A 277400-nucleotide genomic window follows, 5' to 3' on the forward strand; every position below is an offset into this window, starting at 1 on the left:
GACAAAGACTGCAATTAGTTATTTTCGGGGCAGACTTGGTAGCGGCACAATGATTCAAAACACACGGAAATTTCAAGTATCCTAGCAAGGTAAAAGGACGTGGCGCAAAGCAACAATCTTTATAATTAATAAATTCTCTCTGAAATTTTATTAGGTAAAATTTTTTTATAAATTCTTGGCAAATTTCAAAATATTTTCATAAACAATAGGTTAAAAAACATTTTTTTTAATATATAGTCTTATAATAAAAAATGATTTTATCACTCGGTCATCTTTAATATTATTATAAAACTGAAATCAATCACTCCCGAGTCTTCGACTCGGAGCAATCGATATCTTCATGTTTTATAACAATTTTTTATAATTTGTTTAATTTCAAAAAGTTTTGAATTTTAAACTTTTGAAGAATTTTAATTCCTATGGAAAAATAATTAAATATTTATTAAAAAAGAAGTTATTATGTTTTCGAAAAATTTGTAAATAAATGTAACAGAACATTTTTTTGACTAAAACTTTTTCCTGTTAATTTTCTAAAAAAAATTTAATTCAGACGCATTGTACTAAAAAATCTTGAAAAAGTCGATTAGTCGCATTTTTTCACAAAAAAGTCGAAAAAAAGTCACATTTCCTTAGAAAAGTCGAAAAAGTCGCACAATCCGAGCCCTGCGTCCGTCTTTTCCGCCTGGGTTAATCTCTAAATTTCTAATATACATTTAATTGAAGATTTCCGAATAATCAAAATTTCGAAAATTGAAATTCTAACACAATTGGATTTAGAAACTCTCAAAAAAACGGTTTCAAAAATTATAAAAAATAATTATTTAAGAGGAATTTCAGTTAAAAATTCTAAAGATAATACATGAATTAAAATGTTGAAAAATAATTTCGAGTAGTTACAGTAATAATATTCTTGAAATATAAATAATGATTAATCACTTGATAATTTTTATTTAAAAACATTAGGATTAATGTCTGCACTCTCTAAATCTAAATTAGTGCGGATTCGTTTACTAATTTGAATTAGTAACATATTAATAATAGGTACTAATAATTAGTAAAAAAAAACTACTACTAAATAAAATTTAAATACTTCTTGTTTGTTTTGAATAAGAATAAAATTTTCAAAAATCCTATTTAAAATCTTTCTGAAATTTAATAACTTCTAAAAATAACAACATTAATTCTCTTAAAATTCAATTATTTTCTACAATTTTTAATCAAACTTCTTCTCGAAAACAATTATTTTTAATAATTTTCCCAAAGTTCTTAGAAAATTTATTTAAATACAAAAATTCGGTTTTTATAATGATTCAAACTGTCCAGGTTTTTTTAAGTTATTAATTAATTTTCAAGAAATTATATAATAAAAAAATTCTTAAAATTAATTTTTCAAAAATATTTTAAAAATAATTTATGAAAGACAATAGTTTTTTAATTATATACAATTGAAAAATTTCCAAGCAATTGAAATTTGGTAAATTCTATTCCAAAAAATAATTGAATTTTTAAAGAATTTTAATTATTAATATAAATGTGATATCTCCAAAAATTTAATAAATCTAAAAAAGTAAAAATATTTCTTAATAGAATTTTTCTATAATTTACAAAAAAATAATTTTTCCAAGAATTTGATAAAAAAATTTTAAAATTACTGTTATATGTTGTTAAAATGTTAAAAATAATTGTAAAAAATTTTATTATTATTTTTTGTAAGTAGATATTTGAATTTTTTGAAATTTATATAATTTTTAGAAGCTAAGTTTTCATTAATAACCATTTTTAAATTCACACTTGAAGATTTTTTATTAAAATTTTTAAAAAATCAATTATTTTCAAAATTTGCAATTAAAATTCTTTAAAAGTTGATTTTCAAAAGACTTTATAAAACATTTTGAAAAAATCAATTATTTTCAATTAAATTTTACAAAATTTCAATTATTAAAACTCTTTTTTATTGTAAATTTTGAAATTTTATTTAGTATTTATAAAAATAGTTGTATTGTTTCGAAGAAATTATTAAAATGTTAGGAAATAATTTAATTTTATGAAAATATTTAATTTCTTCCGAGGAAATTCAATTAAAAATGTTTTGAAAGTAATTGAATTCCTGCAAAAATTTTACTATTTATAAAAATAATTGAATTCTTGCGAAGATTTTCAATTTATAAAACTATGTAATTGAATTGTTTTCGAAGAATTTATTAAGATTTTAGAAATTGTGAGGAATTCAAATAAAATTGAATTCAATTTCAATTATTCACAAATTTGCAAATGAAATTCTTTATAAAATTTGATTTTTAAAAATATTTATAAAACACTTTGAAAAAGATAAATTATTTTTAATTTTCGGAAATTTATTAGAAAAATTATTAAACAATAATTTTTGAAACATTTTTCTGTAGTTATTTTTTAAACTATTGAAAAATCGAAAGAAATTGCATTTTATACTAAAAATTATTGCAATATTTGGAAGAAAAGTCGAAAAAGTCGTAATTTTTGAAAAGAAGTCCAATGAAATCGCATTTTTTTGAATCTAGACGAAAAACATATAATATCCGAGGCCTGTAAATATGAAAACCACAAAAATAAACAGAATGTCACATTATTCAGGACATTTATTTAGAATGATAACACCCTTCTATAATTAAAATTGCAATGCTCTAACTATTCTGTTCGAAAGATAATGAATTTTAACTGTTTTGACAGTTTGACCTTTCGCCCCAGTCTCCCCTATTATAAAAATATTTGAATTATTGTAAAGAAATTTATAAAAAAATTTTAAATAATATATTGAATTTCTGTGAAATTTTTATTTTTGAAAATAATTAAATATTTGAGTAGGATTATATCACATTTTTTTTTTAATAATTAAATTCTTTTGGAAAATTTTACTAAAATAATGGTGGATATTGAAAATCATTGAATTAAGATAAAATTGAATTCTTCATATGAATTTTAAAGAACATTTTTTTTTTAAATTGATTTTTTCGAGGAATGAAATTAAATTTTCAAGAATAATTATACTTTGCGAAAAATTATATTAAAGTTTTCCAAAAGAAATAATTTCTCAAAATGTGGATCATTGAATTTCTGTGGAGATTTTATTATTTATGAATTAAATAATTGAATCGTTTTAAACAATATGATTATTATTTTGGGGAATATTTTTTTGATTTGGGGCCTTTCAAGTATTACGCAAACATATTTTAGGTTTTTAGACCCACTCCTTTTCCAATCGTAAGATTTTTTACATAAATTAGCGCCATTTTTCTAGTGAAATTAATCAATAGCTAGACCCCCCTTCCCCTTAAATGGGTGAGGGGGGTCTGCCAGATCTTACGAACAAAAAAAAATGACGCTAATGTATGTAAAATATCTTACAAAGGGGGGGGAAGGGGGGTAAGTAACACGTAAGTACCCGGAAACAAAGACAACCTAATTGTTTACAGTGATCTTTGTGACACGAGTGGAGGTTGCCGTGACCATGGCGCCCTCGACCTCCACTGGGGTCACAAAAATCACCGTAAACAAATAGCTGCCTTTGTTCCTTTTTTGCTTAATATACTAAAAGTTGCTGAAATCTAAAAAAAGTTCCTAAATATTAGCATAACGCAAAAAAAGTAGTAAATAGTAGATATTAGTAGATGAGTGCGAAGCCTGCAAAATTTAAAAGTTATAAACCGAAGAAGGTAACAAATTATCAGAAAAGAAAAAAAACGAGAAACTTTATGCGCGCATCATTCGCACAGATGAAAAAGTATACCAACCTTTCGTTGAAGCAGTTGCTTTTCAACAATTGTCTTTTGATTCCTCGACTGCAGAGTATCTTCTTAATACAAAAAATTCACTCGCAGGATTAAAAGCACAATAATTTCAGTTTTTCTCAATATTAACGGTAGTAACGCAATCCGAAGAAGCTCCCGTTGGAATAATGAAATCAGCGGTGGACTAGACGGCGAACGCAAACGGCTCCCACTCTCACGTATGATAGTATGTGTGTGGTCTAGGAAGGTGTAAGTTGCCGTGAGAGTGGGGGCCGCTCGCGTTCATCAACTGACAACAAAACTTTTTCTGAAAACGCGTCGCGAGAACGTGATGAATGAGATAGAAAAAATACAAATATTTCTCTGTACTTTTCTATCTCATGTATGGCAGGACGTTTTTTCGTGGCACTTCTTACATTTTACACTATCTATATACATAAGAGCGTAACGAAAAAGCGTCCCGCTTATACGCATCTTAGATCGTAGTGTGGATTTCCCATTAGGGCACTTCAGCCACTTGTGTGCATTTTTTGTGGCGCGTGCCGCCCATGTTACAACAGGTCTATCCTCCCCCTCCATATCGTTAGTGTTTTCGGCATCTTCTAACGCTTCTAATACAATCTTCGCTGTTTAGTCGTTCAGTTGATCATTTGTAGTCGTTCGCAGTGCTGCGAAATTTAGTACGGATAAACAGCGCTTTAAAAGGTGAAATATTTTAACATTTTATTACTTTTTTCTTTTCTTTTGCATTTTACTACCTTTTTTAATAAACTTTTCTTGCGATATAGTTGCAATATTTTTTATTAATGAAGTTTATTGAAAATTTATTTTCGTTGATCAACATTGTGGACTTAAACTTTCACATGTAAAAATACATTGTGTCACGTTTAGTACAGACCCCCCCCAATTAAAAAAATTAAATTAAACTAATTTCAGAAGAATTTGAATTAGTGAAATTTTTCAAAAATTTAAGTTGTTTAAAGTGTCTAATTAAATTCATTCAAAATTGAAATTTTGTAAAATATTAAATTGTAAACAAAGTTTTTAAAAGTCATAAAATTCTTCGCAAAAATTAATTATATTCAAAATTTTTTTTAAATTGTCAAAATTTCAATTATCTTTATAAATAATAAAATTCTTCAAAATGCTATTGCTTTCAAAAATTTTATTAAAATTCTTGGCAAAATTTCAATTATTTTCAAAAGTTTATTGAAAATTTATTTTCGTTGATCAACATTGTGGACTTAAACTTTCACATGTAAAAATACATTGTGTCACGTTTAGTACAGCCCCCCCCCCCCAATTAAAAAAATTAAATTAAACTAATTTCAGAAGAATTTGAGTTAGTGAAATTTTTCATAAATTTAAGTTGTTTAAAGTGTCTAATTAAATTCATTCAAAATTGAAATTTTGTAAAATATTAAATTGTAAACAAAGTTTTAAAAGTCATAAAATTCTTCGCAAAAATTAATTATATTCAAAATTTTTTTTAAATTGTCAAAATTTCAATTATCTTTATAAATAATAAATTCTTCAAAATGCTATTGCTTTCAAAAATTTTATTAAAATTCTTGGCAAAATTTCAATTATTTTCAAAAAGTTTCCTTATTTAAATGATATTCAATATCTACTATTTTAATAAAATTTTTCCAAAAGAATGTAATTGTTTAAAAAAGTTTTAATTATTTTCATAAAATAATAAATATTTCACAGTAATTCAATTATTTATAAATTTCTTCGCAATAATTCAAATTTTTTATTTTCATGAATAATACAATTTTTACTGAATTCAATAAAATTGAATGCTGGATGTTATAAGACTTTGACGTCAAAGTGTGTAATTTCAATGCACTTTGAAGTGCATAAAATATAAAATGCATAAGAATTACACACTTTGACGTCAAAGTGCATGAGAATAATGCACTCAAAGTGTGTTCAGAACTGGGAAAAATTTATGCACTTGAAGTGCATTCCAGTAACACACTTCTTTTTACAGTGCCCTTAATTATTTTCGTAAATAATAAAATTATTTTTAGGAATTCAGTTATTTTCATAAATAATAAAACTCATCAAGGAATTTCAATTAATTTTAATACAATTTTAATCGAATTCTTTGAAAAATGTAATTCTTTATGAGAATTTAATTTTAAGAAATATTTAATAAGTCTATTATTATTATTTTTGTTTTTAAACAATTGAATTCTAATAAAAATTGATGAAATAATAATTGAATATTAAAAGTAATATAGCGTGAATTTTTACAAATAATTGGACTTTGAAATTAATTTTTTTGAAGAAGAAAATAAAAACTTTAAATAGGTAATATAAAAAAGAATTCAATTAACATTGAATTCTTTTTTATATTACCTATTTAAAGTTTTTATTTTCTAATTAATATTGAAGAATTTATAGGAATAATTGAAATGTCGTAAAATTGAATAAAGTCCGGGGGGAGATGTTCATAGTTTTTTAAAGCACGGTAAAAATTACAAAAAAGCGATTTTTGTGTAAACTTTTATTAATAATTAATCATTCAAATCTCAACTTTAAAGTAACGAAAAATATAGTATATTTCGTAACGAGTGTGAGCAGTTGTCAATTTTTGAAGGAGCACTTTTTTTGGAACAAACTGTAGGCGAAGCTTCGCCTACAGTTTGTTCCAAAAAAAGTGCTCCTTCAAAAATTGGCAACTGCTAGCACTAGTTACGAACGATATTTTTCATAACAAGGTGCAAAAAAGTGCCCTTTTTTGCACCGCGTTATGAAAAAATATTTTCATCTCTCCCGGAATGTTTGAGAGAGATGGTCAATGCTTATAATTTTTGGCTTTTAGCTTAAACTTAATTTTTAATCGTTCACATTACTTTTCTTTTATTCTTATTATTTTAATAATTAGGTTTTTTAACAGATTCAAACTGGCAGCGCTGTTTTTGGGTGCTCTGAAATCCATCATGAGCTCGACGGATCCAAATGTGAGTATAAAAATAATACACAAATAAACATGTTTTATATAAATAATATTTTAATGTTTACAGAATATTTAAAATTAAATTTTTTTTAATTAGAATTATAATAAAATTAGTTTGTAAACTAATAATTTAAAAAAAATTTTTCTTTCTTTGAAAAATATCCAAACAATTGAAATTTTATAAAATTGAATATTGCAAACAAATAAATTTAAAATTCTCAAAGAACTTTTACAAAAATAGTTTTAAGTAATGGATGTAAAGAAGAATTTTAGTTTAAAAAAATTAAATTTTGGAAAAATTACAAATTATTGTAACTGTGAGTGATTTTTTAATGTTATATAGTTATTAAAAAGTTTAATTTATAGTTTGAAATGAAATTTTTTCTTATTTGACTCTGACTGTATATTTTTTAATATTAATAATTGGTCCGTAATTTTTCATTTTTAGCCTATAAAGTCCGTATTTTTAAATAATTTCACTGGTTTGAACCCTGTTTATGTATTTATTTTTGTAGTTAATCAAAATTATTGTAGGGTCAAAAAATAAATCAAAAATTTGTTTTTTATAGGTGTCACCAAAATCTACCACCAGTTCATTGCCGCCAGAAAGTCAACGAACCGATGAAGTAAGAATTTGATCATTTTAAACGCTTTTTTTCTCAAAAACACTCTGCGTAATGTTTTTCTCGGAAACTTCTAGACCGATTCTAAATTTTTTTTTACAAAAATCTTCGTTATACGTGTGGCTATCGTCGGAACTAGAATTACAGGCTTCACAGTGCCTCTAAAAAGTATTTTAGGGGAAATAGGGGACTAAAAATGAGAAAATAGGAGACTTTTAGGGGACCATAAAAATTGGTTAAATAAAGATAAAATTATTATTTATTTATACAGGGTTGCCACAAAAATTTAACTTTTTTCTCTGACTTTTCCTTGATTTCCAAACAAAACTTCCACTTTTTCCCTGACTCTAAAGAATATTTTGATTCACTCTAAAAATTATTAGATACTCAAAAAGTGTTCTATTAAATTTATTTACAAATTTCTTCAAAAGTAAAAATATTCGAAAACATCAATATTTTTATTTAAAATAAATATTTATTCATTTTTTTTCATTGGAATTAAGATGTTCAAAGATTTCAAATTCAAACCTTTTCAAATTGAACAACTCATCAGAATATTATTATAAAACATAAAGATGACCGACAGACAAAATCATTATTTTATTATTATAAAAATATTGTTACTGCATTTCTTCAAAATTATTTCTATCATTTCAATTAACATTTTCTAGAATTTATAACAAAAATTCTACTTTAAATCAATAACATCAATTATTATTATTATTCAATTAAACTTTTTCAAAAAAAAATTAATTCTACAGAACTGTTAAATAAAATTAACAACTTTTGAAAATAATTGAAAACTTTTTGAACAATTTTATTAAATTTTTTAAAAATAAACGAATTCCTGTGGAATTTTTTATTTTCTTGAAAGATAATTGAATGTTCGTTTAAAATTTTATCAAAATTTTTGTTTCATAATTGAATTCTTTCAGAAAAATTTAATTAAAATAGTGTAGAATATTGAAAATCATAGAATTAAGAAAATTTTTTGAATATAATTGAAATTTTGACAAGAATTTTATTTCATTTTTTTTAAATAATTGAATTTTATTACTGTTGAAAATAATTGAATTCTTGTGATGATTACTATTATTAAGGAAAATAATTCAAATTTTGCCTTTAATTTTATTAAAAAATTTCAAAATAAATAAATTTTATTAAATTTTTAAAATAATTGAACTTTTATACTGAATATCGTAATTTATGAAAGTAATTTAATTTTGCAATAAATTCTATAAAAATTTCTGAATATGATTGAATTTTGATGAAGAATTTCGCTATTTAAAAAGATTATTCAAATGTTGACGAGAATTTTCAAAAAATTGCGTTAAAATTTTAAAAATAGAAACTAATTTTGAATTAATTTTGAAAATAATTTAAATTTTGTCAAAAGTTTTATTAAAATTTTTGAAAATAATTGAAATTATACAATGAGATTTATTATTTATAAAAATAATTGAATTTTACAATGAATTTTATAAATATTCCTGAATATAATTGAATTCTTGAGAAGAATTTCCCTATCTATTTATAAAGAAAATTTAATTCTTGATAAGAATTTTTAAAAAAAAATTTAAATAATTTAATTTCTGCAAAGTATTTTATTACTTTTCAAAAGAATTGAATTCTTGTGATGAATTTTGATATTTATCAAAATAATTAATTGAATTTTGGAAAAGAATTTTATTAAAATCCCTTAAAATAATTGATTTTACGCGCAGAATTTATGCGATTTTGTTTTCTTTCAAGCTAATTGAATTCTTTTGCAAAATGACTTAAAAATTTTAGAAAATAATTGATTTTCCGCGAAGAATTAAATGTTATTTATGAAAATATTTGAATTATTTTCCATTTTTCAAGGAATTTATTTCAAATTGTATTAAAAATATTTGAAATTCTACGATGAAAATAATTAAATTCGTAAATGAAATTTTATTATTTATAAAAATAATTAAATCCTTTCGTATAATTATATCAAAAAGTTTTTTCTAGAATTAAATCTGTTTATAATTTTATGAATGTAGTAAATAGTGAAAATTATTGAATTGAAAAAATCTTTGGTTAAAAGTAATTGAAATTTCGCAAAGATTTTTATAAATTGAAAGTAATTAAATTTTTGGCGAAAATATTTGCTATTTGTGAAGGTAATTGAATTTTTTACGAGATATTCGTGATAATTTTTAAAAATAATAGAATTTCTTCGAAGAATTTGATTAATTTTGAAAATAATTGAATGCTTGGGATGAATATTGTAACTTATGAAAATAATTGAATTCTGTAAAGAATTTTATTAAAATTCCTAATAATTATTAAATTTCTGTGAAGAATTTTGTTATTTATCAAGATAATTGCATTAAAACTTTTGTAATAATTAAATAATATTAAAAAATTCATTCTTGGCAGAAATAGAAAATTGTTTTGAAGGTTTTGTATTAGAATTTTTTTATTACAATAAGGAGTAAAACGGTAAATATCAATTTACTTTTAACTAGTCGTTCAAACATAAATTTAAAATATTTATTCTTACAGAAATTTTTTTTTCTTAATTTAAATTTTTATAAAATTTTGTTTTCAGTTTAATTATTAAACTAAGAGTTTTTTAAACACATGAATACGAGTACGTTTAGGGGCCAAAATTAAAAAAGGGGACTTTTAGGGAAATGGGAGACAGACTGTGAAGACTGGAATTATTTTAAAATATTAATTTTTACAATTTTTTTAATCCGAAAATCAATATAATTCATAGGAATCGTAAAAAAATTCTAGAAAATAGCTTTATTTGAACTTTTTTGTCGATTCTAATGCAATATACAATATCCTCTCCTTACAAAAGAAACCGTGTAGCCGTAAACGATAATTCAATAGAGGAAGATGTAAAAATTGTTTATAATAATTTTTTATACTTTAAAGGATTTTTTAACTGTTAAGTAGAAGCTGATTTATAAACAAAAAATTACAGGTAAAAAGAATACGTCACGGACGAGGACGGAGTGGCGGCAATAGTAAAATAGCGAGAGCGGCAGCATTTAAAGTAAGATTTAGATCAAACATTGCGAAAAACATTATAGTTCAGTCAAAGTAGTCAAAAAAGATGGCGTATCTTATTTTAGGACCGCAATTTTTTGGCTTAAACCCTTTATTTTAGTGTCAAAATAAAGTGCCTACATTTGGTACCTCGAACTCCGTCGGTAAGGAAAAAAAATTTTTCAAAATAGGTGCAAAAATCAATTACTTGAAAATAACCGCTTTCCCGTTTTTTTCGTTATTTTGGCCAAAATTCGCTATTTTTAATTTCTTTAAAACTACTTCTAAAATAATGATTTTTTTAAACGACCGACAGAGGACTTAAAGCTGACTAAATTCCTGACAGTTAACGACAAAGAAAAATAATATAGCTGTAATAGTTTTAGATATTCAATCTCTAAAAGTTGACCCTTTTTGAGGATTTTGCAAAAATTCTTGTCTTTCCCGACGGAGTTATATATACCAAATTTTGGCGCTTTATTTAGACCCCAAAATAAAGGGTTAAAAAAATCCCGGTCCTGAGATAAAATGTCTAAAAATGATAATTTGACTGGTTTATTAAGTAACAGGACGACAAAAGGCTTCGATATGAGTGAAAATGCCATTTCAGATAGTATGGACGACAGGAAGTGAGTCGAGAATGATAGAGGGTGCACACCAATGTTTATAGCTATAGGTATATTGCAGCATGCTTTAGTATAGCGAAAACCATAAACATCGCATCGGTGCATACTCTCTCTTATTCTGGATTCAGCTGGAGACTACAAGATATCAATCTTACGTAGTGTTGCTGCGATACGAGACCAGGCGAGAATTCTATCAATCTCGTCTGGTCTCGTAATTATAAGGCGATTTCTCGTCTCGCCTCGAACGTCAAGAATCCTACTCTCTAAATTTGAATTAGTAGTTTTCTACTAATGAAATAGTGCGGATTCGTTTACCAATTGAATTAGTAACTGTTTTGACTAATTTTTAGTAGTTTTTTACTAATTATTAGTAGAAAATTTACTAATTTGAAATAGTAAAAAATACGTTCTACTAATTGAATTAGTGATTTTCTACTAGCAATTAGTAAAAAACTACTAAAAATTAGTAAAAAATGTTACTAATTCAAATTAGTAAACGAATCCGCACTAATTCAGATTTAGAGAGTAGGGGAGACCGGGGCGTAATGGCTAAGGGGCGTAATGAATAATTGTAATTTGTTTAAAAACCGTAAATTGTAATAATTTCGCACAATAGACAAGTTATTGTACTTGGTATACTGCAAGTTTGTCGGAAGTTTCATTAATATTTATTCATTATTGTAAGAAATATAGTAGAAAAACTATTTTTGACATACGAATGTAACTTTTCAAAATTTTCGTTTTTTCGTTCTATTTTTTTCAAAAATAGCTTTAAAAAAAAAACTGAAATGAGGTTTCGATCTTGACACGTTTGTTTTTAAGGGACAATTCGAGATTTTTGATTCACACTTCCGGTATTGTTAAAAAAAGCCAAATATTTGCCGAATACCTCCGGGGCGTAATGGCTAGTTTTTCCCGGGGCGTGTTGGCTAATGCAATATGCTATGTATAAAAAGCAACCTACTATATCGGCGAAGTGTAGGTTTGTTTTCGCGGTTACTTGTCACTTAGTTTAAGTATGTTTAGGTGTTTTTAACAAAATTTTTAAGTTTTGGTCTAAAATTTACAAATAGTAGATTTCAAGCTATGATTTTAATGAGAAATTACAAAAAAAATTGAGAGAGTGCAAATATCACAGAATATTATTGAAAAAGCGATAGGAGAAGTATTGCTGAATAAAAATAGCATTCACGGAATACCCAGGAACCTTAATTTACAATATACAATAAGATTGGAAACTGTAGATAATAATTAGCAATCATTATTCATTACGCCCCGGGAGTTATCCATTACGCCCCGGCTCGGGGCGTATTTTGGAGCTCTGCATTGCTCCAGAAAAACTGTTGTAGAACAAAAAGTAAGAGTCATATCGGGACGTTTGTAGTCTTAAAAGAAAGCTGAGATACCAGAGTAACTTTTCCGGAAGATAAACATTCAATTAGAACAAAAATGTCCGAGTAAAACAGCAAAGAGTGAAAAGTTAGCCATTACGCCCCGGTCTCCCCTATGCATTATCATCTTGTCTTGTCTCGTACGTTAAAAATGCATGGAAATCACGTTTTCTCGTCTTAGTGACTACTCTCTCGTCTCGTATCGACTAAACGATATTTAAAAAACAATGTCTCGTCTTATTTCGTATAATTATTTTCTCGTTTCGTCTCGTCTCTCGACATTATCGCGGCAACACTAGTCTTATAATTTTGTCCAACTAAATTTAAATATTCTTTCAGATCGTGAATGATGGAAACGATCCAAATAAAAAAGAAGGAACAAGGAGAGAAGATAGGAATAGGAAAGGAGATAAGAATAAGGAACAGAAAAGGGATAGTCGATCGAGGAGCAGAGGAAGCACAAAAGAAAGGGAAGGAAATGGAAATGGAAAGGGAAGAAATGGAAGGAAGAATGAAGAGGAAAGAAAGGAGACAGGTGACGGAGAGTGGCGAAGAAAAGGAAGAAAAAAAGGAAAAAAATTGAATTTTAATAGAGGTAATTCAAATAATAATAATAAATAATAAAATTAAAATTTTGTAAAATTGAATTGTAAACAAATGAATTTGAAAATTCTAAAAGATCTTTTTCAAAAATTATTAAAAAATAATGCATATATAGTAGAACTTTAGTCAAAAACATGAAAAAAAATTTAGTTTTGGAAATCTTACAAATTATTGCAGAAATCCAATTATATTTTAAAGTTAAAATATTCTTGGCAAAAATTAAATGTTGTTCAAAAATAATAAAATTCTTCTTTGACATTCAATTATTGTTATAAATAATAAAGCTCATTGCAGAATTTCAATTACTTTTAATAGAATTTTAATCGAATTTATCGAAAAATGTAATTTTTGTTAAAAATTTTATTACAATTTGTCGAAAGAATTCAATTATTTAAAAATTTGTTGATAAAATTCTTTACGGGAATTGAATTTTAAGAAACATTAAAATATTCAATAAACTATTTATTTTTGTATTTAAATAATTGAATTCTAGTAGAATTTTTAACCAAAAATTGATATAAAAGTGAATTTTAGTTAAAATTTTAGATATTAATTGAATATTGAAAGCATTACCTTGAATTTTTAGAAATAATTGAATTTTGAAATTAATTTTTTTGAAAAATTTTAATAGAATTTTTTATATCTTTTAAATTTTTATTTTTTCTAATATATATATAAATGACGAATTGACGAATAATTGAAATTTCGCAAAGTTAAATATTGTAAACAAATGGATTTGAAAACTATCAAAGAACCTTTCGAAAAATTAATAAAAATAATCAATTTGAATAAGAATTTTAGTTAAAAATTGTGGCAAATAAAAATTGAATTGACAATTATTTTATCACTCGATCATCTGTAATTATTATAAATTATAAATAAATCGATCATTATCGATATCTGCATGTTTTGTAGTCCGTAAAGTCAGTATTTATAAATACTTTTACTGGTTCGAGCCCTGGAATTCTAAGTTAAATTCAAAAAGTTTGGATAATAATTCTCAAAAATAAATTCTAGGGGTGTTAAACATCATTTCTACAAATTATAAGATTTTTTTAATAACTTGAAAAATAAATGTGACAAATCGAATTTATAAAAATTATTTTTTTTATTTCCAAAAAAAGCTTTCAATTTTGTTAAAAAAGAAATGATGCAAATTAAAATTTAACAAAGAACAGAAATTTACACAAAAGATTAACTTAAGCGTGTGAGAGACAGAAAAATAAGAAAATACAGAATTGTTGTAGTTTATATAGTTAATAATGAAAATATTGTTTAATTACTTTTAACAAATAAAAATATACTCTGTTTCAGGAAATGGACGTCCGTACATAGGGAAAAAGGTCATAATGATTAATCCTAGAGGAACATTCAATTTATAATTTTTTTTTTTTAAACATAATTTTGTAATTTTATTTGAATAAATTGAATTAATTTCAACTCTTATGTGAATAATTTCCTTAAAGAACCAGAGAAATTCGCGTTACAATTTATATTTTCTTTTTTTAGAAATGAAAATTTCGATATTTCCTTAAATCCATTATTTTTAATAATTAATTAAATATATATTGACAAATTTAATTTATTTTACAAAATTTTAAATTATTAAAAATTTTCAAAAATTGAAGTTCTTTAAAATTTCAAAAATTAAATTAATTCAAAATTGAAATTTTATAAAATTTGAAAATTGAAATTAAATCAAGATTTAAGTTATTTAAAAAGAAATTATCGTCTGAAATTAAAAAATTAAAGTATTTATATTATAATTTGTGATAATTTCATAGTTTATGTTTAAGATTCAGAATTTTTTTATGAATTCTAAAAATTTAACTTTTTTCAGTACTTTTAATAAAAAACTAGAGTGTCTACTGGTCCTTGAAGTTCTGAAATTCCTGGAAATGTCCTGAATTTTGAAAAAATGTCCTAAAACGTCCTTAATAACTCCTTTTTTAAAGACATATTTAATCATTAAAAGTTTTGTTATTTATGAAAATAATTGAATTCTGGAAACGAATTTTATTAAAAATATTTTTAAAGAATTGAATTCCTATGAAGAACTTTATTTCTGAAAATAATTGAATTCCAGAGAAAAATATTATTATTTATGAAAATAATTAATTTCTTTGTAAAGAATTTTATTCCAATTTTTTTAAATAATTAAATTTTTCAGAATTCATTAAAAAATTGACAATAATTGAAATCTGACAAAGAATTTTAAAAAAATTTTTTTAAATAATTGAATTCCTGTGAAAATGTTTATTTTTGAAAAAAATTGAATTCTTGGGAAGACTTTTATTAAAATTTCTTAAATAATTGAATTGTGTCAAAGAGTTTTACAAACATTTTGTGACAATTGTATTTCTAGAAAAAATGTGGTAGTTTACGAAAATAATAAATTGTATTCTATGACCGATTTTATTATAATTTTTTAAATTTATAAAGTATTTTATTAAAATTTTTGAAAATAATTGAATTCTCAAGAAAGAAAATAATTGATTTCTAGCGAAGAATTTTATTCAAATTATTTTAAATAATTGAATTTCCATAAACAATTTATTTGTAAAAATAATTTTAGGAAATTAGAAAAGTTTTATTAAAATTACAATGTAATAAACTATATCTTGTAAAGAATTTTGTCAACATTTCTTTAAATATTAGAATTTGTAAAAGAATTTTATTTAAATTTTTCAAAGTAATTGAATTTCTCCGAGCTATTTTTTTCAATTCTCTTTATATATTTCAATTCTTCCGAGAAACTTTATTAAAAAATTTGAAATAATTGAATTGATGCGAAAATTTTATTAAAATAGTAGATATAAAAAAAATTAAAATTAGGAAAATTTTTGAAAATAATTGTGATTCTGACAAGAATTTAATTAAATTTTTTAAAAATAATTGAATTTTTAAAAAGAATTTTATTATTTATAAAGATAATTGAAATCTTGACGAGAATTTTTAAAAATTTTCGAACATAATTGAATTTATGCTAACAATAATTGCTATCCATATAATAGCAATTAAGGTTAGCTAAGGTAGCTAAAAATTAGCTGAAATAGCTAACTATTTTTCTCCGTGTAGTATTAGAATTCTTGTCAATTTCATAATTCATAAGGCAAACAAAAAAGACACCAAAATTCAGAATTTTTCTATAAATTCTAAAAATTAAATTTTTTTCAGTACTTTCAATAAAAATCCCTAACTTTTCCCTGACTTCTGTTACACATATAAATGTCCTGAAAAAATAAGAAATCTGTCCTGAAATGTACTGAAAATGTCCTGGAATTTTAAGTCATATTTTCAGTAGACATCCTGAAAACCCTAAATTCCCTGTTATTAGAACATATGATTATTGTACTCATACTAGTATTAAAACTACATTCCAATTCATTTTTAATTTTAATAAAAATAGTTTTTAATTAAAAGTTAGCTATTTAGTAATTTTTAAATTTAAAAAAAATGTATTAACATATTTGTTATTAGGAGATAAAACTCAAAAATGAATTTCTACACGTTTAGAGCAAAATTAAAAAATTGTGTTAGTCCGCCTTCTTGAATTAGTAATATTTTAGTTCAAAAAATATCAACAAATTTGTTATCAGTAGGAGAAAAAACTCTTAAAGGTAATTTCTACAAGTTTAGAGCGAATTCAAAAAATTGTATTAGTCCGCCATCTTCAATTAGTAATTTTTTTTATTATTCTTAAAAAGATAAACAATTTAAAAAATATCATGTATTATTTTATTGAATAATTATTAAATAAAAGTTTTAAGTTTTAATTAATTTTTAATTTAAGTAATTTTTGTATTAAATTAAAAAATGTCTTGCCATAAATTAATAAATAAAATTTTGAAACTTACCTTTTGAATGCAATATTAAAAATTTGTCTTTATCACTTTTCAGAATGATTGAAAATTGTAATTTAGAAATCTTTCAGCCCGACATCTATTGAGAGAAAAAACGTTAATATTTGCAATATGGTAACACTTTCTTTTTTTTCATGTTATCAAGCGAGCTCTTATGGTAAATGATCATTTAACTTTCCCATTTATCTACAAAGAGAATTACTCGTTCTCTTTGTATCACATTCGGAAGCAAACTTTTCACTTTTATATTTATTTTTACAATAAGTGTCTTATTAATTGGTAATTTTTTTGCTTTTAATTTATTCTGTAGTTTACTGGCTTTTTATTTTAAATACTTTTAGGTTTCAAGTAAGTGTATTTACATAATTATTTTACAAAACACCGTGTCAATGTAAATAATCACCGACGATATTTTTAACTCTAAATTTTAACTTCAACTTTAAAAATTATTTTCACATTGAAAATCAATGTTTATTATTAAAGTGCCTATATCAATTTCTTCATTGGAATGTCCTCTTTCAATTCCTCTAATAAAATTTGTGGTTTTATTTGGTTTTTTATATATTATTTACAAAACACTGCAAAATCACCAAAATGTCGGTGCTTTCTCGGTGTTCTCAATTCGCAAGGGAGTCAGCCATCAAATTACGCCCCATCTGCTTTGATAGCCGCGCTCCATTTCATTAATATCTTGATGAAACCGTTCTCTTTGTTCCTCGCTATATTCTCCTAAATTTTTCGGAAAGTATAACTTAGATGTGAATTTAGGAAATAGATCATCAAACTAATCAAGCATCTCAATTTTTGAAAGCTTTTAATCATACCATTTGCTATTAGTTCTCAATTCTCGCTCTTATGATTGCCAAGAAAGTTTTCAATAAATCCCTTAAAACTAAGCCACGCATATTTCTTCATTTTATTCATTACTGTGATGAATTTCTCATTTTTAACAGTTTGCGAAGTTGTGGCCCAGCAAAAATCCCCTACCTTACTTTCGCATCAGAGATCTCTGGAAATTTTTGTTTCTGGTACTTGAAACATTTCCCTTCTTTATCTACAGACTTTACAAACTGTTTCGTTACCCCTAGTTTAATATGTAAAGGTGGTAGAATTAACTTTGTGCAACACCTGTAAGGAAAGTAATACTTTGCATGCCTGTAAAGTAGGCGCAAAACAGTACTTTGCTGCACTAGTGCGGCAAAGAGCTTACTTTGCTGCACTAGTGCGGCAAAGTGGTTATTTTGCTGCAAAGTGCTTACTTTGCTGCACTAGTGCGGCAAAGTTCTTAAACTTTTGGGTTTTTTTGGTGATATACATAGGTATTTGTTTTCTATTTGTAGAATACCTGTTTTTTACAGTAATATACGCGTAAAAAACCACGAATATTAAGTGCGGTAACATACGTTCCAAACCCTGCTAAACAGTACGTATGTTGGCGTCAACTAGCGTTTCCAAACAGCTTTTTTTATCAAAACCAAAAGGTGTTGCACAAAGTACTGTGTGCAACACGTACGAAAGAAGATTTTCCAACTTCGTGCAAATTGCTGCCCTCGCTTCGCTCGGGACAGCAAACTTTGCACTCGTCGGAAAACAGCTTCTTTCTGTACTTGTTGCACAATATACTATTGTGGATTTAACTAGAGGATTCTTTATGATATTTTTGGAACCTGGTGGAAATGATGTTTTTTTGGGCCATTCTTTTTGTATGTAATGATTTTTTCGATCTCTACTGTCCCACAAACATAAAAAACAAGGTGTTATCGTAAAACCTGCTTGTTGTCCCAACATGATACTTATAATTTTAAAATCTTCACAAATTCGCAACCGTCGCGTCGCCTCTATTGTCCATATGTCCTTCACTCTGTCTTTATTTTTTTGAAATATTTAAATGTTAACAATTTTTAAATAAGTATGCGATCTGTAAGGAAATCATTTAGGCTGATGATTTGATTTGTAATAATGACAGTTTCCTTACTTATAGAATTATCAACCCGTGTTTTAATATGAATTTAAACCTATCTGTATTACAATTGAAACTAACATATATAAGGTGTTTCCATAGAGGTACACCCCTTATTAAGTATACAATCTTTTAAATAATCGTTGCTTTTGGTGAAATTTAACACGATTTTCATAATGTTGCAAAAAGTTAATAATTTTAATCGTTAAAGGATACCCAAGTAAAAAAGTCCTCAGAATGTCAACAAACCTTGAGCGGACCCGGTAAAAAGAGGTTGGTTGAAAGAAATTAAAATTTGTAATCATTTGAATTCCACTTATGACATAAATTTTGCTGATACTTTAATTAATTTTATTAAAAAGAAAATAAAATGCATTAAAATTACAGCATATGTCGCCTCAATTCACAATGCTTTTAATTCCAAACCAATGTCATTTTTTGAAATTTTGTATTAATTTTTTATTCTATTTTAATCAACCTCTTCTTACCCGGGACTCCTACCTGCAGAAAGTTTGGTAGTTTTTAAAAATATTAAAAGCTGCTATTCAATAATGTTTGAATATCTTAATCCACCAGATATTCGACAGACTTTCTAGAGAGATAGAAGTCCGTTGAAAATCTGCAGAAAGTTTACAGACATTCTGGGTGTTATCGGCGTGCTCACGAATTAAGATCCAGATCACTCTCTGGTGCTCACTTTAATTTTTCAATGTGATAATTATGTGTTTCTATTTTTCAGTAATATGTTGTAATTGGTTACTTTGGTAAGCTCTTAACTTTCATTTCTTGTTCAAAAATTGTGAAAATGTATGAAATATCTAGATATCTTCTAGAAATATTTTGTCAAAATCCAACCTACAGTTTGGAAATGTTTTTAGTCAGAGTACACTCTGGTTTATCTGATAACAATTTTCTGGGGAATTTGAAAAAAAAATTTCCAAACTGTAGGTTGGGTTTCGACAAAATATTTCCAGAACCTACAGGATATTTCGTACATTTTCACAATTCACAATTTTTGAGTTTTGTTTGTTTACTATATCACCCAGTTCGTGAACGAAGGGATTAGAGAAAAAAAAATTTTTAGAAAATAGTTTACACAAATATTAATATTTTTTAAAGTTTCAAAGTTGCTAAAAAGTTCATAAAACCATGTACTATCTGATGCAATATACATTATTTTAATAAAGTTTTAATGAAAAGTCGCAAAATAATTATGAAAATCAGTCTTTTTTGCAGTCAAAAAGGTATGTAACGCCTTAAGAGCTTACCGAAGTAATTTGTAATTGTGTAATGGTGGCGATAGACTATTTAAAAGCGACTAAAACGTAGAAAAATTTCTGAGTGTACAATTTAGCATACAATCTTTAAATTTTAAATGTACTTATTTAACACTTATTGTAATCAATGGTTTTTGTGCTGTTAATTATAAACAATAAAAGAAGTACATATTTCAAATATTTGTATTTTATTTCAACTTGATATTTTTAATTTCTCCTTCTTCACTTATTAAATCTTCTCTTTTCAACACAAATTATTATTATTATTATTATTATTAGAGCATACCTAATAATTAATTAAATAAAAATTTGTATAATCTTACATAACCAGAAAATTTCGCCGTAATATTTATAAAAATGCTAAAAATTTTCAAAGTTGTATATCCCCTTTGTTTATGAATATTTTTTCAAAAAATTTTTACTATATTTTTAGTTGTAAAAATTGTAAATATAATTATTGAGTATTAAACTTTCCTTTGCGATTTTTTTTGGTGGACAGAAAAGTTTACAGATTTTAAAAATGAATCTGGATCAAAATAAATTTTTTTTTCTTAATTCACTTACATGATTTTTCTAAATAAATATGGTACTTTTTCCTGCTTTTAAGAATTTTTCGGAACAGATGGAAAAAATTCTTTTCCAAACATAATGGAATTGTTGTGATTTTTAGGTAAATTTCAGAAAAGATAGAGAATTTTCCTAAAAAGGTAATCAGTTTTTTGCGACAGTTCTGATAATTATTTTAAGTTTAAAGAAATGTTTAAAGAATTAGTGCTAAGTTTATTACATTCTCAAAAAAAAAAAAAAGTATGGAATTTTTTAACTATATTTTTAAAAACTGAAAAGTAATTTATTAGATTCAAATAATTAATTACTTATATCAATTATTATCAATGTTAAAGATTTTTTATATTATTTTATATATTATAATTCAGTATATTATGATTATTTACTTACAGTCAATATTTATTAGTAATAATATTTATGAAATTTTTAGTAAAAAATTAAAACTACAAAATCAGTAAACAATACTTTATTAAAAAAAATTATTAAATTTAAAATAAATAATTTTTGTAAAGAATATACCTAAAAGTCTTAATAAAATTTATTATAGAGACCGTAAAACATTTTCATTTTAAGGCAAAAAAATAAAATGCGTAAAATATTGTTTCGTTTTGAAAGGTTTGTCACATCTGGTTTGTCTTAGGATGACCTGCTAAGGGTTTCTTCGTTACAAGAAAGTCTATTTTATGACTTTTTCAATACATTTTTTTTCTTATAGTTTTATTTAACTGACAAATTTTTCGGATTGAAATGTTCCCTCGAAATATTTGGAAATTTTTTCTTTTTTCAAAGAAATTACCCAAGGAAGGCATTTTGTGCGTCAGTTGCTCTTAAGCATTTGCCGGAGTAAGCACAAAACGCGAATGAGAAATTAATGTTGTTTAAATAAATATTACAAAGTGAAAGTGAAAAATTAAATTCAAGGATTAATTAAGTCTTATTCAAGGAGCATATAAAAGGTAAGTAATATTTACATATTTATTAATATGATTATAAAAATATTTTAAAAGTTATTGTCTTTAGGTTTAAGGTTTCAGATTAGTGCTCTTTACATTTGAATTAGTTAAAAATATTTCATTATTAATAAAATCATGACTGATTTTTTGCTTTATCAATTAATAAAAAAATTATTATTATTGAAAATTTACTAATTTTTACGAAATAAAAACTATATTATATTACGTTAATTGAGTTAGTTAACAGAAATTTTAATTTAAAATAAATATCTAATTTTGCTAAAAATTTATGAAAAAGCATACTACTTCTTTTCATGAACAGAGGGGGCCCCCTTAGTCCATTCTAGAATTTCAATGTTAATTTCTCGACCACTTTTCTCTTAAAATATTAATAAATAAAGCTATTTTTTTGTGAATAACTAAAACATAATGAGGAAAGGCACTGCGGTGCTAATGTTTTGATAATTAAAAAATTTATTATTATAAAACACTTTTTAATTTTTAAGAAAATGTGAGGTTAAGAATGAGCGGTACAACTGATAATTTAAAAGTGATTTATAATAATTAATTTTTTAATTATGAAAAATGATGTACTACAGTGCCCTTTCTCATTATATTTTAGTTATTCACAAAAAAGTAGCTTAATTTATTTAATATTTTAAGAGAAAAGTGGTAGAAAAATTAACATTCAAGTTCTAACAGTCACATACCAGTTAAACAAAAAATATGTTTAAAAATCTTATTTGTGATTTAAACTTAAAAGTTAATAATAAATATTATACCTTAAAATCAATCTTTAATTATCTTTGATAAATTAAATATTTTATTTCTTTAATTGAATTAAACAATATGTTTCAATTAGACTTAAATATTTTTGAACAAAATTTGTTTGAATCAAATAAATTGTTTTAAAGAAAAATTACTTGGTTCAAGTATTTATATTTATTCTATACAATGCGCTATACCTTCGCTCAGTGTCCCAGCTGCACGGTAGGGAAAACATACTTTCTTTCACGGGAGTATTTTGATAACTAAGACTTGTTTATACCATTCCTCTCGGGGTTTATGACTAAATGCCATAAAATTATAAATGTGCAAGGAAAGAAAGAATCGTTTCTCTCTTTGTGTACCTACATTATTAAAAAGTGTTTAGATAAATATTTCAAATTCATTTCAATGTTATTTGCTTTTTGAGCTCTAAATGAAATTATTTTCATTTAGAAAATAATTTTATTTTTTATTATTATTTTTTTTTATTTTTATTTATTATTTTTTAAATATTAAAAATTAAAATTTCTCTCCGTGTAAGTGGTATCTTATGTGGCGATTTTAATTTACTATTGAAATCTGTTTCTGTTCAGAACACAAACACACACTTGATATTTGTGTTCATGTGTTTTGGAAAGAGTCCTTCCGAAAAATAAAATATTTTCATAGAAAAAATCTCAAAATTTACTTTTGGCCGTCTCTCACGGAATGTACAGGAAAAATACTTATAATTTTTTACTTTTAGCTTCAACTTTAATTTTTAATTGTTCACATTACTTTTCTCTTTTTCCCATGCAAAAAAATGTAGAAGGATTACACTTAAATTTTTATTATTTTTCAACAATTTGTTGTTTACATTTATTGTTAGTCACAAAAGGTTGATTGATTTCTTTCGAATAATTATTATATTAACCCCTTCGCTGTGAAGAGAAAAATCTATAAAGTGGGTCCAAAATGTTAAGAAATTTTTTGGCAACCAAAATTTGTGAGATTCAGTACACTTAAGTTTTGGGGGTCGCTGATGACGAATCTGAAGTCACATTTTCAAAATTCAAAATGGCGGACGAATTTTTTTGAATTCATCGGATTCGCTTGAAACTTGTTACTCGGGGGTTTACAGGGTCGCTGATAACGAATCTGAAGTTCATTTTTAAAAATTCAAAATGGCGGATCCAATATGGCGAACATATATTTTTTAATTTCTCGGATTAGCTTGAAACTCGTTACTGTAACTAACACGCGTAATAAATAAACGAAAGGTAAACACTTAGAAGTCGGATTAATACCTATTGTTTCTCGAATCAATTTGAGTAAATTAAATCTAATGAATATTATAAATGTAGGAGTGTCCAAAATTTTAATAAGACGAATATACGATAATAAGACGATTTTATTATAGAAAAGTTGATTAATGTAAAATATCAAAACAAAAGACGATATATGCCTTGTGCAAATTACATTCTAGGAATAGGGAGTGTTCAGAAATCATGTCTTTATTTTGGAAAATCTTTGCTTTTATACAAAAAGAAAGACTTAACTTATAGGTATTCATTTATTTATTATGTTTTTTTAAAAAAATCCTTATTTTTTTCGTTTTTTTAAGAGCGATTTGAAGCGAATCCGATAAATTTAAAAAATACGATCGCCATATTGGATCCGTTATTTCAAATTTTTAAAAATCTAACCTCATATTCGTAATTAGCGACCTCGGGTCGCTAATTACAAATATGACGTCAGATTTTTAAGAATACAAAATGGCGTTGATAATATGATAAAAATCAAATTTAAATTGTTTTATACGTTAATGTTTACATTGATTTTATATACGTTCTTAAATAAAGGTTACAAAATTTACTGAAGATTTTTATAGTCTTGTTTTGACAATTTTATTCATTTATACTTATTTTGATACTGAATAATTCAAAAAAGTAATAATTTTTTACAAATTGTAATTAATTTGTACACTTAAAAGTATTATATGTTTAAATTCATCAATATACAATAAATTTTTTAACCAATTAAAAAAATATTATTGCTTTAAACAATTTTTTAACATCATCGTATAATTTACATTTTTTAAAATAATTCTGCATAGTGTAAGGATTTTTAGCACAGATTGGTAGTCTTATAGTGATTACAATTTCGCGGTAAAAGTATGAGCTTTTCATCTTTGCCGCGAGATGGCTTAAAGCTTTTTCACCTATAAGTAAGAACGATTCGTTTTCTATTATAAGAGCTTATTACATTTGTGAATTAATAATGTAAAAGATTTTGATATACTAAAAATATTAATTATACTTAAAAAACACAAGAAATCTCTCCGAGTAACAAGTTTCAAGCACATCTAATCAATTTTTTAGAAAAGCGCCTTACACATTATATCGTTCATTAAAAATGTTGAGAAACTAATTACAGATTCGTAATCAGCGACCCCAAAAACCCCCGAGTAACGATTTTTAGACAAATTGAATCGATTAAAAAAAAAGCGTCCGCCATATTAGATCCGCCATTTTGAATTTTGAAAAACCAACATTGGATTCGTAATCAGCGACCCCAAAAACCCTTAAGTATACAATTTCATCAAAATCTATCAAAGCGTTTGTCCACATTAACAATTTGTTGTGAACTTAATTATTTGTTAATATAAATTGTTTATAACATTCGAATATTTACCAGCACAAATTTTTTACAATTTACAGAGTACTCTAGGTGTGTTTCTAAAATGTTTTTAGCATGTGCCATTCGATTATAGAGGCTGGAGATAACTTTTTCTTAAAAATAGATGCTTTTGTTAAACTTTGCAATAAAATAATAAGGCATAATAAAATGAAGGCTCTAGACTATTATGAACAGTAAATTGCAGTTTGGCCCCACTGTGCTCTGGCTGCCATAGTTTTGCCGACCATCGGCCCGACCAACAGAAATTAGGGTTTTGTAAACTTTGGCACCCATAGTCGGCCCAACCTTGGGTGGATACAGTAGCCTAAGTCGGCCCGACTTTGGCTGCCGACCTGTGCCCGACCTGCCAACTCTGGCGGCCGACCAAAATTCGCACCTGGGTATTTAAAAAAAAATTTTTTTTAATTCTTTGTCAGATTTCAATTATTTTCAATTTTTTAATGAAATTTCTAGATAAAATTTAATTATTTTTAAAAAGTTTTAAAAATTCTGAAAAATTCAATTATTTAAAAAAATGTGAATAAAATTCTAAGCAAGAATTCAATTATTTTCATAAATAACAAGAGTTATCGAAGAATTTCAATTATTTTTATAAAATGATAGAAAATTGCATTTATTCTTTCAATTTTTTTTTAAATTCGCCGAAAGAATTCAATTATTACTAAAAATTTTGATAAATCTTCATAAAAATTCAATTTTAAAAAATATGCAATTAATGAATAAGTTATTGATTTTGGTATTTAAATAATTGAATTCTCGGGAAATTTTCTAATAAAAATTGATTAAAAAATGAATTTCACTTAAAAGTTTAAATTATAATTGAAAAATTAAAAAGATTATAGCGTGAATTTTTAGAAATACATCATTAGATTTTGAAAAGGGTTAAAATTAAAATCTTTGAAAATTTTGTCTGGAAATCAGGGAAAAACAAAATAAAAATTTTCTGGCAACCCTTCTGTGAAAAATTTTGTTATTTTTGAAAATAATTGAATTCTTCATAAGAACTGTAAAATCTTATAATGCGTCTTTTTTTTAATATATATAATTATAATTTTATCCTTTGTAATAAGTTACTTCAACTAAATAAATTTAAAACATTAGCTATTAAAATTAAATTTTTAAAATACTACAAATGATCACTTTAAAATGTTTATGTCTGCTTATAAGTATTTCCTGAAATAGTTTGTTAAAATTATTGATGTTGACAAGAATACTTTAAAGTAAGTTTTCTCATACTAAGAGTTAAGGCCAGAGTTAAAATCTAAAAACATTTTATTCAAAAATTGTTTTATGTATAACTACATTGACAAAAATATATTGTTGCAGTCTGACAATGCCACTATTTAAAGTAACAAATTTTGGAGGCAAGAAAAGGAACTTAGCTGTTGGATCCAGTCTTGAAGAATTAATGTCAAATGCCTGTCAAAAATTAAAACTTCCTTCAGATGTTACATATAAGGTAAATATATAGATTATTAAAGTTTTAAATTACTCATAAGCACAATTGTAGAAAGAATATGTTGTACATTCTGAATATTACTTTGTATATTTTACAGATTGTTCTTGAGGATGATGGAACTGATATTGATGATTATGACATGCTTATCATGCTAAAAGAGGCTTACACAAATGCTGCTTTACAATTAATGATCTTACCAGAGGATATGGATTGGGAACCTGTAGCCAAAAGACCTGCGATTGGGAATTCACCTTGTACAGGTAAAGAAAAATAATAAATTCAACTAGCATGAAAACATTGTGAACATTTGATACTATTTTATTTCTTAATAAAATGTTTTCACAACTGTAAACTTTTTGATAAGATGTGTTTAAACTAGGAAGCATCAAGTTTTCAATAGAATGTTTTTTAATACCATTGTATAAATTTGCAGAAAACCAAACCAGCAGCATTTTAACTTCATCTGTAAGTTCGAAAGTCAGTACCATTGTTCCTTTGGGGTCAGTGTCTATGCCAATTATTTGGGAAAAATTGGTTCCTGAAGGATTTGAAGACTCTTCTAAAAATAGTCCGGCCTTGGACAATCAGTTTGTTAGAAATCTGGCAGATTACATGAAAAATAGCCTCAAAGATACTGCATTAAAAACTGCCGAACATGTAGCTAGACAGACCGTGAATAAATTCCCCAAGGCCTTTGCCTGTAAAACCTGGGATGACAAGTCCACTGACAACAGTTGCACATATTCTGATGGAATTAATATTCTGAAAATGAGAATTTATGATCGGGTGCGGTATATTATGGCAGATAAAGATATAAAAAAAAGAAAAAGAATTTCACATCAGGAAAGTGAAGAAGCTGAAGATGTTCGATTGGAAAATAGTAAAATTAAATCTGAATCATCAAAAAGGTTCAAATTAGAACAAAATGAATATGGATGCGTTGCGTATCAACCTTCTTTGCCATATGGAGAATCAGAAGAAAGTCAGATGGAAAAAAAAGAAGTTTTATTAAAAGACTTTAGAGAAGGACACCTAAGTGAAGAACAAAGGAAAGATTTATTAAATAAAACATACTCATATCAACGTATAATCATCAATAAAAGAAGCAATCAGGATTCACAGCTGTCTGAAATTCTTTTATTACATTGGCCACACTTAATGACACTGTCTTATTTTCTTGAACATTCTTCTGTTCTTCTTGGAAAAAATGTTCTTAATATTTGGAACGGAAATATTGAGAAAAAGGGAACCATAATATATGATTATTTTTATTACTACAGTCGAAAATTTAAAAATATAAATAATCGTCCAAAAAAATCCAAAGATATAGAAGAAGAAATAAAGAAAGCAAGCGAAGCTTGTAAAAATTTAAATAGCAAGTTACCTAAAACGATTGCTATTTTTCTTATGCTTTCCTATCACTTTGGAGAAAAAAAGCTCTTAACTCTTGTCGTAAGTTTAATTTAAATATACAAAAATAGAAACTAAGACATAAAAATTGACCGATATTAATGAAATTTATTTTTTTCAGGACCTTAACTCTACAAATGAAGTTTTCGAAGACGATTCTTCAAGACCGATGTTGTTCGTAACAGGAATGTCAGAATACGACGAGTCTTGCAAGTGCAAGATTGTAATTGAAAAGCAAACTGTTTTAGAGGTCGATGGAATTTTAAGAGGAATATTGATTTTCTTATTAACCCATTATGTATATGGGTATAATTACGATCCAGAAAAATCATCTTCTTTGGAATTCATTCAACGGTAAATTTCATATTTTATCATGTTACTAAAACTAGGCCCTCCGTCGACTGCTTTGCGGTCGATTACGTTTATTTAGTTTATTGTTAATGTTTATTTATTTTATTTATATTAATGAACTGACTCGCAAAGTTTAGTTTTAATTGTGTAAAGATTTAAATGTCCTACTTCAATAAATTTTTAGCATGAAATTTCCACGCTAAAAAAATGTAATTTAAATGTGTTTAGTAAAGTTTCAAACTACATTTCTAGGAAAGTTTGATAATAAACATTTATTGCAGTAGGACATTTAAATCTTTTTACAATTTTTCCCTAACTTTGCAAGTAAATTCTTTAAATTTGAAAGTAAATCTTATTTTTTATATTTAATAAATAATTTAAAATTAGAAAGAAATAAATTAAATTTTTAATAATATAAATATTTTTTTGTTTTTGATGAAAAATCAGAAATAAGTTTTAAAGTATTTTTTTCAGGGACCGTCTCGAAAGTTTAATTTCGTTTTAGTGTTTGAGTTGACACGAAACTAAATTAACAAAGTGACTTTAGTTTCAAGTCGACACGAAACTAAATTAACAAACTGAGTTTAGTTTCGTGTTGACACGAAACTAAATTAACAAAATGAATTTAGTTTCGTGTCGACACGAAACAAAAGATTGAAAAACATAATTATTTAGTGTCAATCGCAGAAAAATTATTTCCCCTGACTTACGTAACTAGAGCAACGTAAGTAATTAATGTAAGTTACGTAACCAGAGTAAATTACGTAACTACAGTAACTTACGTAAATGATCAAACTTACGTAAGTTACGTAACTAGAATAAATTACACAATTAAATAAACTTACGTAATTTACGTAATTTACGTAAATGTGATTATTTACGTAATTTAAGTAAATTTGATTATTTATGTAAGTTATTGTACGTACGTAACTTACGTAAGTTTTTTAATTGCGTAAGTTATTCTAGTTACGTAACTTAAGTAAATGTTATTAATTGTGCAAGTTATTCTACTTACGTAAGTTTAATCATTTACGTAAGTTATTCTAGTTACGTAATTTACTCTGGTTACGAAAGTTACTGTAGTTACGTAATTTACTCTGGTTACGTAGCTTACATTAATTACTTACGTTGCCCTAGTTACGTAAGTCAGGGGAAACAATTTTCCTGTGATTGACACTAAATAATTATGTTTTTCAATCTTTTGTTTTGAGTCGACACGAAACTAAACTCAGTTTATTAATTTAGTTTCGTGTCGACTTGAAACTAAAGTCACTTTGTTAATTTAGTTTCGTGTCAACTCAAACACTGAAACGAAAGTAATTTTCTATTTAGTTTCGCTTCCGAAGCGGTCCCTGATGTTTTTAATAAAAAAATGGAATTTTTGTCCTACCTACACGAAAAGTATGTCATTTCAAGCACTTAAGGTGGGCGCAAAGTAACTGATTCTCGCCCGGGGTCGGGGTAGCGGGCGCAAAAGTTCATTTACGCCCGCTGACGTCACACAAGCGGGCGCAAAAGTACTTTTGCGCCCGCTTCATCTAGCCCGAGCGGGCGCAAAAGTACTTTTACGCCCGCTTCGCTCGTGCCCTCAATGCCATACTTTTCATGCAGTTAGGACAAAAAATTATGTTCGCAACATGGGCGCAAAGGTGATTACGACTTTGGCGAGAATTCGGGACCTCGGGGACACTTTCGCACCCTCGGCTTCGCCTCGGGCGCAAAAATGTCCCCTCGGTCCCTTCATCCCGCCATCGTCGCAATCACCTGTTTTGCGCCCTTGATACGATAATAACTATTTTGTTTGTTTTGTCAGTAAATAAAATAAAGTAATAATTTTTTAGAAATGTTATTATTATTTTTTAATTTATGTGCAAAGTAATAGAACTAATTTTAATATACGTCAAAAAATTCTATTATAAAAGTGTTAATAATAAATTATCTATTTTTTATTTTGCAGTATGCTGCTGGATGTAAATCCTCTTAAAGGACACAAAAGAGGTCGTCAACGAAAAGGAGCACAACTTCGAGAAGACACCAAAGTAACAAGATTAATAAATAATATTATAAAAAATGAACTTTAGTTATTAATGTGAAAATCTTATATAATTATTTTTAAATTACATAAAGTAATATTTTATTTTCTGTTATTATGTGTAGTTTTTAGTATGTGTACTATTGTAGTACCTCTTAAGTTCTGACATGTATCGTATTAGTTTTGACTTAAAAAAGTAAAAAATATAAGTACTTATAAAATTGTTACCATTAATCTGCTATCTCATTACCGTAAAGGTACCCTTCCAAAACATAAAATATATCATCACTTTTTTAATACAATTTTTATTAAAAGATTTATAATTTAAGCGAATTTTAAATATATCTAGATAAAAAGAAGAAGAATTCTTTTCTTACCCGAATTTTAATTTCTCCCAAATGTTATTTAACAGAAACTGTATTGAAGCCATTTATGTATTAACACCTAAAAAAATGTTCTCGTTAAATGTTTTAATATCATGTAATAATTTTCAAGTTTTTTTATACGAACATTATTTCTGCTCTTAATCTGATAAATATAAATAAATTCTCAACAGTTAAATTACAAGAGACTTACTACCTCAAGTCAATAGTGGATGAGTCTTTCTTATTGGTGGGGCTAGTTTCCGATTTCACAGTTCCGTGTGTGGTTCATAAGGTAGCATTTGTATCAACAGATTGACAGTCGTACTCATCACGAATTGACCCTCCGGAGTGATTTAGTTTATTGTCAATAAACTGCGATGTAAAAACTTTTGCGAAAAATAATTTTTTTAAAAAAAAAAGTTTTCGTGTGAGTGCATATCAAGAAAATTTTCTATTATATTTCCTATGAGACAAGGGATTATGATTAGGTAAGTATCGATTAAATCCTTTATATATCATTAATTATGACAGGTTCATTACTTCAGCGCATATTTAACAATTTTTTGTGTTTTTGTCATATTTCAAAGTGTATGAAAATTTATTCATTTAATGATTTCCATTTTTTCTTGTAGTTTGATACTATTACGCAACACTTTCAACTTTATTCTATTTTTCCAAAAAAATAGAAGCAAATTTTTTTTTGTAAATTAGAAAATCTTTACAAGTTAAAAACTATTCGGTTTACACATAACTTATTAAAAGTTCAAAAGAATGTTTTTTTTCAAGTGACTTTTTATGGAATCTACTTTAAAATTTCTGCACTTTGCTACCCTTTTTTAAATAAGATATCACGAATAAAAGAATAGGAAGCAGAAAATTAAAAATATAACATTATAATATCAAAAATATAATTAATTTTTAAATTTTCGTCTGTCAATTTGGATTCGGCTATTTAAAATTTTTAATTTTAGACTTCAAAATCATGATACAAGTTTCAAGTAAATTTTGAAATTTTTACTTTAGATTCATTTTCAGTGATTCCAAAAACTTTTTTTAAAAAAACTTCATAACCCAATAAGATTGATTTTAATTTTTTTTTGTCCGACATATTATGTCTGCCATTTTGAATTATTGAAATGGGACTTCAGGTTCGTTATCACCACCCGAAAATACTTAAATTCTTAAATACTAATTGTAAGTGTGATAAAAATTGAATCAGTGGAAATAATTCGGGCTTTAATGGGTTAACAAGTTAAGGGCGGATTATTCTTCCTCTTTGTTGCTTTCATTTAAATCTGAGCATCCTTCTATTGAGAGTATAGTTTCCATTCTTGAATGCAATTAATAAATTAATTAATTGAAGTATAGAAACTGTAAGTAAATTAATAAATCCGTTTGGCTTTAAAAATTCTTTAAATTGCAGGCCATATAATGTTCCAAAATAGAACATTTTATGCTTTTTTGAAGCTTCTATACAATGAATTAAAAGTATTTAAACTTAAATGTTAATTTAATACCAAAAGTCCACAAAAAGTAATTTTTTTAAAATTTCATTTTTAAAAAATCTTTATAACTTCTATATTCTATACCTTATAGAGATGGAAAATAGAACATTTTATGGGTTTGTGAAGCATTTATATAATTTATTAAAAGTATTTAAACAGTAATGTTAATTTAATACCGAAAAACCACAAAAAGTAACTTTTATCAAAATTTTATTTTTTTAAAAAGTTCGTAACTTCTAATTTCTAGGCCACATAAAGTTCCCAAATAGGTCATTTTATGCACTTTTATAGCATCTGAGCAATAAATTAAAAGTATTTAAACTTAAATGTTAATTTAATACCAAAAAGCCATAAAAAGAAACTTTTTTTAAATTTCATTTTTTAAAAATATTTATAATTTTTTAATTTTAGGCCTTATAAACTTGGAAAAGAGTTCATTTTTTGCATTTTTGAAGCATCTATACAATAGATTAAAAGTATGTAAACTTAAATGTTAATTTAATACCAAAAAGCCATAAAAAGTAACTTTCTTAAAAATTTAATTTTTTTTAAAAAACTTCACAACATATAAAGTTTAAAAATATATCATTTTATGCATTTTCGAAGCATCTGTATAATTAATTAAAAGTATTTAAACTTAAATGTTAATTTAATACCAAAAAGCGACAAAAAGTAAGTTTTTTCAAAATTTAATTTTTTAAAAACTTTCATAACTTCTAAATAAAAAAAAAAAAAAAGCCTTATAAACTTAAAAAAAGAGTTCACTTTATGCGTTTTTAAAGCATCTGCATAATGAATTAAAAGTATTTAAACTTAAATGATAATTTAATTCCAAAAAGCCATAAAAAGTAACTTTTTTCAAAATTTCATTTTTTGAAATGTTTATAACTCTGGCTAACATGGCTGAAAGATGTGCAATAATAAGTTAAAAGATGCGTCTCAAAAAGCTCTACAAAATTAAGAAAAATCATATATCGGTATCAGAAGTTTTTTGAAAATTTTTGCAAAAAACTAATTTTAAAAAATTTTAAAACGCGAAAAAATATAATTAAACCTAATAAACAAAATTCAAAGACTGCTAATTTTTTATCCACTATAATCAGATCTACAATTAAAAAAAATTCATCCCTTTATTTTTATAGAACTCGAGATATTTTTGAAAATGTAATGTTGACAAACTCACATAAGGAATGACACTTAAATGTGATTTTTAGATTGCAAAGCAGTTAAAAGTTACTTTTTTAAATTTTTTTCGTGGTGTATTATGATTTTAGGTACTCAAAGAATATCAAAAAATTGTCTACTCCTTATAACGAGGTCAATTTTGATTAACTTAAATTTTACTAATGTTTATTTTAATAATTCATCTTCTTTCCATTTTTTTTTATATTCATTGCCAAATGTCTAAAACGGTCCTTTTAAGACTCTGAACAATCAATTGTATGGCTTATTAAAAAATTTTAACTTTCATAAACAATAAAATTTCGAAAATGGTGAAAAATAATTTTCTTAAATTTTAATAACAATAAACTTAGATGGTAAATACTAGAAGAAAAATTGTCATACCTTAACAACTTAAATATCGACAGAGTGATATTTCGCCGCTCCCTCCCCTTGAAAGTTTTATAAAAAAATTTTATTATGTTATTAAATATTTAATAATAAAAAATCCACACCGAAAAAAATGTTATCAATTTTAGACAATTTTCTTTCTTTTGCAGCACTAAAGTTTTCCTTTCTAATTGAGAGGATTTTCCCCTTTTTATATTTTTTATTAAATGTCACTTTTTAAACAGTTTTAAGCTGCGTTCAAAAAAACAAAAAATAACTTAAAAATCTCATTTCTAGTATAAATATTGTTTCAATTTTAGAGAAATAATTTCATTCAAAGAAGAAAGATTAATAATAATTAATTGAAATTATAAGTAGTTATATAATAAATAAATAACAATTAACTAATTATTTTGTGATCAAAAGACCTAAATTTGTAACAATTAGTAGCAAAAAAAAAAAAAAAATTCCGAAGCGCCATAATGCTTCAAGGAGGATGTATCTGCTTTAAAAAAAACATTTGCGTAACTCTTTTGGTTGTGGAAGAATTCATAAAAACACATTAAAGAATCTTACATACTCACGCGAATTTCGTTGTTAACACTTTTAGTTAGGGCCAATTTATTGTGTAACCGTAAATGTCACGTAAACTATTTTCAGCGAAATCAAGCAGGTATATATAGTAAGTGAAATATTAATGTAAATATTCAACTAAATCATGTATTGCTTAAGAAATATGAATTAAAGTTGCATGGGAGTAGTTTAGGAAAATCTAATTCAATAACTAAAGAATAAGTATGAAGATAATTACCAAAATTACGGAAACGGGTATAATTGACTATTATTATCGGATTATCGTACAATGGGGCTGTCGACCCTGTATGATCTCTCGGAAGTGTAAGGCGGAAATCACCGCTTTGTTCTTAATTCTAACAATTGGAAGAGTGGAGTTCTAGGAGTCACTCATGAAATACTTGCCATTTTTCAAATGATTCTAAAATATCATGTGTCGTTCATATGATTATACGTTGTTTTACGAAAAAATTACACTAACCTTTTTTCACCATCAAATGCTTCGTTCCTGTTAGATTATCTAACCTTTAGTGCGATGTCTCCAACTTTCAGTGAAATTCGCGCCTCATTAAATTGCATTACATTAACAAAAATTCTTAGTTTCTTTTAAATGGAAGAATTTTTTATAATCTTCATATGGTTAAAGAAGTAATTTAATTGCTTATAAAATAATAAAATAATATTAGTTCAAGGAAAATATTTCTAGTACGTTTTAGTTTAATTGTTGAGATGATTACTGCATTCATATAAGTCAAAAAGGAGTGTAGAGATTAAAATCTGAAATTGTTTTTCAAAATAAAATAGTATGACGACTCGGATGTTCCAGTAGGGCTGAATGATAAAATATGAATCAATAAAGGAAACAAATATAACGAAATGGATCAACATTACATTAAATATTGAAGACTTTAAAGGAACATCTTCCATTCTCTCCTTCCTCATTTTCTCCAAACTACTAACTTCTCCCAACCCAATTTCTCCCTCAACATAAACCCCGAACAGTTATAATCTACCCCCATAGGTAGATCTGCGGAAATTTTTGGGTAGAGATTGCCGAAAATTTTTTATAAAATTTTGTAGTGAATCTAATTTTTTGTTTTGATTTTCATTTGTAATGTTTTTTAACTTTTTGGTTTTTACTTCTGCTAGACTCATTCGAGAAATGAATAGAATATACCTGACATGGATTATCAGAAAGTTGGCAGTTAAGTTTTTAACATTCGTGTCATTAAAGTCTCCAGTTAATACTTCGACTTTTCCACTATGGTTCAACATTTGAATTGAAAAAATTGGCAGTAGATAAAAAGGCAGCACATGCTAGATACAGAGAGATGAAAATGATGTTAATTACTTATTGTTCTCTAAGTTAAGATCTAATTGTAAAATTTTATCAACGATTTTTTATAATAACTATATTCTAAACTCTGAAAACTCAATTCTTAAAAACTCTAAATACTTTTGGAATGTTATTAATTCAACTCGTCAAAACAGATTTATACCTAATTCTATGTTCTATGATCTCTCGAAGGCCTTTGATAGAGTCGATCATTATCGACTATAAGAATATAATATTCTTTTAAGTAAACTGAGAAGCATGGGTGTTCCTAGAAATTTGTTAATATTATTTAAAAATTATCTTCTTCACAGACCTTTAGTTGTTAAAATTAACCACGAATTTTCTGATACGTTTTCTGGTACATCCGGTGTACCGCAAGGGTGAAATCTGGGCCCCATGTTTCTTCTCATGTATATGAATGACCTACAATCAGTTTTTCGATTTTCACTTTTTATTTTGTTTGCCAACGATATTAAATGCTACAAAGTAATTGTACCTACGAATCCTTGTCGCGATTCCTCAAAATTAAAATCGGATCTGACTCGACTTGATGCGGGTGGTGTAGGGAAACCATATTAACGCTAATAAATCATCGGTTATTTCTTTTTCAAAACGAAGAACATTGGTTTATTGTTATACCACTGGTCGGGTTGAGTTAGCTAGAGTTAAGAGTATTCGCGATCTAAGTATTCTTTCATGCAACAATCTTTCTTTTAACGATCATATCTCACCCTGTAAAAAAAAGGATTGGGAGGTACGGGATTCCGTATTGCGAGTGCCAACCTGTCAATGCGGTATTCGCGAATTACCGCATTGGGTGTCGTGGTGAATACGGAAATCAAGGGGTCTCAATGCGGTGCAAGTTTTAAGCTTTTAAAAAAACGAAAATACGTGACAGGAGGAAATAATTAGTGTCAGTGGAAAAATATGCGAGTTAAAGGAATGAGAAAATAATAATAGTGAGTGTAAAAATGAAACTTTAAGAAAAAAAGGTAAGTTGAACTGTCAAATATGAGTCCAATGCGGCGTAGGCTGCTTTCAATGCGGTACACAATCGGTACATAGTGCAAGTCGCCAGTAGAGGGCAGAAGCAAGCAGAGCGAATCGAGCGAACACAGTGGCCCAGCTGACATATGATTTGAATTACATTACTTTCCAATTTTTTATTTGATAACCACGTTTCTGCATGAATCTAAACAATATTTTCGATTATTGTAATTTAGAAGATGCTTACCAATTGTACGTTGGCAGATTTAGTGAAAAGTGTCTGTGTACGGAGACAAATGTGTTAGAAAATGTTTGTTTACCTATTTCACGCCATTCAAACCAGTCAAAGTTGCTTTTGCTGTGGCGCATTGAAATCAGCCTATGCCGCATTGGGCCCATATTTTACAGTTCATCTAAACTTTTTCTTTTAAAGTTTAAATTTTACACTCACTATTAGTATTTTCTTATTCCTTTAACTCGCATTTTTCTCCACTGCCTTTCATTATTTACTCCTGTCAAGTATTTTCGTTTTTTTAAAGCTTAAAACTTGCACCGCATTGGGACTCCTTGATTTCCGCATTCACCACGACACCCAATGCGGTATTTCGCGAATACCGCATTGGCAGGTTGGCACTCGCAATACGGAATCCCGTACCTCCCAATACTTTTTTTTTACAGGACAGTGGTAGTTTCTCGAGCACTCAGGATGCTGGGTTCTGTTATGAGAAGTGTCTCGGATTTTCGTAGCATAGTCGCAATTAAGCTGTTATATTTTACACTAGCAAGATCCATTTTGGAATATGCCTCTGTAGACTGGGTACCACTCTATATTTTTAATATAATTAAAGTAGAGCGTATTTCGAACAAATTTCTAAGATTTGCTACTCAGTAACTTAATTTATCATTTGACTGAAACACTCCCATGATTACGGTAACTTACGAACCACTCTGCATATCCCATTGCTTACATCTAGGTTCTGATACATTGATATGATTTTTTTTTATAAATTGCTGAATGGCTTCAAATATTGTTCTTCTTTGACAACTCTCAATTAGTTTGCGTGTTCCACCTACAGGGATCACAGTGGCATTTCCACTAGAAAATAGGTAAAAAAGGGGATTTTTCAAAAGAAAAAAGGGGATTTTGAAAAACACGATAAAAATTATTTTGTTACAACATCAGGGTTCATTTTTTTAAACTTTTATTTTTTCTTCTATTTACAGCTTTTTGGATTAAATCTGACTTCTTTTGCTCCTTTTTTCTTAAATAATTTAAAAAAAATAGCCAAAAAAAAGATTCCCTGACTTTTTACTTTCCTTATTTCTTTTTCGACTACAATATAGTTAATAAAATATAAGAAAAAAGTAATCTCATACTTAGAGGAAAAATCCTCTTCTAATATCCTCTTAATGTTTTCCTCTCAAAACAAAACTATTCGACTTGAATGTATATTATTTTTATTATTAATTAATTCATTGTTTTATTATTGACATTTGTCAAAAACATTGAATATTTAAAGGAAATAAATGAAGGAATAAATATATTGAATAATGTAAGTAATTAACTTTTAGTTATTAAATATAATTATTTAATTAAAAACATTAAATTTAGTGCATAAAATTAACTTTTCTTCATCAGTTCATAACTACAATTTGCAAATAATATCCGAGAGAAAAATCCTCTAAAGTGAAGAGTATTAATTTTGATACCATATATAAGAGGAAAATATTAGAGGTGTGCAAAAAGCCCGAAACCCGACCGGGTAATTTCGGGCTTTTTACTTTTCGGGTCGGGTCGGGTGCGGGCCGAGCTCGGGCCGGGTCGAGCTTGTTTACATACCCGAAATCTTTCGGGTACCCGACTGAATTCGGGTTCTCAAAATTTTCGGATACTCGACTACATTCGGGTTCTCGAAGTTTTCGGGTACCCGATTACATTCCGGTTCTCGAAATCGCTTAAGCATGCGTCAGCCAAGATCAAATCAAGATTATTCATTTTTGTATTGAACACAAAAATAGGATGCCAAACTTGATCGCATAGTTCTTTAAGAATTTAATTATAGTTAATGGTAACCCGAAATTTTTGGATACCCGACTACATTCGGGTTCTCGAAATTTTTGGGTGCCCGATACATCGAGAAAGCTCGAGCTCGGCCAGACCCGACTCAAAAAAAATTCGGCCCGACCCGACCCGACGTTTCGGGCTTTTTGCACACCTCTAGAAAATATGCATTCAGTTTAGAGGATTCCGCATTAAATCAAGATTACTTCTTTTAGGGTAAGGGATAAATTAATATCGAATTTGAGTAACAAATTGTAATAAAAACCAATTTAGTCTTGTTAGATTATAAAATTTTTAAATTCACAAAAAATTTTAACTTTCTTATTAAATTTATAAAAATGTCCCTGATTTTCCTGAACGTTGAAAACCCTGTAAAATCTTTTAAAAAAATTATTAAATAATAATTTTTACTTTTCAAAAAAAAATTTACTGAAAAAAGGGGAATAGGGGAGAAAATATTTGAATTAAGGGGATTTTATTTTTTTTAAAGGGGAAAAAATAGGGGAAAAGAGGAAAAAAGGGGAATAGGGGAAAAAGGGGACGAACTGTGATCCCTGCACCTAGATCCAACTAGAAATAATCATTCGTTTTTTGTAACTTTTTATAGAACTATAACTTTGGCAATTTTTTAATACTTAAAAAAGATTTTCTTTGTGCCAACACAACAAAATCCATCGGATTGACTTAAAACTCGTTATTCGGAGGTTTTTGGGATCGCTAATTACGAATTTAATGTCAGATTTCAGAAATTAAAAATGTCGGATCGAATATGGTGGACGAGTTTTGTAAAAATTCACTTGAAACTCGTTACTCGGGGGTTTTTGAGGTTTTTGAGGCATCATTTTGCTGGAGAATAGCGTGCTTTTTAAATGAGTCTTTCAGGCAATAGTGTATTTGACTATTCTTGACCCACTATCTTACTAAAATTAAATCTAACATTAATTTAAAAATCCAAAATGTCGACCCAATATGCCGGAAGATTTAAAATTGATGCCTTACTTGGGGGTTTTTAATATCTTAGAATCCAAATTAAATGTTAGTTTTAAAAATTCAAAATGATGGATTCAATATGGCGATCAAAAAAATGTGAATTATTCGGGACGCATGATTATTCCCCAAATGTCATTTTTCCGAACTGCACTTTTGCGAATAGCCATTTTTGCGAAAAGCCAATTTTGCGAAATGTCACTGTTGCGAATTGTCATTTTTGCGAATTGTCATTTTTGCGAATGGCCATTTTTACGAATTGTCAATTTTCCGAAAAGTCATTTTTGCGAATCGCCATTTTTACGATTTGTCAATTTTTCGAAAACTCATTTTTGCGAATTGTCATTTTTACGAAAAGACATTTTTGCGAAAAGCCAATTTTGCGAAATGTCACTGTTGCGAATTGTCATTTTTGCGAATGGCCATTTTTACGAATTGTCAAATTTCCGAAAAGTCATTTTTGCGAAAAATACAGTGGAAAATTGTAGGTATCTATAAATTCACTAAAGTCATTTTATAAAGACATTAATTTAAATTTAAAACATTAATTCATTTTTTTATTTTTTTTTTTTTTAGTCATTTTATGAATGACTTTTTTTGTCATTTTTCAAAAAAATGACAATTCGCAAAAGTGATATTTCGCAAAATTGTCTTTTCGCAAAAATGAGTATTCGCAAAAGTGCAGTTCGGTAAAATGACATTTCGGAAAAATGACATTTGGGGAATAATCATGCGCCCCAATTATTCATTGTTAAATTCAGATTCAGTGATTCTAAAAATTTTAATTAGAACTAAATTAAATTTTTATAAACCGTTTAATGACCAAAAACAATTTTTTCTTCACCAAATTGATACGGAGTTAAATTCTCGAAATCCAAAAAATTCTCTTTTGCTCTACAATGTAATTTTTATTTCATGAGTAAAATAAATTTTGATAAACATCAAAATTTCTATTTTAAAAAATTCTATTCAGATAAATTGTAAAATAGAAAATTTAATAGTTTTGATAAAAAGAATACATCTTCAATTTCATGAATCATAAACAATTTTTTCTTAATTAGATCACATTGCGAAAATTTTCTTTTACCAAAATGAAATTAATCTATTATCTATCGTACTTTTTACATTTTTCATTAACATAATTAAAAAATAAACTTTTATTCTCCTATGGGAAATAAATTTAGATGTTTTAATTTCTTAAATTCAATTCTTTTCCAGTTCTCTTACAATAAGAATAAAAAAATTAGTAAAATTAACCAAATCCAATGGACATCTCGTTATTGTTGTAATAAAGAGATTATAAACTACTGAACAAAATAAAAATCCAATAAAAATTTTTATTTAATAGAATTAAAAAATTCGCAAATTTCTCCAAATTGTCGAGTACTTTAAAGTTACCATGCTTCTTGGAATAGAAATTAAAAAATTAAATTTTATTGATCAATACTTATTGATTATGATTGAAAATATTTATTATTAACTGCAACTTATACTATTTTAGACAATAGGTAAGAGTATAGTTTAATTAGCGTTGTGAAATTTTTATTTACCATAAAATATTCATCAGTTAATACTTACCGACCTTAGACTTGTATACGTGTCAGTTTGTTAATCACGAGTCGGATCACGGAAGTGAAGCGTGATAAATAACAACATCCAGAAGTCCTTAAAAATAATATTGCGTATAATTGTCTGCTTATCAATTCCATCGATACCATTAAATGCAAATGAGAAATGCTCTTAAGTCCCAGAAGAAAACATCTTTAGACATTTCATTTTAGCTTCACAATTATATATATATATATGTATGTGATGTATGTTTTCAATTAATATAATTTTGCAAACATGACTAATGGGGTGTTTTTAGGGTCGCTAATTACGAATATGATGTCAGTTTTTCAAAATTTCCAAAATTCAAAATGGCGGATACAATATGGCGGACGAAATTAAAAAAAGTTGACCTAAGCTTTTAAAAAAGACTACTTAGGGGTTTTGTGGGTCGCTGATTACGAATCCAATGTCAGTTTTTCCAATTTTTTTAAATTTCAAAATGACGGATCCAATATGGCGACCGATTTTTTAAAAAGTTGATTTTATTTGCTTGAAATTTATTTTTAAAAACTGACAGCGGATTTGTATTCAGCAACCCAAAAAAAATCCTTAAGTTTCAAGCAAATCCTATCAATTAAAAAAATCGTCCGTCATATTGGATCCGCCATTTTGAATTTTGAAAATTTTGCAAAACTAACATTGGATTCGTAATAAGCCAGATTTATAAAGATAAAGTTTAATCGCAATAATCTCAAGCAAATTTATAAAAAAACAAATTATTTTTAGACATAACTTCGCCTAAAGTGTAATTGTCTTTTTTGGACTAAATTTTGTTTGGAAAACTTTTTTAGAAAAATGTTTCTGATTTCAAGTTTAAGTTTTTGTATAAATATTAGGCACTTTAAATATGTTTAAAGAATGCTGAGCATTTTTCTATGTTTTTTTATTTGTGTCGAAGAAATACTTTAAAAGAAATGAAATGTTTTATTTTATAAGAAAATTTTAAAAGGTAGTAAATATTTTAAAAAGTGAGAAAAATTTTCATTTTACAAAAACTTTTTTAAAAAAATATTTTCTTTTTAAATATCGTACAATTTATAACATCATAAATACATAAAATAAACTTAAAGAAATAAATAAAATATCAATATATTAGAGATTCACAGAAAAAATTTCCAATCTTTAAATATATAAAAGACCCTTGTCCCACGTTTCGGCCTACCCCAAGTAGCCAGTAGTGTAAAGTACTTAAAAACTCATTAAGAGTACCGCAACAAAGGATTACCTCAGAGATATATTACAACTATGTCTTTAACTTCCGAACACTAAATTTGTAGGTATTACAATTTTATTTTGCATATTCCAAATTTTTTCCAAATTTATAAATTAAATTATTCAAAACTTCAATACTGTTTCTTAAACAAAAATTTAAAAACTTATTTTTATTTTTTTTTCCACATGAATTAAAATTTCAAATATAATTTCAATAAAAAACCTTTTGAAATTTAATTATTTCTGAAAATTGCAACTGTAATTCTTCCAAAATTCAATTATTTTTTTTAGAATATTTGATTAAAATTATTCAAAACTTTAAGAATTTTTAAAGAAAAATTAGGTAACTAATAATTTTTTTTAAATAAAAATTTAAATATTTTTATACTTTTTCTTCCCTTACATTTTCAGAGAATTTAATTTAAAAATTTTCAAAAATTTAATTAATTTCTAAAATTCCTCTTATAACGCTTTAAATATTCAATTTTTTTCTAAAATTTCAAGTGAAAATTTGTTTTAAATCAATTCCTATCAGAATTCACCCACGAAGATTTATTAATTATTTAAATAAAATAATTTTTGTAAATTCATAAAGTAATGTATTTTTGAAAAAAAATTAATTAATTAAAAACAAATAAATAAATACATTTTTTTAATTACGAATGAAGATTATACAATTATATTTTTATAGATCATTTTTGAAGATGAATAAATAAAATTCTTTAAAATATAAAATTTTACAAAATTATTCCATTGTTTCAATTTTTTTAAAATTAAATATTCAAGTATTTGAATATTCATATTCAAGTATTTCTTCAAAAAACTTTTAATTACTATTTTTCAAAAGCCTAATTTTTTCAGAATTTCCAAATTAAATCTTTCAAATTCCAATCATTTTTGTAAAATAAATATTTAAATAGGTACTTATTTGTTCTTTATTTGCTTAAAATTTTAAAATACTTTCAGTGTGTAAAACCATTGGAAAAATTTTTTATGAAAATTTGAACTGCAAGTCTTGCAAAAATCAATTATTTTTTAGAATTTTTGAATAATATTTTTCAAAACTGTTATTTTTAAGGAAGCTAAGAAATTAATTTTTTATATTTAAATATTTTTATACTTTTACAGTAAATAGAATTTCAAAGATCCTTCTTTTAACAATTCTAATTAATTTCTAAAGTTTCAATTAAAATTCTTTTTTAAATCTATTTTTATATCAGAATTCAAATACGAGAATTCAATTATTTACCTACATACAAAAATAAGTAATTCAAAAAAAATTAATTTTTTTTTAAAGTTGCAACTGTACCTCTTTATTGAGTTTTTGAAATTTGGGTTAAATTTTCTTACTTTATTTTCATTTCTAATGTCTTCGTTTTTTTACTAAATAATTGAATGAACAAGAAAAATGAATTTCATCAAATTTTTTTCGCTTCTAAACCTTAAAGGGATGTCCAAAGTCAATAAATATGCTGCAACTTAATATTTTGAAGAATTACTTTTGCGCAACTCTAATTTTGACTTTTTAATGCGAAAAAAGTAATTTTAACAGAAAAAACGATTAATTTTAAATAATAACTTTAAATAATTTTAAATAATTTAAAAAATTTTGCCCAATTTTGAACTTTTAATACGAAAAAAGTAATTTAAAAAAAACGATTAGGTAATTTCAAATAATAACTTTAAAAACTTTTAAATAATTTTAAAAATTAAATAATTTAAAAAATCGAAATAGAAAAGCATCATTTTGAGAAAAATTAGCCAGGTAGTTGTTCCAAAATTTGCTAGTTGATCCACAATACTAATGAGTTTTCTAACATGCTTTCTCTATTTTCTTTCAATTTATACCCAATCCCTGAACTTTTGCAGCCTCTTTCCACTACTCTGGAAACATTTTTCTCAAACTTGGAGTTTTCTTAAAAATCTAAGTGGGGATAAACCCTTCAAAATAAGGCCATTAGTTAAAGTGACTTCATTAAGTACTCATCCTAGACATTATACTAAGTGTTCATCTTTTAAATCACCCAGTTCTCATTCTCGAAATTACCAAAAGTGTCATTTTCAAAATTATTAAATTTTAAAAGTGAATCAATAGTTCAAAGTTTCAAAAACAGTTTTACATTCACTATAAATTTAAAAATTAGATTGGGAAAATAGTTGTTTTGCACCATTCGTGAACAATATTGTCGACGGAAAATTGGACATTATTTTAAAAGTAAGTAATTTTAATTTGATTAAATTATTTTTCTGAACTGTAACTTAATATGTAACTTAATATAAAGCCACTTAACATAAGTTTCACCAAATATAGACATTATTTATATAATAAAAATTATTTGTCATAAATTTCATTGCACACAAAATCCATTTGACATAAATATTAATTGCCATATAAAACTAATTTAACACAAATTTCATGTTACATAAAAATCAATTTTACATAAATTTATTTTGACATAAATTTCAATTTCACGTAAAATTCGTTTGACATAAAATTCATTTAACTTAAATTTCATTTGACATAAAATTCATTTGGTATGAAAGTCGTTTGACATAAATTTCATTTGACATAAAAGTCTATAACATAATTCTCATTTGGCTTAAAATTCACTTGACACAAATATTTCATTTGCAATAAAAGTTATTTAACATAATTCTCATTTGACATAAAATTCATTTGACATAAATTTCGTTTGACGGAAAAGTGATTTATCATGATTCTCACTTGACATAAATTTCATTTGACGTTAAAGTCATTAAACATAATTGTCATTAGACATAAAATTCAATTGTCAAATGCAATGTCATATTCAAAATTGTCTAATCACAATGTCTTTTTTAATATCTAATTAATTACTTTTAAAATTCGCGTCGATATCTTTGTGTCAAATGTAATTTATGTATACCTTAATTACATTTGACATAAAAATATTGTTGCTTGACTTTTAAGTCAAATGAAATTTATGTCAAATTAGAATTATGTTAAATGTCTTTTATAGCAAGTGAACTTTATGACAATGAAATTTATGTGAAATAAATTTATGTCAAATGAAATTTATGTCAAATGACATTTATGATAAATGAATTTTAGATCAAAATAAAATTTATATCTCAAATAAATTTTCTATCAAATAAAGCTTATGTTAAAGTGATTTTTATATGAAATAAAGTTCATGTTATAAGTGTATTTTTACGTTAAAAGGAAATTATGCAAAATGTGTTTTATGTCAAATAAAATTTATCTTAAAGTATTTTTATTAAATTAAAGTATTTTAAAAAGGAATTCCGCAATTTTGAATTCGCTATTTTGAATTTTTTGAATCTAACTTTAGATTCGTAATAAGCGACCAAAAAAAAACCCGACAATTATTTAGAATTGAGCAATTTTGAAAGAGTTTGTCGCATATCTTACGTAAAATTAGGAAATTTGTTTGGTTATCGAGCGCTATATTTTAAATTCAAAATCGAAAAAATAATTATTAGCAATGGATATTTTTTCAGTACAATTATCGGGATCACGTTTTCGATACTTTTTGTTGTTTTTAAAAACGTTATGACAGAAAAAAATTCTTAGTAAAAAATTACTTTGAAAAAACTTGACTATTTTTTAAAAAAAGAAGGGTTCAATGTCATTTTTTGAAAATTTTGACCACGCCATTCGTAAGAGCCAGCCAAAAAATAGTAGGTTATGGATGTTTGATAACTTTTATGGGGCTTCGTTCTATACATATTGTAAGAGATTAAAATTTACGTTGAAAAACAGCAAATCTCGTTGTTAAAGGGTTAAATTAAATAAATATTTCAAATAGTTTAAAGTAGGGCGCGTGAATGACTTAAAACTAATTTGATAGAATTTGCAATGAAAAATAGTGAAAATAACTGAATTTTCTTGAAATTTGTTAATTAAGAGATATTCTTAATGACGAATCGAAAGTTAGATTTAAGAAATTCAAAAAGTCAGATTTAAAATGGTGTCCAAAAGTTTAAAATTTATTGTTCCTTGAAAATTTTTAACGACATGTTTAAGCTGACATTTTAAGTATATTAAATCCAACTTTTAATTCATTATTAGCATTCTCAAAAACCCTCAAGTATAACAAGTTCGAAACAAATTCAGTTATATGGAAATCGATTTTTACCTTGAACTTTCTATGCCACCTATTTTTACTATTTGAAATATCGATTTCTTGAAAAAAATATAAGATGAAGCAAAAAATTTGTACCATGTTGCTTGTTTATTTTACAATGCCTCAAAAAGTGTTAAAAATACTAATGGGACTGCCTGAATGAAAAAATGTTTTTTGGCATATTCTTGTTCAGTAGCGCCTAATAAGCTTTATAAACAAACAAATTTTTTAATAAACACGACATTTAACATTAAACATTTAACATTTAACATTTTTTAACCCAAAATATTTTTGCTTTTTGAAATAGGAACCTTGTTAATAATAGTGGTCCTATACTTGTTTCGGGCTCGCTGATTACGAATCTAAAGTCAGAATTCGAAAATCCAAAATGGCGGATCCAATATGGCGGACGAGATTTGCAATTCAAGAAATTTAATTACCCCCTCTTCCTGGCCGCCTAGCTGAATGAATTTCATATAGTTTATCGAAGACTTTCAAATGTCACGACAGTTCCACAAAAGTCACGCCTACAGCAAACAATAATTCTGCAAAAACACATATATGATAAAAAATGATAACTTAATCGCACTAAATTCTATAAAACAAGTATTTAATATTTACTCAATAATAATAATAATAATCACCAAAACGAAAATCACTTTCTCACTGATTCACAAAATCACCGAATTTTTAAATTTGTTCACTAATGCTAATTACAATTTTTTCTCAAAAATTATTTACTGTAAATTTTATTTTTATATTCTCATTTTTAAAAAAAAGTCCACAGTAATAACCTCGGTAATAAGAATTATTACTTCTTGAAGTATGATAACTTAAAAAAATAAACTTCTTAAAATCAATTGTATTAATAAATTTGTAAGTGGGATAGATTTCGACATCGCAGAAACAATTGTCCAGATGTTTGCGTGCTTATGACCGTTTCTAGAGAACGAATTATTTCAAAACATATGTTCAAAACGATGAGCTTTCATGAAATTTTCAATTCTTAATTGCAGTCATTTAAAGTCGAGATATGGATTTCTAAAAATATCCATTTGTTTTTTTATCACTTTTTCGAAAAATCCAAAAATACACAATTTTTTCGCAAAACTTTTTTCTGTATAATTAAATTTCTTAGAATTTAACTTTTTATATATCAAAATAAATTGAGAATCTTTTTCATATTTTACATGAAACTTAAAAACTTTTTCTTTTTTTAAAACATTTTTTTTAAATATCAAATTATAACGAATTGATACCAAAAATGTGGATAAAAAAAATTGATTCAAATTTTTGGCATCAATCAGGTATCAAATTGATACTTTCAAGTAAACTGTGAAATAATTATTCTTCAAGATGGAAAACACGAAGAGATATCAATTTTAGAACCCATTTTGGGTATCATAACTTCGATGATGAAATTTTAATTCCATGCCTTCAATTAACTAAATTTCAATCTAAATTGCAAATCTTTTGTACCGAATATATTTTTTTTCGAAAATTCAGACTTCGCACTCGATAATTAATTTTAAAAAAGTAGCAAAAAGTAGTTTTGAAACCAAAAAAAAGTAGTAAAAAAGTAACTATCGAAAAATTAAACTTGACGACCAAAAAAACTCGTTTTAGACACTTCACAAAACTGCCAAAAATTCCATTCTATATTTTATTTTCCTGTCTATTTCCTAATTTCATCAAAAATATTTTCTTCTTTCTTAACCTGTTAATAAATTGAATTTCTGCAACGAATTTTATTATTCATAAAAGAATTTAAATATTTATAAAAATAATTTAATTCTTGCGAAGAATTTTATAAAAATTTTTAAATAATTGATTTCTTTCGAATAATTTTATGCGCAAATTCTAATTTTAAATAATTGAATTCCTGGGAAATTTTTATTATTCATGAAAAGAATTGAATTCTTACGAAGATTTTTACAAAAAAAAATTTTAAATAAATGAATTCTGTTTGGAAATTTTATGAAAATAGTAGATATTGAAAATCATTGAATTGGGAAAAGTTTTTAAAAATAATTAAATTTTGCAAAGTCTATTAATATTTTTGACAATAATTTAATGTCTGTGTGTCATTTCAATAAATTTTTTTGAAAATAATTGAATTCCTAAAAAGCATTTTATTATTTATGAAAGTAATTTACTTTTTGCGAATGATTTTATTAGATTTTTTTAAAATAAGTGAATTTCCAAGAATAAATTTATTATTACTTTTAAAAATAATTGAATTCTTGTGATGAATATTGTAATTTATAAAAATAATTGAATTTTTCAAAGAATTTTATTAAAATCCCTCAAAATAAAATTGAATTTTCGGGAATATTTTTTTAATATTTATCGACCCAATTGAATTCTTTCAAAGAATTATTTATGTAAATTATTGATTTCTTTCGAACAATTTTATTAAAATATTTGAAAATAATTGAATTCCTGTGAAAAATTCTAATATTTTTGTAAATAATTGAATTCTTCCAAAGAATTTTGAAAAAAAATTTTAAATATAATTGATTTTTTCTATGAACTGAAATTAAATTTTTAAGAATACCTACTTAATTACATTTTTTGAGCAATTCTTCTAAAATTCTATTAAAAATAATTGAAAGCCTGCGATGAATTTTATTATTTATGAAAATAATTGACTTTTTGCGAACGATAATATTAGAATTTTTTAAAATAATTGAATTTCCAAGAAGAAATTTATTACTTTAAAAAATAATTGAATTCTTCTGATGAATATTGTTATTCATAAAATAATTGAGCAAAAAAAATTTATTAAAATACCTCAAAATAATTGAATTTTCGGGAATAATTTTGTTATTTATCGATAAAATGGAATTCTTTCAAAAAATTATTTATATGTTAATAATTGAATTCTTGAGATGAATTTTATTAAAATCTAAAAGAATAATTGATTTTATTTTTTAAATTCAATTAATATTGTATTTTCAATAATTGACTTCTTTCGAACGCTTTCATTAAAATATTTGAAAATAATTGAATTCCTTTGAAAAATTCTAATATTTTTGGAAATTATTTGATTTTTTCGAGGAATTGAAATCAAATTTTTAAAAATAATTACATTTTTTAAGCAATTCCTGTAAAATTTTGTATTAAAAATAATTAAAATCCTGCGATGAATTTTATTATTTATGAAAATAATTGAATAGTTTCAAAGAATTTTATTAAAATTTTCAAAAATAATTGTATTCTTTATAAGAATTTTGTAAATATTGTTTTAAAATTAATTTTTTTTAAATATAATAAATATTATGCAATTTTTATTTTAAGTAATTGAATTTTTGTGGAAAACTTTATTTGTGAAAATAATTGAATTTTTCAATTAATTAATATAAAAAAGTATTAAAAATAATTGAAATTCTTCCATGAATTTTATTATTTATTGAGAATATTTCCATGAATTTTATTATTTATTGAGAATATTTTCATGAATTTTATTATTTATTGAGAATATTTGAATTCTTGTATAGAATTTTATCAAAATTTTTTTTAAAAAATTGAATTTCCCTGAAAAATGTTATTATTATAGTGAAAGTAATTGAATTATTGCGGAGAATTGTATAAAAATTTTGTTAAATAATTGATTTTTTTGAGATTTTTTTGAAAATGCTATTCTAAATTAATTGAATTCCTGTGGAAATATTATTTATGAAAATAATTGAATGGATGAATTTCATCAATTCTTTTTTAAGTAATTGAATTCTTTTGCGAAATTTGATGAAAATACTAGATATTGAAAATAGAATTTCGAATATTTTTTAAAAATAACAGGTAATTGAATCGTTTTAACAATTTGATTATAATTTTTGAGAATAGTTTTTTGATTTCTATTAGCGAATTCAAATCAGTGGAAATTCTAAAAAAAACTAAAATATTAGCTTTTAGTGGCTGAAATCTAAAAAAAGTACCCAAATAGTAGCATAACGTAAAAAAGGTAGTAAACAGTATAGGTTTTAGTAGAGGAGTGAAAGCCTTCGAAATAGGAGAGTCGTTTCCTTGGCACATCTTTAAATATCTAATTTTAAAAAATAAAAGTCAAGGTGAAAATTTTTCTATAAACAAATATGATTCTTTAGTGTATAAAGAAATAAAGAAAATATCTCATCACATCTCTGTATACAAAAAGAGTAAGAAAACAAACTAAAATATTTTCATAGAGACAAAAAAAATTTAATAAAAATAAATGACGTGAAAAAAAAAAATTAATTCCCTTTATCATCAGGTAGCATTTATAGAGCAGCTTAAATGAAAAACAAATAAGAGCAACTATATATGATACACATGTATATCATATTTGGGAATCGCATGTGTGCGCTGGCACAATGGTTTATGACAAGTTGCGCAACACTAAACGCATGAATGATACGACAATTATTTGTGAATTTGACGTTAAGATGAAATGGTTTCTTAGGAAATTAAAAGAAGGTTGTGTTAATGACAGTAGCAAAGATTATTATGATTTGTAATTAGTTCTATATACATATAACTTGTCACACAAGTCAAAATAGTTTCGTATGTGCTTTAGCTATAGCATACTCAAAAAAAAAAAAAAAAAAAAAAAAAAAAAAAAAAAAAAATGGCAGACAGAGAGAGAAAGAGTTTTTCAATATTCAACATAAGGAAAAGTGGTAGGAGTTGTATGCCGTCACCCCGTATATAAGCTTCGTGATTTGTTGAGACTGTCTTTGTTTGGTCCTTATACGGGCATCACTTTTTTCAAGACTTTGTCAAAGCGCAAACGTGTAAGTGAAATCTTTCATTTTTGTTTACTAATCGAAATCATTTTTTGGATTAAAAACAACCATACAGTTGTGCTTCTGGAATTTTTTTTTATCCACTAAAATGTTGTAGAACCTGATTCGAAATTCGTACTTTTGAAAAGCTTTTTTATTTTGAAAATACTTTAAAAATACTTTGAAAATATTTGGAACGATTTTTACAAATGCTGTCGCAAGGTTTCTGAAGTTAGCGTCGAAACATTTTTTTCACGAAAAGAATTTAAGTTTTAAGAAGTACCCTTAAAAATCACTTCCTCTCTAGGTGCGAATAAAAGAAGTTTTTACATTTTGATCTTTAAAAATTCGGATTGTTCTTGACGCTTAGCGTCGACGCTAACTTCAGCAACTTTGCTGCCTGTATCAAATGATTAAAATACAATTTTTAGATTCTAAATAAAAATTTTTAATTTCTATTTATCTTTCTAGATGTGTATAAATATTTCCAAAAATTAGAATTTAAAGAAGCAGTGTCAAAAATTTTTAAAATCGGTTTGGCATTATATACCTGATTAAATATTTCAAAAAAAATTAGGATACAAAGCGAAAAGTGTCGAAATTTTTAAAAATCGCTTTGTACCTATAATTTTATCAAGATAAGAACCCCCTCGATTTTTAACACCCAATGGATAAAAGTACCTTTCTTGAAATCCTTATTAAAAATTTGCAAACTTCAATAGGTAAATAATATTTTCCTTAACTTCAATCGGTAAATGTTTTCCTTCTGCTAAATTAAAAATAGTTACCATTCATCACTTATTTTTCGAATTTAGAAATTTTACACATTTTGTAACAAGTAAAAATTTGTAAAATTTGCCAAAACAAAAGAAGTGTAAAATGAAAAAAAATGTATACTTGATGTATTTTTGAACTTTTGATAAATTTTTTTTTTTTACTTTATTCACCCAGAATCAAGATATATCCGCTTCAAACCGCCTATAATTTGATCTCACTTAGCCAGGGTTGAATGAGCCTGTCAACAATTCGTTTGACGAATACACAAGACATCTTTCTCTGGGAAGAATGAGGCACTGAAAGGTTAAAATTCAATTTAAAACGCTAGAAAAGTTTGATTGAACGAAACGAGAACAGAAAAGAATATTTATCGATGAAAAAAAAAAAAAAATTAGAAATGCTACAAAAGTGTTTCGTTTTTCAAAATGTGCGGTGCAACATTTTTTTTAGAGGCAAACGGTGATTTTTTACTATAAACTTTAAATGTAGTAGAAAAATAAAAAAATTTGTGCAAAAATCTACATCTTTATATTTTTAGTTACAGTTTTTCACAAACTACGATCCACAATTTTTTTTCAAATTTTTACATTGCGACCAAAGTCGCAATTTTTAACGTTATAGACTCGATGCTATTTACCAAGGATCACAGTTTGTCCCCTCTTTTACTTAACCCCCTTTTTTCCTCTTTTCTCCTTTTTTATCCGCTAAAATTATTACAATTCCCTAAAATACCTCAATTTTTACTTTTCGCAAACTTTGGAATTTGTTGAAATTTCAATTTTGAATGAATTTACTTAGAAATTTTAAAGATAACTTAGATTTTTGAAAAATTCTAATAATTCAAATTCTTCCGAAATTAAAGTTAAATTTTTTAATATATATTTAACTAGTTTTATTAAAAATAATGGATTTCTTGAAGAATTTCAGTTAAAAACACTTTAAAAAATTGAATTTTAAAAAAGTTACAAATAATTTCAGAAATTCAATTAAGGTATAAAAATTTATAAAAATTCTTGTCAAAATTTCAATTATCTTTATATAAATAACAAAATTCTTTTTCGAAATTCAACTATTTTTAAAAATTTTAATATATTTCTTGGCAAAAGAATTATTTTTTAAAATTCTCCCGAATTCAATGATTTTCAATATCTAATATTTTAATAAAATTTTCCAAAAGAACTTCTCGCAGAATTTCAATTGTTTTCTATAAAATTTTAATCAAATTTCTCGAAAAATGTAATTATTCTTAAAATTTCTATTAAAATTCGTCAAAAGAATTCAATTATTTAAAAATGTGTTGACAAAATTCTTTATGAAAATTAAATTTTAAGAAATAATCAATTATTCTATCAATTATTTATTTTTGTATTTAAATAATTGAATTCTTGTAGAATTGATTTAAAAATTACTTTTAGTTAAAATTTTAGATAGTAAATAAATATTGAAAACATTACATGGCATGAATTTTTAGAAATACTTGAATTTAAAAAAGTTTCAAATTCAAATCTTTGAAAATTTAAACTATTCATACTTTTAACTAACAATTCTGTAGAATTCATTTTTTAACAAAATTATTTAAAGTTTTTATTTTCTAATATATATTTAATTGAAAAATTCCCGAATAATTGAAATTTCGTAAAATTGAATTGGAAACAAATGGATTAGAAAGTTCTAAAAGAGCAATATTTCAAAAATTTTTATTAAAATTAATTGATTTAAAGAAGAATTTTAATTAAAAATTCCAGAAAATAATAATTGAATTAAAATGATAAAAGTAATTTTAAATTAGTTACAGTAACAATATTCTTAATAATATAAAATAATGATTTTCTCACTCGGTCATCTTTAATTATTATTATAAGTTGTTGAATTTATTCAAAAAGGTTTGAATTTAAAGTTTTTGATAATTCATTTAATTTTCTTAGATAGCAAAGTACAACAATTTTTGTTCCAAAGTTTCTAGACATATAAAGTTCTATCTTCTAATTAACAAGTTTGAAATTTTTTTTTCTTCGCTAGAAATTAAATTTAAAGAACAACAGTGTGTGCCAAAAGTTTGAAAATACTTCAAAGTTATATTTTTTTGTTTATAATTTTATAATCTTCAACAATTCGATGTAGTCTCTTTTGGGATTTGTACCTTTTTTAGACCTGCTGCAACTTTTTTAACTGTTGTTTGCGAGTTATTTTATTTCATTTTTAAATAAATCAGAATTACTCATATATTTTAATAACTTACTTAAACTAATAATTAAGAAAATTGAATTTGGAAAATTCTTTTAGGAAAAATTTAGCTTTAGTAAAATCTTTTTGCGATGTCTGCTTGCATCAAAAATTAAACTTATTTCTTTTTTAATGCTGAATTATTAAAAAAAATTTTTTTTTAATTGAAATTTTTTGTTTTTAAAAACATTGCGAATTTTAACCTAATAAAAGATAAAATTTTAAGAAGTATGCCCTTATTTAAATGGAAATTTTATATGAAATAAGGTGATTATTATCAAAAATTAAAATTGAATTAAGATTTATCTTCAAACTATAATAAATTAGTTTTTTTGTTAACTAGGGTTATTGCATCAGTTTGTAAACACTAGATCTCTGATTGATTCGGCCTTAATTAGGGTACAACGCATTTTTAATGACCTTCCTCAATAAAATAAAAATAAAACTTAATTTTATTTTATTAATATTCCGTAATATATTTCAAGCTATATTAATAACAATGGTATATTATAAAACATATTTTATAGAGTGAACCAAACTATTTTTCATTGAAAGAATAATTTTTTTGGATAAAAAGATGTAAAAACCGTATCATTCGAGCAAAATTTTGAAGATCAAACAATTTTGGGAACGTACAATATCTTTCCTTATACATAAGGTTATCAACTCTAAATGAGAAATTTATTATTTTAAGAATTCCTAAAGAAACATGCAAATAAATTGAATCATCTCTTATTTGTTTTTATTATTTTTCATTTTATATTCATTTTATATAACCTACAGTATAATTTTTTTTAAATTTATTATAAGGAAATACATTTCTGATAACAAAAATTCCGTTAAACTTTTTTTTTTAATTTATTGAGAAATTATAAAGGCATTGCTTTACCCAAAATTTTCTAGCTCGATATTTTACTTTTCCTTACGTTTCCTAAACTAAGAAATCACTGAAAAGTGCCATTTTTTAAAAAATTAACATAAAAAAATCAAAATTTTAAAAAAAGTTACTTTTTCGATTTTTTGGTAATAAATTAACATTTAATTGTTTTCCTTTTTTTAAGTTTGTAGTGTTTTTTTAAACGCTTCTTTAAACTTGTTGTTAAATATTTTTTGGACAAGATTGCCAAAGTTATTAACATTTTAAAAAATTAAACATTTTGGAAAAATAACTTTTTGATTTTTTTGGTAACAAATTGGCATTTAATTGTTTTTCATTTTTTTTAACTTTATACTGCTTTCTGAGAAGCTTCTTTTGACTCCTTATTGAACATTTTTTGTCAATGTTAGCCAAAGTTGTTAACATAAAAAAAAAAAAAAAAATTTTGAAAAAAGATTAATTTTCGGCTTTTTGGTAATATAAATTTATCAGAGATGAATATTATTAAAAAAATGAATTAGTAATTAGGAAAAGTAACTCTCTAACATTAAATATTATTAGAAATTTTTTTCATTATCTAACTAAACAATTTGGCTTAATTTATTATTTGATTTTTAATGTATTATAGCAACATGTACAATTGACTGTAAATATAAATAAATAAATTATATAATATATAATAAACTGTAATATATACAATAAACTGTAATTATAATTAAATAAATCGATTTTCTAAAATTATGTTTGATTTTATTATTGCGTAAACAATTAATAACATTTTTTTGTATATTAAATTGTTTAGTCAAAAGGGAAAAAAATTAAAAATTCAGTTTTATAATTCTTTAGAGAAATATTTATCTTTATAAATAAATATTTATTTATTTCAAAGATTAAATCTTATTAATTTGTTATTTTTTTTTTAATTTTCTTCGGTTTCAGTAGAACTTTCATTTTAATTTATTATTATTAAAAATTTTAGTACATAAAGTTTCTAGAAATCATAATATACAATGGAAAATATTTTCTTTTACCCCTGTAAGAATTGGGCGAAATAAAAACGAGCTTAGTTTTATTTTTTTAATTTTTTTTTTTAAAGTGTAAGAGAAAGTTTAAAATTAAGATTGTAAAAAGAAATTTTTCCTGTTTGATTTCACACAACAAAAATTAAAATTATCAAGTGACGTGAACTTTGCCCGGCTACATGCTAATGTGACTAACAGATCAATTTACATTTACCCCAAATTCAAATTTTTTTGGGGGTAAAAGTAAACAATTTCTGTTATATATAGCATTAAAAACTACATAGTTATAAATAATAAAAATAAATTTTTCTATACCATTTTTACGCAAATATGAGTCGAAATGTATACTAAAAATGATACCCAAAACTCTATCTTTAAAATCTCGTCAAATATTTAATTTACGATTTTTTTATGCATCAAGAAATAAATTTACCGAGATTGTCAGTTATTGAGAAACAAGAAACGAGATAATACTCACTCAGCTACCTCTTTTAAGTGATGTAATGTTAAAATTGTAATTGTATTTTTGCTTTCGAACATTTAAATTAAGCACGAACACCTACACTGTTTGCATTTACCCCAAATAACTTTAGATAATTAACAACGAAATCATTATTTTTAATGATTCTACAAAAAATCTTGGAAAATTTTAAACGATATTTCAGTTTTCAAAATTGTATTTTCTTATCATAAATTTTAAAAACTATATTGCAAACTGTATATAATACGAAAAGTAATAATAACAAATAAAAGACGTTTTAATTTATTTCCATGTTCCTTTAATAGCTCTTAACATAATAAATTTTTTGGCACAGATGACAAATTGAAATTTAAAAAAAATTAAGACCCCTAAATATTATCGTCTTTATTCAAAATTAATTTAAATTAAATTATATTCTATTTTAATTTTTTATTAATTATTTCAAGAAAATTAAATTTTCGAGTTATTTAATTAAAAAATTTTTAAACAATAGAAATTATTGTAAAATTTTATTAAAAATAATTGTTTTTTTTTGTTATTTTATTAAAATTTTAAGAAATATAATTTTGAAAAATTTTAATTGCAAATTTTAAAAATAATTGAATTCTCAAAAAAAAAAAATCAAAATGAAAATTAGTTTCAGAAAAAAGTACAGTAAGAAATAAATTAATTTATTAAGAATTTATTAAGAAATAAATAAAATGTTTTTCAAATTTTGAAGAAATCAATTTCAATTCAAATTCCTCAAAAAACATTAACTTTAATAATTATAAATAATTATTAATTATTTAATTACTTTAATAAATATTATTAAAATATTTTTTACTTATTTTTGTTTTTTAATTATTTTACACGTTTATATGACATTTAATTTGGTTTTTTTAAATTATTCAAGATATTTTTTTAAAAATTCAGTTACTTTCGACAAACAATATTAGAATTATTTAAAAAATGTTAATTCAAATTTAATAAAAATACGCCATAGTCTTTTTATTAAAGTTGTTGAAAAATAATGTATTCATATTTGTAATTAAAAGTCTTCAAAAATTTGATTTTTTCAAAATTGATATATTGAAAAAAAAAATAAAAAAATTCAATTATTTTCTAAAAATTATACTATATTTCAATTATTTGGAAATTTTAAAAAAATTATAATTATATAATTGGTATAATTAGTATAATAACTGTCGTAACTTACTTAAAGATTTTTGGGGTCGCGTCGCTGATTACGAATTGGAAGTCAGATTTTAAAAATTCAAAATGGCGGATCCAATATGGCGGACGAAAATATTAAAAATCAGCAACCCCGAAAACCAATTAATTGAAGTAAAAATATTTTTTAAAAAAATTGAACTTTAAATAAAACGCACGTGTAAATAGAACGCACGTGTACAATTAGTTACGTACTGTAATAGGAAAGTAATGATTCATTCGGGTAATTATTCTTAATTTTAATTCATTAAAAATATTATCTTATGAAAAAAGAGATAAATAGCGAAGAGATTTTAAACACAAGCTTTAAAAGATTAGTATTACTAACAGGTTTTTGTTACATTGTAATTTGTCAGTTTTCTCAAAAATTATTATAGTTTTGAATAATTTTAATTGAAAATTCTAAAAAATAATTTCATTTTCCAAGCAATTGCAGTTGTAATTTTTAGAAATGATTGAATTTCAAAAGATTTTACATTGAAATTATTTACAATTTTAATGCCCGTGGAGAAATAAATAACGATAATTATTAAATTATTTAAATTAACAAAAAATATATTTATTTAACAAAAATTAATTACGGTTTTGAATAATTTAATTTAGAAATTCCCCCAAAAAAATTAGGTTTCTGAGAAATTGTAATTAAAATTTGTTGACAATATAGTTGAATTTCAAATTAATTCAAATTAATTTTTAAAGGAAAATTAATGTACATAATAAAATAAATATCAAACTATCTCTGAGTCATACTTTTAAATTTCTAGGATTTTGATTATAGTCACAATTTAGAAAACCATGGCAAACAAAAAAAATATTTTAAACCCACAAAATTTTTATATTTTGACTATGTTCAAAAACTAGCCTTTGGCCGCATGGTTTTGCTACATTTTGAAAATGGTCAAAATATAAAAATTTTTTAGGTTTTACTCGGGTTTTAAACTATTTCCGCCGTCGACAATGGACGTAACTATAAAATTAAAGAAATTTCGTGTTTAAAAATATTCTTGTTTTTCTCTATACAGGGTGGCCACATGTCAATAAAATCAGTAAAGTCAATGAAATGTCAAGAAAAATTTCTTTTGTTAGGAAATTTACGAAAATTGATACTTTTTCCGACTTATTTTCAAAAATTGCGACTTTTTCTACTTTTCTTCCAAACATTGCCAATTTCTATTTTTATAAGGTGAAAATAAAAAAAAAAATAAAATTTTATTTATTTTATTTTATTATATTATATTATTATTATTATTTTTTTATTTATTTTATTTTTTTTTTTATTTATTTTTTTTTTATTTTATTTTTTATTTTTTTTTTTTATTTTTTAATTTTATTTTTTTTATTTTTTAAATAAAATTTTTTATTTATAAGCAAATCTTTCAAAAATTATTTTTGAATCCTTTTTTTATCATAATTTAATTTTTCAAATATATCTATAATAAAAATTGTTTTGAATAGTTGAAATTTTTGTAAAATTTAATTGAAAATTGAAAATAATCTATTCATTTCAAGTATTTTGTTAAAATTTTCAAAAATCAACTTTTGAAGAATTTTAATTGTAAATTTTGAAAATAATTGATTTTTAAAAATTTTAATGAAAAATCTGTAAAGATTTAAAAATGAAAATTAGCTTCTAATTTTTTAAAATTCAATAATATTTCAGTATTTTCAATTTCCATAAATTCAAATGCATACAAAAATAATAACATTTTAGAATTATTTTGAACATTTTGGGGAAAAAAATATCTTTTTAAATTTTTAATTAAAATTCATCAAAAAAATTTATTAGTTTTTCAAATTATACAAAAATTCTTTTAAGAAATTCAATTATTTTCGAAAAATTACGTTAAAATATTTTTAAAAACTAATTATTAGAATTTTATTTAAAATAATAAAAATAATGGATTTTTATCAAACACTATATAATATCACATTAAAATTATAAATTCAAACAAAATTTTTTAAGTGATTCAATTATCTTCGAACAATGTAAAAGGAAATTTCTTCAAAAATTTGATTATTTTTAGTTGGAAATTGTAGAAAATAAATGAATTTAGAAAGAATTGAAATTTTTAGAAATTATTAAAATTCATCAATTTTTTTACGTAAACATTAATATTTTCCTGTAAAAAAAATTTTTTCATGGAAAGTAATTTTAATGTCAGTAAATTGTCAGGGAAATGTCAGGGATATTGATAAACTGAAACTTGTGACCACCTTGCTATAGCTTTTTAGATTTTGGTTATGGTAAAAAAATGTAAATTTTGTGGGTTTAAAATACTAATTACTAATTACTAATAAAATAATTATTAATAATTAATAATTATAGTTATAAATATTTACTTTCATGTTAGGTCAAAATATCTCAAATTTTCGGTAACTAAAACTCAATTAATAAAATTGGACTATTTTGGTAGTTATTTATTTATACTAATATAATTAGTCATATTTCTACTAATTGAATTAGTTGTTTTTTTACTAATTGCTGAAGCAAAAAGTCAGCCATGATTTTCCTAATAATTAGTTATTTTTAACTAATTTTTTATTTAGAGAGAAAGAAGTGTAGAAATAAAAGTAAAATTACAGTAGTATATAAATTTAGTCAGACGGAAGGATATGCTAAGCGGTGCGGTGTATAGTAGCGAGGAATACAAGGTATTAAAATTTCACATGCCATATGTTAGGTGTAGGGAAAAATTTGCGGTAAAGCTAATATGAAAGATAATATTTTACATTTCTTCAATTTAATTAAAATAAATCTAATAAAGAAGGAGTACGTAACATATACTAATAATTATTATTGTAAACATTTCTTTTAACCCTTTAACGCCCCCGGAGTTACGAGTTTCATGCAAATCTGATCAATTTTTTAAAAATCATTCGCCATATTGGATCCGCCATTTTCAATTTTGACAATTTTGCGAAACTGACATCGGATTCGTAATCAGCGACCCCAGAAACCCCCGAGTAACGAGTTTCATGCAAATTCGCTAAATTTAAAAAAATTATCCGTCATATTGCATCCGACATTTTGAATTTTGACAATTTGGCAAAACTGACATCGGATTCGTAATCAGTGACCCCAAAAAACCCCCAACTACAGTGGTTGATAAAATTTTTGTTATTTGAAAATAGTCAGGCATTAAAGAGCATAGTATAAATGAGGATTAACGTAAAATCAACCGATTCCGTAGATTTGCCCATAACTGTAGATAAAACATGAATTATGTTCTTTTTGAAAATTTAATTATTGTTCAATATTAATATTAACTATATTAATTTGAATGTTCTTTCATTCTTTCATTCACTTTTTCTGTCCCTCACACTCTGAAGTTGTCTTTTGTTTTTTGTTAACTTTAAATAGATTGTATATTTTATTATTATGTTATAATTATTTTTATTTTATAATTAATTCAAAAATGTAATGACAAATAGAAATCATCAGAATTTTTTTTACTTCTGTTCATTAAAACACTAAAATTTTCTTAAATATTATGTTTTGTTAAATTGAACTTATGCAAATTTTTGTTCTTTACTTCTAAACAAAATTAGAAAATTGTTGAACAACTGTGATTAAGAAACAGAAAATTAATTTATTTTGCATTATTTTTCTTTATGAATCACAATTATTTTAAACAAAATTATTATTTTGTTTTAGAAAAAGAAGAAAAATATTTGCACAATTTCTATTTTAATCTTATTTTTGAAACAGGATTTACCACAGGAATTAAGACATTCAAAAATTTCAAATTCTAACCTTTTTTAAATGAAACAACTTATAAATGTTTTCTAATAATTAAAGATGATCGAGAGATAAAATCATTATTTTATATTATAAGAATATTGTTACTGGTAACTTCATCAAAATTATTTTCATCATTTTCATTCGATTATTATTTTCTAAAATTTTAAATTATTTTTTATGAAAATAAATATTGAATTCCTTAAAAAAATTTATTATTTATGAAAATAATTGAATTGCAGTCAAATTTTTATTATTTATGAAAATAATTAAATGTTTGCATTATAAAATCTGATAAAATTTTATTAAACTTTTTTTTAAATAATTGAATTCTTTTTTAGAAATTTTATTAAAATAGTAGATATTGAAAATCATTAAAATTAGAAAATATTTTGAAAATAAATGAAATTAGGACAAGAATTTTTTTTAACATTTATGAAAATAATTGAAATTTGGAGAAGAATTTTGTTATTTATAAAGAGGGACGCATGATTCTTCCCCAAATGTCATTTTTCCGAAATGTCATTTTACCGAACTGCACTTTTGCGAATAGTCATTTTTGCGAGAAGCAAATTTTGCGAAATGTCACTTTTGCGAAAAGCTATTTTTGCGAATTGTCATTTTTGCGAATGGCCATTTTTACGAATTGTCAATTTTCTGAAAAGCCATTTTTGCGAATCGTCATTTTTACGATTTGGCAATTTTTCGAAAACTCATTTTTGCGAATTGTCATTTTTACGAAAAGACATTTTTGTGAAATGTCATTTTTGCGAAAAGTCATTTTTACGAATTGCCATTTTTGCGAATGGTCATTTTAAGGAAATGACATTTTTGCGAATTGTCACTTTTGCGAATCGCCATTTTTACGAACAGCCATTTTTACGAATTGTCATTTTTGCGAATAGTCATTTTTGCGAAAAGTCATTTTTACGAATTGTCATTTTTGCGAATTGTCGTTTTTGCAAATCGACATTTTTACGAATTGTCAATTTGCCGAAAAGTCATTTTTGCGAATCGCCATTTTTACGAATTGTCAATTTTCCGAAAAGTCATTTTTGCGAAAAATACAATAGTGAATTTATAGACCTACAAGTTTTCTATTGTATTTTTCGCAAAAATGACAATTTGCAAAAATGACTTTTCGGAAATTTGACAATTCGTAAAAATGTCGATTCGCAAAAATGGCTTTTCGGAAAATTGACAATTCGCAAAAATAGCTTTTCGAAAAAATGACAATTCGCAAAAGTGGCATTTCGCAAAATTGGCTTTTCGCAAAAATGAGTATTCGCATAAATGCAGTTCGGTAAAATGACATTTCGGAAAAATGACATTTGGGGAATAATCATGCGCCCCTTATAAAGATAATAGGGATTTTTACCAGAATTTTTTTCAAATTTTGAACATAGTTGAATTTTATTTTTCTTCAAATAATTGAATTTCTGCAATTATTTGAAAATTCTATTATTTTATTTAAAAATTTTTTAAAAATTAAATTTTATTTTTTAAAAATTCTATTATATTATTTAAAAATTTAGAAAAAAATTTTTTTTTTAAATCAGATTTTTTATTTTATAAATATATTTTAATGAAATTTTTTAAAAATAATTGCACTTTTCGCGGAATTCATTTAAAATTGTATGAAAAAATAATTGAACTTCTATAATGATTTTTATTATTTATAGAAATAATTGAATTTTTTCATCAATTTTAATTGAAAAAAAATTAAATTCTTAAGAGAAAAATGTTATTATTTTAGAAAATTAATTGAATTCTTGCCAAAAAACTGATTAAAATCTTTGAAATAATTGAATTCCTCACAAGAATTTTCTTACTTATGAAAATAATTGATTTTTTATGAATAATTTTGTTAACATTTTCAAAAATAATTGAATATTCCTGAAAAATTATATTATTTATAAAAATAATTGAAATACCCTAAAAAATTTTATTATTTCTAAAAATAGTTGAATTCTTATTACAAGAATTTTGATTTAAATCTTTGAAATAATTTAAATGTTTGCAAAGAATTTTATTATTTTTCGAAATACTTGAATTCGTCAGAAGAATTTTATTATTTATGAAAATAATTGAATTTTTGTGAAGAATTTTGTTAAAATTTTAAAAAAATAATTGAGTTCTCCTGAAAAATTGAATTATTTATAAAAAAAATAGAATTTTTTACAAGAATTTTGATTAAAATCTTTGAAATAATTGAAATTTTGTAATGAATTTTATTATTTTTGGAAATAATTGAATTCTTACGAAAAATTTTAATATTTTTTTTATATTAATTGAATGTTTGAGTGGAATTTTTTAACATTTTATTTTTTTGAATAATAGAATTTATTGTTTTGCGACATTTTAGTAAAATAGTAATTAAAATTTGAATTCTTTTTGGAAAATTTTATTAAAATAGTAGATATTGAAAATCATTGAAATTAGAAAATTTTGTTGAAAATTATTAAAATTAGGACAATAATTTTTTTGACGTTTATGAAAATAATTGAACTTTGGAGAAGAATTTTGTTATTTATAAAGATAATTGCGAATTTTACGAGAAATTTTTTCAAATTTTGAACATAGTTGAATTTTGTAAGAAGAATTGTATTTTTTTTTAAATAATTGAATTTCTGCAATTATTTGTAATTTCTTCAAAATTGAATTTTTTTGTTCTGTTTTCAACTTGAATTTAAATTAGAAAATTTTTAAATTCTATTATTTTGAATTTAATTTTGAATTTTATTTTGAATTTAATTCCCAAAAAGTTTACTTTCTTAATAAATTCATTAATTAAGAAATTAACTTTGGTTGTACATAAATCAACAACAAGAAGAAATCAGTCAACTAATTGGAATTAATTTAATAGAACTTCATTTTTTCTTGCACACGCGCTTCTGCGTGTATATGTAAAATACATAATGAAAATATAAATATTGTCACTCCCATAAATTAATAATATACTTTTATTGAAAACGAAAATACTTGTTTTAATAGAAATTAATAATGTGTATTATTTAATTAGGATGATGCAATGCGGAATAAGGTTGTTGTAATGCGGAATAATAAAAATCCTTGTGCGTAGTTGTTCTTTGTGATAAATTGGCTGCGTATGAATATATGTATTATTTTTAATAATTTAATATAACACTGCGAAATCGCAAATCTATAGAATACTTCTGAAAATTTGCTACAGTCCAGAATTTATGTTTTTATCATTCGAAATTAGTTTGGTTTCATCCGAAACTAATCCGAACTGTGAATGTAATTTTTGAATTCCAAATTTTTATATAGTCCAAGTTTACGGCCATAGGTTTTCATTATCGGGAAAAATTAACTCGATTAGTGTAAATTAGGGTCAATCCATCATCGACTAATTTTTAAAAAATGGTATTCGAAAAACAGTTTTTTATCCATAACTTTTAAAAATTGTCAGAACATCTATAAATGTTTTTCTTTGATTTTATAGTTTTTTCAGACGCTTCTTTTCATCCTTTATTGATTATTTTTCATTCATGCTAGCACTGTAAAAAAAGGTACTAATTTAGTACCAATTTTGTGTACTAAATCGTAATTTGGTTCTACTTTAGTACCGAAATCAGCTCTAATTTAGAACCTTTTTTTTATAGTGAGCCTGAGATATTAACATTTTAAAATCTCTAATTTTTAAAAATTGAGAATTTTTTTAAATCTGTTCTTCTCTCTTCTGTCATGTCTCTTCTATAACATTTTAAAAACTACTCAATTTTAAAGTACCTAATGGCTTATTTTTTTCAGTATCTGTTTAGAAATCAAAATTTATTTCGCATTGAATATAGACAGATCTAATTTGTTTAAAAATCTTGAAGTATTTCATATTCCAGCAGAGAAAAACCATTCCCTAGATTTTGCAGTTTGTTGATTTTTTAAATGAACGATTTTCTCCAGATTTGAAAAAACAGACATTAATTGCATTTTACAAAAAAAAGTACTTAAATTTTTTTTATTTATTAAAGAAAGAGTAAAAAATTATGGCAACAAGTACATTAAATATTTGCTCAGTGTAGGCAAATCATAATTTCGAACTGTTTTCTTATTCAGATGCGGTTGATAGCGGAATATAAGTTTTTATAATTTTTTGAAGAATAATTATAATTTTTACATAAAAAATTTGGGTTTATTTCGGAGTTATTTCATTTTAAGATCCTTGACAGCACTAAATACAAATTTTTCTAGACTCAAAACGTATTTTATTTCGAATTGTAGTTCCGTTGCTGTTTATTTCGTATGTTTAGATTTTTTAACGTACCAATAATTTCTTTATAGTTTTCCCACTTTGAAAACTTATACCAGTTTAATTCAGTTTATAAGTGGGATGGAATTCAGATCATCTTGGAAGAAATTGAAAACAAAATAATTAATCTAAACTGAAAGACCTAATACACTATTAATTGTAAGTTAACATCATTCTGCAATCGATTAATTGCTTTTCGTTTTTATTAACTTGAACAACAACAACTGAAATTTGAACTTCTAATCGATTCATTCAATTTATTTTAATATGAAATTATTTTTTTTCATTTACTTATTTATTCACATTTAAAGTTATAAAAAGGGTAAAAACAAAATGTAATAAAAGAGGGTGATTCTTCTAAAAGTAAATATTTGTGATGTTTCGATTAATTTTATAAAATCTACTCTCTAAGAAATATTAACAATTTTCAATGGAGTTAAACAAAATGTATGAAATAAAGTAGTTTCAATAGAAAAAACGATGTAATTTCAAAAAAAAATTATTTTAAATATAATAATGAAATTTTTAGCCAAGATTATTATAAAGCATCATTAAGAATAAACAGTTGCTCGTACGGTGGCGATGATTATAATTTTCATAAATTATAATTTCATAATACAGTATAATTTACTTCATCCCTTTAATTTATTTAAAAGTTTTCTTACCATAAAGTTAATATAATTTGTAAAAAAAAGTAATCTTAAATTTAATTTTAAATATATATATATAAACAAAAAATTAGTATTCATAAAATTTTCAAAAAAAAAGTAAAAATCCTAGCAGAAATTAGTGTTTTCTAATGAAAAAACTAATGAAAAAACCAAACAAAATTTAATTGAAATTTACGTTTTAATAGAATTAAATTAAAGAATTTTTTCACGCCTTATTCGAATCCGTTTCTAGATTTTCTCTAACACGTCAAAATTCAAAATGGCGGATCCAAAATGGCAAAAGAAAAAAATTAAAAATCAATAGCTTTTACTCGAAATTTGTTACTCGGGAGTTTTTCGAGGTCACTGATTACGAATCTGAAGTTGATTTTAAAAAAATTCAAAATGGCGGATCCAATGTGGTGGACGGAAATTAAAATAATAATAAAAAATAATTTAACAATAAATAAAATATAAGTAGATGAATATTTATCTTACTGAAAATTAATAATTAAAACAAACGAAGACTTTAATTTTATGTCCTGACGATGGAGTAGATAGAGTCTGAAGTCAGAAAATTATAATGGAACTTAATGTTGATAAAATAAAATAAAAATAATTTAAAAACTTAAAAATTATTTAAAGGAAGATTAATAATTAATAATAAAAGAAAGGAATTGGTAAAAATTGAAAATTAAAATTAATGAAAATCAATATATATAAGAAAAATACATTTATGAAAAATAAATAAAAAAGGTAGTAATAAATAAATAATGTATTATTTAATACATTATTTAGTAATAAGATAAAATATAACATACCATAAATAAATAATCCGTATTTGCATAAAAACAATAAATAAATAACACATAAATAATAAATAAATAAATAAATAACGGTTCACAATACAATAATAATAAAAAATAAAAATAATTTGTCAAATTAAGTAAAATCGTATTTCAAACTGCAAAGTCAAATTTAAAACTGAGCTCCAAACAAGAAAGAAGTTTAAATAAAATGACTGACTTGGATAATTTTGACAAATCACACGAAATGATTTTAAATTTTATTTCCAGTAATTTAACGTAATAAATACTTATTGTGTTTCATTCTCTGTTGATATTTAATTTATTGTTATTATTTGTTTTTGCTTTTCTCTCTTTAATTAAAGTTCATTGTAAGGACTCGATAGAGTTTGGAGCTCAGTTTTAAATTTCACTTTGCAGTTTACAGTACGTTTTTATGTAATTTGACAAATTATTTTTATTTTTTTTTTATTGTGAATTATTGTATTGTGGACGGTTATTTATTTATTATTTATGTGTCATTTATTATTTTTATACTAATACCTACGGATTATTTATTTATAGTAGGTATGTTATTTTATCTTATTACTGTATTATTTATCTATTGCTAACTTTTTTATTAATTTTTCATTAATTTTTTTTTATATATTGATTCTTACTAATTTTAATTTTAAATTTTTTACTAATTCTTTTCTTTTATTATTATTAATCTTTTAAAAAAAAATTTTTTTTAATTTTTTTTAATTATTCTAATTTTTATTTTATTTTATGTATATTGAGTTCCATTATAATTTTCTAACTCCAGACTTTACTCCATCGTCAAGGCACAAAATTTTCTTCGTTTATTTTAATTATTAATTTTTGGTAAGACCATCAATTTTTTTGGAAGATTCATCAATTTTTATTTTATTAATTGTTAAATTATTTTTTATTATTATATTTTTGTTATATTTTTTGGATAGACTCCCTGAAGAGGAAATCATTTAGATTTCGAAACGTGGGAGTAAATAAATATTTTTATTCATTGTCCAAATGTTTTCATTTTATTTAGGCTTATTTTGAAAAAGATCTCGGACGTTAAAGATTATTTAACAAATTAATTTTTTTCTAAAAAATAATTTAAATCTTTTGAGAAATATTATTAAAATAGTAGATATTGAAAATACTTGAATTTCAGAGAAGAATTTCACTATTTGTGAAAATAATTAAATTCTTGCAAAAAGATTTTCCAAAAATTTTTTAAAAATTTTGAATTGTTCTACGAAGAATTTTATTATAATTTTTAAGAATAATTTTTTTATTTCAACTATTAGCAGATTTAAAGAATTGTGCAAATTTAAAGAAAAAAAAAAGAAATAAGTAGCTTTTACTTTTAGTGTCTTTTTAAAAAATGTATCCAAATAGTAGCTAATCGTAAAAAAGTATTAAATAGTAGATTTTAGTAGATGAGTGCGAAGCCCTTATAAAATTATAATTATAATTATCATTTGAAAATTATTACATTCTATAACATCAAATTTGGATAAAGTGTATTAATGTTTTTTCCAATATGACATTTAGCGCACTGCGAGGCGCACTGTTATTTCTCACGCGCGTCGAGCAGTCTATTCCGTCCAAGATTTTTTCAGTGGTGTAACCATAACAATTTTCTTCTCATCATTAATTTAAGATGTTTGCTATATATAAATCTGACCTTCTGCTAACTCATCCGTCTCATTGCCTTCCTTTCTAATTGCCCATAGTGACCTACGAACTTACATTTCCTTCCTAAATGGGATCTTTTTTTCTTTTTTTCACACGCTTTAAATTCGTGATATAATAACATATATGTATCGTTTATACGTCATTGATGTCAATTATAAGGGCATTCGATACCATATCCGAATGATGGATCACAGATTTGGAAATGTGTGTTCATGACCCTAAACCCTTATTAAACGATTTCAAATTATTTTGCTGGACATTTGCGGTGATAATAATTATATGATGCTATTTTATAATTTTTCTATCACGTAAAAATAATAATTGCAATTAATTATTAACTATAATTATTAAATATATAAGAATCTCAGTCAATTTATACTATTAATGTTAATTTGTCAAATAAAAGTGGTTTTTAACGATTTTATTATGAATTAAAAACATATTAATCCTGTAGAAAAGTTAATATTGTAATTTTCAATTAGCTTTCTTAATTTTTTTTTGCGTTTTGAATTTAAAATATAGTTTACAAATTTTATAAATTCAATTTGATTTTCACTTCAAATGTTGATTTTTACCACTTCTACTAAGTCATTTTTATTTTTTTATTTTTACTACTAAGTCGGTGTCAGAAAATTCAAAATGGCGGATACAATATGGCGGACACTTTAAATTAAAAAATTAATAGATTTTAATGAAACACAGTATTTAATAAGGCATTTTGGGTCGCTGATTACAAATGTAGAGTTAATTTTCAAAAACATGAAGTATCAGATTTAATATGGCAAACATTCAATTTAAAAAAATTGATGTATAAAAAAATTTATAAATTATAAAATTATTTTTATAAAAGAATTTATGAAAAATTTGCTAAAGCTGACTAAGTAAATGGGCAAAGGAAAAATTTCGTTTTTCAAATAAAATTTGAGTTTTTGGCAAAGTATTATCAAATTTTAAATTATGTAAATTTTAGGTAAATTTGATTTTTTGGAAAAATCTTATCAAAATTTTAAATTATGGGAGAAAGCTTACGAAGCATGGGCAAAGAAAAAATTTATTTTTTTAAGTAAAATTTTATTTTTTGTCAAAATCTTATTCGCGGTGTTCCATTTATTATTTAGCAAATTAAAAAAATTTCATATTTGCAAATATAAACATCAATTTTTAAATAATTTCAGATTCAAAATTTAAAAAATTCATTTACTAATGTAGATATAGTTAATTATTATTGTTTATTATTTTCAAAAAATCCAATCCAAAAAATGCATAACGAAAAATCCAAGAAAAAAAGTCCAAAGTACATAAAATCGAAAATAAAAATGTCCAAAGTCAAAAAATCCAAAATAAATGAAAACGTTCAAAATAAATAATGAAACATGTGAAAAAGCTAAGTTTTTACTTTTTACGCTACTAAATCAGAATTTAAAATGTTAATGTTAAAATCGCAGAATTTTAATTATTTACATAAATAATAAAATTCTTCACAAAAATTCAATTATTTTTATAATTAAAAAAATTGTTTACAAAAATTAAATTATTGTAATAAAAAAAAAAATTTCTAGAAAAATTTCAATTATTTTATAAAATTTTTAAAACAATTATTCCAAGAAATACAATTATTTTCAACAATTTTGATAAAATCTTTTACAAAAATTCAATTATTTTTTTCAATATAATTTCAATTAAATTACTCGATTAATTTAATTATTTTTAGAAATTTTAAATGTTAACTTTTATACCTACTTTTGATTCACAGTCATCGAAATGAGCAATTCAAAAAAAGAACAATTTCATTTAAGGCAATTATTTAAATTTTTACATCTCAATTTTTTTTATTGGATTTTTAATTTTTTGGACTTTCTGACCAGGACAAAAAATCCAAAAAATATGTCCAAAGTGGAACTATTTTTTTTCTACTTTTTCGGATTTTATTTACTTTAGATTTTTTGGTTTGGACTTCTTATCCGGATACCTTTTCAAAAATGTTAATAACATTTTTCGCAAGAATTAAATTATTTTCAAAAAAAATTTTAATAAAATTCTTAATAAGAATTAAGTTATTTTCAAAAATTTTAATAAAACATTTTTTGGAGGAATTCAATTATTTTTATAAACAGTAAAATTCATTGCGAGAATTCAATTATTTTCAAAACAATTGTAATAAAATTTCACGAAAAGATTCAATTAAAAAATTCAATTTAAAAAAAATTTTTAATAACATTTTTTGGAAGAATTTGATTCTTTTTATGAATCATAATATTTTTCGCGAGAATTCAATTATTTTCAATACAATTTTAATTAAATTTTCTCGAAAGAATTCAATTATTTAAAAAAAGTGTTGATAAAATTCTTCAAATGACTTTAATTATTTACAAATTTTTAGATAAAAACTTTGCAAGAATTTAGTAATTTTCAATACATTAATTTTAAAATTCAAAACATTTAAAAAGAAAATTGATTAAAATAGTTAAGAAGCAAACAAGAACAGATTCAAACACATCAATATTAATTTATTTCTTTAAACTTGTTTGTGAATTTTAATTTCATTTATCATATTTTAGAAAAAATTATATAACCAAAATATGAAGAAATTTTTTTCACTAGTCTACAGATTTCTGAAGATAAGTCAGAAAAATTTGTAGAAGAAAATTATTATCTCGGAATTGCATTGAAATCTTCAGGAATTACATTTCCATCTTTACAAAATGGATTTATAATAGTTTACTTACTGAAATTTTTATCTATTATCAAAGTTTAATTTTTTTTCTGCATTTATTTTTATAATTAAAATAAATTAAATAAAAATTTCTCTCTTGAAATTTTTGTTTAATTATTAGAAATTCGTGTTAAATTATTTAATCTCATTAAAGTTCTTTTTCAGAAATTATATTACACACATTGATTTCGATATAAATTTCTTTTAATAAATAAATCTCTTAACAACCGCAAATTCTTCAGTACAGCATGAATATCAATTATCAAGAAATATAAATTTTTTACATTTGTTTTTTCTTTAAAAATTTTAATTAATTAATTAAAGGAAGGGAATTTATCATTCGGTATTAATATTAAAGGTGGAAGAAGTAAAATTGAAATTAAAAAAGAATGTTTAATTTATTTTAATTTTTTAATTTTAATTTTTAACTTTTAATTTTTAAATGAATTAAATTTAATTTTAACCTGTGTGGAAGCGTAAATGCTTTTTTTCATAAGAAAGAAAAGTTGTAAATAAACAATAAAAAATTTCAAGAATTTGAATATTGGTACACACACATATATAAATGAATCATATGCTATATATCTTATATTTTAATAAGAAAATATTGAAATGGTGAAAACTGGAAAGCGATAAAAAGTTGACTTGTTAATATATAAACTGGGTGCGCTTATTAAAAGACATTGCTTTATTTATTATCGCTTCTGTATTGTATTACTGAGAGTACAGTGAGATGAACTTCTCGTTTGTTTAGTGGGAGGTGGCAGGTAGTTTTTAGTGCTTCAGAGATCTGACATTCATTTCAACTCTACGTGTCGTTTCTCTCGGGTAAAGTTTAACACTTATTTATTCAATTATTTTCAAAAATTCCCTCATTTCACATTTCAAAAATTAGTTCAATTTTTTTTTTATAAATTATACTGTAATAATTTTTAATGAAATGAAAATTAAAAATTAGACCCGAAAAAAATAAGTGACAAGATTTTTGAATTTGTAAGGGAATTTTAAAAAAAGGAAGATATTCCTAAATTTAAAATTTCACTAAAGAAAAAAGTTAATAAAATTGGAAAAAATTTTTTGCAAGTTAAAATTTTATAAAGAAAGTGAAAAAAGTTAACGGAGAAAGAAAGTGGAGAAAAAAGAAAATTAAGTGGAATAATAATAATAAAAATAAAATTAAACCCCTACTAATAAATAGTAAATAAAAATGAGTGATTGTACATAACGTAACTAAAAGTAATCTAAAGTAAACTAAAAAAATAATTTAAAAAATACAAAAAAAAGTTCGTAAAATTTTGAGAAAAATAAAACCAATTTTAAATATTTTCAAAATAAATAAATGCAATGCTTAATAAAATTTACGTGTCAAACTTATAACGAATTAGTGAAAAAGAGCTGGAAACATAAAAATTTAATTTTGCCATACGGTGAGTAATAAAATTTATAAATTATTACTTAACTCTTTTAACTTGCCTATTAAATGTTATATAATGTTTTTAGAAATGTATCACTTACACTTAACAATAAATAACAAATATTTGCTTTTTATTTAAAACCGTTTGTTTTTAATTATTTTTTAATAAAAGGCATAATTTAGGCCTTTTATAACAGAATAAAAAAGTAAAAATAAAATAAGGAAGTAAATAAAAATAACAATAACAATAAAAATAAAAATATCAAAAAAAAAAAAAATTTTTAATTAAAAAAATAAAAATCTATCTAAAAAATTAAAAATAATTAAAAAATATAAATTTTTTATATTTAATACATAATTTTGAAATTGAATATTTACAGAAGATGTGAAAGTAAACAAATTGCAAAAAAAAATGTATAAAAAAAAGAATTTTCAACTTATACGATTCATTAATAATTTACAACTTTTAACGTTAAAATGAAAGTTGTATTTTAGCATTAATTTTCGTTTTATGTATTAAACATTAGTGATACGAAGATCTTGAATGAGAACTCGAATTAAAAATGCACGTTTTAAAGAACATTAGAATAGTAGAATTTTTAAAAAGCGATAAGGTTTTTTTTTTCCTAAATTTGTCCGAAAAAAAATTTAAAAGCATTTAGTTGTGTGAATTTTTTGGAGAAGTTTCTACAATTTTTGATAAACTAAACTGTTTATTCCTGACAAAAAATATCTACCTAATCGTTTTTATTTTAGAATTTAATTAAGGAATACATTTTATCAAAATATAATTAAAATTATCTCATAATTTTATTTTTGAAAATTTTTCATTATACGGTGTATAATTTTTACAAAATAATGAATTTATCAGTTTCGACTAATTCAACAGCGATGATTCGTCCAGAAAATAAAATAGTTACCACTTCGATTTTTAATTCTCGCAGTAAAAAATATTAAACAAATTCTAAGAAGCAAAGTACTAGTTATATTTTCTTACTAATTTTTTCGCAAAACCTTTTTTTTAAAAAATATGAAAAAAGTTATAGCAATAATTATGACGGTAGCGAAAACGTACTAAATGTTGTAATTTTTCAAATGTGAATATCATTGGCTAACGTGTCCAAAAAATGTTCAATAAGGGGTCAAAAAAAGCGTCTCAAAATATACTATAAATTGAAGAAAAAAGAAAAACAATTAGATGTTAATTTATTACCTAAAAAACAGAAAAAGTTATTTTTCCAAAATTTCTAATTTTTTAAAATTGTAATAACTTTGGCTAACATTGCTAAAAAATGTTCAATAAGTGGTCAAAAGAAGCAAATCAAAAAGCAGTACAAACTTAAGAAACATTAAACACAATTAGATGTCAATTTATTACCAAAAAAACACCAAAAGTTATTCTTCAAAAATATCTAATTTTTTAAAATGTTAATAGCTTTGTCTAACATTACTGAAAACTATTCAATAAGAAGTCAAAAGAAGCTTCTCAAAAAACACTATTAATTGAAAGAAAAAGAATAACAATCAGATGTCAATTTATTACCTAAAAAACAGGAAAAGTTATTTTTACAAAACTTCTAATTTTTTTGAATTTTAATAACTTTGTCCAATATTCACGAAAAGTGTTTAATAAGAGATCAAAAGAAGCGACTCAAAAAGCACTACAAATTGAAGAAAAATAAAAACAATTCAATGACAATTCATTACCAAAAAAACCTCAAAAAGTATTTTTCTTTCGAAATTTCAATTTTTTAAAATGTTAATAACTTTGTCTAATATTACCGAAAAGAATTCAATAAAGGGTCAAAAAGAAGGTCTTATAAAGTAGTACAAACTTAAAGAAAAATGAAAACAATTAGATGTCAATTTATTACCCAAAAAACACAAAAAGTTATTTTTTTTAAATGTCCAATTTTTAAAAATCTCAATAACTTTGGCTAACATTGACGAAAACTGTTTAATAAGGGATCAAAATAAGCGTCTTAAAAAGCACTACGAACGTAAGGAAAAAGAAAAACAATTAGATGTTAATTTGTTACAAAAAAACACAAGCAGTTATTTTTTCAAAATTTCTAATTTTTTAAAATGTTAATAATTTTGGCTAACATTGCCGAAAAATGTTCAATAGTGGGTCAAAAGAAGCATCTCCAAAAACACTACAAACTTAAAGAAAAAGGAAAACAATTAGATGTAAATTTATCACCCGAAAAACAGAAAAAGTTATTTTTCTAAAATTTCTAATTTTTAGAAATTTTAATAACTTTGGCTAACATTGCCGAAAAATGTTCAATAAGAAGTAAATAGAAGTGTCTCCAAAAACACTATAAATTGAGAGAAAAAGAAAAACAATCAGATCTCAATTTATTACCAAAAAAACACAAAAAGTTATTTTTCCAAAATTTCTAATTTGTAAAAATTTCAATAACTGGCGAACATTGCCGAAAAATGTTCAATAAGAGGTCAAAAGAAGCGTCTCTAAAAATACTACTAATTAGAGGAAAAGGAAAAACAATTAAATGTTAATTTATTACCAAAAAATCGAAAAAGTAACTTTTTTAAAATTTTGATTTTTTAAAATGTTAATAACTTTGGCTATTACCGAAAAGTGTTCAATAAGGGGTCACAAGAAAGATCTCAAAAAACAGTATAAACTTAAAGAAAATTTATATAAAATATACAAAGTATGCAAAGCCAGGTGAGCAAAAAAACATTTATGTTCAAGGAACGTTCTTAAAACGTTATGTGTTTGACAAATTAACATTTTCAAAACGTTCCATGCTCTAATGTTTTTAGAACATGAAAAATAAGCTACAGCTTATTTGGTAGACATGAAATGTTTTAAAACGTTTTTAGGAACGTTTCTCGAACGTAAATATTTTTTTGCCCATTAGGACGGTTTTATTTTATTCAACAAATTACCATAACAAAAAAGTAAAAATACTTTTTATTTAAAAAATTGTTTCTCGAGGAAACAAGGGGAGTAGGATTTTTGATTTTCAAACTTTTCGTAGCATTTGTAAGCCAAAATACAATTTTTGTTTTAGAAAATCGGCTAATTAGTTATTGTAAAATTAATAATTATTAAAAGAAAATAAAAAACCTACCGCAGTTAGCTGGGGAATTATATGAAGAAGTAGTGGGCAAAGTTTCAAAACAATTGGTCCAGTAGATTTTGTTAGTTATTATGTTGCGCACAGACTTCCAAACAATTAACTTTCTGTTTCAGCAAGACGCTTTAAATTTTTACACACTAAAAATTTCAAAATAAAACGCGATAAGTCTTTTATACTCACACACAGTCGTCGATGCCAGGTACATATTGCTTCGTCGTTAGAGGTGCTTTATTTTTTTTAAGCTTTTGGCTTCTTTAACCTCTAATAATAATAAATTATTTTTAAAAAATTGAAATTAAAAAAAAAATATTTACTCAATAATAAATTATATTTTTCTGTCGTTAAAACATTGTAAGATTGAGAATTTTTAAAATAGTCCTGTACTTTTTGTTCAAACTGCCACAATTCTTCATTTCACACTTCTATGTTTATAATTTTATAGTGACTGATACAACTGCTGAATATTATACTAATTAAAATAATTAATAGATTCGTACTACAAACACAAAGTCTTTGATTCATTAAGCTAGGAAATGACAGAAACAAAAGAAAGAGGGAGATGAAGTGCTACATTAAAACAAATTTTTGATACAATGGGTTTTGTCCTAGTCAAAAGTGCCACACTTAGTTCATTGGCCGTTTTCGGCTTTTGAACTTATAACAGATTTATAAGACATCCTACGAAAATCATAGTCATATCCGGAAATTAGGAAATATGACAACCGGTTTTAAAGAATTTTTGACGGAGAATCCGAATATGACTATATACAAATATCCTATTGGTTTTAGTATTTTAGGTTTTTGTGACCTAAAATCTTTCGGTTTTTTCGTAATTTAGACGAATTTGATCCTTTTGCTATGTTTCGTCCATTTTACAAAAGCTTTTGATCTTTTTGCTATGTTTCGTCCATTTTATAAAAGTTTTTGATCTTTTTTATCTTTCTGCTATGTTTCGTCCATTTTATAAAAGCTTTTCAAGAAAAACTTATTCGAAAATATTTATTTACCACATCACTTAAAGTCTAATTTTCTACTTTTGTCGCAGTTGAAGTTCTCGTCGAGTGATGCGCAACTCTCCCTTAATTAAGATGAATCTAAAATTGTATATAAAAGAATGGAGGGTTCAACGTGAAAAACATTTTGATGCAGAGAATCAAATTTATGTTTTTTATTAATGAATTACATCATTGTTATTATCTCTTATTATTTAATTTTTTTTATAAAATGATTTGTTTTTCCTTTTCTCTTTTGGCTATTGGTCACTGCGGGTATACACAGACTGAATCAATTACGGACTTAACCGGATTAATTCCGAATGATAAAAACCACATTTGTTCAGATTAATTCCAAATTACATAAATTTTCGCTAAATTTACAGATTTTTATTAATATTTCTGGACTCACTATACTACTCTTTAAAAAAACAAATTTGGCATAAACTATAATTAGACAAATCGATATTTTGAATTTTAAAAATCTTGACAATGTATCATTATGAAAAACAGATTCTTTACGATATCAAAATTATTTTCCAACAAGCAACTAAAACATTGTGTATAAAAATAAAAATAATATGGGACAACGTCAATTTAATAATTTTTCACCAACAAGGTACGAAACAACACTGTCTGATTATAATACAAAGAAATTTTCATAATTTGAATTTATTAATCAAATTTTCTTACCATATTTTAAAGTTCCTCTATTGGAAAATAAATTTCCGTAATTTATTTTCTTAATTAAAATTATAATTAACAAAATTAATTATATAAATTTGTGTTTCATTTATCTTTTAAATAAATTGGACATTTTGCATATTGTCTATTTGTCATTCAAAATTTTGTTTAAAAAAAAATTATATTTTACTATGTATATTAGGAAAAAAGAAAATAAAGTGAATAATAATCACCGTTTTTAAATAATAATTTTGAAAAAAATTCTCTGCTATCTTTTTGGAAAAAAAGGAAATTATTTTCACCATTTCTATTTCTATTAGAAAATTGAAATTTCCTTAAATTGTTCAAACGAAAATATTGTAATTAAAAATTAGGAATTATGCAAATTATTTTATCTTTTTTTCTATACAAAATTATCTTATTGAAAATCGTCTGTAAGTAATAGAAACAATGGGACTTTTTTTCTCTAATAGAAACTTAAAATTTAGTTAAGAAATAGACTAATTCTGTATAATTACAATTTTTCAACAAAAATAGGATTTCTTTACCTTCATTTTCCTTTTTGTGCTCTTTTCTTTGCCCACTTTTTCCCTCTCAACGTTTCTTTTTTTCCTGTCATCAGTATGTTACAACTAACCTCAAAAAAATGTTACAACTTGCCCCAAGATGAACATTTTTAATTTAATTATGTTTTTTAATAATATGTATCATTAGCAGTAAAATCTAATACGGTTTAGTTGATATATAGATATATTTAGAAGCTTTAGACACAAAAAGTAAAGAAGATAATAATATTATGCACAATAAAAACAAATTTCACAAAATTGATTTTTCAACGATTACCTGCTGTCAGAATTGATGTATCTCCTGAAAATCTTTCAATGCGACCTTCTATATTGTCTAAACAATCAGCCAATGGAAAAGCAGAATTCCGTTGGAATTATTGACACGAACTATAAAGAATATAGAAAGTGGGCAACGCGTAAAATTAGTGCCTTCCCCTGTTACAACTAACCCCTAGCTTCCCTAACAGGGGAAAAATAATTTTTTATAAATAAAAACAGAAACTTGCCTAATTTCGATTTCACAAACAAAATTTTTTTTTAAAACAGGTTTTACCCTGTTATTATTCAATATAATTTATAACACGGCCCCACGTACAAAAGGAAAAAAAAAATTTTATCCCGAGAACCAGAATAGTCATTTCTTATGTATTTTGGATCCTTAAAGTTGGTTCGTTTTTTCTAACCTCAAAAACATACATTTTAGGTACTTTTTAAGCTGTAATGAAACAATTGCAACTATTTTTCAAATTGCAACTGTAGATTTTGTTTCAATCAGTGAAATTAAATATCATATTTGACAAAATTCTTCAAAATCAAAATTTTTGATCCAAAATGGCGAATATTTTAAAAATTGAATTGATTTACTTGAAACTTGGTACTCGGGGGTTTTCATGGTTGCTGATTACAAATCAGAAATCTAGTGTTAGTTTTTAAAATGACGCCATTTGATCTGCCATTTTGAATGGTATCTACTATATATTACAAAATTTTTGTTTATTTATTTATTTTTACCAAAAAAAAAAAAAAATTGTTTCTTACCAAAGCCAAGGCTATATTTAATTTTCCATAAAAGAATAAATAAATGAAGTAATAATAAAATTATATTCTATAAAATCAGTTCAAATTAAGGGCTTAATTCTTAGAGGAGATTGCTACTGAACACTAACTACCTTATAGAAAAATACATCTTAAACAAGCCCAATCAACTTTGATGTTAAGGGGGACAGTATAAGAATTATCAAACAGTACTCTTAATGTCATTTCTTAACAATAATTTAGACGATGATCATTCTTTGACCCTATGGGAAGTTGTCAGTGAATAGTAGCTATTGATGAAAATTGTAACATTCATGTGCTCTGAATGTGCCTTTTTAAATTACCTTTTAAATAAAAGCGACTCCCATATCATTATATTTTATTTTTATATCTTGATCTATATAAGTAGCAACAATTGTTATTCTTAAAATAGATTTTAAAAAATATTCACATTCATCCTTGTAACTTATATTAGGAGCTTTGTTTCCAAATGTCGAAAATGTGCCAAAAAAAAGTTGAAAATTAAATTTTTTTTAAAAATCCCCAATCGGGGTCTGAAATAAGTTAAAAACCAAAATGGCGGATCCAATATGGCAGATATTTTCAAAAAAATGCATTTTTTTCATTTTATCTTTATTTACTACAAATTTACATTAATATTTTTTAAAAATTGAAATCGAAAACTTTTTTTTAATTATTTCGGGAAATTTTTGGGAATTATTCAAAAATTGCAAAATTCAATATCAAATAACCATGTCAATTTGGAAAAAAATTATAAATGTAAAATTCGTTCAAATAAACAATTCTCCTAAGTGATGACTCTACATATATGTTTTTGTTGTAATTATTTCATAGCAGATTTATTTGGAATGCGAAAGATTATTGTGTCCTTGTAAGACTCACGATAACTATGAATCGCATCACTTCCAACATTGCACTAAAAAATATATATAATTTACAACTAATACTTTTCTCACTTAAAATGTAGTTTCTTTACATTAACATTCAATTGTCCATTAAAATAAATATTTAGAACATTTTTTTTTATTTTTACTTAAAAAAAATTTTTTTTTTTACTTTTAAATAAATTTCAAAATAAATTGTTAGGAAATTCTATGAATAATTTTCTTTGACAATATGTTTTTCTCGTTTTTCTTTTCTGTCAACTAAATATTATTTTTCATATTTCTCATAACTTAATTCATATATATGTATTGATTTTTTGTTTCCACTTTATTGTTATAAACTCGTTCTTGTATTTAATAATATGACACTTGAGAAGTAAGCGGACAAAACCTGATAAATACATTTTTCAAAAAATTTTTTTGATTTCTCTATAATGTTATACAATATTTTATAAAAAAAAAATATTAAAACAATTTTTAAAATTCTTATTTTAATGAATTTATCTCACGTTTTTTTTTGTTTATATTCATCGTTTACAATGAAAATTGAAAAAGGAACATATATAATAAGCACGAGATATTATGTAAGGATAGTAGATCACTTGTAAATTTAAAAAATTGAAAATTCTTGTTTAAGCGATAATAACAATAATACCAGGAGATGAACTGATTTTTCTCATATTAGAACAAAATATAGTAATAGAAAATTATTCATAGTGCCATAAAATTTTTTACTTCCAAACTAATTTTGCATGCAATTCAGTAAACCAATCTTCAGTCAAAATTAATAAACAAAATATTCTTTTTTCTATTTATTACAGTTATAATTGGCCATATTTTGAAACATACTTAAAATATTATTAAAATCATTAAATTTTTTTTCTTATTATATCATTTTGTAGCTTTTTCAAAAACAAATTACTTCCGTAACGGATATTTCTTTGAAATTTTTATTACAACGGATGGTGTCATTCTCTATTGAAATTAAAAAAAAATATATTGATCGATATTTTTAGCTAGTCAGAAACAAAGTTTAAAATATGAATACAAACAGATTTGATGCTCTGATTTTAAATTGAACTCTCCGTAACTAATCATTATAAATGCAATTTTTTATATTTATAAAACATAAAGATATCGTCACTCCGAGTCTTCGACTCGAAGTGATCGATTTCTTCATGTTTTCTTATAATTAAAAATGATCGAGTGATAAAAAAATCATTATTTTATATTATAAGAGTATTGTTACTTTAACTTCTTCCAAAATATTTTCATAATTTCAAATCAATTATTATTAATTTCTGGAATTTTTAAAAAAATTTCTTAATCTTTAAATCAATTATTTTGAATAATTTTTGAAAAAGTTCTTTGAGGATTTTCAAATCCATTTTCGTTTACATTAATTCAATTTTACGAAATATTTCGATGAATCAGAAATTCTTCAATTCCATATATATGTTGTAGAAAATAAAATCTTCAGATAACTTCAAAGAAAATTTAATAAATTAAACTTTTTCAAAAATAAATTAATTCTGCAGAATAGGTAATAGAAAGTATATGTCAAATTCAGATTTCTAAAAATTCACACTATAATGCTTTTAATATTCAATTATTATATAAAATATTAACTGAAATTTATTTTTAAATCAATTTTTATTAAAAAATGATACGAGAGTAAAAATATTTAAATATAAATAAATAATTTATTAAATATTTGAATGTATCTTAATGAATTCTCATAAAGTATTTTACCAACAAATTGTTTAATAATTGAAAAATAATTGAATAATTGAATTCTTTCGACGAATTTTAATAGAATTTAAAAAATAATATTGAATAATATTGAATTTTTTCGATGAATTTTAATAAAATTTGAAAAATAATTATACATAGGTATTATAAAAAAAGTATTATAATAAATCCAAAAAACAAATTTTACATCTTTACAATAATTACATAGGTATTTCGACAAATTCGATTAAAATTGTATTAAAAAATTCTGCGATGAGTTTTATTATTAATGAAAATAATTGAATTCCTGTGAAATTTTTATGAAAATTATTAAATTTTCGCGACGAAAATTATTATTATTATTATTATTATTATTATTATTATTATTATTATTATTATTATTATTATTATTATTATTATTATTATTATTATTATTATTATTATTATTATTTATTATTATTATTATTTTAAATAATTGAATTGTTTTGGAAAAATTTTAATGAACAATTTGAAAATAATTGAATTTCGGTGAAGAATATTATTATTTATAAAGATAATTGTATTTTTTCTAGAATTTCCATAAATTTTGAACATAATTAAATTTCTGAGAAGAATTTTACTTCTTTTGAAATAATTAAATTTCTGCAATTATTTGTAACTTTTCCAAAATTCAATTTTTTTATCGTTTTCAACTAAAATTCTTCTATAAATCTATTATTTTTAATAATTAACCCTCCTGCGCATACGTTTCTACCCACAAAGTCGCTTGCAAATGCATACATTTTTCAGGATGTAGGATTTGCACGGCGATCGGTATCAAGGGGTTTTCGGGGTCGCTGATTACGAATCCGAGGTCAGAATTTCAAAATTCAAAATGGCGGACCCAATATGGCAGAAAATTTTGACAATTTTGAAAAAAAATTCTAATCGTTCCGTCTATCGCTATCTAGGGGTTTTTGAGGTCGCTCATTACGAATATAAAGTCCAAAATTCAAAATGTCGGACCCAATATGGCGGACGACAATTTTGAAAAAGTTTTCAAATCGACCCATCTATCGCTATCTAGGGGTTTTCGAGGTCGCTGATTACGAACATAAAGTCAAAATTCCTCAATTAAAAATGTCAAATCCAATATTAGCAATTTATTATGTGTAGTTTGAAAATGGAACAACAATAAGCATTCAAAATTTTTTTTAAAAAATTTAAATCTGTTTTTGTTTATTTTATTTAAAGTCCATTGTTAAAAAAAGTAATAAATAATAGTATTTTTATTTAAACATTTACTGACTCAGAATGATTGTTAAATTTAATGTTTTATTAAATAAATAATAGTAATAATGTAATTAATTAGAATAGTCGCATACAAAAATAATAATAATAAATATTTTCCTTAACCCCTTGGCAGTCGATGACGTGTATACACGTCATGGTGCAGGTGGGCTCAAACTGTCGATAACTTGTATAGACGCAAGCAGATTTTTGGCTACAAAAACACACAGATTTGTCCACAAATTTATACTCGGGGGTTTTCAGGGTCGCTGATTACGAATCTGATATCAGATTTTGAAAATTCAAAATGGCGGATCCAATATGGTAGACATTTTAACCCTCCTGCGCATAAAGCCGAGTATACTCGTCCAAACTAAACCGTTACCGTATGCATGAGGACGAGTATACTCGTCCAAACATATTTGTTAATAACTTTTGTTTAAATAAATATTAAGACATCGGACAAGTTGCAAATTTCTTTCAATGAACAAACGAAGCTATTTGAATTATTTAGCACACTATATATTATTTATTTAACAATAAATATTGCATATAAAAAGTTTAAACAAATTGAAAAATTTCTGTTTTATAAATTAATGTTTGTTTATCGGATTTTCCAAACATTGTCCATCAAAGGGTTTTTGGGTGCGCTGATTACGAATTCAACCTTAAAATTAAAAAATTAAAAATGGCGAATCCAATATGTCGGACAATTATATTTTTTAAAAGTGGACTTTTAAAAAAATTTATAGAATTTTACCAAAACTTATTATCAAAGGGTTTTAGAGGTCGCTGCTTACAAACATGAAGTCAAAATGACAAATTTCAAAATGGCGGATCCAATATGGCTGATGACAATTTTGAAAAAGTTTTCTAATCGTCCCGTCTATTGCTATCTAGGTGTTTTTGAGGTCGATAATTACGAATCTAAAGTCAAAAATTCAAAATTCAAAAAATCCAAAATGGCGGACCCAATATGGCGGACGACAATTTTTAAAAAGTTTTGTAATCGTCCCGTCTATCTCTATCTAGGGGTTTTTGAGGTCGCTGATTACGAATCCGAGGTCAGAATTCCAAAATTGAAAATGGCGAATCAAATATGGCGGATAATAATTAAAAAAAATTAATCCGACCCTCTATCGCTATCTAGGGGTTTTCGGGGTCACTGATTACGAATCCGATATCAGATTTTGAAAATTTAAAATGGTGGTTCCAATATGGCTGACAACATCTCCTAAAATTCATCGGATTCACTTGAAACTTGTTACTCAGGAGTTTTCGAGGTCGCTGACTACGAATCCAATATCAGATTTTGAAAATTCAAAATGTCGGATCTAATATGGCGAACATGAAAATTAAAAATCGACTGAATTGACTTGAAACTTGTTACTCAGGGGTTTTTGGGGTTGCTGATTACGAATCCGGTATCAGATTTTGAAAATTAAAAATGGTGGTTCCAATATGGCTGACAACATTTCCAAAAATTCATCGGATTCACTTGAAACTTTTTACTCGGGGGTTTTCAGGGTCGCTGATTACGAAACCGATTGCAGATTTTGAAAATTCAAAATGGCGGATCCAATATAGAGGACGAAATTTGCTAAAATTTATCGGATTTACTTAAAACTTTTTACTCGGGGGTTTTGGAAGTCGCTGATTACGAATCCGATTTCAGATTTTGAAAATGCATAATAGCGGATTCAATATTCAAGTGAATCCGATGAATTTTTTAATCAATTATAAAAATTAACTAAATTCAGAACAAATTGAATTAATTAAATTTTTCAAAAATTTAAGTTTCTTAAATTTTTTAATTAAATTTATTCAAAATTCAATTATTTTTAATAATTGAATAATTAATGAAATATATATTGTAAAAAATTCAACTAATTTCAAAAGAATTATAATAAAAAATTTTCAAAATATTAAGTTCTACATAATTTTTCAATAGAAAAAAAAATTAAAAATTCAGATTTTCAAAGATGTTAATTTGAAACCTTTTCGAAATTCAATTATTTCTAAAAATTGACACTATAATGCTTAAAATATTCAATTTTTATATAAAATTTTAACTGAAATTCATTTTAAGATCAATTTTATTAGAAAATTCTACGAGAATTTAATTATTTGAATACAAAAATAAATAATTTATTGAATAATCGAATGTTTCTTAAAATTGTACAAAAATTAATTGAAATTTTGCGTATTTATGAAAGTAATAATGGAATTATTGCGAAGAAATTTGTAAATAATTGAATTCCTGTGAAATTTTTATTATTTTTGAAAATAATTAAATGTTTGGGTAGAATTTTATTAAATTTTTTTTTTTTGAATTATTGCATTCTTTTGGAAAACTTTATTAAATAGTAGATATTTGAAATTTTGACGTTAATTTTTATAAATTTCTGAAAATAATTGAATTTTGAAGAAGAATTTTATTACTTTGGAAAATAATTAAATTTCTGCAATCATTTGTAACTATAATTTTAAAACTAAAAATTGGTCCCTATGCACAAAAAATTTGTGCGAAGATGTCGACCAGCGGTGCGTTACTAATTCGAATTTAAAAGCGCAGGAGACCAAAAAAAAACTCCAAAATTAAAAAGAGGTTAACAAAAAAATGAAGTTTTTTTGGTTCAAGTAAAAATTACGTACTGAATCATGCCCACCGTCAAGGAATGTCAAAAGACAAGTGCCTCACATGAAACCCTGTATCGCCACTATATTTAATTGTTTTGAAGACATACATATATATTTTTAAATAAATGTAATTTAATTTGATAAAATATTGAAAGTTCCAACCCTGATAGTTTTTTCAAAAAATATTTCTTCCCAAATGTATCTTATATTCATGCAGTCAGGGTGGTCTAACCCCTTAAAACTGGTCGTTTACATATTTTTAAGAAAATAGTTATTAAAAAACAGAAATTCGAAAATAACTATTAAGCTCTATATGTTTTAGATATCGTTAGTAATCTTTTTCCAGTGTTGATTTATTACTTATCTTATTATTTAATCAAAAAACCCCGGTTCACCTTATGTATCATGTACGGTGTATATGATTGCGCAAGTTGCAGGTGTTGTTACATACGGATGCCAAGATTACTATTCCTCCTGTTTGAATTAAAAAAGAAACTAATGTTTAATTTAGTAAAATGAATATTTAAAAGATAACTAGATATGAAATGAGTTATACGCATTTAATTACTTCCATGCTGATTAAAACTTTTTTCTATATACATGTTTATTAAAATCCTCTTTTTTAAACTATTCAATAAAAATTTTTCTCTTCAATTAAATTCAATGAATTAAAATTGAATTTAAAAAAAAATGGTGTATAATTTATTTCCAAATGTAATTATGGAATGGAATTATGATGTTTTCATTATTATGCTCTACATAGGTTTAAATAATTTTTGCGAATAAATAGATGTTTAACAGGATCATATTATTAGACAATAGAGGATAATTGTTTCTAATAGGGAGTTAAGTAAGCAGACGAGAGTAGTTAAAGTCGCATATTGTTAATGAATAAGTCTGATTCTTTAAAGTCCTTCGAACTGATATTATCTCCAAGGTCTACTGGTCACTCGCCTGTGTTAAATGTTTTGAAACTAGATGATACCTTTTATTTTTATCTTCTGTTTTTTTAAATTTTATTATTGTTATTTAATTCATTTAACTAGGATCAATGTGACACGAGGTGACGGTTTTTAATATCTTATAATTTTCCTAAATGTTTAACTCCTTTTCTCAATTCGTCATAAAATCTAATTTTGGCGGATGTAACAAAAATAGATCACTGTTTTATCTTTCTTGAAAATAACACGACATTAAAATTAAAATTTGATTGAGGATTTTTATTATTTTTGTCGGTGGAGTATTTTTATGTTGAGATCTATGCACATCCATGTTTATTTTTTGTGACTTTACTTGTTGTTTTCATTTATTTATTGTAAACTTGTGATTACATTTTCTAACCTCACTTTGGACACTACATCTTTAACAAGGTTTTTCAAATTATATCTTATATGTAAACTTCCTTATCATCCGAGCTGTGCAATGCAGATCTCTACTTTGCCCGACGGGTCAGTTGCTAGCCAAGGTCACTGTACCCATCAGCTGATTTTCAGTTCTCACAGTCTTCTGTTAATTTGGAGTTTATTATGGGCGCCATGAAACAAATTAACTCAAATTGTTGTCTTCAAAAATTTAACAACAATGTTGGAGAATTTTATGGACGTAAAAAAAAATAACCAAAAAGGAAAACTTGTTCATTCGAGACACGACTCTTGTCAAACAGAAAAAAATAAACTTACTAAATTTATTTAATTCCACATCAAATCCTTTATACTTACTCAACAATAAGCACAACAATAATGAAAGAAACAATATAGTCAATAACACAACTGTATTAATAAAACTTTAATTGCTCTTATACTTGTCGTGTAACAAAAGAAAAATTTCCAACTTAACAAAACTCTTACAACTCAAAACTCTCCCTTGTCAACTCTACAGCAACAACTCAACGTCTTCTCACAGCAACATCAAAAATCAAACTATATATAATTAGGGGCCGTCCATAAACTACGTTACCAATTTTTCAGACTTTTTAGACCCCCTTCTCCCCTCGTTACCATTGAGTTACATGGGGTCATTCACAAACTACGTCACGCTTTTTCGGACTGATTTTTACCCCCCCCCCTTTGTAAAATTTTTTACATACAAAAAATTGTTTTTCCACACTTTGTCACACACAGCTTGACACCCCCCACCCCACCCCTAAGAGTGTAACGTAGTTTATAAACGACCCCTATGTAATTTCTTTAATTTTTGGACCCCCTCCCCCCTAAATTGGTAACGTAGTTTATAGATGACCCCATTTTAAATAAACGTGTTTTTGTCGTCTGATACATTTTTCCGCGAAACGCCGAACCTACTGCGGTCAATTAAAGGGGAGTTTGCACCTTAAGTCAAAATTACTTTATCAGATAGAATAATTAAACAAATAAATATTACACTGTTAATAAAGTTAATTTAATTTAAAAATACTGACACTGGCATCGATGTGTTAAACATGATTCTATCTGATTTACAAAATACTTGATTTAATAAATTTGTTTTTAATTTTTCAGCTTCCGAGTGAGCCCAGACCATAGGCTAGCCAGTGAGCAGCATAATAACAGTACCTATCAAGCTGCTAGATTTGGCTAAATTTTTATAAAAAAAGACTAAGAATTCGGCTCGTGTTTTACAAAAAGTCAAATCTATAACGCACAGACATCGTAGGATGGTAGAAGGTGAACTTGACTCAAAGCATAATCATAGTAAGTTTTCATTTTTTTTTCTAAAACACTTTACACTAAATTTTAAGACAGTTTACATTAAGTCGTCCATTTGGGGTAGCAGTTTATCAACCTCCTATCATTTTGCATATTGTATATAATTATTCTTTGCAAGCATAAGTTTTATATATAGTTCTACAATAATTAAAAATAAAGAATCACTCCCAACATCTACTTGACTATTATTAGTTAAATTTCTAATTCTTCCTTTCTTTGATTATTGTTGTACTGTTTATGATGATATTACTGATGACTTAAATTACAAATTGGAAAGATCTTTGAATGCTTGTATCCGTTTTGTATTCAATTTACGAAAGGTAGAACATATTACTCCATATAGAATCAAGTGTGGACTATTAAATGTAACAATCAGACGGCAATCTGTTTTTAACGTTCCACCACATCGAACTTGTAAAATGCAAAGATCATTCGTTATTAGGGGCTCAAGATTATGGAACAAACTTCCTACTGGGTCCAGGTAACACCCTCCCTAACACATTCTCTTTCCTGCTTACCGCCCCAAGTAAAATGAGGAGCTATTCTTTCACATGAAGCGATGCTGTAGAGTTGTTTCTTCGCCTCAGGAAACTTCCTGGGTTAAGAATCATCTTCGCAGAGACTTAATTATTTCGGTATATCAACTCTCCAAGAAAGTGCACATCCATAACCGCGTTTAATAACGATAATCGGGATGTAAATTCATGACTAACTTAGGGAACAATTAAATCTACTTTCGCTCGATACATATAACAATTCGATCTTCTATTATTGCGAAACGATATTAAACGATTACTAGCGAAACGGTTAACTACGAAATTCACTAGCGTCACTAGTTATTATTACAATTATTTACTCGATTAAGCTCCGATAGAGAACTAGCGAATGTAATTTTTATTTATTATTATTACTACGATTTATTTTGTTATTTTAATTGTTACTAAAATATACTTTCTTCCGAAGGTTTAATTAGTGACTACACCTTTACTCTGAATCATAGTATAATTCGGTCCATTAAATAAAAATTGTTTTGATAATTGGTTCATTGAAATTAACAATATGTTTTTCGAAGTCATACGTAACACGTATATGATAGGTTTCGGTTGATTTAATTTTAGTTTAGTTTCACTAACTCCGTAGATAATTCAAAAACAGTTCTTAACATTCCCTGAATATTATAATCCAGTAAAAATGGGGACATAGATTGTCTTTAGGTCGCTTTTAGGACGTCATAAAAACATCTCGCAGAAGACCTAATGACGTCTTTTGGAGATAAGGTGTCTTTAGGACGTCCCTTGAACGGACATGGGTACCCCAAGTCTCCATGCCCACTGGGTATAATGCGAACATTATTAAAGTTAATATTTACTATAATTTTTCGTTCTTATTTACAGAGTGTGATGTAAAAGACGATCGTCTTAACGGTGGCAGTTCCAAGGACTTAGAACTTGCACGTAAGTTTAAGTTTAATTAAATTTCGTAAACAATTACATTTTAATGTATACTTATTATTGTTTCATTTTTAAGATATTGGGTCCAAGGGAAAGACCCTCGACCCCGAAAAAGGATCTTACATTAAAGCTGACTTTGAGAAAGCTATCGAACTAACTGGTAAGTTTTAATAAATAATTCAATTTCTTATTTTAACACAAATATGTAAGTAGTCCTTTAGACGAGAAGTGATCAGTCTTAATTGTAACACAAATTTGTTTGTTTGTTTGTTTTGGGTTGTGACAAACAGTTGAAGTTTGGTTCATGATATTTTGTAAACTATTTATAAATCTCTAATCAATACTTGCTGGTAGGTTTTTCGGTTTAATTACTGATGTCATTCGAAGAGCTCTTGAAACTTATTTGAATAAACTCAATTGAGGCACAACTTTTGAAATACTCGTACAAAAAATAGGTGATGGTAGTAATAGTCTTTTTGAAGTGTCACCAATCATACATTCTGTTACAATTTGAGTCTATAAGTAATGGACATGCTGGAGAGTATTTTGGTAATAAGTTTAGATGCTCTTGTTTGAATACCATTGTAATAGGAGATCACAAATTTTATGATGCAAGTAAGCGCTAAAGGTTGCCTTCCAAATTATTAGATGTGTTCATCTTGAATTCAAAGAAACAGTTTACTTTTACGAATTGGTTGCAGGTGTATTACTAGGCATGATAAATGCAAGTTTAGCTTTTGCGAATTAGGGTAATTCTTCCTGTTAAATTTGTCAAAATCAAAAGTAGAAATTGGTAAAATTGTAGATGCTATCGCTATAAAATAATCGCAGCTAGTAGGAATCGTCTCTGGATGAAATCATATCTTCAAAAAAAACCGAAAAGAATAATTCTGAGTTCTTACTGTAGACTAGAACTGTTAACTAGAACTTACTTGTTCTAAGCCATACAGAAGGATTTGCGGAAGTGGTTTACGTTAATTTCCGGAAATTCTTCCACAAGAGAATATAGTTTTCTTGATAACAAATGACAATGTAACTTTTGGGTTGTGTAAAAACAATCAAGTAAGTGTTTGTTTAAATAAAGTATCATGTTGAAGAATCTAACAATCAGTTTTTTATGATCTACAAAGTTAATATATGTTTTAAATCGTTTTTACAAATATTTTAAATCGTTCTGCTACAGTATCTAATTATTTATATTATATACAAAAAAACATATTTTACAATATTAATAAAATATTAAAAATTAACAAATAATTTCTTTTTTAATAATGCAGAGTCATAAGCGAAAAGTTTCAAAAGATTTTTATTCTTTATAAGTGTTCATATGGCCCATATCGTCGTTAAATATAAAATAATATTAAGAAAATGTCAAGTAAATTAACAGAATATTGATTTATAATATTAATATCAACAGAAAAGTTGATACCGTCATCAACTTAATGAATTAATTGACGTATGGACGATAACACCACTTATAAGATTAAGAACCATTTTGAATTTTTTGTTTCAGGTTTTGCAAGCCATTTGATTATTTTGCATGGTGGAATTGTCAGCGCTATCAAGCTTATAAGTAGAATATTTGGGCCAACTACTCCATTATTTGGAAGAGTTCTCTAAGAATCGTTCACTTTCTTAATATTGTTTTTGAAACTAACTTGCATTCATCAACTGATGCAAATTAATTGTGTAAAGTTACATAAAAGTGTTTTACCATTACTTTGTTTTGAATTTATTTCCATGTAACACCAATTAAAATCTCTAGAATATGGATATTTAGCAAAGGTTTAAAATCGTGTATGGGGCACGTACAATACTTCTTTATTATATGATTTTGTCCTTGCCTATAATGTAGTTAATTGTTCCCGATCCTTTTTCTTGTATTTCAAGTAATTTATCGTCATCTGCTAAATATACATATCCTTTTTGCGGCGAATCAAATTTTTCGAAAAAAAAATCCCTATTATTCACCATGTTACATCTACAATCCAAGAATTCTCCATTCCTTTAATTGCTTTTACTCCAAAACTGGCTTCATGGACATCTTCAGAATCCTTGAATTTTAAACTTGCAACTGATATGAAGCAATGCGCATTTTCGTTATCCTGTCGGTCCTGTAACATCAGCAGTTCTGATTATCTTTAGTCTCCTGATGTTTTACTTTCATGTCAGTTTCTCGCGAATCTTCAGGACTGTATTTTATTGAATGTGCGACATCAGAGGAATGAAAACGCATTTGTGGTGAATGCAATATTGCATCATTGACGCATTTTGGACAGATTCAGTGTTGCTTACCTTAAGAAAAGGGAGAGGATTCATCAGCAGTAGGAAGCCAAACCCAGCTCTTAAGAGGAATTATAATTACCAGCAGCAGAAATTAACACATTAAATTATTATTCTCCTACTGTAAGCACTCCACGATCCAACCATCTCAAATCTCCCCTCATGTCAGCAGCTCAACTTCTGAATGAACTCTGTCGTTTTCGTCAGTCCGTTTAACTCCTCAATCTATCCTCATCCCCTCCAGTTTTTGTCACAAAATTATTTGGAAAGGAAGGAAGGGAAAACGGGGTGGAAGATATGATGCAAGAAAAAGAGAGAGCGAGAGATATGGAACGATAAGGAGAGAGAACAATACCTCAGGTAGAGAAATAGAAAATAAAGAGAAAATTTGTAAACAAACTAAACTTTAGGCAAATTATCATTGTACCCTTCAAGGCATTAATATCGTATTCGCAAATATAGTTGCACCTCCAACAAATAGCATTCCATCATTTTTTATCTAGTGTTCTATCAGTTTCCTTATCGACACGTCTCGATTCATCTTCATGGCACTGAAAATTACAGTATCAATAAATAGAGTTCTCTGAACCTCCAATTGGTCTTTCTGACAAATGCTTGGCCTTAGAAATCAAACAGTGGCTGACAACAAAAGGAACAACCAAAGGACAGACTATTAGGGGTTGCAATCAAGCTAAACCACTTATGGGAACCAATATAAACCTGAGGAGAAAAGTGGAATTTCGCAAACAGTTATCTGATCATGGGGATTTGAGGTATCATAAGCATAATTTAGGAATTATAAGAGATCTAAATTGACATCAGTGTGGAGTGAAAAACTTAACCTCGATACACGTTTTTCTGTCTTATGGGGGAGCGTGAATACATTATGGACTATTTCTTCTTTGGAGAGTCCATTATCGCTACTAGAAGCATAACTGAAATCCTTTCCTTGTCGAAGGGTTCGCGGATACAGGAATGTAATTTAGAGTACACAAAGGGGTTATCCAAGCATTAGTGGTCGCCATACCCCAACGATCAGAACTTATCTTCTTTATAATAATATACATAGACATTGGTGATTCATACCTGATTTATTCACAGAGCAGAAGGCTCTGATCTTAAGGGACAGGTGTACGAAAGAGGAATGAACTGGTATTTTCAAATTAGTAGATGACAATTTATTTGAATCCTTATACAACGGAGAGAGCAAACAGATCCAGATGTCTTATTTGAAACACTGGAATAAATTAAAATTCGTAAGGAAGACGATTACATAGATGAGATTATTTATAAGGCATTCGGTGAAGGACGCCTGGTTTGTAATATTTTATTTACCTGAAGACGTTTTCTTGACTAACTCGAAGAAGACACTTGATGACAGTACACAACTAGTTAACTTGAAGGTGTTTTCTGGAATGGCACGATGAAGACAGGTAGTTGATTCGATGCTGACTTCTGGACTGTCGAATTCGGCAAGGGTGTCACCTTTTATAGGTTTCTTTTGCAAGGGGATACTACGTAGTAATACCACCGACTTTTATTAATTTCGGAATCAGATTGTTATTATTGCTTTAATTTTTAACTCCTGTATCAGACACGTGAGGACCCAATAGAAGGGTGACGAAATACAGATGCATAATTGGTATATACATTATCAAGGTGAAGACTTTAAATCAATATTCCTTTAATTCCAGAAAAATAAGGATTCAATTTTTAACTTTACAAAATATTTTATAAATATAAAATACGTTGCGATGACGTGACACAATAGGTTTAAGGAAACTATCTGAAGGTGTCGAATAAACTATATTTGATGAGGGTAAACTATAAAACGACATTCTAAATTGTGCGACATACCATTGATGAATATCTGTCAATGGTATGTCGCACAATTTAGAATGTCGTTTTAATTCTCCTCTGACATTTTTTCAAGTAATTTTAATTAAAACAAAAAAATATATTTTTAAGTTGAAAAATGTATTAATATAACTTTTTTATTTTTTCATTGTAGAATATGGCAAGTTTCACTACTTCCTGCTCGCAGTATGCGGGTTCGTTAGTACGAGTGAAGAAATGGACGTGATTTCCATGTCCTTTATTCTACCGAGTGCACAATGTGACCTCAATCTTGACACTCAGGCGAAAGGATGGCTCAATTCAATAATATTCATAGGAATGATGGCAGGCGCCTATGCATGGGGCTCAGTAGCCGATGCATTAGGTCGTCGCAAAGTCCTTATTGCCATATCCTTTATGAATGCATTATGTATTGTTGCCTCCAGCTTCAGCCAGTCTTATGAACTATTTATGTTCTTTCGATTTCTTAATGGAGCTGCGTAAGTATTTTTCGTTTTTACACATTCCGTAGAACCTTTGTCAATTATTCTATCGATAGCTTTACAGAATAGTTGACTTAGATTTGAAGTAATTATTCAAAGTTTTATTTTATAATTTTAGTCTTGGCGGCAGTGGACCAGTTATCTGGTCATATTTCGCAGAGTTCCAGCCAAAAGCTAAAAGAGGTTCGATGCTTTCCTTTATGGCAGCATTTTGGACGCTGGGAAATCTTTTCGTTGCTGGTAATTTTTATATGTTTCAATACTGTTACAAAATGATTATGATAACTGTAATGAGATAACTTCCGTGCAGAGTTTAAAGTGTCTTAATATATTTTAGGATTAGCGTGGTTGATTATTCCCAACGATATTGGTTTCTCCGGATCAGCATTTAAGTATAACTCATGGCGTATCTTTTTGCTGATATGCGCCATTCCTTCTTTCATAGTGGCTGGACTTCTTCTGCTACTTCCAGAATCTCCTAAATATCTACTTTCCCGTGGAAGATACGAAGAAGCTTTAAACATTTTTCGTAGTATTTATTCAATCAACACTGGCAAAAGCCACGAAACTTACATGGTAATTTTATCTTAATTTAATCTTTTTAGTAACGATATACTTATTTTCTATTTGAATTTAATAACATTTTAATATCGATGCATATTTCAGGTAAAAGAACTGATTCTAGATGATTTGAAACAGAAAGAAGCAATCAAGACAGAGATTGTTGAAAAAAATAAGTACAAGATTATGTTAAGTGATATTATGAATAATAGTAAGCAGCTTTTTATCTCACCAATTCTTCGTTTTACTCTCATCTCGATTACGATAAATTTAACATTTCATATTGGATATTATGGATTAATGATGTGGTTTCCTGAATTATTTAATCGTTTCGATGAATATAGTAAAAAACACCCGAATCAGGATGCATCTATCTGCCAAGTAACCGATTATGTTGTTAATCATGGTTCATATAGTGATGAAAACTTTTGTTCAGACGCAATCGGACCATCGGTTTTCTTAGAGTCATTAATTACTGTTGCATCAGCCATTCCTGCAAACATCGTTGCCGTTCTTGGAATGGATCGTCTTGGTCGCAAATTTTTCTTAGGTAATTTTAAACATACTATTCTTTATCTATGGAGAAACCTTAAATCTTCATAATCCTTTATAGACTACTGGAACTCTATTTCAAAACTTATGAAAATTAATTTGTTTCAGTATTTAGTACCATGTCGTCAGGTTTGTGTTCTATTGGACTGTACTTTGTATACAACAAGTTCCAAAATTTAATAGTCTCAGCTGTATTCAGTGGTGTTATTAGTTGTGGTAATGCAGCTCTAGATTGTTTAATTACTGAAGTCTTTCCAACGAACCTACGAGCTACCGGTATTGCAATTTCAATGGTAGCTGCACGTCTTGGTGGTATCATCGGTAACATCGTCATAGCTCAGCTGCTAGATATGTATTGTCCAGCTCCCACTTTCATAGTTGCAGCTCTACTTATAGGTAAGTAATGTGAAATATTATTTTTAATAAATGATTATGAACTTATACGAAGCAATTATTGTTAAACTAATAAACATTCAACATTTTGTATAATAGTCTATAATTAAGATTGCTCAAAAGACGAAAGAAAAATTTAACAAGTCTTGTCTCAGTCGCGGTCTTATAAATATCTCGAGGTAATCGGAAAACATTCTGAACAAACAATAATACAAACAAAATACATAAAAATCCTTATAACTATTTACAGAAACACTCTATCAGTATCTTCCCTCACACAATACTTCACTCCATCTGCCTAAATACATTCTTTACCCATTCTTATCACTCTTCCAATTCACTTATTTCGTCTTCCAAGCACTGCAAAAAACTTTTAATTATTGCACATCTTCAGATAGATGAAGCTTAACCAAGATCTTTCTATCTTTATAAATTACTGAATTCTGAAAAGACAGCTACTGTGAAATCTTCATCATTAAATAACAAGTCGTTACTAGATGTGCTTTTAACAAATTGTTGTTTAACCATATAATTTAACTTTACCAATTATCCAACTCAGCACGGAAAAGTTGGCTACTATCTGACACAAGTGTTGTCAGGTCATGGATGTTTTCGATAGTACCTTCATAGGTTCAAGATTAAGAGAGAAGCAAAATGCGCCTACTGTGATGCTGTAGTTGATGACGCGGAGCATACTCAGTTGGCTTTGAAATAAACGTCGATAACATGGTGTCTACCAAGGTTCAAAACGTGGACTCCTGAAGGCATATTGAATCCTTCATTATTAAAATAATGGGGGCTTGAGTGGATTAGTGACAAGTTAAGGATCAGTTCAATGGGATTACCATTTGCGAAGTTCAAGGCCTGACGGTGCAAGTGGATCAAGAGTTCCAGAATAAGACAGAAGTGGTTTTTAGTGGGTCGACCAGAACGGTCATCCCCACATATCCTTTGGATTAAATCCAGGCATTTACAGATTTTCCACTTCCAACTGCAAAAAACAAAGATCCAACTCAATTTTCATTGCATGTGTTGCGTCGAATCGTTACCTACCTTCTGCGTTACAAAAATCCTTATATTTATGACGTAATTCTTATAATTTATGACGATTAATAAATTAATCAAAAGTAAAAACTATGTCATTGCTTAGTCCAGTACAATGTTAGCCGTATGTAACATCTCGTTACTATAAATATTGAGACACGACCAAGACTTGTTTTATCTCGTGAGCAGCTCTATCTATAATAGTAAATAGTCATTTAATTTGAATTCTGTTGAATGTTTCTTTCATTTTATTATACCATATAAATACCAACTATCAAATGAATTATGTTACTTAAATTTTGATAATTTTTTACAGGTGGCGGTCTGCTTTGTTTATTTCTTCCAAACACAACACGCGAACCACTTTCCTGACGATGGCGAAATATTTTCTCTCAATTAGTTGTTTATAGTATTTATAAAGTAGACGTTATATTAGAAGCACACAAGATGAAATTTTCTTTAATGCATGGGATGAACTTTATTAGCTAATCTAACTTTATAAACAGAAGTGTTCATCGAATACCGTAAAAGTATTTTTCTTTTACCTCCACTCAAAAATACCGAATAATAAACTTGTCTACATGCAGTATTCTAAATTCATACAAGATTTAAATTAAATTTTTCATTTTCCTAAAGTTTTAAACCGATGTTTTACAGTACAAAATATTTTTGCAAATTTTTGATTGATTTAAATTATTGCAATTGATTTTAAAGTTAGGTTACTTAAGAGAATTCAACCAATACATTGTAAGATTGCTGCCTTAGTTTTCGAAAATATTTTGTTTGTTACAAGAAGTTAATAAGTTTATAGTTTATGATGATGCCGAAAGCCAGATACAACAAGAAAAACAATTTCTTTTAAATGTAGAAACTGTACAAAAGTGTTCAAAAACTGAGGCAATTGTGCTATTTTTGAAAACCCCAATTTTAAAAAAACCCCGCAATTTAGTTAGACGAATTTGTGAGTTTATGAGAGAACACGTGTCATTATTTTTTAGAATAAGCTGTAAATTTATTATATAGAACAGGCAAGTGTCACCTTTCAAAAAATACAGAAATAATGACTTACATAAAAATGTACAACTGCCAATGTAATTCATTAATCATATAATTAATAATTTAGTTCCAAACTTGCGGTAAACTCATATTTTCTATTGACTCACAATTTCGTATTACTAAGATCTTATATTTTTAGTCATTTTCACCTTGTTAATTTTCATTCTCGCGACTGGGGCAAAGGAATCAATTGTCTATGTACGATTTTTTTCCTTAAGCAATTTTTTTATTTTGAATCATATTATTGTTAATGTAAAAAGTGATCAGTATTACGCTTTTTTTGTAATTTAAATGTAAAACCTAAATGAATATTATACCCACAAAGAAATTATAAAATGTAAAAAATGTTTTTTAGTCACTTCTCCAGTTACGCGGACAAATGAAGTTGCATTGTTAATTGATTCCCTTTCCCTACAAATGTTATAAATAACATTGTAATTTTATAAGACTTTCGAAAAAGTCACGTACATTATAGAATATCATCTGAAAAATATGTAAGTCTATCAATCGCAACATAACTTCTGCTCTCCCTATTGGCTGTTTTAAACCACATGTATAATTCGTCGTACACTTTGACTTAGTGATTTTTTTCAATTAAGTGGAACACACAAAGACTTTAATATAAAATTACATATAAATAACTGTATTATATACGTTTTTATTTTTCTAAAGGAAAAATTATTGTATGTATTGCATCGACCAATTAAAACTATTTAAATCCAGAAAAAAAGTAAACCTATAATATAGGAGATGACTATCATTTAACAAAAAAAATTTTTTGCACTTTTCCATAAAATTTTTTTTTTACTAATTTGTACACTTTGAACACAGATTTGATCTAAAAACTACTTTGATAATGAGAATTCAATAATTTGAGGACACAAAAAGTTTTTTAGTTTTTAAACCCTTTTTTCATTTTTCCGGGCCCTGGAATTTAAATATTGATTTCTAAATCCATATCTATTTTCTAATCTAAAGCATTAAAGTGGTTTTAAGATCACATTTGTCTACATATAAAGTTTAAAATAAAAAATTATCGATAGTTGACGTAATTATTTAAGAAAATTTGTGCTTAGTATAAATAGTGTTATTTTTTTACAAAAAATAATGTTATTTACATCAGTTTAAACCTTAAAGTACAAAAATATAAAAATGTCACGAACCTTATGGATTTTATGTTCTCATATTTTACAAATTTGCATTAATTATGTAAAGTCTATTAAAAGTCATTAGCATTAAAGTAAAATCAATAGAACTCTAACTAAAAATTGTTACTAATTTGATCTAAATTACATTCACATAAAAAATAATGTGATTCAATTAAATAATTGTTTTATTTATGCAAAAGCATCAAAAAATGTTTCCTTAAAATATTAGAACCCCTTATTGTCTAATAAAAAAATACCGGAATGAATATTTATTTATTTTGGTATTCTGTAAAGATGATTCTTAACCCAGGAAGTACCCTGTGGTGAAGAAACAATTCCACAGCATTGCTACAGGTGAAAGAGACTACCTGTATTCGCCAGGGGCTCTGTGAAGATGATGACACTCGTGATGCTTTGAATGCTGTAATGATGTGATTTTTAATTGCTGGGAATTCGATCGGCAGATGGAGTCCGGGTACCTACAGTAGTTACTTTTAACTGATAATTATCGGTATTCACGGGGTTAAATCGATTTTAGAAAAAGTTTCCATATTACGCGACGTATCTTCATCCTTTTCTTACTATAATGGAATTTTTTAGTTAGTCCATATGAAACCAGAATTCTTGTCGGATCTAGGTAAATTATCTTTTTTTTTATTCACGGAGAAGAGGGAAATGCTTTTAACTTCATGCCCAGGAAACTCCTATTGCGCTGGGGTATGTTGAGCTCAGCACAAAATGCAAGCAAAAAAAGAAACCTTGAATACCTGTTATAGGCAGTTACCAATACCGACTAAAAATCTTTGCTTGATTCCCCTGGGTTTCGAATCTTCTATCCACCTATGGAACTACCTTTCGGCTTCAGACTTCGCAGATGAATGATCCCATTTAGTCGCTTACGCGACTCTTCCGTGCCGCTCTTGTTCTGACCTTATTTTCTCTTTGTCATTGAAAAACCCTTCTTTGCTTCCTCTATGGCAGTTCTAACGAATTTTCTCCAGCTTATCAGCGTTGTTTTGGCTGATGATGACGATACCGAGTTTTACTCCTCGCTTATTTGGTCCAAGGACCGTCACCTTCCTGTTTCCTGGTAGTACCGTAGAAATTTTTTCCAGGACATCCTGAACGTCTTCCTTTTCTGTATGGGCATCCATTTCACGGATTTCCAGCGTAGTTTGCCGGTTCGGCAAATTTGACAATTTGATGGGGCGATTTCTAGTCCGAGGGAAATTAACTATGGTATTAGTTTATCTAAAGCTTCTTTGAATAAATCCATCGCCTCATTTTTTCCGTGAATCTACAGTAGAGTACAGTATCATCTGCGTATTGTAATATTTTTACATCCGCTGGTAGAAGGTGTTGAATCTTTCTATAAATCTTAATGCACCGCCATCAGTTCCTCCAGTATTCTCGACGCAAGTAGAGCAGCAAATGCTCCCATCAGATCCACGACTAAAACGGTGACACAATCAACAGCAGAGCGATTTCTCCTACATCCATATTGATGGTAGGGTATTAATCTCCTATTTTCTGTAAAATGTTCGAGTCTCCGTGGAACCATTCTCTCCAACAAATTACCCATGTTGGAGGTTAGGGATATCGGTCGATATCTCTTGCCTCCCGGTTTGGGAATAAATTTTATTAACGCATTTTTCCAGGAGTTCGGGTATCTTGCATTAGTGAAACATCTGTTGAATATTGATATAAGGTGATCATATGTCCTACCTTAGGTAGTTTATTAATCGCCTCATATGAAATTTGGTCGATTCCAGGAGCCGATTGTTTATTGCACTGATGCAGTGCATTTCTATACTCCTCTTCCGAAAAAGGGTTGTTGTATGGGTCTGTCTCTTCCTTCTTATTTATCGGTAGTATGTTAGCTGGTGTGGGAGGGATATTAAGGTCAAAAGGTAAAATTGTAAAAGGACAAGTTAAATAAAAACTCAAATAAAAGAATAAATAAATAAATTCCTGATTTAAAAATAATTACAAATGAAACAGAAAAAAATATGGATCGAAATGTGGGACGACCTGCACTTGATTTTGAATTTATGTCTGAACTTTCAAAACGTCGAGAAGTTGCTAAAATTAGCAAAGAGCATAATAATGACGTTCAGAAATTAATGATGATTTCTTCTTATGCAGCGAATAAATCAAAACCGAAAGACCTAAGGCTGGAGTCCCATGGCAGCGTTTTGCGTTGCGTCGTAATGGGAGAGAAAAAGACGCAAATATACGTTTGCTGCATTCTCTCTCATTACAACGCAACGCAGAACGCTGCCATGGGACTGCGGCCTTAAACGTGTTCTTGGTAAACTATTAGTCGATTCAGAATCACCTGCAAAAATTTTAAAGTTAGAATCGTCAGCAAAAGAATCTTCAGTTTTAAAGAAAAAGACTCCGTTAGAAGCCCTTTCTTTTTGTTTAGACCACAGTCTTTCAAAATCAACTTATACCGATTTACGTTTACAATCTAAGGAATCTGGAGCAAATATATGGCCATCATATAATGAAATTCGTGAAGTAAAATCTCAACTTAGGCCCCCAAAAGAATGTATTCAAGTCAATGATACTACAGCTGAGGTTCTTCTCCAAGCTCTTCTAAATCATACTGCTTCAAGAATAGTGAAATGCAAAAAGAAGTTCTATTGCATGTTATTGATAAAAGTCAATGTACTAAATTAAAGCTCAATTTAATTTTCTCTTGGGGATTCGATGGCAGTTCAGGATATTCCACTTACAAACAGCAGTATGATCAAAATATATGTCTCTAATTATAATTGGTATCCTATGCCCTCTTCAGTACACAGGATATACTAATTCATGGTGGAGAAATTATCAAGGAAAGTGTTTTACCTGTAGGAATGCTTTGGGAAGAAGGTTCTGAAAGTAGAAACAAGGATTACAGGACGTATAAACGATTTCATTGTTGAAAAAATAGTCGAAAAAATAATCTCGAAGATTTATTTAATAGAACTATGGATACTTCAGATCCTATAGTATCGACATTAAGTCTTAAATCTCGACTAAATAAGAATAAAAAGTTAACACTTCCTAAAGCTGTACAAGATGAGTTACTTTCAGAACCACAAATTGTTCACAATAATTCCGTAAAGTCTGAATTTGAATCAGATACTGAAGACGAATCATCTGATGAAAACATCGACATTAGTCTTTCTGCAGCACATAATTATTTGGACAATTTAGAACTTTCCGGCGAAGAGTCCAGCGAGGAAACTTAATTTTAAAAAATAGGACTTTTTTATCTTAAAGAGATAAAAAAAGAGACCAAAAAAAATTTTTTTAGTTATAAAAATAAAAAAAATTAAAATAAAAAAGCAAAAAAAAGTTTTTTAACCCTCTGCCTACTCATGTGACCGTTATCGTCTAAAATCGTCTATTTGGACGCCTGGTGGGGACTATGGGAATTACATTCAAAAGCGCTAAAGAGGGGATTAAAAAAAATTTTTTTAAAATTAAAAAAAAATTTAAAAAAATTAAAAATTAAAAAAAATTAAAAAACAAAAAAAATAAAAAAAACAAAGAAAGGAGTCATAAATTTGCCACGTCCACGTTCGTTGACTCCGGGTACGGCAAAGAGCGAATAGTTTGTTAATTAGTTCTTTTTCTAATTAATATTTTATCAGCAATTATCAAATACTTAAATCTGCTTTAAGAAATAAGAATCCTGAATACCAAGTTTTATGTAAATCTATTAATTTTTTAATTTTTATTTCCGCCATATTGGATCCACCATTTTGAATTTTTTAAATCTAACTTTAGATTCGTAATTAGCGATTTCAAAAACCCCTAAATACCAAGTTTTATCAAAATCTATTAATTTTGAAAATTTTATATCCGCCATATTGGATCCGCCATTTTGAATATTTTAAATCTGACTTGAGATTCGTATTCAGCGACCCCAAAAACTTTAAGTAACATAATTTATTGTTGTAAACTTTAGATATTCTAGGAATTATGAATTTTGGCCAACATTTCGGGTTACCTGGCCCACTGTGGAACGTCAGCATACGTTAATCCTTGACCGACTCTGATTAGAACTGCGGATCTTTTTGACCTCATTCTTTCCAATTGAGGAATCTTTGGATCTGGTACTTCCGTTTCCATTGGAGGAGCTTTTTCCTCTTATCGGTTTGGGTTCGAGTCTCCCCAGATAACAATCGTGCGTCGCATTTAAACGCATGTTTCTTGCACTAACTGCGACTTACCAGATGAGTCGGTTCATATACGCATCTTACTATCGTCTGTGACGCTGGTAATAATGCGAGTGTTGTGAACTGCATTTCGTAAGCGCCTGTGATACAAAATGATAAGCATGTTCCGTTCACAAGTGCGACTCGCTAGAAGAGTCAATCCATACGCATTTTACCATCCACAGTGCGAATGCTGTGAATGCGTGTGCAGTGAACTGCACTTAATACCCCTGCTGGAAGTAAATAGATAGAAACCTTTTCTCTTTTAATCCCTTTCTATTGCTAATATAGAAAGAGATATGAATAATGTATAACTTTTAATCTCCTACCTATACTTCTTTATGCCTTTCTATTCCTACCTTTATCAACTTGTTCGCTATTTCTTTTAATCACCTTTTTTGAATAACTTTTAATAGCCATTTTAAACCCTTCTATCTCTTTTTATATACAATCTTATTACAACTTTTTGTTATCCCTTTCAATCACCTTTTCTCTATTACTTTTAAAATCCTGTCTATTTCCTTGTATCTCTTTCAATGTTAGACCTTATAGACACTATTCTTTATACCTATTAATAACCTATTCTCAATACCTTTTAATAACCTGTCTATAAACTTCTATCTCTTTTTATGACAGAAGTTCTCGATACTCTTCTTTCTCCACATTTATAACCTTTTCTTAATAACTATTGATATCCTATTTATACCCTTCCATCGCTTTTTATGTAGGATCTTATTAACACTTATTTATTACCATTATTCCCATTATTGAGATAGAAAAAGATAGAAATGCGAGACTGCAAAACTATAAACCTTTTTTATTCCTTTTTATCATTCTTCTTTTTCGAATGTTATTCTTTTAATCTTCTTTCAATCCCATATTCTATCTCCTTACTTCATTTAGAAGAGATAGGGATAGTTAAGAATATGGGGATTTGAGGAGATATAATAAGATTATCTCTTCTAATCTACTGTAGTATATCCCTTTCTATATACATACTCATAAACTTATACGCGCATGCGTCAATCTTCCCAGCTGTTATGTGTCATGGCGTCGGGTCAGTAGATCCGTAGATCAGAAAGCGTGTGTTATGCACTGTGCGATTGTACGTTTTTGTTTGAGTTTATAACTTCCATATTTTTATAGTTTATTGTAAATATATTTAACCAATAAATGTTTATCAGTAATAGACAACCAAAATTAGTTTTAAACTCACAAAGCATCGAAACTTTTCTAAAAATGTATTAAAGATTTACTTGCAAATTTTTTATAGTTAATCGTAATGAATTAAAACAACACGATTAAGAAACTCAATTAACAACAATAGAGAAAGTTTTTAATTGAAATTAATCGATTTCTTCTATAAGGGGTATCTCCTTTTTTACTTTCCTTTGGATTAGAAAGGATGTGAAAATGGATAGAGGAAGACAGAAATGTATGAATAGAAAGAGATTAAAAAGTTCTATCTTCTTTAATTCACCACTTTGCATCCCCAATTTTTTATCTCTTTCTATATATTTCTATATCTAAAACTGTATATAAAGAGATTAGAAGGGATAAAAAGATATATAAATATAAAGTTATAGAAAGAGATAAAAAAATTGTATCTCTTTTAAGTATCCATTTTGCATCTCCAAACTATTATATTTTCTAATCTTTTTTTATCCCCTTTTTTTAATCTCTTTGTATCTCTTTACTTCCAGCAGGGACGCACGCAATTAATGATGCGCAACCACCCGTATCGGCAATCACACATTTTATAATGGCGACAGCATTGTTTGTGGTGTGTTATCAAAATAAGTTTTTATTGTGATTTCATTTTTTATTGTTTTTTATTGCGATATTATTGTGAGGAATTATTGTGGATTTAATTTTTAGTACTGCAGCAAAATAAGAAAGTTAAATTTAATTTGTTTAAAGTACATATATATTTTTGTTGTATTAGATATAACCTCAAAAAAAGAATTTGGAAGTTTTTAACAATTTCAATTCCAAAATTGTACTGAAATATTAAATTAAAATCGTTTTTATAAATAACATTTTAATTTAAAAAAAATTACTAATGTCAATAATCTTTTCTTTTTATTTAATTCAAATAAGGCTGAAGTATAAATATAATTTATTCGCATTATACCGTCACGCATGTGCCCATCACAATATGCGACAGTTATGGATCGCATATGATGACGCATCTGAGTGGTCCAGTGAACGCGCATAGTGCGGATAAATCGGCACGCGTGCAGATGATATTAGTAGCACACAACGCGCATTTTGTTATCTGGATCCTCTAGACTGTTACCCTCTCGCTTCAGTTTCTGAGCATCTCTTATGACGCTTTTAAGATTACGCCTAGGGGCCGTACACGTAATACGTCACGCGGCTAGGGGGAGGGAGGGGGTCTGAGAATTGTGACTAAGTGTGACATGGGGGAGGGGGGGTGAACTCATGTGTTACGTCACAATCTTTTAAATTCAAAGATTATAAGAAATTATATGTGACAATGTCACTTTTTCTAAATAAAACAAGTTAAAAATGCTTTAAACTATTTAATATCTATTATGTACCTATTTAACATCTATTGATTTATTATTTATAATATAATATGATAAATAATATATTCTCTTAATTTGAATCAGTTAAAAATCTTGGTTTTAACTGACAATCAGCAGTGACTGACTTTTTGCTTCTGAATCAGTTAAAAAAATAACTGAAAAATTATCCACAAAACACCGAAACTTTCTAAATATGTATATTAAAGATTTGCTTGCATACTTCAAAAAATTTACTTGCAAAGTTTAGTTAAAATTGTGTAAAGATTTAAATTTTTTACTACAATAAATGTTTATCGTCAAATTTTCTTAAAAATATAGCTTGAAACATTCCTGAACATTTTAATTACATTTTCGACTATAATTTCGTGAATATTTTCAGGAAAGTTTCGCGTTAAACATTTATTGAAGTGGGATATTTAAATCTTTACACAATTTTCACTAAACTTTGCATTTAAATATTTCGACCCACATAGCACCATAGTATGAGGTAAGGTTATGTTGAGTACTAATCGTAAGGCACATAAGGTTACACAATATTGCTGCGGTAGACCTGAGGTGAACTAAAAACTTCCGCCATGGAGGTAAGGTTACATGTTAGGGTGTGGTGAGTATATATGATAAGGCCATGGTAACCTTACACGTTAAGGTTAAGGTAACCTTACACGTTAAGGTTGATGTAACCTTACACGTTAAGGTTGAGGTAACGTTACATGTTAAGGTTGAGGTAAGGTTACATGTCAAGGTTGAGGTAAGGTAATTATTAAGTTGTAAGGTTGAGGTAAGGTTAAGGTAAGGTTGTGATAAATTTACCAGTTATGGAAAATATTGAAAAAATAATTAATAAATAAATATTCAATTAAAAAGTTAGTTTGTTGCTCTTATCTATTTTGGAAACCTGACATGAAGCAGAAAATTTTGAAAACAAATTTGGGGGGACTGGGATTCGAACCCGGGATCGACGCGCATAAACCTATCATTCTAACTAACTGAGCTAAGTAGAGAACTGGCAGAAGGAAAATTAATGTTGCCTTTAAGGTGAACCAAGAAGATGATTAACTCCTTAAAGGCAATATTAATTTTCCTTCTACCAGTTCTCTACTTAGCTCAGTTAGTTAGAATGATAGGTTTATGCGCGTCGATCCCGGGTTCAAATCCCAGTCCCCCCAAATTTGTTTTCAAAATTTTCTGCTTCATGTCAGGTTTCCAAAATAGAGAGGAGCAACAAACTAACTTTTTAATTGAATATTTATTTATTAATTATTTTTTCAATATTTTCCATAACTGGTAAATTTATCACAACCTTACCTTAACCTTACCTCAACCTTACAACTTAATAATTACCTTACCTCAACCTTGACATGTAACCTTACCTCAACCTTAACATGTAACGTTACCTCAACCTTAACGTGTAAGGTTACATCAACCTTAACGTGTAAGGTTACCTTAACCTTAACGTGTAAGGTTACCATGGCCTTATCATATATACTCACCACACCCTAACATGTAACCTTACCTCCATGGCGGAAGTTTTTAGTTCACCTCAGGTCTACCGCAGCAATATTGTGTAACCTTATGTGCCTTACGATTAGTACTCAACATAACCTTACCTCATACTATTGTGCTATGTGGGGAAGCTTGCGAGTAAATCTTTAATAAATTTTTAGGAAAGTTTCGGTGATATGTAGGTAGTTAAACGTGACTAAATGAATCAATCAAAAAAAATTGTATTGAAACATCAGTTATTTTTAACTAATTGTCAGAAAAAAATATTTTTAACTGATTCAATAATTTTGAGTGTAGGATATAATATATAATGTCAAATGTATAAAATTCACATTAAAATTTACGTGTGTGACGTGACGTTATAGGGGGAGGGGGGGTCAAGGTTTGTGACGAAGTGTGACATAGGGGGAGGGAGGGGTTAAAAATGGTCAAAAATCGCGTGACGTATTATGTGTACGGCCCCCTATATAGAAACGCTCTCTCTTTGTCTTACGGTCGTTGCGGTTACACTCCGCACCGCTGAGAACGCATGCTAAATCGAAGTCCGACTCTTCGGCTGCAACATGCTTTACTTTTGCCTCTTTCAACCTCCAACTCTATTTTGTCGAGGCAAGTCGCCTCCTCCTTTCTGAGCCGCGAGCATATCTTACGAGTCTTTTCTATCGCCTCGTCGTCTACTTCTGAGTGGATAGCGCTATGTATGGTCTTTCCGCTACTGCAGCTTGACACACTCAGAAGGCTCGACGCGCTTCCTTTTCTCATTTTTCTCCTTCCACGATGTTCTGTGGATCTAATCTTTCCACGATCACCCGTGGCACTACAAGAAATTGTGCGCCCCCACAATCCGCGCGCACTTGAGCATCAGTCTTGGAACCGATTGTGAGATTTCCCGTTTCCGGCCTGCTCACATGAGGTACTTTCTTTTAATTTTGTGAATTCATTCTTTCTTGCCAGGGGCGTAGCCACAAAAAAGTTTCGGGGGGGGTTATGGAATTTGATAAGAGGTGTACTCAGAATAAAATTAGAAATTCAAACTTTAACTGTATGTTTTTCTAAAATTGGGGGGGGGGGGTGAACCCCCCAAACCCCACCTGGATACGCCCCTGTTTTTTGCTGTTTGGTTGCCCTTTAGTGAAAAGCCCCGCCACCACGGCAAGGTGTAAACCTTGCATATCAATACCGAACATATCCATGATGCCAGTCATGTCTGGCAGCGGGACCACTTCTCCCAGGACATCAAAGAAATCAATTATGTTCGGCAATGGACAACGAGCGGCGGAGCTTCCTTTAGGGTTAAAAATTCTTCTGAATTAGGATCGTTTGAAGAATTTTTTGTTGGAGCGTATTTTCCCTGGAATGCTTTAACAAGACTCCATATTCTTTTTGTCCCCATCGATGGATTGATTGAGTTGCATAATTCCTTGAACAAGTTTATTTTGCATTCCAAAAATATTTTATTCGTTTCGGCTTCGATTCCCGTGTATAATCTTGCTTGTTTTTTGCGTTCATAAACTTCTTCGCAGGAGTTTGTCCACCAGAGCGGTTTGTTTTTCGATTTTTTTCCCTGCCTGTTTGGGCGTATATGCTCCGCAGCTTTCTTGAAGTTGGAGATAAAAGATTCTGAGAATCTGTTATAATTTTCTACGGGTGTTATCAGGTGTGACTGTCGAATTTGCTCACTGGATTGCTACGAGAGTTGGCTAAATAAGGCCCAATCTACCTTATTTAATCTTAACCTATTTGAGCTTTCACATACGTCAGAAAATTTAATGTATATGTTCATCACGACTGGAAGATGATCGCTTCCATAGTCGTCCAGCGACGTCCAACATTCCGAAACACATCCCAATGGTGCCGAGACCAAGACAAGGTCAAGAACGCTTCCGCGATCTAACGGGTCGCCGAACGTGCTCATTCCGTCGTTCATGATGATTAAGTTCTTTATTTCCATAATTCCCTGTAGGGCTTTCCCGGATGCATTACTTCCATAAGGAGGAAAATAAGGAGTATGGGCATTCAAGTCTCCGAGAATGACTACGTTACTCTCAGGAGGAATCCTCGCAAAAATTTCAGACCAGTGTTCCAATTGGATTTTTCTTGTTACTTTCCCCGATGAGTGCGGGGCGTAGTATTAGGTGAAGTGTGAGTGAGGACGGGGGAAAATGCTCCTCCCGATGAGTAGTTAGTTTTTGGGGGCCAATGGATTGACGGGAAGATACGGATGAGTGCCGGCGTGCGGGACGATGAGCGCCGAATGAAGAGTTATTATGGATGTGGGACACGGACACTTGGTCGCGGTAGTGTCGCTCGGTACCGGGACGGGGAAGGCGATGTCGGGGATGGCCGACTGTGTCCGTGGCTGTGTGCGTGATGATGAAACCCCACAAGAAAGGGGTTTAGGAGAGTCCACGATGTGCACCGAAGGAAGACATGGGTGTTCGTGGGGTGGAGTAATAATCACGTGAGTGCGGGAGAACCGGGGTCGGTCGACTCAGTCCTAAGGAGAGGGCAAGTTTTGCCCCGTCGATGTGGCGAAGGGACAACGATGAGCTTTCTCCGTCAGGGAGAGAAAAATGAGACAGGGACTAGACAGAAGCGGTCAAACCTGTAAGTCTCAGTATTAGGGGGGGGGGGTGAAGATGATACCGAAGGAGAAAACGATACCCTAGCTGGGACAGTTGAGTCTCCCTAGTGCCCAATTGGGGGCGGTGGGGAGTCTAATAGAAGTCAGTGAGGGGGTGTATTACTAGTATCACTAGCACGTCGTCTCGAGCATAATTTTAACGTGCAAACCAAACAGGCGTCTGGGGGGGGGTTCTAAATGAAGACTCGGGCCAGTGATACGGATCTTAAGGAAAGATCGTACGCGATAATGAAACACAGAACGAAAGTGAAGGGATGTCCACACTTAAAAATTATCCTCTTGCCCTAGTCCAATCGTAAAATCCCGAGCGAAAATCGGGGAACTCGAACATTGGGTCTTGATCTCGTCGTGTGCAGTATTGTGTTGTTATTCGGTACCTTTAAAGGAGGGGCCACCATTAATCAGAGGGTCGAATTACCTCTGGGGCGTCAGCTAACGAGTCCCAATTAAGTTGAGTGATAGAGAGGGTCACGGACTCGTCGTGTGCCGTATTGTGATATCCAACATGTTTGGGGAAGGACGACTAACCAAAGAGCCGAGCTGTAAGCCGAGGATTAGTGACGATGGGAAAATGTTACAAAATGAACGGTGAAATGGAGTTAAGAATTCATTTGCTTAGAGGTGGGGTAAAGTCAATGAGTCAAACAAGGTAAAATCAACAACCATATATTCTGTCAACCCCCTTAGAGTTCCCCTTACACAAAATTCTTCTTTCTTTTATACAATGATGAAGTTTTAGGTCAATGACGGGGCCGACGTTGAGTCGCCCTTGACCGCGCCGGTGGGGCCCGTCCGGCAATCCTTTTTAACCGCTCGAATGCGGCGTTTTTCTGCACGGGAGTGGAGCGGGTCGTTCGCTGGGCGGTGGGCCGACTTCGTGACTCGGGCTCAGAGTCGTCCAGTAAGACGGGTAAGTCCAAAGCCCGTTTGTGCGCTGGTGATGGTCCAAGTCGGGAGAAAACTGGGGGGCCGTTGGTCGGCCGAAGGGAGTCGGTCTTCTTCGGGATAGTGTATCCTGATAGGGGCCGAGGTCGCCGGTTCTCTTTGTCGGTCTCCTCGTCCACTAAGATGGGCAGATCCAGGGCCCGTTTAAGGGTCGAAGACGGCAAGGTCCTGGAGGTACACGGGAAGCAAGCCAACTCAACTATCTCCGGGGATGGTGATCGCCTGATTGGTGAGCCGAGGTCCAACCTGATTATGTCGTCGTCGCTGTCGGATGACAGGGCTAGATCCACGGCTAGATTTGCGAGCGGGGTCAATGCCCGTGGAGCCAGTGGTGGAGGTGGGACGTCCGGAAGTCCTCCGACGGGTGTACTCGAGCTCCGGGTAGGCCTTACCCCGATATTCCCAATCCAGGGAGTCTCCTTGACGAGCGGTTGGCCTGAGTTCTCTGGCGGTCCGGTGGCAGGGGCCTTCGACACAGAGTGTCTCGCTGACCTTATCTGTGGGGCCGGCGTAGGAGGGGCCGGCTGTGGTAGTGAGACACTCGGGGGTCCCTTGACTGACAGTAATCCGATCCTGGGCAGGTCTCGTCTCGATGCTCCGGATCCGGGGCAGTACTCGGGCAGGTGGTGCGCCTGGGGCCTTTGGTGGACCCGAGTGAGACACGCCGGGAACCTTGGTCTCGACGTTCTCGTCAGTGCGGGGTGCGATGAACGGGGGGCGGTTTGCAGGTCGGTGCGGGTGCACCGTTACCGGGGGCTTCTTCTCTGGGGTCAACTTCAGTGGAGGTGATGGAGCCACATAGGGCTGCCTGTCGAGCTCCTGTAGAAGGGCTTCGAGCTCCTGGAGGACAGCGGGGGTCCTGGCTACTGGTCCCCAGGACGGTCCTCTGGAACGGGTGACGTCCTCTTGGACGACCTTGATGGGGGCCGAGGTATCGGCGGCCGGTCCTGAAAACTGCACTCCCTGTGGGGCGACGTATCCTCTGACGACCTCGATTGGAGCCAGGGGATTGAGAGCTGGCTCCGAAGATGACGCTCCTGGACTAGTGAGGTACTCTTCGGCGACCTGGAGAGGAGCCGTGAGACTGGGGACTGGTTCCGGCGATGGTGCTCCCTGGCCGATAAAGTACGCCTTGATGCTCGTGATTGAGGTTACAGAGTTGGAGGCCTTCTCCAATCGGCGGAGCAGCTTCTGTTTGCTTTTGTACGCCTGTATTTTCCAGCCGCGGGCCCGATTCTTCAGTAACTGCCTCTCACTTCGGTGTTGTCCCATCTATTAATCACAGCAAGTTTAGGGTTAGTTGGGGGGTCCATTCTTCAGGCGAGTGTAGTGTTTGGACGGCGTGGTATCGGACTAGGTCCCAACCCAAGGCCGTTCGTGTGGTAGAGATGAATCATGCGTCAAGTAGGACTTCCTATGATTTGCGCATGCGCGTAGGTGGATAATGTCTCAGAAGGGTTTGGACGGTCTTGCACCGGGCTTCGCCCGGCCTGAGATCGTTGGTGTGGTGTGTGTGAGAACGGGTGCACAATCATGCATTTAAGTAGAACTTAACCTATGATTTGTGCAGGCGTGGAAGTGTAAAAGTGTTTTGAAAATTGTTTCAAACGGTCTTGCGCCAGGCGTGGCCCAGCCTAAGATCGTTGGTGTAGTGTGTGTGAACGGATGCACAATCATGCATTTAAGTAAAACTTAACCTATGATTTGTGCAGGCGTGGAAGTGTAAAAGTGTTTTGAAAATTGTTTCAAACGGTCTTGCGCCAGGCGTGGCCCAGCCTAAGATCGTTGGTGTAGTGTGTGTGAAAGGTGAGGGTGAAGTGCTATATTGCTTACCGTGTCGGAAGGCAGGAAGATTAAAACCACAGAAAGTCACTGTTCTTTTGGGTTTCACTTTATTTGTGTCACACAGAGAGATCCGGAAAATCGGAAAATCGATGACTGAGAGCGATGGTTAAAACGCTGCCCCTTTTATACCCGTAGGGTCGCCATATTTTGGCGCCCCCATGGAAGGGGTAGAAATTTTCGCCCTTGCGCATTACTCATGAAAACCATCGATTCGCATGGATTTTTCGTCTTTCTTTATCTCAAACTATTACAGAAAATCCTTAAAACTAATTATAAAAACAGTATTAATTCTAATAACGTAAAATAATAATACTAACAATAATCGTGACAAAGTAATGAAAATATTAATGAAGATAATATTGAAAATAATAATAACAAAATAATATGAATAATAGTAATAGTACTAAAATAATAATAATAATACTAATGATAATAGTACTCATAGGGGTTGTAATACAACATTAACAATAATAAAAAAAAAATTAATGGTAATAAGAATATTGATAAGAACGGGAGAAAAATATATAATAAAATAAAAAATAAAAATAAAATTAATTTAATAAAATAAAATTAATTTAATAAAAATAAAATTAATTTAATAAAAATAAAATGAAATAAAGGAATTAATTCTAAGAAACAACGCGAATAATAATTTTTAAAACTTACAACTAGAAAAACTTTTATTCTACGCTTAAAACCGGAGAAAGTTGTACCGCTGGAAAATGTGGTCGGTTCCTTCCGCGTTGGTGCGAGAGAGAAACACATGAGAGAGAGTGAGACACAACGATTTTATGTCAAAGTTGCGAAGGTCGTTGTATTGTTACCGGAGGGCCCGGGTGGCCTGACATTGGTGCGAGAGAGAAGGAGCTATGAGTTGAGTGATGACTCATTATAGGCCATCACCATAGCTCTATATTACGTGAATAAGGTGTTTGCTATTCACATAGTATGTTTTTCGGTTTGGCGCCAATTTGGGGAAAACCCGTCTGGCCCGTGGTATAACATTCTCTTTGGTGGTATGTAGACAGCCAGGACGTATAATGGTCCATTGTTAGTTTTTATTTTGCATCCTATAGCATCCATTACTCCGCTCCATGTTCCCGTGAATTGAATTTTCTCGAGTATTAAATTTTTCTTGGTTAATGTCATCACCCCACCTCCTGTTCATGGACCCGGCCTGTCGCATCTCATAGCAATGAATCCTCTTAGATGCCAGTTATTTATGTCCGGAGTCAGCCAAGTCTCAGTTATTGCAATAAGATCCTGATTGTTCTTCTTGTGTTTGAGTTGATTGTTTTTCTTTGTGTGAGTTGTATTCCAATTCTCCTCCGTGTAGCAGTCCCAAGTCTTGTACGAATGTAGATTGGTTTACATGACGACCTTTCGGTGTCATTTGATGGTCCTTCCCTGGACTTTCTGTAGATTTTTCTCTTGAAAAACGTCTTGGATTGTTCCATCCTTTCTCCAGTAATTTGAATCGAGCTAAATCCTCAGAGATGTTATTGATATATCTCTCTCTCTCTCTCATTATTTCAAATTCATATTTGTAAACTGAGCAATCCTTAGGGGATGCCTTGTGGTCTTTTGTACAGTTGGAGCACTTATTACCAGGTCGAGGGTTATTGCATGAGATGGTGATGTGTTTTTCGGTGCAGTGTTCACAATTCACATATTGGTGGAGTGGCTTTACACTGTTGCGATACATGTCCAAAATGTTGGCAGTAGTTACATCTTTAAAGGCGAGAACACAATCCATGGGTACGCGAGCGACGTGAACGTAAACGTATGACGTCACCCATTTAGTTAACATTGTGACGTCAGCACGTTACACGTTCACGTAGGCTATTCTGTTCTCGCCTTTAGGCCGCAGTCCCATGGCAGCGTTTTGCGTTGCGTCGTAATGGGAGAGAAAAAGACGCAAATATACGTTTGCTGCATTCTCTCCCATTACGACGCAACGCAAAACGCTGTCATGGGACTCCAGCCTTAGGTATCGGTATGGATGGTGTTACGAAGACTCGTACACTCCAGATGAAGATAAATCTAGGGACAAAGATCGTTCTAAATATTAGGTCAATGATGTCGGATTCTTGGTCGTTTCTTCTATTGGTCCTTCTTCTTGCTGTGATTAGCATTTGTTTTTGGTCTTCATCCATATTGTTTACGATGTCCGTAACTGAATGTTCAGGGCAAATCCTTATAAAACCTTTTTTATACAATAAGGATTCTGGGATGAATGTTCTGTAACCTTTTTGTTTGAGTAATTCCGACTTTAGGAGTATATTAGCATCAATTTTATCTTGGCACCAAATTTTTACTTGGTTTTTACCACTTGTGAAGATTCTTCTTTCATCCTTAATTAATTGAGCAATTAATTTTCCCAGAGCAAGAGGGTCGTATCTTCCTATATTTCTATCTTCTCTGGTCGACTCCATAAGGATCAGGTAAGGCGGTTCGTTGTACTCATCATATTGAATCAGTATGAGGACATCGTAATCTGGAGCGTTCCATTCTTGGTTGGGGTCTTTTATAATTTGTTGTGTCCCAGTGCCTTCCGTAGCGGATGGAAAATTTTGTTGTCGAGATGTCATATTGTTTCGGTAACCGAGTGTTCGGGGCGAATCCTTATGAATCCTTTTTTGTATGGTAGGGATTCTGGGATAAATGTTTTGAATCCCTTCTCTTTAAGTATCTCTGATATTAGAAGTGAGTTCGCATCGACTTGCTTCGACAAAATGGAGTTGGAGGTCGCAAAGATGATAATGAAGTCTTGCAACATTCAGAAGAACGCCAATAGGACAGTAAAAGATGGACTCAAAGTCCTGCTGAAAGAGGCAAAAGTGAAGTATGCTGACATTTTGGGTAAACTTTGCAAAGAGGTCAACCCGGACGTCTGTCATACGAGAATAGTATCAGCAAAAGCTACAAAGAAGGAAGACTTTCTGATTAAGATAATAAGATCAGAGGAGACTCCAACAAGGACGCTTTTACCGCTGAGGTCACCAAGGCGGTTGGAAGCATGGGTAAGGTGCAGTCGATTTTATCTTTAGCATCTAATCATTAAAGAGAAACTGAACCAACTCCAAGCAATGGTTTTTAGAGGCTATGAAGACCACGCCAAAAAATAAATTCAACTTAAATGAAATTACACACATATTTACACAATGTTTTTTTTATTAAAATCTTTATTGTTACTTTCTGTGGTATTATCTTAAAAAATAATTAACATAGGCTAATGGCGAATCGTGAAGTGAGAGTGAAAATATGATTCAGATTTTTTCTACACTTTTATTTTCATCCTCATTCTCATTATTATTATTATCATCATCATCATCATCATCTTTACCATAATTGAGATTTTTATACAAACTCTGCACATACCTTATTTTGCTTCATCGTTCATTTTAAACTATGATGCCATCAAATGTCCTAAGTTTAGAGAGGTTGATAGTGAAAACGATTTGTTGGTTAAAGTTGCTTATATGAGTAATATAATGTTTTATGTAACATGTAAAAAAGGTCTGAGTGAGTAATAATATACAAACGAAAAAGATAAACGTCTTTTAAAGTATTTCTCCGAGGAAGAATTTTTAGCAATTATTACGAAAAACAGTTTCTAATATTTGGGTTCGAATTATTATCTACAAATTTCTAACAAATTGCAACTGAAGAACTGCCAATAACAGAAAACACACTTTGGATTCTTAACAAAATTTGAAAAATTAAATTTATTAACTAAATGTCCTCTGAATTTGAATTCGATGTACGTTTTAAATTTCAAAATAACAGATCTAATATGGCGACCAACATTTTTGAAAGTTGACGGATTTGTCTAAAATATTTACTCTGAGGTTTTTGGGGATACTATCCCTCTGCGCAGGGAAACATCTTTGTTTTTTCTAAATTTCTTTATTCTGTCAAATTCGGATTCAGAGATCCTGAAAGCATCCGAGAAACCAATTTCGATTGATTCGCTTCAATCTTGAAATTATCCGCCATATTTGATCGCCATCTTTAATTTTGAAAATCTGAAATTTAAACTGAAATTCAGCAAAAATCGGTAAAACAAAATTCGAATTATGTTGCCCGACTGTTTCGTTCTACTAAATAAACTAGAAATTATTTAAAAAATTTTAAAGTTATCTAAAACTCTGTTTGATACTCATTTTTAATTTAAAAAAAAATTTTTTAATGTTTGAAGAAATGGAAATACCAAAAGTTTTGAATAATTATTATTTAATGTAAAAACTCTGATGTCTTGAACTAATATTACATTAAAATTGTGCAATTACATTTTTTTTAATTTTTATGAAATTAAAAAAAAAATTTCATTAAAGTGTTATTTTAAGTTAAAAACTATTTTATAGTTTTAGGTTATGTTAACATGCTACACCTTTAAGAGAAAGATTTTAATTTAATTTACGATTTAATTAAATAAATGTCCTTTTCGGTAAATAAGAATTTTTTATTATAATTAATAAATTCCAGACTTCACACTCAATAATTAATTTTAAAAAAGTAGTAAAAAAGTATCCCATTAAAAAATTAAATTCGACGACAAAAAAACTTGTATGACACGATTTACAAGAATGACAAAAATTTGATTCTGTATTTCCTTAAATTCAATAAAAAATAATCTTTTTGTTTCTTATCCTGGTAATAACTTTAATTCTAAATTTTTATGAAATTCAATTATTTATTTATTTTCAAAACTTTTAGTTAGTATTTTTCAAAAATTGGATTATATATGAAAAAAATAATTATTAGTACGAAAATAATTTTTTTTAAATAAAAATTTACTTCAACTAAATTTGACAAAATGTCCAATTTATTACAAATTTAAATAAATATTTTTAATTTTTAGAATAATTCAACTATAAATTATCTAAAATTGTAACCGAAATTAATTTTTATATTAATTCTTATTAGAAGGTTCTATACAAAAATTCAATTATTTAAATACAAAAATAAACAGTTGATAGAATAATTTTTTTTAGAATTGAATACCTACTTATCAAGAATTTAATCAACATTTTTGTAAATAATTGATTTTTTCGAAGAATTTTAATAAAACTTTTAAAATTAATTACATTTTTTGAGAAATTAATTTAAAATTGTATTAAACATAATTGAAATCATGTGAAGAATTTTATTATTTTTCAAAATAATTGAAATCTTGCGTCGAATTTTATTCAATATTTTTAAATAATTGAATTTTTTAAAATCATTTTATGAAAATTTAAAAGAATAATTTATTTAAAATTAAATTTAAAATAATTGAATTATTGCGAAGAATTTTTATTATTTATGAAAATAATTTAATTCTTATAAAGAAATGTCATCAAAAATTTAGAAAATAATTACATTTTTTTTTAATTTTATTAAAATATTTTAAATAATTGATTTCTTTGAATTTTTTTTTAAAATTGGTTTTCAAATAATTGAATTCCTATGAAAATTATTTTATCTATAAAAATAATTGAATTCTTGCATCAAATTTTATTAAATTTTTGTAAATAATTTAATTTTTTTAATCATTTCAAGAAAATTGAAAAGTGAAGAATTTTATTATTTTTAAAAATAATTAAAATCTTGCGTCGAATTTTATTAAATACTTTTAAATAATTAAATTCTTTAAAATCATTTTATAAAAATTTAAAAGAATAATTAAATCATTACGAATAATTTAATTAAAAATGACTTTAAAATAATTCAATTCTTGTGAAGAATTTTTATTATTTTTGAAAATAATATAATTCTTATAAAGAAATGTCATCAAAAATTTAGAAAATAATTAACTATTTTTAACGAATTTTATTAAAATATTTTAAAAAATTGATTTCTTTTGAATTTTTTTTTCAAAAGTGGTTTTCAAATAATTGAAATCATGCGAAAATTGTTTTATTTATAAAAATAATTCAATTCTTGCATCAATTTTTATTAAATTTTTGTAAATAATTGATTTTTTAAAATCATTTTATGAAAATTGAAAAGAATAATTCAATTATTTCGAATAATTTAATTGAAATTGAATTTAAAATAATTGATTTCTTGCGAAGAATTTTAATATTTATGAAAATAATTAATTCCTTTCAAAAAATGTTTTTACAATTTTTTAAATAATTTGAATTGCTGTAAAAATTTTATTATGTTTATGATAATTTAATTCTTGAATTGAATTTTATTAAACTTTTTTTAAATATTAGAAATTTTTTAAATCATTTTATGAAAATTGAAAAGAGTAATTAAATTATTTCGAGAAATTTAATAAAAAAATTTATTAAAAATAATTGAATTCTTGCGATGAATTCTAATATTTATGAAAATAATTCAATTCTTATAAACAAATGTTTTCAAAATGAAAGAAAATAATTAATTTCTTCCAAAAGGATTTTCTTAGAATATTTTAAATAAAAAAATAAAAAAATTTTCTCGAAAATTGGATTTCAAATAATTGAATTCCAGTAAAAGTTTTGATTATTTATGAAATTAGTTAAATTTTGCGTTGGATTTTTATGCATTTTTTTCTAAAATAATTGAATTCTTTTGAGAAATTTTATTAAAATTGTAGATATTGAAAATATTTTAATTTCAACGAAGACTTTCATTATTTGTAAAAATAATTCAATTCTTTCGAAAGATTTTCAAAAAAATTTTGAAAATAATTGAATTGTTTCAAAGAATTTTATTTAAAAAAATTTTAATTGTTACTAAAAGAAGAATTTTATCAAAATTTTTAAGAATAATTTTTTTATTTCATCTATTGCAACTTTAAAATATAGATTTTCAAAAAGAAAAAAAGAAAAAAGTATCTTTTAGTGTTAAAAATTTTTTAAAAAAGTATCTAAATATTAACGAATTGGATAAAAAGTAGTAAATTGTAGTTTTTAGTAAATGAGTGCGAAGCATGAAATTCAGAAACAGCATTTTTTTAAAAAAATCAAAAGAAATAAATTTTCGAAAAATTATTTTTTTGTAACAATGGCAATTTTTCAAAGAAAATAAACCATAAATTTAAAGTTTGGTACAAAAAACATTACATTGTACAAAATATTTATTATCACTATTTCATATAATATATAATAATCCAATAATAATAAAAATAAATAAAAAAAAAGTAAAATTAAGTATCAATTTATATTTCAGAATACAATGTAAATATTTACATTATAAATACAAAACACTGTTTCTGTCTAATAAATTTTAATTATAAACTCCCTTAATATTTATTGTCTAAACGAGATGTCAAAAATTATATAAAGAATTTATTTGAAGAATAATATTGAAAATTAACAATTGTCATATAACATTAGTTTTGCTTTTTTTTCGAATGTGCATTTTTTAAATTAAAAAAAAAATATTTTTTCAGAAGTTTTATCAGTATACAAAATAAGTACTGAGTACAGGCGAGAAACAAAAAATTCTACTTTTCAACGCAGAATATTGAAAAAAGTGCAAAAACAAAAAAAAATGAAAATTCCATTTGGAGAAATACTTTATAAAGCAGAGAGAAACATTATACACGACATAGAATATTTTTTTACTGACCAAAGCTATCAAATTATAAATTGTAAATTCTTAAAAGAAAAAATAATAAAAAAAAATTTCACTTTTCTATAATCAACAAATTTTTTTATAACGAAAATTAAAATCTCTTTAACAAATTTAAAAGCGTTTCTCTCCGTTAACTAAAATCACACCTTGTTTTTTTTCTTTGATAAATATGTCGGAATTATAATAAAACAAAAAAAATTTTTTTTGCATTTTCAGTTTTTATAAATTACAGTATTTTTATCAATCGTAGAGCAGTATTTTCTTTTGTACCTCCGATTAACGCTACGAAATTTTTTTTTTCATATACAATAAAATGTAAAACTTACTTTTCTACTGTAGAAAAAAATAAATCCAAGATGTGATTTTCAGTGAACGCATATATCAATCTTGGAAAGCCAATTTTTTTTAAATATAAAGTAATATCGCACTAATACTCTTAACACAGTATTACAAAAGATCTATCTATATATATATAAAAAAATAAAAAAAAAAATAACTACAGTTCAAAAAAAAGGGTGGACACGTATGAGACCTTTTTTTTCTTCTTAACACACAAATGAGAACGAAGGAATGGATCGATAATAGTTTAATTAAACGATTCCGTAGAGAAGAGACCGATGCTTTAGCTTATTTTTACAATTTTCGATGCGTGCGTCTCTTCTCCTTTTATTTTTTTTTAAAAACTATTGACAATCACACTTTTTTTTTGTTTTCTTTTTTTTTTTAGTCTTATCCATTTCTTTTCTTGAAATTTGTCTTTCGTTTCATTTCGAATCTTATTTTCTCTCATACTTATTATAAACACAAAATTTATACATTCACATTTTTTTTCATTTACTCCAGTGACTCAATGCGTTATTTTATTTTTTTCAACTACAAGAAAAAAAAATTTTTCGTTTTTGTTGTCAAACTCATGTCAAGTGATGACGCTATTTATTTTTCACTCTCCCTCTATAGTAAATTTTCAATAAAAAAAAGAGAGAAAAAAAGAAATGAAAATTAGAGGGAGAGAGAGAAAATGATTGGCAATAAGTTTGGAAGTGCTGCTGTTATACTAAAAAATTTTATGACAAGGAAAGAAAAAAAGAATTTTTTTTTTTAAATCAAGACTAGGTGAAGAGCGAATCACTTTCTTTGTCACATAAACTCTATGTGTACACTTGCAAGCTTGATATTTTATATTTTTTCACAATGACAAATAACTATTTATTTTCGAGTGAAAATGAAAACAATCGCAACATTTTTATATTTAAGGTGGAAAAAAATTATTTTTAATTTTTTATATTCAGTTAAACAATATTAATCTAGAGCTTTTAATTAATAATCATTAATCTAGAGCTTTTAATTAATAATCATTAATCTAGAGTTCTTAATTAATAATTAATAATTAAAAATTAATAATTAAAAATTAATAATTAAAAACTAATAATTAAAAATTAATAATTAAAAATTAATAATTAAAAATTAATAATTAATAATTTATATTTAACAATTAATAATTAAAAAATAATTCATACACTAATTTAGAAAAATATATCTTAAAGAAGATAAGATCACAAATTTTTATTTCAATTTTCACTCGAATTCATTTAATATTAATTCTGGTGCATTTTTATAAATATTCGATTATGAAAATACTTGTACAATCTAAGAACGAAATATTTTTGACAAACGTGTTTAGACATTTTTTTTTCAAAAAGAAATTTCTTTTTCAAAAACAAGATTGAAGAAATATTTCAATAATCTTAAAAATTTGCCCAGAATTACAAAAGAATTTCTCCGGTTACTATTCTAAAAAAAAATTTTCTTCACGTTTAGAAGTAATTTAGAAAAGTTTCTCTAAGCATTGAGTGGAAAAAAATTACTCCTTCAAGGCATTTTTAAAATTTTTAGCATTAAATCAAAATATTTCGCAAGAATTTTAAAAGTTAACACTTAAAGTAACATTTTCTTGAAAATTTCGAAAAAGAAAAGAACAGTTCCTTAAAGAATAGTAAATGGAAAACGTCGCTTATTAAAAAAAAGAAAAAATCCGCCAAAAAATAAAAATAAAAAGCTGCTCAAGTATTTGAAAGTGAATGATCTATGTTTTGATACTGTAAAAAAGAAAATGCAACCATTTTTCAGTCGTCGATTGTTTACAAACCTTTAAATTGTACACTAATATAGAACTATAAAACTATCCGTCTGATCCCCCTGGAAAATTAAATTACTCGGCAAAAAAAAATTAACAACTTCTTATTTTGAAGAAACATTGTTTCGAAAATAACCGATTTGGTTGATTAATTTTTGCTTTTCTTTTCTTTTTTTTCAATAAAAAAAAGGGTAAAATTCTTGTGGGGAAGCACGATAAAATTATTTTCTTCTTGTTTTCCTTTTCATACGCGTAATTGCGTCCATCACACATTTTTACCTACAATAAATGTGTCTGCGTATCAAATTTTTTTGTAATGTTAAAATTATTTATTTTTTTTATGGGCACACACCGAATCAATTCTATTGCCACCACTCGTCCTTTCGTCGACCATCATTGTTTTTAAGTTTTATTAGCCATCTTCCTTGGGCGGTGTGAACCAGCCTGGAAACAAAAATTTTTGTTAAATTTGTGCTTGTATTTTTCTTATATTTTTAAAATTGATTTTATGATACTAAGGAGGATTTTAAATCAAAAATATAAAAATAAATTTTTTTTAAATTCTTGACCAAAATGTCCTTTTAATATTTTAATAGTTTTTTTCCAAAAAAACTTCTTTAACTTTTTTTTGAACTTTTTTTTTACTGATAAAATCATTATTTTATATTATAAGAATATTGTTACTGTAATCAAACTTACTTTCATCACTTCAATTTAATTATTATTTTCTACAATTTTTAACTAAAACTCTAAATCAATTTTATTTTTAACAATTTTTGAAAAATTTCTTTGGAAATTTTCAAATCCTTTTGTTTAAAATTTAATTTTACGAAATTACATCGATTATTCGGAAATTCTTCCGTAAATAAATATTAAAAAAAATAAAAACTTCTACTAGAATTCAATGATTCAAATACAAAATTAAATAATTTATTGAACAAATGAATGTTTCTTAAAATTCAATTCCCATAAAGAATTCTATCAACAAATTCTTAAATAATTTAATTCTTTCGACGAATTTTTATAAAAATTTTAAGAATAATGACATTTTTCGAGAAATTTGATTTAAATTGTCTTAAAAATAATAGAAAATTCCGCAATGAGTTTTACGATTTGTGAAAATAATTGTAATCCCTAAGAAGAATTTTATTATTTTTACCAATATTTAATTTTTGTAAACAATATTATTACTCTTGAGAATAATTGAATTTCTGCAATAATTTGTAACTTTTCCAAAATTAAATTTTTTTTCGTGTTTTCAACTAAAATTCTTCTATAAATGCATTATTTTTAATAATTTTTGCAATTCAATTTTACAAAATTTCAATTATGTATTTGTAAATTCTTCAACTAAATATATATATATATATATATTAGGAAATAAAAACTTGAAATAATTTCTAAATAAAATCCGCAATTGAACTTTCTCAAAAAAATTAATTCCACAGAATTGTTAGTTAAAAATATGGAAAATTCAGATTTTCAAAGATTTTAATTTGAAACCTTTTCAAAATTCAAATATTTCTAAAAATTCGCGCTCTGATACTTTTAATATTCAATTACAATCTAAAATTTTAACTAAAATTCATATTTAAATCAATTTTTATTAGAAAATTCTACTAGAATTCAATTATTTAAATACAAAAAAAATATTTATTGAATAATTGCATATTTTTTAAATTGAATTCTCATAAAGAATTTTATAAATATATTTTTCGAGGAATTTGATTAAAATTGTATTAAAAAATAATTGAAATTTTGCAATGAGTTTTATTTTTATTATTTAATGAAAATAATTGAATTCCTAAAAACGATTTTATTATTTACAAAAATAATTGAATCCCTGTAAAAATTTAATTATTTATGAAAATAATTGAATGATTGCAAAGAAATTTATAAAAAAATTTTAAATAATTGAATTCCTGTGAGAAATTTTTATTATTTTATGAAAATAATTAAAGGTTTGCGTAGAATTTTATTAATTTTTTTTTAATAATTAAATTCTTTTGGCCAATTTTATTAAAATAGTAAATATTGAAAATCATTGATTGAGGAAAATTTTTGAAAATAATTGAAATTTTGCCACGAATTTTATTAAAAGTTTTGAAAATAATTGAATTTCAGCGAAGAGTTGAATTATTTCTAAAGATAATTGAAATTTTGACGAGAATACTAGAATTCAATTATTCAAAGACAAAAATAAATAATTTATTGAACAATTGAATGTTTTTTAAAATTGAACTTTCATTTAAAGAATTTTATCAACAAATTTTTAAATAGGTAATTAAAATTCTTTTGAAGAATTTCAATAAAATTTTTAAGAATAATTTCATTTTTCGAGAAATTAGATTAAAAATGCATTAAATATAATTGAATCTCAGTAAAAAAATTTTGATTAAATGGAGAAAAGTTTTTGAAAATAATTGAAATTTTGGCAAGAATTTTATAAAATTTTTGAAAATAATTGAATTTTGGAGAATAATTACATTTTTTGAGAAATTCCATCAAAATTTGTATTAAAAATAATTGAAATTTCCGCGATGAGTTTTATTATTTATGAAAATAATTGAAAACCTATAAAGTTTTTTATTATTTATGAAAATAATTGAATCTCTGTAAAAATTTTGATTATTTATGAAAATAATTGAATTAATGCGAAGAAATTTGTAAATAATAGAATTCCTGAGAAATTTTGATTATTTATGAAAATAATTGAATGTTTGCGTAGAATTTTATTCAAATTTGTTTTAATAATAATGGAATTCTTTTGGAAAATTGAATTATTGCGAAGAAAAATTGTAGATGCAACTCTTTTAAAATTTAATTAATTTTGAGATATTTAAGAAAAATTAGATTTTAAGAATAAGCACAATAATTTTCCAGAATTTTGATCAAAATTCCCTGACTTTTCCAGGTTTTTTCAAGGTTTATAAAATTTAATGACATTTCCAGGTTTTCCAGGTTTTCCAGGTTGCGTGACAACCCTGACGACGTCGACTTCCCCAAGGTTTGAAAATTTTATTTTCCATTAAACGCATGGTATCAGAAAATAATTTTTAATAATTTCTAGGAATTATTTATTTTAATTTAGAAAGCACTGTTGGTCGCCAACGGTTCAATTGAATTAAAATTAAGAATTTTATCAACAAATTTTTAAATAATTGAACTCTTTCGACGAATTTTAATAAAATTTGTGAGAATAATGACATTGTTCGAGAAATTCGATGAAAATTGTATTAAAAATAATAGAAATTCTGCAAATGAGTTTTATTAATTATTTATGAAAATAATTGAATAATTCCTAAAAGAAATTTTATTAGGGGAGACTGGGGCTAAATATTAAACTGTCAAAACTGTTAAAATTCTTTACCTTTCGAACGGAAATAGTTAGAGTATTGTAATTTTGATTATAGAATGGTGTTTTCACTCTAAATAAATGTCCGAAGTTATGTGACATTCTGTTCATTTTTGTAAATAATTGAATTTCTGCGAAGAATTTTGTTATTTATAAAAATAATTGTCAACCAATTCGCACTTTTTTTCAGTTCCCACTTCACCTTCAGTTCTTCACTTCATAACTTTTAAAAGTTTTAATTTTGTTTTCTAAATTTTTTCTGTATTCTTTAATTATTATTAATAAACAACTTGCAAAAAAAAATACTAAAAATGTTAAACTTTCTTTTTTATCCTACTCGAAAAACGCCTAAAATTGAGGCCACTAGACCAGAATACCTTCTTTAAAAATCGCTTCGTTTAACCTATTTTTGAACGTAATTCGATCAGAAATTACGATATTGAAAAGAATATTAAGGGGACTTTCTAACCAAAAATTTAAAAAAAATAGATTTTTCTTTTTTTTTGCTTTAAAATGTTCCATAGTATCATAAAATTACTGCCCTGAATTGACCAGAAAACACATAATTTTTTTGTTTTTTTTTGTTGAGAAAAATGTATATAAAAATTGTAGAACATTTTTAAAAACGGTTTATGAAGAGAATATCCAAAAGAAATTTTTGCAATAATTATAATACATTTTTTTCAATGAGTTTAAAAAAAGTATTTTTTTACCAATTAAAGAGCTGGATTCTTCATCAGAAAGTCCTCTCAAGTAATTTTTAGAAAAAAATAATTATGAAACAAGTTCATTAGGAATTTACAATTAGAAAATTAACTGAATTAGGAAAACTGTTAGGGAACAGAATGTCACAATTGGTTTTTGAATTTCGTCGAAAGGACTTTTGCAACGAGAGGATATTGTACTCGTGAAATGTGAAATAAATGAAAAGATATTTACCATTCTTTTCATGTATTTGGACAAGGGACTTGAAGGACTGCTGTGCTCGAGCGAGACTGTACTGTCCTTGTCCGCCACAGACTTTTCCGCTGCCTGTAGTACCGGGGAACTGAATTCGGGCTTTGCCTTTGACTAATGTTGCGGATATTTGCATGATGAGGGCCTCAACCGTGTAGGCCGAACTCCAGCCCTGCTTTGTCAACAGCTCCATGCATATGGCTCCTCCCAGTAGGACATATCCGCCAGAAATAATGGGGTGCACCACTCGTACAAATGGAGGCTCGAAAGGATACGTTTCCTTCAAGAAAATTAACATTATTACATTATTACATAATAATAATAATCATCGAGATATTCTGTCTTAAATCAATATTTAATCATTAATTATTATTATTGTCAACGATTTCAAATTCAAACCTTTTGAAAATCAACAACTTATAATAATTAAAGATGACCGAGTGATAAAATCATTATTTTATATTATAAGAATTTTGTTACTGTAACTTTTTCAAAATAATTTTCATCATTTCAATTCAATTATTATTTTCTACAAATTTTAACTAAAATTCTAAATCAATTTTATTTTTAATAATTTTTGAAAAAGTTCATTAGGAATTTTTAAATCTATTTGTTCACAATTCAATTTTAGGAAATTTCGATTATTCAGAAATTGTGGGTAAGAATTCCTGAAGTGGACCCCTAAATTTTTTTGGGTCGGTGAATTTTTCTCATTTTTATATGTATCGATAGCATATGATGGTATAATCGAGGATCAGCAATTATTACCCTTCTTCAATTAAATATTATTAGAAAATAACAACTTTCAATAATAATTTAAAAAACAATTCAATTAAACTTTTTCAAATAAAACTCATTCTACAGAATGAGAATTTTAATTAAAAGTATGAAAAATTCCGATTTTCAAAGATTTTAATTTGAAATCTTTTCAAAATTCAATTATTTCAAAAAAAAAATTTCCGCTATAATGCTTTTAATATTCAATTATTATCTAAAATTTTAACTCAAATTCATTTTTAAATCAATTTTTATTAGACAATAAAAAAGAGAATTCAATTATTTAAAATTTTAAATACAAAAATAATTAATTTATTGAATAATTGAATGTTTAGTAAAATTTAATTTTCATAAAGAATTCTATCAACTAATTTTTAAACAGGGTTGCCACAAATATTTAATTTTATTTTTACTCCTGATTTCCAGACAAAATATTCACTTTTTCGATGACCCTAAAGAATATTCTGATTCACTCTAAAAATTCTTAGATACTCAAAAAAATGTTCTATTACATTTATTTACAAATTTCTTTAATTTTAAAATTGTTTAAAAACATCAATAACTTCTTTAATCAATATAATCAATATAATTCAATATAATCATTATTATTTTTCCGTAGGAATTAAAATTTTTCAAAACATTTAAATTCAAACCTTTTTGAAATTCAACAACTTATAAGAATATTATTACAAAACATGAAGAAGGCGATTTAAAAAAAAAATGTAATAAAATTCGTTTTGCAAGAATTCAATTATTTAAATTAAAAAATAAATATAATTTATTGAACAATTAAATGTTTGTTAAAATTAAATTCTCATAAAGAATTTTATCAACAAATTTTTAAATAATTGAATTCTTTTGACGAATTTTAATAAAATTTTTAAGAATAATTACATTTTTCGAGGAATTGGATTAAAATTGTATAAAAAATAATTAAAATCCTGCGATGAATTTTATTATTTATGAAAATAATTAAAATTTTCCCAAGAATTTTATTAAAATTTTTCTAAAATAATTGAATTTTGGAGAAGAATTTTATTATTTATAAAGATACTTAAAATTTTGACAAGATTTTTTTTTTTAATTTTTGAACATATAATTAAATTTCTGCGAAGAATATAATAAAATTACTTTTGAAAACAATTGAATTCTTGAAAAGAACTTTGTTAAATTATCTTAACTAATTGAATTCTTGCGACGAATTTTATAAAAATCGTTTTAAATAATTCATATTTTTCGAAAAATTTTACGAAATTTTGTATATTAAATAATTGAATTCCTGTAAAAATTTTATTACTTATGAAAATAATCTAAATTATTTCGAAGAAGTTTATGAAATATTTTGTAAATAATTGAATTTCTGTGAAATTTTGCCAAAAGTTTTATTAAAATTTTTCTAAAATAATTGAATTTCGGAGAAGAATTTTATTATTTATAAAAATAATTGAAATTTTGACCAGAATTTAAAAAAAAATTTTAAACATAATTGAAGTTCTGCGAAGAATTTTTGTAACTTTTATTATTTATGAAAATAATTAAAATTTCCCTAAAATAATTGAATTTCGGAGAAGAATTTTATCATTTATAAAGATACTTGAAATTTTGACAAGAATTTTTAAAAAAAATTTTTAACATAATTGAATTTCTGTGAAGAATTTTATTATTTATATAAATAATTGAATTCTTGAAAAGAAGTTTGTTAAATTTTTCTTAAATAATTGAATTCTTGCGACGAATTTTATAAAATTTTTTTTTAATAATTGATATTTTTCGAAAAATTTTATGAAATTTTCTATTTTAAATAATTGAATTCCTTTGAAACATTTATTACTTATGAAAATAATTGAATTATTTCGAAGAAATTTATTAAAACTTTTGTAAATAATTGAATTTCTGTGAAATTTTGCCAAGAATTTTATTAAAATTTTTAAAAATAATTGAATTTCGTAGAAGTTTATTATTTATAAAGATAATTGAAATTTTGACAAGAATTTTTTTTTAGTTTTTGAACATAATTGAAATTCTGCGAAGAATATTTATAACTTTTGAAAATAATTGAATTTCTGGAATCATTTGTAACTTTTCCAAAATTCAATTTTTTCAGTATTTTTACTAAAAATTCCTGACTTCCCTAACCAATTTTACTTTCTCTGACTTTTCCCTGAATTTTCTGACCTGTGGCAACCCTATTAAATAATTAAATTCTTTCGACAAATTTTAATACAATTTGTAAGAATAATTATATTTTTCGAGGAATTTGATTAAAATTGTATGAAAAATAAGTGAAATTTTGCGATGAGTTTTATTATTATTTATGAAAATAATTAAATTCCCAAAAAATGGTATAATTTACTGAATTGAGGAAAATTTTCGAAAATTACGAATAAGAAGTATATTTTTGTCAATTTTAGGCGAAACGTGGGTGTTTTTGTCATATTTACTCTTTGATACGAAGGGGATTTTTTTTTAAAAAAAGGGTGTAGAAAAGACACAAAAAATATTTTTAAATTGTAATACAATTAATCATAAACTTGTTACTGGCGGGTTTTTGGGGTCGCTGATTACGAATCTGAAGTCGGATTTCAAAAATTAAAAATGGCGGATCCAATATGGCGCACGAGTTTTAAAAAACTGATAGAATTCATTTGAAACTCGTTACTTGGGGGTTTTTTTAATTCGTAAATATAAAAATGGTATATTTATATAACCGAAACACCCCCATTTCGCCTAAAATCGACAAAAATATATTTCTTATTCGTAAAAATGCACAGTTCCACCATTTAAATAAAAATCCCAAATGGCCCAAATATAAGCCTTAGGGAACCACCTCCTTTAACATTTAGAAACTTTATAATTAATTTTATTGAAAGTAACGTAAAATTATTGTAATAAAAAATTTAATTTTAAGCAGAAAATAATATAGTTCGCTCATTTGAAATTTTGAATGTTCTGAACTTTAGGATCATTTCTCAAGTATTTACTTTTAATAAACAATAAACTCAATAAATATCTGAAAAAAATAAATACCTTAAAAAGCATGTTGAGTAAAATACTGTCTTTTCCTTCTTTTTCTTTAAGAAGTACGAGATCATTGTGCAGAGGCGAATCAGGATCCACACACATTAGTTTAATATTCCATTCATAGAGACTGTCATTAACTAGTTCTATGCTGTACATGCCTGAAATGAAAGTGAAAAATATTATTTTTAATAGTTGGAGTAATGTGTAATTTTGTTAAAATATACGTCACTTATGAACACCCAAGTAATCTGTAAACTTTCTAAAAACTTGCAGCAAGCTTACTGGCTACTTGGGCATTATATTCAAATTCCAAAGAAAGGTCCCTGAGAAGCAAACAATTTTAGGTTATGTTTGTAATTTTTAAAATGAAAACACAAAAATATAAATCGCCAATTTTTAAGTATTCGTTGCATCAAAACTAATTAATAAAAACTGTCTTTAGTTTTATGTAATTAAACAGAAAATTTTAATTAAGCTAAAAATAACACAAACATAACCTTAAAATTCCTTGTTTCTTAGGTACCTTTCATCAAAGCGCGTGAAATTTAATTTTTCTTTTTCTTTTAATAGAAAATTATGTTGTTGGTCTTGACTGTCCGTCATATTCTTCCTTAATTTCTACATATATCTTATATTTACAAAATAAAAATAGTTCCTATGTTGAATACTCTTTTTTAAGAATCACTCACATTCCTTTAAAAATTCGTAATTTATTTTCGATCAAATAAATTTTTGTTGATAAAAATAAAATTTGATTGTAAAAAGTGAAATTTAAGATTAAAACATTTAATTTGGGTTTAAAAGTTCAAAAAATGGGTTTTAACATTAACAGGCGTGGCACTCAGTAATTAATTTTTTAAAAAAGTAGAAAAAAGTATCTTTCAGACTGAAAAAAACAGTAAAAAAGTGGCTATCGAAAAATTAAATTTGACGACAAAAAAACTCATTTCACTCGATTCACAAAATCCACAAAAAATTTGATTCTGTATTTCCCCGATTTTCACAGAAAATATTCACTTTTTTTCTTATTCTGGTAATAATTTCAATTAAAAAATTTTTATGAAAGTCAATTATTTTCCAAACTTTTAGTTAGAATTCTTCAAAAATTCAATTAAATTTAAAAATAATGTTTAAAAGTAAACAAAATAAATTTTTTTAAGTATAAAATTTACTTCAATTAAATTTAACAAAAATTTATAATTAATTGTAAATTTAAATAAATTATCTTAAATCTTTACTTATATATTATTTACTTTATATTTATATTTATATTAACTTAATATTCAATTACAATCTACGATATTAACTGATATTCATTTTTTAATCAATTCTTATTAGAAATTTCTACAAAAATTCAATTATTTAAATACAGAAAATAAATAATTGATAGAATAATTGATTATTTCTTAAAATTTAATACTTATAAAGAATTTTATGAAAAAATTTTGAAAATAATTGATTTCTTACGAAAAAAGTTAATAAAACTTGAAAATAATTACATTTTTCAAGGAATTCATTTCAAATTGTGAAAATAATTAACTTCTTTCTAAGATTTTTATTAAAATATTTTAAATAATTGATTTCTTTCGTAACATTTTCTTGAAAATTGGATTTCAAAATTCCTGCGAAAATTATATTATTTATGATAATAATAATCGTTTATTTTTTTCCGTTGTTGTAATTTGTTAAAGTTTTTTAAATCGATTATCGGAAGAGTAGTAAATGAAACACTTGTATCATTTGTATCATTTACTACTCTTCCGATAATCGATTTAAGAAACTTTAACAAATTGTATTATTTATGATATTAATTGGATTTTTGCGTTCAACTTTTATTAATTTTTTTCTAAAATTGAAAATATTTCAATTTCAGCGAAGAATTTTATTATTTGTGAAAGTAATTGTATTATTGTTTCTAAATATTGTATAAAAATTTTTGAAAATAATTTAATTTTTATAATTTAATTGTTTTAAAGATAATAAAATTCTTTCTTGCGACAAATTTTATTAAAAGTTTTTAAAAAATTGAAATCTTTCGAGAAATTTAATTAAAATGGCATTGCATGTTGTTATTAATGAAAATAATTTTGTTGAATTATTTATTTAAATTTTTTTGAAAACAATTGAATTGTTGCGAATAATTTGATCACAATATTTGAAAATAATTAAATACTTTTGAAGAATTTAATTAAAATTCTATTACAAAAAATATAATTCTTATAAAGAATTTTAAGAAAATTTTTAAAAATAATATATTTTTGTGAAGAATGTTATTAAATTTTTTTTAAATAAATGAATTACTATACGAACAATTTTATTATTATGAAAATAATTGAATTCTTCTTAAAAATTTCATAAAAAATTTTCAAAATAATTGAATTGTATCAAAGAATTTTATTAAAATTTTTGAAAATAATTCAATTTTTTATTATGAAAATAATTGAATTTCTACGAAGAATTTATTGTTTATGACAATAATTGATTGACAATAATTGATTTTTTACGAAGAATTTTATTAAAATTTAATTATAATTGAATTTTTTTAAAAGCATTTAAAATAATTTAAAATAATTGAATTCTTAAAAATTTTATTAAAGGTTGTCAAAATAATTGAATTGTTTCAAAGAATTTTCTTAAAATTTTTGATAATAATTGAATTCATTAGAAGCGTTTGATTAACATTTTTTAAAATAATCGAATTTTATTAAATTTTTTTTAATTATTGCCTTGAAAATTGTATTTCAAATAATTGAATTCCAGTAAAAATTTGATTATTTATAATAATTGAATTTTTGCTTTGAATTTAAATTATTTTTTTCTAATGTAATTCAATTCTTTTGGGAAATTTTATTAAAATATTAGATATTGAAAATATTTGAATTTCAGCGAATAAATTGATTATTTTTTGAAAAGAATTGAATTCTTGCAAAAGATTTTCCAAAAATTTTTAAAATAATTGAATTGTTTCAAAATATTTTATAAAAATTTGTTAATTCTTTTTTAGAAGAATGTTTATTAAAATTTGTAAGAATAATTTGTTTGTTTCAACTATTAGCGGCTGTAGTCTAAATTAGTCTAAATTTTCAACAAAAAAAAGTAGCTTTTGTTGTCACTTTAAAAAAAGTATCCAAATAGTGTCCAATCGTGAAAAAAGTAGTAAATAGTAGATTTTAGTAGATGAGTGCAAAGCCTGCAGGTTTTTCCAGACTAAAAAAAAATTCCATGACAATTCCAGGTTTTCCATGACCGCATCAGCCCTAATTTAATCAAAAACTGCAAAATAAAAAAAATTACAGTAAACAAAAAAAAATATTGTACCTTTTTTAAAGCTATCACTTCGATAGATATCGCGCAATTCTTTCATAAGTCTATCTGTAGCTTGAACGCTGCCAGAAACGGAACCCTTTAAGTAATCTTGTCTCTGGTTTTGTCTCAACCTCTCTAAAGTCGCTAGGTGTTCCAACGCCATTTCTTCTCCCTTTGAAAGAAAGAAAAAAACAATATTAATATATTTATCGTTCAAAAAAAAAAAAAAAAAAAAAAAAAAAAAAAAAAAATTAGTTTAATTTTTGTACCTAATAAAAAAAGGAAGAACATACTTTGCTTTTAGCGTTGGTCTCGCCTTCATCCATATCGAGGTGAAGGTCTTCCTCGGCTTCACTTTCTTCGTCATCGTCAAGGTCTTCAGTGTCCTCCGCTTCCATCCTCTGTGGCACCGAAGCTGTCGCTCCCAAACGAAGGGGATCCAAAGCTGTTCTAAGACGTTCAACGTCTGGTGGTTCTGGTAGGGAATGTAGGCGGCACAATTCTTTCAAAAGTATTCCTACCTGGTTAATGACGTGATTGTCACGTCCAGTCGTGTTGCTCAATATTTGAACCGCATTCGTGACACTGGTTTCCTCAGATTCGGCGAACCACACTGGCGGGGTTGAAGGATAAGTTTCCTAAAAAATAAAAGTGATGATAACTTCACATTGACTTCATTTTACTTATTAATTTTACAATATTTGTAACAAAGGGACAATTCAATTAATTTACAAAAATAGTTCAAATATTTTTGTTATCCTTTTTATCATCAAAAATTTATTTATTTATTAATAAATTTCATTTATTTTATTTATTAATTTTACAATATTTATAAAAAAAAACCGTTAAATTAATTTACAACAATAATTAAAATATTTTCCTTATCCTCTTTATCATCAAAAAATATTTTCTAAGAATAATGAAAAAGAAATAAAAAGACCTGACATCACGATTTCTTAGAAATAGAATTCATAATCAAAAAAATAAAATTTTAAGAGATTTGTACTTTTTAGGAACCTGAAATTAGAAATTTATTTATTTCTTCTTCATTTAAAAATTTTATTCCAATTACTTTGCGTTATTATTAAAAATAATGAAAATAATTTTAAAAATACTAAAGATATAAAGATTTTAAATGTAAAATTTAATTTTCCAATTTTTATTGCCATCAGTAATTTAAAAAAATATTTTCAATAAACAATATTTCGTTCATTTGAACGTTAAAAACTTGAGAATCATATAGAGACATAAATATTCTTCATTGGTAATTTGTATATTGTATTTATGTTCTGCAATTGTACTTGTTTTTGAAAAAACAAATTTTTAAAAAATCTAAAATATAAAAAAAATTATATACAGTGACCTTTTTATTAAAAAAAAAGGTGAAAAAAGTATGAATTATTTTTTAAAAATAGTTGACAGGAAAGTGACAAAAAATCGCATAAAATAAAGTTGTATGCAAAATAAGCAAATAAGCAAATTTTTCAAAAATATTTTTATTAAATTTTCAAATTATTTCAATTATTTTAAAAAATGTTCATGAAAAGCTAATAATAAATTCAATTACAAAAATTTTTAATAAAATTCTTTGAAAAAATTCAGATTCAATAATTTTTTAAACTTTTAATTAAATTTTTAAGAAGAATTCAATTATTTTTAAAAATGTTAATTAAATGCTTCTAAAGAATTTAAATATTTAAAGATTTTTTTAAATTCTTCGCAAAAATTCAATGATTTTCATTAATAACAAAAAACTTCGAAGGAATTCAATAATTTTTATAATTAGCAACATTTCAAATTATTTTTATATTGATACAATTCTTTAAAAAAATTCAATTATTTTCAATACAATTTTAATTTTTATAAAAAAAAGTTTAATTATTTTCAAAAGAATACAATTGTTATCAAAAATTTTAATAAAATTCTTTGAAACAATTCAATTATTTTGAAAAATTTTAATAAAATTTCTCCAAAGAATTCAATTATATTAGAAAAAAATTAATATAATTCAAAGCAAAAATTCAATTATCATAAATAATCAAATTTTTATTGGAATTTAATTTGAAATACAATTTTCAAGAAAATAATTCAAAAAAATTCAATTGTTAAAAACAAATTTAATAAAATTCGATGATTTTAAAAAATGTTAATCAAATGCTTCTAATGAATTCAATTCTTATCAAAAATTGTAAGAAAATTCTTCGAAACAATTCAATAATTTTGATAACCTTTAATAAAATTTTTAAGAATTCAATTATTTTAAAAAATGTAAATTAGATGCTTCCAAACAATTCAATTATAATTAAATTTTAATAAAATTCTTCTCAAGAAATCAATTATTATCATAAATAATAAATTCTTCGTGGGAATTCAATTATTTTCATAATAAAACAATTGAATTATTTTCAAAGATTTTAATAAATTTCTGTGCTAAAATTAAATTATTTTGAAAGTTTCTAATAAAATTTTTAAGAAGAATTCAATTATTTTCAAAAATATTCAATTATTTTTAAAAATGTTGATAAAATTATTTGAAAAAAAATTCAATTATTTGGAAAATTTTTATTAAAATTTTTAAGAATAATTCAATTATTTTAAATAATTTTAATAAAATTCTTTGTAGAAATTAAATTATTTGCAAAAGAATTCAATTATTTTTTAAAATCTTAATAAAATGCCTTCAGAAAATAACAAAATTCAATGCAATTTTTTTTCAATTACATTCTAAGCAAAATTTCAATTAATTTTCTGATTAATAAAATTCTTCACAATAATTCAGTCATCTTTAGTACAATTTTAAATAAATTTCTGAAAAGAATTTAATTATTTTTAAAAATTTGTAGAAAATTATATACAGGAATAAAATAAGTTTAGATTCAAAATTATAAAAGTAACAAAAATATTATAATAATTTCAATAATTAAAAATTTTTTTAAAAATATTTATATCAAAATAATATTCTTTTCATTTAAACGTCAAGAATATTTTTAAAAATAATTTATTTACTTAAGTTTGGACGGAAATATTATATATAAATATATAATATTTATATCAAACGAATATTTTGCTCATTTAAAAGTTTAGAATTTTTGAAAGATGTCAAAATAATTCAATTCTTGCGACGAATTTTATTAAAAGTGTTGAATATAATTAAACTGTTTCTAAGAATTTCATTCAAATTTTTGAAAAAAATTAAATTCTAATAAACAAATTTATCAACATTTTTGAATATAATTGAATTCTTTAAAGAAATTTTATTAAAATTGTGTTGAAAATAATTCAATTCTTGCATCGAATTTAATTAAATTTTTTTTAAATTAAATGAATTTTTTCGAATTATTTTCTTGAAAATTGGATTTCAAAATTCTTGTAAAAATTTGATTATTTATTAATTGAATTTTTGCTTTGAATTTTATAAAAATTTCTTCAATTATTGTTTGTAAGAAGAATTTTATTAAAATTTAATTATTAAACAGAAAAATCTATTTTTGAATTTTTTTTCTAAATATTATAATTTTTATGCATAAAATATATAATTCATAAAAATCGCATTTAGTTTATCATCAAGTTTTGCTAAATTGTTCCTAAAAAATATTAAAAAATACATAAATTAAAGTTTTAATTTATTGAATTTGAAATTGATTGTGATTAAAATATGAAATTTATATTGTTCAAAATTTGTAGAAATTGCAATTTAAATTTAAGCTTAATTAAAAATAAGATGAATCGAAAGTTCAGAGATTAAAAATGTCGAGGAATTAAATTCAAAGTGAACCAAGATTACAATCGGTGAAAGTTTAAAAAAAAATTAAAATTATGGTTTATTAAAACATACATTAATTGAAAATTTTTAGAATTTAAACTGTTAATTAAAAATATTTCAAAAATTTACAAAATAGATGAAAAAGGTGAAAAAGTTTCAGTCTGTAATCCATGGATTTAAATTAAAAAAAAAAAAAAAAAAAAAAAAAAAATCTTTTGCGGATCATTTAAAAAAATATATCCCAAAATGATAAACGACAGGAAAAAGGTTAAATTTTTTAAAGCGAATTTATCAAAAGTCAATACGCAAATATTAAAAATCTTAGACATCTCCTTCCGTTTTCATAACCATGCAAACTTTACTTTACGAAACGAATCGTACACTTGGTCTTATCTCGTTGAATTACCGTACTTTTTCCAATTCTACTATTATAAGAACGTTATTTAATTCCTCAGTCTTACCTAAGAACTACTAAATTTAAATTCCCTCGTAACTCGGAATTAACAATCTATCTCTCTCTCTCTCAAAAAAAAAAAAAAAAAAAAAAATAATGAAAAATATCAAAATTGTTCCAATGATTCAACGAATAATAACAAAATTTTACTACCGGATTCAAATAATCCTTTTTCAAAATAATAACAAACAATAATAGATTTTCTTTATTTACTCTCAAAGATTTCTTTTTTAGTTCACAATCGTTCAAGTATGTATTCAGCCAATAATTTATATTTACAAACAAGATTGCATAACACTTCAATTAATAGATTTCTTGACATTTCCAATAAATACAGAGTTGACTATCGGTATAATACCGTTGAATATTTTCAATATGTCAATTTATTAGCATTATATTATTATGAATACACACATTTCAGACTCTGAATATTTTTCACGTTCATTATTTTGGATTTTTCAAATCTCACTTTTTTTCTAAATATGTAAAATCATCAACTTCGAGAAAAATACAACGAATAATATACGATAACATTAAAAAAGAAATTTAAATTATTCTTCTAATAAAACATGATAATTTTTTTAAATAACTTTTTTTTAATAGTTGACAATGTTTTTAAAGAGGTAAGAACTTTATGCTTTACTAAGTACATTTTTTTAATGTTTCAATGTTTTATCTAAAATTAGAGATACTGCAACAATGAGCACAAAAACAGTTCTTAATAATTGTAAATTCATATTTACACCCAGGGCTGATAAAAATCATGATTTTTTTAAAAATTCAAAACAATACAATTTTTTTATTTAAATCATTTTTTTATACTATTTTTTAAATATTTTAAATATTTTAATTATTTTAAGCAGTTCGTTTTTTTAATATTAAAAATTATAAAATTAATAATAATAATAATAAGATGGCTGCAAAATTTTATTTTCAGAATTCTCTGACATTTCCTGACTAAGTTTTTGGTTTCCCTGATTAATAAATTTTTAAATTATTTAATATTCTGCATTGATAATTAAAAATTTAATAATGCTTTTTAAGTAACAATTTTATTTATTATAAAGAAAAAGTTTATTATTTTTTATTAGTTATTATCATTTTTTCTCATCTATTGTAATACAATTGGTTTTATTAATTTATATTTATTTGTTGATATATTTATAGAGCCAATTGTATTACAATAGATAAAAAAAATGATAATAACTAATAAAAAATAATAAATTACCGTTTCTTGCTTTTTCGAACATTTTTCAAAAATTTATAAAAAAAATAAAAATTAAAAAGTTTGTTAAATATGTAAGAGGATTTCATTCTTTGAACACTTTAAAAGAGGAACATAATGGACCGACTCGAAAAAAAATTTCCTATAGATTTTATATTAAATTTAAGAAAAATAGTTGTTTTCCTATTTAAAATATATGGAAAATTTGAGGGGCTTGGAGGCACGGGTTAATATTAGTTTATTACCAAAAAAAAAGCAAGGGTATGTATTTTTTTTCAATAAACTTTAATCCTGGGGGATGAGAGCATAAAAAATTTCGACTTTTTTTTGGACCACCCTATTATTGAAGCACAGATGACAATAATTATTTTTAAAAAAATTTTTAACATTTCAATGGTTTTTAGGATTTCAAAAATTTCTTAAAATCTCAAAATACCGCGAATTTTCAAAACCCAAAAACCAGACCTTTTCTAAATGTCCCTGACTTTTCCAGGTTTCCCAGATTCTGTAGCAACCCTGTAATTATTATTTACTAGAATTTTTAACTAAAATTCTTCTTTAAATCAATTATTTTTAATAATTTCTGAAAAAGTCCTTTGAGAATTTTCCAATCCATTTGTTACAATTCAATTTTACAAAAAATTTCAATTATTCGGAAATTCTTCAATTAAAAAGAAATTAGAAAATTAAAACATCAAATAATTTCAAAAAAAAATTAAATTAACCATTTTCAAAAAAATTAATTCTACAGAAATGTTAGTTAAAAGTATGAAAAATTCCGATTTTCAAAGATTTTAATTTGAAGCCCTTTCAAAATTTAATTTTAATTATTTAAACAGAAGAAAAATAATTTATTGAATAATTGAATGTTTGTTAACATTGAATTCTCATAAAGAATTTTATCAACAAATTCTTAAATAATTGAATTCTTTAAACGAATTTTAATAAAATTTTTAAGAATAATTGCATTTCTCGAGGCAGATTAAAATTGTATTAAAAATAATATTAAAATTCTCCGATGAGTTTTATTATTTATGAATATAATTAAATAGTTGCAAAGAAATCTATTATTTATGAAAATAATGGAATTATTGCGAAGAAATTTTTTAAAAATTGGTAAATAATTGAATTCCTGTGAAATTTTTATTATTTGGGTGAAAATTTGTGAAGTGGGCCACGGATTTCCCAATGTTTGCAATTTCTGTAATAAACTTTATAAAAATAAAGTACAAGTAGAGAAACAAACAGTCACCAAGTTTTATTTAAAAATATTTATTTACTTTTTTAAAACAATTTAATTTTACTGTAACATTTTTTTAAAACTTTTATATCTTCGAACTGGATTGTCGGATTTTGATGAAAATTTTTGTACACAATTAATGAAGATTTGTGCTATTTAAAAAAATTATTTCATTGTTAAAAAAATGATTTATTGTAAAAAATAATTGTTAATAATAAATGAATAAATAATTGTGTTCTGCATGTCTTTCGTACATTTGTTTTTCTTAACCTTAAACTATACTTATAAATCAAGGATTAAATATTTGAAAAAAAAATAGTTGCTAGATCGAAATCTTTTTTTAACTATGAATTTTTTTGTGAACGCGGTCGCCTAGATCTGTGCGACGCCGACGCGTCTTGACGCGATGCTCCATAAGTTTGTTGCACGCTCATCATGAATACCGTGTAATCTTAAAAACTGGAATACAGAATAAGTACCTATTCAAAATTTAAAATTGTTAGTAGAATTATATTACAACATTATTGTTTAGGCGCCATATTGGATTATTCAAAAGACCCGATTGTATTAAAAATATTATGGAAAAAAATTAAAAACTTTCACGCTACAATCAAGCCCAATAGGAATTATCGGAAAACACATCAGTTTATTATTAATTAACATAAACACCCATTTTAATACAAAAATTTGACACTAAATCAATTCGAAATCCATCGCATGATTCAATTAAAATCTATCGAAAATTTGAAATGATTTAATTCGATCAAGTAACACTGACATATCAACAGTTTATCCCTCTATATGAAGTGTCACATCAAAATGGCAAATGAGAGGAATTTTATGATAAAAACGAAATTTTAATTCGTTTCAAAGTTTTTTAAAATAAAAAAAAGTTTTTCATTTAAATGCTTGAAATACATTTTCCATCAAAGAAAAATTATAATTTTTAAGATTGAAGGATAAATGAAGGTGTTTAGAGCATTTTAACCCCTAAATAATAAAGGTTTTGTATAAAAAAATGGGTCAAAAGTAAGGGTAAACAAAATTTTCAATTATGAATTAATTGGCTTGAAACTCGTTACTCGGGGGTTTTGGGGGTCGCTTAACACGAATCTGATGTTAGTTTTCCAAAATTCAAAATCGCAGACTACTTTTTGTAAAAATTAATTAATTGGCTTGAAAATCTATACTCGGCGGTTTTTGGGGTCGCTGTTTACAAATCGGATGTCAGTTTTTTAAAAAATTTTTTTTTTTTAAATTTTGAAGAACCAGGGTGGCCACTTTTTTTGTAAAAAAAAATTCACGGTCATTTCCCGGTCATAAATTATTTTTCCCGGTCATAAATAATAACTCTAAAAATAAATTATTCCATGAAAGATTGAAAGAATTTCCTGATTTTTAGCCAAACTTTGACTTTTTCCCAAACCCTAAAAATATTTTAGTTTACTCTAAAAATAATTTTGAACTCAAATAGATTTTTTGAAATAAATATTTAATTATTATCCATTATTTTTCCATATAGTAGGTATTCAAATTTCAAAAAAAAATTCAAATTTCAAATCCTTTAAATTTGAATAATTTTTAAGAATTGCTACTGTAACTTATTAAAAATTATTTTCAAAATTTCAATTCAATTATATTCTAGAAATAACTAAAATATTTCTAAAATCCACTTGTTTACAAGACAATTTCATGAAATTTTGAATAATTTGAATATTTTTCAATTAAATATTACATATTCAAAAACATAACTAATTTGAAAAAATGTGAATAAAAATATTTTTAAAAACTAACTTATTCAAAATTTTTAATTAAAATCTTTTAAAATTCAACTTTTCTAAAACTTCAATTTGAATTTTTTTAAAATTCAATCTATAATAATATTAGTAATATTAATTTAACATTCTAAAATATAGAAAAATTTGCTTATGAATAATTGTAAAAAAAACTAATTGATATTAATGAAAAATACGGTTTTTTAAAATTTATTTTCTAAGAAAAGAAATTTTATTTATTTTTATTTACTTTATTTATTATTCAAAAATTCATTTTTATAAATTTCGTATTACTTTTGTTCTAATTAGTTCAAATTTTTAATAATTCTTATTTGTTTTGTTATAATATTATTGCAAAAAAAATTTTAAATTCATTTATTTTTCACTATTTTATAGGATGTGAAATTTTTTCTCTTTGAAATTTTTTTGACAAATTTAATTAAAATTATATTTTGTTTAATTATTGTTAGAAATAGAAAGAATTTAAAATTAAATTAAATAAATATGCATAAATAACAATATTCATCACAAGAATTCAATTTTTTTTAAAAGTAATAAATGTTTTCTTGGAAGTTCAATTATTTTTTAAAATTTTAATAAAATCATCGGCAAGAATTCAATTATTTTCATAAATCATAAAATGCTTTTTAGGAATTCAATTATTTTTAAAAAAATTTAATAAAATTCCACACAGAAATTCAATTATTCTCAAAAATTTTAATAGAATTCTTTGTAAAATTTAATTATTTTTAAAAACTTTTCGCAATTCAATGATTTTCAGTATCTACTATTTTCATAAAAGCTCCGAACAAAATTCAATTATTTAAATAATTTTTTGTAAAAGTCTTCGTAAGAATTCAATTTTTTTCACGAATAAAAAAAATTTCTCAGAAATTTAATTTTTTAAATTAGAATTTGCATAAAATTAGTCGAAAGAAATCAATTATTTAAAAAAGTTTATAAAATTCTTGGCAGGAATTTTAAATTATTTTTATAAATATTTAAATTCTTTCATAAATAATAAAATTCGTTGCAAGAATTCAATTTATTAGCAGGATAAGAAAGAATTAAATATTTTTGATGAAAATTAGGAAAAAGTCAGGGAAATAAAAAAATATGGAATGGAATTTTTGTCAGTTTTGTGAAGTGTCTAGAACGATTTTTTTTTGGTTGTCTAGTTTAATTTTTCGATAGCTATTTTTTTTACTACTTTTTTTAGTTTGAAAGCTACTTTTTGATACTTTTTTAAAATTAATTTTCGACTGCGAAGTCTGAACATCTTAAATTAAGATAGTGGACTTATCATTTTCAAAGTCCCAGATCAGATCTTAAACCTTGTTAACAAGGGCGGAACCATCGGACTTTATCACAAACCCTAAAATTCAGAAACTCGATCAGAAAATTTTCAGAATAACGTAATGAATGACTTTTCTCGTTACAGTGAGATAGGTGAAAATGTGGAAATAATTGAAAGTAAGAGTGGGTAGTGAAGTTGTTGTTGTTGGAAAGTACGAATGAGGTATGAGAGGAATTGAGGTTCCACAGTAAAATGTACAGGGTGGGCGTTAATGGGAACGAAGCTAGTATGGGTAAAAGGAACTGGAAACGAAAGCCCGGGCACTGCTGGATTTGTAGATAAGTTAGGTTAAGAAATTTTGTTAATAGATTAAGTAATAAATCATTGAGGTACTTTAGAAAGTGTTCAGCTCTCCTTTAAGAAGAAGCTTTTGTCGTTGCCTTTTAATACTCCGAATTAAGGCCGTTAGGTTGGAAACAAGATCTCTTCGAATGTTGATTAAACAAGTCTAGTCACATACATTGTTCTAAAAAGCTATTGAGGAGTTATCAACTGTTTCTTAAAAACCATCAGGAGGAAAAGATTCTAATTTCCAAAATTTAACACAAGTACCCTAAAAAGTATCTAAAAATAAAATTTTGAATTATTTTTTATTATCTTTAAAATATTTTCTCAAAAACACTATTTTTTTGCTCAAATTTTAATAATAAATTCTTATTAATCTGACGAAGAATTAACACAAGTTTTAAGTGAACTAAACTATATTTGTAGTCAGGAGAATTTTTTTACTAAAATTTTTTCTAGTTGGCGTCCATTCTAAGACCTGCAAACTGTAACTATCGCTTTTGCTTCACATGCAGTTGAGGAGCCGCTAAATCCAAATCTTAAGTTAGATTTTAAAAATTCAAAATGTCCGATCCAATATGGCGGACAAAAATTCAAAATCAACGATGTATCTGAAGTTAACGTCGAAAACTATTATTATCACTTTTCTTCTTATCTTGCCAATAACTTCAATTCTTTATGTACTTAAATTATCTTCAAACTTTTAGTTAAAATTCTTTAGAAAATTCGATTATATTTCAAAATAATTTGTAAAAGTACAAAAATAATTAGTTTTTAAATGTAAAATTTATTTCCATTAAATTCGAAAAAATTTATAATTAAAATTTTTCAAAAGATTATTTTTCATAATTTCTAAATTAAATTATTAAAACTTGAATATTTTTTGTTCCATAAATATATTTATTTATTTTTCCACAGGAATTAAAATTTTAATCAATTTTAATGTAAAAACTTTTTGAAATTCAATTATTTCTAAAAAATTCATTCTATAACGCATTTAATATTCAATTATAACCTAAAATTTTAACTAAAATTCATTTTTTAATCAATTCTTTTTAGAAAGTTCTACAAAAATTCAATTATTTAAATACAAAGATTAATAATTGATTTTTTTATAGAATTGAATACTTATATAAAGAGTTTTATCTCAAAATTTTTGAAAATAATTGATTTCTTTCGAAGAATTTTAATAAAACTTAAAAAAAATATTGCTTTTTCTAGGAATTCATTTAAAATTGTACTAAAAATAATTAAAATCCTGTGGAAAATTTTAATAATTTTTTTTAATTATTCAATGTTTTTGAATCATTTTATTAAAAATTTTAAAGGGAAATTCAAATATTTCGAAAAATTTAATTAAAAATTGTATTGAAAATAATTGAATTCTTGAAATTAATTTTATTAAATTTCTTTTAATTATTCAATGTTTTTGAATCATTTCATTAAAATTTTAAAGGGAAATTCAATTATTTCGAATAATTTAATTAAAAATTGTATTAAAAATAATTGAATTCTTGAAATGAATTTTATTATTTATGAAAATAATTTAATTCTTTTAAGCAAATGTTATAAAAATTGTAGAAAATAATAATTTTCTTTCTAAGAATTTTATCAAAATATTTTAAATAATTGATTTCTTTCGAAAACTTATCTTGAAAATTGGTTTTGAAATAATTGAATTCCGAATAATTTAATTATATATTCAAAATATATTTTTCAAGTCACAAAAAACTTGACAAATGGAAAAATTAATTTTCATAAATTTTGTAGCACTTTTTAGAAAAAAAAATCTTTGTTTTTAAGCTGAAATGACTAAAAATACAATTATTACATTTTTTTTATATGAAAATTCATTCCTTTATTTTTCTAACTAATTTCAGATCATAATTTTTATAATTATATAGAAAATAAAAAATACAACAAAATTAGGATAAAATTATGATCGGCAATTAATTAGAAAAATAAACAAATAAATTTCTATTTAAAAAAAATTGAATAACAATATTTTTTTAGTATTTTCAGCCTGAAAACAAATATTTTTTTCAAAAAAAAAAAAAACTTTAAAAATTATTAAAATCAATTTTTTCATTTGGCAATTTTTTCGTGGATTAAATAAGGGTCAAAATTTATTTTCTGACCGATTTTATTTTATGACTATTGAATTCCTCACGAAATTAACTTTAAAAATAATTTTGTGTATTTAAAATATTTAAATTATTTTCTTGATAATTATAGTTTAAAATATCGGTGAATCCTTCCCTTAAAATTGTATTAAAAATAATTGAATTCTTAGGGATGAATTTTGTCATCCATGAAAATAATTTAGGTAATTTTTATAAACAAATCTCACCAAAATTTTAGAAAATAATTCATTGAAAAAAATTATTTTTCAAAGAATTTTATTAAAATATTTTAAATAACATATTTTCTTTCGGAAAATTTTCTTCAAAATTTGGATTTCAAATAAATGAAATACTGTGAAATTTTTTTTATTTAATATAAATTGAATTTTTGCGTTGAATTTTATTAATTTTTTTTTAAATAATTGCATTCTTTCGACTAATTTTATACAAATTCTAATTTAAATAATTGAATTCCTAAGACATTTTGATTATTCATGAAAATAATTGAATTCTTGCGAAAAATTTTCCAAAAATTTTTCTAAATAATTCAGTTATAGTTCAAAGAATTTTATAACAATTTTTTAAATCGTTTCTAGAAAGAATTTTATTAAAATTTTTAAGAATAATTTTTTTATTTCAACTACTAACAGATTTAAAGTTGTGTAAATTTTCGAAAAAAAGAAAAAAGTAATTTTTAGTGTAGCAAATTTGAGAAAAAGTATCCAAATAGTAACTAATCGTAAAAAAGTAGTAAATATCGTAGGTTTTAGTAGATGAGTGCGAAGTCTGTAAAAGCTATAATAGACGAGAAATAAAGATATTTCAAAAAATTTCTTACCCCTTCTAGCACTTTTATACTCCACTCTTTCTATCTTTTAATAATAACTTTTTTTCTAAATTAACTAAATGTAATGTTTTATTAAAAAATTTAGCGTAGTCAGTAAATCAGCATTACATAAATTAAAAAAAATGTAGCTATAGAAAAAATAAATTTTTGTCATTTTAAGTCAATTATATACTTTGTGTTTATGCAATAAAAGCATTATGTTGAAACAACACATAAACTATGCAATATTATGCTCTTTAAAAATATGTCGTAAAAGGTTGAAAGTAAGAAAAAACATACTTTATGGGTTTACTTGATTTAAACAAATTATGCAATTTTGCAATCATATAATGTTTCTATATCAACTTATTTCAATTGTTTCATTTTTCTTGACATTTTATTAAAAGGAAAAGGAAACATATCTTTTCTAACTGTTTAACAATATTCACTCTTGAATAATTTTAAACAAATGTATTTTGATAAATAAATAAATAAATAAATTAATTAATTAATTAATTAAAGAAATAAAATTATTTAAAAAATAAAGTTAAAAAAATAATTTCAATATTAAATAGTAATTGTAATTATTTAGAATTACTATTTATATTAATAATACCACTAAAATAACTTAAATTAAATAGTAATTGTAATTATTTAGAACTACTTTTTACATTAATAATTTCACTAATGGACTTAATGGACAATTTCTAAAATTTTTAATTTGTTTATAAAAATAAAAAAAATGTTTCTTCATTAAACAAAGGAATATTTTTTTTGGTAGAATCCGCAATATTTATTAGTAAACGAACGTAATTATAGTTAAAAAGCCTTCACACAAAACTTAATAATAATAATAATATATGCAAAATAATTAAAAAGCTACTTAAATAATAAATAAGCAAACAGTTAATTATAAAAATATTTCACTATATAGGTTCAGATTAGATTGACATTTTTATTTTATGGAAAATGTTTTAAGAAACATTATAAGAAAAATGAATATCTGGAATTCATTAAATAGGATTATTTATAAACAATCAATAAGTTTTTATGAATTATAATTTTTTTATGAACTTGTTTAACGAAACTAAATCAATAAACAGATTCTTCTAGAAATATTTTGCAAAAGAAATAAAATGTGACTAATTAACTTTATCCATTTGTTAATTAATATTATTTAAACAATAAAAATTATGGAATTTAAATTATTTTACTTCAAACAGAAATGAAAGTCTTATTGCGAGGCTAGTTAATAAAAGAAAAGTAATACATTTTTCATGAAAAAATTTTATATTTTTTATTTATTCATATTTGTTTACAAAACGTTAATAAATAACATTAAATTACTATTAGTTTTTAATACATTAGGGCAATTCCACGTGAGATTTAAGTCGACCTCTTAAAATCGGACAAAAATTTTTTTTTTCTATTCTGTATAGAAAAAAAAACAGATACGTATTTTTTTATTTATGTTTAATTGTCCAAATTTTCAAGTTATGAATTTTCGAAAATTTGGACTTTTAATTGTAGACCTATATTCAGTAGCTTATAAGTCCGAAAATATTGAGTTTAGGAAAAAAGTTGTCAAAGAATGAAAGTTTTAGTTTTCTTTCAACTTTTAAGAAATGTAAACAAAAAATTTTTTTTTAAATTTTTTATTAAAAAAATTTTTTTTTTATAAACAAATTAATTTTTTTTAACTTTGGGCCGGATTTTTTTTTTTATTTTTTTTGTACCTTATAATATAGAGAAGATTTTCCAAAAAGTCCCGAAATGGGCCTGATGTGTTAAATGAGTTTTAAAATATTTTCAAAAATCACTTGCAAGCATCACAGTGGGATTTTGTTTACATTTAACTTTTTAAAACTGTTTACAGCGTAGACCCTTTTATTTAAAACAAAGAACACTCAAATATATTAAAAATTATACGCTGTAGACAGTTTTAGAAAGTTAATTGTAAAAAAATCCCACTGTGATGCATGCAATTGATTTTTGAAAATATTTTAAAACTCATTTAACACATCAGGCCCATTTCGGGACTTTTTGGAAAATCTTCTCTATATTATAAGGTACAAAAAAATAAAAAAAAAATCCGGCCCAAAGTTAAAAAAATTAATTTGTTTATAAAAAAAAAATTTTTTTTAATAAAAAATTAAAAAAAAAATTTTTTTGTTTACATTTCTTAAAAGTCGAAAAAAAACTAAAACTTTCATTCTTTGACAACTTTTTCCTAAATAAGTTTTTTTTATTGAATATACTTTTCAAAAAATAAATATTACTGGAAAACAGCAAAATATTAAATTATTCATAACAAATAGGAAAAAAATTTCAATTAACTTTCTATTCATAGTAAACGATCGTAGGAAGCTCCTCAACTGTTTACGTTTGTAAACTGAAAAATATTGTGCTTTTTAAAAAAATTATCCTTTGTTGTATGAACATTTTTTTTTATTTTTAGAAACAAATAAAGAATTTCAGAAACTTTTTATTAAAAATCGACTTCTAACAATCGATGCACAATTTTAGAAAGTTTAATTTAAAAATAAATGTAATAAATTTTATTAAAAAATAAAGCTCTTTTGTTTTGCCCAAAGCTGTGTATTTTGCCACATTGTTATGTAATTTTTCAAAATTAAAATGATTTCCTGGGGATGTTTGTACAAAATAATAAAATGAACAAGTTGGAATTAATAAAAAATATATCTCTACAATAGAAAATCATTTCGCCGCCACTTATTCTTCCGTACATAATTAATTCTTATTGTTTATATTTTCAAAAATTTGAATATAATTCTTCGCGAGAATTCAATTATTTTCATAAATAATAAAATTCTTCAGAAGAATTTTATTATTTTTAAAAATATAGTAACATTTTTTTCAAAAATTCAATTTTAAATAAATAAATTAATGCTGATGTGTCTGAATTTGTTCGCAGTTTGAAGTTAGTTCTTATTTGCTTCTTAACTTTTTTTATAAAAATTTTCTTTTCATATGTTTTGAATTTTAAAATTAATGTACTGAAAATTACTAAATTCTCGCAAAGTTTTTATTCCAAAAATTTGAAAACAATTAAAGTCATTTGAAGAATTTTATCAAAAAATTTTTTTTAAATAATTAAATTCTTTCGAGAAACTTTAATTAAAATTGTATTAAAATGTAAATTTGACATCAAATTCGTAATCAGCGACCCCGAAAACCCCTTTACGGAGTCTTTTTTATAACAAATAAATCAGTAATGCAAAAGTTGACAGTTCTTCTGACAGCTGTCAACTGTCAAAATGTCAATTTGACATCAAATTCGTAATCAGCGACCCCAAAAACCTTAAGAAACTCTGTATTTCTTTTTATTAATTTTTTAATGTTCGGATAATGTAAGACAATTTTGCTTCGAAGTGTGCGCCATCTTGAATACGCCATTTTTAATTTTTTGCGAATTTTTCAAAATGGCGACGATATTTGTATTCAGTGGTTCAAAACACTTCACATAGTGAGCTTGGAAAAATTTTTTTGAGTTCAGCGTCCGTACATGAGCTAACTGACTTTTTTAAACAATTTTTCCGATTTGCATAAACATTTTATTATTTTTTTTTTTTTTTTTAAAATTTTCTATTGTTTACTTTTATTTTTTTTGGATACCTGGACCGATGTTGAGGAAATCAAGTCCAACCCAGTTAAAAAATATTAATATTTAAAAAAGTTACAGTGGTTTTTGTAAGTGGGACATACATATATATGTCCCGCAGGCGTTAAAAGGTTATATTTGCAAATATGAAATTTTCGAATTTGCAAAATTATAAGTGGAACAGTAGCATTTACTGTATAGTAATTAATAATTATTACATTTATTATTATAATCATAAGAATTTTTCTTGAAAAAAAATTTTTTTTGACTTTTTTTGAAAATAATTGAGTTTCTGAAAAGCATTTTATTATTTATGAAAATAATTGAATTCTTGCGAACGATTTTATTAGAATTTTTTAAATAATTGAATTTCCAAGAAAAAATATATTACTTTTAAAAATAATTGAATTCTTGTGATGAATATTGTTATTTATGAAAATAATTGATTTTTGCAAAGAATTTGATTAAAATGTCCTAAAAATAATTGAATTTTCGGGAATAATTTTGTTACTTATCTTTAATAATTGAATTCTTTTGAAGAATTATTTATGTAAATAATTGAATTCTTGAGAAAAAATGTTATTAAAATCTAATAGAAGAATTGAATTATTTAAAAAAAAAAATTTTACTAAAATTGTATTTAAAATAATTTATTTCATTCGAAAAATTTTATTAAAATATTAAATATTTGAAAATAATTGAATTCCTTGTGAAAAATTCAAATATGTTTGTAAATAATTGAATTCTACAAAGAAATTTTTAAAAAACATTTGTGACGCGACCCCAAGAAAGGTACCTAAGAAGCAAACGAATTATAGGTTGGGTTCGAGTTAGATTTATCTTGATTAAAAGTTGATTTTTAATTATTTAAATTTGAAACCAATATTCATGAAATATTTTGAATATAATAAAGACTTGAAGACCAACAATTTTTAATTATTAATTGATTCTCTTTCTGTATTTTTTTTACTCAAAAAATTTAAAACATAACCTCAAATTTTTGCTTCTTCTTAGGTACCTTTCTTGGGAACGCGTCACATTTCTTTAAATAATTTATTTTTCCAAGGAATTGAAAACAAATTTTTAAAAATAATTACATTTTTTGAGCAATTCCTGTAAAATTGTATTAAAAATAATTGAAATCTTGCGAAAAATTTTATTACTTACGATAATAATTGAATTATTGAGAAAAATTTTATTAAAATTTTCAAAAATAATTGAATTCCTGAGAAGAATTTAGTTATTATTGAAAATAATTGAATTTTGCAAATAATTTTATGAAAATGCCTCAAAATAATTAAATTTCTGTGAAAAATGTTGTTATTTTTGAAAAGAATTTAATTCTTTCAAAAAATGTTATAAACATTGTTTTAAATAATTAATTTTTTCAAAATATAATAAATATTATGAAAATTTTATTTTATTTTCAATAATTGAATTATTTTGGAAAACTTTATTTGTAAAAATAATTGAATTTTTTGATGAGTTTTATTAATTATGAAATAATAATTGAAGTCTTGCTTAGACTTTTAATAAAAATTTAAAAAAAAATGAATTTCCATGAATAATGTTATTATTAGTGAATGTAATTGAATTACTGTGAAAATTGAATAAAAATGTTGTTAAATAATTGATTTTTTCGATATTTTTTTGAAAATGCAATTTTAAATTGTAATTCAATTCCGGTGGAAATTTTATTATTTATGAAAATAATTGAATTTTAAATGAGTTTTATGAATTTTTTTTAAATAATTGAATTGTTTTGCGAAATTTTATGACAATACTAAATATTGAAAATAATTGAATTTCGAATATTTTTTGAAAATAATTGAATTGTTTCAAAGAATTTGATTATAATTTTTTAGAATAGTTTTTCGATTTCTAAATTAGCGAATTTAAAGGAGAGGATAATTAAAAAAAACCAAAAATAGTAAAAAAAACTGAAAAAAATGTCAGCCATATTGGATCCGCCATTTTAAATTCGTAATCATCGACCCTGAAAACCCCGAGTAAGAAATTTTAATCGAATTTGAGCAAATTTTTAAAAACTATTTTCTAGTACTTGCGAAAAAATTATTCAAATGCTAAAGGAAACATTTTGTTTTACAAAAAAAAATTCAATAAAAAAAGAATTTTTTTTATAAACGGACAAAGCAATAATAAGTTAAAATAAAAAAAAAATTTATAAAGCGAAAAATTTCAAATCAACTTGTCATCTTATCTAAATCACTTTGTTTTCCCTGAAAGATATTAATTGAACATGTCATTAAAAATGTATTTAAGAAAAAGTAATTGATTGGTATTATTAATGATTGAAAAGGAATATAGTAAAGTTTACTTTCTCATATTTTCATTTAAATGATAAAAATTGAAATTACTATATATACAAAACTTCTTCTTAGGGCAATGCACGTTTAAAAATAACACTCTTCAATTTTCTCCAATAGCAATTTATTAATTTGTTTTTCAAATTTAAAATCCAACACAATAGAAATGAATATTAAGGACAATAGCGACTTAAAATATTAATTTTCACTTGTCGCCGAGAAAGCTAAACAATAAATTTCAAAACTCTTTGTCTTTTCCAATATACACACAACAACCTACAACACTTTTTTTTTCTCTTGACACAGCGGAATAAAAAGTTCGTATTATTTGTAAACGTTTGAAAACAAACATATCTATTTAATCGAAGAGGAAAAAAAAATGATTTCTAATTATCAAAATTGAAAAAAAATGTTTATTTCGAAAACAGAACTTTTTTTCCCCTTCTATTCGTTTGTCTGCTTGATTAATTTTCAAGTTCAATAAGAAATTGCGAAAATTCATTTTGCTAAGGGAGAGAAAACGTTATAATGTCAACATTGAAAGTTTCACAAGTGGCAGTGTTGGATATAAACGATTCAAGTCGAAAAAAATGTTAACTTTTCTGAGTAAATAAATAAATACGAATTTTATAAATAAATAAACATTTGTCATTTATGAGATTTTTTTTGGGGAATTTGTATAAAAATATTTTCACGAACGATGAGGAGAGAGAGAGAGAGAGAGAAGGGGGAGGGGAAGGGGAGAAAGTGAAAGACAATGATTTTGAAAAAGAACTTACTGTGATATTGGCGTGAATTTCATATTTCTTGCCATTTTTTCCCACGAACCTGCAACTGAGTTCGTCCACACTCGCGGACATTATTTGAAACCTCTCATGGCTCTTGGGGAAGACAGACTCGAGGGTTTTGATCTCTTGTTTAAGGGTGTTCAGGCAAGCCATTTGGGCTTCGCGAACTTTTATGGGGGGAACTCAGACCCGACTTTTTTTAAGGGTAACCAGTCTTTAGACGAGAATAATGAGCAGGTCGCGTTATATCGTGTTGAATCACGATCAACCGATCACCGATAATTTTCCGATAAAATGGCGACTACAACAGAGTAATTGACCGCTCGCCTAAACTCGTTCCAATTCGGTTTTCTCCGTCAGCTGTGGCTGTATTCTAGCATTGCAATATTGTTGGTGTTTGTATGTATTGTGTGCATCTTTCTTGGTGTGTGTTACTTTCAGCATGTTACTTAGGGTGAGTTCACAATTCATGGCAAATTCGAGGTTTGAGCAGAGATGGGAAGTGACGCGTCACTTTAGGTGTTTTCTTACGTAAACTATCTCAAACCAGGCATTTTACGTAACAAAAATATAAAATACTAGCGCCTCGTCGACTTCGTTGCTGCTTTATTCTTGATTCTATTTTATATTTTTAATTTTTTAATTATTATTTTTTTATTTTCTTATTATTTGATATCCTTCTTTTTTCCATTAGAAAAATTTTTTTTCTATTATGTAAAATGAAATAGTAGTAATTATAAATCAATTTATTTATATTTTTGTTACATTATATTAATCTTTTCTTATTAAAAAATTAATTGTTTATTTATATTTTTATATGTTGTAAATTAAAATGCACCTAATTCATTGAAACACAGGTTTATAATTTTTTCTTGAGATAAACCCAAGACAGCTCCATCTATTTCGTTTCCATTTAGAGTGTGAGGTATGCTTTCTATGTTCTTTTTTATACTTTATGCTTATTTCGATACTTTTCGAGTTCGACTTTTTTCAATTCGACCTTTTTATGCTATGTTTTTTTTAAGAAAGGAATATATATTTAATTGAAGAATTGACGAATAATTGAAATTTCGTAAAATTGATTTAAAGAAGAATTTTAGTTAAAAATTGTTGAAAATAATAATTGAATATATATTCTAATGATTTTATCACTCGGTCATCTTTAATTATTATAAAAAACATGAAGAAATCGATCACTCCGAGTTGAAGATTTTTTAACTGTGTCACTGGTTCGAGCCATGATAATTTTTTTAAAAATGTTTATTTTATATTAATATATTTATAACATTGGTGACATTTACAATGAACGGTCAGTTTCGAAATTACTTTTCATTCGCACTTTAGTCGATAAAAACGCCATATCTCCAGTGTCGGTAATGTTTAAAAAATATATTTTCTACTGAAAGAGATAGCTTATGTCATTTTCTTTTCCATGTCCTGTTCCCGTATCCGTATTCATTCTGCCTTACAGCCCGTAGCGTGAAACGGAAATCCAACGGAAATCATTCAGCCAATAAGAATTGAATGATTTCCATCGAATCGGAAGTTGTCATTGGCTTAACGTTTCCCGTTTTAACGCTGAGGGTGGAGTCCCATGACAGCGTTTTGCGTTGCGTCGTAATGGGAGAGAAAAAGACGCAAATATACGTTTGCTGCATTCTCTCTCATTACAACGCAACGCAAAACGCTGCCATGGGACTGCGGCCTGACATTGGTCCTTTAGGCAGTTTCGCTTATGACGTCAGAGTCGATTTCAGGTGTGGCGTCAGATTGCCAGTAGAGGGCAGAAGCATGCAGAGCAAGTCTGTCATATGTTTTTTATTACAAATACTTTCGAATTTTTCATTTTACAATTATTACATTCAATCTTCTATTCTACAACCACGTTTTTACATGAATTTAAATAATCTTCTCAATTATTGTAATTTTAATTACAATAAAAAAGTGACAATACGTTGATAGATTTTGTAAAAAGTGTCTGTAAAATATTTTCCTTTTTTTAAAATGAAAAACTTAATTGTTTGACAAATCGAAATTAAATTATACAGCTATTTTTTCCTAGCACATTTTCTGCTTCTCAATTACAATTTATAAACAAAGTAGGGTAGTGGCACCAATGAAAGAACATTTTAAGGAAATGTATACTTTCGATATTTTTTATTTTTAATTGACATTCTTGAATTTCCTTTTAAACATATGCAATGAATAGCAAAATTTCTAAAGAATTTGAAGCCTATGGTACAAATTTTGTAAATGTAACATAAAATATTAAATTTTAATCAAATTTTGAAAAATGTCCATTTTACCAGTGAAAGAATGTTGACCAGTAAAAGAACAGTTGTATTTTCCAATGAAAGAACAAATCAAATTTATATTAATACAGTGTCTAAAAATAACAAAAATTATATGAAAAACGCTATACAAATATTCTGAATCAATTTTGCAACTTACTATTATTAATATTTTCCTAATTACGCAACCAGAAATATTATTTAATTGCACCTGAAACTTGTAACCTTTTTTCTGTTTATGTTTAATTCATTTGTCATATGTTCATAACCCACCAAAACTTTCAAAAATAATTTTCAGAAATAACTTGCACATTGAATCTATTTTTTTATCATAAACTATAATTTTGAAGAAATAAGGAACTAAAAAATATTTTTTTATAGTGATAAAAGTTATAATTTGTGAAATATCGTAATAAATACAATCAATTTGTTCTTTTACTGGTGCAACTACCCTACAAGTTTTAAGTACAAAAAATTTAACCTTCGGATAGTTTTAAGGGTTTTAAGTCAAGTTGAAACAATTAACCTACAAAAAGTTGAGTTTTCTTTTAATTCCTTCAATAGATGATTTTCGTTTTCAGCTTAAGCTAATCAATTTTAATAACAGAATAAGAATCAGAAGAAAAATTAGTTCGGGGGAGGACACTTTTGGGTTAAACTTACTTCAAGCTCATCTAAGAGAAAAGAAAGTAAATATATATTTGTCCTCTTCTACTTTATGCTTTGCTTTCATGAACTTGTCCATTAGTCTTAGGCCTCTAGCGCCACTGTGACCACTGCCCACAACTTCCGAAAGTTAATTCAAAAATTCCCCACCACGTTACTGTCGCTCCTCAAAAAAGGTAACTCGCCAACCATCGTTTCACAATGCAACCCAATAGAGAGAAGAATCTTTCCCTCTCTATCTTACTCTTTCCATTTCATTTCGTTCTCCTGCTTCTACCCCCCAATCCAGAGGCCCGACTTCTTGTTAGTGTGTGACAGTTATCCCTGTATATCAAAACCAGTATGTTACATTTGTGCTTTTACTCCCTTTTCTCATAAAAAAAATATCAATTTTTCAAAAAAGTACATTTTTTTTAATTTTCAAAAAAACTATTTTCCAAAAAATAAAAATGTGCCACATTATAGTGCATTGAAAATAATTCCACGGCAGTGAGAGAAGCAGCAGCAAACAGCAGACGATGGCAACGAGTGTAAGGCGCGAGCGCGCCAGTTTATCATAATCCAACTCAGCTGAATTCAGTTCAGTTTTGGCCACACGAAAACCGGCCTCATGCAACTTTTTTATTTCATTTTTTTTCCTCTAATTTCCCGTGAATAGAACACATTTTTTACTTTTCTTTTAATTTCGAAATATTTGTGATTTTTTTGTTTTATTTTGAAAGTTCTTTATTTAAAAGTGTTATTATACTACAATTGAAAGGGGGGGAAAAAAACAGGTAGAAAATGGATAACAATATTACTTCTCATTATTTGAATGCCCGGTAGATTTTAATTTTTCGGGAAAAAAAAGGGGAAGCAGGCTGCAAAAAAGTGTGTGTAATTGTGTGAGTGCGTGTGCGCGTCTGTTATGTGGCTCTGAGGGTTTCGAGTGTGTGCGCCTATGTGAAGAGGGATAGAGGCAAATAAAAAAAAGGAGGTCTTTTCCTGATTCGAAATCGAAAGAAAAAGGAGAGGAAAAAAAAGCAGGGTCTTAAATGTTACACTCGCTGTGGTATATTTGTTTCCTTCAGCCTGTTGTTTCGTCTTGTGGAAAAGAGAGTATTTAATGAGGATTCCACCTCTTTTTTGCCGGGAAAAGAAAAAGGAATGCCGCTGTGACACGCTCAAGATAAACGGAGACCCAAAGCAGTTTGGGGGGGCCTAAAATACTGCACATACAAGCCAAGTAAGTGCATCTGTATAAGCTAGAGGTACAATCTAGAAAAGCCTAATATTTTTTGTTTCTTCCTTTCACATTCCTATATTTTTACATTCTCAGTTTTTTTTAAGAATCACTCGCATATTAAAAATTCCCAATAATTCGTTTTTTTTTTTTTTTTGAAAAAATTTAAATTAGTTTTGTTGGTACCCTACAAAATTTTAATCCAGTGGTGTGGCATTCATATTTTTCTTGTGTGTAAAAAAACCCTTTACGAAGAATCCTTGGCGGGCTGACTGACGTGCGCTCACAATACAAATTCTCTCTCTCTCTCTCCTTCTCTTTCTTTCTTTCTCTCCCTTTTCCTCTCTTTCTTTCTCTCTCTCTCTCTTTCTTTCTTTCTCTTCCTGGAATTAGAGGGTCATAGATGATTTAATTTTTAAAATATTTCTCATTCAAATCTCCGTTAAAAATTTTTTTTTTAAATTACAAAAATACTCCTGTAAAATTTTCAGTTCTACAGGAAATGAATATTAATAATTTCGTTTTAACTTCTAAGGCTTTGCTTGTCTTGTGTGAGGCACACACAAGCTGGGGTGGGTTTTACTTGTCATTTAAATAGAGGTTAAGTGGTAACGGATAAAATGATTAGCCTTTTTTTTAAGGGACTTTGAAAAATTTTTATTTTCAGTCCCATTGGAAGTTTAATAGAATTTTGAATATTTCGAATTTATTTAAATTGCGGAAGAAAGTGTGGATAATTATTTCAATCGAAAGTGTGGATTCAGTGACTTTGTTATACAACATAACCTGTAATTTTATCATTTCTGCGGGCAAAATCTCAAAAAAGAATTATTCGCATTTTTTTTTCTTTTAGAATAAAAAAAAAATCCGATATTTGTCTACAGTTAGTTTTAATTTGTGATTTTGAGTTTATTTTTTATTTTCACCTTATATTGAACTTTACAAACTGTGTGGCAGACCTGGCAAATTTTTCACAAAAAAAAGAAATTAGTGTTAAATTTACACATTTTTAAGTTAATTTTTTATTTTAATGAAAAATTCATAAGATGAAGAAAATCATTTTTATTAAACTTTTTGTCTACTGACTTTTATCGGAAACATCGGAACACGCTGTGAAAAATATTTAAGGGTTATGTACGCATTTTTTATTTGTTCACGAAATTATAGTTTGTAATCTAATTAAAATATAATATTAGTCTTGGTTTATAGAAACTTTGACTTTTTCGAAAGATTTTTTTTTTAGTCTGGAGAAAAATTTGTTTTTTTTAAATATTTTTTTTTGTGTTTGAAAATAGAAAGAATTACTTCGAAGTGAAAGAGTCGACAATATATGTAGGGTTAGTAAAAAAAAAAAGTCCTCAAGTTTTTATTCTCTCACCCCCCGAAGATCGAAGTTTATCAAAAAGAAAGAAAGCCGGTTTTTTTTCGAAAAGAACGTTTAGTAAGAGAAGAATAATTTTTTATATATATTCATTTTATCAGGGTTCCTATATAAAATCCAGACCTCGCTTTTGTGAATTTTTCGACTTTTTTCGACTTATTTTTAAAAATTTGCGACTTTTAGTTTTTTCTTCCAAAAATTGCAACAAAATACCACATTTTTTTTACTATAAAATGCAACTTATTTCGATTTTTATAATGTGAAATATAACTATAGACAAATCTTTCAAAAATTATTTTTGAATAATTTTTCGAAATATAAAATTTGAAAAATTTTGAATAATTGAAATTTTGTAAAATTTAATTGAAAATAATTTATTTTTTTCAAGTAATTTATTAAAATTTTTTAAAATCAACTTTTCAAGAATTTTAATTGCAATTTTTGAAAATAATTGAATTATTAAAAATTTTAGTAAAAATTTTCAAATGTAAATATAATTCTAGAAGAATTCAGTTATTTAAATTAAAAAATAAATAATTTTAATTGAATGTTCGTTAAAATTGAATTCTCATAAAGAGTTTTATCAACAAATTTTTAAATAATTGAATTCTTTTAACGAATTTTAATGAAATTTTTAAGAACAATTATACATTTTTCAAGGAATTTGATTAAAATTGTAACAAAAATAATTAAAATCCTGAGATGAGTTTTAATATTTATGAAAATAATTAAAATTTTCCCAAGAATTTTATAAAAATTTTTCTAAAATAATTGAATTTCGGAGAAGAATTTTATTATTTATAAAGATACTTGTAATTATGACAAGATTTTTTTTTAAATTTTTGAACATAATTGAATTTTTGCAAAGAATTTTATTACTTTTGAAAATAATTGAATTCTTGCAACGAATTCTATTCAAGTTTATAAAAATAATTGAATTTCGGTAAAGAATTTTATTATTTATAAAAATAATTGAATTCTTGCGACGAATTTTATAAAAATCTTTTTTAAAAATTGAAATTTTTTGAAAAATTTTAAGAAATTTTGTATTTTAAATAATTGAATTCCTATGAAAAATTTATTTCTTATGAAAATAATTGAATTATTTCGAAATAATTTATTAAAAATTTTGTAAATAATTGAATTCCTGACAAGAATTGAGGGGACGGATTCTAAAAGGGGATACGCGTGGATTGTCACGTATAACTATTGACCAATAGTGCGATTTTCAAACATTTTCAATTTTCAAATTTAATGACACAAATTTATACACAATGAAAATGCGCATCTTTTTTCTTTAAGAAATAAATTTATATCTTTTTTAGTTTATGAAATAATAAGAAAAAACTAAATTTTTGAAAACCAAAAAATTTAAATGTTTTACGTCTTTAACTCGTGCTGGCGTTTTTGATTTTTCATATTTTGTAATCAAACAAAAACGAACTTACAGATTAAGACTTCCTGAAACCAACTATACTTTTAAAACTACAAAATCTTAATTAATAAAAAGTTTATTAATTTTTTCGAAAGACGTTGCAAAAAACGTGTTTTTCCAACTTTCAACGCTTCGTTTATCGAGGAAATTTTAAGGTACAAAAAACTTCCAGTGACAAAGTTTTTCATTACTATACGGACAAGTTTTCTGTAAAATTTTATTAACATGATATGAATGCTTACAAAGTTATTAATGTTTGTTTAAAGCGTATGGTGCGTCAGATTTCTCGCGCCTCGAACACATTGAGTCCCAAGGTGTTCGTTTGCAACGCGTTGAAAATGTGTTTGTCAATTAATATTGAATATTAATATTATTAATTAATATTCACAGTAAATAAAATTTAATAAAATTTATTTTTAACATAAATGTTTTATTTTGTTATATATAAAAAACTCAACTACAATAATATTTCTTGTATTTAACTTTCTTGTTTTATTTAGTTTAAGGCTTCCACTCTTTGTCAAAATGATCTCATTTACTACATTTCATGTTTTTAAAATAATTATTAAAAAACTCCTGTCCGTTTGGAGAAAGATATCGTACTTAACTTTTTACATCATTCATTTTGATTCAATTTTGAAAGCGGAAGGATTTTGTAATCTATAGTTTTCAAAAGTATTTATTCTTGATTCTGGTAAATACTGAATTGCGTAGCTTTCACTGATTTTAACATTTTTCGGGATTATTACTTCTTGGTCCGGTTCTTGACCAAGATGGCCATAATGTTTTCTCAATTGTGATAAAAAAAATCTCGAAATCCTGGGAAAATTGTATTGGGTTTTTCCGAACCCTTTTTTTTGCAGTCAACGGTCGCGGCAGCCGCGACCCATCTGGATACCATATTTTACTTAGGGGCCGTCCATAAATTACGTAACACATTTAGGGGGGAGGGGGGGTTCGAGAAAATGTTATCATATGTTACATGGGAGGGGGGGGTCAATCATCATTGTTACGTAATATTTATAAGGAACTTAATCTCTTTATAATCGATAAATTTTTCAAAAGCTGTCCCTTGCCGCCACTTCAATACAAGTAAAAAAAAATATAAATATTAATAAAATTATTCCTCTAAATGTTTTTTATATTTAATTTAATTTTGTATTGCTATTGTACGATATAAATACTAAAAATAACAGTAATAAACAAATTTGTTTCGAAAAACGTTAGTAAAAAAAATATTTTTAAAAATTACGTAACAATGATAGAGGGGGGGGGGGTAAAACGATTTTGTTACAACCTGTTACATAGGGGGAGGGGGGGTTCAAAATTTCACTAAAAACGTGTTACGTAATTTATGGACGGCCCCTTAGAATGAAAACAAATCACAAGTTTGAGGAAAATAGCATTTAAAAAAGGGTTACTTCCTCGAAAAGTGCACATGATAACCAAAAAAATTCTATTTTATGAAAATGTCTGACAAAATACAGATATAAATAAAATAAAAATACTTCCTCTATGAGAGAGCAATATGTTTTAACGACAATATAGAATATAGAAAATATAGAATTATTGTACAAATTATTTTGCAATATTTTTTAAAAAAATATTTCTTATATTATGTTTTTTACTTAGAATACATGTTAAAATAAATAAACTGATGCTACTTTTATATATAAAGTTAGCCAAATCGTCATAATCTCATAGTTAAATATTATTTAAAAATAATTACTTTGATAGCAAAAAACTAGTCAATAACTAAAGTTATAATATTTTTACTATTCTTAATCAACAATTATTAGTTTAATTAACATTAAATTTATGTCAAAATAACTATGCATTAATTATTTGTATGTCAGTCAATTTTAACTATCTTCAGACGATTTTGGCTAATTATTATTAGTTACTTTTTAATAATAAATAATCGTTTTTAACTAAACTGCGATTCCAAAAGTTATCTGTGACTTCATTAAAAATTGTATTTTTTTTAAGTAAACAAATGAATAAACTAAAATAGTCTTAATCTGTTACAAACGAACACCTTGGGACTCAATGTGTTCGAGGCGCGAGAAATCTGACGCACCATACGCTTTAAACATTAATAACTTTGTAAGCATTCATATCATGTTAATAAAATTTTACAGAAAACTTGTCCGTATAGTAATGAAAAACTTTGTCACTGGAAGTTTTTTGTACCTTAAAATTTCCTCGATAAACGAAGCGTTGAAAGTTGGAAAAACACGTTTTTTGCAACGTCTTTCGAAAAAATTAATAAACTTTTTATTAATTAAGATTTTGTAGTTTTAAAAGTATAGTTGGTTTCAGGAAGTCTTAATCTGTAAGTTCGTTTTTGTTTGATTACAAAATATGAAAAATCAAAAACGCCAGCACGAGTTAAAGACGTAAAACATTTAAATTTTTTGGTTTTCAAAAATTTAGTTTTTTCTCATTATTTCATAAACTAAAAAAGATATAAATTTATTTCTTAAAGAAAAAAGATGCGCATTTTCATTCTCTACAAACTTCAGTAATTCAAATTGCAATTTGTAATAGTTTCAAAAATTGACCTAGTGGACAAAACTTAAACGCGTGAATCCACGCGTATCCCCTTTTAGAATCCGTCCCCTCAATTTTATTAAAATGTTTAAAGAGAATTGAATTTCATAATTTTATGATAAGTTCTTGAAAAATGAAGTTATTTATAAAGAGATTATTGTCAGAATAATAGAAAAAATTAAAGGTTTCGTATTAGAATTCATATTAGAATTCAAATATATTTAAAAAATAACATTACAATATTTTAGAATTATTTTAAATATTTTGAAGCAAACATTTATCATATTCAATATTTTTAATTAAAATTCTTCAAAGTATAAATTAGTTTTTTTTTAAATTATACAAAAATTCTTTGAAGAAATTTAATTTTTAAAAAACTAATTTTTAGAATTGTTTTATCATTATTTTTTTAAGATTCAATTATCTTCTAATCCAGTAAATTAAAATTTTTAAAAATTTACTTTCTTAGACTTATTAAGATTTTGGAAAAATAACATTCATATTTATTATAATTTTCTAAAGTTCTTAAAAATTTCATTTTTTTATATTTTTCAAAAATTCTTGTAGTTTAGAATTCTTTTATAATTTTATAGAATTATTGTTATATAAGAAAGAGTCAGTTAAAACCGAATTGAATTTATAAAATCAGCAAAACTTCCTAATTTTATCAATAAAATATATTCTGAAATTCGATAAAAATAACGGATTTTAAAAATGAAAATGATTACTTTCGCCAATATAAATAGAATAAATTATTGTTAAGTACAATCAAAATAATTGATTTAAACAATAAAGTTTATTATTTTATCATTATCAATAAAGATCATTATTTTCTTTAGTCACAATAACGAATTTTAAAGAGTGAAAATAATTGATATCTTGATGAAAATGAATTATTTAAATAATGATAATAATTTATTAAATTAATTAAATCTTCAATTTCTATCATTCATTACAACTGCTTTTTCATTAATTTTTAAATTTAAATGCTGCGAAGTTGTCTTTTATTTTGAAAAAAACACCTGTGACAATGTTTAACATCTCGTTTTTTCTTTAAATTTTTAATATTAAAAATCTTTATTAATACTTATAAAAGTACAGAAGTGTTAAATCTTTCAAATCTTAATATGATTCAAAGTTTTAGAGTTGAAGAAATTAAATTTTTTTTTTATTTCTATCTAATAAAAATGAATCTTTCGAGAGAATCACATGAAATTTTAGAATATAATTTGATGTTTTTTTCTATTTAAATAAATATAATAAAATATTTATAAATATGTAGGTATTTCCGGACCTAACCGATACATTTTTTAGGTTAGACTCTTTTCATATTTGTCCGCATTTATCTCCTAATAATTTTAATTATTTTACAATTGAATTTATGTTAAAGATTAAAAGAAACTTTCTCCTTCATAAAAGACTAAAATGAATATTCCAAAAAATATGTAGACAACTTATTTATACCAAACATTTTAAATGTTCATCAGAGCTACCAAATTCTACACAAAAAAAGTGGATATTTTCGACAATCCTTGTGTTTGATTTTAGATATTGATGTCAGCAAGAATCCTACAAAGTTTTAGGACAACACAACAAAATACTTTTGAGAAAATTTTGTTCACAAGTGAAGGTGACATGTATACACCTACATCCGGACAATTGTTCCTCCTGTCGAAACATATCCATCCCAGTTGAAAAATTGTTAAAACAATTGTTTTTAAAACTTTCGGAAATCGTCATCAATATAATGCTTCCCATGAGGAAGTAATATCAAGTGAGTACAAAACTCTATCGAAACTGTTATTAAAAGAATATTTATTTAATTACTTATAAGAGGAGATATCAAAAAATATAAAAAATTAAAATATAAATTAATATATTTAAATATAAAATTTATTGTCCAGAGCTGTTATAATCCAACAAAAAATCTAAAAAGAACTAAAGTTACAAATGTTCACACGTATATCAAATTAGCAGTACAACTTCACGAAATTCAAAAATGAACAATTCTATAATTTGCCGTTAATTAATCGCTAATTAATTGTGAAAGAAATAATTTTGTAGTTTAAATTTTTCTTTTTAGAAATAAAAAAAGCTTTCATTTTTTAGTAACTCTTGTCTTTTGCGTCCCGATTGAATTGAAAATCTGTTTAGGATGCTATGAAAATAATAATTAAGTTCTTTTTTTAATTATTTTCTTCCTGGTCTTAAAAAATTTTTTCTTACTTTTTACTTCAATGAAAACGTTGGTAACATCAGTTTCATAAGAAAAGTTATAGTCAATTATTTTCATAAATTTTAAAAAATCTCGTTAAAATTTCAATTATCTTTAAAAAAAATAATAATATTCTTCTCCAAAATTCAATTCTTTTCAAAAATTAAAAAAAAAATTCTCGTCAAAATTTCGATTATCTTTATTATAAATAATATTCTTCTCCAAAATTCAATTATTTTCAAAAATTTTAATCAAATTCTTGGTATAACTTAAATTAATTAGAAAAATTCTCCTCAGTTCAATGGTTCAATGATTTTTAATATCTACTTACTATTTTAATAAAATTTTCCAAAAAAATTCGATTATTCAAAAGAAAAAAATTAATAAAATTCTACCCAGACATTTAATTATTTTTATAAATAAAAAAAATTCACCGTAATTCAATTACTTACAAATTTTTTTTTAACTTTCTTTGCAATAATTCCATTACTTTCATAAATAATACAACTAATCGCAGAATTTCAAGTATTTTTAGTACAATTTTAAAAACATTCGATTATTTAATAAATTATTCATTTTTTTATTCAAATAATTGAATTCTCATAGAGTTTTCTGATAAAATTGTTCTTAATATGAATTTTAGTTAAAAATTTACATAATAATTGAATATTAAAAGCATTGACAAATTTTAGAAATAATTGAATTTTGAAATGGTTTCACATTAAAATCTTTGAAAATCTGAATTTTAAATTTTTTCTAATTAAAAATTTTGTAAAACTAAATGTTTTAAAAAATTTCAATTATAATTCTTTAGAAATTAATGGAATTTTTTTACAATGAATATTTAATTATTAATTATTTAATTATTGAAAATAATTAAATATTGAATAAATTTAATTAAAAATTTTTAAGAATTTAAATTTTTGAAAAATTTTAATAATTAAAATTAAAAATTTCTAAAATTAGTTAATTTTTTTTTATATAAATTGAATTAATTATTATAAATAATGGATTTAAAGAAGAATTTTAGTTGAAAACGATAAAAAAAATTGATTTTTGGAAAAGTTACAAATAATTGCAGAAATTCAATTATTTTCAAAAAGTAGTAAAAATTCTTCGGAGAAATTCAATTACATATATCCAAAAATTGAAAAAAATTCTCTTCAAAAATTCAATATTCTCTTTGTAAATAATAAAATTCTTCAACGAAATTGAATTAATTTCCAAACATTTTAATAAAATTCTTGGCAAAATTTCAATTATTTTTAAAAATTTTCCTCAATTTTTTGATTTTTAATGTCAATTATTTTAATAAAGTTTTCCAAAAGAATTTAATGATTTAAAACAAATTTTTCTAAAATTCTATACGTAAACATTAAATTATTTTCATAAATAATTAAATTTTTTACAGGGATTCAATTATTTTCATAAATGATAAAACTCATCGCAGAATTTCATTTATTTTCAAACATTTTAATCGTATTCCTCGAAATATATGTAATTATTCTTTAAAATTTTATTAAAATTAACCGAAAGAATCCAATTATTCAATAAATTATTTATTTTTTTATTTAAATAATTGAATTCTCGTAGCATTTTCTAATAAAAATTTAATTTCAGAATTTTAGTTAAAATTTTATAATTTTATTATTAAAAGCATTATAGCGTGAATTTTTAGAAATAATTGAATTTTGAAACGGTTTCAAATTAAAATATTTGAAAATTTTTATTTTTTTTATATTTTTAACTGGCAATTCTGTGGAGTTAATTTTTTTTTAAAAAAGTTCAGTTGAATTTTTTTTTTAATTATTTGAAGTTTTTATTTTCTACAATATATTTAATTGAAGAATTTCCGATCGATTGAAATTTCAGGTAAAATTGAATTTTAAACAAATGTATTTGAAAATCCTCAAAGAACTTTTTCAAAAATATTAAGAAAAGGGACATTTATTTTTTTTTAACATATTCGGTTAAATTATTTCTTTAGAAAAATAAAAATAGCTATTCTTTGATGCTTTTGTTATAAAATTAATATTTTATTATCATTACTAAAAGATCAAGCTCCAGATAAAATTTGATCTAAATTAAAAATCATGATTTTTAACAGCTGCGCTAAAAAAAAAAGGTGAAAAGTATAAAAAAAAATTTAACAATATTGAAAAAAGTCATTTAGATCTTAAGAATATTCGGACAAATAACGATTTTTACCAAAAAGGAATAATAATCTCAAAATTGGGATAAATTCAAAAAGTATAAACTCAGAATAATTTTTTTTTCTGTTTTTAACACTAAAAATTAATAGAAAAAAAGTAATTAAATAAAATTGGCAAGAAAAGTAATTTTAGCACTACTTTAAGAGAAAAATTTTCTCCTTCCATGAGGAGTTCGTAGTACTAAGTTAATTTGACGACTGAATGAAATAAATTTTTTTTCACTACTGACTTTTGATTTTCGAGGTATGATCATTATAATATGGTTATAGCGTCTAGATTCCCTTATCTTGCCTGTGACAAGAAATTACAGAATGTTGTTATTTTCTGAGGCATTAATGAATACTAATATTTTGACAGTAGGGAGTCGGTTGCTTATTTTATACCGAAACTGTACAGGGCAGTCTAGTTTCTGTTTGCGGACGTTTGCTCATATCGAAATTGTCGTATTATTAAGTTGCTAAATTCAGTAGGGGAATTGAAGAATTTCATGCAAATTAATCGAAAGTAAGTCTTTAATTAAATAAAATGCAATTTTTTATTTTTTCATTTTATATTAGTTTGTTTCCATAGTTAAAACTAAGCAGTATTTTTTAATGCATATTTTTTAATATTTAAAAATCTGGGTTATTTGAATCCTCAATTGGGTCAATTTCGATCTTCTTTATTTGTGTGCTTATTTTTACTGGTTTTTTTATCATAATCATATATGTTTTGCGTTGCAAGTGTTTTTAATTCTTGAGGTTATTGAAGAAAAAATGTCTCTGTATTTATTATTGAGTGTTTACTATTTACGTCCATATGGGTGATTCTTCTTATAAAAGTTCTGAAATTTTTGTTGTCTTGATTAATTTTACAAAATCTACTGGACAATAATTATTGACAATTTTAGGTCCCTGAAGTTGGCGACGACGTTGAGTGTCAAAAAACAATTTTTTTCATGAAACTATAAAAAAATCACATAATTTTTTCAATCTTTTAGGATAAAAAAGTACTTTTCAAAATTTTGTATCCTTTACAGAGGTTTGAAAGAAGTGAAATTAGTTGAAATTTTATCACTAAAAATAAGAAAAAAATAGTTATTGATGCTAAGCGTCGACTTATAAATTATTTAATGAATAATTTTACTTAAATATTTTTAATAAATAAATATTAAAATTCTTTCACGTAATTCAATTATTTTCAAGAATATAAAAAAATTATTATATTATTGTCATAAACAACAATATTCATCACAAGAATTCAATTATTTTCCCAATAAATCAAATTCATCTCAGAAATTCAATTATTTTCAAAAAATCTAAAAAAAAAGTGTCAACATTTCAATTATCTTTATAAATGAATAGCAAAATTTTGCGAAAAAATTAAATTATTTTCTGAAATTTTAAAAAAATTCATTTCAAAATTCAATTATTTTCATAAATAACAATATTCATGAAAAGAATTCAAATTATTTTCAAAAGTAATAAAATTCTATTATTTTTAAAAAGTTTAATAAAATTCCTGACAAAATTTCAATTATTTTCAAAAATTTTTTTTTTTTAATTCAATGATTTTCAAAATTCTACTATTTTCATAAAATTTTCCAAAAGAATCCAATTATTAAACAAAAATTTTGATAATATTCTACACGAACATTCAATTATTTTTCAGAAAAGTAAAACTTTCAGAGGAATTCAATTATTTAAAATAAAATTTGCATATATTTTTTTCGAAAAATCAAATGTTTTAAAATTTGGCATTAAATTCTTCTAAATAATTTAATTGCTTTCATAAATTTAAAAAATTTTTCATGGATTTAATTATTTTCATAAACAATAAAATTATTCGAAGAAAGTCAATTATTTCCATAAATAACAATATTCATCACAAGAATTTAATTATTTTCAGAAGAAATAAAATTCAATTATTTTCAAAAATTTTTAATAAAATTCATTGCAAAATTTCAATTATTTTAAAAAATTTCTCTTAATTCTGTAATTTGTATATCTATTATTTTAATAAAATTTCCCAAAATTTTAAATTTTTTTTTTATTTTAAAAATAAAAATTTAATTGAAACGATGTAAATAATTAATTATTATAAGTTGTTCCATTTCAAAAGGATTTGAATTTGAAATTTTTGAAAATCTTAATTCCTATGGAAAAATTATAATGAATAAATATTTAATTAACCAAATTGTAGTGAGAAAAACGAAAGGAAACAATAGAATTCTAACTGTATGTACTTTATACTTACTTTTTTCTTCACCGAAACTTCAATAAATAGTTTTTAAACTTTGCAAAAAATTTAGTAAAGTTCTTCGCAAGTATTCAATTATTTTTAAAAATTTCAATAAAATTCAATGCAAGAATTCAAATGTTTCCATTTTGTACCAAACGGAACACTATTAGACTCGCTTACTTTTTACCGAAATTACATTTCTTGCTCTTGAAAAAAGTATACCGATTGTGTTCAAATTCGGTAGAGTTGTGTATTTTTCCACAGAAAGAATCTAGAAAAAATTTGCAAAATATAATTTAGATTCGATTATCACGGTGTTTTTAATAAGATTTTCTTTAAAAAAAAATGCTGTTACCGTTCTCCTCAAACTCAGTTTCTTATAGGGACGAAAGAAATTTGTAACATTAATAAAATGATGACTAGTTGAATTTGTTAAAATACGGTAGTAAAGAGGCGTCCCTCAAAAGGATGTCCAGAACATGACTAATCGATTAAAAGAAATTTCGCAACTTAACTTTTTTTCAAGAAAAGAACTACTTTTTTTGTATAATAATAACATGACCCCTGTCGTATGCTAACATTAATATTCAAAATTAATAAACATTAATATTCCATCAACGAGAAATGATAAATTGGGTAATAGAATCATTATAATACATTAAGAATGCAAGGAAACGAAATTCGTGCACCTGTCAAAATTGGTGCTGTAACCTTATTGCTAAGTATTTTTGGAGCAACATCAGCCCCGCCTAGGTGTATCTTCTGCCCGATTTTCGTAGCAGATGCTGCAACAATGCGTTTGTCCCAAAGTTGTTGTTGCACCTTCAGAAGTGTCTTCAACACCTGGAGCACCTGGAGCATTCTCTCAGGGAAAAGAAAAAAATAATCTTCCAAATTTTTGGTAATATTATTTAAGGAATTAGTGGACGATTTTTCACTAATTCAGATTTAGAAAAGGATCAGAAAAGTCCGTTTAGTAAACAGTGCATAACTCTCTTACAAGCAGCTGGATGTTTATTCAAATAGAGGATTTCTCAAAATGTAGTTCGGGTTTTTTTTCATCCGAGTCCTGCAATTATAATTAATGACGCTTAGGATTATAATCCTAAAAGCGTCATTAATTATGAAATTTGTATCTATAGTTACAAATTTTTGAAAATTTTTTATTTTCTTCTTTTTTGAAAGTATCATAAAAGAGAACTGCTCCAGTTGGTACTGGGAATCAGTGGTTGACATGATTCTAATAAAAATTTGAATAAAATTCTACGCAAACAATCAATTATTTTCATAAATAATAAAAATTTCCCAGGAATTTTATTATTTACAAATTTCTTCGCAATAATTCAATTATTTTCATAAATAATCAAAATTTTTACAGAGATTCAATTACTTTCATAAATAATAAAAAACTTTACAGGTTTTCAATTATTTTCATAAATAATAAAACTCATCGCGAAAATATCAATTATTTTTAATACAAATTTTGATGGAATTTCTCGAAAAAAGTAACTATTCTCCAAAATTCAATTATTTTCAAAAATTTTATAAAATTCTTGCCAAAATTTCAATTATTTTCAAAAATTTCTCTTAATTCAATCAAATTTTTCTTACAAAGATCCAATTATATTTAATACAAATTTAATCTAATTTCTCGAAAAATGAAATTATTCTTAAAAATTTTATTTAAATTCGTCAAAAGAATTTTAGTTACCTATTTAAAAATTTGTTGATAAAATTCTTTAAATGAGAATTCAATTTTAAAAAACATTCAATTGTTCAATAAATTATTTATTTTTGTATTTGAATAATTGAATTCTAGTATTCTCGTCAAAATTTCAATTATCCTTAGAAATAATTCAACTCTTCTCTAAAATTCAACTATTTTCAAAAATTTTAATAAAATTCGTGGCAAAATTTCAATTATTTTGAAAATTTTTCCTTAATCAATGGTTTTCAATATTTACTATTTTAATAAAATTGGCTAAAAAATTCAATTATTAACAAAAATTTAATAAAATTCTACGCAAACCTTTAATTATTTTCATAAAATAATGAAAATTTCACAGGCATTCAATTATTTAAAATTTTTTTATAAATTTCTTCGCAATCATTCAATTATTTCCATAAATAATTAAATTTTTACAGGGATTCAATTATTTTCGTAAATAATAAAATTCTTTTTAGGAATTCAATTATTTTCATAAATAATAAAAATAAAACTCATTGCAGAATTTCAATTATTTTTTAATACAATTTTAATCGAATTCCTCGAAAAATATAATTATTCTTACAAATTGTATTAAAATTCGTCAAAAGAATTCAATTATTTAAAAATATATTTATAAAATTCTTTATGAGAATTTAATTTCAAAAATATGCAATTATTCAATAAATATTTTTTTTGTATTTAAATAATTGAATTCTAGTATAATTTTCTAATAAAAATTGATTTAAATATAAATTTAGTAAAAATTTTAGATTATAATTGAATATTAAAAGTATCAGAGCGCGAATTTTTAGAAATAATTGAATTTTGAAAAGGTTTCAAACTTAAATCTTTGAAAATCTGAATTTTCCATATTTTTAACTAATAAAATTCTGTGGAATTAATTTTTTTGAGAAAGTGTTATTGTGGATTTTATTTTGAAATTATTTCAAGTTTTTATTTCCTAATATAAATATTTAGTTGAAGAATTTACAAATAATTGAAATTTTGTAAAATTGAATTGTAAACAAATGAATTTGAAAATTTTCAAAGAACTTTTTCAAAAATTATTAAAAATAATGCATTTACAGAAGAATTTTAGTTAAAAACACGAAAAAAAATTTAATTTTGGAAAAGTTACAAAATTATTGCAGAAATTCAATTATTATCAAGAGTAATAATATTCTTTGCAAAAATTAAATATTGTTAAAAATAATAAAATTCTTCTTAGTGACTGCAATTATTTTCACAAATCGTAAAACTCATCGCGGAATTTTTAATTATTTTTAAGACAATTTTAATCGAATTTCTCGAAAAATGTAATTATTCTTAAAAATTTTATAAAAATTCGTCGAAGGAATTAAATTATTTAAAAATTTGTTGATAAAATTTGGAATGGGAATTGAATTTTAAAAAACATTCATTTGTTCAATAAATTATTTAATTTTGTATTTGAATAATTTAATTCTAGTAGAATTTTTTAATAAAAATTTATTTAAATATGAATTTCAGTTCAAATTTTGGATAATAATTTATTATTAAACTCTCTAAATTTGAATTAGTAAAAATGTTTTCTAATTTGAATTAAAGACTGAATTTTTGCTTTTGAATTATCAGATTTTACTAATAAATAGTCGTTTATAATTAAATTTTGAGAAGGTTTTAAATTATAATCTTTGAATGTTTGAATCGGTCATTTTTAATTTATTTATAAAACATGAAGATATCGATTGCTCCGAGTCGAAGACTCGGAGTGATCGATTTCTTCGTGTTTTTTTATAACAATTTTTTATAAATTGTTTAGTTTCAAAAAGGTTAGAATTAAAAATTTTGTAAAATATAAATATGTAGTTTTAAAAACCTGGAAAAATTCTGTTTTTTAACCTGGAAAAGTCAGGGAATTTGAAAACAGCAAAATTGAGTTTTTATATTTAAATTATTGAATTGTATAGAAGAACTTTCTGAAAATTATTTTAAATAATTGATTTAGAGATGAAGTTTAGTTGAAAATTGTAGAAAATAATTGAATTGAGGAATTAATTGTCATTTTTAGAAATTATTGAAACTCATAAATTTTACTCATTTTCCGTAAACTTTCATATTCTCCTATAAAAAGAATTTTGTCAGGGAAAATAATTTTGATGTCAGTAAATTGTCAGGGAAATTGATAAACTGAAACTTCTGACCACCCTGATAATTATTATCATTATTATTATTAATAAATTATAAAACATTGAAAATAATAATTGTGATATTTTAAGGTTAGGTTTGCATGGGAATCTAAAATTTTAGCTTCGCGACGTATTTATTTTGTGAAATATTTTTTCTAAATATACTGCTGGTAACTATATCGTGTCCTAATAATCAGATTATGTATTGCGAAATATTAAAAAAACAAAATATATGCTTTTTTCATTTCAAAATACTGTATTATCTTTTTTATCATCTCTGAGGCACGTCACTTTATAATGAAAAAAAATATTTTTTTGGTGAAATGTTTAATTCTTCTGCTTGTGTGTTGATTCATGTAAGTGTTATTGCATATCTTGGCTAAAAAATAATCACTAAATGTTATAATATTATAAAATTCGTCGCAAGAATTGAATTACTTTTATAAGTTATAAAATTCTTCAGACGAATTCAATTCTTTTCAATGGAAAATTTAATTAAAGGATTCAATTATTTCTAAAATTTTAATAAAATTCTATACAAGAATTCATTTAATTTCGGTACAATTCCTAATGAAAGAATTTTTTTTTCTTCCATACAATTCAATTTTCAGTCTGAAAGATACTTTTTGCTACTTTTTTTTTAAAATTAATTACTGAGTGCCAAACCAGTTAATGTTAAAACCCATTTTTTGAACTTTTAAACCCAAATTAAGTATTTTAATCTTGAATTTCATTTTTTACAATCAAATTTTATTTTTATCAACAAAAAGTTATTTGATCGAAAATGAAATTATTAATTGAAAGAGTTTTCTTTGTGCGATTATTATAATTTGAGTTTTAAATAATTGTAATGATACGCGGATGTTAAAATTTGGTTGTAAGGGTTTCAATTCTGAGCCCCGAAACCTTATAAAAGAATCGAGCCTAGAGTCACCTACCTCGCTACATATGCGTGGATGGTGCTACAGGAACTCGAACAGTAAACCATCAAACTTATGCCCTGGCTTAAATTCCATATTTAATTCAGGTACCGAGTGTTGATACATCATTTTTAAAATACTTTTCAAATATTCTAAATTATCCCAAATTACGAATTTTTAAACGAATGTAAGTGATTCTTAAGAAAAAGTATTCAACATATGGAACTATTTTTATTTTGTAAATATAAGATATATGTAGAAATTAAGGAAGAATATGACGGACAGTCAAGTCCAATAACATAATTTTCTATTAAAAGAAAAAGAAAAATTAAATTTCACGCGCTTTGATGAAAGGCACCTAAGAAGTAATGAATTTTAAGGTTATGTTTGTGTTATTTTTAGCTTAATTAAAAATTTCGATTTAATTACGTAAAACTAAAGACAGTTTTTATTAATTAGTTTAGATGCAACGAAGACTTAAAAAAATTTGCGATTTATATTAAGAATTGATCCCTTTTTGTATTTTCATTTTAAGAATTATAAACATAACCTACAATTTTTTGCTTTTTGGGCACCTTTCTTCGGACCGCGTTTATTTGACTGAATTTCATTGGATAAAATAATTTTCAGTGCAATTTTCAGTTTACAAATTGAAGTAAATCCGAAATTTTAGTTAATTAAGTAATTTTAATTTAGTAATAATTAATTATTACTTAAGAACGTAATATCAGGTCAACAAAAAAAGTTTCAGTTTAAAGAATTTCTATTTAATCAACTTTTTATTTTTAAAGAAATTTTATTAAACCGAATGTTACTTTCGGTTACATTGAATTTTTAAAAAGTAAAAAGTTATTAAATTAAAAATTTTATGAAATGAAAATTTTGTTAATGTTAAAATGTTAATAAAAATTCATTGACCTAATATTATGTTATTATGTCAATTTTAACTAAGACAATATTGTTTTAGTTAAAAATTCTTGAAATTTAAATTGAAAAACTAAAAATTCGGCTTAAAATTATTTTCTATTACATGAAGAAAATTGAAGACAATATTGCAGGTGACTTAATGATTTGAACTTTTTTTTCGTAGGTTCTCTAGCATTGAAAAAATGCCCCGAGTTCGAAGACATGTGGCCCTGGATGATCCTTCTAGACCTGTCACACCTGACATGGTACAAACAAAATTAGGTAGCTATAAATTATGCTCATATGCTTTTAGAAACAAATGCTACACCTGTTTTTAAGGCTCATAAATATCCCATCAAATTCAGGGGTTAGAATATTTATTTTTATTTAACAGAGTTTAAAAATCATTAGAATTTGAACCGAATTTACATTTTTCGATTTTATGTTCAATTGAATTAAACTAAATTTTTATATAATAATATCGATAATAATAACGATAATAATAATAATAATAATGATAATAATAATAATAAAAATAATCAAATAAATGAAATAAGAAATAAGAAAATTAATGAATTTTATTTGTTTATTTTTAAATACATAACCTAAAATTTTGTCCGCGTAAGGTACTTACGGCCTTAGATATTCTGACTTTTTCGATTTTTTTCAACTTATTTTCAAATATTGCAACCTTTCTTCAAAATATTGCAACAAAGTACCATATTTTTAGAAGAAAATGCAATTTCAATTTTTATTAGTGTGAAAAATAACTATAGACAAATTTTCAAAAAATTATTTTTGAATAATTTTCAATAATTGAATTTTTGTAAAATTTAATAGAAAATAATTGATTTTTTTAAAGAATTTTATTACAATTTTGAAAATGACCTTTGGCAGAATTTTAATATTGTCAATTTTGAGAATAATTGAATTCCCAACAATTTTAATGAAAAATCTTCAAGTGTAAATTTAAAAATGAGAATTAATGAAAATTTGCTTCTAAAAAATTATATTAAAATATTTTTGAAAAATTCATTCTTAGAATTTAGAAATTAAAAAAAAAATTTTTAACTTGGTGGTTTTTTAATTCTTAAATTGAATGAAGAAAGTGAAATCAGTTACATTCTTTACTCTGAAAACCCTAAATAATAGTTTTCGTCGCTTAAGCATCGACGCTAACTTCATAATTTTTCGGGAAATAAAAAAAATGAAAGAATTGTTTCAAAATTTGTAGATTAAGAAAGTGCCTCAAATTCATAAAATTATGACTTATAAATTATAAAAATAATGAATAATTAATGAATAATTTTTACTATTTTCATAAATACTAGATTTATAGAAGAATTTTAGTGAAAAAAAACTAAAAAAAATTGAATTTTGAAAAAGTTACAAATGATTAAAGAAATTCAATTATTTTCAAAATTTTTTTAAAAGTTCAATTATCAAAAATAAATTAAAAATTAAATTATCAATTATCAAAATTTCAATTATTTTTACATATAATATAAATTGTTCTTCGAAATTCAATTATTTAAAAAAATTTTAATAAAATTCTTGGCAAAATTTGTCAGAAATTCAATTATTTAAAAAATCTTTAATAAATTTCTTCGAAATAATTGAATTATTTTCATAAGTAATAAAATTTTTTCACAGGAATTCAATTATTTAAAATACAAAATTCATAAAATTTTTCGAAAAATATCAATTATTAAAAAAGATTTTTATAAAATTCGTATCGAAAATTCAATTATTTAAAAAAAATTTAACAAAGTTCTTTTCAAGAATTCAATTATTTTGATAAATAATAAAATTCTTTACGAAAATTCAATTATTTTTATAAACTTGAAAAAAAATCCGTTGCAAGAATTCAATTATTTATATAAATAATAAAATTCTTTACCGAAATTCAATTATTTTTATAAACATGAATAAAATTGGTTGAAACAATTAAATTATTTTCAAAAGTAATAAAATTCTTCACAGAAATTCAATTATTTACAAAAGTTTTAATCAATTTTTTCAAAATAATTCAATTATTTTCATAAGTAATAAATTTTTTACAGGAATTCAATTATTTAAAATACAAAATTTAAATTTTATTTTTATAAGTAATAAAATTCTTCTTCGAAATTCAATTATTTACATAATTTTTAATCAATTTCTTCGAAATAATTGAATTATTTTAAAAAATTTTAATAAAATTCTTGGCAAAATTTTACAGGAATTCAATTATTTACAAAATTTTTAATAAATTTCTTCGAAATAATTCAATTATTTAAATAATAAAATTCTTTACCGAAACTCAATTATTTTTATAAACTTGAATAAAATTCGTTGTAAGAATTCAATTATTTATATAAATAATAAAATTCTTCACAGAAAATCAGTTATTTTTGTAAACTTGAATAAAATTCGTTGGAAGAATTCAATTATTTTTAAAAGTAATAAAATTCTTCTTCGAAATTCAATTATTTTTAAAAATTTTTAAAAAATTCTCGTCAAAATAACAAGTATCTTTATAAATAATAAAATTCTTCTCCAAAATTTAATTATTTTCGAAAAAAATTTTAATAAATTTCTTGGGAAAATTTTAATTATTTTCATAAATAATAAAACTCATCTCAGAATTTTTATTATTTTTGATACAATTTTAGTCAAATTCTTCGAAAAATGTAATTATTCTTAAAAATTTCATTAAAATTCGTCAAAAGAATTCAATTATTTAAAAATTTGTCGATAAAACTCTTTATGAGAATTCAATTTTAACGAACATTCAATTAGTCAATAAATTATTTATTTTTTAATTTAAATAATTGAATTCTTCTAGAATTTTCTAATAAAAATTTATTTAAAAATGAATTACCGAATAATCGATTTATTATTTATAAAAATAATTGAATTTGAGAAATTTTTAGTACTTGTAAAAATAATTGAATTCTTGCAAAGAATTTTATGAGGATTTTTGTAAATAATTAATTTAACGAATTTTATTACATTTTTTTAAAATAATTTAATTTGTTTGAGAAATTTTTACTACTTGTAAAAATAATTGAATTCTTGCAAAGAATTTTATTAGGATTTTTGTAAATAATTAATTTAACGAATTTTATTACATTTTTTTAAAATAATTTAATTTGTTTGAGAAATTTTTACTACTTGTAAAAATAATTGAATTCTTGCAAAGAATTTTATTAGGATTTTTGTAAATAATTAATTTAACGAATTTTATTACATTTTTTTAAAATAATTTAATTTGTTTGAGAAATTTTTACTACTTGTAAAAATAATTGAATTCTTGCAAAGAATTTTATTAGGATTTTTGTAAATAATTAATTTAACGAATTTTATTACATTTTTTTAAAATAATTGAATTTGTTTGAGAAATTTTTACTACTTGTAAAAATAATTGAATTCTTGCAAAGAATTTTATTAAGATTTTTGTAAATAATTAATATTTTTTTTGAAAAATTGTATGGTAATTTAAATTAAATTACAAAACATGAAGAAGACGATCACTCCGAGTCGAAGACTCGGAGTGATCGCCTTCTTCATGTTTTGTAATAATATTCTTATAAGTTGTTGAATTTCAAAAAGGTTTGAATTTGAATGTTTTGAAGATTTTTAATTCCTACAGAAAAATAATAATTATTGAATATTTATTTTAAAAAGAAATTATTGATGTTTTGGAATATTTTTACTTTTGAAGAAATTTGTAAATAAATGTAATAGAACATTTTTTTGAGTATCTAATAATTTTTTGAGTGAATCGCAGAATATTCTTTAGGGTCAGGGAAAAAGTCAAAATCAGTCAGGAAAAAGTCTGGAAATCAGGGAAAAGTCAGGGAAAAATAAAATTAAATATTTTTGGCAACCCTGATTAACGCGCCAGTAATAATCGTTGGAAATTGTCCAAACGAAAAATGGCAATAATTCCAGGAGTCAACATTTGATATTTATAATATAACAACTTTTAAAAGTTATACTTATCACATTCATAGAGTACACAGTGAAATCAATATGATATTATTGATTTTCATTATACAGTATGGAAACAACGACATATTATGTAAAGAATGCACAGTGAAAGGCGAAAATGTTTATACTAGAAAACCTAGATTTTTCTTTTCACAATTATTACTGTCGACAAAGGTTTTTTTTTATATGATGAAGAGCCTACAAATTGTCGAGAAAAAGTGTTTTTTTTATTTAGAATAATTGTAGCAAACAAATTTCTTCTCTAAACAATTCATGTTCAAATTTCCTTTTTTTTTATTTATCATTTGATATTTTTATTTTATGCATTTCGTCCGCTTGGGGAGATTTTTGCTCTCGGTCCTCTATTGATATTTCGCGCAGGGAAATATTAAATTTGATGTCGGTATAATAAAAAATGTGCAGGGTAAAACAACGGTTGCAAAAAAAAGGGAGAGAGAGAGAGCGTAGGGTCTGCAAGTTAGGGTAAGAGAATAATGCGCTACTGAACTATATATATACTTTTTCACTACGCTCTGCAATTTTTTTTTTTTTTTTTTTTTTTTTTTTTTTTTTTTGCGAGACTGCACAGAGATGCCAACATATCGACATGGCAGCTCCTCGTCTCTCTCTCTCTCTCTCTCTCTCTTTGAGGCTGTTCACATTCTTGATACGTGAGTGCTCTCAAAAACTGAACAGCATAGCACCTAAAACAAGAGAGTGCAGTGTTAATGAAGCAGAAGTCCTGTGTAGAAATTGGAGTTTAAATTAAAGCAATAATACGTTCCAACTCCCTTCTCAGCAGAAGTAAATTAAAAATTAAACCTGCTGGATATTGGCAAAAGTGCATTAAGAACAACAAGTAGAGTCATTTTTTTACGGGATGCGTGAATATTCCTCAACTGACAAACAACCAAAAAGTCACTTAACAGAAAAATATTTGACAATTGAAATTTAACACAATTTACATGCAACAGAATTGCAGGCTTCGCACTCATCTACAAAAACCTAATATTTACTACTTTTTTTACGTTGTGCTACTATTTGAATACTTTTCTTAGATTTCACTGATTTCAGCCACTAAAAGTTACTATTTCTGATTTTTTTGAGAATTTACTTTAAAATCGCTAATACTAGAAATAAAAAAAACTATTCTCAAAAATTAATCAAATTCTTTAAAACGATTCAATTATTTTCAGAAAATATTCGAAATTCAATTATTTTTAATATCTACTATTTTCATAAAATTTTGCAAAATTCAATTATTTTTATAAATAATAAAACTTCCACAGGATTTCAATTAATTTAGAATAGGATTATCAAAAGAATTTTGAAAAAATCAATTATTTAACAAAATTTTTATACAATTCTTCACAATAATTCAATTACTTTCACTAATAATACAATTTTTCATAAAAATTCAATTTTTAAAAAAAATTTTTGATTAAATTCTAAACATGAATTCAATTATTTTCATAAATAATAAAACTCATCAAAGAATTTCAATTATTTTTAATACTTTTTTAAATTGATTAATCGAAAAATTCAATTATTTTTACAAATAAAGGTTTTCACAAAAATTCAATTATTTAAAATAAAATTTTCATAATTTATTATTTTTTTGAAAAAATTAATTATTTAAATCTATGTTTATAAAATTCTTATGAAGAATTCAATTATTTTCAAAAATAACAAAATTTTTCACTGAAATTCAATTCTTTTTAAACTTTTAATAAAAATTTTCGCAATAATTCAATTATTTTCTTAAATAACAAAATTCTTCTCAGGAATTCAATTATTTTTTAAAATTGTAATAAAATTCATTGCAACTATTCAATTATTTTCATAAATAATAAAATTCATCTCAGGATTTAAATTATTTTTAATACAATTTTACAGGAATTGCTCAAAAATGTAAATCATCTTAAAAATTTAATTTCAATTCCTGGGAAAAAATCATTTATTTAAAAAAATTATTTTTTAAATTCTTTGGAAGAATTTAATATTCTTTACAAAGTAGTTTTTTGAAAGAATTTAATTATGTCGACAAATAACAAAATTATTCCCGAAAATTCAATTATTTTGAAGCATTTTAATAAAATTCTTTGCAAAATTCAATTATTTTCATAAATAACAATATTCGTTACAAGAATTTCATTTTTTTTAAAAGTAATAAATTTTTTCTTGGAAATTCAATTATTTTCATAAGTAATAAAATGCTTTTTAGAAATTCAATTATTTGAAAAAAAACTTAATAAAATACCACACAGACATTCAAGTATTCTCAAAAATTTTAATAGAATTCTTTGTAAAATTTAATTCATAAATAATAAAATTCTTCTCAGTCCTGAATTCAATTGTTTTTGAAAATTTTAATAAAATTCTTTGCAACTATTCAATTATTTTCACAAATAATAAAATTTATCGCAGAATTTCAATTATTTTTAACACAATTTCACAGGAATCACTCAAAAAATTTAATAATTATTCTTTAAAATTTAAGTTCAGTTCCTCGAAAAAATCAATTAGTTGAAAAAAATTTTCTTAATTTTTTTGTAAAATTCAATTATTTACAAAAAATATTCGAATTTTGCACATGAATTCAATTATTTTAAAATATTTTAATAAAATCCTTATCAAGAATTCAGTTATTTACATAAATAATTCTTCAAATGAATTCAATTGTGCCGATAAATAACAAAATTATTCCCGAAAAATAAATTATTTTGAGGCATTTTACTAAAATTCTTTGCAAAATTCAATTATTTTCATAAATAACAATGTTTATCACAAGAATTCAATTATTTTTAAAAGTAATAGATTTCTTTTGGAAATTCAATTATTTAAACAAAATTTTGAATAAAATCGTTCGCAAGAATTCAATTATATTCATAAATAATAAAATGCTATTTGTGTATTCAAATATTTGAAAAAAAAATTAATAAAATACCACACAGACATTCAAGTATTCTCAAAAATTTTAATAGAATTCTTTGTAAAATTTAATTATTTTAAAAAACTTTTCTCAATTCAAAGACTTTTAATATCTACTATTTTTATTAAATTTCTAAACAGAATTCAATTATTTCAAAATATTTTTTTAAATTCTTCGTAAGAATTCAATTATTTAAAATAGAATTTGCATAAATTTTTTCAAAAAAAATCAAATGTTTTAAAATTTGGCATTAATTTCTTTTCAGTAATTGAATAATTTTTATAAATTTTCAAATTTTTTTCAGGGATTTAATTATTTTCATAAATAATAAAATCATTTCGGAGGAAGCCAATTATTTTCATAAATAACAATACTCAGCACAAGAATTCAATTATTTTCAAAAATAATAAATTCATAAAAATTGATTTAAAAATTAATTTCAGTTAAAGTTTTACATGATAATTGAATTTTGTAAAGGTTTCAAATTAAAATCTTTGAAAATTTGAATTTTTCATACTTTTAATTAAAAATGTTATGGAACTAATTTTTTTCACAATGCTTAATCGAAATTTTGTCAAGTTATTTTCTTTTATTTCGTAAAATTGAATTGTAAACAAATGGATTTGAAAATACTCAAAAGAACTTTTTCAAAAATTATTAAAAATAATTAATTTAAAGATCAATTCTATTTGAAAATTGTAGAAAATAATAATTGAATTGAAATGAGGAAAATAATTTTAATGAAGTTACAGTAACTATTAATTGAATATTTGAATTCAGCGTCCTCAAAAGCGCATTGGAATGCCAAGTTTTGTTCAAATTAGACAATTTTGAGAAATCGTCAAAGGTGCCCATACAACTGAATCAAAAATGTTTTTTGGGCCAATCGAATAAATTATCAAAATTTTACTAAATTTTACTCGTCGACGAAATGAATTTAGTTTCTTTGCGAATAGTTAACTGAGGTCTCTAATCTTCCATAGATATGCATATGACCGCATAATATCTACTCGGGTACAAGTTATGAGGCCAAAACAAGACGCATGAATTTCCCATAGAAATTATTACTTAGAATATTTATTATACAAAATTTTATAAAACGGAATTTTCATAAGAAATTAAAAAATTTTGATTTTAAATTAACGCGAATTTTTACAATAAGTAACAATTTTACTCAACAGGATATGAGATGGCCGAATTTATATTTAACAGAATTTTCAATTCATTAAAATTCAATTATTCAACAAAAAAATTAATAAAATTCTACCCAAACATTTAATTATTTTCATAAATAATAACAATTTCCCAGGGATTTAATTATTTACAATTTTTTTTTTAATTTCTTCACAATAATTCCATTACTTTTGTAAATAATACAACTCATGGCAGAATTTCAATTATTTTCAGTAGAATTTTAGGAAATCTTCGATTATTCAATAAATTTTTATTTTGCATTCAAAGAATTAAACTCTCCTAGAATTTTCTGACGATAAAAAAAATTGAATTTTGAAAAAGTTACAAGGAATTGCAGAAATTCAATTATTTTTAAAAGTTGTAAAATTCTGCGCAGAAATTCAATTATTATGTTCAAATTTAAGAAAATTCTCGTCAAAATTTCAATTATCTTTATCAATAACAAAATTTTTCTCCTAATTCAATTATCTTCAATCATTTCATAAAAATTCTTTGCAGAATTTCAATTATTTCAAAAATTTTTTCTCATTTCAATGATTTTCAATAACTACTATTCTAATAAAATTTTCCAAAAGAATTCAATTATTTAAAAAAGAAATTGAATAAAATTCTACGCAAACATTTAATTATTTTTGTAAGCAATATTAAATGATTCAAAGGAATTCAATTATTTATAAATTTCTTCGCAATAATTCAATTATTTTCATAAATAATATAATTTTGCCAAGGATTCAATTATTATTAAACATTTTATTAAAATTCTCAGCAAAATTTTAATTATTTTCATAAATTAATAAGAATTTTACAGAAATTCAATTATTTACAAATTTAAAAAAAAAACTTTTCGGAATTCCATTATTTTCAAAAATTTTAATAAAATTCATGGCTAAATTTTAATTATTTTCAAAAACTTTCCTCAATTTAATGATTTTCTATATCTGCTATTTTAATAAAATTTTCAAAGAAGAATTTAATTATTTAAAATAGAATTTGCTTAAATTTTTTCAAAAAAATGAAATGTTTTAAAATTTGGCATTAAATTCTTCGCAGTAATTCAATTATTTTCATAAATTATAAAATTCTTTTCATGGATTTAATTATTTTCATAAATAATAAAATCATTCGGAGGAAGTCAATTATTTTTATAAATATCAATATTCATCACAAAAGAATTAAATTAATTTCAATTAAGTAATAAAATTCAATTATTTTCAAAAATTTTAATAAAATTCATTGCAAAATTTCAATTATTTTCAAAAATTTTTCTTAATTCAACAATTTGTATAGGTATCTATTATTTTAATAAAATTTCCCAAATAATTCAATTATTTAAAAACAATTTTGACAAAGTTCTACACAAATATTCAATTATTTTCTAAAGTAATGAGAATTTCACAGGAATTTAATTATTACAAATATAGCATAAATTTTTTCGAAAAAAATCAGTTGTTTAAAACTTTTTTATAAAATTCTTCCCAATAATTCAATTATTTTTATAAATAATGTAACTCATTGCAGAATTTCAATTATTTTTTATACAATTTTGATCGTATTTCTTGGGATATGTAATTTATTCTTAAAAATGTTATTAAAATTCGTCAAAGGAATTCAATTATTCAATTATTTTTCAATTATTTAACAATTTGTCGATTAAATTCTTAATGAGAATTCAATTTTAAGATATAATCTGTTATTTCATAAATTATTTATTTTTGTATTTAAATAATTTAATTCTTGTAGAACTTTCTAATAAGAATTAATTTAAAAATTAATTTCACTTAAAATTATTATAACTATTTTTAAATTTAATTGACTTTTTCAAGAATTCTAACTAAAAGTTTAAAAAATAATTGACTTTCATAAAAATTTTTGAATTTAAATTATTACCAGAATAAGAAAAAAAGTGAATATTTTTTGTGAAAATCAGGGAAACACAGAATCAAATTTTTTGTGGATTTTGTGAATCGAGTGAAATGAGTTTTTTTTGTCGTCAAATTTAATTTTTCGATAGCCACTTTTTTTACTGCTTTTTTCAGTCTGAAAGATACTTTTTGCTACTTTTTTTAATATTTATTACTGAGTGCCAAGCCTGTTAATGTTAAAACCCATTTTTTGAACTTTTAAACCCAAATTAAATATTTTAATCTTGAATTTCATTTTTTACAATCAAATTTTAGTTTTATCAACAAAAAGTTATTTGATCGAAAATGAAATTATTAATTGAAAGAGTTTTCTTTGTGCGATTATTATAATTTGAGTTTGAAATAATTGTAATGATACATGGATGTTAAAATTCGGTTGTAAGGGTTTCAAGCTCTGAGCCCCGAAACCTTAAAAAGAATCGAGCCTAGAGTCACCTACCTCGCTACATATGCGTGGATGGTGCTACAGGAACTCGAACAGTAAACCATCAAACTTATGCCCTGGCTTAAATTCCATATTTAATTCAGGTACCGAGTGTTGATACATCATTTTTAAAATATTAAAAATAATTTATTTAAAGAAGTATTTTAGTTAAAAATTCTAGAAATTAATAATTGAATTGAAATTAAAATAATTTTGATGAAGTTACAGTAAAAATGTTCTTATAACATAAAATAGTGATTTTGTCACTCGGTCATTTTTAATTATTAGAAAACATGAAGAAATCGATGACTCCGAGTCGAAGACTCGGAGTGATCGATATCTTCATGTTTGCTAATAATTAAAAATTTATTTTGTAGTTTTAAGTAAAATACATCTAAATTGATTGTCATTTTTTTGTGCCTATTTCTTATGTCATATATATTTTTCCAGTAAAATCGGAATTTATTGATGATGAATCGCTGGGTGAGGTTCAATCGCAAAAATTGGCCGAAGAAACGCCAAGTCCACATCTACAAGATCATCAATATGGACAAACGCCTTGTTATCAAATGACAAGAAGGCCTGCACAGCCACCTCCTCGAACGGAGGTACATTTACTATTTTCAAAAATTTATCTTATTGCTAAAATTAAAAAAAAAATTCTCTTCATCAGCTAAATTTAAAATTTTTTTAAACCAAAAATTATGTTTAGAAATATTTTCTAAATTCTAATAGCTAGCTGTTTATTTATTTTAATTTTGATTTACTATTTTCAGATGTCAGTACAAGCTGTTAAACGAAGACTTAATTTAGAAATGGCAACCACAACTCCCAATCACTCTGCATTTAAAACTCCTCGGGGTAAACGCAGGCGAACTGGTTCTAACTCATTAGGAGCACACACACCAACTAAAAGTAAGTTAGACGTTATTAAATAATTGAAGCCAACAATTTTTAGGGTCCCGATCAAAGAACCGGTTACAATTTTTTTAAGACTTCAAATTCTCGACTTCTAATTAGGAAAAGACGGTTTTTTAATTTTTATTTCTTGTAAGAATGTTTTATTTATATAAAGATTACGAGAGGTTATTTCCAAATTTAATTAAAATTTTTTATTCATAGGACAATAATTTTTAGTTTAAAAATTGAATTCGGTTCTTTGATCTGGACCTTAAATTTAACAGGCTTCGCACTTATCTACAAAAACCTACTATTTACTACTTTTTTACATTATGCTACTATTTGGAAACTTTTTTTAAATTTCAGCAACTAAAGGTTACTATTTATGTTTTTTCTTGAGAATTTTCCTCTACTTTAAATTCGCTAATACTAGAAATCAAAAAACTATTCTTAAAAATTACAATCAAATTCTTTAAAACGATTCAATTATTTTCAAAAAATATTCGAAATTCAATTATTTTCAATATCTAGTATTTTCATGAAATTTCGCAAAAGAATTCAATTTAAAAAAAAAATTTATAACATTCTTCCAAAATTCAATTATTTCTATAAATTATAAACATGAATTCAATTACTTTCATAAATAATAAAACTCATCAAAGAATTTCAATTATTTTTAATACTATTTTAAATTAATTAATCAAAAAATTCAATTATTTTCACAAATAAAGTTTTCCACAAGAATTAAATTATTTAAACTAAGATTTTCGATAAATTTATTATATTTCGAAAAAATTAATTACTTAAAACAATGTTTATAAAATTCTTATGAAGAATTCAAATATTTTCAAAAATTACAAAATTTTTCACAGCAATTCAATTCTTTGTAAACGTTTAAATAATATTTTTTTTTGCAATAATTCAATTATTTACAGAAATTTAATAAAATTCGTGACAAGAATTCAATTATTTTCAGAATTAATGAAATTCATTGCAGGATTTCGATTATTTCTAATACAATTTTATAGGAAAATGCTCAAGAAATGTAATTATTTACATAATTAATTCTTCAAAAAAATTCAATTACGTCGATAAATAACAAAATTATTCCTGAAAATTCAATTATTTTGAGACACTTTAATAAAATTCTTTGCAATATTCAATTATTTTCATAAATAACAATATTCATTACAAAAATTCAATTTTCTTTAAACATTTTAATAAAATTTTTGTCAATAATTCAATTATTTTCATAAATAATAAAATTCTTGTCAGGAATTAAATTATTTTTGAGGCATTTTAATAAAATTTTTTGCAACTATTCAATTATTTTCATAAATAATAAAATTCATCGCAGGTTTTCAATTATTTTTAATACAATTTTACAGGAATTGCTCAAGAAATGTAATTATTTTTAAAAATTTAATTTCAAATTCCTCGAAAATATCAGTTATTTAAAAAATGTTTTTTTTAAATTCTTTGAAGGAATTCAATAATTTACAAAAATATTAGAATTTTTTACAGGAAGTGAATTATTTTTAAATATTTTAATAAAATTTGTTCGAAAAAAATTATTTATTTTAAACACAATTTCAATTAATTTTTTTTGAAATAATTCAATTATTCTTTTAGATTTTAATAAAATTCTTCCCAAGAATTCAATTATTTCCATAAATAATTCTTCGAAAAAATTCAATTATTAAAGATAAATAACAAAATTATTCCCGAAAATTCAATTATTTTGAGACATTTTAATAAAATTCTTTGCAAAATTCAATTATTTTTAAAAGTAATAAATTTCTTCTTGGAAATTCAATTATTTTTTTAACTTTTAAACTAATTGTCGCTCCTAAATTTTTTCAACGGATTTTTATTTCTTATAGTTTTAATTGTATGCTGAGATTTTTAAAAAATTTTTGATAGGTTCAGAACATTAATAAAAAACAAATTGATTGTAAACAATTAATTAAATAATTATTAAAAAAATTAATTTTTCAAAATTTTCTGATTCTAAACAAAAGTATATTTTATTCCCTTTGTATTCTCGCTTGGTTCAATTAAATCGGTACCTTCATTTAAGAGAAATTAAATTTTGTTTAAAATATTGCAAAAAAATTCATTTTGCAATAACTTTTATAAAAAAAAAAATTTTTTTTTGTCATTAAAAAAAAGTCAGAAAAATAAAAAATAGAATTAAATTTTTGTCAGTTTTGTAAAGTGTCTGAAACGAGTTATTTGGTCTTCATGTTTTTAATTTTGATATTTACTAATTGAATATTCGTTAAAATTGAATTCTCATAAAGAATGTTATCAAGAAATTTTTAAATAATTGAATTCTTTTGACGAATTTTAATAAATTTTTTATAATTACATTTTTCGAGGAATTTGATTAAAATTGTATCAAAAATAATTAAAATCCTGACATGAGTTTTATTATTTATATGAAAAAAATTTAAATTTTCCCAAGAATTTTATTAATTAATTTTTCTAAAATAATTGAATTTCGGAGAAGAATTTTATTATTTATAAAGATACTTGTAATTTTAACAAGAATTTTTTTTTTATTTTTGAACATAATTGAATTTCTGCGAAGAGTTTTATTACTTTTCAAAATAATTGAATTACTTAAAAGAAATTTATTAAAAATTTTGTAAATAATTGAATTTCTGTGAAATTTTGCCAAGAATTTTATTAAAATTTTTAAAAATAATTGAATTTCGAAGAAGAATTTTTTTTAAAAGATAATTGAAATTTTGAGGAGAATTTTTTAAAAAAAGTTTGAAAATAATTGAATTTCTGGAATCTATTGTAACTTTTCCAAAATTCAATTTTTTAAATATTTTTAATTAAAATTTTTCTATAAATCTAGTATTTATGAAAATTGTAAAAATTATTCATTAAATAATTTATAAGTCATAATTTTATGATGAAAATGAAGAAATTGAGAAGCAATTGATTTGCAATATTCGAATATGTTTGTTTCAGGTAAAACTATAGAGAGGACACGATACGACACATCACTAAGTTTACTTACCAAAAAATTTATAAATCTAGTTGAGAACAGTCCAGACGGTGTTGTTGATTTAAATATTGCCTCCGAGAAGCTGGAAGTTCAAAAGCGGCGTATATATGACATTACAAATGTATTAGAGGGTATAGGAATTTTAGAGAAAAAAAGTAAAAACAATATTCAATGGAAGTGAGTAAACAATTATTTCATTACTTTTACTTTTCATTCTTTTTTTTTTTCTAATATTTCTACCATAAAGTACAATTTTCCAACAATATGAAAAGCAAATTTCGGTTTCGATTTCGAAAAGCAAAATCTACTCGTCGAAATTCAAACATTGCAATCAATTAATTTCTTTAAATTTTTTTTTTTTTAGAGTCTTTTGCGAATAAAAATTTGTAAACAAGTGTAATTTCTATTAAAAAAATCTTAACTTTTTTTAATTTACTCTAGAATATCTAGAAAAAAAAATAATAAAACAAACGTTTGTTTCCTCAGAGGTGGACAGCTGCCCGGGGAAAAGAACGACGTAATGGATTTAAGGAGAGAAATTGAAGATCTAGAAGCGAAAGAAAACGCTCTGGATCGATTAATAGACGGAGCGGAGAAAACCCTTAGAGAATTGGGTGTTGAGAAGCAGTTTGCTTATGTGACGTATCACGACTTGAGATCCGTAACCGCGTATAAGGATCAAGCAATCATGGCCGTCAAAGCACCTCCAGAAGCGACTCTTCATGTTCCACAACCAATTCCCAACTACGGACCACCCAAGGTAACGACTGTTATATTTTTACCTTTCAGGGTTGCCACGCAACCTGGAAACCTGGAAAACCTGCAAATGTCAGGGAATTTTATAAACCTTGAAAAAACCTGGAAAAGTCGGGGAATTTTCATCAGAATCCTGGAAAATTATAGTTTTCTAAAATTATTCTGCTTATTCTTGAAATCTAATTTTTCTTAAATATCTCAAAATTAATTGAATTTTAAAAGAGTTGCGTTTACAATTTTTCTTCGCAATAATTCAATTTTCCAAAAGAATTCCATTATTATTAAAAAAAATTTGAATAAAATTCTACGCAAACATTCAATTATTTTCATAAATAATAAAAATTTCTCAGGAATTCTATTATTTACCAATTTCTTCGCAATAATTCAATTATTTTCATAAATAATCAAAATTTTTACAGAGATTCAATTATTTTCATAAATATTAAAGAACTTTATAGGTTTTTAATTATTTTCATAAATAATAAAACTAATCGCGGAAATTTCAATTATTTTTAATACAAATTTTGATGGAATTTCTCGAAAAAAGTAACTATTCTCCAAAATTCAATTATTTTCAAAAATTTTATAAAATTCTTGCCAAAATTTCAATTATTTTCAAAAACTTTTCTCAATTCAATCAAATTTTTTTACACAGATTCAATTATAACAATTTTAATCGAATTTCTCGAAAAATGAAATTATTCTTAAAAATGTTATTGAAATTCCTCAAAAGAATTTTAATTACCTATTTAAAAATTTATTGATAAAATTCATAAAATGAGAATTCAATTTTAAAAACCATTCAATTGTTCAATAAATTATTTATTTTTGTCTTTGAATAAATGAATTCTAGTATTCTCGTCAAAATTTCAATTATCTTTAGAAATAATTCAACTCTTCTCTAAAATTCAATTATTTACAAAAATTTTAATAAAATTCGTGGCAAAATTTCAATTATTTTCAATAATTTTCCTCAATCAATGATTTTCAATATTTACTATTTTAATAAAATTGTGGCCAAAAGAATTCAATTATTAAAAAAATTTAATAAAATTCTACGCAAACCTTTAATTATTTTCATAAATTAATAAAAATTTCACAGGAATTCAATTATTTGAAATTTTTTTTATAAATTTCTTCGCAATCATTAAATTATTTTCATAAATAATTAAATTTTTACAGGGATTCAATTATTTTCGTAAATAATAAAATTCTTTTTAGGAATTTAATTATTTTCATTAAATAATAAAAATAAAACTCATTGCAGAATTTCAATTATTTTTTAATACAATAATTTTAATCGAATGCCTCGAAAAATATAATTATTCTTACAAATTGTATTAAAATTCATCAAAAGAATTCAATTATTAAAAAATATATTTATAAAATTCTTTATGAGAATTCAGTTTCAAAAATATGCAATTATTCAATAAATATTTTTTTTGTATTTAAATAATTGAATTCTAGTAGAGTTTTCTGATAAAAATTGATTTAAATATGGATTTTAGTTAAAATTTTAGATTATAATTGAATATTAAAAGTATTAGAGCGCGAATTTTTAGAAATAATTGAATTTTCAAAAGGTTTCAAATTAAAATCATTGAAAATCTGAATTTTCCATATTTTTAACTAACAATTCTGTGGAATTAATTTTTTTGAGAAAGTTTAATTGCGGATTTTATTTTGAAATTATTTCAAGTTTTTATTTCCTAATATATATATTTATTTGAAGAATTTCCGAATAATTGAAATTTCACGTAAAATTGAATTATAAACAAATGGATTTGAAAATCCGCAAAGAGCTTTTTCTAAAATTATTAAAAATAATGCATTTACAGAAGAATTTAAGTTAAAAACACGAAACAAATTTTAATTTTGAAAAGTTACAAAATTATTGCAGAAATTCAATTATTGTCAAGATTAAATATTAAAGTATTAAATATTGTTAAAAATAATAAAATTCTTCTTAGGGATTACAATTATTTTCACAAATCGTAAAACTCATTGCGAAATTTTCAATTATTTTTAAGCCAATTTTAATCGAATTTCTCGAAAAATGTAATTATTCTTAAAAATTTTATAAAAATTCGGCGAAAGAATTAAATTATTTAAAAATTTGTTGATAAAATTCTTGATGGGAATTGAATTTTAAGAAACATTCATTTGTTCAATAAATTATTTAATTTTGTATTTGAATAATTGAGTTCTAGTAGAAGTTTCTAATAAAAATTTATTTAAATATGAATTTCAGTTCAAATTTTAGATAATAATTTAATATTAAACTCTCTAAATTTGAATTAGTAAAAATGTTTTCTAATTTGAATTAGTGACTAAATTTTTGCTTTTGAATTAGCAGATTTTACTAATAAATAGTCGTTTTTAATTGAATTTTGAAAAGGTTTTAAATTATAATCTTTTAATGTTTAAATTTTTCATACTTTCAACTGAAAATTGTGTAGATTTAATTTTTCTGAAAAAGTTTATTTGAATTTTTTTCAGTTATTTGAAGTTTTTATTTTTTAAATATATATTTTCGGAAGGATTTCCGAAAAATCGATGTAATTTCATAAAATTGAATTGTAAACAAACGGATTTGAAAATTTTCAAAGAAATTTTTCAAAAATTATTAAAAATAATTATAATTTAAAGAAGAATTTTAGTTAAATATTTTGGAAAACAATAATTGAATTGAAGTGATGAAAGTAATTTTGAATAAATTACAGTAACAATATTCTTATAATATAAAATAATGATTTTATCAGTCAGTCATTTTTAATTATTTATAAAACATGAAGATATCGTTTGCTCCGCGAGTCGAAGACTCGGAGTGATCGATTTCTTCATGTTTTATAACAATTTTTTATAAGTTGTTTAATTTCAAAAAGGTTCGAATTAAAAATTTTGTAAAATATAAATGTAATTTTAAAAACTTGGAAAAATTCCGTTTTTTAACCTGGAAAACCTGGAAAAGTCAGGGAATTGAAAATTTGAAAAGAGCAAAAGCGTGGCAACCCTGCCTTCCTCTATGATTATCCCTTGAAAATCATATAACAGACGTTTAAATTAATTAATTTCTTACGGAATTCCATGTTTCGAATTAATATTTATCGGGAAAGATTTAGACCGATTTTTATTCGAATTTTCGTCACATCGATTTAATGTAGATAAAATTGATCTAAAATGAAATTTATTTTTTTTTCTGCAGCTTCAAATACACATGCGATCCACGCAAGGTGAAATTGAAGTGTTCTTGTGTCCCGACGAACCAGTACCTAAACCACCTGTGGTCTATCATTCACCTACAAATCAGGCGACAACGTCAACGGCTAAAACAAGGACCTCGTCACAATTTCCTGTTTCAAATTTGTCACATTATTCGACAAGTTTGTTAGCCAATAACGGAGATATTAAGAGTGAACCACAACTCCTCTCGCCAGGGCATATTAAACGTGAAAGCAATTTAACACCTCCTTCCTCTTCTGCTGGCATGAGAGATGCTCTTCTTGGCGAGTTAAACGAATTCAACCTTGTGCCACGAAAAGTATATAACCTCCAATCAGAGGACCAGAATCAACCTTTAGGTATGTTTATGGATTATTATTTATTTTAAATTGTACTTTTATTTATTACAGTCGATCGTCGGAATCACAAATTCAGCGTTCATACTCATCTGAAAACTATGTTATGCTACTATTTGGGTATTTTTTAGATTTTAGCTACTAAACGCTACTATTTCTGTTCTTTTTTTTGAAAATTTACACTACGTTAAATTCGCTAATACTGGAAATCAAAAAGTTTATTATTCTCAAAAATGATATTCAAATTCTTTAAAACGATTCAATTATTTTCATAAATAATAAAATATCCACAGGAATTCAATAAAGTTCTCGACAAAAGTTCAATTATTTAAAATAAAATTTTCAAAATATTCATTATATTTCGAAAAAATTCATTATTTAAAACAACAATACTTTTTGCTACTTTTTTAAAAATTAATTACTGAGTGCCAAGCCTGTTAATGTTAAAACCCATTTTTTGAACTTTTAAACCCAAATTAAATATTTTATTCTTGAATTTCATTTCTTACAATCAAATTTTATTTTTATCACCAAAAAGTTATTTGATCGAAAATGAAATTATTAATTGAAAGAGTTTTCTTTCTGCGATTATTATAATTTGAGTTTTAAATAATCGTAATGATACATGGATGCTAAAATTCGGTTGTAAGGGTTTCAGTTCTGAGCCCCGAAACCTAAAAAAAGGATCGAGCCTAGAGTCACCTACCTCGCTACATATGCGTGGATGGTGCTACAGGAACTCGAACAGTAAACCATCAAACTTATGCCCTGGCTTAAATTCCATATTTAATTCAGGTACCGAGTGTTGATACATCATTTTTAAAATATTAAAAATAATTTATTTAAACAAGTATTTTAGTTCAAAATTCTAGAAATTAATAATTCAATTGAAATGAAGAAAATATTTTTAGGGTTGCTACAGGTCAGGGAATTCAGGGAAAAGTCAGGGAAAGTAAAGGTGGTTAGGGAAATCAGGGAAAAGTCAAGGATTTTTAGTAAAAGTACTGGAAAAAATTGAATTTTAAAAATTCATGAAAAAACTCTGAATTTGGATGTTTTTTTTGTTTGCCTCGTAAACTATGAAATTACCACGAATTTTAATACAAAACCTTCAATTTTTTCTATTTCAGACAATAATTTCTTTTTAAATAACTTAATTTTACCAGAACTATCATAAAATTATGACTTAGAAATTATTTAATGAATCATTTTTACAATTATCATAAATACTAGATTGATAAAAGAATTTTAGTTAAAAATACTAAAAAAAATTGAATTTTGGAAAAGTTACAAATAATTCCAGAAATTCAATTATTTTTAAAAGTAATAAAATTTTTCGCAGAAATTCAATTATATTCAAAAGTTAAAAAAAAATTCTGGTCATTTCAATTATATCTTTAAAAATAATAAAATTCTTTTCCAAAATTCAATTATGTTAAAAAATTTTTTAAAAATTCTCGTCAAACTTTCAATTATCTTTATAAATAATACAATTCTTCTTCGAAATTCAATTATTTTTAAAAACTTGAATAAAATTTTTGCTAAAATTTCACAGGAATTCAATTACTTAATATAAAAAATTTCAAAAATTTTTTCAAAAAATATCAATTATTTAAAAAGAATTTTATAAAATTCGTCGCTGGAATTCAATTATTTAAGAAAAATTTGACAAAGTTCTTTTCACGAATTCAATTATTTTTATAAACTTGAATAAAATTCGTTGGAAGAATTAAATTATTTTCAAAAGTAATAAAGTTCTTCGCAAACATTCAATTATTTACAAAAATTTTAAAAAAAATTCTTGTCAAAATTTCAATTATCTTTATAAATAATAAAATTCTTCAATATTCAATTATTTTTAAAAATCTTTTAAAAATTCTCGTTAAAATTTCAATTATCGTTATAAATAATAAAATTCTTCTTCAAAATTCAATTTTTTAAAAACTTGAATAAAATTCTTGCTAAAATTTCACAGGAATTTATTTTCAATACAATTTTAATTGAATTTTTTAAAAAATGTAATTATTTTTAACAATTTTATGAAAATTCGCCAAAAGAATTCAATTATTTTCAAAAGTAATAAAATTCGTCGCAGAAATTCAATTATTTTCAAAAATTTTAATAATATTCTTGGTAAATTTTTAATTGTTATAAAAAATTTTCCTCAACTCAATGATTTTCAATTTTTACTATTTTAATAAAATTTTCTAATTAACAATAATTATTTTTAAAAATTTTATTAAAATTCTATGCAAACATTTAATTATTTTCAATTAAACAACCTATTATTCTTCGCAATATGGTTGTAAACTAAATTTTGTTACACTTAATACTATAGTACTTATGTACGAATGGCCACTGCCCGTAAAAATATTATAAATAAATAAATAAATTTTCATGAATAAAAAAAAATTCACAGAAATTCAATTATTTACTAATTTTTTATAAATTCTTCGCAATATTTCAATTATTTTCATAAATAAAACAATTTTTTTACAAGGATTTCATTATTTTTAAAACAATTTTAATTGAATTTCAGGAAAATGTAATTATGCTTAAACATTTTATTAAAAATTCTTCTAAAGAATTCAATTTATTTTTTAAATTTTTGTTACAAATTGTTTTTACTAGAATTTAATAATTATTCACAATACATTTTTAATAAAACTTCTTGAAAGAATTTAATTCTTTTAAAAAATTTAATAAAATTCTACGTAGAAGTTCAATTACTTTTAAAAATTTTTAATAAAATTTTTTGTTAAAATTTAATAAATTTCAAAAATTTATCGAAATATTTTTAATATCTAATATTTTAATAAAATTTTTCAAAAGAAAAGCACGTGAGACAATCTGAGCGGGAGGTTTGACGTCGAGGTATAATGATGTGCACCGTCGATTATTGTCCGGTACACACCATTAGAACTCGACTGTCGATAAACCGGTTGTACTCAGAGAGGTTTTCTACAGTTTCCCTCTTCTCTGGCGAGTAAACCCATTGACGGGTGGTCCAGGCGTAATGCGAGTACTCCTAATAAAGTCGGCTGTAGACGCAAAATTAGGTTAATATATATAGAAAATTTCTAAAAGTAGAATGGTTATGCTTAATCCAAAAAAAGTATTTCTCAGGGACTCTTGTCGAAGTGCGTAAGGCCAATAGGGCAGGAGTATAAACAATAAAAAAAAAAAAAAAAAAAAAAAAAAAAAAAAAAAAAAATAATAAAACTCATCGCAGGATTTTAATTAATTTTTGATACAATATTTTAATCAAATTTCTAGAAAAATGTAATTATAAAAAATTTATTAAAATTCGTCAAAAGAATTCAATGATTTAAAAATTTGTTGATAAAATTCTTTATGAGAATTCAATTTTTGAAGAATTTTAATTCCTACGGAAAAATAATAATGATTAAATATTTATTTAAAAAAGAAATTATTGATGTTTTTGAATAATTTTACAATTAATGAAATTTGTAAATAAATGTAATAGAACATTTTTTTGAGTATCTAATAATTTTTAGAGTGAATCAGAATATTTTTTAGGGTCAGGGAAAAAGTGAGAATTTTTCCTGGAAATCAGGGAAAAATAAAATTCAATATTTGTGGCAACCGTTATTTTGGAAGAAGTTACAGTAAAAATATTCTGAGTGCTTGGCAAATAAATTGAAAAATGTTAAAATAATTTCAGAAGACGTAGGTCATCATCATCATCATAATTATCATGGACTAATGCAGAAATTCCTTTTTACCGTTCCCTGATGGAGCTCTGACTGTGACCAGTGTGTAGTAATGAGTCACATCACAGGCAGAGTTCTAGTTGGGTAGCAGTTTATTGCCGCAAAAATCACCTCGGATCGATTAATTGAAAATCAAGAATCATTAAATAATTTATTTCTTAAGAATATCTAATTTATCTATTCAACAACAAAAATATAAAATTTTCTCACATTTCTCCCTTTTTCTGTTGCAGATATGAACTTACTCGATTTTGGTGATCCCTTATTACCACTGGAGGCACCGTTTGAATATCCATTTACGTTAGGCACAGAAGAAGGTCTCTCGGATCTCTTTGATTTTGAGTTATAAACATATTGCAGGAACAATAAAAATACGTTTAATTTCCTTCGAGTTCATATCCAGGGAATTTGACGCGCTATAAACACTTGTAAACAACAACGATTTTGTACTTACCTCTAAAAAACACTGGAAACAGTTTCTATTCCGTCTCTCTCTCTCTCTCTTTCTCTCTCTCGCCCTCTCTTTCTATAATTACGTCCAATAATTAATTTAGAAGTATATTAAATTTTTTTTCGATAATTTATATTTTTAAACTATAAATGAATTTTAAATTGGAAATTTTTATTGAAGAAAACATTAAAAATACCCCAAAAAAAATAGGTTAATGAATTTAAAATTTAAATGTCTTTGTTATGTTCTAAAAAGAAAGTTTATATGATAAAAATTTAGCTGTGAAATGAATAGGAATTGAAATTTGGAAGATTGATGTTTTTTTTTGGAAAAGGAAGAAAAAACTGAAGGAAAGTGTTTTGTAAAGTAAAAGTGTTTTGTTTTAAAACTTAAATATTTTTAAATTTATATTATTAAATTAATAATCTTCGATTACTTTAATTTTTAATTGAAGATTAAGCATAATTGTTTTTATCCTAGTACAATAGTTAATAAAAAAAGAAAAAGACGTAATTTTGTTGGGAATAGTTATTGTTTCTTGGTAATAAAATATTTTGCATGACATATCAAAATGATGTTGATATGCAACTGGCGCTCGAATCCTCTAGGATTTTCTCGTAGCGAACGTTAAGGTTTTTTTTTTCACGGTGCAATTTATTGTAATTTCTTTTTTTTTATAATTAACGTTCGCAATTAAATTTGTCATCGCGTCTCAGTAACTAAAAAAAAACACACACTACCATATAATGGAAAAAAATCGAATAATTAAAATCATCAGACGGAGTCTGATTTTTTTTTCTTTATAATGTTAAATACATGACGAAATTATGTATCAATTTCTATTGGAAAAATAGAAGCAACTAGAATGATTCGATGAGATTTAAACATTCTATTATGATTAATTGATTGTAAATATATATTAAAAAGTGGAGAAAAAATTGAGAAAAATTTTGCAAATTTTCGCTCTGCAGTAACATTTAAGCATAAATAGAATTTTTTTAAAAAAATAAATATACAGTCTTGGTGCACAATATACGAAACACGATGTAGATGCCACTAACCACCTTTTATTATTATATACCTTTTGCTTATTACAGGCTTCGTACTTATCTACTAAAATCTACTATTTACTATTTTTTTTACGATTTGCTACTATTTGGATACTTTTTTTAAAATTCATAACAGTAAAAGCTACATTTTTATTTCTATATTTTCTGTTTTTTGAAAATTTTCTTTACTTTAAATTAACTAAAAGTTGCCACAGGTTAGGGAAAAGTCAGGAAAAGTAGAGTTTGTCAAGGAAATCACTGACAATTCAGGAGTTTTTATTAAAAACACTGAAAAAAATTAAATTTTTAAAATTTATAAGAAAAATTCTGAATTTTGACTTTTTTGTTTGACTTATAAACTATTAATTGAATTTTAAAAGAGTTATATTTACAAATTTTATAAATAAATGGACATCAAGAAGATTTCAATTCAAATTTTAGAAAATTTCAATTTTAAATGTACTTAGAAATTTTAGTAAACTTCGTTTTTTAAAAAATTTAATAATTCAAATTCTTCTGATATTAGTTAAATTTGTTAATTCTTATGTATTTAATTAATTATTAAAAATAATGGATTTATAGAAGAATTTTAGTTAAAAACATTTTTTAAAAAACTTGAATTTTGGAGAAGTTATAAATAATTGGAGAACTCATTCAATTATTTTCGAAGATAATTAAATTTAATTTAATTAAAATTTTCTAAAAGAATTAAATTACTTGATACAAATTTTAAAAAAATTCTACCGCAAACATTTAATTTTTTTCATAAATAATAAAAGTTTCACAGGAATTCAATTATTTACAAATTTTTTTTTATAATTTTCATCGCAATAATTCAATTATTTTCACAAATAATAATATTTTTTTGAAATTAAATGATTTTCTTAAATAATAAAACTACTTTTTTACGATTTGCTACTATGTGAATACTTTTTTTTAAATTCGTGACACTAAAAGTTATTTTTTTCTTTTTGAAAATTTGCTAAAAGTGTAGGGTTGCCTCAGGTTAGAGAAAAATCAGGGAAAGTAGATTTAAAAGTACTGGAAAAAAATTAAATTCCGAATTTTAGTGTCTTTTTTATTTGACTCATAAACTATTCATTGAATTTTAAAAGAGATGCGTTTATAAACTTTATAAAAAAATCGACTTCAAGAGGTTTCAATTTAAAATTTTATAAAATTTCAAGTTTGAATGAATTTAGTTACAAATTTTAATAAACTTCGATTTTTGAAAAAAAAATTCAAACTCTTCTGAAATTAGTTACATTTTTTTAATATGTATTTAAGTAAATATTAAAAATAATGCATTTATAGAAGAATTTTAGTTAAAAACACTAAAAAAAATTAATTTTTGAGAAGTTATGAATGGAGAAATTCAATTACTTTCAAAAGTAATTAAATTTAATTAAATTTAAATTTTGTAAAAGAATTAAATTACTTAATACAAATTTTAACAAAATTCTTCGCAAACATTTACTTATTTTAATTTTAAACATTTTAATTATTTTCTTTAATAATAAATATTTCACAGGAATTCAATTATTTTCTTAAATAATTTATTATTTGATAAAATAATTGAATTCCTGTTTTTTCTATTATTTTGAAAACAATTTTAATCGAATTTTTCGAAAAATGTAATTATTTTTAACAATTTTATTAAAACTCGTCGCAAGAATTCAATTATTTTCAAAATTAATAAAATTCTTCGCAATAATAAATTCAATTATTTTCATAAATAACACAATTTTTTACAAGGATTTCATTATTTTTAAAATGTAATTATACTTAAACATTTTATTATTTTTAAATTTTTTGTTACAAATTGTTTATTAGAATTTAATAATTATTCTCAATACATTTTTAATAAAACTTATTGAATGAATTTAATTATTTTTAAAAAATTTTAATGAAATTCTTCGCAGAACTTTAATTATGTTCAAAATTAAAAAAAATTCAATTATCTTTATAATTAATAATATTCTGCTCCGAAATTTAATTATTTTCAAACATTTTAATAAAATTCTTGTCAAAATGTCAATCATCTTTGAAAATAATTAAATTCTTCACCAAAATTCAATTATTTTCATAAATTTTAAAAAAATATCAATTATCTTTAAAAATAATAAAATTCATCTCCAAAATTAAATTATTTTCAATAATTTTTTTAAATTCTTGTCAAAATTACAATTATCTTTATAAATAATAAAATTATTCTCCGAAATTCAATTATTTTCAAACATTCTAATAAAATTCTTGTCAAAATGTCAATCATATTTAAAAATAATTAAATTCTTCTTCAAAGTTCAATAAATTTTCATAAATTTAAAAAAAAATTCTTGTCAAAATATCAATTATCTTTAAAAATAATAAAATTCATCTCCAAAATTCAATTATTTAAAAATTTTTTTAAAAATTCTTGTCAAAATGACAATTATCTGTATGAATAATTGAAATTCAATTATTTTCAAAAATTTGAATAAAATTCTACGTAGGAGTTCAATTACTTTTAAAAAATTTTTATAAAATTTTTCGTAAAAATTCAATAAATTTCAATAATTTATCAAAATATTTTCAATATCTAATATTTTAATAAAATTTTCCAAAAGACGACAATTATTATTTAAATAAAATTTTATCAAAATCGACAGAAAAAGTCAATTATTTTCATAAATAATAAAGTTTTCACAGGAATTTAATTGTTTAAATAATTTATTTATTTCAATTTAATTTCAATTATTTTTAATATAATTTTAATCGAATTCCTTGAAAAATGTAATTATTCATGAAGTAATTATTCTTTAAAATTTAATTAAAATTCGTCGAAAGAATTCAATTATTTAAAAATTAGTTGGCAAAATTCTTTGTGAGAATTCAATTTACAGAATCTTTCAATTATTCAATAAATTATTTATTTTTGTATTTGAATAATTAAATTCTCGTAGAATTTACTAATAAAAATTGATTTAAAAATAAATTTCAGATACAAGTTTTAGATAATAATTAAGTATTGAAAGCATTAAAGCCTGAATTTTGAAAAGGTTTCAATTTATAATTTTTAAAAATCTGAATTTTTCATACTTTTAACTAATTCTGAGGGATTAATTTTTCTTGATAAAGTTTAAATAAATTTTTTTAAAAAATTTTTTAAGTTTTTATTTCCTAAAGAATATTTAATAGAAGAATTTTCGAATAATCGAAATTTAGGGAAATTGAATTGTAAACAAATGGATTTGAAATTTTTTAAAGAACGTTTTCCGAAATTATTAAAAATTGATTTATAGCAGAATTTTAGTTCTATAAAATAATATTTTTCATAAATAATAAAATTTTCAGAGGTATTTAATTATTTAATTAATTTAAATTCAATTATTTTTAATACAATTTTAAATGAATTCTTCAAAAAAACACAATTATTCTTGAAAGTTTTATAAAAATTCTACGAAAGAATTCAATTATTTTCTAAACTTTTAATAAAGTTCTTTATAAGAATTCAATTTTAAGAAATATTCAACTATTCAGAAAAAAATTATTTATTTTTGTATACATAAATAATTGAATATTAGAAGCGTTATAATGTGAATTGTTAGAAATAATTAAATTTCAAAAAATTTTTAAACTGAAATCCTTGAAAATTTTAATTTTTGTAAAATTGTAACAATATTAAAATTTTTGTTAGTTATTTAATCCCACATTTTTTCATAGTTTTAAATTTATTTTTAAATTAAAATTCTTAAATTGAAATAAAATGATTAAGTTTTTGAATCATTTTATTCAGAAATTGTATCAAAAAATGATTGAATTTTAGCAGAATTACAGTTGTAATTTTTAGATAAATATTTAAATTTAAAAAAGGCTTTAAATTGAAATCACTTGAAATATTTTAATTCTGCGTAAAAATAAATAGATATTTAAACATTTATTTAAATAAAATTATTCTATTTTTGAATAAGTAATTTAATTTAGAAATTATGAAATAATTGAGTAGTCAAATTTAATTTTTCGATATTTTTTTTACTTCTTTCTTCGGTCTTATAAAGTTACTTTTTGCTATTTTTTTAAAATTAATTTTCGAGTACGAAGCCTGTTATTTTATTATATATAGTTAACGAATTAAGTACAATTGAAGAGAAGAGTTAAATTACAAGTTATTTTTTTTTAATTATTTAAATATCTCGAAAAATATTTGGTTTCATATGAAACCCAGAGTTTTCAACTGTTTTAAATGATTTTTCGATTAATTTTGTAATGACTTGAAAATCGATGAATCAAACTTTTTTTATTTCTTTAGATAGTAGTGAAATTAAATACTTGATATTTTATATATTGCTGTTTATTTGAAATACAAATAATAATTTACTGAAATTGAAAAAAAGGAGCTATACTTTAAAATTGTTTAATATATAAAAATTGGTTCAAGTGTACGAGAGTTTTAATCATAAATTTTTTTTTTAAAATAAAAATTCAGGGTTGCCACAAGTCAGGGAGAAGTAAAAATTTTTAGGTAAATCAGGCAAAATTTTATAAAAAGAACTGAAAAAATATTTAAATTTAAAAATTCTGAATTTTGGTGTCCAGCAAATTTTGAAAACATGAACAAGATTCAATTCTTTTTGAAGTTTTTTTTATTTCACTTATAAACTCTAAAATCATCAATTTTAATTAAAAAAACCTTAAGTTCTTTTTATTTCAAACAATAATAATTGATTCAGAATATGGAATTGAATTTATTTTCAAGACTTCAATTCTTGAAAAACTTCGTTCTTAATTCTTATTAACAAAAAAATTATTTAGTATTTAGAGAATAATTTTACTTGCAAATTCAAAAAATTAATTAAATTCTGCAAGAGTTGCATTCGCAAATTTTTTTATAAATAATTTGATTTCAAATTGAATTTTTTCGAAAAAGTAAATTTTAAATAGTTTAAATTGAAATTTACCGGAAAGTTAGTTTTTTAAAAATATTAAATTAAATTTTCGAGAAATATAATTAAAAAAAGCTTTCGAATAATTAAAATGATGTTAAATTTTATTGAAAATAATCGATTTTTTTATGTAGTTAAAATTTTTGAAAATTAAATTTTTTAAAGTTTTAATTGCAAATTTTTAAAATAATTGGATTTTAAAAAATATAAAGAAAAATCAAAATGAAAATTACTTTTGAAATCTATTAAGAAATTATTTCTAAAAAGTAATTTTCAGAATTTTTTTTATTATATTTTCACTTAAAATTCAATTATTTAAAAAATTTTTAATTAAAATTCTTTAAAAAACTGAATAGTTTTCATATCTTTCAAAAATTATTCTTCATACTATGTCGCAAAACAATTTTTTCAGTGTAAAAATCTGAAGGCAGCTATTATAAAGTATAAATATGTAGAATATTTTTTAATTTTTAAAGAACTAAAAATTTGTTTGAAGTTTACAAAATAGGTTTTCATCAACAAAAACTGATCCAGTGTAGAGGACTAAATTTTATCTATGGTAACTTAATTATAAATCGGTAGGTATTGGTTGAAAAATTCAAAAAAAAAAAATAAATCGTGTGGAGAAGTGTTATATACAATAAGAAATAATTTTTAAATCATTGTGAAAATACGGTAAGTTTTTATTTATTTCCATTAGAATAGATTATTACGACCTATACTAAATAAGATGATGATGATGATGATGATGATGATGATGATGATGATGATGATGATGATGATGATGATGATGATGATGATGATGATAATAATAATAATAATACCTACAGTAATAATTATTAATATGTGTAAAAAGTGGATTTTATTAGCTGCTGTACCTAAAATATAGTAGAGTGACCAAAATTTGACCTATATGTTTTCGAAAGGTTTTTTCCTCCTCTTTCGAATAGTGCAAACATTTTTTTTAAATTCAAAATTTAACTTAATTTTTTCAAAATTAAAAAAATTTTTGACTTTTTTTTTTAAAAACGACTTATAAAAAATTTTTTTTCTTTAAACTAAAGCTTAATACGTGTACTTTCAATGCCCGAAAAGAAATAAAATGCCGTTTTTTTGTTTTCGTATCATAAATTCATTTATTGTCGAATTGATGTTTATTTATTCCTCCAATATCAATATTTTCGAAGAAAATTTAAAAAATAAATTTATCGTAAAGCTTACCAAATCCCGCATCCAACAAGCATAATTTTAACTATTTTTTATAAATAATTGTTGAGTAAATTATTTATTTATTCTATAATTAATAAAAAATAGTTCAAAATTGGATTTTTTTTGAAAATAATTGAATTTCAGGAGCTTTTAAATAGAATTTCTTTGGAAATAATTGATTCTGGAAAAGTTGCAGTTATTACAAGTTCTATGTGATTTATTAAATCTTACAAGATTTTAAATTGTATTTTTATAAAATGTTTGACTTTCATACGGTTTAAAATTGAATTATTTTTAAATAATTGAATTTCAGCAGGTTTTAAATTGAATTTTATGAAAATAGTACATATACCATTTTTTTAGCTCCTCAAAATGAACACGTTAGGATGGGTCCGATTTAAAGTAATTTTTTACTGTCAAACAGTGTTAATTAATTTATATTTTTTTATTACATTCATTGATATTACTAATATTATAAAATTTTTATAATTAAATAAGTTCGATAAATAAAAATTTTCAGAAATGCAGAAGAAGAAAAAGTTTCATTTGTTCTAAGAGGTCCTATTCTTATTCGAAAATAGACAATAACTGAATGCAAAGGAATATTAAGTACAAAAATAATTTAACAATTAATTTTTTGTTATTTAGCAGATACATTATTTAAATTTTAATCAATTCCTTCTTTCCGATCATGATACTGAATATGTGTAAAATTTATTTAATTTTATAAAATTGTTAAGATTTGCATTGCTTTTTTAAATGCTTTAACTTATCAGGTACAAATATCCCAGTTAATTATACATTAGTTACATTTTTATTACTCTAACTTAAACATATTTATGTATTTTACTGTTTGTTACAATTGACAATAATAATTTTAAATCTATATTGTCATAAATTATAAATTTCAGTACATAAACTGATACAAAAACTTTTTATATTACATCAAATGTAAACTGATCGAAATAAATGCATTGTTCTAGATTCGAAAATTAGAAATGTGAATTAAACTTTTAATCTATTCGGAACAATGGAAATGCACTGCTTTTTTCGTTTCTGATTTAATTGGTGAAGCGATTACAAATCGATGTAAATCTGCAGTGTCAATGTACGATATAATTTCGTTTAAAACGAGAATGGGTAATTGAAATTTTACTATAATTCGAAAACAGTCGTAACTTAATTCTATTAATCGCTTCTCAAGTTTTGCTTTATTCAGACGGACTTCAAATCTACGGGCAAAATTCGGAAATGAAGTTTTAAAATCAAATGAATTTATAAAGTCGAGAAAATTTTCATTTCGCATTAAAGTAGAAAGTCGTCTATGTGACATAGTCAGGACTTCGTACATTGTCACATCAGTTTCACTAATTTTTGTTTTTTTCATTTCTTCGAGTTCGTTAGGACATTTCAGATAATTGCGATCTAAGATTAAATCTACGCTATGATCACATGACAAATCAATTATTTCATCGTATTCAGATTGTGAACTTAAACAATCAAATATTGGATCCATTTCCTCTGGAAAATAAGTGGCGCCATAGTGCAGAAGCAGTTTTGTAATATTTAAGTTTATATTCAAGGCGACAGCGTAGAAAAGTACAGTGTGGTTGCAAGTAATGCAATTAACGTTAGCGCCAGCTTCTAGAAGTAATTTAACGCATTCGAAACTTTTCATATAGACTGCGATGCAAAGTGGGGTTTTATTTCTGTGACTGTAGGAATTGATATTGGCCTTGTTAGTTAATAAAATTCTGGTAATTTCTACCCAATTGTATTTCACTGATACATGAAGGGGCGATAATTCATTTCTACCTCCATTTACGTTTACAAGGGCACCACGTGCCAATAGTTCCTGAACAATAGTTAAGCGTCCTCCTTCACACGCATGATGCAGTAATGTAAAACCATCAATCAGACAAGTATTTACGTTACAAACATTTGGTAAGAAATTGTAAAAAATATCAGTAGCTCCGTATTTAATGGCACCTATTAATAAATGATATTCCAGAAATTCTTGTTTCATTTTTTCATCACAGGACGTTTCTTCTTTATTTAAAAGTCTTTGCACAATGTTTCTATTTTCTATCATCGTTGCAAAATCTAGAGAGACTGATGAAAATTTCTCTGGAATTGGCATATTTTTTATGTCTTCGATGTTAAGCCTGAAACCATGATTATAAAATAATTCACAGATTAACTTGCTTTTACGTTTATTACTATGTTCTTTAGAAATTTTAAGATCAGGTATTGTTTGATAATAGGAACCCAGAAAGGAAAGGCAGAAAGCCATTTTTAGAGTCATATCGCAAGTATTTGGATTTTCACCCAGAAGAATTGTTGCACCAATCAAAGATAGACGATGAACGGCGTAATTCAAAGGAATCAGACCATCAATATTTTTAGCCATTAAATTAGCACCGTTATTTACGAGCATTTTTAGAAATTCGCCATTGTCATCATCGGATATATGTTTGGCTGCCGAATGAAGTGGAGTGTCATCTGAAAAAGTGGCAGTAGCGTTAACGTCTGCACCTGCTCGTAAAAGAAGAAGCGAAATTTCTTTATGACGTACTCTGCTAGCAAGATGTAGAGGTTTTCCATCATAATGTGTCTCAGCTTCCACGTTAGATCCTCTAGATAGTAGAAATTCAACAAGATCATAACCCTCACTTTCCACTGCTCTATGTAACGCTGTAAAACCAGCAAGATCTCTTTCCTCCATATCCCCACCATTATCAATAAGCATTTTTATTTCATGCTGTGATAAAATACGCTTAATACTATCATTAAACGTCTCATGATAAGGTGTCCTGCCAAACTCATTACAAATTTTTATATCAGCTCCATTTTCAAGTAAAAGTTGAATAACACTTTCAGATTGATTATTATTTAAATCTGTAACAGCAATATGTAGAGGTGTATTTAACTTCTGATTTCTTGCATTAACAATAGCTCCTTTTGCCAGTAAAATTTTCACGATTTCCACATTTCCAGTTTCTACTGCAAAATGAAGTGGTGTCTGATCGTGATCTTGAGTTTCGTCATTTACTTTCACAGGATGATGCAAAAGAAGTCTTGAAATTCCGAGAAAATTGTCTGAAAGTTCGTACATTTCGTCTTCTTCTTGTAATTCGTCATGACGATGTGGTGAATAAATAGAATTTTGAAGCATACTGCAAAGTAGTGAATAACCAGAAGATGATGCGAGGTAATCATTAAAATTGTGATCAGAAAGAATATTCTTGACTGTCCACTTATCGCCAGAGAAACATGCATTTTGTAAAGACTCAATTTCTATCGACGACATTGTCACTTTATTCCTTGAGGTTTATTTTGGATTATTGAATTGAATCAAACTTGTTGACATCGAAATTGAGAAAATCTGTAAACAAAGAGTTTGTTAATTTCATTGGAAAATCATTAAATGAGTGAAATTTTCTCAAAAAAAATCAAAGTTGGTCATGGGTCTTTCAATTTTTGTGAAACTTGGTATAAAGGTAGTGTTTTATGACAGAAGATTTTAGGAAAAAAAGATTTTTAAAAATTTTCAAAATTGTGAAGTTTACCGGGCATTAAACATTAAAGTACATTTTTGTAAAAAAACGAATAACTTATTTTATTTATTATTTATAATAATATAACAATTAACAGTGCAATATTAAGGGGATGTCAAAGTCGATTGGATTTTTGCATTGAGCTTCAATGGGAAAATCGCATCGACTTTGAATAAAAAAAAATCCAAAATTTGCCCGAAAAAAAAGTCAAAAAAAATTTTGATTTCATTTTTTCGAGCATCAGCACCCCTTCGATTTTTTTGTAACTATAATATTTGGATTCGTTATCTTCTCCAGAATTTTTTGCAAAAAAAAAATCCCTGGAGACTTTAAAACTAACCGAAATATCGAATTTTTTGTCTCGAAGTGCACAGATATCGATCTCACGTAAATATATTTGACTAATTTTCAATAAAATTTGCGACGGATATTATAAAATGTACTCTGGAATAACGATTTTAAATAACAAAATTTATTATTTTCAAAGTCAATTTTTTTTATATAAAATATATTTAAATTTTCCTTGAACATTACAATTAGCTGTTAAATATTCTTATTTTTTAAGAATCAATTTTACAAATTTTTGAAATAAATTTTTTCAATTTTTATAAAATAAAATTGTCTTTTAAAATAATAAAAGTTATTCCGGAAATAACAAATTTTTAATATTAAATCTCACTAATTTTTTTCTGACATTTTACTTCGCATAAATATTAAAATTAATGGAATTTTAAAAGCAATAGTAAGGTTGTAATTAATTGTAAAAAAAATTATTTGTCAATTAAAAAGAATAAAATTCCATATTTTTTTGTAGAACGTTGAAAATCGTGAATCTTTACGCATTCAGAAAAATAGGAACTTTAAATTCTTTTCTATCGCCTAATTGACTCAAAGCAGGGGTTCCTACTCAATACCTTTTCCATGATTTCCGGATTCTTTAGGAACCCTATATTCGTATGTATATTCAGATAAGAATTAAAAAATCCTCGTTTTGAAGCAAATTTCCTGGAAATGCAATTATTCTCTATTCCTGGCTTCTTACCGTGTTGCACAATTACCGCTTGTATAATTATATTTTTATCTTCATTAAAAATTACCAACATAACCTAAAAATTTGGGTGAAAAGATTTGGGCTATTCTTTCACTCATAAAATTATACTCTCTTACACGCTTATTCCTACGTTACTGACTTTAAACATTAATATTTCAATAAAAAAGTACTAATCATACATGATTATTAACTTACTGTATCTAACGATTTCGACGATTTTTTCTTTGTTGATTTTTGCAAAGCAGGTATATAGCGGCCAAAACCATGAACCGCCAAAACACGTTTGCGACAATTTGTTTCGTATGTTTAGGTAACATACGTAAACTCGACTTTGTTACAGTTTCTCATCCCTGGTTTTCATGCTTGCGATTTAGGCTTTATTCACATGTGGACCTTGCATTCGTATGACGAGGTGTGATTTAGACTTAAAAGTTCAAAGTATGTAAACATAAACACAAACATACCTGTATTCAATGTATTTAAAATCGTCTTTTCCTTTTGGATTTAAAAAATTAGCATGAAAAATTTAAATATTTTTCTGAAACTTGAGTGTAAATTTTTTCCATGATAAGGTATGTCATTATTAATATTTATAAAAATAATATGCATGCGTTTAAGAATGAGAAGAATAGATTTTAATTTTTAGGTTATGTTCATTGATCATTTTTAAAATTTACGATTCAAGGTTCATTCAAAAAAAATAATAACAAAACATGAGAAAAGCAATCAGAATTTCTATTGTTTTTGGACAGTATTTCTTACTTTTGCTGTTTAAAAGTATGAGAAAAGAACAAGAATCATGAAAATTTTCAAGACTATTCCACGTGAACTTTTTATTCTCTTATTGCGCCTTAAAATTCAAAACTAATATCAGTTTTTACAGGGTTAGATTTCATGAAGTTTTTACGAAAAATAAAAGTATTCTTTGTTATAATCAAAATATTTGAAAAACATTTCTATTTGGCCTTAGGAATTGGTCTACCAAAGAATATTTTTAAACAAAATTTTGTTTCTCTTAAATGAATATGAACCGATTTAAATCATCCAAGCGAGAATAAGGATAAAATGTATTTTCGTTTAGAATTAGACATTTTTTAAAAAGTTTATGTTTTAATAATAATTTAATAAATTGTTTATAAAAAATTGATTTTTTTGAATGTTTTGCGCCTTTTAAAAATTTAAAAATAATCTTAAAATACAATTAAAACTGTAAGAAATTAAAATCCGTTGAAAAAATTTAAGAGCAAGTCCATACGAAAACACGACTCACATAATAAATTGATATTCGGTCAAATTAGATTTCTGGCAAATTGAAACTCGATAAACTTGACTTTCTGTTAAATATTATAATTCGGACGAATAAATATTTTACTAAATTAAAATTCCTTGTGATAAATTAATATTCTTTTGAATTTCTATTCAGTTTAATTTAAATTCTGGGAAACAATTTTTCTCAACAATTAAACTTGAATCATATTTAATTTGTGACTCATTACTATTCTTACGAATAAAGATTCTACAACATTGATAATCGATTTAATGGAAATTCTTCCAAGCTCACGTTGTACGAAATAAATACTCCGCTAAAATTATATTCTAGAGAATAAAATTCTATGCAATAAAAATTCTTACTAATCCACTTTAGGGCCTTTACATGCGCCCTACCTTCAATTAAGTCATAATTTTTATTTAATAATTTTCCAGTAAAATTAACAAACTCTTTGTTTACAGATTTTCTCAATTTCGATGTCAACAAGTTTGATCCAATTATTGAATAATTCAACATAAGTCTCAAGGAATAAAGTGGCAATGTCGTCGATAGAAATTCAGTCTTTACTTAATGCATGTTACTCTGGCGATGAGTGGACAGTAAGAAATATTCTTTCTGATCACAATTTTAATGATTACCTCGCATCATCTTCTGGTTATTCACTACTTTGTTGTATGCTTGATAATTCTATATATTCAGTAAAACATCAAAGTGAATTACAACTATACTACATGTCATACCAACACCTTTTAAACCATTTTCTCGAAATTTCAAAACTTCTTTTGCAACATCCTGTGAAAGTAAATGACGAAACTCAAGATCACGATCAGACGCCACTTCATTTCGCGGTACAAAATGGAAATGTGGAAATCATAAAAATTTTACTGGAAAAAGGGGCTGTTGTTAATGCAACCAATAAAGAGTTAAATACACCTCTGCATATTGCTGTTTCAGATAAATATAATCTTTCTGAAAGTGTTATTCAACTTCTACTTGAAAATGGAGCTGATATAAAAATTTATAATGAGAATTCCAGGACACCTCATGATGTGTGTGTTAATGCAAGTATTAAGCGTATTTTATCACAGCATGAAATAAAAATGCTTCTTGATAGTGACGGGGATATTGAGGAAAAAGATTGTTGGGGTTATACAGCGTTACACAGAGCGGTGAACAGTGAGAGTTATGAACTTGTGGAATTTCTATTATGTATCGGATGTGACGTGAATGCTGAGACAGAGTTTGATGAAACACCTCTACATCTTGCTAGCCAAATTCGTCATAAAAAAATTTCGCTTCTTCTTTTACGAGCAGGTGCAGATGTAAACGCTACTACTGTTGCAGATGACACTCCATTGCATTTGGCAGTCAAACATTTATCCAAAGACGACGATGGCAAATTTCTAAAGATGCTCATAAATAACGGTGCTGATTTAACAGCTATAAATTATGATGGCCTGATTCCTTTAAGTTACTCCGTTGGAAATATATCTTTGACTGAACCTACAATTCTTCTGGGTGAAAATCCAGATACTTGCGATATGACTCTAAAAATGGCTTTTTGCCTTTCCTTTCTGGGTACCTATTATGAAACAATACCTGACCTAAACATTTGCACAGACCGTAGAGATAAATGTGAATACCAGTTAATCAGTGAATTATTTTATAATCAGGGTTTCAGGATTAATATCAAAGACATAAAAAATCTGTCAATACCAGAGGAATTGACATTAGTTACTCTAGATCATTCAACTATGATAGAACATAGAAACATTGTGCAAAGTCTTTTAAATAAGAAAGAAACATCCTGCGATGAAAAAATGAGGCAAGAATTTCTAGAATATCATGTATTAATAGGTGCCATTAAATACGGATTTACTGATATTTTTTACAAATTCTTACCAAGTGTTTGTAATGTTAATACTTGTTTGATTGATGGATTTACATTGCTACATCATGCCTGTGGAAAAGAACGCTTAATTATTATCAACGAACTTTTGGCACGTGGTGCCAATGTGAATGCAATTGGAGGCAGAAATAAATTTTCACCCCTTCATGTATCAGTGAAATACAATTGGGTAGAAATTACCAGAATGTTATTAACTAACAATGCCAATATCAATTCTTACAGTTGCAGTAATAATACCCCACTTTGCATCGCAGTTTATAAGAATAGATTTGAATGCGTTCATTTACTTCTAGAAGCTGGCGCTAACGTTAATTGTATTAATTCCGAAAACCACACTCCACTTTACTATGCTAGCGTTTCCAATAAAGACATGAATATTACAAAACTGCTTCTGCACTATGGTGCCACTTACTGTCCAGGGGAAACAGAACCAATATTTGAATTTTCAAGATCTCCATCTAAATCCGATGAAATAATTCACCTGACATCTGATCACAGCGTAAATTTAAGAGTCTTAGATCACAATTATCCTAAATGCCCTAACGAACTCGAAGAAATGAAAAAAACAAAAATTAGTGAAACTGATGTGACAATGCACGATCTCTTAACTATGTCACATAGACGACTTTCTACTTTAATGCGAAATGGAAATTTTCTCGATTTTATAAATTCATTTGATTTTGAAACTTCATTTCCGAATTTTGCCCGTCGATTTGAAGTGCGTGTAAATAAAGCAGAACTTGAGAAGCGATTAATAGAATTAAGTTACGACTGTTTTCGAATTATAGTAAAATTTCAATTACCCATTCTCGTTTTAAACGAAATTATATCGTACATTGACACTGCAGATTTACATCGATTTGTAATCGCTTCACCAATTAAATCAGAAATGAAAAAAGCGGTGCAATTCCATTGTTCCAAATAGACTAAAAGTTTAATTCACTTTTCTAATTTTCGAATCAAGAACAATGCATTTATTTCGATCAGTTTACATTTGATGTAATATAAAAAGTTTTTGTATCAGTTTATGTACTGAAATTTATAATTTATGACAATATAGATTTAAAATAATTATTGTACTTTGTAACAAACATTAAAATACATTAATATCGTAAGTTAGAGTAATAAAAATGTAACCAATGTACAAATTAACTGGGTTTTTGTACCTGAAAAGTTAGGGCATATAAATAAGGAACGTAAAATTTAACAATGTTATAAATTTAATAATAAAAAAAAATATTCAATCGTTAAAGTCGTTAAGTGAACTTATTATATTTCCAAGCAATTGTTAAAAGTGTCTGATAAATTATAACAAAAAACATAAAACAATGTACAATTAAACAATTTATCAATAATGTTCGATAAATTAGAACACAAAAAAATTCAATTATTAAAGTTGTACAAAATAAACTCATTTTAATTTAAGCAATGTACAATTAAACATGTCATCAGTTAATTAAAATTGAACTATTGTACAATGAAAAATTTATCAGAACCTGTTCAATGGCATAAAAAAATTGATATTAAACTATTTTTGTATTTTGTACTTAATATATCTCTGCATTCAATTATATTTACCATTTCCGAATAAGAATATTTGGACCATATCATATATGTTGGAACAAAAGAATCTTTTTCTCCTTCTAGAATTCTGAAATTTCATAATTATCCAACTTATTTAATTATAAAAGTTTTTTATTATTTGTAATATCAATGAATGTAATAAATTAATTAAAAATTAAATAACTGTGTGATAGTAAACAAATTACTTTAAATCGGACCTACCGTAACTTGTTTATCTTGATGAACTAAAAAAATTATATGTACTATTTTTAAAAAATTCAATTTAAAGTCTGTTAGGATTTAAAATGTTTTTAAAAAATTCAATCTTAAACCTTGTGTAAATTTGCTTTCTAGAGAAAATTCAAATACTGTTAGCATACTTACTAACCTTGGTTAAAAATTCGGATTGATTTCGGACTAATCCGAAATTTGTCCGAAACAGCGCGGTTTTTGGTCAGGTTTTTGAATAATGAAGAAAGCCTCTTAAAAAGCCTTAAGCGCCCTATTTTTTGAGATAAATTTTTACGATTGTCCAAAAATGCCCAGCAAAATCTGTTCACCAAAATGTCATGCTCTTTAAAATAAAATATTATATTTAAATAATAACTAATTACTTAATTATTACAAAAAGTAAAGCTTATAATCTTAAAATATTTATAAACAGACAAAAATCTATCAATCTATATACAAATTATATTTATTTTTAGTTAAAGTGATTATTATTTTTAGTTTACGACCCGTAGGTCCTCAACCCTTGATGGCAGATATCGTCGGCTTGGTGGAAAACTGTATCATTTCAAGAATTCGTTATAAACGCAATTCCATTTCGATGAAGATCTATAAAAGCGTTGCACTAAAGAATTTCTAATGATTAACAAGTAATATTGATTTAAAATATTAAAAAGTTTGAATAAATACATTAATAAGATGAATACATGAGTATTTTTACTTTATTTTTTCAAGATCAAAAATATTTTTACTTTTTAAAAATTTTTTTTCTTTAAACTAATAAATATTAATATGTGTACTTTCAATGCCCGAAAAGAAAAAAATGCCGTTTTTTTGTTTTTGAATTATTAATTAATTAATGAAAATTTGTAAAAAAAGTAAATATTGTACGAACAAATAAACCTTTCTTATCTTGAGGCTTATCATCGTAAAGCTTACCAAATTTCGCATCCAACAACACTGTAATAAACGCAAAAAAACACTTGTTTTCAAGAATTTTTTTTTATGAAAGGTAAGGGAATACAATTATAATGATGTGGTATGTTATTACTTATTAGTCTTATATTAAAATAAAAAAATACGAAATTGCAATAAAAAATGTTACAAAATAGCGGAACTACAGATGACATTTGCGTAAAGTGCTTTATCTTGTAAGAGCTGCGCGGCACGCAGCACACAGGGTACAAAATTAAATCTGGAACTAAATAAAAATTGTTTTCTTTATCTACATAATAATAGCTAGAGAAACACGTAAGGGTTTTGAAAAATATTGATTTTTGTGTAATTGGCAAGCATTTGAAAAAAACCTCATTTTTTACCAAAAAGGCACTCAATTGTTTATAACAAATGTTTAAATTAATTTATCGAAAAGCCCTTAAGTGTTTCTCTTTTGAAATGTTATTATAAAGATGTATAAAAAAATCCGATTAAAAATAATGAAACTTGTTTGAGTTATGCTGCGTGTCGATTTCAAGAAACGTGTTTTAAGAAAAACGCGTTTGAAGTTTAGAGATCTTAGAGATATATAAAACATACCTATGAAAAAGTGGAAAGTTTTACTGTTAATAATTTTTTACAATTAATCTACAATTCCATTAACGTAAAGACATAATTCAGTATTTGTATCATCATCTGCGAGCAGTTCCTGTCCAGCAGGTAGCCATCCGACGCAAATAGTCGTTGCGGAGCAGTCCGGCGCGCTCGGTAAAAGGACTCGTTTCAATGAAATCTATTTCGGAAATGTATAAAACCTTTTGTTCTTTATTCTACAAGGTTCAAAAAATTTTTGTAACTAATAAAAAAGAAATTGATTTTTTTTAACACTGGCCTTACCCCTTAACTGTTTTTTATATATAATTGTTAAATAAATAAATAAGTAATACATTATTTATTTAATAATTATTTATAAAATATAGTTTAAAATTGAATTTTTTTAAAATAGTACATATACCATTTTTTAGTTTCTCAAGATGAACACGTTATAGGAATAGGTCCAATTTAAAGTAATTATTTACTGTCATACAGTGTTATTTAACTTTTAATTTATTTATTACATTCCTTGGTATTACCAATATTATAAAGTTTTTATAATTAAATAAGTTCGATAATTATAAATTTTCAGAATTCTTTTGATCCAAGATATATGCTTTCGTCCTATTCTTATTCGAAAATAGACAATAACTGTATGAAGAGAAATATATTAAGTACAAAAATAATTTAACATTAATTTCTTTTATGTCATTTAGCAGGTACATTATTTAACTTTTAATCAATTCCTTTTTTGCTATTTCGATACTGAATAATATTCAGTATCGAAATCGCAAAGAAAGAATTATACATATTATGTATAGAATTTATAAATTTGTTAAGAATTACGTTGCTTTCTTGAATGCTTTAACTTATCAAGTACAAATATCCCAGTTAATTGTACATTAGTTACATTTTTATTACACAAACTTAAACATATTTATGTATTTTACTGTTTGTTACAATTAACAATAATTATTTTAAATCTATACATTGTCTTTAAATGCATTGTTCTTGATTCGAATATTAGAAATGGGAACTAAACTTTTAGTCTATTCGGAACAATAGAATTGCACCGTTTTTTTCATTTCTGATTTAATTGATGAAGCAATTACAAATCGATGTAAATCTGCAGTGTCCATGTACGATATAATTTCGTTTAAAACGAGAATGGGTAATTGAAATTTTACTAGAATTCGAAAACAGTCGTAACTTAATTCTATTAATCGCTTCTCAAGTTTTGCTTTATTTACACGCACTTTAAATCGACGGGCGAAATTCGGAAATGAAGTTTTAAAATCAAATGAATTTATAAAGTCGAGAAAATCGTTATTTCGCATTAAAATAGAAAGTCGTCTATGTGACATAGTTAGGAGATCATACATTGTCACAGCAGTTTCACTAATTTTTGATTTTTTCATTTCTTCGAGTTCGTTAGGGCATTTAGGATAATTTCGATCTAAGATTAAATTTACGTTGTGATCACATGCCAAATCAAATATTTTATGGTATTCAGATTTAGATCTAAAATAATCAAACATTGCTTCCATTTCCCCTGGAAGGCAAGTTGCACCATAGTGCAGAAGCAGTTTTGTAATATTCATGTCTCTATTGAAAACGCTAGCATAGTAAAGTAGAGAGTGATTTTCGGAATTAATACAATTAACGTTAGCGCCACGTGCCAAAAGTTCGTTAATAATAGTTAAGCGTCCTCCTTCACAGGCATGATGCAATAATGTGTAACCATCAATCAGACAAGTATTTACGTTACAAACATTTGGTAAGAAATTGTAAAAAATATCAATAGCTCCGTATTTAATGGCACCTATTAATACATGATATTCCAGAAATTCTTGCCTCATTTTTTCGTCACAGGATGTTTCTTCTATATTGAAAAGACTTTGCACAATGTTTCTATATTCTTCCTTGGTTGATTCATCTAGAAAGACTGATGACAACTTCTCTGAAATTGGCATATTTTTTATGTCTTCGATGTTAAGCCTGAAACCATGATTATAAAATAATTCACAGATTAACTTGCTTATACGTTTATAACTATGTTCTCTATAAATTCTAAGATTATATATTCTTTGATAATAGGAACGTAGAAAGGAAAGGCAGAAAGCCACTTTTAGAGTCATATCGCAAGTATTTGGATTTTCACCCAATAGAACTGTAGCACTATTCAAAGATAGACGATAAACGGCGTAATTCAAAGGAATCAGGCCATCAATATTTTTAGCCGTTAAATTAGCACCATTATTTATGAGCATCTTTAGAAATTCGCCATTGTCATCATCGGATATATATTTGGCTGCGGAATGAAGTGGAGTGTCATCTGTATCAGTAGTAGCGTTTACATCTGCACCTGCTTGTAAAAGAAGAAGTGAAATTTCTTTATGACGAATTTGGCTAGCAATATGTAGAGGTGTATTTAACTTCTGATTTCTTGCATTAACAATAGCTCCTTTTGCCAGTAAAATTTTTACGATTTCCACATTTCTCATTTCTACTGCAAAATGAAGTGGAGTCTGATCGTGATCTTGAGTTTCGTCATTTACTTTCACAGGATGTTGCAAAAGAAGTTTTGTAATTTCGAGAAAATTGGGTAAATGTTGTTCGTACATTGCGTGTTCTGCTTCGTTACGAAGCATACTACAAAGTAGTGAATAACCAGAAGATGATGCGAGGTAATTATTAAAATTGTTTTGAGAAAGAATATTCTTGACTGTCCACTTATCGCCAGAGAAACATGCATTTTGTAAAGACTCAATTTCTATCGACGACATTGTCACTTTATTCCTTGAGATTTATTTTAGATTATTCAACAATTTTGGATCAAACTTGTTGACATCGAAATTGAGAAAATCTGTAAACAAAGAGTTTGTTAATTTCACTGGAAAATCATAAAATAACAGTTATACAGCGTCACATATTCTCGTTTCTCTTAGAAACAAAGAAAATAAACTACCGGCAGTATAATTGTGCGATTACTACTTTTTTATTAATATTAAATAACTTCTAACTTAAAAAGAAAATTTTTCTATTTTATTTTCAAAGAACTGGAAAAATAAATTTAAAATGCAAGTTATGAAAGTTCACTGTGGGTCCCAACTAACTTCAACCCAAAAGTGATATTTTACTAATTTTCAATAAAATTTGCGACTGATATTATAAAATGTACTTTGGAACATTTTACTTCGCATAAATATTAAAATTAATAGAATTTTAAAACAATAGTAAGGTTGTAATTAATTGTAAAAAAAAATTATTTGTCAGTTAAAAAGAATAGATTTCCATATATATTTTTTTTGTAAAACGTTGAAAATCGTGAATCTACGCATTCAGAAAAATAGAAACTTTAAATTCTTTTCTATCGCCTAATTGACTCAAAGCAATAGAGAATTAATTTTTCTGAAATTTTAACGTTCACCGTGGAATAGTAGAGCTTGAAGCAGGGTTCCTATACAGAAATCCGAATTTAAAATTCCATACCTTTTTCATGATTTTCAGGTCAAATTTTTAGGAAATTCCAGTGTAAGTTTAAATTTAATTTCTACGTTGTATAATATATATTATATCATAAAATTTCTAATTGAATTTGTATTGAAGAGAAAAAATGGAAAATAGGAAAAATTTAGAAACTTTTTAAAAGTCCAGGCCTCTTCCATGATTTCCAGAAGCCTTTTAAAAATTCCATACCATTTCCATGATTTCCGTATTCTGTAGGAACCCTGTCGAAGGTATATTCGTATGTATATTCAGATAAGAATTAAAGAATCCTCGTTTTGAAGCAAATTTCCTGGAAATTCAATTACCACCTGTATATAAATGTATTTATATTGAAGTTCCTTTTTTGCTATTATGTAATATCGCAATCAGTTTTTATTGAATATTTTTGACGTAATATAAACACTTAAATATCAATTTTCTATATTAAAAAATGTTTTTCCTTTCGCACTATTACTTTCAAAAATTACCAACACAACCTAAAAATTTAGGTGATAGGATTTGTGCCATTCTTTCACTTATATATATATCATAAAATTCTACTTTCTTTACACTTTCTTATGTTACTGACTTTAAACATTAATATTTTAATAAAAAAGCACTAATATTCATAATTCATACAACTTTATTACCTTACTGTGTCCAACGATTGCAACAATTTTTTCTTTGTTGATTTTTGCAAAGCAGGTATCCAAAACCACGCCAAAACGGCCAAAACACACGTTTGCGCCAATTTGTTACGTATATTTAGGTTACATACGTAAACTTGAGTTTGATAAGATAAGGCCTAAGCACAATAGGTTCGCGAAAGTCGTTCGTGAACGCAAAGCATGAGTTAGAAAAGGACAGAGATATATTTGGGTCCTTGTCTATCTCATGCGTCTCGTTCGCGAACCTATTGTGCCTGTGCGTTGGACTTTACACTTTCTCATCCCTGGTTTTCAAGCGATTTAGGCTTTATTCACTTGTGGACCTTGCATTCTCATGACGAGATGTGATTTAGACTTAAAAATTCAAGGTAAACATAAACAACCAAGAAAGAGTTGGTGCTGTTCGTGCTGTTTAAATAAAAATGCGTATTCAATGTATTTAAAATCGTCTTTTCCTCTTGGATTTAAAAAATTAGCGAGAAAAATTTAAGTATTTATGATAAGGTATAATGTCATTATTAATATTTATAAAAATAATATGCATGCATTTAAAAATGAGAATAGATTTTAATTTTTAGGTTATGTTCATTGATCATTTTTAAAATTTACGATTCAAGGTTTTCACTATGTTCAGGCCATGGTTCAGACCTACTAAGTAGAAAAATAAGAAAACCATACAAAAAAATAATAACAAAACATGAGAAAAACAATCAGAATTTCTGTTGTTTTTGGACAGTATTTCCTACTTTTGCTGTTTAAAAAGTATGAGAAAAGAACAAGAATCATGAAAATTTTCAAGACTATATTCCACGTGAACTTTTTATTCTCTTATTGCGCCTTAAAATTCAAAACTAATATCAGTTTTTACAGGGTTAGATTTCATGAAATTTTCACGAAAAATAAAAGTATTCTTTGTTATAATCAAAATATTTAAAAACATTTCTATTTGGCCTTAAAAATTAGTCAACCAAAGAATATTTTTAAACAAAATTTTGTTTCTCTTAAATGAATATGAACCGATTTAAATCATCCAAGCGAGAATAAGGATAAAATGTATTTTCGTTTAGAATTAGAAATTTTTTAAAAAGTTTATGTTTCAATAATAATTTAATAAATTGTTTATAAAAAATTGGTTTTTTTTTAATGTTTTGCGCCTTTTAAAAATTTGAAAAAAATTTTAACATACAATTAAAACTGTAAGAAATTAAAATCCGTTGAAAAAATTTATGAGCAAGTCCATACGAAAAAACGACTCGCATAATAAATTGATATTCGGTCAAATTAGATTTCTAGCAAATTGAAGCTCAATAAACTTGACTTTCTGTTAAATATTATAATTCGGACGAATAAATATTCTACTAAATTAAAATTCTTTGTGATAAATTAATATTCTTTTGAATTTCTATTCAGTTTAATTTAAATTCTGGGAAACAATTTTTCTCAACAATTAAACTTCTTCTTAATTTGATGGCTTCGACAAGTCAGGCCAATTCTATGAAATAAAAATTCTTACTAATTCACTTTAGGGCCTTTACATGCACCATATCACCTTTGCTTCTTTATTTTCAAAAATAATAAACATATCTAAAATTTTTTGTTTCCTTAATTCTTTCTTAAGACAATCATTTTTTCAATTTCATTCACTTTTAATGTTTTGAGGCAAAAACCTAAGGGTTCCGAAAACCGGCATACTTCCCGTATATTTAAATCTGGTTTTTCTCATTTTCAATTAAGTAATAATTTTTATTTAATAATTTTCCAGTAAAATTAACAAATTCTTTGTTTACAGATTTTCTCAATTTCGATGTCAACAAGTTTGATCCAATTCAATAATCCAAAATAAATCTCAACAAATAAAGTGACAATGTCGTCTACAGTGATTGAGTCTTTACAAAATGCATGTTACTCTGGCGATGAGTGGACAGTAAGAAATATTCTTTCTGATAACAATTTTAATGATTACCTCGCATCATCTTCTGGTTATTCATTACTTTGTAGTATGCTTGAAAATTCTATATATTCAGTAAAACGTCGAAGTGAATTAGAACTATACTACATGTCATACCAACAACTTTTAAACAATTTTCTCAAAATTTCAAAACTCCTTTTGCAACATCCTGTGAAAGTAAATGACGAAACTCAAGATCACGACCAGACACCACTTCATTTTGCGGTACAAAATGAAAATGTGGAAATCATAAAAATTTTACTGGAAAAAGGGGCTGTTGTTAATGCAACCAATAAAGAGTTAAATACACCTCTGCATATTGCTGTTTCAGATAAATATAATCTTTCTGAAAGTGTTATTCAACTTTTACTTGAAAATGGAGCTGATATAAAAATTTATAATGAGAATTGCAGAACACCTCATGATGTGTGTGTTAATGCAAGTATTAGGCGTATTTTATCACAGCATGAAATAAAAATGCTTCTTGATAGTGACGGGGATATTGAGGAAAAAGATTGTTGGGGTTATACAGCGTTACACAGAGCGGTGAACAGTAAGAGTTATGATCTTGTGGAATTTCTACTATCTGTCGGATCTGACGTGAATGCGGAGACAAAGTTCTATGAAACGCCTCTACATCTTGCTAGCAAAATACGTCATAAAAAAATTTCGCTTCTTCTTTTACGAGCAGGTGCAGATGTAAACGCTACTACTGTTGCAGATGACACTCCATTGCATTTGGCAGTCAAACATTTATCCAAAGACGACGATGGCAAATTTTTAAAGATGCTCATAAATAACGGTGCTGATTTAACAGCTATAAATGATGATGGTCTGATTCCTTTGAGTTACTCCGTTGAAAATATATCTTTGACTGAAGCTACAATTCTTCTGGGTGAAAATCCAAATACTTGCGATATGACTCTAAAACTGGCTTTTTGCCTTTCCTTTCTGGGTACCTATTATGAAACAATACCTGACCTAGAAATTTTCACAGACCGTGGAGATAAATGTGAATACCAGTTAATCAGTGAATTATTTTATGATCAGGGTTTTAGGATTAATATCAAAGACATGCAAAATATGTCAATACCAGCGGAATTGACATTAGTCACTCTAGATCATTCAACTATGATAGAACATAGAGACATTGTGCAAAGTCTTTTAAATAAAGAGGAAACATCCTGTGATGAAAAAATGAGGCAAGAATTTCTGGAATATCATGTTTTAATAGGTGCAATTAAATACGGATTTACTGATATTTTTTACAATTTCTTACCAAATGTTTGTAACGTAAATACTTGTTTGATTGATGGTTACACATTATTGCATCATGCCTGTGATGGAGGACGCTTAACTATTATTAACGAACTTTTGGCACGTGGCGCTAACGTTAATTGTATTAATTCCAAAAATCACTCTCTACCTTACTATGCTAGCGTTTTCAATAGAGACATGAATATTACAAAACTGCTTCTGCACTATGGTGCAACTTGCCTTCCAGGGGAAATGGAACCAATATTTGATTATTTAAGATCTCAATCTGAATACGATGAAATAATTGATTTGATATGTGATCACAGCGTAAATTTAAGAGTCTTAGATCAGAATTATCCTAAATGCCCTAACGAACTCGAAGAAATGAAAAAAATAAAAATTAGTGAAACTGCTGTGACAATGTACGATCTCCTAACTATGTCACATAGACGACTTTCTATTTTGATGCGAAATAACGATTTTCTCGACTTTATAAATTCATTTGATTTTGAAACTTCATTTCCGAATTTCGCCCGTCGATTTGAAGTGCGTGTAAATAAAGCAGAACTTGAGAAGCGATTAATAGAATTAAGTTACGACTGTTTTCGAATTATAGTAAAATTTCAATTACCCATTCTCGTTTTAAACGAAATTATATCGTACATTGACACTGCAGATTTACATCGATTTGTAATCGCTTCACCAATTAAATCAAAAACGAAGAAAGCGGTGCAATTTCATTGTTCCGAATAGACCAATGCATATATTTCGAACAGTTTACATTTGATGTAATTTACAAAATTTATAAATCAGTTTATGTACTGAAATTTTCTAATTTATGACAATATAGATTTAAAATAATTATTGTACTTTGTAACAAACATTAAAATACATTAATATCTTAAGTTAGAATAGTAAAAATGTAACCAATGTAAAAATTAACTGGGTTATTTGTACCTGAAAAGTTAGAGCATATAAAAAAGGAACGTAAAATTTAACAATTTTATAAATTCTATAATAAAAATAAAAAACATTCAATCGTTAAAGTCGTTGAGTAAACTTATTAGATTTTCTTGCAATTGTTAAAAGTGTCTCATAAATTATAACAAAAAAACATAAAACAATGTACAATTAAACAATTTATGAATAATGTTCGATAAATTAGAACACAAAAAAATTCAATTATTAAAGTTGTACAAAATAAACTCATTTTAATTTAAGCAATGTACAATTAAACATGTCATCAGTTAATTAAAATTGAACTATTGTACAATGAAAAATTTATCAGACCTGCCAAATGGCATAAAAAAATTAATATTAAACTATTTTTGTACTTACCCACACAGCACCGAAACTTTCCTAAAAATTTATTAAAGATTTACTTGCAAACTTCGAAGTATTTACTTGAAAAGTTTAGTGAAAATTCTGTAAAGATTTAAATATCCCACTTCAATAAATGTTTATCCTGAAACTTTCCTGAAAATTTAAAAAAAAATTTCGCCTACTGTAAATAGGCGAAAATTTAATTTAAATTTTCAGGAAAATTTTAAGTTACATTTTCGCTTATAAGAGAGAAGTGGAAAATTTAATTTAGATTTTCAGGAAAGTTTTAAGTTAAATTTTTAGGAAAATTTGACGATAAACATTTATTTAAGTGGGACATTTAAATCTTTACACAATTTTTACTAAACTTTGCAAGTAAATTTTTCGAAGTTTGCAAGTAAATCTTTAATAAATTTTCAGGAAAGTTTCGGTGTTGTGTGGGCAAAAACCGCGCTGTTTCGGACAAATTTCGTATTAGTCCGAAATCAATCAGAATTTTTAACCAGGGTTGGTAAGTATGCAAACAGTATTTGAATGTTCTCTAGAAAGCGAATTTACTCGAAGAGCTCGAAAATATTCAAGTACTCGACATTTTTCTAGTTTTTTATACAGCTCGACGCGGCTCGAAAATACTCGATCGAGTTTCGAGCCTTTTGCACACGTCTAGTATTTTTTGAATAATTGACTTTTTTCACAAGGCTTAAAATTGAATTTTTTTTTAAATAATTGAATGTCAGGTCTTAAATGAAATTTTTTTTAAATAATTAATTCTGGAAAAGTTGCAGATACAAGTTTTGTAATTAATCAAATTTGTACAAGGTTTTAAATGCTATTATTATAAATTAATGAACTTTCACAAGGTTTAAGATTGAATTTTTTAAAAACATTTTAATTATAACAGATTTTAAATTGAATTTTTTAAAAATAGCACATATCATTTTTTTAGTTCATCAAGGTGAACACGTTACGGTAGGTCCGATTTAAAGTAATTTTTTACTCTTACACAGTTATTTAATTTTAAATTGATTTGTTACATTGATATTATAAATAATGAAAAACTTATTTATAATTAAATAAGTTGGATAATTATGAAATTTCAGAATTCTAGAAGGAGAAAAAGATTCTTTTGTTCCAAGATATATGATATGGTCCAAATATTCTTATTCAGAAATGGTAAATATAATTGAATGAAGAGATATACTGACGTTTGCGTAAAATGCTTTTTCTTGGAAGAGCCGTGCGGCACGCAGCACACAACATACAAAATTGAATCTGAAACTAAATAAAAGATTTTTTTATCTACATGATAATAGCTAGATAAATACGTAAGGGATTTAAAAAATATTGATTTTTGTGTAATTGGCAAGCATTTGAAAAAAACCTCATTTTTTGATCAAAAAAGGCACTCAAATGTTTATAACTTGTTTAAATTAATTTATCGAAAAGCCCCTAAGTGTTTCTTTTTTGAAATGTTATTATCCCAACAAAAACATCTTTGATGCAAAAATTTCCGCCAAGAAAAAATGTTGCAAATGTCCAAATAATTATTAGTGAAATAAAAGTTAACCAAGTAAAATTTGTAATCAAAGTTTTTGGTTCAATATAATTGTAACAAATATAGAATTTAATTTAATGATTAACATAATCAGTTAATGAATTCCAATTATTAGTCTTAATAAAAAATTTCTATTTGAAACAATTTTAAAATCTTGGCGTCAATAATGTTTCTAACTTGTACATAATTAAATTATTGACGTCAAGATCTTAAAATTGTTTCAAATAGAAATTTTTTATTAAGACTAATAATTGGATTTCATTAACTGATTATGTTAATCTTTAAATTGAATTATAGATTTGTTACAATTATTGAACCAAAAACTTTTATTACAAATTTTACTTGGTAAACTTTTATTTCACTAATAATTATTTGGACATTTGCAAAATTTTTACTTGGCGGAAATTTTTGCATCAAAGATGTTTTTGTTGGGATTGAAATACTTTTCGCATCATTTATAAAATTGACATTTAGACAAACATAGGGACTAAAGTACTTAACAAATTTGAAAAATATTCTAGAATATTATTGATTGGGGTAGAATCTTGATATTTATTGCAGAAAATATGAATATATTTAGAAGTTTAGTCTCTGCGTTTGTCTAAATGTTAAAAAATTTTATTTTTTTTAGAAAGAAAAATATATTTCAAAAAATACGAAATGTATTAAAATTTCCTGAAATGTATATCGAGATTTTAACCTAATTAATATAATAATCTAGAATATTTTAGAAATCCATTTAGGAGTTTACGCTCCACGTTTATCAAAATCTCAAAAAATCGATATTTTTTCGGTTTTCCTAGCTTAAATTCTATAAAAATATCAAAAGTATTAATATAAACTTGACAGAATTGAAATAAATTAAAAAGAATTCACAAAGAGTTTCAGTGAATCCCGCTTTGTGACAAATACGAATTGGAGCTATGTTGCAATTTTCCTGAATTCATCAAACTGTATTGAACTTCCAAACCTTCTATTCATACTAATTCAATGGACAAGTTTTGGGACCTTTAATTTTTTTTAATTCGTCAGCACGAATTCAATGCATGCCTTGGTCATTTCTTACGAATGCGAATTCGTTTGCACAACTTCAGGCAAATTGAATCGAATATACAAAGAGCTTGAATGAATCCCGCTTTCTACCAAAAATCTTAATTCATTTCAATCCGTTCGAATTAGTTTTTTTTTGGTGTATATATACATCAAAAAAAGAATAAGCCAAATCGGTTAAGATTTACTCGAGTTATTCAATTTTATCGAAAAATAGCCGATATTTCGAGAATATTTATTCGCGGTTTTTGCCTTTTACTTGGCGGCGATTCTCTACCGCGAATCTTGATAAAGATGTAAGAAAAAATCCGATTAAAAATAATGAAACTTGTTTCACTTATGCTGCGTGTTGATTTCAAGAAACGTGTTTTAAGAAAAACGCGTTTGAAGTTTAGAGATCTTAGAGATATATAAAACATACTTATGAAAAAGTGGAAAGTTTTACTGTCAAAATTTTTTTACAATTAATCTACAATTCCATTAGCATAAAGACATAATTCAGTATTTGTATCATCATCTGCGAGCAGTTCCTGCCAGCAGGTAGCCATCCGACGCAAATAGTCGTTGCGGAGCAGTCCAGGGCGCGCTCAGTAAAAGGATTTGAAATTCGTCCGCGTCAAATGGATCAAGATTTTTTTGATGGAATGGGATTTGGCTATAAATTGGCTTAAATAATATTACTATAGTGACATAAATTAACACCAAGTATTTTTTCAAAATTTTTAAAAATGGTGGAGATACGGGACTTTTTAATTTTAAGCAACATTTTTTTTGAAACGCTATAACTTGAGTTCTAAGTATTCGACTTGTATTTTCAAAGTCGCTAATGATTTGTTTCTAGATATACTATTAAAAAAATTAAAAAATAAAAAAAAATTTTTTTGAAAATTTTGGAGGTAAAATTTTTTTTTGATTTTCGTTTTTGAAAAAACATCATTTTTAATTTTCTTAATTTTTTGTCAAAAGAAGCTATAAGTATAATTTACAAGTCCTGCAAGCCTTATCGTGGGACCGCCAGTAGTTTCGGAGAAAAAAAATAAAATGTGGCCTTATCCCTTAACTGTTTTTTTACATACAATTTTTAAATAAATAAATAAATAATAAATTATTTATTTAATAATTTATTTATAAAAAATAGTTTTAAATTGAATTTTTTAAAATAGAACATATACCATTTTCTTAGTTTCTCAAGATAAACACGTTAGGATAGGTCCAATTTAAAGTAATTTTTTTACTGTCAAACACTGTTAATTTTTAATTTATTTATTACATTCCTTTGCACTACCAACATTATAAAATTCTTATAATTAAATAAGTTCGAAAATTATTAATTTTCAGAATTGAAGAAGGAGAAAAAGATTTTTTTGATCCAAAATATATGTTATGGTCCATATTCAATAATTGAATGAAAAGAAATATTAAGTACAAAAATAATTTAATATTAATTTTTTTGTTATTTAGCAGAGGTACATTACTTAAATTTTAATCAATTCCTTCTTTGCGATTTCGATACCGAATATGTATAAAATTTGTAAATTTGATAAAATTGTTAAGATTTACGTTGCTTTTTTAAATGCTTTAACTTATAAGGTGCAAATATCACAGTTAATTTGTACGTTCGTTACATTTTTATTACTCTAACTTAAAGAACTTTATGTATTTCACTGTTTGTTACAATTAACAATAATTATTTTAAATCTATAATATTGTCATAAATTGTAAATACCAGTACATAAACTGATTTCTAAATTTTTTAAATTACATCAAATGTAAACTGTTCGAAATAAATGCATTGTTCTTGATTCGAAAATAAGAAATGTGAATTAAACTTTAAGTCTATTCGGAACAATGGAAATGCACAGTTTTTTTCATTTCTGATTTAATTGGTGAAGCGATTACAAATCGATGTAAATCTGCAGTGTCAATGTACGATATAATTTCGTTTAAAACGAGAATGGGTAATTGAAATTTTACTATAGTTCGAAAACAGTCGTAACTTAATTCTATTAATCGCTTCTCAAGTTCTGCTTTATTTACACGCACTTCAAATCGACGGGCAAAATTCGGAAATGAAGTTTTAAAATCAAATGAATTTATAAAGTCGAGAAAATTTTCATTTCGCATTAAAGTAGAAAGTCGTCTATGTGACATAGTTAGGGCATCGTACATTGTCACATCAGTCTCACTAATTTTTGTTTTTTTCATTTCTTCAAGTTCGTTGGGGCATTTAGAATAATTGCGATCTAAGATTAAATTTACGCTGTGATCACATGACAAATCAATTATTTCATCGTATTCAGATTGAGATCTTAAATAATCAAATATTGGTTCCATTTCCCCTGGAAGGCAAGTTGCACCATAATGCAGAAGTAGTTTTGTAATATTTATAATTACATTCAAGGCAAAAGCATAGTAAAGTAGAGAGTGGTTTTCGGAATTAATACAATTAACGTTAGCGCCAGCTTCTAGAAGTAATTGAACGCATTCGAAACTATCCATATGAACTGCAATGCAAAGTGGGGTTTCATTTCTCTTACTGCAAGAATTAATATTGGCATTTTTTGTTAATAAAATTCTAGTAATTTCTACGAAATTGTGTTTCACTGATACATGAAGAGGTGAAAATTTCTTTCTGTCTCCAATTGCATTCACATTGGCACCACGTGCCAAAAGTTCGTTAATAATAGTAAAGCGTCCTTTTCCACAGGCATGATGCAATAGTGTGTAACCATCAATCAAATAAGTATTGAGGTTACAAACATTGGGTAAGAAATTGTAAAAAATATCAGTAAATCCGTATTTAATGGCACCAATTAATACGTAATATTCTAGAAATTCTTGCCTCATTTTTTCGTCACAGGATGTTTCCTCTTTATTTAAAAGATTTTGCACATTGTTTCTGTGTTCTATCATTCTTGAATGATCTAGAGAGACTAATGACAATTTCTCTGGAATAAGCATATTTTTTATATCTTCGGTGTTAAGCCTAAAACCATGATTATAAAATAATTCACAGATTAGCTTGTTATTACGCTTATCACTTCGGTCTTTAGGAATTTTAAGATCAGGTAATTTTTCATAATAGGAACCCAGAAAAGAAAGGCAAAAAGCCATTTTTAGAGTCATATCGCAATTATCTGGATTTTCACCCAGAAGAATTGTAGCACCAATCAAAGATAGATTTTCAACGGCGTAATTCAAAGGAATTAGGCCATATTTATTTTTAGCAGTTAAATTAGCACCGTTATTTATGAGAAACTTTAGAAATTCGCCATCGTCTTCATTGGATAAATGTTTGGCTGCCAAATGTAGTGGAGTGTCATCTGAATAAGTGACAGTAGCATTAACGTCTGCACCAGCTCGTAAAAGAAGAAGTGAAATTTTTTTATGACGAATTTGGCTAGCAAGATGTAGAGGTTTTTCTTCGAGCATTGTCTCCGCATTCACGTCAGCTCCTCTAGACACTAGAAATTCAACAAGATCACAACTCTTACATTCCACCGCTCTATGTAACGCTGTATAATAATTAGAATCTGTTTTCTCAATATCCTCATCATTATCAAAAAGCATCTTTATTTCATGCTGTGATAAAATACGCCTAATTCTATCATTAAGCGCCTCATGATAAGGTGTATTGTTAACCTTATTAAAAATTTTCAAATCAGCTCCATTTTCAAGTAAAAGTTGAATAATACTTTCAGAATGATTATTCAAATCTGTAACAGCAATATGTAGAGGTGTATTTAACTTCTGATTTGTTGCATTAACAATAGCTCCTTTGTCCAGCAAAATTTTGACGATTTCCACATTTCCAATTTCGACTGCGAAATGAAGTGGAGTCTGATCGTGATCTCGAGTTTCGTCATTTACTTTGACAGGACGTTGCAAAAGAAGTTTTGAAATTTCGAGAAAATTGTCTAAAAGTTGATCGTACACTTCGTATTCTGCTTGTAATTCGTTACGACGTTGTGGTGAATAAATAGAATTTTGAAGCATACTACAAAGTAGTGAATAACCAGAAGATGATGCGAGGTAATCATCAAAATTGTTTCGAGAAAGAATATTTCTTACTGTCGACTCATCACCAGAGAAACATGCATTAAGTAAAGACTGAATTTCTATCGACGACATTGTCACTTTATTCCTTGAGATTTATTTTAGATTATTGAATTGGATCAAACTTGTTGACATCGAAATTGAGAAAATCTGTAAACAAAGAGTTTGTTAATTTCACTGGAAAATCATTAAGGGGTTACATGGGTCAAAACTTCCAGACAATGTATTTTCAAATCATTCCACCGACAAAAAACAATCGCAAGGAGAGCGATTTTCTAATAAATATAATTATTAAAAAATTTAATTATTGTGCGATTCCATGGGAGATTTTAGTTTTTTCGGAGTAAGTAAACCAATTGCAATGAAATTTTGGAATTTAAATCTACACATAAAAAGACATATTTCCACCAAATATTACGTCAAAATATTCAGTAGTTTTTGAGATGTCAAAATTTTGGAAAAATTTTGAAATCGTTATATCTTCTTTCCATCTTAACCAAATCACTTAATTTTTTTTGGAGAAAATTCAGCATAAAAAAACGAAAAAGTTTTTTATATTATGTTTATACAAAATTTTTATAAACAAAAAAGTTATTAAATAATAATTGAATAACTTTTGAATAGCTTCAGTGAATAACTTTTGAATAGCTTCACTGAAGCTATTTAAAAGTTATTCAATTATTATTTAATAACTTTTTTGTTTATAAAAATTTTGTATAAACATAATATAAAAAACTTTTTCGTTTTTTTATGCTGAATTTTCTCCAAAAAAAATTAAGTGATTTGGTTAAGATGGAAAGAAGATATAACGATTTCAAAATTTTTCCAAAATTTTGACATCTCAAAAACTACTGAATATTTTGACGTAATATTTGGTGGAAATATGTCTTTTTATGTGTAGATTTAAATTCCAAAATTTCATTGCAATTGGTTTACTTACTCCGAAAAAACTAAAATCTCCCATGGAATCGCACTATTTGTAACATATTATACACTGAATCAAAAGAGAATTTCATGAACTTTATAATGCTATTTTTATTTTTTTAAATTTTTCTCAATTTCGTAGAGAAATTCCTGTTTGAAAGTTTAAACTCTTAATATCTCAAAACACCCCACCGTCGATTTTTATCAAAATTATATGAAAATAAAGCTTAACTTTTCTAGTTTCCATTCCCGTATAATATATTATGGACATTTAATGGGATTAATAGAAAAAAAATTGTTTAAAAAATATGTTTTTGAAAAATTTGACAAATGGTACGAACACACGGAGAGAAAAAACAAGGCTTTTCCCTGTGACTTCAATTCATGCCTTTTTCAGGTAGGAGTTTCACCGGATTTCCCGATGAACTTCTTGCGTTTAGCGGTTAGGCCATGCCTTAGCCCCTATTGGCCTTAGCTCGTTGCAAGAATCTCACCGGGAAAACCCGTGAGCGTCCTGCATTTTTACTGTGATAATTTTCACGCGTTAAATGCATATTTTTTCATGGGGAAAAGCCTTGTTTTTTCTCTCCGTGCATGAAGTAGTATAAGGAGACCCAACGCCAATGGTTATAGTGACAAAAATTAGCATCATTTTGGGGGATCAGAGTTACTATGAGAAAATATAATCTGCACAACGTTCAGAGGCAGCGCGCTCATGCGGAGAAAATGTAAAGTACAGAATAAGTTTTAAAAATGTACGGTTTATATTTTGATGAAGATCGTATACACGTGGTTCAAATTTTGTTTATCGTGTTGTGATCGTGTTATGACTCAAAATGCCTACAAATTGTGTAATAAATAATTGTAATTCGGGTAGTCGTGAGCAAATTAAATCGCAAGTATATCGAAGTTTTTTTTCACCACAAACGGTATGTTGTAAACTTTTGACATAAAATATTTTTATTCTAGTGTAAAAGTAATTAATTGTTTTGTAAGTAAATAAACAAAAATTAAGATAATATAATTTATATTTTTTGTCTGTAGGATGAAATATTACGTATTTGGTCTGATGCCGTTGCATCATATACGACAAAACCATTGACGAAAAATAAAAAAATTTGCGATTTGCATTTTCGAGATGAAGACATTGAAAGAGATTTTGTTACAAAATTAAAAGATGGCACAATTCATAGAATACCACGAAAAAAACCATTGCTAAAACCACATGCTGTGCCAGTTTTTTTCCCAAATATTTCAATTCAACTTTTAAAAAGTCAACAAATTTCATACGGCTGGAAAGACCTTTTATTAGAATGTAATGGTAGTGAAAACCAGAAGTACCACATTATTAAAAAGCATTGCGACCTTGTGCCTTTACCGTCTAAATTATGGACTGTATATAATTGTGCGGAAAATTTCATTGCTTGGATTGGAATTTGTGAGGATGAAGCTCACACTACAAAGCGAGTAATATTACTACCAGACATGAGAGTGCAAGTAAGTTTCTTAGATTTTATAATTGGCGAAAAGGAAGTGCAAGTTCCACGTGAAGCAATTTCTAATGTGGACGAAATTCCGAAGTTACTTGAAGTAACTTCGAAATTGTTACCTTGTCAAACAGAATGCACTGAAAGGTACGTAATAAAAATGATTTCAAACTATGTGAATAAGTAATGATAAATTATTGTTTTAGGTCAAAAAAATGTATGGGTTAGGTTTTTGCCAAATCAATAAGAACTCGTGGTCCTCAAAGAAAATTTTGCTCGGAGTGTCAAAAATTTAAAGTGAAAAAAAGCAAACAAAAATGGAAGCAAAAGAAGCAAAAAACAAAAAGGAAAGTCCTAAAGAAAAAGATGAGGGAAAAATACGTTGGTCTTAAGCGAAAAAATTCAACATTGAAACGAAAGGTAAAATAAAGTCAAATATAAAAATTTAACTATTATTATAAAAAAATACATTATCTTAGGGAGGTAATTAGAATTTGTTTTCCAAGTTTCTTGACATATAATAAATTATTGTGATATGAAAAACAATATATTTTATTATTTGCATTTTAAAAATCCAACAGATTAAACGCCTTCAACTTAATGTTGAAAAACTTCGCCAGAAGTGTGCAATTTCAAAAGAAGATATTTTATGTGAATTATTGTCTACACTTCCAGAGAAACAACGAATTGCTGTTGAAGCATGTTTTTCAGCATCAAAGCACAAAAACAGTCGTAGTATGAGATACACTACGCAGTGGATTTACGAATGTCTACTGTTAAGAATTAAAAGTAAAAAATTATACAGACAGCTTAGACGCGATAAAATTTTAACTTTGCCCTCGCTAACAACTTTAGCACGATATTTGAAGAATATAAAGGCTTCCTATGGTTTTCAGGATTATATATTTAAAGGCTTATCTGCAAAAACTGCATCCATGCCGCCAGATTGTCGAAGAGGTTTCTATTAAATATTTAGTTATATATAAATTTCTTTTCTGTAATGTATAAAAATATATAAGTGAAATTTTATTAATATTGTTTATATTTAAATATAGGAATATTTGCAGTAGATGAAATAAAATTATCCGAATGCTTATCGTTCGATCGGGTCAATTTAAAGGTCGAAGGCTTTACCGATTTAGGGAAACACACTCCGGAACACCAAAAAACATTAAGAGGCGACCATGCTCTTGTAATAATGTTTCAACCATTTCGTGGTAATTTTGTTCAAACTGTTGGTTGCTTTTTAATCAAAGGCAGTGCTAATGGTAGTGTATTGCACAAAATTATTTTGGAGGGGATAATTCTTGCCGAAAAATCAGGTCTTTTTATTGATGCAGTCGTAACGGATGGTGCTGCGTGGAATAGAAATATGTGGAAAATGTTTGGGGTTTCAGAATCGAAAATTAGCGTTTGTCATCCATGTGACAAAAAAAGAAAGCTTTGGTTTCTGTCAGATTATCCACATTTGGCAAAAATTTTCAGAAATTTTGTAACACAGTTCAAAAAATTTGATAAGATATTCGTAAGTTTATTTTTTATTTTATAATTTAAATGAATATTTTAAGAGTAACATTTCAAAACTTCAATATTGTAGACACCTGATGGATTTATATCGAAAAAACACTGGTATGCATTATTAGAAATGTTAGAGAAAGATCCTTATGCATTAAAAGTCAATTGGAAACTTCGAAAAGAGCACATTGATCCGAAGTATTACCAGAAAATGAATGTGGCTCTGGCGTTTCAGGTATATATTGAATATTTAGTTATAATATATTATGTATTGTTATAATCTTTATTTATTTCAATGAACTTATATCTCTAATTTTCAACAGTTCTTCAGCATACACGATGCTCTTGAAATTTATCAAGACCGTCATGAAGACTTGGAAGATTGTGTTGCGACGAAAAATTTTTGTAAACGAGTAAATCAGCTAAACAATGCTATGAACAGTCGCACACCTGCAAGTGCAATGGCAATTGGAAACGAAGCATGGACTGTTAGTAATATTTTACGAATTTTTTTTTTAAAGAACTTTTTACATTTATTTCATATATATTTAATTTTTTTAACAGATTGTTAAAAATTTCCTCGAATACCTTAAAAACTGGGAAAAAGAAGCTAAAGTCAAAAATGAGAAATTTTTGACAGACAATTGCTGTTACGGATTAAAAATTTCTTTACAAGCAACATTGGAAATTTGTGAATTTTTAAGCGAGAAATGTAATTTTACATATCTTATGACAGGTCGGCTTAACCAGGATTGCGTCGAGGTATTAAAAAAATCTTATTATTAACTAAAAATAAAATCGTTGCCAACATTTTACTAAATTAATTTTTCAGAGATTCTTTGGGTTGATGAGGGAATGTTGCGGGGCCAACGATCACCCAGATGCAGTGTTATTTATACAAATGTATAAACTTGTGTCTACGTACTCGTTAATTAAACCTCCAAAAGGGTGTAACGTTGAAGGTAGTGAAATTTTGGAAACCTTATTAAGTTTGAAGGAAATTGAAGATGTCAGTACTAGACAGGAACAATGGGAAGGTATAATTGACACTATTATTGATAGAGGCAATGGAAGTCATTGTTTGGAACAAGCGACACAAATTCTACTTGAGCATGATTACACAATGTCCATTGCTTCGGAGTACGCTTTAACTTACGTTGCAGGATACGTAAGCAGGAAAGGGTCTCGTTTTGCCAAATTTTTAGAGAATAATAAGCCTTTCCAATGCCAAACTTGTGTTGACAGTTTAATCTTATTGGAAAATGATGTGATTCCTGAGAGGCACAAATTAATTGAACTTAGATCAAAAGGTTACTTGAAACACCCGTCGGTGAAGTTATATGACTTAATTTCATTACTTGAATTGTCTATTTTACAAACTCTCAAGGATGATGGCATTCAAGAAAACACTCTTTTAAAAATTGCCGAGACTTTAGAAAAGTTTGAATTTCCTATCACTTTTGTTGGATGCAGTGAACATGAGATGCTGTTAACCAGAAGAATAATAATTTTTTATTTGACAATAAGAATGCTGTTTGTATGCAAAGAATACAATAAAATTAATAACGAGGTAAAAGAAAAAAGTAGACAAAAGCGAAAAGAAGCAAAACTGACAGCTAAATCACGTGCAAGTACAGCAACTGTTGACGCATCAAAAAATAATTGTTGTGATTTGGATCAACAGAACGGAATTTTAAATTGTCCAACCACTGCAAAAAAACATAAAATAACGGCAAAAAATGGTGCCACTTCTGTAAAGAAACGTAAAGCAAATAGCAGTAAGAATAAAAGTTTAAACATTTTTAGGAATTCTTTTGGACAGTAACATTTATTATAATTAGTTTTATGAAATATTAACTAAAAGAAAATATGTTAGAAGTGTAAAAAAAATGTTGCTGCTTTTATGTTTGTCAAAAAGTATTATGCTTCACCAAAGAAATAACATTCTAAAAAATTCGAAAATTTTTGTATTTTTACAGATATTTTCTCTTTCTTTGAGTATTACCTTATAAATAATAAATCGTTGGAAAAAGTCTCCACCTCCATAAAAGTCGATGTGGAAAATATAATTTCCAAATAAAATATATCATTTATTTATTTAGTACAGAAAAACCAAGTATTTATTTATGTGGAAATATTGTATTTCATAGTTATTGTTACATTTATAAGTACAAGAAAAATATAATTCACATTTCATTCATATACATTGCAATTTATTTGTATTATTAAATGTGACGTATACAAAAAAAGTATCATATTGAATTTAAAATGGAAATATTTTATTATTTTTTAATTCCCTATAATACAAATTTTACTTTTCAATTTTTACTAACTGTTGAGTAATTTTATTATAAAAATTACTAATCATAAAATTTTATTTAATTAATTTATAAAAATTGTTAGTAAATTTAATTGTGAATCTAATCATTTGATATCATTTCATTTAATTAAATCATAAAAAATGTCATTAAAATAATGTACTGAAATAAAAATAAAGAGTTAGTAGAAAACACAAAGATAGCCTATTAAAAAAATTTAATATTCTGTTAAAAAAAAAGATTTTAATTTGAAATATATTTTTTAAAATTATTAAATTTTTTTAAACATTACATTTGTGCTTTTAACTTAATCTGTATAAACAATAAAAGAAAAAAAATTTTAATTTAATCATCAGTAAAACTTTCAATTTGATCTGCATTAAAAACTTGTAAAAATAATTTTATTTAATTCATTTTAAAAAATGTTATTAAACAAAACTAAATTAGGGATCTAATAATCCCTAAAAAAAATTTTATCTCTATTCCATTTCATCAACAATATGCAATAATTTATGAATTTCTTCTTCACTTTGTATTGTTATGAAACTCGAAAGCGGAGTAAGTTTTTCATGGAAAAATAGTTTCACTTCTAAATTTTTTAAAACAACAACCTTTGATTTCTTTGCAAATTAGCATCATCTCCCATTTTCACAAAGGCAAAGAAATTTTCACATCCACGAATTATACACCAATACTTTGAAGGCAATTTGAAAGACTCCAAATTTTGCTGACATTTCTCAAATGTAAAGTCCTTTTCTGTCATGACTTCTGTAAAACCATTAATCAAGTTCTTATAAATAAATAACAAAAAGATATATTGTAAGATATGTTTATTTTAATATATTGTACAATTTAATTTCATTCATGTACTTACCTAAAAATAATTTCTGAAATTGTATTTCTTGTAATTTAACTTAAATAGATATATTTTTTAATAATCTTTTTGCATTAATATCTTTTTTATGCCACACATTTTGAAATTACACTAAAACTTTGTTAACTCTGGTTCCCCTTCAAAAAGCGTATAAATCTTTCGCTAAAGTGACCATATGGAAATAGTGTCAATGCGGGACGCCCGCTTATTTAAATATGATTTAGTAAAAAAAAAAGGTTATTTGTCACAAGAAAAAAGAATCAGGGAATTTGTAGGAGTCAATTGGAGCGGAATTGAAACAAAGGCGCATCTTATGACATTTACATATTTATATTATGCTTATTTTGTAACATTAAATCACATATTTTTTTAACGATCGAATTTTTCTTAAAATATCACGAAGTCTATCTCTCTCACACTTATATACGCTACTGTGCTAATCTGTAGATGCAGGATATTCTTAACTATTTTCCGGGATATGCAGGACATTTTATGTCAAATGCGGGACGTTTTGCGGGACGCTGGCCTTTTCGGGACAAAGTGGAAAAATCCGGGACAGTCCCGCACAATCCGGGACGTATGGTCACTTTATCTTTCGCCTTTTACTGACTCAAACTTTGTTTAAATCACGTTCTTGTTGTATGTAATATGTAAATACTAAGCAGACGATATTTTAATACCAAATTTCCACCACAGAGGCGCAACCTCTGAACGTTGTGAGAACGGAGAACTCTCATAACTCTGATCCCCCAAATGCAGGCTGATTTTAAACCCGCGTGAGGTCTCCTTATGGTACGAAGTTGAATCCTAACTAACCTTCAACTTTGTACCATTTGTCAAATTTTTCAAAAACACATTTTTTAAACAATTTTTTTTCTATTAATCCCATTAAATGTCCATAATATATTATACGGGAATGGAAACTAGAAAAGTTAAGCTTTATTTTCATATAATTTTGATAAAAATCGACGAGGGGGTGTTTTGAGATATTAAGAGTTTAAACTTTCAAACAGGAATTTCTCTACGAAATTGAGAAAAATTTAAAAAAATAAAAATAGCATTATAAAGTTCATGAAATTCTCTTTCGATTCAGTGTATAATATGTTACAAATAATTAAATTTTTAAATAATTATATTTATTAGAAAATCGCTCTCCTTGCGATTGTTTTTTGTCGGTGGAACGATTTGAAATGGAATGCCCCGTATGTTTGTTTAAATTATTTTTTTTCATAATATAAATAAATTTTTTTATTTGAGCACTTTTAATTCTTAAAATACATTATTAAATGAGTAACTTGTAAAATTTTTGTGAAAAAATATTTTAATTCAGGCCTGTACTAACAGGTTCTTTGAGAACCCTCTCAAAAATTCGGTGGTCACGATATCTTCTGACCGGTTCATCGAAAATCAAAAAACAGAATATTTTCTGTTAGTGGATGAATATAGCTCATTATTGAACGAAGGAATATTTTTTTTCGCCATAGATATGAAAAAGAGTCTTTTTGAGACCTCATTTGCCCAAAACTGGTCTCAAAAAACTCTTTTTCATATCTATGGCGAAAAAAAATATTCCTTCCAACGTTCAATAATGAGATATACTCATCCACTAACAGAAAATAATCAAAATTTCAATTTCTTTAAAAACCCTTCGTTCAATCACGAGATATATTCACCCACTATCAAAAATTTTTTTTTGCATCTATTGAGCCCTAATTGAACATTTTTCATCCATAATAATCGGAGATATTAAACTTTTATAAATCTTAAATTTTGGAAAATATGACTTTTTTGAAAATTTTGTTGAAAAATGTAAAATTGAGCTATTATTTTAAACCTAATTCGATCACAAATTTCAAATTTATTGGTTTTTTTAAAACCAAAAATTGTGTAAAATGACGTTTTCTCAACTTTTTTGTTTCAAAACATTTTGGTAACTATTAAGCTATTAGTCTGTTTTAAGAAATACATTGATTTATCAAAAATTTAATTACTTTTACCTTAGATAAATATACTAGATGCGGCGAGGCGTTAGTTTAGGCACATGAATCCAGGGTGGCGTTAGTGTAGATCATGTGCCCACATGTGCCCTTCGTGTGCCTCTTATAATCGGACCAATCGGATTACTTCGTCAATCTTCGGTCTACACGGAGAGACCGAGATTACTAATTTTTGTATAAAATCACACTAGAATTTACTATATTCACATTGCAACCACCGGAAATAAGGGGACTTTTTGTATTTTTTACTATTTTCTACACTAACCCAGATAACAAAATGCGCGTTGTGTGCTACTAATATCATCTGCACGCGTGCCGATTTATCCGCACTATGCGCGTTCACTGGACCACTCAGATGCGTCATCATATGCGATCCATAACTGTCGCATATTGTGATGGGCACATGCGTGACGGTATAATGCGAATAAATTATATTTATACTTCAGCCTTATTTGAATTAAATAAAAAGAAAAGATTATTGACATTACTAATTTTTTTAAAATTAAAATGTTATTTATAAAAACGATTTTAATTTAATATTTCAGTACAATTTTGGAATTGAAATTGTTAAAAACTTCCAAATTCTTTTTTTGAGGTTATATCTAATACAACAAAAATATATATGTACTTTAAACAAATTAAATTTAACTTTCTTATTTTGCTGCAGTACTAAAAATTAAATCCACAATAATTCCTCACAATAATATCGCAATAAAAAACAATAAAAAATGAAATCACAATAAAAACTTATTTTGATAACACACCACAAACAATGCTGTCGCCATTATAAAATGTGTGATTGCCGATACGGGTGGTTGCGCATCATTAATTGCGTGCGTATTAAGTGCAGTTCACTGCACACGCATTCACAGCATTCGCACTGTGGATGGTAAAATGCGTATGGATTGACTCTTCTAGCGAGTCGCACTTGTGAACGGAACATGCTTATCATTTTGTATCACAGGCGCTTACGAAATGCAGTTCACAACACTCGCATTATTACCAGCGTCACAGACGATAGTAAGATGCGTATATGAACCGACTCATCTGGTAAGTCGCAGTTAGTGCAAGAAACATGCGTTTAAATGCGACGCACGATTGTTATCTGGGAAGTCACTAATCCCGACAAATGTTCACCAAATTAGCAAAGTTTCTTACTATTTCGTCCAATAGTTCCAAACAACTGTAGTAAAACTCAGAAACATTGTGTACGTAAAATTACTATAGTCGTTGTAAATGCAGAAAGAAAGAGTGAAAAGAAAAAATACGGATTTTTGTCGCCGGTTTCCCGTCAATTCTTGACTAGTGGAGGTAAACTGGAAGGATTTTTACATACACAGACACACACACTCACACACTTATATATTTGTTGTTGGATAAATATTTGAAGACACACACATGTTTATTTCACTTATATGTATAGACGCGGTTAATTAATACACTAATACACAACTGCACGCACGACAACGAATTTCACTGAAAGTATACATCTTTGTTTCCTTATATATTGAATGATGAAAATTTACAGCACTTACGAGAAAGCAGTTTACTTTTAACAACTTATTATAAGACATACTTCTTGGGACAGGAATAAATGCAAAATTTATTAATTTATAATGGTCAATTTCTGAGATACCGAACGACCTACGTTTCACTTTATATTTAATTATTGTAGATAATATCCAAATTTATTTTACATACGCGAAACATAGTCACTGTCAATGATCGGAAGGCATCGGCTCATTTACGGAGATTGACGAGGTTAGCAACCAATAGAAATACAGGCGCCATATGACTGCACTCGCTAGCCACACTTGCTCACCAAAAATTACTACAGTGGATAGAAGATTTTAGTGGAAAATGTTTTCATTTGTCAGATTTTGTCTAATTAAATTAGAGAAAACTATAATCAATTTTCGCTACATTTACAACTCTTACACAAAATATTAAAACTTGCTATTTCAATGTAGCAAATTTATCTATTTCTTTTGTAAATTTATCTAATTCTGTAGTACATTATGCTAAAAGTCCCCTTATTTCCGGTCATTGCAACCGTTTTTAGTAATTTTTACGAATGTGGGTCTCTCCGTGTATTAAAGGCGGAAGTGTTTGAAAATACTAACAAAGCGATCATTTCTCATTCAAATTTAAGATTAAATTTAAAATTGTATACAATTTATAAAAAAAATTGTTGTTTTTCTTAACTATATATAATTAAATATAGTAAATTAAATTATTTTATTTCGTTGTATATTTAAATGTGTGAATCCGGGAAAAAATAATGTTTTCGTGATCGCGTTCAATCGCGTTCTCATTTAAAAAGAAATAAGAAAAGAATATTTTCAGTCAGGGTTTTTTGGTAAATATAGAGAAACGGTTTTGAACGGTTTGATATCACGGTCTCATTTCGAGAGGATAAAATTTTGCGAGAAAATTATTTTATTAACGTTATTAACGATTTAAAGTGGAGTAATTTGCGAGGTTATAATACATTTCCTTAGTTAAAGTCGCGGCCACTTCCGAGAATCGGCGCCACCTCCTTGACCACTGACACATAGATCCACTTGTCTGTGTGCTCGCCGCCGTATTGTCTCTCACTTTCGCCAAAAATCCAACTTTTGTCATTTCGTTTTTCAATATTTATTTAAAAAATTACTTGCAAATTCCGAGAATATTCTTTATCATCATGAATTCCACTAATTATCATGATAAATCGGAACTAAGTATCTCTAATTATTTAGGAGTGAGATATGAAACGTGGGAAAACACTTTTTGGGGGCGATTTTTCCAAACAAATGTTTTTAAACATTTCTCAATCAACAATTTTCAAAAGAAAAATTTTACATTTTACATTGATTTAATTGAACGGTCAATTAATCGGTTATTTGAATCAAATAAATTTTTTTCAGTGTAAAATTTTTTCAGACAGAAACTATTTGTTTAAAAATTAAAAAATTTTTGCACTATAGAAATTTTATTATCGTTTAATATAAAATATTCCTCATTTTTCAAACTTTATGTATTTTTTTAGCCTTTCCCATTCTATTAAACACAATTTTTAAATTAAAATTCAGAAATCTAAATGATTTCCTCTTCAGGAAGTTTATCCAAAAAAATATACAAAATTAAAATAATAATAAAAATTATTTACATGATTAAAATAAAAATAATTTAACAATAAATAAATAAAAATAAAAATTAATGGATAATTATCTTACCAAAAAATAATATAATTAAAATAGATGAAGACTTAAATTTTTATGCCCTGACGATGGAGTAGAGTTTCGAGTAAAAGAAAATTATAAAAAACCTAATATTCATCAAATAAATTAAAAAATAATTGAAAAAAATTGTTTAAATTTAACATTGTGAAAAATAACAATCAATAATAAAATTAGTAACAAGTTAATAACAAATTAAAAATTAATTAATAAAAAAAAATTAAAATTTATGAAACATTAAAAATACAATTATGAAAATTAATAATAAATAGCACATGCAAAATAAATAATAAAATACCATAAATAAATAAATAACGGTTCACAATACAATAATTCATAATAAAATAAATTAATAAAATAAAAATATGTAATTTCTCAAATTAATTAAAAATATCTATACGTATTTTAAATTGCAACGTCAAATTTAAAACTGAGCTCCAAACTCTATCGAGTCATTACATTATAATGAACATTATAATTATCTATTAATTTTTTTTTTATTTATTTTTAAATTATTTTTATTATTATTTTTTTTTTGCTTAGGGAATTTTGGGAAATCTGCCTACAGATACCTTGGATTCCGCACTCCAAGGTTATGTGGGGTTATTTAACTAATTAAAAAAATTAATTAATAATTAATTTAATAATTAAATAAATTATTTTAATAATACATTTAATAACTAAATTAATTAATTTAATTAATAATTAAAAAATTTTGTTTTAATTAAAAAAATAATTAATAACTTTTTATTATAAAGGAAATTAATTACAATTAATAATCAAAATATTTTATTTTATTTATAAGAAAGTTAATTAAAAATAATAATTAGGTTTTTTTATTTTAAATTAAAAGTTCTTTATTTTTAAAAATTTTATTTTAAAAAATTGATTGATTAGTTTTTATTGAAAAACACGTTGTTTTCAAAAAAGAAAAGTAGGTAGTGATATTGGCGAGAAATGAAATTCTAGCCTTTCACGACTCAAAAAACGCGATTTCCAAGCGGTATCCTTGGAAACGGCGAAAAGTTGAAGAGGGCAGCACTAACATACACTGAAAATTTAGTATGCTATATGTATCGGTAGTCCCCACCATCGACCCTCGCCGCATCTAGTATATTTATCTAAGCATTTACCATATCTTTAAAAAGTTAGTCATATATATTAGATTAAGCAGTCAAAAGATATCTTGACCACCGCAAAAGCAATTTTTTGGAAAGGGGCCCGACGAACTGTTGTTACGGGCATGATTTTTAATATTTCATATCAAAAATTTGATATTTTATTTATTTAATAGTGTACTTTCAGAAACCAAAGTGTTCAAATAAAAAAATTTATTTATTTGATGAAAAAAAGTTATTAAAAGAAACTACGTTTTCTGGTCGTTTTGACCCCCCTGCTGGAAGTAAAGAGATACAAAGAGATAGAAAAAAGGGGATAAAAAAAGATTAGAAGGTATAATAGTTTGGGGATGCAAAATGGATACTTAAAGGAGATACAAATTGTTTATCTCTTTCTATTACCTTATTTATATCTCTTTTTATCCCTTCTAATCTCTTTATATGTAGTTTTAGATATAGAAGTATATAGAAAAATTGCTTGAAGTAAAGAGATACAAAGAGATAGAAAAAAGGGGATAAAAAAAGATTAGAAGGTATATTAGTTTGGAGATGCAAAATGGATACTTAAAGGAGATACAAATTGTTTATCTCTTTCTATTACCTTATTTATATCTCTTTTTATCCCTTCTAATCTCTTTATATGTAGTTTTAGATATAGAAGTATATAGAAAAATTGCTTGAAGTAAAGAGATACAAAGAGATAGAAAAAAGGGGATAAAAAAAGATTAGAAGGTATATTAGTTTGGAGATGCAAAATGGATACTTAAAGGAGATACAAATTGTTTATCTCTTTCTATTACCTTATATATATCTCTTCTTATCCCTTCTAATCTCTTTATATGTAGTTTTAGATATAGAAAGAGATAAAAAATTAGGGATACAAAGTGGTGAATTGAAGTAGATAGAACTTTTCTATCTCTTTCTATTCCTACATTTCTATCTCTCTCTGTATCCATTTTCATATCTCTTCTAATCTAAATAAAGGCAAAAAAGAGATATAGAAAGGGATATACTAGTAGATTAGAAGAGATAAACTTATTATATCTCCTCAAATCCCCATATTCTTAACTTTTTCTATCTCTTTTAAATGAAGTAAGGAGATAGAATATGGGATTGAAAGAAGATTAAAAGAATACCATTTGGAAAAGAAGAATGATAAAAAGGAATAGAAAAAGTTTATCGCTTTGCAGTCTCCCATTTCCATCTTTTTCTATCTCAACTTATATCTCTTTTGCATTTCTAATAAAAAAATGAAAAAGATGAAAACGAATAACTTCACTACCGCTTTAAGCGAATGTTATCAATTTTTATTAAGTTGGAAATATTTTTTTAATTTCTGCAGTCATTTATAGTAAGAATATTTTACTAACTTCTTTGTGGACATTTAGAAGGACATTTTTCTCTTATGACTCTTTAAAATTAATTTTTAAATGAGAAAAGCCTAATTATCAAAAGTGATATAATAAAAAAATATTCTTATTTTTTAAAAAATGTCACAAATTAAATTAAATATTTTAAAAGGCGTGTTTTTATGTAAAAATAAAGGTTTTTTGTAATTATTGTTATTTATTGACATAAAATTGTAATTTACAAAAAAAATTACAGTGAAATACGAAAGTTAAAATCAAAGTTAATATATTTAAAAAATAATATTTCTTCATGTTGTAAGCTCAGGTATTTTTTCCAATTCCTTATCCACTACGTCTGTATCATTCTCCTATAAAAAATAATATTGTTATGAAATTAATCCATTAACATTTTAATGTTTCGAATAAAGATTGTGAAGAAATTTAATAACTGTGAACGCCAAAAATGGAATACTCAAACTTTTGTATAATACTTAAAAAGTAATTTAAATTTATACAATTATTTTACCATTGAGTTTTCATTCAATTGGTGAACTTCTTTTTCAGTTTCTTCAGTATTTTCCTGCTGGTGCTGAATGTTTGTCGGGTTTACTGCATTTTGACCGTCTATAAAAAATTATTAATTTTATAAGTCATACGCTTAATTTGAAATATTATATTTACTTATAATTAATTGAATTAACTTATTAAAGTAATTATACTTACTGTTGGCAATTCTTTTGCAGTGCCTTTCCCGGAGTTTTGTTATGTATTGGCTTAAAATAATTGGCACATCATTTTTAAAAACATTTATTGTTGACTTATCATACGGAGGAGTGCATTTTTCGGCCCAATTTTCGAATGATTCTGAAAAATAAATTATATATTAAATATAAAATTATTTTCTTTATGTACTATAGGTGCATGTAATTATTATTTTACATAATTTACCTTGAATAGCACATATTTTTTGGGGATCAAGGCGCGGACGTGCAATTGAGTTAATTTTCCGAGTCCTGTTCGATACTTTCCCTGTAACGCTGCTATTTATAAGTATTTGAAACCCAAAGCACGCCTCAGCTAATTTATTTATAAAAATTTTTGGTGTCCTGGATGTAATTGCAACGACATCATATTTACTTTGTTCCAACCAAATATCATTTCCTAAGTGCACCTGTAATAAAAACATTGACTTAAATTAAGTTACTGCACAATACTGTTTGTTAATTCCTTATTAAAAAGTTAAAACAATTTATGTGTATAGAGTAAATAGAAGGAAAACTATAAAATACCTTATTTTTTTTAATTGACCCCACTTTGTCAAACGTACGTTTTCCAACGGCATTAGCACAATTTACTTCAATGTCTTCAATATTTTCTGTGAACAAAAAGAATGATAATGATAGATCATTTTGTTTCTGATAAAACATTTCTAGAAAACTATTGTGATATTTTTTTATTTGGTGCATTCATAATTTTACAAAGTATATTACAATATATAATACAATTTACAAATACATACTGTCTAATTCATTTAGTCTTGACAGTAATTTATCTTGTAGACCAGCATTTCGACGTCTCAAATCCTGTATGTCGGTATTCTTTTCATCTAAGTCCTTTCTCATTTCTGCTATTTGTTTGTTCTTCATTGTAATTTGATTTCTTAACAATGCTACTTCTTCTTTTAATCTTCCAACTTCAGTTGGTGATAAATCATAATTTTCATAATCTTGGTAGTTCGATAGTTTTCTCTAGAATTAAAAAAATGTATATAAATTTTTCAAACATTCACGTAAATGTAAAACTAAAAAAACAAAATTGTGAGAAAACAAAAGGAGAAAGCTTTTATTTTTATCACTCATTAAACGTCATTTAAGACTTTGAATATTAGAAGGGCATGTGTAGTTATTTTAAATCAAAAAAATTCTATAGAGTATTCTATAGAATATTTTGTAAAATTTATCTAAATTTTTTTTAAATTTCTAAGCGAATTCTATAAAATATTTCTAGTCAAATTCTATAGAATTCGTGCAAATATGCACTTAAAATATTTTTTTTGACAAATTCTATAAAATGTTCTATAGAATATCATTGTATATATAAAATAAAATATATGAAAATATGAATTCTCTATAAAGAATTTTTATTTCATTACCTTTTTTCCGTCTGCTGTGATTATATTATCAACATTGACTCGTTTGATATCAGTTATTCTCAATTTGTCCTGTGTCTGAAAAATCAGAATTATTTAATTAATGCATGCAATAATGTTAATACTTTTATATTTTACGTTACTTTAATAACTATTTATTAAATATAGAATATATAGAATATCATACATTTTACACGCATATATTTTATATAAAAAATTCAATATTTTAAATATTTATATGAAACAATAACATACAATACTGTTTTCTTCCAAAATGCCATCGATGCCATTGTTATCATTTTCAAAGGTATCATCTTCACTAGTACCACCATTATTATCATCATCATCAACATCATCATTATCATCGGTATAATCACTATTACTAATATTTGTATCATCATTGTTATCATTAATGCTATTGGTGTGCTTCTTAGTCGTAGGCGTTGTCTCTTCCCTTACTTTATTCAGATATTTTCCTTGAAGTTTCTCAATTTTTAGTTGAAGCATTGGTGATATTTCTTCTGACGGTCTATTGAAGACACGCTTAAAACTTTTTCCATGCGTTTCCTTTTTATTTGATTTTTCAGTCTCAGATTCAGATGATGGTGGAATTGATTTACTGATTGGAGGATATTTTGGTCTATCAGTTTTCATTTTCTCCAACGCTTCTTTTTTTGTATCTGAAAAGTATGTTTCCAAAATGAAAAAGTTATAAATACTAACAAAATACACAGAAAAATAAAATATCTATTTAACGAATTAGTAATGAAGAAGAAGACTTTCATTCATATACTATTCATCCCTATTAAAAATTTACACGTGTAGATTTGGCCACATGTAATTACACGTGTATTTTAAACTTTGATACTTTTTCAAACCTTTCTAGAATTTATACACGTGTAATTGCACGTGTATTTTATACTTTGTTATTTTTCAAACATTTCCAGAATTATTACACGTGTATTAATTAATTACACGTGTGATAATAATGTGTAATTACACGTGTATTTTATACTTTGAAATTTTTTCAATAATTTCGACAATTGTTACACGTGTAATTTGTACTTTGATATTTTTTCAAAAATTTCGAGAATCGTTACACGTGTAATTACACGTGTATTTTATACTTTGTTATTTTTCAAACATTTCGACAATTGTTACACGTGTAATTACACGTGTAATTTGGACTTTGATATTTTTTCAAAAATTTCGACAATTGTTACACGTGTAATTGCACGTGTATTTTATACTTTGTTATTTTTCAAACATTTCCAGAATTATTACACGTGTAATTTGTACTTTGAAATTTTTTCAATAATTTCGACAATTGTTACACGTGTAATTACACGTGTAACAATTCTCGAAATTTTTGAAAAAATATCAAAGTACAAATTACACGTGTAACAATTGTCGAAATTATTGAAAATATTTCAAAGTTTAAAATACACGTGTAATTACACGTGTAACAATTTTCGAAATTTTTGAAAAAATATCAAAGTACAAATTACACTTGTTATTACACGTGTAATAATTCTAAAAATGTTTGAAAAAGTATCAAAGTATAAAATACACGTGTAATAATTCTAAAAATGTTTGAAAAATAACAAAGTATAAAATACACGTGTAATTACACGTGTAACAATTCTAGAAAGGTTTGAAAAAGTATCATAGTTTAAAATACACGTGTAATTACATGTGGCCAAATCTACACGTGTAAATTTTTAATAGTCAAAGCCTTTTTGAGAAAATTCAAAACTTAAAATATAAATTAATCAGAAATGATATACTTTATAAAGAAATAACAATTACATTAAAATAATCATTTTCCTAAATAATATATGGGCTATTCCACGTGAGATTTATCTATACCCACACAGCACCAAAACTTTCCTGAAAATTTATTAAAGATTTACTTGCAAACTTCGAAAAATTTACTTGCAAAGTTCAGTGGAAATTGTGTAAAGATTCAAATGTTCCACTTAAATAAATGTTTATAGTCAAATTTTCCTAAAAATTTAACTTAAAACTTTCCTGAACATTTAAATTAAATTTTCGACTTCTCTCTTATAAGCGAAAATGTAACTTAAAACTTTCCTGAAAATTTAAATTAAATTTTCGTTTATGTACAGTAGGCAAAATTTTTTTTTAAATTTTCAGGAAAGTTTCACGCTAAACATTTATTGAAGTGGGACATTTAAATCTTTACAAAATTTTCACTAAACTTTTCAAGTAAATACTTCGAAGTTTGCAAGTAAATCTTTAATAAATTTTTAGGAAAGTTTCGGTGCTGTGTGGGTATACCTTTCAAATTCAAATTCGCTAACCCGACGAAGTGTACTTTAAGTTCATTTATTGAATATATCTCCTTTTTATTAATTTTTTTTTTAAATTTGTTATAAACAGCAATAGTTAACAAATAATTAACTTTGGTTAACCAAAGTTTATAACTAAAAATTTTGAAAATTTTTTAATAAAAAGGAGATATATTCATTAAATGAACCTAAAGTACAATATAATTATGAAAGAATAAAGTATTTTGATGGAGAGGAACCAAAATAAACTATTTGTTAACTAAAATTGTTTATAACAGTTTACATAAATTGTGATATGATCTGCTGATGTTTATGTGGAGATCAAATTATTATGTAATTTAAACTGATTTAAGACATGCGTAGTAATTTAAGTAAATTTCAAAGTTCTATTTCAAAAACCCACTTGCATTTATTTTGTACAAAGAATTTGTCCAGCATGTGTTTATGTTTGAATAGATAAACAAGAAACGAAAAGTTTGTGAATTTATGAGACACTTAGACAGTTTAGAGTATATAAAAAGGCCGGTGTCCCTCCCGTGGAGTGGTCGTAAAAGGAAATTTGAGATTGAAAGTAAAAGGGAAACTAAAACGTAATATTTGGGAAAACCCATTTTTTAAGAATTTGATATTATTATTGTGTTTCTTTTAATAATAATTTATTTATGCAAAATAATTTTTTGCCTCGATTGTTTTAAATCACACTGTCCTTAATAATTATATATTTATCAAAGAGGTGTATATATTTTATTACTTTTATTAATATCTCATATACTGTATAATTATTCTTTTTCTATTCAATACTTTTTATACACAAAATTGAAAAATCTTTTTCCACATTGATTCAATAGCATATTTTGTCATTGTAGAAATGAAAGATATAATAAAAATTATTTATATTTAAAAAAAATTAAAATTATTTTTATTTTTTATATATTAAAAATTGTAAAATATCAGATCTGAATTAATTATTTAATAATTAATTAAAATTATTATTAGTTAAATTAATTAATTTAATTATTATAATTATTATATTATTGTTTTATTATTACAGTCCTGGAAAAAATTGAATTTTGGAGAAGTTACAAACGATTGCAGAAATTTAATTATTTTCAAAAGTAATAAAATTCTTCACAGAAATTCAATTATATTCAAAAATTTAAAAAAATTATCCTCAAAATTCAATTATCTTTAAAAATAATAAAATTCTTCTCTGAATTTCAAGTATTTTCAAAAAATTTAATAAAATTCAATATCTAATATTTTAATAAAATTTTTTAAAAGAATTGAAATATTTATAAAAAAATATTCATAAAATTCTAAGCAAACATTAAATTATTTTCATAAATAGTAAAAATTTCACAGGAGTTCAACTATTTACAAATTTTTTATAAATTTCTTCGCAATAATTTAATTATTTTCATAAATAATTTTTTTTTAAATTCAATTATTTTCATGAATAATAAAACTCATCATAAATTTCAATTTTTTTTAAAAATGAATATCAGTTAAAATTTTAGATAATTGAATATTAAAAGCATAATGGCATGAATTTATAAAAATAATTTATAATTGAATTCTTTCGAAGAATTTTAATCAAATTTTTGAAAATAATTACATTTTTCGAAGAATTTACTTAAAATTGTATAAAAAATAATTGAAATCCTGTAAAGAATTTTATTTATTTAATGAAAATAATTGAATTCTTGAAATGAATTATTTCAAATTTTTTTTAAATAATTGAAATAATGTAAAGAATCTTATTATTTATGAAAATAATTGAATTCCTGCAACGAATTTTATTACATTTATTTTCAATAATTGTATTCTTTTGAGAACCTTTATTAAAACAGTACATTCTGAAAATATTTGAATTTCAACGAAGAATTTCATTATATTCGTGAAATATAATTCAATTCTTGCAAAGAATTTAAGAAAATAATTCCATTTTTCTAGGAACAACAAAATTAATTTTTTGTAGCAACCCTGATTTAGTCGAGACGTGGACATTTGCTTTGACTCCTCTCCTCCCTTGTGAACAAAAATCATACGAACAAAATAAAAATTTCGTAGGATAATATCCACGACGGACAACTATTGTACAGTAGAGTCTCAGATAACACGAAACAAATGAAAATTTCAAAATTTTTATTTTTTATGTGTTTAAAGAGTCAGGTAGTAGTGAACGGCTCAGTGCTTGTCACAGCTACTCGACTGATATTATCCCTTACGACCGCGCGCTGATCCCCATATTGTAACGAGACAATCATTCAATTTAAAAATCAACTAATTAAAAAATGTTCTGCTAAAAAAATTATACTTAATTTCAAATTTTTCAGTGAACACTTTTATTTTGATGTGTAGTTATTTGGACAATTTGCAAATTCGATCGAAGGGAATTCAAATTTGTAAGACTTATGTAAAGTAACATTTCGTAATAAAAATTGTTTACAGAACTGAAGATTTTATGAACTGTTAATTTTGACAATTTACAGTCAAATAAATGAAAATTGAAAAAAGAAAATCGATGTAAAGGAAATTCTGATAATGAAATTTTATAAAATTATAATTATATTATTATTATGTACATTTTCTTATTTATAGACCAAAAAATAAATATATAAAAAATCACTTACTTGTTATAAACATTACGAATGCAGAACATTTTCCCTTCACAGAACACTTAATATAAAACAGTTTATTACTATCAAAATTTGCTGGATTAAATTTACTTTTTATTTCACTTATATTTATAACATCAATGTCTTCGTGGCCTAGACAAGAGCGAGAATACTTCACACCAGCAAACATAGTCCTTTTAATTTTGTAAAAAAGCACGAACTTATATTTAAATTCACTTTAAACACATTAAAAATTTCAAAACTATATTGAGTAATTATTTAACACTGAAGATCGTCCCGCTTAGACTTGCTATATTGTATGGTATATTGCAACTATACTAATAGCCCGGCATATACCTACAGACGAAGATTTGGGTCTTGGGGTTGTTCCCCTTCCATCACTGCTGCGCAAATGCAGATATACTTAAATATTTCTTATTTCGTTGTTAATAATTTTTTCTAATAAATTTTTGATTATTTAATATAAAGTTTTTGTAAATTTTTAATTATGCACAAAATTATAATATTCTCAATATTATAATACTGTAAAATATATAGTTCAAATATTTAAAAAAAAAATTGATTCTTAAATTTACTTATATCAAAAGAATCAATATGTTGTCTTTTTACTTACCGAGATATTATTTTGTGTATGTATTCAGATTAAAATCTTTGGAAATTTGAATTTTTCATATTTTTAACTAACAATTCTGTGAAATTAATTTTTTTTAGAAACTTTAATTGCGCACTTTTTTTAAATTATTTAAAGTCTTTATTTTCTAATATATTATTTTATTGAAGAATTTATGAATAATTAAAATTTTGTAAAATTGAATTGTAAACAAATGAATTTAAAAATTCTTATAGAACTTTTTCAAAAATTACTAAAAATAATAGATTTATAGAAGATGTTTCAAATTTAATTTTGAAAAAATTATTGCAAAAATTCAATTATTTTCAAGAGCAATAATATTCTTCGCAAAAATTAAATATTATTCAAAAGTAATAAAATTCATACATTATTGTATGAATTTTTAGAAATATTAATTGAATTTTGAAAAGGTTTCAAACTATAATCTTTGAAAATTTTAAGTTTTATACTTTTAACTTAGAATTCTGTAGAATTGTTTAATCAATTATTTACGAATAATTGAAGTTTCGTAAAATTGCATTTTGTAAACAAATGGATTTGAAAATTGTCAAAGAACTTTTTCGAAAATTATTTAAAAAAATCAATTTAAAGAAGAATTTTAGTTAAAAATTATTGTAAATAATAATTGAATTGTAAATGATTTACACTGTAAAAAGAAAGGTACTAATTTAGTACCAATTTTGGGTACTAATTCGTCATTTGGTTCTATTTTAATACCGAAAATCAGCTCTAATTTAGAACCTTTTATTTACAGTGTAATCAATCTGCCATGATTTTTAATTATTATAAAACATGAAGAAATCGATGACTCCGAGTCGAAGATTTGGAGTTATCGATATCTTTATGTTTTCTAGTTATGAAAAATTTAATTTATAGTTTTAAGTAAAAATGTTCTCTTATTTGACTCAGACTGGTAATATTTTTGTAAGTAATTGGTCCGTATAGTACGTATTTTTAAACAGTTTCACTGGTTCGAGCCCTGTTAAAACTACTTTCTGATAGTTGTTAAGTTATAGATATGTTAAAATACGATTAAAACAGGTAATTTAGTTAATGAAACATCTGTTCATTTAACAACATCTTTAAAACAATTATAGAGTAAATAAATTAAAATTTCAAAAGAAAATTTTTCTTTTAAATTTTAGGTCTTTCTGGGGGACAAAAAATAAGACTATTTTCAGTGCGATTCATAAAGTTTAACTATATTTTCTTTGCATTTTTAATTTAAAATAAATACGTTTTTTGGTCATATACTAGCTTATATACTAAAAATAGTATATATTCTTAACTTAAGAATATTTTTTTTCAGTGTAATTGAATCAGTGGTATACTTATCGCTGGGAAATTAGTGAAATTTTGCTAATTCAGATTTAGAGAGTAAACATATGATGTTCTATCTCTTACTCCGTTACAATACAAAAAGAGCAAAATTGTGTTTTTGAAAAGAAATATTTTTTACAAATATTGTATAGAAAATTTATTTCTCTACAATATTTTTTTTTACTTTTTTTGCGTGTAAAATTTGTCACATCTGTAACGGCTTAAAAGACAACCAGGTATTAAGGTTTCTACTTCCCTCTATTTTATGACTTTTCTAGTGCCCTTTTTTATATTACTTATTTAGGTAAAAGAATTTTATAAAATGTGTCGAGTGAAAATAAACCGAAAGAGTGTTTGAAAACTGGCATGCCTGGAACCATAAGTTGTATTGTTGAATTTGTCAAGACACACTCAATTCAGTAAGTCTTGATTTTTTGAAAGAGAAACATCTCGTAAAATGCGTGGGTCTTAAAAAGTGATATTTAAAAATGTTTAATATTAAAATTTACAATAAATTTAAATTTTATAAATAAATGAAAGTGCAGTTTTTTAGTTTTTAAAAACATTTTCATGTAGAATATGAAATTCTAAAAAATGGATCGTGAAAATAATAAGCTCTTGTCACGAAGGAATAAAAGGTTCGTTGATGCTGACTATAACCCGAAAGATGTACACCCAACAACTCGTTGGAGATGGCGAAAGAAGTTATGCTTGCGGAATAATATTAATGCAGGTAAAAACTTACAGTAAAATATTTAGAATTTAAAATAACTCATATGCTCGAGAAAATATAAGTTTATATAGTTTAACTTAACTTTTTATAGCTTATCTGCTTATTTTGTATGCTTTTTCTTTTTTATAAATAAAGACAAAACTTTTGTTCAATTGAACAAATATAAAAAAATATTTTCTGGTAGAGAATACTGCAATAAAAGATATAGAATTAAAATATTTTGAGGGAGCATCCATAAATAACGTTACACGATTAGGGGAGGGGGGGTCGAAAAATGCAACTGACTGCAACAAGGGGGGAGGTGGGTGATTTTGAAATCTAACGTTGCGCACTTCTATGCTCTTATAAAATTAATAATTTATACATTTTTGAAGGTATAAGTCATTTTTGCAACGTTTATTTAGGGGGGGGGGTTGGTAATTTGCAACCAAATGCAACGAAGGGGGGTGGGGGTCAAAAAACCCCAAAATCAGTGTAACGTTATTTATGGATGATCCCTGAAATGTTTATACAAAATTTCAAAAATGACATTCGTATAGAATTAAAGGCATTGTAAATTTTGGTCATATTTGGATTTTATATGTATATATAATATTGCCATATTGCATTGTCAGTCGAATCGAAGAATTCACCTGCCGTGCGGTTACAATAAGGGATACTACCAGTCAGGTAGTAGTGTGTGGCCTAGAGACGATCACTCTTCGATTGTAGACTTCATTAATATTCTTTTTAATTTCGTACGCATTTCAATTCTGATTGACAATCAGATTGTCTACATGTCAGTAAAGTCAGGGAAATGTAAAGAAAACAAAATTTTTCCAGTAAAGTAAGAGAAATGAAAGGAAAAAAAATTTTTTGCCAAAGAATATAATAACATTTTAGAATTGTTTTTAATATTTTGAAAACAAATTACATGTTCAAAATTTTTAATTAAAATTCCTCCAAAAATTAGTCTTATTATTTAAATTGTACAAAAACTCTTTTATGAAATTCAATTATTTTCGAAAAATAACATTAAAACATTTCTAAAAACTAATTTTTACAATTGATTCTTCTCAGAATAAGAAATATTGATTAATATTTTCTTGTACTTTTCAAATAATCAATTAATTTTATAAGATTTTACCAAATTTAAATTGTTTGGAAATTTTTCAATTGTATATAATTAAAAAAACTATTACCTTTCAAGAATTATTTTAAAATGATATTAAAAATTAATCGTAAGAATTTCTTTATTATTATAATTTTTTGAAAATATTATACCTTAATAATTTAAGAAAAAGACATGGACAGTTACAATTATTATAAAAATTGAGGTTTTGTAATTAAATAATTGAATTCTAGAAGAACTTTCGGAAAATTATTTCAAATCGTAAAATAATTGATTTAGAGATTTATTTATTTATTTATTCATAAACGGGCAAAGTTTTTCATTTAGATGAAAATTGTAGAAAAAAATTAAATTCAGATAAGGTTATAATTTTAATTTTTAGAAACTGTTAAAATTTATAAATACTCGTTTTTCGTAAACTTTCGTACTTTACTGTAAAAAGAATTTTGCCCTAAAAATTAATTTTAATGTTAATAAATTGTGGAGGAAATGTCAATAAAATTCATATATCTAAAACTTGTGACCACCCTAACAATTTAACTGCAAATATGACCAAAATTTACAATATGGTTTTAATTATATACCAATGTCATTTTTGAAATTTTTTTGTTGATCTTATTAAAGATATCATATCAAAAGTAAACGTCTACAAATGTAAGCGTAAATGAAATTTCTTTGTTATTCGATCGTTTCGTTTATATTATGCAGATAACATTCCAATTCTATTTAGATATTTTTAAAAAATAGTAATTTTCAATGTTTTACAAAAATTTGAATAACTTCTAAAGTAATGAACGCAAGCTTATTTTAAAGGTTATTTTTTACAGAATGAGGATTATTTATAGTCATTAACGTGTAATTTTTTTCTTTGAAAATGCAGGTCGTCAAAGTTGTAATTATGTTACATTGTGGAGTTACTAATATAACATGTTATTACTATAATAACTAGCACAAATAACGCGCGCTAAAGCGCGCGTGAAGTTTCTTATTTCACTTTTAACATATATAACAATAATGTAATTTTTACTTTACTTGTCACATGAGAATAAGACTTAAATTTGTATTCCGTTAAGCATGTTATATTTTAAGGTTGACTATTTTTCATAGAAAAGCGTGATTTCCAATGAGACGATAATGAAAGATATGTTTATTACAGTATTTTTGACTTATTAATTATCAAAAATAAATTACATTTAATTACAATTAATTACTTATTTGTTATTTTGTTTCTAATAGTTTTCTAGTCAAAATTAAATAATATTATTTTCATGTCATCAACATTAAAAAATATTCAATTACTCAGAAGAATTCTACACAAAATCACTATTTTTCTAAATTTATTCAGGGAAATCAGGAAAAAGTCAGGGAATTTTGTCAAAAGTGCTGGAATAATATATTCAATTTCAAGAATTCATAAGAAAATTCTGAATGTTATTCTTCAGCGTTGAAAAGATTTTATTTATTTCAAACTTTTCCTGATTTAACAATAATTAGACTTTACAGATTTAAAATTGATTTTTTAAAATAATTTAATTATTGAAAAACTGACGAGAAAAAATTATTGTTTATGAATTATTTTTGAATAATTTTTTATTTAAAAATTAAAAAAATAATTAAATTTTATGAAATTTGTATTTAAAATTTTTTTATTAAGTAATATTAATAAGTAGCAACTGTCACGCCCGCCAAATGGAGTATTTAATTTATTATTATTATTACTCAAAAGAAATTCAATTATCTTTACAAAATTTCAATAAAAAATTCTTCGAAAAATTTATGAAAAATTACAAGAATGTTATCTTTTTAAATTATTGTATAGGTAACAACTAAACAAACGCGCGCTAAAGCGCGCGTGTTTTTTCTCTTAGTATCAATAGATAATTAATAATAATGCATATAAACCTCACCGAAAAAATGAATTAGTTAAAGTTTTTTGAAATGTTACTTCAGTAATTTACGATAAATTCCTGTTACAAATAACAAAAAACTAAAAAAATTTGTGAGCAAAAATTTTGAGTGCTTTGTTAACTTTGCACAAAATTCATTTTTAAGTCTCCCAATAATAAATTGAATTTTTGAAAATATATAACTGATTGCATAATTGCAATTATTTTCAAAAGTAGTACAATTTTTCGCAGAAATTCAATTATGTTCAAGAATTTTTTAATATTCTCGTCAAAATGTCAATTATTTTTAAAAATTTAATAAGAAATCTATTATTTACAATATTTTTATAAATTTCATCGCAATAATTTAATTATTTTTATAAATAATTAAATTTCTCTTAGGAATTCAATTATTTTCAGAAATAAAACTCATCGCAGAGTTTAAATTAGTTTTAATACAATTTTAATCAAATTCATCGAAAAAAGTAATTGTTCTTAAAAATTTTATAAAAAATCGTTAAAAGAAATCAATGATTTAAAAATGTTTTGATAAAATTCTTTAAGAGATTTCAATTTTAAGAAATTTTAAATATATTAAATAAATTATTTATTTTTGTATTTAAATTATTGAATTATATAATAAAAATTTATTTCAAAATGAATTTCAGTTAAAGTTTTACATAATAGTTGAATATTAAAAGCATTATAGCATGAATTTTAAGAAATAATTAAATTTTAAAATGGTTTCAAATCAAATTCTTTAAAAATTTGTATTTTTCATACTTATAACTAACAATTCTGTAGAATTAATTATTTTAAAAAAGTTTAATTGAATTTTGTCCTGAAATTATTTGAAGTGTTTATTTTTTAATTCGTATTTTATTGAAGAATTCTGAATAATTTAAATTTCGTGAAATTGATTTGTAAACAAATGGATTTTAAAATTTTCAAAAATTATTAAAAATGATTTATTCTTGTGAGAAATTAATAATGATTAAAATTTATTTAGAAAACAAGTTATTGATGTTTTCAAATAATTTCAGAAATTGGTAAATAAATGTAATAGAACATTTTTTGAGTGTCTAATCATTTTTAGAGTGTCTGAGTGTATCAGAATTTTCTTTAGGGTTAGGGAAGAAGTCAAAATTTTGTCAAGTAATTAAGTTTTTCATATAAAAAAAGAAAATATTTTGCAGGATTTATTTTTTAGAAAAAAAGGAAATAATGAATAATATAATAACATTAATAATTTTTTTAAATTAATAAAAATATTTTTGAATTATTTGAGAAATAAAAATAATATTATTAAATTAAAAAATTAGTAAAAAAATAATGACGTATAATATTATCTACCAGAATATATCAAAAAAACAAAAGCATGCACAATAGTCTAACTTCAAGTGTGGACAGACTGGACAGAATGGACAGAATACGACGATTATTATAGTTAATTACATAATTTTATATTACGATGTCATATTTTTCATTTTTACTTACATTAATGTTTTTATTTGTAGAATTTAAAACATCAAATCAAATGAAAACAGCAGAAGGAGAAATTCCTGTTTCTTCAAAACCATATACGCATGATGATGAGGTTAATATGATATCCTCAAAGAATTCTACAGCTAGTTGTTCACAAGATTTTCAGGAGACTTCTAATATGCCAAAAATAATAGCTTCACCAAGTCAAGAATGTATGGCACAAAATTATGAATACACTATTCAAGAACGACAAGACTTTGTTTTCAATTCTTCCAGTAATGATAACAGCGAAGATGATTGGACCGATTTTAAAGATTGTGACAACTGTTCATTGGATTTACAGATGGCTTCAGATATTTCTTCAGAAACGACTACTTCTTATGGTCAAACAAGGCGTCAAGGATTTATGTCTAGTTCTTCAAGTGATTCAGGAGATGATGATTGGAGTGATTATGAAGATTGTCAAGATAATTGTGATTGTGACAAGGAAAGTAATATACAAAATGAGTCTGTTATAGGTCAGTATAAAAAGATGAGCCACGTTATGATGTTTCCAAAAGCTGAATTGTCCATTCGTGATGTGTCTTTGATGATAATGGCTTATAGTATACGGTTTCATTGTACATATGAAGCAAGAGATGCATTATTTGAAATGAGTAAGCTATTTGCTGGTGATGAGTTTCAAAATTGGAACACCAGTAAGTTTGTAATAAATCAATTGTATGATCCACCTGATGAAGTTATCACATTATGTTTTTTTTGTGAAGAATGTTTTAATTCATTAATTCCACCAGTGACAAAAAAAAGTTTTAAAAAATGTAACGTCAAATGTATTTGCGGGAAAGAATATAACTTGACGACTGAATCTTCAAATTATGTCATTGCCCTGGATTTAAAATATCAGCTGGAATTACTTTTTAAAGATGAAGAAATAAAGACTGCGTTACTACAAAATATTCGTAAAATAAACTTACGTAAAAATAAATCTGGGAAAATAAAGGATGTTTACGATGGGTTATTATATAAAAAATTGCGAAAAAAGCATCCTAATTTGAATTTCATAACTTTAAATTTTAATACGGATGGTGCTCCTTTGTGTAATAGTGCAAAAAAATCATTTTGGCCTCTACAAATAATCATTAATGAATTGCCACCTAAACTTCGGTTCAAACATCCTATTTTGACTGGTTTAAGTATAAACAAAAAAGAACCGACCCCAGAATTTATGAATTCTTACATGCAACTTTTTGTAAAACAAATGGAACTTTTATCTAAAAATGGTATTGAAATAACAGATGAAAATGGAAAGCCAATGAATTTAAAAGTTTTCCCCTTATGTTCATGTGTTGATTCTGTTGCGAGACCCATTCTGCAAAATAGATTACAGTACAATGCTTATTGTGGATGTAGTTGGTGCTATGCAAAAGGTGTTTATGATTGTAACGCGATACGTTATCCTGTAAAAAAGAAAGATGCAATGTTGAGAACCCAAAAAAGTCATAAAAAAGACTGCAAGGCTAAAAAAAAATCCAAGAAACCAACAATACACGGAGTGAAAGGTAACTCAGTATTGCTTTCTCTATTAACTTTTGACATAGTATGGGGTTTTCCCGTCGATTACTTACATGCAGTGCTGCTAGGCGTGGTAAAATACATATTTAACATTTGGATTGAAACAAATATTATCACAGCAGGAAAACTTAAGCAGTTAAATGAAAAACTTCTTCAAATTACTCCTCCACAAGAAATTCATCGTCAACCAAGACCGTTGAATGAGAGAGCGAAATGGAAGGCTTCTGAATGGCGATCGTTTCTATTATTTTACTCCGTCATATGTTTGAGAGAGATAGTGCCAACGGACGTATTAAATCATTATGCTTTACTTGTCGAAAGTATATTTATTTTATTACAAGATTCTATAACTGAAGAAGAATTAAAAGTATGTGAAGAAAAATTACTCATTTTCGTGACTAGATTGCAAGAGATGTTTAACTACAGCGTTATGACTTTTAACATACATAGTCTTCTACATTTAGTTGAAACAGTGAGAAGAACTGGACCTTTGTGGGCTACATCAACATTTCCTTTCGAAGGTGCCATTTTCTACCTTAAACGAGCAATAACTGGACCAAAAGGTGTTTTTGACCAGATAGCAAAAAGAACTTTATTAAAGCTTAGTTTCGATTATACCCTTAAAAAACTTGCAACGTCTGAAAAGTGTGTAAATTTTTGCGAAAATCTTTTCTCTCCCTCCGAATGTCAGAATGCTATCAAGGCAAGCAATGGAATTGTACTTTTGGATGCAATAGGAGAAAATGAACTAGGTGAGAAACTGTTTAAACGTTGTATATACAAATCAAAAATGTTACATAGTATAAAATATGAAAGACCTACTAAAACTAATGATATGTTCGTAATGTTAATTTCTAAAGAAATTGGTGAAATAGTTGATATTAAGCTTGTTAATGACAATACTTATATAGAATTAAATGTATTCAGCACAGTTCCTGATAATACAATACCTGTTTCTCATATTAAAAAAATTCAACGTACTACTTCAATCATTAAAGTTCCAATAGAATTTATTCAAGAAAAGTTAATGTATATGCAGGTTGATAATGTTTCTTACATGTCGAAAATGCCCAATACAGTAGAAATACAATGATAATATTTAATACGAAAAAATAAAAGAATTTTGTAAAACATATTGACCAAAAACTTGTAAAATTAAAAGAATGTAGTCTTCCTAATAAAATCTTATTTTTTATTCATATATAGCCTTCCTTTCCAATAAAATCCGGAACTGTCTTGGTTATAAAATATTAAATAATCAAGAATACTAGTAGTTATTAGTATCTCATACAAGTATTGCTTTCCTATTATACCAAAGTATAAAGTAAAAAAGTATGTTAGTATAGAGAAAATTTTAAAAGTTATTGAGAAAAGGTGATTAGAAAAGATAATAAAAAGTATAAATAAGATTATCCATATAAGGTGATAGAAAGGTATAGAGAAGTTCATTTAAAGTTATTGAGAGAAGGTGAATAATGGGAATAAAGAAGTGCCAATAAGATGCTATATAAAAAGCGATACAAGGGTATAAATAAGATATTAATATAGTTAATAAAAACAGGTTATAAATCGAGATAAAAAAGAAAATCTAGAATGTTTTCTCATGAAAAAATATAGAAGTTTATAGACAGGTTATTAAAAGGTATTAAGAATAGGTTATTAATAGGTATAAAGAATAATGTTTATAAAGTCGTGCATTAAAAGAGATACAAGTAAATAGACAGGTTATTAAAAGGTATTGACAATAGGTTATTAATAGGTATAAAGAATAATGTTTATAAAGTCGTACATTAAAAGAGATACAAGTAAATAGACAGGTTATTAAAAGGTATTGAGAATAGGTTATTAATAGGTATAAAGAATAATGTTTATAAAGTCGTACATTAAAAGAGATACAAGGAAATAGACAGGTTATTAAAAGGTATTGACAATAGGTTATTAATAGGTATAAAGAATAATGTTTATAAAGTCGTACATTAAAAGAGATACAAGGAAATAGACAGGTTATTAAAAGGTATTGACAATAGGTTATTAATAGGTATAAAGAATAATGTTTATAAAGTCGTACATTAAAAGAGATACAAGAAAATAGACAGGTTATTAAAAGGTATTGACAATAGGTTATTAATAGGTATAAAGAATAATTAAAAAAAGTTTATAAAGTCGTACATTAAAAGAGATACAAGGAAATAGACAGGTTATTAAAAGGTATTAAGAATAGGTTATTAATAGGTATAAAGAATAATGTTTATAAAGTCGTGCATTAAAAGAGATACAAGAAAATAGACAGGTTATTAAAAGGTATTGACAATAGGTTATTAATAGGTATAAAGAATAATTAAAAAAAGTTTATAAAGTCGTACATTAAAAGAGATACAAGGAAATAGACAGGTTATTAAAAGGTATTGAGAATAGGTTATTAATAGGTATAAAGAATAATGTTTATAAAGTCGTACATTAAAAGAGATACAAGGAAATAGACAGGTTATTAAAAGATATTGAGAATAGGTCATTAATAGGTATAAAGAATAATGTTTATAAAGTCGTACATTAAAAGAGATACAAGGAAATAGACAGGTTATTAAAAGGTATTGACAATAGGTTATTAATAGGTATAAAGAATAATGTTTATAAAGTCGTACATTAAAAGAGATACAAGGAAATAGACAGGTTATTAAAAGGTATTGACAATAGGTTATTAATAGGTATAAAGAATAATTAAAAAAAGTTTATAAAGTCGTACATTAAAAGAGATACAAGGAAATAGACAGGTTATTAAAAGGTATTAAGAATAGGTTATTAATAGGTATAAAGAATAATGTTTATAAAGTCGTGCATTAAAAGAGATACAAGAAAATAGACAGGTTATTAAAAGGTATTGACAATAGGTTATTAATAGGTATAAAGAATAATTAAAAAAAGTTTATAAAGTCGTACATTAAAAGAGATACAAGGAAATAGACAGGTTATTAAAAGGTATTGAGAATAGGTTATTAATAGGTATAAAGAATAATGTTTATAAAGTCGTACATTAAAAGAGATACAAGGAAATAGACAGGTTATTAAAAGATATTGAGAATAGGTCATTAATAGGTATAAAGAATATTGTTTATAAGGTCGTACATTAAAAGAGATACAAGGAAATAGACAGGATTTTAAAAGTAGTAGAGAAAAGGTGATTGAAAGGGATAACGAAGAATTGTAATAAGATTGTATATAAAAAGAGATAGAAGGGTTTAAAATGGCTATTAAAAGTTATTCAAAAAAGGTGATTAAAAGAGATATCCGAGCAAGTTGATAAAGGTAGGAATAGAAAGCCATAAAGAAGTATAGGTAAGAGATTAAAAGTTATACAATATTCATATCTCTTTCTATCTTAGCAATAGAAAGGGATTAAAAGAGAAAAGGTTTCTATCTCTTTACTTCCAGCAGGGCCATGTAACGTCTTAAATAAGTTATTATTTAATTGAAAATATCAAAAACTAGCTTTTAAAAGCGCACTCTGAAGAAAGAACCCAAGAAAGGAAAAATTTTAGGTTATGTTAATTATTTTTGGAAATAAAAATACACAAAGGAGATCAACTCTTAATATAAACATGTTACGCTCAAATCTTCATTAGTGGAATTCCACGCCAAGTGATCTGGGTCCAAATTTACACGGAATATTTTAAAAACTTGTTAGTTTCTTTAAAACAAAAACGAAAAAATATTTTCTATTTTGGGTTTTTTAAATGTTTTTATTCATTTTCTGATGGTGTAAACAAATTTAAGAAAAAAAATTTAACCTTAAAAAATCAAATTTAAAAATAAAATTTTATTTTTTTATCAATTGGACATTTTTATTTAAAAAAACTTTTTCATCAAGGTAAGGTTTCTTCCTAAAAAAAATGTATAGGTCAAAACGTGGGACAAGGACTTTTAACTGGTCAAATTAAGCATTTACTTCTGCAGTGCTCTGGCCCACATTGGAATTTTTTTACAATTTACTGTTAAAATTGTCTACAGCTTACAATATTTAACCGATTTGAGTGTTCTCAAATTTATTAAAGGGAAATAAATTCTTAAGACATCCAGCGAGGACGATTTTTCAGATTTTAATTGTTTATAATTTTTTTTTAATCAAAGTTAACAAATCAATTAATACACTTTTTTAAAAAAGAACGTTTATTTTCTTATTCCGTTGCTGCATATGATCTAAATCAATTTAAATTTATCCAATATGACCACCAGATAATAAATATAGCATAAAATGATTTATTTTAATTGTTATAAACAATATACAGCCCAACAACGCGCAGCCATATCGATTCTGGTCATTTAGAAAAGCTTTAGAAAGCAAGTATTTTGTGTTGAAATCATTGCAGTAATAAACCATATCGAAATCATTTTTTTGAGTTAAACTCCTTTAGAGTATTGTGATTTATTTCTTAAAATGATATTTTGTTAGGCAAAAAAGTTTTTTTTTTTAGACCGTTTTAAACATCTTATTTCATTCAGAATTTTTAATGTTATTTTTCATAAAATTTTTATTAATTGTTTAAAATTAATTTTGATAGAGATACAAATTTGTCATTTATTATTATTATTTTGATATTCTTCTATTAAACTAAGATTCACCACAATAACTAACTTTCTAATGGACTCAGTGAAAAACCAAAAATGTCTAATTATATTACTTTATTTTCATTATTACACTACAACGATGTTTACATCTATACCGAACTTAAACTTTTGAAGCGCCAACCTTCATATTGTATCTGTTTTTATATGTTACAAATGTAACTCTTAGAATTAGGAAGTACGTAATGTACGAAAGGGCATGTCCCGTTATGTTATTAAATAAATAAATAAATAAATAAATTAAATGAAAAACTGAAAAATCGGCATAAAGATTAGATTTTTTAATATTACTCCCTCCCAGTTCATACAAGCACAAAAATATCTATAAAAAACTAAAGAAGTATCAAATTTGCTAAAAAATAGAAAAAAGTGCTTTAGCTCTACAAGTTTCAGAGTCATGATCTTCTAAAGTCAGATATGTATTAGGTAAAAAATCAATTGAAAAAAATTTTCTCAAACGCTTGCTCTGAAAAGAGTAAAAAAAACGTGGCGAAAGTAAAACTTTTCTCCACTCCTCTAAACAGAGTAGCAAGAACTTTTTTTAAACAAATAAGCATATTTTAGAAACGCTGTATTTGTTTATAAATCTGAGCGGTCAAGTTATAGATATTATAGAGAATCATTTTCTGAAGAAAATAAGCCATCATTGACTTAAATCGAATCAGTTTTTAAAAAGTTTAACCTTTTAAGGTCATGTTATTCAGTGGTCACGTGCTCCATATACTTCACTATGGGAACACGTGACCACTGAATAACATGACCTTAATATGAAGAAAATTTTGATCTTATGCAAAATGACTATAAATAATCAATTTTTGTAAGTTTAAAATTTTTTTCTTGAAAATTGATATTTATTCTTCCAGAAGGTACAAAGAACAATAAGATTAAAAAATTCTTTAAGGTATTTGTCGCGCGACTGGTCACTCTCAAAAGTTTGTATCCGTTGACTGTACTTATGAAACGATTATGAATGCGAGTTTCCGAAAAACTTTTGCGGACGTACAGTTTGACACAGATGTTTTCAATGTATATTCATAACCTCTCGCATGAAAAACGATCGTGGCAACGTCGCAAGTTTGGCGTATGGCCGTCTTTAAAATTTCGCGCCAAAAGTAGCAGACAAGCTGTAGTATTTAACAAGCGCTATTGCCACGTTTACGAATTCACCTGTCATTTACAGTAAATGTTAAAATAATTTTTCAAGTTTGATGTTAAATATCTTTTAAACGAGACGGTGAAAAATTTTCATTTTTTTTATAAAAGTTCATTTTGGTTCTATAAATAAAACTTTAGTTTTTCTAAAAAATCTGTCGATTAGTATAAGTGCAAAAATTAAAAATCTGTGGTTTTCATTTGGTTTTCCTATACCGTACATGTTAAAAATCGAAACTTTGATTTCATTTTTTGAGACTTACAGACGGTCAATTTTATTTTAATAGGCCTTATTTTGTAGATAAATATCCAAAGAATAATTATGTGAAATTTAAAAAAATTCTGTCGAAAACGAATTTACGCGACAAATACCTTAATATGTCAATTCAATATTTTTTCTGAAGGTCTGCATACCAGTAAACAACCTCCTATTAAAAATCTATTTATATTGTTTCTCAGAGTTTTTAAACTTAGAAATTTTTTCATAAAAGATAACAAAATAAATTTTACTTCCGAGAAAAATCAATATAGTTTGGAGTTTTTGACATTGTTTTACTTCCAAAATAAATTTTACTTAATTTTAAGAATAGTTTACTAATTTTCAATTTACTCTGCGGAAATAACCATTTTTAATAGCAAAATTTATTCTTTTCAAAGTCAATTTTTTAAATATAAAAATTATTTAAATTTTCCTTGAACATTACAATTAGCTGTTAAATATTTCTATTTATTAAGAGCAAATTTTCCAATTTTTGAAATAAATTTTTCCAATTTTTATAAAAAAAAATTATCTTTTAAAATAGTAAAAAGTATTCCGGAAATAAAAATTTTTAACATTAGAGTTTACTAATGTTTTACTGAAATTTACTTTATACATAATAAGATTAATGGAATTTTTAAATCGAAAGTAAAATTGTAATATAAATTTTTATTTTTAGCACTAAAATTACTTTTGCTGATCCTCGCTTCTTACCGTGTTGCACAATTGAAGGGCTACATAAAATAAGGGGACGAACGCATGGTTGAAAGGGATAATATCAGTCAGGTAGCAGCGAGCGGCTCAAGGCCTGTCACTGCTACCCGACTGGTAGTATCCCTTCCAAGCCTCGCGTTCATCCCCTTATTTTATGTAGCCCTTCAATTACCGCCTGTAAAATTATATTTTTATCTTCATTAAAAGTTCCTTATTTGTTATGTAAAATCGAAATAAGTTTTTATTAAATATTTTGGACGTAATATAAACTTAAATATCAATTTTTTGTATTAAAAATTGTTCCTTCTTCCGCACTATTACTTTCAAAAATTACCAACATAACCTCAAAATTTGGGTGAAAAGATTTGTGCTATTCTTTCACTCACAAAATTCTACTTTCTTACACGCTTATTCCTATGTCACTGACTTTAAACATTAATATTTCAATAAAAAAGTACTAATCATACATGATTATTACCTTACTGTAATCTAACGATTGCGACGATTTTTTCTTTGTTGATTTTTGCAATGCAGATAGCCAAAACCGCCAAAACACACGTTTGCGACAATTTGTTACGTATTTTTGGGTAACATACGTAAACTCGACTTTGTTAGAGTTTCTCATCCCTGGTTTCCATGCTTGCGATTTAGGCTTTATTCACATGTGGACCTTGCATTCTCATAACGAGGTGTGATATAGACTTAAAAGTTCAAGGTATAGTATAGTAAACATAAACACAAACACTATACCTGTTTTGGCTGTTTGTTGTCATTTCAAAATTATCAACTGTTTAAACTAAAAAAAATAAAATAAAAGAGTTGGTGCGGTTTAAATGGAAATGTATTTAATGTTTTTAAAATCGTCTTTTCCTTGGATTTAAAAAGTTAGTGAGAAAAATTTCATTATTTTTTTAAAACTTGAGCGTACATTTTTTTTTGGAAAATGTATTTAAAATTGTCTTTTCCTTGTATTTAAAAAATTAGTGGGAAAAATGTTAATATTTTTTTGAAACTTGAGTTAATTTTTCTTTTTGGATGATTAAGTAATATTCTTGTTAATATATTTATAAAAATAATATGCTTGCATTTAAGAACAAGCAAGAGAAGGATAGTTTTTAATTTTTAGGTTATGTTCACTGATCTATGTCCTTCTCTTGCTCATTCTAAAAATTTACGATTCTACGATTAAGCTGAAGCCCAAAAAGAAAAATAAGAATACCCAACAAAATTTTGTTGGGTCATTATTTTTAAAAATAATAACAACGCTTCAGAAAAACAATCAGAATTTCTTGTTTTTTTGGCAGTATTTTATACATTTTCAAATTTAAAGGTATGAGAAAAGAACAAGAATCATTAAGAAATTCATGAGAATCATGAACATTTTTATTACTGTCTATCACTGTAACACGCCTTTCATAAATTAGGTATAAGTATATAATCGAAAAGCCATTACCTTTTTTAACCTCTACATTCATTTTTGTTTATTTCAACATTATATATTATAATTTTTATAAACTCAGATTATTTTCAAGACTGTTTTACGTAAATGCCTTATACTCTCTTGGGTTAAAATTTTAAAATGATTTCAATTTTTACATAGGGTTAGATTTCATGAAATTTTCACGAAAAATAAAAAGTAGGGGAGATTGGGGAATTGTGGGCCACTGCCTAAATTGCGTTCAAAATAAAAAATAACGATGAAATATATTTATTACATATAAAATATATTTATTACATATAAATACAATATTACATGGTTAGAATGTTTAATTATTAGTTTAAAATTCGAAAAGAAAAAGTAAGATGATGAAATTAATCGGAATCACAATTAATAAATTACATATTTTTAAGTAAACAGCTTTATCGCATGAATCGCAATGAAACGAATTGTTTTTGTTAAATTACTATAACTATGAGTGATTTTAATAATATTTGCAATTAAATCGCCAAAAACAAGCAATAAATACTACCCCTAAAAAAAGTGGCCCACAATTCCCCAAATGTTTCATTCATCTTGAAAATCCTTGTAAAAACAATAAAAACATGAAGGTCCAAAATAAATATTTGAATGCAATTTTTCTGGTGATTTTTGTTTACTGTTTAGGAACGTTCATAAACTACGTAGACCAATTTTTTGGAAATTTTAACACCCCCCCCTCCCCCCACGTAGATGGAATTACATGTATTAGCGCCATTTTTTCCTCTTATGGTAGACAATTGCTTGACCCCCCCCTCCCCCTTGAATTGCTACGTAGTTTATGAACGTTCCCTTATAGATAATTATAAAGTGTTGTAAAGTAATGAAATGCTAATGAAAAATTTACTTTGGGTGAACAAAAGAAAATAAAAAATTGGATGATCAAACTTATAAATATTATTAAATAATTGAGGTGGCCCACAATTCCCCAATCTCCCCTATTGTTTCTTGGTCGAAATGTTTGAAAAACATTTATATTTGTCCTTAGGAATAAGTCTACCAAAGGACAGAAAAAAATTTTTTTTATAAAAGTTATTGCTGAATGAATTATTTTTGCAACTTTTTAAACAAAATTTTATTTCTCTTAAGTGAACGAACCGATTCAAATGAACCAAGCAACAATATAAAGGGGATAAAATGTTCTTTCGTTTAGAATTAGAAAATTTGTAAAAAGTTTATGTTTTAATAATAATTTAACAAATTGTTTATAAACAATTAATTTTTTTATTGTTCTGCGCCTTTTAAAAATTGGAAAAAAATCTCAACATACAATTAAAACTATAAGAAATTAAAATCCGTTGAGGAAATTTATGACCAATTCAAAATACTAAAAAACGACTCCCATAAATTGATATTCGGTCAAATTATAGATTTCTGACAAATTGAAACTCGATAAACTTGATTTCCTATCAAATATTATAATTTGGACAAATAAAAAACTTTAGAGCCTTTCATGTGCCTCATCTCCTTTGTTTTTTTATTTTAAAAAATAATAATCATATATAAAATTTTTTGTTTCTTAAATTCTTTCTTAACCCCTTCAGTGTGAAGCTAAAATATAACAAAATGGTCCCAAAATGTGTAAGACCTTCTTGTGAATAAATTTTCATGATACTAGATACTAAGGGGTTTTTGGGGTTGCTAATTACGATTCCAATGTTAGTTTTTTAAAATTCAAAATAGCGGATCCAAAATGGCGAACACGATTTTGAGAAATTCATTTGATTCGCTTAAAATTCGTTACTCGGGGGTTTTCGTGGTCGCTGATAACGAATTTGACATTAGTTTTTTAAAATTCAAAATGGCGGATCCAAAATAGCGGTCACGATTTTGAAAAATTCATTGGATACGCTTAAAATTCGTTATTCGGGGGTTTTTGGGGTCGCTGATTACGAATCTGTTATTAGTTTTTCAAAGTTTAAATGGTAAGAATTTTTAAAAGAATCTATCCACTTTCGAAAATTTTCAAAATTTTTGGCGGCCATTTTGGATGAAAAATTATTTATTTTGAAAATCTGACTTCAGAATCGTGATCAGCGACCCCAAAAACCACCGAGTAAGAATTTTTGCGAATATACGTTAAGATGTTTTCTTGTTTGGGCCATGACGTGTATACACGTCATCCACTGTTTGGGCCAGTTTTTTTCATGACGTGTATACACGTCATCCACAGTCAAGGGGTTAAGATAATCACTTTTCAATTTCATTCACTTTTAATGTAATGAGGCCAAAACCTAAGGGTGCCCACAACCGGCATACTTCCCCTGTATTTAAATCTGGTTTTTGACATTTTCAATTAAGTAATAATTTTTATTGAATAATTTTCCAGTAAAATTAACAAACTCTTTGTTTACAGATTTTCTCAATTTCGATGTCAACAAGTTTGATCCAATTGAATAATTCAACATAAGTCTCAAGGAATAAAGTGACAATGTCGTCGATAGAAATTCAGTCTTTACAAAATGCATGCTTCTCTGGTCATGAGTGGGCAGTAAGAAATATTCTTTCTGACAACAATTTTAATGATTACCTCGCATCATCTTCTGGTTATTCACTACTTTGTAGTATGCTTCAAAATTCTATTTATTCACTAGAACGTCAAAGTGAATTACAATTATTATACGGACCATACCAACTACTTCTAGACAATTTTCTCGAAATCTCAAAACTCCTTTTGCAGCATCCTGTGAAAGTAAATGACGAAACTGAAGATCACGATCAGACGCCACTTCATTTCGCGGTACAAAATGGAAATGTGGAAATCATAAAAATTTTACTGGAAAAAGGGGCTGTTGTTAATGCAACCAATAAAGAGTTAAATACACCTCTACATATTGCTGTCTCAGAAGAATATAATCTTTCTGAAAGTGTTATTCAACTTTTACTTGAAAATGGAGCTGATATAAAAATTTATAATGAGAATTATAATTCACCTCATGATGTATGTGTTAATGCAAGTATTAAGCGTATTTTATCACGGCATGAAATAAAAATGCTTCTTGATAGTGATGGGGATATGGAGGAAAAAGATTGTTGTGGTTATACAGCGTTACACAGAGCGGTGAACAGTGAGAGTTATGAACTTGTGGAATTTCTACTATCTATCGGATGTGACGTGAATGCTGAGACAGAGTTTGATGAAACACCTCTACATCTTGCTAGCCAAATTCGTCATAAAAAAATTTCGCTTCTTCTTTTACGAGCAGGTGCAGATGTAAACGCTACTACTGTTTTAGATGACACTCCATTGCATTTGGCAGCCAACATTGTATCGGTTAAAAACGGTGGCGAATTTCTAAAGATGCTCATAAATAACGGTGCTGATTTAACAGCTATAAATGATGATGGCTTGATTCCTTTGAGTCACTCCGTTGCAAATATATCTTTAAGTCAAGCTAGAATTCTTCTGGGTAAAAATCCAGATACTTGCGATATGACTCTAAAAATGGCTTTTTGCCTTTCCTTTCTGGGTACCTATTATGAAACAATACCTGACCTAGAAATTTGCACAGACCGTAGAGATAAATGTGTATACCAGTTAATCAGTGAATTATTTTATAATCAGGGTTTCAGGATTAATATCAAAGACATAAAAAATCTGTCAATACCAGAGGAATTCACATTAGTCTCTCTAGATCATTCAACGATGATAGAACATAGAAACATTGTGCAAAGTCTTTTAAATAAGAAAGAAACATCCTGTGATGAAAAAATGAGGCAAGAATTTCTAGAATATCATGTATTAATAGGTGCCATTAAATACGGATTTACTGATATTTTTTACAATTTCTTACCAAATGATTGTAATGTAAATACCTGTTTAATTGACGGATTTACATTGCTACATCATGCCTGTGGAAAAGGACGCTTAACTATTGTTAAAGAACTTTTGGCACGTGGTGCTAATGTGAATGCAATTGGAGGCAGAAAGAAATTGTCACCCCTTCATGTATCAGTGAAATATAATTTCGTAGAAATTACTCAAATTTTATTAACAAAAAATGCCAATATCAATTCTTGCACTAAGAGAAATGAAACCCCACTTTGCATCGCAGTTTATAAGGATAATTTCGAATGCATTCAATTACTTCTAGAAGCTGGCGCTAACGTTAATTGTATTAATTCCGAAAACCACTCTCTACTTTACTGTGTTAGCGATTTCAATGAAGACATGAATATTACAAAACTGCTTCTGCACTATGGTGCCACTTACTGTCCAGGGGAAACAGAACCAATATTTGAATTTTCAAGATCTCCATCTAAACTCGATGAAAAAATTCATCTGACATCTGATCACAGCGTAAATTTACGAGTCTTAGATCACAATTATCCTAAATGCCCTAAAGAACTCGAAGAAATGAAAAAAACAAAAATTAGTGAGACTGATGTGACAATGTACGATGCCCTAACTATGTCACATAGACGACTTTCTATTTTAATGCGAAATGAAAATTTTCTCGACTTCATAAATTCATTTGATTTTAAAATTTCATTTCCGAACTTTGCCCGTCGATTTGAAGTGCGTGTAAATAAAGCAGAACTTGAGAAGCGATTAATAGAATTAAGTTACGACTGTTTTCGAAGTATAGTAAAATTCCAATTACCCATTTTCGTTTTAAATGAAATTATATCGTACATTGACACTGCAGATTTACATCGATTTGTAATCGCTTCACCAATTAAATCAGAAACGAAAAAAACTGTGCAATTCCATTGTTCCGAATAGACTAAAAGTTTAGTTCCCATTTCTATTTTCGGAATCAAGAACAATGCATTAATTTCGAACAGTTTACATTTGATGTAATATAGAAACTTTTTGTATTAGTTTATGTACTGAAATTTTATAATTTATGACAATATAGATTTAAAATAATTATTGTACTTTGTAACAAACGTTAAAATACATTAATATCTTAAGTTAGAGTAATAAAAATGTTACCAATGTACAAATTAACTGTGTTATTTGTACCTGAAAAGTTAGAGCATATAAAAGAGGAACATAAAATTTAACAATTTTATAAATTTAATAATTTTATAAATTTTATAATAAAAATAAAAAATATTCAATCGAAAGTCGTTGAGTGAACTTATTATATTTTTAAGCAATTGTTAAAAGTTATCTGATAAATTATAACAAAAAACAATGTACAATTAAACAATTTATGAATAATGTTCGATAAATTAGAACACAAAAAATTCAATTATTAAACTTGTACAAAATAAACTAATTTAAATTTAAGCAATGTACAATTAAACATAATGTCAACAGTTAATTAAATTTAAGTATTGTATATGAAGAAATTGTCAGAACCTGCTAAATGACATAAAAAATTTGATATTAAAATATTTTTGTACTTAATGTTTCTCTTCATTCAATTGTTGTCTATTTTCGAATAAGAATATTTGGTCCATATCATATACCTTGGAACAAAAGAATCTTTTTCTCCTTCTAGAATTCTAAAATTTTATAATTATCAAACTTATTTAATTATAAAAGTTTTTTATTATTTGCAATATCAATGAATGTAATAAATCAATTAAAAATTAAATAACTGTGTGAGAGTAAAAAATTTCTCTAAGTCGGACTTACCGTAACGTGTTCATCTGGTTAAAGAACTGAAAAAATGATATGTAGTAGTTTTAAAAAATTCAATTTAAAATCTGTTAGAATTAAAATGTTTTTAAAAAATTCAATCTTAAACCTTGTGAAAGTTCATTATTTTAATATAATATAATACCATTTAAAACCTTGTACAAATGTATCTGCTACTTT

At 25.6% G+C, this 277400-nt stretch overlaps 11 protein-coding genes across 19 annotated transcripts; 8 read left to right on the top strand and 3 right to left on the bottom strand.

The window, feature by feature from the left end:
* The first annotated feature begins 4062 nt into the window (after nucleotides 1-4062).
* LOC122505112 (translation initiation factor IF-2-like) lies at nucleotides 4063-14421 on the top strand. 2 transcript variants are annotated; one of them, XM_043616570.1, is made up of 6 exons: nucleotides 4063-4469; nucleotides 6673-6736; nucleotides 7302-7358; nucleotides 10318-10389; nucleotides 12739-12994; nucleotides 14317-14421. In XM_043616570.1, the coding sequence occupies exons 2-6, from the start codon at nucleotides 6716-6718 to the stop codon at nucleotides 14382-14384; spliced, it is 474 nt and encodes a 157-aa protein (XP_043472505.1). In that variant the 5' UTR covers nucleotides 4063-4469; nucleotides 6673-6715; the 3' UTR covers nucleotides 14385-14421. The 2 variants fall into 2 exon arrangements, with proteins under 2 accessions (XP_043472505.1, XP_043472506.1); XM_043616571.1 differs by lacking the exon at nucleotides 10318-10389 and having other exon boundaries at nucleotides 4080-4469.
* Nucleotides 14422-31003: 16582 nt separating this feature from the next.
* LOC122505147 (synaptic vesicle glycoprotein 2B) lies at nucleotides 31004-99646 on the top strand. Of its 6 annotated transcripts, none has more exons than XM_043616621.1 (10): nucleotides 31004-31174; nucleotides 88719-88910; nucleotides 90320-90379; nucleotides 90453-90536; nucleotides 94671-94995; nucleotides 95117-95238; nucleotides 95336-95574; nucleotides 95665-96109; nucleotides 96220-96507; nucleotides 97865-99646. In XM_043616621.1, exons 2-10 carry the CDS (start codon nucleotides 88874-88876, stop codon nucleotides 97918-97920), a joined length of 1656 nt encoding a protein of 551 aa, XP_043472556.1. In that variant the 5' UTR covers nucleotides 31004-31174; nucleotides 88719-88873; the 3' UTR covers nucleotides 97921-99646. The 6 variants fall into 6 exon arrangements, with proteins under 6 accessions (XP_043472556.1, XP_043472550.1, XP_043472554.1 ...); XM_043616615.1 differs by lacking the exon at nucleotides 31004-31174 and adding an exon at nucleotides 51269-51409; XM_043616619.1 differs by lacking the exon at nucleotides 31004-31174 and adding an exon at nucleotides 67962-68020.
* A 16436-nt stretch (nucleotides 99647-116082) lies between these two features.
* On the top strand, nucleotides 116083-126180 carry LOC122505149. Its single transcript, XM_043616623.1, has 2 exons — nucleotides 116083-116478; nucleotides 126096-126180. Exons 1-2 carry the CDS (start codon nucleotides 116083-116085, stop codon nucleotides 126120-126122), a joined length of 423 nt encoding a protein of 140 aa, XP_043472558.1. The 3' UTR covers nucleotides 126123-126180.
* Nucleotides 122706-154704, bottom strand: LOC122505148 (ubiquitin-conjugating enzyme E2 Q2). Its single transcript, XM_043616622.1, has 6 exons — nucleotides 154336-154704; nucleotides 134853-135197; nucleotides 134572-134731; nucleotides 131260-131411; nucleotides 127438-127735; nucleotides 122706-123587 (listed from the first exon to the last, which is right to left on the bottom strand). Exons 1-6 carry the CDS (start codon nucleotides 154495-154497, stop codon nucleotides 123556-123558), a joined length of 1149 nt encoding a protein of 382 aa, XP_043472557.1. The 5' UTR covers nucleotides 154498-154704; the 3' UTR covers nucleotides 122706-123555.
* Nucleotides 154705-157581: 2877 nt separating this feature from the next.
* On the top strand, nucleotides 157582-200163 carry LOC122505113 (transcription factor E2F3-like). 3 transcript variants are annotated; one of them, XM_043616574.1, is made up of 9 exons: nucleotides 157582-158526; nucleotides 165441-165666; nucleotides 176427-176524; nucleotides 187140-187297; nucleotides 187466-187604; nucleotides 190575-190788; nucleotides 191098-191371; nucleotides 194573-194948; nucleotides 198913-200163. In XM_043616574.1, exons 3-9 carry the CDS (start codon nucleotides 176446-176448, stop codon nucleotides 199026-199028), a joined length of 1356 nt encoding a protein of 451 aa, XP_043472509.1. In that variant the 5' UTR covers nucleotides 157582-158526; nucleotides 165441-165666; nucleotides 176427-176445; the 3' UTR covers nucleotides 199029-200163. The 3 variants fall into 3 exon arrangements, with proteins under 3 accessions (XP_043472509.1, XP_043472508.1, XP_043472507.1); XM_043616573.1 differs by lacking the exon at nucleotides 165441-165666 and having other exon boundaries at nucleotides 157583-158526; XM_043616572.1 differs by lacking the exons at nucleotides 157582-158526; nucleotides 165441-165666 and adding an exon at nucleotides 168680-168824.
* Nucleotides 200164-207220: 7057 nt separating this feature from the next.
* LOC122505114 lies at nucleotides 207221-270717 on the bottom strand. The gene is made up of 7 exons (XM_043616575.1): nucleotides 270629-270717; nucleotides 230556-232914; nucleotides 221396-221404; nucleotides 218479-220227; nucleotides 214901-215023; nucleotides 211383-211413; nucleotides 207221-209633 (listed from the first exon to the last, which is right to left on the bottom strand). The coding sequence occupies exons 2-7, from the start codon at nucleotides 232837-232839 to the stop codon at nucleotides 207329-207331; spliced, it is 6501 nt and encodes a 2166-aa protein (XP_043472510.1). The 5' UTR covers nucleotides 232840-232914; nucleotides 270629-270717; the 3' UTR covers nucleotides 207221-207328.
* LOC122505132 (putative ankyrin repeat protein RF_0381) lies at nucleotides 211360-215716 on the top strand. Its single transcript, XM_043616594.1, has 2 exons — nucleotides 211360-211490; nucleotides 212650-215716. The coding sequence occupies exon 2, from the start codon at nucleotides 212728-212730 to the stop codon at nucleotides 215020-215022; it is 2295 nt and encodes a 764-aa protein (XP_043472529.1). The 5' UTR covers nucleotides 211360-211490; nucleotides 212650-212727; the 3' UTR covers nucleotides 215023-215716.
* Nucleotides 221952-225782, top strand: LOC122505138 (putative ankyrin repeat protein RF_0381). The gene is made up of 2 exons (XM_043616603.1): nucleotides 221952-222079; nucleotides 223365-225782. Exon 2 carries the CDS (start codon nucleotides 223440-223442, stop codon nucleotides 225531-225533), a length of 2094 nt encoding a protein of 697 aa, XP_043472538.1. The 5' UTR covers nucleotides 221952-222079; nucleotides 223365-223439; the 3' UTR covers nucleotides 225534-225782.
* LOC122505115 lies at nucleotides 234350-235403 on the top strand. Its single transcript, XM_043616576.1, has 3 exons — nucleotides 234350-234617; nucleotides 234733-235322; nucleotides 235382-235403. Exons 1-3 carry the CDS (start codon nucleotides 234525-234527, stop codon nucleotides 235401-235403), a joined length of 705 nt encoding a protein of 234 aa, XP_043472511.1. The 5' UTR covers nucleotides 234350-234524.
* Nucleotides 247876-254964, bottom strand: LOC122505117 (autophagy-related protein 23-like). Its single transcript, XM_043616577.1, has 9 exons — nucleotides 254662-254964; nucleotides 249972-250396; nucleotides 249720-249794; nucleotides 249087-249315; nucleotides 248857-248942; nucleotides 248516-248738; nucleotides 248291-248431; nucleotides 248094-248191; nucleotides 247876-247935 (listed from the first exon to the last, which is right to left on the bottom strand). The coding sequence occupies exons 1-9, from the start codon at nucleotides 254834-254836 to the stop codon at nucleotides 247876-247878; spliced, it is 1512 nt and encodes a 503-aa protein (XP_043472512.1). The 5' UTR covers nucleotides 254837-254964.
* A 169-nt stretch (nucleotides 270718-270886) lies between the features above and the next one.
* On the top strand, nucleotides 270887-276973 carry LOC122505131 (ankyrin-1-like). Its single transcript, XM_043616593.1, has 2 exons — nucleotides 270887-271034; nucleotides 273984-276973. The coding sequence occupies exon 2, from the start codon at nucleotides 274059-274061 to the stop codon at nucleotides 276351-276353; it is 2295 nt and encodes a 764-aa protein (XP_043472528.1). The 5' UTR covers nucleotides 270887-271034; nucleotides 273984-274058; the 3' UTR covers nucleotides 276354-276973.
* The last annotated feature ends 427 nt before the right edge of the window (nucleotides 276974-277400 follow it).

Source organism: Leptopilina heterotoma, unplaced genomic scaffold (assembly GCF_015476425.1).
Source record: "Leptopilina heterotoma isolate Lh14 unplaced genomic scaffold, ASM1547642v1 Lhet_343, whole genome shotgun sequence".
In the NCBI taxonomy this organism is placed as follows: domain Eukaryota; kingdom Metazoa; phylum Arthropoda; class Insecta; order Hymenoptera; family Figitidae; genus Leptopilina; species Leptopilina heterotoma.

Excerpts from the sequence above, each read along its gene's own strand:
- LOC122505112 (XM_043616570.1), top strand. The coding sequence starts at position 6,716 with ATGAGCTCGACGGATCCAAAT. Across the intron at positions 6,737-7,301 it reads TGAGCTCGACGGATCCAAAT|GTGTCACCAAAATCTACCAC; the intron begins GTGAGTATAAAA and ends TGTTTTTTATAG. Across the intron at positions 10,390-12,738 it reads CGAGAGCGGCAGCATTTAAA|ATCGTGAATGATGGAAACGA; the intron begins GTAAGATTTAGA and ends ATATTCTTTCAG.
- LOC122505147 (XM_043616621.1), top strand. The coding sequence starts at position 88,874 with ATGGTAGAAGGTGAACTTGACTCAAAGCATAATCATA. Across the intron at positions 95,239-95,335 it reads GGGAAATCTTTTCGTTGCTG|GATTAGCGTGGTTGATTATT; the intron begins GTAATTTTTATA and ends AATATATTTTAG. Across the intron at positions 96,508-97,864 it reads AGTTGCAGCTCTACTTATAG|GTGGCGGTCTGCTTTGTTTA; the intron begins GTAAGTAATGTG and ends AATTTTTTACAG.
- LOC122505149 (XM_043616623.1), top strand. The coding sequence starts at position 116,083 with ATGAATCCTTTTTTGTATGGTAGGGATTCTGGGATAAATGTTTTGAAT. Across the intron at positions 116,479-126,095 it reads CAAGGCGGTTGGAAGCATGG|GTTTTCCAGGTTTTCCAGGT; the intron begins GTAAGGTGCAGT and ends TGACATTTCCAG.
- LOC122505148 (XM_043616622.1), bottom strand. The coding sequence starts at position 154,497 with ATGGCTTGCCTGAACACCCTTAAACAAGAGATCAAAACCCTCGAGTCT. Across the intron at positions 135,198-154,335 it reads AAATTCACGCCAATATCACA|GAAACTTATCCTTCAACCCC; the intron begins GTAAGTTCTTTT and ends TTTATTTTTTAG. Across the intron at positions 127,736-131,259 it reads TACTCAACATGCTTTTTAAG|GAAACGTATCCTTTCGAGCC; the intron begins GTATTTATTTTT and ends ATTTTCTTGAAG.
- LOC122505113 (XM_043616572.1), top strand. Across the intron at positions 187,298-187,465 it reads AGCCACCTCCTCGAACGGAG|ATGTCAGTACAAGCTGTTAA; the intron begins GTACATTTACTA and ends TACTATTTTCAG. Across the intron at positions 190,789-191,097 it reads AAAAACAATATTCAATGGAA|AGGTGGACAGCTGCCCGGGG; the intron begins GTGAGTAAACAA and ends TTGTTTCCTCAG.
- LOC122505132 (XM_043616594.1), top strand. The coding sequence starts at position 212,728 with ATGTCGTCGATAGAAATTCAGTCTTTACTTAATGCATGTTACTCTGGC.
- LOC122505138 (XM_043616603.1), top strand. The coding sequence starts at position 223,440 with ATGTCGTCTACAGTGATTGAGTCTTTACAAAATGCATGTTACTCTGGC.
- LOC122505114 (XM_043616575.1), bottom strand. The coding sequence starts at position 232,839 with ATGTCGTCGATAGAAATTCAGTCTTTACTTAATGCATGTTTCTCTGGT. Across the intron at positions 211,414-214,900 it reads TTCGTTTAAAACGAGAATGG|GAAAAGACGATTTTAAATAC; the intron begins GTAATTGAAATT and ends TAAATCCAAAAG. Across the intron at positions 209,634-211,382 it reads TTTAAATACATTGAATACAG|GAATAAAGTGACAATGTCGT; the intron begins GTATGTTTGTGT and ends ATAAACCTCAAG.
- LOC122505115 (XM_043616576.1), top strand. The coding sequence starts at position 234,525 with ATGCCTACAAATTGTGTAATAAATAATTGTAATTCGGGTAGTCGTGAG. Across the intron at positions 234,618-234,732 it reads GTTTTTTTTCACCACAAACG|GATGAAATATTACGTATTTG; the intron begins GTATGTTGTAAA and ends TTTTGTCTGTAG. Across the intron at positions 235,323-235,381 it reads CAAACAGAATGCACTGAAAG|GTCAAAAAAATGTATGGGTT; the intron begins GTACGTAATAAA and ends TTATTGTTTTAG.
- LOC122505117 (XM_043616577.1), bottom strand. The coding sequence starts at position 254,836 with ATGTTTGCTGGTGTGAAGTATTCTCGCTCTTGTCTAGGCCACGAAGAC. Across the intron at positions 248,192-248,290 it reads CTGCAAAAGAATTGCCAACA|ACGGTCAAAATGCAGTAAAC; the intron begins GTAAGTATAATT and ends AATTTTTTATAG. Across the intron at positions 247,936-248,093 it reads AATTGAATGAAAACTCAATG|GAGAATGATACAGACGTAGT; the intron begins GTAAAATAATTG and ends TATTTTTTATAG.
- LOC122505131 (XM_043616593.1), top strand. The coding sequence starts at position 274,059 with ATGTCGTCGATAGAAATTCAGTCTTTACAAAATGCATGCTTCTCTGGT.